General features: G+C 47.2%; 1 protein-coding gene across 5 annotated transcripts; it reads left to right on the top strand.

Moving 5' to 3' along the window:
• Nucleotides 1-36,813: 36,813 nt before the first annotated feature.
• Nucleotides 36,814-205,277, top strand: GFRA1 (GDNF family receptor alpha 1). 5 transcript variants are annotated; one of them, XM_081158378.1, is made up of 10 exons: nt 36,814-36,883; nt 38,146-38,439; nt 39,224-39,517; nt 40,700-40,783; nt 152,065-152,401; nt 175,458-175,567; nt 178,238-178,372; nt 181,976-182,157; nt 202,156-202,209; nt 203,260-205,277. In XM_081158378.1, the coding sequence occupies exons 2-10, from the start codon at nt 38,400-38,402 to the stop codon at nt 203,413-203,415; spliced, it is 1,392 nt and encodes a 463-aa protein (XP_081014504.1). In that variant the 5' UTR covers nt 36,814-36,883; nt 38,146-38,399; the 3' UTR covers nt 203,416-205,277. The 5 variants fall into 5 exon arrangements, with proteins under 5 accessions (XP_081014504.1, XP_081014502.1, XP_081014505.1 ...); XM_081158376.1 differs by having other exon boundaries at nt 36,814-36,937; XM_081158379.1 differs by lacking the exon at nt 36,814-36,883 and adding an exon at nt 37,279-37,294.
• The last annotated feature ends 261 nt before the right edge of the window (nt 205,278-205,538 follow it).

Raw genomic sequence — 205,538 nt, 5'->3', positions numbered from 1 at the left:
TCTGAAAATGTATAGAATGCGTCTAAAACAAAGAAATGATTCATTCCACGACTGTTTAATGAGTCTCTGCTACTTATTCAACATTCATTCAACAAGTATTATTGAGCATCTCCTATGTGCCATATTAGAGAAGCAACAACAGGATTTAATAAAAAAGGAACTACATAAAAAGTATTTTTCTTCCCCCGGATATTTCTAACCTCATTGGAGAATTATTATATTTTTCAGCATTTTGGCAGCAGAATAAACAACTGCTTTCAGATGTTCCAACAGATGTTCTTTAGAAAGAAAGCCAATTATTTGCATTATGATACCCACGTATGACACTCAGATCTTAGCTCTCCATCTGTACGTGTTTCGTTGAATTGCATACCTACGGAGTATAAAAGTTCAGATCACTCATTGTCTCCCAACCTCTAGACTTTTGTTCAGAATAACACTAGCACCTGGGTTACTGAGCTATCAATAATTGTTTTGCTAGAAGGCCTTATATAAGGCTATATTGCTCTTGTGATGTAAAATGCATTGCCTCTCCTTTCTTAGATTGATGACTTCCCTAAATTCTAAACCAGGCTTGCAAATACCCACTAGCCTAGGGCATATATATTGCAATGAAAAGAAGAAAAGTAATTCATTTATCGTACGTTTTTCTTATGGCATCTGCCAAAAAGAAGAAAAAATGTGGGTTCAACCAAGTTTAACAACCATTTATTGAGTAGCTACTAAGTTTAAAATCTTTGTCAGGTACTGTGGGGCATACAAAACTGAAAGGTGCATACAGGTGTCAGTTTTCTTTTCAGTCTTCTACTTCTACAGTAGAAATTTAAGTAAACTGTCAATGATTAATTATCAATTAAGAAAACCAATTTTTTTCTGGTTGTAGATATATTGTACAAGGAAATTTCATTAACACATTAAGAGTCGTTGAATAGCAAACCCTCTGGAAGAAGGAAAGATGTAGCATAGCTGGTGAACTTGGATTTTCACATTGTCAGAGCCCAGAGCTCAGCGTAAGGTCCTCGAAGGCTACCCAGATACCCTACCTGAGAGATTAGCCTGTCGGCCCCGGAAAACAAAAGTTGGAAACCACTGTTTCCACCTTGTATAAACCATTCATTTATTTAGTAACTATTTATTGTGTATACACTATATATATGGCAAGTAAGAATTTGGGATTACACAGATTAGGAAAATAAAGGGCTTGAAATCTGGTTGTACCAAGTTGTAGTTCCCATGACAATAAATTTAAATGGTTCAGGATTACATAGAAAGAATTAAAAGAGAAATTTCTGATTTCTTTTTTCTTACCAGTTACTTGTTTTAGTCATTAATGTTTAGTCATTTAGTCCTTGTCTGCCTAATAAGTACATGGTTACTTAGTAAATAATTGACTCCTCAGTTGTTGCATTAGTCCAAACTTAAACCAACAATTAACATATTCTACTCTAAATTTTTATGAAGGTTTCTATTAATCTTTGTGAATTAGTCACAGTAACTCTTTGGAAATCTGGGATAAATTTTAATATTTCTATTACTAGGTCTGAGTTAGTCACAGTGACTCCGGGAAGTGTGAAAAAAATTTAATGTGCATATTTACATATATGTGTCTAGGTAGAGTGAACCATAAATCTTATTTATTCTTAAAAGAGTGTACAAAATTGCTCATTTATCAAGCTAGAACTACTTTATGCTTCCAATGTTCAAAATGACTTTAGTGGCCTTAGGACAATAGTATTACATCATAAAAGTCAGACACTGCCATTATCCCCCTTCGCAACGCCATAGACAATTCAAAATGTTTTATCATAGTTTACATGGCCCATAAACTTTATCTTCTATTTGACATTGCGGGTGTGTTGATAATAGAATATGGAAAATCTGGAAGATGGTTAAAGAAAACAATTAGTTAGCATTCAAATAAAAGAGCTCACAAAGAAGCATCTCACACAGAGAATAAGCCGATTATCCCATAGGTAATCGTAAGCAGTTTTGGAATTTAAGGGAGTAAATAAAGAGCGTGAAAGAAATTTAAATATCTGAAAACAAATAAGGAAATATTGGGGACTATTAGAATTACTAAAGTTGTGTATATATCATCATTTGAGACTTGGCAGTCGTGTAATTCTGCACCCATTATATCTCATCAGTCTACTTAAAAGTGTGTACATGTAGGGTTTCCTAAACCGCTTGATAATCTAGCTTTTCCTCTTCTGTTTTCAAGGTGTTAACACGGAGAAAGCAGAGCAGCTGAGACCCGCACTCTATGGTGTCTTAGCCTCCAGTGAGTAAACGCAAAGACCGTGCACAGGGGATCGAAACACTCATAAAGAAGATTCATGGTGATATTCTTAGAGGGAATTAATAAAACCTAAGAGAACTTGTCAGAAGAATGTCCTAAAGAGGATTTTATTTTGGCAATTGTTGTATTTTAAATGCTTTCATTTTCTTTTGTGATGTCTTTTATCTTACTTACAGATGCTATTATTCATAAAATATGATTATTTCAGGCCAGAAGGCTGTAACGGTAAGTGAGACATAATACCCCCATCTAGAAGTAGATGGAGGGATTCAAATCTCCCGCTTCACAGTGTAAGCCGACTACACAAAGGTCAGAGAGCCCGTTGCCACTTTCTTTAGGCTCCCGCTGCCCGCTTTATGGAACTGGCCAGGCAACGTGTCTTTCCTCTGTTCGGTCCCAGCGTCTGAGTGCGGCCTGTGTCGGTGGCTTACAGGATGCACTAGGGGTTCTGCGCCTCGAGAGCAGTGCAGTGACGAGGCTAAGGCCCTGCAGAGCGACCCGAGGATCACTCACTGGTGTGCACTGAAGAACTACTGTGTGCCAGGGTCTGCCACAGCAACGAACACGACAAATGAGTTCTCTGCGCTCAGGGAGCCTGCGGGGGCCAGGGCCCAGACACGTTCGTTAATTTGGTAGGCACGGGGGAAGCGTCGGTGTAAAATCTGACAACACGTTCATGCTCCCACAAAGCCCCTCAGGCTGGACGGAACTGGCATCTGCAGAACAGAGAGGAAGCCAGGGGGATGGTTGCACAGACAGGGCTGGCGAAACGGTCAGGGCCCAATCCTGCCGGGCCTTGAAGGCATGGAAGGGGCTCAGATTTGATTCAACACGCACTGGAAGGCCCCACGAGGGCTCTGTAGGGGAATGACTGCATCTTAAGAACAGAAGATGAGCACCAAGCACTGTTCCCTTGCTGGAGAGGTGACCCCACGTCCCTGGGTAGAGGTGGAGGGCGTCCACCCAGGTCCAGGGCTCAGTTTGGTTGATAATTTGCTATGTGACCTTGAGCAAGTCACTGACTCTCTTTTCCCCATATTTTACTTGTTTTCAAATGAGGATTGGAGAGGCAGAGTAAAATAAAGGAGAAAATACGATATAGGAAAGAGAAATAATACTCAATACTTACAGACGAAAAATTCTGTTTGTACATTGAAACAAACAATAAATAGTAATGAAAGCCCTTAAGTGAGAGGGAGTCGCCCTAGTTCACACTCTGGAGAAGCCCAATGTAGCACATATAACAAAGGAGCTAGAAATCTATGAGAATGTTTGCATTGCCACTTTGGTGATAGGTTAATATCAGGGCCTTGGGGAAGAAACATATTCAAGAGCGATGCCAGGATCCACTCTACATCCGTCAGATTTAGTTCAGCATAAGTGTGTGCACAGCAGAAATTCACTGGTACACCCAGTGTAAAAATATTGAAATATTCCCACAGTGCTTGGTAAATAACCTTGACCCCAGCCCTCCAGGGCCAGCCACGGGGCTTTCCCAACTCCAAGACCATGCAGGTCTCCTACAGTCTCCCTCCCAACTAAGGGTTAATGCCTGCTCAGGGTCAGTTCTGATTTCTCAGTTCCTGGGCCTATGGGTGCATGGTCTTATTGCTGCTGTAACAAATCACCACAAACTTGGTGGCTAAAAACAATACCAATTTGTTATCTTGCCATTCTAGAGGTCACTAGTCCAAAAAGGATCTGACTGAGCTAAAATCAAAGGACCAGCATTCCTTCTGGAGATGTTAGGGGGTAATTTGCTTCCTTGTCTTTTGCAGCTTGTACACGTTGCCTGCATCCCTGGGCTCCTAGCCCCTTCCTCCACCTTCAAGCCAGCAACGTAGCATCCTCAAGTCTCTCTCCTTTTGTCACTCTCTTATCTGCTCTTAGAGGGCAGTCATATCTGATGGGTCTTTGTATCTCAAAGTGCTTGTATGCAAATGTCCTGAAGTAAAATCCTGGAGCCACAACAGAGTGCTAGCTCCACGGGAGCACCCGGTGGTTGTGTACCACCAATTCCCAGCTCCTGGAACGGTGCCTGGCAAAGAGCAGGTGGCCCGTGACTCTGTGTTGAATGAAGGGAAAAAGGAATGTATGCGAAGGCTTGATGGAAACAACCGTTTTTGCTGTAAACAATGAACATTTAAATGTTCTGTTTAATAACCAGAAAATGCCAGAAACCAATATTCAATTCCAAGTACTGGCCTTTGGATGTATCGTATCAAAGCCTCAGTGATCAGTTGAATTGAGATGGGCTATATTTCTGTCTAGAAATAGGGTTGCCAGATTTAGCAAATAAAAATACAGGATGCTCAGTTACATTTGAACGTCAGATAAACAATGAGTAATTGTCTAGTATCAGTGTGTCCCAAATATTGCATGACAACCTGGCTATAAAGCCACACTGCGTCGTATTTTAGATAGATCGTACCATCATAAAGATGTTATATTCTTTTTTTCTTTTTTAAAAAATATATCTTTATTGATTTCAGAGTGAGGAAAGGAGATGGAGAGAGAGACAGAAACATCAATGATGAGAGAGTCACTGATCAAGCCCACAATTGGGCATGTGCCCTGACCGGGAATCGAACCCTGATGGCCTGGATCCCAGGTCGACGCTCAACCGCTGAGCCACGCCCGGCCGGGCAAAATGTTATATTCTTAACGTTGGTGTCATCAAGGATCAAAAAGGAAGTGCTGTCACTCGACTGTGTTCAGAAAGGGGTAGGGGAGGTGAAAACCAGCCCGTTGGTATTGTGCTGTTTTAAAAGCAAGCTTCTCTGGGAGTGAGTGCCCGTGGAGGAGCGCTGAGACCCGGCTGGCCACAGATTCTGCAGAGCTCCCGGTCACCAGCAAGGCTGAACCTGGAGGGCAGGTCGGGGAAAGCTGCTGAGGCCACGTTACCCGAAGCGCACACAGCTCCAGCACGCAGGCCGGGAGGGCAGGTGGGAAGGAGAGAATCCCCCCGCGGGGCCTCCTTAGATTGCCCTTCGGAAGGAGCCCCCGTCAGCCCGAGCAGCACCTTGCCTTTCATGTGCGTGCTGTGCTGGTTTAGCCCAACAACAGAGTTGAGCATGTTCCACGCGGTACGCGCTCTGTGTTCACAGGACCCCGTGGGGGTGAAGTCACTGCTGATTTCCTTAGGAAGGCCGTGGGGTTGCTGTGTTCATTGTGCCTCAGCTGAAGCATCTCCTTCCGTGCCTTTTTTCCCCCCACTAGGCATTTAGATGCTACCTGGCTGCTAGGCCTGAAAATACCAGATGGAGCCTGGGAGCAGAGCAGGCACTGTTGCCATAGAAACAAGATGCTATCCCAGCTCTGTGCAGCTGCCATCTTATTCTCTCTCACTGTCAGGGGTTCTGATAGGAACAAGTACCGATAAAATATAGAGACGGCCCCTCCCCCCCCACTCACCCACCCCGGAAAACATTTCAGATGTTGCGCAGATAATTCACGAATCCGCCCCTCCGCTCGGGGCAGCCTAGAACTAGGGGAACGACTTGATTTCCAGGTCTTCTGGTCAGAGGAGGGAGCTGGGAAGCTCAAGCTTTGGCATCTTTCTCTTTCCTCTACACCGCAGTGATGCATATGTCCTATCCCCAAATGAGACAATATCCTTTGTAGCCAGGGGAGCCTCAGCATTGACAGTCCTGGAAAATGCAACCTAAGTGTTTGTAATCACGCTGCAGTTTCTGTTCTCAGCAGGAGGATGGGGAGTGATTCCCCGAATTCCCCACAGAGGCCGGCAGAATGCTGAGCACACAGGCGGGGCCTGATGAAGCCTCGTGGCTTGATGTCCAAGCTTGGGGGATGCAGCTATTGGCCATGTCCCACACTGCTGTCTTTTGGGGCATTGATGGCATCAGCCAGGGAGTGTGACTGTGAGGAAAGTGCTCAGCAAAGACGGGAAAGGGGGTGGGAAACAGTATTTTCTAGAGGCAAGGCTGCTGTTGTATCCCTCCACAGTTGGAGAATGGGTTAAATCCTAGGACCTTGAAGCTCTGGCTTGAAGAATTGTGTGTAGCAACAAAGGACTATTAAAACTGAGATGGTTTAGAGCAATAATTTGTGTAATTATTTCCTATTACCACTCTAACAAGTGGCCACAAGCAGTAGCTTATAGAACAACACAAAATTATTCTTCTGCAGTTCTGAAGGTCAGAAGTCCAAACTCTGTCTCACTGGGCTAAAGTCAAGATGTCAGTAGGGCTGGTTCCTTCTGGAGGCTCTAGGAAACCATCCCCTTCCTTGTCTTTTCCCATTTCCAGTGCCTGCCTACATTCATTGACTCTTGGCCCCTTCTTCCATCTTCCAAGTCAGAAGCCTAGCATCCTGCTTCTATCAGCATATTGCCCTCTTGTATAATCAAGGGCCCCTCCATCTCCCTCTTATAAGGATACTGGTGATTATATTTTTCAAAGGGGCCCTGAGGACCAAACTTGGAACCTGAGACGACACATTTGGGTGAAAGGAGAAAGTTGGAAGCTGTACCCAGATGACCCAGGCGAATCTTCACATCTCAAGACTTTTAATAATTGCATCTGTAACCTCTCTTTTGCCATATAAGATAACTTTCACAAGTTCCAGGGAAGGACCTAGGTATCTTTGGGGTCCTTTATCAGTCTCCCACAGTTCCCAACCCCAGAGGATCATCAGAAATACCTGGGAAGCTCTTCAAAAATAAAGAGTCCCAGGCCCTACACCAGAGCAATCCTGTTAGAATTGCTTAGGGTGGGTGGGGGCCTGAAAATCTCTTTGTAAGACTCTCCCTGATGATTAGGTTGAGTTCTTCTGTTAAGAGCTTCTGCAGGCTCTTCCCACGCTTGTGCCTGTGAGGATTTAGTAACACCGTGACTGAGCCCTTCAGGGTCAATGAGCCCGTGGGAGAGGTTTGACAAATGTCCTTGTTCGTAAGCTTGGAAAGCCATTCCGTCCTCTGAGGCTCACAGCACGCCCACAGAATGGCTTTGGCAAATGATGGTGCCATGTGATCGGGGCCTAGCAACTCTTCAATTTAATGGTGAAAATACCAAAATTGTTTGCCAGTGCCTCCCTAGCCCTTTAACCATATGAAATATGTATCTCACTCCCTGGGATCAGCTATTGTTTCTTTTCCTTATGGGGACTTTTCCACTTACTGTCTCGGAACATTCCCTTCCCTCCTAGATCCCTCCACGTTGTTCTCAGAGCTCTTGGAGTTGCCTATTTTGCCCGCTTCCAGAAAAATGGCTGTGGCAGAGGAAAAACCCTGTACAGTATCTTTAGAAAAACTCTAAATATTTCATCGTTTCTTACTAAACATACATTATTTACTCTGCAATGTAAATATTTTATGACCTGCAACTGGCAATTTTGGAATATATTGGTGTGTTTGGAGAACTGCAGCTCGGTTAAAAACCCTACCCTGCACACCCAGCTCATCTTCAGCTCACACAACTCATTAGAAAGCATTTAACTTTCCAAATTAGGGGAGTAATAGAATCTGTTTTTCAAAGGGGCCTTGAGGACCAGACTCTGAAGCTGAGACAACACAGTTGCATGAAGGGAGGAAGTTGGGAGCTGTGACAGCCCAGGCCTTCCCTGAGCTGCAGAATGAAGGCACAGTATAGTCACCAAGGCCGAGTGGCCTGATTTTGCCCAGCAGAGAGAAGGGCAGGCGTGCCCCGACCAGCTCGTTAGAATGCTTACAGTCTGGCCGGGAGTGGAATCTGAGCAGGAGAATCTCACCACACACAAGGCAGGCGATCTTCCCCAGCTTCAGAATCAGCATTGGGAGCCCAGCAGAGGACCAGAAAGTTCTTTCATTACATAAAATGGCTCCATGTCAGAACACTTAAGCCAGATTTTCAATATAAACCAAAACTGTTTGGAGAAATTTTTTTTTTAATTCCAGTGACTCTCCAATAGAGAGGTCATAGGAGCTGCCATCGTTCTAAATTACAGCCCATTTCAGAGGTTGGCTGGGATCCAAGAGGTTGCATTATTTTAAATTGCCTGTCAAAAACTGTCAAAACACTGCCATTATCAAAAAGTAGTCCTTTTAAATAAATTCCTCACTCTTTTCCCTGAAATTTACTGGCATTGAGCCTTAATATCATAGCTTATAGGCATAGTAAGTGAAAGCCTTTTAAATAAGAAGTGTGTGTGTGGGGGGGAGGGGGTTCTAGGCATAAAGCAACACAAAATCCAGGCAGAAAAGTGAGTAAGTTGGCAAATGCTTCCTCCCCCAAAGCAAAAGCCGTTGGTAATCTAAATGTGAAATAGTAACCAAAGAGTACAGAGTCACGAGTCCTAATAGCATGACTTTTCCCCATGTTTAATGTATGGGGAGAATTCTTTTTTTCTTTTTAGGTTTCTTTATCTTTATTGTCGAAAATATTACAGATGTCCCCTTTTTACCCCCATTGGTCCCCTCTACCCCGCATCCATCCCACCCCTAGGCCTTCCCAGACCAGTGTCTGTGCCCATGGTTTATGCTTATAAACATATAAGTTCTTTGATTAATCTCTCCCACCCATTCCCCTCTGGAGAGAATTCTATAGTTAGTTGCTAGGCCCCACATTTTTCCTTTTTCCTCTCCTTCCATACCAACTATTTAATGAAAAACATTGTATTTTACAGATTACTGATGTGTGTTCCTTTCACTTCATAAATATGGAAATGGACACCCAGATAACTGCCTCATATAACCAAGACTTCATGAAGATCTAGACCTGAACTCTGTACTCTTTTTTTTTTTTTAATATGTTTTTATTGATTTCAGAGAGAGGAAGGGAGAGGGAGAGATAGAAGCATCAATGATGAGAGAGAATCATCCATCAGTTGACTCCTGCACGCCCCCCACTGGGGATCGAGCCCGAAACCCAGGCCTGTGCCCTCACCAGGAATTGAACCATGACCTCCAGGTTTATGGGTCGACACTCAACCACTGACGCACACAGGCTGGGCTGTACTCTTTTTCATATACATTCTGGCTCTCTTTTTGACTTGGAAATCCATCTCCTTTAGCTTTTCTTCTTTACTTTAGACTTGATCCTGTAGAATTCCCCTGCTTTTATTAGAAAATCCTATCCAAATAAAGAACCATCCCTGCCACCTTCATTCTATTAGTTATAGACTTTGATGTTAAAACTTCAATTCTAGCAAGAATTTCAACAATTCTATTTAAGACCGTTTATCTTTCAAACAGTCAAAGATGACAAAATATTTCAGAGAGGCTGCTCTTATTTTGAGTCATTACAATTCAGGCAACGAATTAGGAAATCAACAGGGTAATTCAGTCCTGCAATCACTGTGACAGTTGTATTTGTCAACAACTAGTTTTCAGAAGAAATGGAACTCAAAGAAAATACATAGCTTCCAAATTCAGACAATGAGATATGCAGGAATATTTCTTTAAACTATCAGTGGTATATTCTAGAGAAACTTTAATGTGCAGGTGAATTATTTTAACAGACAGACAATTCTTTGAACAAATGTAGCATAAAGATATTTCAAAATAGATCTGCAGCTACTGTGGATGCCAGTAATATATGAAACGGTGCTTGATCTCATTAACAAGTAGCTCAAACTCTTCAGCTACCATAAAATACAAATCACCACCTGCTCATTCTCTGGAGCAGTGTATCTGTCTGACCCAACTTCTGCTCTGCAGCAAACAGTTTTGTGTTAATCCACAAAAAAGAAAGTGTCATCATCTCTAAATTGTGCAAATGGCTTCCCAGAAGGCCACACTGACGTCCAGTTTTAGTGGTGGACCCCATTCTATGTTCCACAGCAATCTCTAGGGTTTGAGGTTCATCTCTTTAAAATCACTGACAAGCCATAATTAACTCATTACTGACAAAGACAACCCCAAAAGCTTCCAGTGGAGGTTTCCATGAGACCCCTTGCCCCTCAAAAGAGCATTTTGTTGAGTTCTTGTGGTTCTTTACCATCCTATTATTAAAAATATACCAGCCTAAAATATCAGAACTTGAGAAAAATTATATAAACAATTATTCTTAAGCTTTGCCTTAAAGAACGTCCAATATTCCTCAAGATTTTCATAGGCTTTCTTTAAAAAACAGAAACAATGATTCTACATGAGAATAATTTGGGAAACGGCATTCTACAGTTTTCCTGGAGACTCCCAATGCACATTAGTTGATTAAAGGTTCTGAGACATCCTGCAATAAAGCAACCCTGATTTGTATAGTTTAACAAAATGTTCCCAAATGTATTCGGTCATGACCCTTTCTCATGAGGAGTACTTAACCATGTGAGGGTCAGGGATGTTCTGCAACATACAATTTGTGGTTCCAAGCCTGGTATGGATTTCTCTTACAGGCCACTCAGCTTCCCTCTGGCCAGGAGCCCTAAAAGCTGTGATCCTGGTCTAGGCCAACATTCTGCTAAACTGTTGTTCACCAGGGGGACAGGACTTGAGTGTATGTTTTGAACAGAGTTAATCACCTCTGATTATTTTGCTGCTAAACTATAGGTCCTCTCGATGCTAAGAATAATGAACATTTACTAGGCACTTCCAACATGTAGAAACACCATTTTTAGTGCTTTAATCCACACGAACATAACCTGAATCTATTTTTTTCTTTTCCAGACAAGAAAAACGAGACAGAGCAAGGTGGAGATTAAGTTACTTGTCGAGGTTACAAGCCTTCTGGTTCCAGAGTCCCTGCTCTTAACACATGTGCGCACAAACTGACACACACACTGGTTTTTACAAACATAGCTGCGCCTATCTATGCACAGTAATTTTCATAGATACCTGAGTATGACCAATATTTCCTTATATCCCCTCAGCCTGGGAATAAAAATAAGATTACGAAACAAATAGCACAACGACACCTCACGTTCAAGGCAATAGCTACCTTTGGAAATAATGTATATGTCACGGTGCTTCCACACGAGACTGTGCCTAAGCTGTTTAGGAAGAAATGATAGCAGTAATTCTCTTTAAATTAATGATTTTCAGATACTAATAACGGCAGCTTACATGTGTTATCTCATTTTATCCTCAGGACAATTCTGTGGGGAAGCAGGGCACTTATTAGCATTGTCTCTGATCTACAGATCAAGAAATTGAGGTTCTTATTGGCTCCAATGTGCAAGTGACAGGCCGGTTCCAGCTCAAAAGCCCCCACTTTGGGTTTGACTTTTTCTGACCTGAGAGGCCTTAAAGTGCAGAGCTTCTTTGTTCAATTACCAGGATTCTCTCAACTTCACACTTTTTTTAAGGAAGGTGGGAAGTCATTGTAGACCATTATAACGTCACTTGAGAAACCTACCTAAGAGACCAGGATGTAATTACAAATAGGAGTCATGGTTTTCACCCATCCTGCAAAGTCACGTTTGTTTGACTTTTGCAAAATCTAACGTATCTATTATGACTCCTTTTGTTAATTTTTCTCCTCGAATTTCATTGTGATTACAAACCACGGTGTGGCCCATCCCTGTTACCCCAACTTCGTGTTGCTCTTTTTCTAAATTGTAACTGCCGTTTGTTGTTAATGGTGCAGAATGATAGATGACCTCAAGGAGCCATATTCTGCAACTGTTGGGCTATTTCAATAAATCACAGACAGCCAACACATCCTCTTGGTGTACATAGCCAGCCGAAAGTGAATTTGAATAGCAGGTATGTAATAAAGTCACGGAACAAAATCTGCCCACAAAGGGTATAGCCCTGAGCAAGCCCTTTCATGTGTTTATTTTCAATCTGATATCTGCAATCAGTCATACTTTCTTCCTTGCGTATTAAATGAGATGAATTACACTGTTTTGAAGCAGTTAACTGTAAAATTAAGATACAAAAAGGTCTATTTAAATACAGCCAGCTGAAAATTTTGCGTGACTTCTGTTTCCACACAAATTCATATTTTAGCTCCTTTGTAAGAAATGGATTTCCAGCTGAAGACTCCAATAGGCAAATACTTCTTATAACATAAAGGGAACATTCATATTCATTTTGTCTTTTTTTTTTTAATTTATTGGGGTGACATTGGTTAATAAAATTATAGAGGCCTCAGGTATACAATTCTACATCATCTGTATATTGTACTGTGTGCTCACCACCTCAAGTCAAGCCTCCTTCCATCACCGTTTACCCCCTTCACCTTCCTCTACCTCCCCCCTTCCCTCTGGCAGTCACCACATTGCTGCCTGTGTCCTGGAGTCTTGCTTTCCTCCCTTAATCCCTTCACCCTTCTCCCCCATCCCCTCCCTCTCCCCTCTGACAGCGGTCAGCGTGTTCTCAGTATCCGGGAGTCTGTCCCCACTTTGAGCCATAGACAATTCCACACTACGCTTCAGTGAGAAACTCACGCTTCCTTCTGTCTTTTTATAAAGAGAGCAGCAGCTCCAGTCAAAGGTTACACGTTAGCAAATTCTAAGACCTAATGCCCAGGAAGGGACATGTTGTTTTGGAAGCTCATGTTCAGATAACAAGAGGAAGTCCTGCCGTGGGGGAGGGGAAAGGCTTTGCGTCGTGGCCTTGGGGCCCGGTGCTAAGGTCGCATTCAGATTCCTCCTTCTCTCTACAAACAAACTCCAGAGGCACCCAACGGTCAAGGGTTTCAGCGGAAGGGGGTCCCATGCTCTTCTCTTTCCTCTGCAAATAACAGGCGGGTAAAAAGCACCCAAGGTCCTCCCTTGATCCCCTGGTGATATCGACACGGCTCAATGTCATAATGACAGTTCCCAAATCTTGTTAGTGTATTACCCTGACAAACAGATGACATCGTTCGCACCAGATTATAACCTTGATTTCATATTTGCTGCTGTTTTTATTACCACGTCTTGGATAGATTTTTGGTAATTCCATCGCTCAGCTGATTTCAAGATACTATTGTGTGCCATGCACCATGTAAGACTTTTTTTTCATGGATTGTCCCTTTTAATGCTCAAAATATCTCTACAATGTAGGTATTGGCATTATCCCCATGTTAAAACTGAAGTCTAGGGAGGTTTACAAACTTGTCTCAAGTCACCCAGTTAATAATAAATCGTGGGGCTGAAGCTCGAGCAGAGGTCCACTCAGTTTCTGTTCATTTGCCGTGCGTTTGTGGCCTCCAAGCCAGAAGTTCTCCTCTCTTCAGATTTCTGCATACATTTCTACCAAAGACTTGTTTTCACACAGATTTGTATCTCTTTCCTTGCAAGGCCAACATTTAATGCTATTTAATCTTCCAAGGATGTGTTGAATGCTAATCAACCACCCAGGCATTTGGGGAGGTGAGATAATGGAGGAGAGGGCATGGGAATCAGTTGCACTTTATTTTGATTTTGATGTTAGTAAATTCTTGGAAAATTATTTGAATAAGTATCATCATCCTACTACCAGTATTTATTAACTTTTCACAAGGCATCAGCTGCATATAGACACATGGTGGTTGCTCAGTGGATTTGCTCTTTAAGTGAACACCCCCCACCCCAACCACCGCCCGCCCCCCAGCTAAAAAGAAAGGAAGAGGGAAGAGTGGAGAGAGAGACAGAGAAGAAAGGCTTTTGTTTTCCTTTCTTATAAAATCGAGTTTTCCCCAGTTGAATCCAGGTGCTCTGGTTTTCCCCTGTTCTGTCTAAAAAATAATTTTGCCATCACTTAACATTGTGTGGTCTCTGGAATCAAGACTCTTTTTCTTACAAAAGAGCTGCAATGGCCAAATTTCCACAGCTAGGAGAAAAGGGAAGATTGAGACAGTTTTCTCAATAATTGCTTCAATCTTCCCCCTTGTGCTAGCCTGGAAACTTGGCCAGCGACTATTAAAGAGATGTCGGGTTGATTTCGCCCTCCCTGTTGCTGTTTCCTCTGCCTAAGATGCTGTTTTCCTCCTTCGAAGTTGTCACACTCCCTCTCATTCTTCAGGTCAGATGTCACCTCCCCTGGGAGACCTCTCCTGACATCCCTCTGTCCCCACTTCCCTGATTACTGCTCACTCCCTCCATCCCCAGCAACATTAATCACCCTCCCTCTTTGCTCCTGTAGCACTTTGTGACACCATTCGCATCACACTAATCATGTTGGGTTAGTTGCCTATTTGCTTTGCCTTTTCCCTAAAACCTGTGAATTTTCTGAAGTTAGGGGTATGCCTGGTATATGGGAAGCACGCAGCACATCTTAATTTGACCCGGTTTGCACCAGAAAAAGTCACCCCCTTAACCAGATTCCAAGGGAAGAGACTTTTCCCGTGTCACTGCCGCCTGCCCTCCCTGCAGTAAACACCAGCTTCACTACTCCACGGCCTGGCCCACGTCCACGTTTGGAAGCCCAGGTTTGTGCATAGAAGTTGTGAGCAACACATTTTGAGCAAGGATAGGTCCAATGCCACGGCACAGGGTGGAAACAAGCCTTCCTTTCCTCACTCAGCTACCAGTGACAGGTCTCCAGATTGGCATTATGTCAACTGGCTTCATGGGTCTCAACTGAATCAGAAAACTGAGATGAAGGAAAACCACGTAAAGCAGCAAATCCTGATTCTTCAGTGGTTCAGTAGTTGAGGGGGAGTCTGCTGCTGACCTGCGCGCGGCAGAACACTGCCTGTGGAGGGCTCCCTGCCTCCTTCCCTCCAGTTGCTCGCGTAGCTGGTGGGGCTGCCCAGCAAGATGCGCTCCAGTTCCCGTGGGATGGGCCTGCCCCGGGTCCACCAGAACGAGCATCGCACTGGGCACAGCTCCTGGGCAGGGCTGCGGGGGAGGGGTGTACCAGTTGGTGTTCTGTTTCCAAGTTTGCTATGGACTGGGAGGGGTCTAGAGTTGGGGAGAGAAGGCAGAGAGAAAGAGAAACAAAGTCAGAGACAGACAGAGACTGTTGTCTTGTGAAATCATCACGGAAGCCCATGAGCTGAGCCAATGGGAGGAGACAGACTGCGAGTATGCGTGTGGATCGGGGATGACTGCACATCGCAGGGTAAGGGATCCAGAGAGGGCTCTGGGCCTCGGTGTACTGAGCTCTACAACAGCAGGGTAAAGATTTTTAACCTCTTTACCCTTCCTGGAGCACCTGAAAAAAAGATGTTCCCCAGGCCCCGCCAGCTCGCAGCAACCTTGACCGTCCAGCCCTCTATGTGGCTACACCCAGCTTGGGAATGAGTCCATCAGAGGAAGCAGGGCTGAGGGATGGAGAGAAGCAGACATCCTCCTGATGATGTCATCTGAACCCCTGGATCCAGCTTTATGTAAGCTCTCTAATAACATGGGGCAATAAATTATGTTTTTGGCCTGTGCTAGCTGGAGTTTGGGTTTTGTCACTTGCAACTGAAAGAGTTCTGACCAATTGATTTTTCTAATACACTGTACACAAATCTGCCTCCCATTTCCAGGTTATGGAAAAATCACTTCAAGTGCAATGATGTGGGACCATTGACTCGGTCTCTTAGCTACTTCTGGGAAGATGCTGCCTAGCAATGATTTTGCAGAAGTGAGCAGGTTGAGTGAGTTCAGATTCAGGCTCTATGAGAGCACATCTCACCTACACATCAGAAGTTAGTTCCTGATAAAATTTCTTGCTGCATAAATACACTCTGGGTCCCTCAAGAGCGATTGCTTTGGTCTGCTAGAGTTTCCATTAAGGGCTGTCACTGCCTATGGATTCTGCCCAAATGCACACTTCTTTTAACACAGAGAGAGTTTATATTTTAACTGGGCATCTCAGTACTTTTCAAACTATAATAAAGGTGCTTGGTATGAAAGGTTTGACGTTAATGAGATTCTTCTTAGTTTGCATTACTTTTTTTTTCTATAACCTAAAAACCAAACAAAACCCCAAGCCTTAATAATTTAAAATGACCATTGCCCAGTCCAATAGTCCTCACATTTTCAATCTTCCTGTAATATATCACATCTCCATTGAAGTGGACTATTATAGCTGCCTGAAAAAGTATTGTTTGATGTCTGTAAGCGCAGTCAGCAATCAATAATTTGAAATTTGTACCATTTGTACCTTTGAATCCTGGCACATCATTTTTTATTTCATTCAATCTGCTTACGGTTGAAGAAAAAGGAGTTTGAACCATTGCCACAGAGCACATTTATGTGTGAAACAGGGTTCATTTGCATGGTGGGAAGTATATCATTTTGACGTTTATTTGCAATATTAATTGTGCCTATTGATTGCAGTTTTTCAGAAATTGTAAATGTCTTATAAATACCCCCTGCCACTGATGACTTTATTTTGGTGAAAATATTCTTCTGCAGAAGTTGAAAACATTTAGGAGTCAAGTCATAGAGTTTTAAATTCAGAAAGACAACATATGCTGTAATATTAAATTAAAATTCCATAACCGAATGTTAGCTCAAGAACAAACTTGAGCAGAAAATGCATTTTTTAAAAAAATGTTGTCTCTTAGCTGTTAGATTAAGAACAAATGACCTTCGGCGATTAGCTCTCTTCCTGACTCATCTTTGAAGCTCATTTCTTGTGCTTGATCTGCACCCAAATGTAAATGTAGAGTGGAAAGTTATCTTTAGTCATTTCTAAGTGTCATCGGTGTTGCCAGTTAGGAATCATAAGTACAGCCTGTCCCAAAACCATTCTCTGCACACCCTGAATGGGCCACCCCACGCACATCACACAGGGATAGGTTTGGCGTTTGGAATAGCTGAGCAAGGCCTCTTACTGGGGACACGGGGGTTCAGCACGCCTGGGAAGAAAAGTCAAAGAGCTGCCACCCAGGAACCCTGGGAGCACCTTGGGAAAGAAGGGAGACTTCAGGCTCCTCACAAGGGGTGGGACGCTCTCAAGCTGTTGAAAGGGATTTAGAATTTGGGCTGGGCAGGCAGGCTTGTTCCTGAAGGATTGCTGCCAGAAAGAGAGGAGCGCCCTTCAGAGAGGACGATTCCCTTCCGGGAGAGACAGTGGAACCGGATTCTGTCCTGTCACCCACTCAGGATTTAGGTCAGTTACTGTATCTTGCAGACATGATCATTAAAAAATGACATCAAGCGATTTAGCTTGCATTTTGATCAAGCACCTTTGGTGGGATGATGGGATGTACTATGGAGGGGGTGGGGCCCGGGAGCTGAAAGATGTGACCTTTGCAGCTAAGAGGCCTCTCTTGTGGCTAGGCCTCGGTCACATGACACAATCCTTTGCAAAAAGTGAATATATGCAACTACAAGACAATGTGGGAGGAGGAAGAGCTTTATAGATAACGTGCTATAAATATTTACAAGGGGGAAAGACAATCCCTGCCCTGGGGAATCTGAGAAGACCTTATAAAGGAGGGGGCACTCGAGTTGAATCTTGAAGGGTGGGTAGAGAGATGGAGGGGGTCACACACGGAAAAGCAGGAACATGCATAGCATGTTCAGGAAACATCACCCGGTATGGACAGCATGTAAAACACGGAGTAGAGGAGTGGAAGAGAAGACTGGAAAAGCAGATTGGAGCCAAACTCTGGCAGGGCAGTCTTAAATGACGAAAACAGAATTTGGACTTTTCTGTCCAGGCACTGGGAGGCCACTAACTGCTCGGGCGTCCGAGAGCCAGGATGCTGATTGTAGCCCAGGGGTGTCCGCCCAGCACCATTCTTGCACAACAGGCTGGGGCCCACTGGAGGAAGCCGTCCGGGAGGGGCTCACTGGGGTGAGGGCAGGTGGAGTGGAAAGAAGAGCAAGAGAGGAGACATGGCAGAGATCACACAGCAGGAGTCGGGGGGGGGGGCTGAGCCTGGGGAGGGGAGGGTGGTGGCAGGTTGCCTTCCCCAGGACGCACTGACTCCCAGTTTCCGGGGAGATTTAGGAGGGGAGCCGCCGACAGCTGGAGAGGTGGCGGGAGGGAGGCTGGAGAAAGACTTGGGAGTCAGCCACGGAGAGGTGAGGGCTGAAGCCGACAATGAGATCACCAGGGGGAAAGCATGTGGAGGGAGGGCCAGGATGTGGACGGAGGAGCTGGAGATTGAGGGAAAAGCTCTGGAAGGCCGGCGAGTGCCAGAGAAATGCTCCACAGTGATGAGGATCCACAGGCTAAGAGGCGATTATGTGGCCCTGGGAGACCTTGGAGATCACTCGGTCTAATCTTTTCATTTGACAGGAAGCAGAGGCTCAGGAAGGTTCAATCACAGCCGGCTCACAGCTGTACTCTGGGCTGTTCTTGGGCCAAAGTGAGCAGCAGGTGAAGCTTGTTTCGCTGTCCTCCCACCTCCCTTTCCCAGAGGCTCCTCTCTTTCTTTATGATTTATAATAACATGCCTGGTGGAGACTGTGAAGCTCTTTCTCAGAGACTTGGGATCTACGGTGTCGTGGTTAGGGACTTGGCAGCCAGACCGCCCTGATGCCAAACTTAGCCTGTCCACCTCCTCGCTGTGTGACTTTAAACAAACGACCACAACTTTCCTAGCCTCAGTGTCCTCAGTTGTAAATGGGGCGATGACAATAGCTGTGTCTTAGTTAATATATATAGAACACTCACAGTAAGACTTGGCGTCTAGGAATCGCTCAGTAAGCACTAGCATCATTCTATGGAGCGCTCCACATTAGGGCCACCGGATAAATTTCTGTTCGAACTGAGATGCCCTAGAATCGTGCCATTCACAGCCTGAGGCAAAAGGAAAAATCGCTAACACTGATGCTTCTTTCGTTTGAAATTTTGGTATTTTTGTATCAATTTAGATTTTAAAAAATATTGCCTTAAATATGATTTATCTTGATTACTGAGTTTCTTGCCCCTCCAGGCAAATACCTCACTCGCCTCCTTCCCCTCCTTGTGGCTCTGCTGTTGAGGGTGATGTGATGACTTTTAATAATTATGCTGGGACAGCAGGAATCAATCAGTACTGTCTTGGGCCCAGTGGTACATATGGTCCCCCTCACTGTCAGTGCCCCATCTGTAGAGCCACTCTGTATTTGTGTGTGTGTGTGTGTGTGTCTTGTCTCCCACCAGTATGCATACTACCTTTCCCATAGGTGTGACCTCAAGACCAACTGGAAATTACGTAGGAAACTCAGTTGTATGCCACAAAAGGTCACCTGGAATTGGAACCTGAAGTTGTTACCCTGTAAGGTTGTGGCCTCAACCTTTACTCCTTATATCTTTCTCCCACTAGGCCCAATGATTAAACTGATCTCATGAGGCAAAAGTGACTAACAGCTTAATATCATAGTATTTCCTGGAGTATTTGCATAATTTGAAGGATAATGCTAGGAGGTACCTCATAAGATTAAATGAAATAATGTGTATAAACTACTTAGCAAAGTGTGTGGACATGGTAGATACTCAAGAGCCAGTAGTAGCTATTACTGATATTTAATGACAAATAATTATACAACACCCAAATGCGTGGGTATTATTACTATAGTTAAACTATGAAATTGTTGGTAGTCCACAGTGTTTGATCTACAAAAATTGCAATCTCCTATGGATCAACCTACTACTACTATGATGATAATTAGAATATTAGATTGAACCACATTAAACTACCATGTGGGAGATAAAAAATGGTCAAGTGTTTTCAATTTCATTCTATTCAAACTAATAAAAGCAGTATATTGTTGGCAACACTGAATTAATCCGAGGGGCTGAGTAATTAACAATTGCTCTATATCGGGTAATCTCTTCAACTGGACAACTGCTTGCTTTCTGAATTAGCAAGCTCTTCCTAATTAGATGCTTCACGGTGATCTGCGTAGTGTCATTGCAGTCATTCGGCTGCATCCCGCAAACATTTACGGCCCTTCCCCAGCACGCCAGGTGCTGAGAGACGACTGAAAGGACCAGATGTCTGCCGTGGTGTAAGTTGTCTCCAGATCGTGTCCTCTTAGAAGCCAAAAATTCCTGTAATCGCTGCACATGGTCACTTTCCTATGTCGCTAATTCCCAAATTTTCAAGAAAAAGCATTAACTGTTTTCGCAGAGCCGGGGAAGCTGTCAGGGATGACACGCGAGATGGGGTCAGATGGGAGAGGAAGTTGCTGCATTTCGGGCCTGTTCCCAGTTCCATGAGCTACAGCCCCGCACGGGCTCGAGGAGGCCTGCACGCTTGATTTGGACTTGCTGACATACGCTGTGAATCCCTCTGCTCAGGCTCCCTGTGTCATCCCCAGGAGAAGACAGGATTTAAAAATGTATAAACATCATCCTCTCCGGGAACAATATGGTTTAAGTTACAGTTTGTCAGCCGGCACGACCTCTTCATTTGTGCGTTTGGAAAGAGCTGGAGGAACCTGCAAGCTCTTCCCTCCGTCTCTCCAAACCCTCTCTGAGATCCCAATCCTGACTTCCTCGATTCTCCCCCTCATTTTGCTAATTCAGCCTCCCCTCGTTTACAAAAAATTTGGCCTCCACTAAAGTTTACTTAAAAGTAAGCGTTCTGGTTAAATGTGGGCCAAAAAAACCTGAGGCTCCTCAGGCAGTAGAGCGAAATGTCGAGGAAACCAGTTACCAAGAATCTGCAAAATAAACAGATTGAAGATTTTTCTTGAACTCCCATTAAAACCAGCGAATCAGTAACTGGGTCCTGATTAACACTTAGAAACAGCGGATGGGAGATAAGCAGGTATCTGTGAACTCCAACATAAACAAGTTTGATTGCAAGACATTTCCCCCCTGAAAATGGCCAAATCCGAAAATATTTTTTAGAAAAGGTTATTTCAGAAGAAGATGTTCCCATATCACTTAAAATAATATTTTGAGGCTCAGTCTGTGTTTTACTGACTCCTTTATTTATTAGCTATAATATTCCCTCTTTTTTTACGGTGGGAACATTTCAGATCTACTCTCTCAGCAAATTTCAAGTGTACAATCCAGTATTAATAACTGTAGTCACCGTGCTGTTTATTAAGATCTCCAGAACTTGATAATCTGCATCATTGAAACTTTATACTTTCTGACCAACGTCTCCCCATTTCCCTCCTCCTCCAGCCCCTGGTAGCCACAGCTCTACACTTTGCTTCTATAAACTTGAAATTTTAAGTTTCCCCGTGTAAGTGACAACATGCAGCATTTGTCTTTCTCTACCTGGCTCACAGCACTGAGCATAACGTCTTCCAGGCCCCTCCACTCTGTTGTAAATGACAGGATTTCCTCCCTTTAAAAGGCCGAATAATATTTCACTGCATCTGACTGCTTCAGTTAATTCTCTCCCCCTCTCTGGACTAGAGGGGAAAGGGTCTTTCAAACTTTAAGTTAAAACTTCCTCTCTCCTTTCCTCGGCGCCCCTTGGCCTCTACCCCTTCCTCTGCCCAGGCCGGTCCCCTGGTGAAAGCGGATCCCGCGTCCCTGGGAGCCCTGGCTGCTTCCAGGCGGAGTCAGCAGAATATGTCCCGCAACTCGCTCCGGGCAGGCCCTTTATTCCAGGCAGCCTGGGGCCTCAGCTTCTCTTGATCCGATGCTCCATCTGGTTTGTCCTTCCAGACATAGTCCCATTTCTGAGAAGGGCACTTTTTTTTTTTTTTAATTTATTTTCTTGTTGACAGTATTACAGATGCCTCCCAGAGGTAGGGCACATTTTTGAAGGATAAGCCACAAGCTTCTTGAGGTATCTCCCCCCTTTAAGGGAAAGCTTTTATTGGCAACATTTTGTTTCATAATTTTTTTGCTGTCTACCTTCTCTAACACATAAATGTTAATTTTAAGCAAATCATAACCCATTTATGCTTCTTTCCCAACTGCTAGTCTGTGACCCATGTTCATTTATTTTTTCATTCACTGAATTTTTACTGAATCTCTATTTCATTATGGAAGAATCCAGCACATAATACACTGTAAGTTATTGAGTATGGTCAGTTATTCGGTGCTGTAGCTGAGAGCTGTTCGAAGGTGATTAAGAAATTGTTCCTACCTTCAAGAAACTTGCAGTCTGTTAAGGAAAAAATCATAAATATCCACAATAACCTACAGTGCAAGGCAGATTAATAAATATCATCCACATTAAGTGATTTAAGGATTCTCCTGAAGTTCTTTGAGACTCCTACAGCATAAAATTTTTCATCTCTGACTCAAGCACAAAAATATTATAGCCCACCAGGCATTTTAAAAGTAATATCAGATCTTTTAAAGGTAATTTAGCATGAAAGACTTTCTCTATTTTCTCTCTCAAAGAACCACAGCTTTCTAATCAATGTGTCAAGGTGTAGCATTGGTGAACTCTGGTAAATGTGAGTCATTCTGAAGGGTGGAAACCAAGAAATCAATGCCACTATTTCATCAATAACAAAGAGATGGATTAATTATTGAAATAATGTCTCAGAAACTCAAAAATCATCATCAGTGATAATTTCTTCATGGCTAAGCAAAAAAAAAAAAAAATTAACGTCATCAGCTCACATGCCTACAAATAGGTGTTTAAGTATTAAACAATTCTTTGACATTTGCCAGGATCAGCTTGGAGAGAACTTACTGATAAGTAATATATAACGATTTTGTGAAACAATTAACAAAATTTTATACAGCAACAATTCCCTGTAATTTTCCAGCACCTAGCACAACGGTGCCTGGCTCATTGTAAGGGAACAGATGAATGAGCATGTGATATTTCTTTTATCTAGTAAGGTGTCAGGCATACAGAAGGCACTTAACAAATGTTTGTTAAAGGAATGATTAGTAATTAACCCTTGTTTTAGGTACTCAACCAAGTTAGGACACGCAATTACCACCCTCAGTGCCAGTGAATGTTCTTGTGACAATTCCAGTATCTCAGTATTTCAGGTAAAGAGGCAAATTCAACTTCCAGGTTAACGGGGCCATTGCTGTTTCCTCTTCTGATCAACTCCTACTCACACTTTGAGACTCAGTCTGAATGTCAGGTTCTCAGGGAGGCTTTCCCTGCCCCCTAGGTCAGGATGTTTCAAAGTCTGGCCCATGACCCACCTGTATTAGATTTACCTGGTTTGTTGGTCAAAGTACAGATTCCTGCTCGAACAGATCCTTGCACACCCGTGTTCACAGCAGCATTAGTGATGACAGACAGAAGGTGGAAGCAGCCCAAGTGTCCATCGGGAAATGAATGGAAAAACACCATGTGCTCCATGCATGCAGTGGAATATTATTCATATTCAGCCTCAGAGAGGAAGGAAATTATGGCACGTGCTACGACATACGTGAGCCTTGAAGACATTGTGCTTCGGGGGGGGGCGTGAGTGGGAAATTGTCACATGGAGCTTCAGATTGGGAAGGTGAAAAAAGGTCTGGAAATAGAGGTGCTGATCATGCACAACAAGGTGAATGTATTAATGCCGTTCAACCTTAAACTTAAAAATGCTAGAATAGTAAATACTGTGTTCTCTATTCTTTACCAAAAAATAAAAATGAAACAAAACAAAAAATGGAGGCAGATTCCTGCTTCCACTCTGGCCTATTAAATCAGAAAATTGAGGGGAGAGATAGGGGCGCAGTAGGAGCCTGCCGGCTCTCCAGGTGACTGATAAAGAAAATTGAGAATACTGATGAAGACCACATTAAATCTGCCTCGCTTTATCCCTCCACAGCTGCCTCCACTTTCACTGCGATCAGCTTGGAATCTGACCATAAGCTTCATGAGGGCAGGCGCTCTGCTCTCTTGCTCAGCGCTGCGCGCCCGGCATCTAGTACAATACCCGGCTCGGAGAGGCACTCAGGGTATGTTGATTGAGCTACTTTATTTGAACACGAGTCGCATACTCCTGGTTTGTAAAATAAGTATAATAATTATCTTGAGTGGTTGACATGAAGGTTGGAGATAATGCTACACATAAAGAGCCTCTTACCACGTCTGCTTCATAGTAAGTGTTTGATCACCAGAAGCTGTGCTATTATTATTATTGTTGTTGTTTTGAGGAGGAAGACTTCAGGGTTTAGACCAGGAGTTACAGACTCAGATGCCTATGGGCTCTAAGCAGGTAGAGTAATTGCAGTCAGCATGCTGGTTGCCTATTACCCAGGAGGAAGCGGTGGGGACTTTGGTGAACTGAACTTGTATATTCCAAATTAAGCAGGTTACCACTGCCTAGTTCTTGCCTGTTGGCACCATATGGGTACCCGGGCCCAGAGCTACCAGATCTTTTGATTTTCAAGAAAAGATGAACGTATGGATTTTCATCTGAAATTTCCGCATTTTTAAAAGTCACCTAGTTATTGAAAGGTTTTCAAAAGCCTGTACAAAGCAAAACAAAACAAATTTGTCCATAGGAGATATGTTTGTACCCCCTGATTCATCCCAAGGCCCACTTTATCCCAGGTCCCTAGGACAGACCCTCCTTCTACGGAAAAGGGAACTGGATTCGTCCATCTTGACCCCGTGAACTTTCTGGATTTAGGAGACCACCTAGTTCAAACCAATCAAAACAGTTGGGGAAAGGGTGGTGACAGTGTCCTCATAACTGACCTGTTCGGGGGGTGGAGGGCCAGGAGAGATGCCCACGGATGCTCACAAGTGTTGACGTTACTACCAGCCCAAATGGTAAGACGACGGTGGGAGGTCAAGTTACACGTTTTTATCTCATGCCTTCCAGTAAGTTTCTTGGTGAACTACTTACTGCCTGTGCAGTTAGGTTATTAGTCTACACCTAGGAGAACAGAATTATTTCCAACAGCTAGAGGGCTCTAGCAGTCCACCTTTCAGACACAAACAGATTTGCTAGCATAGATTGAAATTTAAAAATGGATGACTCTTCATTGTCATCTCTAAGTATCAATAGATTAATGTTATCTCCACATTACTTACTTCATACGCAAAATCACTGATATTCTTTGTCAAACATTATTTTCTTTTTTTCACTTATTTCTTCCTTGCATTAAAATATTTTTCCATATGTCATGAAGCTTGTGAATTTTGTGCTAAAAGTGTTCTTCACATGATCTAAAATAGAAAGTAAATTTCTCAGCACGGGTAAATTGGTGAAATGCCTGGTAATCGTCCTAAGCATTTAGGTTGTTACGTTTTAACTCAGTTCTTTTCTAGCACATCTAGAAAAGAACTATATATTGATCCTGATAGGGAAGGAAAATGACTGCTCACTCCACAAAAATTATATAATTCGACTATTTTAGAGCCAAAGCAACTTTTCAGCTTTCAGGGATGCTCAACAAAAGAAGATTAAAGTGGAGGGAGCATGTGAAGTTTTATCGGCTCATCACTCCTGCTATTTTTTCTGACATTTCCACCATCAAGACACTTAAATGTAATAATTTAGCCTTAATTTTCAGTTTCTCTTTCTTGTGGCCTCCACTCTGCTCTAGGACATGTTTTAAAAGCACTTAGAGGCACTTAATGGACAGATTTAGCAAAATCTCCATCCTGTTCCTACTGCTCAGTCGCATACAAAAGCCAGAATAAACTCGTTCCTCCTCCTGCCTCCAGCCCCTAAAAATATTGATCGTGGTCAAGGGGGGAGGCAGAGGGAGATTTCTCTTGCGTGAAAGCTACATAGGAAAAAAAAATTGTTTTAATTGGTTCTTTTCAGGTGCTAAATGCCACTTCCTCTCCCTTACCAGCCCCTTGGCGGGACTGCTGGAAATCCCAGGACCGAAACAAGTGCCCAAGCATGTTTTCAGTTTCCTGCGTATCTCAAACATCGCTGCTCCCAAATACACTGACTTCAGAAAAACAAATAGTGTGTTTTATTCCAGACCCTTCTTTCCAATTTGCAAACCCAGGAGAGTTTAAGGGAAATGCAATCCACATGTTTCTGGCCATTTCTACTCAAATACATTCAGTTAAAGGGTCCCCCCCACCTTTTCTTTATGAAAGTGATTTGATGTCTACGAAGCTTTTAAAATAAATCTTGGTACCCCCCCTTTTTTTTTCTGAGAAAGAGGAAGTTTCTTTGGAGAAGATTAAATTAATATAAACCCTTTAGGATTTGACTATGGCACTGTCTTTAAAGTCATTTTGGTAAGGGAAAGTTCCAAACTGATTTCTAAATGATCAAATCATCTAGTCCCTCATCTATTATTTAACATTCCTTTATTACATCGCCTCGAATCCTTTTTATATTGTAAATCATTCACTCACCCAACTTTTATTTAGAGTTCCAGGCCCTGTGCTAGGTCCTGGGGGGCAGCAAGAACACAGCAGATGAGCTTCCTGCCCTCATGGAGCTTAGAGTCTAGAGGAAGAGAGAGCTATCCAACAAGGGATTACAAATCTGGTGAGAGAATGCCAGGGGATAGCAGAGAAGGCTTCCCAGCAGTGTCCAAAAAGCCAAGACCTTCCACCAAACAAAACAGGGGCTAAGTCAAGAGCCAGGTTAAGGGGCCAGTAAGGGCAAAGCTCTGAGGTAGAACAGAAAGAAGGTCAATATATCCAGTGCTTAGGAAACTTGGGGAGGGGATGCAAGATGAGGCTGGGGCAGATCACAGAGGACCCTGTTTCCCCATCTGTCCCATAGAATTCATGGCACAGTCAGGGCCACTAATAGGGACGAAACAGGATCCTCCCAGCCTGACACATCTCCTAGCCCAGCCCTCTGTGAGCTCTCCACCTGAATGGCACCAGCCAGGTAGATCAAAGCAAAGGCTCAAAGGGCGAGGGCACCTCCTCTGAAATCCATCACACAGATTGAAATAAATACATATTTACATATATATGAATACATATTTATATATGAATATATATGTATTTATATATGTGCACATATATATGCATATGAATGTGTGTCTTTCACATTTTATTGCCTTCTGAGTGAGCCCCTCTCTCTTGCCACTGCTGCCTTGGTTTGGCTTCTTTTCATCGCTCCCCTAGACTTTGAAATAACCTCTTCTTCAGTCTCCCTGCCTCCAGCCTCTCCTCTATCCATCTTAGCTAAGAGTTAAGGAGGTTACCCAGTGAGTGAACAAGTCAACGTGTCCCCCCAAAGTTGTAGCCGACAGCCACTTAACATTCCTGGGACATCTCCCCTGGAAAGGGAATCTATGGTTGGTAGACTTTTAGGCCCTGTGGAAAGTTGACTGGAAAACTGCCAGTGGTGAGCCTTTGGGTTGACAAGTTGTTCCAGTCTTTAGTCTCTAAGTATCAACTTGACACAGGACCAATTTTATAATTTGCAGGGCCCAATGCAAAATGAAAATTCAGGGTCCTTTGTTCATAAATTATTCAATATTTCAAAATAGTGACAGAGCATGAAACCAAGCCCAGAGCCCTTCTAAGCACGGGGCCCCGTGTGCCTCCACAGGTCTCATGCTCAGGGAGCCACTCCCGCCTTGACTGGTGCAATGTAATCCTTTATAATGCTATATTGCTGCCTGCTCTTTGCATGAATTGCATTTAGAATATTTCTGTGTTCGAGGTCCCCAAGTCCACCCCTACATTCAACGCAGGACTCAGCATCCAGTTGTATGCACAGCCATGATCCATTACGGTGAAAGGAGACAAAGCCAGATCAGAAAGGGAGAAGGCACGTGGTGTAAAGTCCAGTGGTAACCAGGTGTGAGCTTCCAAGAGTCCCCTCCGGAGGAGTCACACAGGACCTGCTTGGTTCCTCCAGCAAGGAGCTGTGACGGCATGTGAAATGTTGTGAACTAGGGCAGCTCCTTAGAGACTCAGTATCCACGGTTTCTATCGGGGGCTGGTCACATACGCACCCTCTTCCTAGCGTGAACTAATATTCTAGACTCTCAGAAGAAAAGTGAGTGTTTAACATAAACCAAATTGCTTTCACAAACAGGTTAGGCACCTTGTGCCATTCTTATTGGGAAATGATGGGAACCTTCTAAGTCCAAGCTCCTAGACCCTAGCCAGGGCCTACCTTGTAAGCAGACCTTTTCTAGGAAAGCAGTGTCAGGCCTGCTGTATTAACTCATTTCTGCACAGTTCCAAAGGCATGTTTTCTAAAACTTATTAGGTTTTGACGATAAGTGTTTATACTAACAGGGGACAGTGGATTCGAGCACAAATCAGCTTCTCCGAACACTCTCCGCAACTCATGCTGAGTGGACTCGCTCGTCAATGAATTCAGATTTCTGCTGTCTAACAACTGAAGGAGACTCCTCCATGAAATCTTTCAAAGATGGCCCCCAGGCTTAGCCATCTGGTGAAGAAACATTCTATGTCTGCTTTTACAACTTGCTTAGACACAAGGTGAAAGTGAGAGTTTACCATATCTTTTTTTGGAAGCTTTACATCCAGGTGGTTGGGTCCTGTTAGACTTGGCTGAGGTCCTCCTTGCACACCAATCCCAAGCCTGACCAGTTTCTAGAAGTTAGACTCTTTTGAAGGGGAGCTCGATGCTCATCTATTCCAGGACACTGTGTCAGGAATTCAAGAAGCCCTTTCTTTTTCCAACTAAGGGACCACAAACTAGGTCATACTAAAGTGAAACTGACCAAAACCGCTCCTAAGTTAACTCTCCCAGGGATGTTGATGTTTCAACAGGGGTCACTAATTATATCAAAGTTTTAAAGATGGGCCCACACACACCCGTCAGCAAGGTAGGAAATCACTTTGCTAGGACAGGAAGCTGTCCTGCAGCCCCGAATGGGCATTCTCCTCACTGTGAAATTGGTAGCATTTAACAAAAGTCTCAGTTTGTTCATTGAAAGGCTGAGTTGATGTGACATTCTCAAACATTGCTTAGTTTTCACAGTAGTTATAGTGAGAATAACTAAGGTTAAGCCACCTGTCCCTAATGTTTTGGAGAGGCATGTAGGGGGTGGGGTCTGGGTGACTCCAAATTATCCAAATTTCTATTTATCCAGATTGTGTTTTGTCTTGATCAGTCCGTACACGGTTACTACTTCCAGGTCTCATAAATGAAGCAATTAGAAAATTCACCAATCATTTTAAAAGATAACTTAGTATTTACAACTTGTCAAGCCCATGTGCTAGGGGATGTAGAATATAAATCTTTGGATTTTCCTCTTCAGAATATCATGAATATTCAATTGACTGCAGCATATGGGAAGGGAAACTAGACTTAGAACTTGTCTCCTTTACTAAGAAGGTGGGTGGCCTTGGGCGAGTCACTGGACAGCTCTGAGCTTCAGATTCCTCATCTACTCAATGGAGAAAATACCTTCTCTCCTTCATCACAGAGCAAGTATAAGAAACAAATCATATAATTTAATTCATATGGAAGAGGCGAGTAAGCTGTAAATTGAACGGGTGCATGTATGTGTGTGTGTGCACGCACACACACTTAAAAAATAAGGGAAGTGATTGCATTTAAGAAAACCTGCACGTTTAATAAATGATGGCAATAGCCCAGCCCCATTATGGGGAGCAGTTACTGTCATTGTCTGCATCGCTGATGGCACAATTAACTTAATTAACTCCTACCTCTGTGGTGAGTCTGCTGAACTAATGCTTTTCCCTTTCACACGCCCCAGCCTTGCCAGCAAGGCATCTCCAAGTCATGCATCTTCCAAGTAGGGAGGCCAGAGTGTTAAATGGCTTTGAGTTAGTATGCAGCAAACAGAATTTCAGAATATCCACATCGTTAGCAGCACAAACTACCTAGAGAAATATTAGAAGCCTCATCAAAATCTTGTAGAATAGGGCAGGGACCAGCGCATCCTGGAGTGGAGGTATGTCTGGGTGGGAGGCATGTCACCCCATAAGAAAGCTTTCTCACCAAATCCAGAATGACTTCCCACGAGGGTAGCATCGTGCTCAGCATGAGGATCTAACAAAGGAGCCTACGGCCTTTGGTCTGTCATGGTGGTAACGCAATAAGGGTTTTTGACGAATGAGAATGGGTCTGTGTCTGATTGGAGCACGTCTGTAGATGGGGCACTTGGTCATGGCAGGCCCCCTGCTATTGTCTTTAATTTCATTTCAGATCTTCAGAGCAGTTGAAAATATCTCAGGAATGTTCCTGCTCTTCCATTACTTTCTCTTTTCCCTTCTCTCACTTCCACGGATCCATTCATTGTCGACCTTTCTACCTACCTTTCCTGACACTGCAGAGTCTTATTTTTATTTCCATTCACGTTGACAATTCCTCTTACCCGTCCTTACATTATTTGATTCTATCAGATGTACCACTCATCAATGAGATTATACTTTCCTTCAGAGCCAACATTCTTCTGCATTTCCCACAGCGACCTACCAGAGAGGCTGGTCCATGATAGAGTCTCAGTAAATAATAGTTGAATTGAATTTTGTTTCCTTTCTTTCTCTTCTTTCATTAGAAATTAGATATACTAGCACCACAAGATCAGCTGCATGTATTGAGACCCAGGGTAACAGCGGCTTAAATAAGACAAGTTTATTTGTCTCTCATGTAATAGTCTGAAGGTGCGAGGTCCAAGGTGGGCAGACAGCTTTGCTGCAGGAGGGCATCTTGGGACTCAGGGCCCTCCGATCTTGCTACTCTGCTATCTCTAGTTGTTGTTCTCACCTGTCTAGTCAAATGCAGGGCACCAAGCAAGAGGGTGGAGCCCACAGAAGTATAGAGCGAGGGCTCCCATCAGAGAGTCTTCACATCATTTCTGGCAGATCTTGGCCACACGATCACAATTGGCTTCAGTGGGAGCTGGGAAGTCTAGTCGTTGTTCAGGGTGGCCAGGTGTCTAAATAAAAATCAGGGTATTATTATTATAAAGCAGTGGTTTTTGAAGATTTTAACCATGATTCACAATAAGAAAGACATTTTATATGACAATCTAATACAGGCTCCATACACATATAGAAATTAAAAGGTTTTTATTTTTATTTTTATTGTTGACAGTGTTACAGATGTCTTCCATTTTCTCCCTTCTTCCCCCCTCCACCCAACCCCCATTCCACCCCAGGTCTTCCCCGTGTCTGTGTCATGGCTTCTGCACATATGCATATATGTTCTTTGGTTGATCTCTTCCTGTCCCCTCTTAGGTAATGCAACTTCATATTTTTAGATTTTATAAAATAAATGTTTTTTATGACTAACACACAGAGCATAGTCTGCGGTTTGAAAGGCACTACTACAGAAGCATGAGAGAGAAATCAGGGGTAATTAGGAGTCTCCACCATTGGGAAGGAAGCTTGAAGTTCTGACCTTAGGCAAGGTCACTGACCTGCATTCTTGGCACTGGACGTTACAGTACTAGCTACTGGATGGGAGCAATAAATAAACAAACAAACAAACAAACCCAAGCAACCTGTCCATGAATCAGTCACGCAGTCAATGAAATCTTAGGGAATACAGGTAAACCTCTACTGACACTTGAGACAAAATATTGAAGGCTAGGGGGACCTTTCCACCAAGGAGAAATTCCTTTTTGTCTCTTAATATGATTGTGTATATATAAAACACACAAATATCCATCCTATTGATCCTTCTGTATTTAAAGCTTAACAGATCATTCAGATCAAAACCAACTTGCACTCATTTTAATTCTTTGTCATGGCCTCCAATTTATGAACTGCGTCAAGGACAACCTCGAATATTCATTACGATAGTGTATCTCCTAGGCGGGTCCAACTCACTTTAGTGCTGGTGTGATCTACATAACGGATCTGTCATTCCATCTGTACTTCAGATTTGAGGAAAACTTCACACCGCATGATGTTTCTCCCTTGACAGCCTCAACTGAGTCTTGTCAGATTTTTGACAGGGGAAAATAAAACCAACAACTCTAAGAACATTACACTTCATTTGTTTTCAGAACAGCCGTCTTGGATGAGTTTGAGATGACTTTTAAGTGATGTCACAATAAATGCTTTAATACAGGCCCCAGGTCCTCTGTGCGACAGCAGAAATGGCTTAATTAGTTCTGGTGGGGACATCGTCATTAACCACAAGCTAATTGTGTTGCAGGCTGATACCACAGTGCTTCCAGAGGTTCGGGTTTGGGCAAAGAGTGCGTATTTCCACGGCGGGGACTGGAAGACGCCTGGGTAAGTGGCCCAGGAGGACGTGTGCGTCACAGAGCCGTCCACGGCTGCAGCCAGGGCCTCCGGCCGCTCGCCCCCACGTGCCTGGTTGCCTTTGCTGCTCCCCCGCTTGATCGCTGCTGGGAGAATCCCTGTCCCACCACTCAGGCCTAATGGGCGTCAGTAGGAATCAGAAGTTTTCACTGTCTTAAAGGCGGCTAAAAGGCTTCTGAAGAAATGAGTCAGTGTTTTCCCTCTTGTTTTCATTCTGCGTCCCAAAGCTCATCCGGACCAGCATCTGTGTTTGCTGCTGAGAGAGAGAGAGAGAGAGAGAGAGAGAGAGAGAGGGAGGGAGGAAGGGAGAGAGAGAGGGGGAGGGAGGGAGGGAGGCTAATTGCTGGATAAAGCTGGGGATTAAGCTTCCCTCTTGCCCTTATGAAGAAGCAGTCCCTCTGGAACAGGGTTTAGGGCTTGTTAGGAGAGTGGTGTAGCCGTTCCCCATCCTTTCTGGAGAAAGAGGGCTGAGATGCACAGGGCTTTTAATCCAGCACCTTTGGCAATCACCACAAAAGCCTCGTAAGTCCCCTGCAGATGGGGTACCTTTTGCTATATATCTAAGCAATAAGACGTGACAGGCACTTTATTTCATCAGGGCTGCACACCTTGAATGCATTTTGTGGCATAAGGCCAAAGTACAAACGACGGTAATGCTCACGAAATGCAATAGTGTCTCACAAATGCTTTCGAAACCTTGCACTGGCTTATTGGTACTAAGAAATGAGGATTGCTTGGAAACTAAGGAGGAAGAGAGGTTTCCTAAGATAGGTTCCTCAGGGTCAGGCAGCTTGACAGCCAATAAGAAGCTGCCATTTTCAAATAATGTTCCAAAGACACCTTATTCTAGTCGTCTTGGACAAGGGCTCTGAAATCTGAGAGCAACCAGCTCCTCCTGTAGCGGCCAAGGGCAAATGTTTCGAGTACAGCCCTGGGAGGCTCGGTCTGTGGCAGTGCAGGGCCCCTTTCACCAGCATCCTGGGTTTGGATGGTTACCATTTCCTCATGTTCCTAAAAGACTGTACCAAGCCTTGTGTGTTTATAAAAGAATTTTTAACACTCTTGGGTCAAATTGGGCTCTAAAAAATTTGCCTTTGAGGATGAAGGCTCCGGGGTGGTTGTAATCTTGCCCTTCTCAATCCTTTCCTCCCAGAGAGAGGCACGTTTCTAGCTGATTAGAGAACCTCAGGTGGGAATGTTACTCTGCCTCTGGCTTTATGCCTTAAAATATGACCTAAGGCAAGCTATCATTTCCCAGAAATGAAATATGTCATATGTTACTATTAAAGTGAACCAGTAAAAGAGCATTCTATTATAATAATGGGTTTTGTTTAAAAAAATGTAAATGTCAAGTCCCCAAAGGAATAATACATATTTGATAGTACCATTGGAACAGCAATACCAGTAATTGCACGAGGGACTTATATTTAGTATTGTTCCTATAGCAAAGAGATTTTATGTAAACCTTTCAGTAGAATTATTGTGTCAGAGGAAAATGTGAAACATCATCACTCATTATTCCGGCAATCAATATACATTTATTGGGGTGACTGTGTATCAGTCATCAGTCTAAATGCTGTGGATGCAAAAAAAAAAAAAATAATAGAACATTTCCTGCCTTCAAGGAACTCACATTCCAGTTGAAGAGACAGATGTAGCAAGTAGCTACAGTGCTGTGTGACAATCGCTGTAATGAAGATTCTAATGGGGCCATGAGTTCAATACAGAGAACTATTCTTTCTGACCGAAGGAATCCTTGCTATCCTTAGTGGCTCATTAGAGCTCAGCTGGATCTTCAAATATCAGGATGCAGTGCCTATGAGGCAGATGGAACAGCATGAACAAAGAAGTAGCAGCAGGAAAAAAACCCCACATGGCACTTTCAGGCAATAGTGTAGCTAGAGAGGTAGGCTTGTCAAACTGTCTCACGTCAAATACTTTGATGAACTAGTTTGAGTTAAAGAAACTTGAGTGACTTTTGAGCAATATAATTTTGCAAAATGAATGTATTTCACATTATAGTTTATAGGGCCAAGGCAATGAAAGCAGGAGACAAAATATTGTGTGGCATAAAACTGCCATTCTCACCGTGACTCATCTGTTAACTTATGAAAATACACTTACATCAAGAAGTGCAAGAAAATTGCTCACTTCACATGCTTACGGGTGGATTGAACCTAATTTGGTAGCATTAAAACCAATTTCCTACTGAGAAAACATGTCCCAGAAGATGGCATGGGTTTTTATAATTATTAATAATATTTGATATTCCAACGTCACCTTTTATCCTGAGATCAATCCCATGCACATGGGAACAGATAAGCTCCAAGGAAACAGATAATATCAACACAGTAAGTCACAATGCAGCTCTGTCTTCCATGTTCCAAGGGCGCTCAGTCGTGGGTCTCTTCTACCTTAGAAGACAGTGGATAGAGTTGCAAAGCAGTGATTTTTTTTATTAGCTCCTACTGTAAGGAGTCTTAGGGTAGAGTACAGGCCACTTTTTGTTGTTGTTTTTTGTACACAGCTCCTGTGATGATGGAGATATTCTACAGCTACGCTGTCCATTCAGGGTAGCCACTAGCCACATGTGGCTGCTGAGCACTGGAAATATGGTGAGTGCTACTGAGGGGCCACATTTCTCTTTTCATTAATTTGAATTACTTTTCATTGAACTAGCCACCTGGCTAGTGACCATATTATATGGGACAACACTGTTATAGTGGCTGGTGATTTATTAAAAAAACACACACACATCCCCCCCCCCCCCCAAAAAAAATAAAGCTCTGTTTTCATCATCAGTAAGAACATAATGAGGACTAGTGTATGTGAATGCTTCTGAAATATTCTTTTATTTTTAAATATGATTTTATTGATTTAGAAAGAGGAAGGGAGAGGGAGAGAGAAACGTGAAAGATGAGAGGATCATGGATGGGCTGCCTCCTGCATGCCCCTAGTGGGTATCAGTCTGCCACCCGCATGTGCTCTGAGGGAGTGGAACCCTGGTTCATGGGTACACGCTCAACCACTGAGCCACACAGGCTGGGCTGAAATAATGCTTCAGGCTATAAAGATTATAAAAGAAGTCCTATATTTTACATTTGGAGAACTTTTATTCCACCCTTCCCCCACCCCATTAAATTTTGATTTAAAAGATGCCTGTGGAATATTATGGTAACATAGAGTCATTTCTAAACAAAGAACACTTATGAAAGATGTCCTTCAATGAAATCTTATTTCATTCAAGTAGGTGTCCAGCAATGACAGACACTAGCCTATCCTCTCAAAATTGGAATCCCAGTGACTGATTTTCCAAAGGAAGACACTCACCTCCACTCATGTAAGGGAATGAGGGGAGAGGGTTTTATGTTTTGGGTGTCCATGAAGTAATACAGTTTTCAGATAAACTATTAATTTGGCACTTTTCTCTCTAAAACCGCCTCTGTAAGATTTCCCTGGTTTGTAGGTGAAAATTTGGAAATAAACTTACTTAAGGTGAAGAAACGGATTGAAAAAGATTTAATTACTTGTCGCTTAGGTCCGCCCTGTAACTTAGACCGTTACCAGGGCTGGAGACAGAGGACTCAAGTAGCCCTTGGTTGGAACCATCTGTCGAGAAAATGTGGCATATGTCTGCTTTGTTTACTCAACAAGCGAGTGTAAACTGATACACTGAAGCAAAAATCCATGTTTGGTGCGACTGTGTGTGTGTGTGTGTGTGTGTGTGAGGTGGGGGTGCTTGGTGTGGGAATCAGTCTCCCCACCCCTGCCCCCGAGAACACAGGAGCGGAGGCCCTCGGGTGTCCTGAGCGGGGTGGGGTGGGGGGCGCAGACACTCTCGACAATGCCCTGCGCGCACTGGAGCCCGAGGGGCGCGCCCGGCTGCCGTGCGGTTGAATGGCGAGCCCCCCCCCCCCCCGCCCTTACACCCCAGCCTCAAACCTCAACCAAAGCCCATGCCCTTTTCAATTAACCCCCCTCGATCAAAACGAGCGTTTCTTTTCTCTCCTCCGCAGCCCATTGTCTGGTGTGATGGGTTTGCAGATTTGACAGCTGGGCTCTCCCAGACTTGATTCAAACTCGGTTTCCCAGAGATATGAACTTGGACATCAGCAAGGATCCCAAATACCAGCCCTGAGCGACGTAACCGCCACCCGCCACTGCAGGCTGTTCCCCCAGACACCTGTCTAGACCCAAATGTAGACTTGGGTGCCCCGGGCGCCCATGGGCGTGCCTGGAGGGGAGCATGTGTTCAGAGCTGGCTAAGGGAGGGGGGGGGGTCAGCAGCTAGACAGAGGACGAGTGGTCCCAGGGGTTGGGGTGAAGGATTGTGTATATATTGGGCTTTTAAATTTATTATTTTAAAATTTACTCTTGAAACAGCCAAAATGGAAGTCCGCGTATAAATGACCCAAAGCCCGGTCTGACGCGGTTAAAGGCACTGAGTTCTGCTTTTGTCTCCGTGCTCAGGCTCCAGGACAGAGGTGGAGAGACGCGTGCATGTGTGAGTGCGCGCGCGCTGGCGCGGACGAGTGGGTGGGTGCCCCGCGAGCCGGGCTCGGAGGGCCCGGGTCTGAGTGCGTCTCCAACGCGCCAAGTCTTGAGTCACAGCCGCGAGTGACGTGGGGAAAAAGTTTGTGTCGGGAAAGGGGGTCTGGCTTGATTGCAGTAGGGCGGAAAAGTCCTCGTGCACAGTGCCCTTTTGTGTGTGTGTGAGCGAGAGAGAGAGAGGGAGAGAGGGAGAGGGAGAGAGAGGGGGAGAGAGACGGAGAGAGAGGAGAGGCAGCGCTGGAGGCCGGCTGCGTAGCGCTGCGCGTCCTGCGCTTGCCGGGTGGGTCCCGGGTCCCACCGCGGGCGAGTGTGTTCTTCCGAGGCGTCCCAGAGGGCGAGTATCGAGTACCGGAGGGGGCGGGCAGCGTGCTGGGGTCCGGAGGGAGCAGGAGCAGGAGCAGACCGAGGGTCCCCTGGCAAAGAAACCTGGTCTCCGAGCCCGCTGTCCTTCGCGCAGCTCCGCGTAACCGCCAGCATCCCTAACCGGCATCTGAGCCCTAGGGGGCTCTGCTTGGAAACCGTCCTGGCCCAACCAGATCCTCTGAGATCTCAAAGGTTACCGCATCCTTCTTCCTAGCGCAGACGACTGAGCCCGGAAAGGGAAGGAGGGGGCGGGGACACCCCCGTAAAATAAATAATAAATAAATAAACTGGCTCCTCGCCGCAGCTGGACACGGTTGGTGGAGTCCAGGTTGGTGGCATTTGGAGGGAGTTTTCTCATTCTGTCGATTTAGGGATCTGTCGCCGCTCCCCCACACCCCTCCTTCCCTCTGGCAGACCCCCCTCAACTTTGGGGCCCCGGGGTGCGCGCGGGGCTGCACCTGCCCTGGCGCTCCAGGACTGCGGGCCGGCGCGCTCGCCCGGGCTGGTGGCCCTGATGCGCCCGAGTCCAGGGCGCTGGGCTCGTGTGTGTGCGAGGCGCGGACGCTGGGGAGGGAGCCGAGGCCGCGCGGCGGGTGGGGCGCACGGGCTGGGTTTCAGCTGGAGCCGGGAAGTCGGTTCTCCGTCGCCCGGCTGCCTCTGAAAGAAGGCGAACCGGGGAGGAGGGGATACGGCGATGGGGGGCAGCGATTGGTGGTTTGGGTGGGGAGGGCTGGCGGCGGAGCCAGCGAGCTGGCGCGAGGAGGGGGTGGCGAACTTCCCGGGAGAAGGGGCTCTTTCCGCGCCAGGGCTGGCGAGCGAGCCGCCGCCGCCGAGCTCCGACTCCGGGCAGCGGCCGGCTGGGCGCTCGGCGCTCGCAAAGTAACGCTGTTTATTTATTCGCTCGCCTTCAGCCTCTCGGGCTGGACCCGATAGACACCCCCTTGGACTTTGGGAGCCCGCGCCCGGCCTCTCCGGCCCCCTCCCCCTCTGTGGGTGCGGGAGGCTCCCGGGAATACGCGCACACGCCCCCCGCCCCCCTCCCGGCGCCCAGACACGGGTAGGGGTGGGCCCTCCCCCGGGCTCTGGAAAGTCCTCCAAGGCGGGAGCAGAGGAGGGCAGCGGGGCAGGGGAGGCTCCAGCGCTCTGGGCTCTCCTTTGAAAGCGCGCTCTCCCTTCCAGGTGGGGTCGGACCTGAACCCCTAAAAGCGGAACCGCCTCGCGTCCCCGCGCCAGCCGCCCTCCCGGAGCTGAGTCGCCGGCGGCGGTGGCGGCGGACGGACCCGGGGTTTGCTCGCGCGCTGGATGGAGCTGAACTTCGGGCGGCCAGAGCAGCGCGGCCGTCCGGGGATCGCTGCGCCCTGAGCCCCTTCGGCGAGACCCGGCGGCGCCCCGGGATTTTCTGGGGAGGTGGGGACCTGCCGCGCGCCGGCACCATGTTCCTGGCGACTCTGTACTTCGCGCTGCCGCTTCTGGGTAAGTCGAGGCTGCCGCTGGGTTTCTTAACGCTCCGGGTCTTCCGGAGGCGTCCCCGCGGCGCGGGGCGCGGTGGGTGTGGGAGGGCGAAGTTTCGTTTTGGGGAAGGGGATCCTGAATCTCCAGCACCCCGGGCCGGGGGGCGGTGTCGACGCGCAGTGGCCCGCAGCTTTCCGTGCTCGGCTTTTATTTTCGGCGGTGGCCCACGGCCTTCGCCTGGTGGGAACTAAAGGGGTGCGAAGCCCTCCAGCCTGGGACCCGGGACGTCGTGCGCGTCCCGGGGAGCTGGCGGAGGTGCGGCCGGCAGGTGGGGTGTCGGCGAGCACGGGGCCAGGAGACAAACTCGGCCGGGAAAACTTTTCCCGAGTAGCATCCCCGGTGCTCGGCGGGCCGCGGGCCAGGGCTCGCCCGCCGCGCGCCCCTCGCCCGGCCCGCCGCGCGCCCCCCTTCCGGCCTCAGGCGGAGCCGGGCCGAGCGAGCGGCTGCAGCCGGGGCCCCCGCAGCTCGGCCCTGAGACTGCGGGGCCGGCCCGCGCGGTGGGCGGCGAGGACTCTGGGGCAAACCCCGAAAAGTCCGCAAAGCCTCGGAGCCTGGGGAGGGTGGGGTGGAGGAGCCCCAGGCGGCCCGAGGTCCCGGGGCGGGAAAGCGGACCACGGGGTGCAGCGGGGGCGGGCCCGCTCCCGGCGCAGGGCTCCCGGGACGCCTAGCGCCGCGCGCGCCCTCCCCGGGCGGCCCCGCGCCCCGCGGACCGCGCTCACCGCGCCCGCGCCCCCTCCCCCCCCAGACGTGCTGCTGTCGGCGGAGCTGAGCGGCGGGGACCGCCTGGACTGCGTGAAGGCCAGCGACCAGTGCCTGAAGGAGCAGAGCTGCAGCACCAAGTACCGCACGCTGAGGCAGTGCGTGGCGGGCAAGGAGACCAACTTCAGCCTGACGTCGGGCCTGGAGGCCAAGGACGAGTGTCGCAGCGCCATGGAGGCCCTCAAGCAGAAGGCGCTCTATAACTGCCGCTGCAAGCGGGGCATGAAGAAGGAGAAGAACTGCCTGCGCATCTACTGGAGCATGTACCAGAGCCTGCAGGGTACGCGCCCACCGGCCTCGGCCCCCCCCCCAGGCCCCCCCCCCCCGCGCGCACCCTGGGGCCGGCTGACCTCATCTCCCACTCACTTCTTCCCAGCTGCAGAATGAGGACCTCTCATTGGCCCCCAGGGAGAGCAGCAGCAGCTGGTGTTTGCTGCCTCCCCAGCTGTATGGTTGGGGCCTGGTTGTTGGAAAACCCATAATGGGGCTGAGGGGGACACCCTGGGACTCCACTGACCTCTTTGAAACCTGGTCAGAGCATGGAGTAGGAGGAACCCATTGAAGGCCACCCCAGGAACTGCAGCTTCTCAGTAAGGAGAGCTGGCTTCCCAGAGTTCCTGATACAAAGACTGGCACTGCCTGCGCCTTGCCTGGACTTGCCCCCTCTAGCCTGTCCTTCTGTCTGTTCTGACATAAGATAAAGAATTAAGCGTCAAAGGTCCAGTGGAATCTATTCTATCCTTACCTCCCTGATCAAAAGCTGATGTGGGAAAAACCATTTGTCATCTTTGATTAGCTGAGTCTTGAGCCAGGTGGTGTGGTTCAACCTTGGTTAACACAGAAGTGGCTCAGAGAGGGGAAGGCCCCCTTGTCACAGCCATCCATTCTAATGGCTGTCTTTTTGGTCCCCGTGTGACAGATGTGGCTCCTGTTGTAAATCTAGTACAAACATCCAGTGCCTTCATCTCCACTGAGACACACCTCAAAAATTTGTAATCGACACAATTGTCCTATCGGCTGCCAGGCACTTCCTCCAGAACCTGCTAATGAAAACCCATTTCAAAGACTTGACTGTTTAATAGCCAGGGTACCTGCAAAGGAATGAATGGGGGCCTCCTGTGAGTCACCTTTCTCCCATTGGCTCCTGGAGGCAAGCTGCGCACGTGATATCACTGGTTTCTTCCTCCCTGACTTCATTCCTTTGCAAAAATGGGAGAGTGTTCTGGCAAGATCAGGCTGGGCTGCTCTTCAGTGTTTTTATGGCACTCTGGGGAGGGCAGGGACAACAAAGGCAGAGGGAATGGAAAACAACCATGGCCAAACAGGCATTTGAAATCTTTGAAAGTTTCAGCATCTTTTTGTTACACAATCATAACATAACTAGAATTCAGATTCAGTAACAAAAACCACCTGAAATACGTCTGTGTTCCAGATCTGAGCCCAGTCTTCCTGTTGTTTTTAGGAAACGATCTGCTCGAAGATTCCCCATATGAGCCAGTAAACAGCAGATTGTCTGATATATTCCGGGTGGTCCCCTTCATACCAGGTAAGCAGATTTACACTTCCACTCCGGGGCCCTTCTCTGCTTGACATCCATTGGCTTGCGTTCTCTTTGGCTCTCAAATAGCGTAGAGGAAGGGAGTTGAATGGCGCAGTGTTTCTGGGAAATTAGAAGTAGGATGGTGCTCATGGAGAGGCAGAATGCCTCGAGCTGATTGTATGACTTGAAAGAAATTCTAAATGAAGTAATGTGGTGTGGTGGTTTGAAAGAGGTTGGAGGGAGGCGACTTGGTTGAATTTTTTCCCCCCCCTCACATTAAAATATGATTGGCCAGCTCTTGCGAAGGGAGTGCCAGTTCTGTCTGTAGGTGGCAATAGTATTCTCTTCTCTACGTGCCATACACAGCACAGTGCCTCCCTGACACGAGATCTGTTTAAACGATGCCACCTCACGAGATGCCTGAAGATAATCTGTGATTGTTGAAGAATTTTGGATTTACTCGTCTGCCTCTGCTTTAAAAGATTAAGCTCTACCATTTGTTTACAGTTCTTTTGTTTCTAACTTTTCCTGAGCAAGTGTGTGCACATGTAAGAGAATATATTACTGCCCCGGTGGCTCTTTTAAAAAATAACCTCGCTTCACAGTGGATTGTTTTGTCTGTCCTTGCAGTTTTACGTTTGGTTTGGAAATGAGCTTAGTTTTCGAATTAAGTTTGTCATAACATCTGCATGCAGACAACCGCATAAGTAATGAGCGAGGCAGTAATCTCTCTTAATGATGTACAGATTCCTCACTGATGTTGTCTTTATTTGTTTACGGCGAAGACATTTTCTCAAGTATATATAGCATCACAAATGATATGTCTTCAGTGGTTATACATGGTGGTTAGTGTTGAATTTGATTCTGAGACGCTGGTTTGTTACTGGTGGGAGTGTTCTAGTGTCCTAAATATTTTATGTTTCCCCACAGAAAGCCATAGAACCAAGGAAGTGTGTAAATATTGAGCTTGTGTGTGGGTGTATTATAGATACGTTTCTTCATTCACAAACATCCCCTGAGCACCTACTAGTCCTAGCCATTGGGGTTTTGGCAGTGAGCCAGACAGATGTTGTCCCCGTCCTCATGAATCTTAGAGGCACCAGCAACTGACATTTACCAAGCCCTTATTATACTGTGCCAGACACTGTGTTAAAAGCTTCATGTCGTTAACTTATATAATCATCAAGTGCTTCTTAGGTATTCTTATTTCCATTTCAGAGATGAGGCGGTTGAGGCAGTGTCATGTTAGGAAACTAGTCCAAGAATCACAAAGCTCCTAAGTGGTGGAACCAGAATTAAAACCCAGATTTGTTTGATTACAAGATTGTGTAACATCTGCCCCTAGCTACTCAGTGTGTGGGCCTCAGAGCAGCAGCATAGAATCACCTGGGAATGGTGAGTGGTGTGGAGTCTCAGGCTCCATCCCAGGCCTGCTGAATGAGAATTTGCGTTTCAAGATGATCTCTGGGCTGGGTGCTTCATACGCTCATGAAGCTTGAGAAACACTCCTCTCTGTTATTCTATCTTCCTTTTGGTTTGGAGAAAAAGTGTGTGTGTGTGTGTGTTTTGGGATAAGATATAAGGGTACAAGTTTAATATCAGACATTCATACATTATCCTGAAGAATGCTGAAAATTTTCTCTCCAAGCCCCTGCTAATGTTCCCTGTCGCCTTGGCCCAGCCAGGACAAGTGTATGTGACCATCTGGGCTCTCACGGGAGCGGGTCTCTAGGAGCTAGGATGGGGTAGCAGGAGTGAACTTGGCCTTCCTAGTGTTTTTGAAGGGCAGTGCGTTTTGCCTGCGGCCTGACCCTTGGATGCTTTACTCTTCAGTCTTTGTACTGATGCCTGGAAGGATATGGACCTTCCCATGGACAGTGAGAGGGAAGAAGTGGGCAAGGAGAAAGGGCCATTTGGGTTTTAATTTCAGAACTGCTATGTGACTTTAATAGACTTATTTCCCCTCTCCAGATCTCTTTCCTTGGTATAATGAGGCCATTGGATGAATAATCTCCTGTCCCGACAGTCCATGATTCTGAGGGAAGACCAAGGTCACCTCCAGAATGCTTCCACGGTGCTCTTGCATTGTCTTTTCAGTCCTAGTTTTTATGATACACTCCAAGGGGCTGGGTCATTCTCAGATCCCACAGGTTTATCTGAATTTCTTTGATGAGTACTGGAAATTCTTCTCCCTGGCCCCAGTTTCACTACTTCATTTTCTGGATCCCTCCCTCAACCAGGTGTCTTTTCATAGCAAATGTGATCCTGAGCTTGTGAGACCTGTCCTGAGAGAACCCAGGAGTCATGACAAATTAATCAGAGCCAGGAAGCCCTTGTCTAGAGCTACATTTTATATCTCAAGGGCATTGGATTTAGGTTCCAGCACTAATGAGCTTTGACTTCTGACAGTGACTCTGTGCCTTAAGTGGGTACAGGAAAGCCAAATGGAGCCCTGAGAGAGTTTAAGTCACTGAATAATGCATATTACCAGCTTGGCATTGGTAGCATGGAGAAAGACAGAGGAGCAGGATGATAAATGTTGCTTTTCATGGGTTGAATCTGAGTTTCTAGAACATCTCTTCTGTCTTGAAACTCTCTCCGAGGAAACCGGGACAACTGGGCCTCTGCCTTTTGCAGATATGGCAGCAGCCAGTTTCCATATTTGGATTTCTCTGCCCAACGTGAAGAGAATGTTTATCCACATACATTAAGTGTGAGCTGAATCCTCTCACCGAACTAGACATGTTTGACGTTCTTGAGTTTCCATTTTCTTTCGACTCCTCAAAACCCGCAGACATCTTCGCCATTGTTTACTCGATCACCAGTTAAAAGACCATATTGAGGTCAAAGTAAGGTCGGATCTAAAAACTGTCATCTGTTCTGAAGCCTGAGCTGCGGAAGGGAAATGAGGCTGCCCAGTCAGGCGAGAGGGTGGGGGGACCACTCTTATGGAGACTGGATAGCAGGAGTATTGGGCCTCTCAGCACTTTTTTTTTTTTTAAATGTATATTTATTGATTTCAGAGAGAGGAGAGGAGAGGGAGAGAGAGAGAAACATCAATGATGAGAGTCGTCATTGATTGCCTGCCTCCTGCCCGCCCCCTACTGGGGATCAAGCTGGCAACCCTGGCATGTGCCCTGACCGGGAATCGAACCCTGATCTGGATCCTAGGTCCATGCTCAACTGCTGAGCCACACTGGCTGGGCTCTTGGGCACTTTTAAGGGCTCCAGGAGGTGCTTGTACTATGGGTTGATGCCGGTGTAGTTTTGAGGGGTCTTGGACATGAAGAATCAGGCAGGGAGCTGGAGTGTGCAAAGCAAAAAGTGAGCCAGTGCAAGAGGATGTTGGAGGAGAGGAGAGAGCACAGAAAAGTGTCATGGGGGCCAGGAGGACGGAGCCACCCTGTGGTGTCTCCTGCAGCCACGACTCTCAGCTCTTTGACCTTCAGTCTGCCTGGTATTTTCTTTTTCACAGAAGTTCACGAGGCAGCAAGAAATAGTGATCTGAAAGGAAGATGAACTTGTTGGCAATGTATTTGGACTCTCTGGAGGGGGAGACAAAACAGAGAGATTTTGAAAGTCAGAGTCGGGTGCCAAGAAAAGCCTGAGGGTGGGGGATCAGAGGGGAACGGATATAAGCACCTTGACGGCAGCCAGAGGAAAAGAGGGCTCCAAGGTTCAAAAGTATTGATCGGGAGGTTGGACTTTGTAGAGAGGAATCAAGAGATGCCAGGCCTTCTTAGAATATAATTGAAGTCGGTGGAATTGCAAACAAGAACCAAGTGGCTAGATCGTGGGGGAAGAGTGATGTCAGGATCTGAACAGCCTACATCCGATTTGGTGGGAGACAAGCTGCCAGCTCTCTGGCCCTGTCATTGTTTCCTCCCAAGTCCCAGGAGTGGCTGAGACCTTCCCAGGGAGCCTGAGCCTCTTGAGAATGCTTCCCAAGGAACGGTTTGCCCCAGGATGAGATGACTCTAAACTCTCTTTTAAACCTGGCTCCTTTTCCCCCCTGCAGAATGCTGCTATGGATAATTAGCCATAGTTAGCATTTCTGTTATAGTGCATCATCATATTTATGTCACTATTAAAAAAAGTTTCTTAAAAATTTTGCATGTTGAAGGAGAGCCTTATAAGGTCATCCGGTGTCTGGTCAGGTCATGATGAGAGAGAAGCGTTTGTAAATACCAGCTGCTAGGGGTGGATAGTGGTCCTTTCCTTTCCACTCAGCTCTCTAAAACAGCTAATTATCTTGCTGGTTATCAACTCTGGCATATGGTAAACTCCTTAGCAGGCCAGCTTGGCCCCACCACCTCCTCTCCACTCCAGCTCACCGAGCAATCCATTCCCCGGGTACTTGTGTGCATTCACTTTCTTGTACCTTTGCACATGGCCTTGCCTCTGTTTGGGAAGTCTCTATTAGTTCTTCAAGACCAAGATCAAATTTCATCTCTCAGGGCCATGCTGCAATTCTCCCTGACAGGCTCTTCCACTCAGGGCTCTTTCCTGCTGCCTTTTGCTCTGGTCTTTATGATAGCTGTTAATCACAGCATATGGGGAGGACTTATTTATGTGTCTGCCTTTCCCACTAGAAAGCCCAGGACTTGCACGTTACGCTGGGTGTCTTCTCAGCATGGAGCATCCTTCCTGGCCCTGAGCAGGCTTCCCATTAACCGTGAATATCAGAGAAGGGCCTAGTGTGACTCTCTGCTTTTACAGGATTGAAGCTCAGAGAGGGGAAACAGTTTGGTCAGGGCCACACTGCTTGAGGGTGGCCTCCAGGACTTCAGCCAGGACATGCCACTGCCGTAGAGGAGGCCAGTGTTGCGTTCTTTCTGTTCTTTATACTCTCTGGACAAACCTTATCCATTCCTAGGACTTCGGCCACCACTCACACCCATGACTCAAGCGTCTTCCCTCCTATTCCAACCTCTCCTGAGCTCTAAACCAGTATTTCCAGCAGAATCCTGGATGACTCCATCTGGATTTATCTCACTTACTCCAAACTCAGCACATCCACAGTGGATCTCATCATCTCTCATCATTTCTCCTTACACCCTTCCTTTCCCCAGTCTCCTGTCTTACACAGTGGCATTATCAGCCTAAGTGATCAGCTTTGGGGTCATCTCCACCCCCTCCACCATCCTCATGCCTTCAGCTGGACCCATCCCCAAGTCCTGCTGAAATTACCTGCTGTCTTGTGAATTGCTGTCCTCTCTCCATTCCCTTCTTGGCTCTCGCTTGAACTTTACACTGGCCTTACTGGCCTCCCTGTGTCTAGTTTCTCTCAGTTCCACCTGGCTTCTCATTGCCAGGTCTTATCTTGGCACCTTGGGGACTTGGCTTCAGTCTTCCTCCCTATATTCCTCTCTTTTAATGGATCTGTCTTACCCCAGCCAACCTGTGTCCCAACGAGCGGGGTCGACCAGCTGCTGTCCCAACAGCGCTCCAGGCATCTTCTTGCCTTCACGGCTTTGCACGTGCTGCCCCTGGAGGAGGAACATGTGCTCTGGAGTCCCATCAGCCTGGCTACATCTTAGCTCTGCCACTCACTTTGGCTTGGGCAGGTCATTTACTGTGCCTCAGGCTCCTTGGATGTAAAATGTGATGTTGGTAATTCCTACCTTATAGGTTCTTGTGAATTAAAGATGCAATATGTGAAACACCTAGAGTAATGCCTGAAACACTTCTGGTCCTTGATAAATCTCAGTCGTTTTTAATGCTGTGCCCAGGCCATGTTAGCTGTTGACTCCAAGACTGGAACTCTCTTCAGCAAATCGTATACCCTGATCTTGGAACAATGGCTCAATGTCCTAAAAAGGACAGCAATCCTGAACCTTTAGGAAGGCTGCTCATAGACTACCTGGGCCAAGAAATGAAAAATCTACCCTCTATCTATTGGGCCTGGAGGAAAGTTCTGTCTCTTCCTAACTCAGGTTGAGTCTTTAGTCCCCTTTGCGGAAGGTCTCCCTTATTGCTGCTCGGAACCCCCTGTTCCTTTGGGACTCTTTCCCTCTGCTCTCTGGTCGGAGGCGAGTTTGCTGCATCCGGTGATCTCTGGGGTGGGAGCTCTTCCTGTGCTTAAGGATTCTTGTGATCAGCCTTCCCTTCTCACTTGACTGATTCCCATTCTCCTAACCTCTCCCCATAAATCTCCTCTCCAACGCCCCTTGGAGCAGGAAGAATTACTGCTCCCGGAGAAGGGCATGCTTACAGCTGGGAGATGCTTCCGTCTCCACGGGCTGTGCTAAGTACACTCACATTTCACTTTCACAGGCCACTACTTTGGGTTTTTATCCTGTCCATCTTGGGCCCCTCGGCAATCGGTTTTTACTGTAGAACAATAAGATATTATAAACAGGCCCAAAAGGAAAATGAATTGAAATCGCCCACAGTGCCAGCTCCCAAAGATAATCACTATAAACATGTTGATAGGAGCCTTTTAGATTTTTCCTATATATATGTGTGTGTGTGTATACATATATATATACAAATATATTTTTCTTTCTTTTTTTACAAAAATGGAGTCATAGTCCACACATAGACCTGAGGAAATCTGTGTCTTCTTGTGACACTGACCAATTCCTAAAGGCAAATTTTATTATTATGATTAACTGTCAACCTCGAGAAGGTGACTAAAGCAGCAGGTCTCCCCAGTATGTAGATCCTTATGGCCGAGGCCTCAATGCCCCGTGAAGGCTGGGAAGGTGGAGACAGTCAAGCATCTTGCATAGAGTGACTGTAGCCCCCTTACCAGAGAGGGGAGATAAAACACCAGTGAGCGACAAGTAATTGTGCAAGCTAAAGATCGTTACAAGGCTCAGAATTATTTATAGCCAGTACGTCTGTCCTCATGTCTTCTCCATAGTCCTCTGAAGCATTGCTTTCTGCCATCTCTTAATTTTCTGCTGTCGAAGCTTATTCTTTCCAAAGGATGGGCTTTTCTTTCTTTTTCCCCCCTCTGGGATACTGTACCGAATTCTCAAGAGAAAGTATCAACTCTGGATTGTTTGGTCCAAAGAGCACTGGTCCAGGAGTCAGGCTTCCAGCTTTGCCTCTCACTAGCTGGGTGACCCTGGGCAAGTGTCTACCCCTCCTGAGAGGCATCTTTTTATTAAAAAAAAAAAAAAAGCAGGGGACAAGAATCGTCCTCAACGTATTTTCCGTCTTTCTCTGAGAGCCTGCTTGTTGCATTGTGAATTATCCTGAGACTCACTATTTTCCTTCTAGCACTTTCTTCATATGGAAGAAACTTGGCATATGTAGTTATCGCGTTAATAACATTTATAAAGGATGGCTTGTTAAATACATACCTTACTCTGAACCATAATTTATTTATAGCATCTCATTTCAATCCAGGGAAGAAGGTAAAATAAGGAAGGAAGGGAAGGACATGGGGACAAAGGGAAACTGAGACCAGGACAGAGGAAAGCGGAGCCAGGAGTGGGTTCAGTAGACAAAATGCAGGGCCTAAGATTTTATTTAAACAAATCAAGTGTTCAAAAGCGCCGTGTTAGTTTTACAGAGGGAAAAACAAAATCCCTGGGCTGTAGCTGCGGTGGGACTTTTGGGGGTCGTTGTAGTCCAATCCCCGTATTTGATAAGAAAACAGAGAGTTCCACACATTTCCAGGACAGTAGAACATAAATTGTCTAGGGCGGTGAAGACAAGTAAAGCGAGGTGCGTGTTTGTTTTTAAGTTGATGTTTGAAACTCTCCATACCCCGGCATTTCCCCATTTCTCTTTTAAATTGCCCTCTACCCGTTCAGGTCTGTGGCCCTGTAGGATGCCACAGGACGTTTTTACGCAGTGAGGCTGAGAACCACAGCCGTGGACTTGACTTATGCACTGTTGTCCATTGTTTTGGAACTGTTTCTAAGGGTTCATTAATAAGTCTCTGTTTGGCAACAGAAACCAGTGGCTGGAACGTTAATTTTTCACATCCTTTGGCCCCCTTTGGACTTGCCTGCGAGGGAAACTGAGAAATTATTTGTTGCTTTAAGCCCGCCTTGCCCTCAGATTTAAAAAAAAATTTAATCCTTTATCTGGGATTTTTGTTAAAGAAGCTAACCACTTCCTGTAATTTAGAGACTCAACTAGCTGGGTCAGTGAGGAAAAGGAATGGGTGATTTGCATAAGAGGCTAATTTATTATACCCCCTGGGCATTTCTTTCATCTCTCTTTCCATTCTAATTAATGTTCTAAGAGGGCCTATCACCATATCAGAAATTGGGGGTGAAAGCAGCCGTTGCTAACCTTTATTCTTATTTTTTATCTCCTGTGATCTTTTAACCATTTTCACATCCAGGGACTCCTATGGACAGGGCTGGAGAGATTTCAGGGGTGTGCTGTTTCATGGTTCTAGTCAAAGAGTAGGTTGTTGCAAAAATAAAAATGACTCAGGGTAGCTCTCCAACCACAGAGGGATTTGCAAAACCTGCAGAAGGATACAACCGTGGTGCAGAATTTTGTCTAAATTTGAGCCCTCTGGGCATGTATATAAACATGCACACACAGACGTAGATACATTCGTCTATGTGCCTGCTCACGTGTGCGTGTATTTATAGTGTGTGTGAGTGTGGATGTCTATATTTTTTAACATTTTGCCTCAAAAAGGTCTTCCTTGTCACATGTTTCAGATGGCTCTGGCTGTGACAAAGGCAGCTGTGTGTGAGCGAGTGTGACACAGCTGAGCAAAGGCACGGGAACAAGCAATTTCTTCGAAAATCAATTGCAATTTGCTCCCACTAAATTGGCCCGAGGTCCACCCCGTCCAAGCATTAGCATATGACAGACTTTTAATCATTTGGTCAAATGGCCTCTTTTTGGTCAAACCACAGTTCCCTCTGGGACTCTGCTCCTCAGTCCCAGAGCTGTGTCATCTCCAAACCTGAGCTCCCTTTTGAGGAGAGGTCAGTGTAGGGAGAGGAAAACCCTTGGGAGCCCCTGCTGAGTGCCCTGCCCTGGGCAGCCTGTTCCTGGGCATTGTTTCCTTTTGGTCCCCAGCCATGACTAAAAGCTAGGAATCATCTCTGATTCCTGAGGAGGAAACCTGAGCTCAGAGAAGCTGAGTAACTTTCTCAGGGCCGCACAGCGGGTAAGTGGAAGAGTTCAGGTTCACATCTTGTTCCTGCATCTCCAAAGTCTGTGCTCTTTCTGCTGTTACGGGATGAAATTTTAAGCACAGACCTGGCTCTCTTACTAAGGAGGAGATATCGAGTCCCTTCCCTCCTATTCCCAGTTTCTTCTCCCCTGTCTTCCACCTAAATTACTGTTTGACAAAGTGCCCTTGGGGTTGAAATATAAGCCAATATCTATTATTTTAATATTTACCCTGCATTCTGGTGCGTTCCTAATTGACAGCTGAAATCTGGAACCTGCACATTATTAAATGCATCCCTGCAGAACTGCAGAAATATTAACCAAAGAAGCAATTTCTGGATTATATCTTTTCTCATTTCCGTGTGAGATGGAAGGCTCCTAAAGTAGAGCAAAATGCCTGGGGCCATTTTTTTGGTCGTGTTGTCATATAAATAGCATTACGCAGTGCTAAGGAAAGGAATACACAGTTTAGTTCCACTTTCAGGTGACCTCATGTGCTGTTCCTTGGTCCCCCCAAGCCAATGCCACGTCCCTTCCAGTCCCTCTGGATGGTCTCCGGAGCGCCACGCCAGCCGCTCCTCTGTTGCCCTTTGCACGTTGCCGTTTTGTGTACAGTTAATAATGTATGAAAATAAGTATTGATTACATTCTTTGCAGGAACAGACCGGCAGGTTTCCTAAAGCCCGTGTTTATGAAATGTTTCATCGATCCCTGTTATATGAGTTCAAATACACTCTTGAAGGAGATACCGGAGATCAGTGGGTTCCGGCGGGTCCTCCGTGGAACTCTGTTCTTTCCTTGCGTGCTTAGGACATGGCAGGTGGCACTTGAATGGGAAAAGGAGTGACCAGGCTGAAACCCTAAACACATTCCCGGCTGGCAATGAGGACACTGTCCATGAGACCTCAAGAGAAATAAAAGCGATGCTGCAAAAGCTGTGAGAAGCCATGAGCTAGGTGTTCCGTAGGTAGTAACTTGTGGCAACCTTGTTGAGTGGTTGGTACTCTTAGCCCCGTTTCATGGATCAGGAAACTGAGGCCCAAGTAAGGAACTTGTCCACAGGCACACAGGTAGGAATGGCAAGAGCACACTGTCATTCAGGAGCTGGGGCTGCAGAACCCAAGCTGTGCACCATTCACACGGACGTGACAGGAGAGAGGCCACGAGAGGTAGGTGCACAGACTGCATGGAGGATTAGCGAGCATTTTGCTGAGGGTCAGTGGGCGGTGGCAATGTGGACAGTCGTGGCTCCCCACCTGCCTTTCTGCACTGCCCCGCCCCCACCCCCAGTGCTGCCCCCTGTTCTGGACTCAGGATGGGCTTCTGCTTTTTGACTTGGGGACAGTGGCTCAGGCCAGTGTGGGTGGATCCCCAGGGCGGCGCTGTCTTGGCCAGAAGGGATGGCCCTACCCACCCTCTCTGTGGACCTTTGGTCCCCTGACAGGTACTGGACTCGATGTATGGCTTGTTTCTTTATTATTTTCTATATTCTATTTAATTCTTCTAGCTCCCCAGTCTTGTGTCTTGCCTGGGAGTTTTTCCGTCAAATTTTCGACTCTCTTCAGCACATTTGGCAGGAGAGCGTCTGAGTAAGAACCCCAAGCTTCTAAATGCGGGGAGTTGTCTTAATCGAAAGAGATGCCCGCTCACCCCGGGGCACGCTGGTGAGGGAGGGTGCAGGAGGGAGGCTCTTGGGACGCAGCCAGTAATTACGGCAGCCACAGAGCTGGCTCCTAAGGAGTCACTGAACCCTCTCTGTGTGCCCTGGAGCCCGGGTGTGTTTATGACATTGTTTTAATGACATGGTGGGGGTGGGGGCGGGAAGAGGTCTGCAGCTGATCTTGGGCAGGAACACACCCAGAGCCAGGCCACACTCCTACATCAAACCACCAGGCAGACCATCTGCGTTCATTCCAAAGATTGGGGTGAGGCCTGGGAAGGGCAGGGGATGAGGTCCTGATGGGCCCAGGAAATTGTGAAATACAGAAGAATCGTGGTAAAGAGCAAGTCTTGGGGGTTCAACACACCCAGATTTGAATTCCACGTTCCAGCTGTGCGGCCATGGCTCAGAGTTGCTCTGTTCTAGGTCCTCAGTCTGTAAATGGGGTAATAATAGCACCCAATTCCGAAGGTTCCTGGAGGTAACACTTAGAAAGAGCACTTGAGAATGCTCAGTAAATGGTAGGTGAGTGACTGCCAGTCTCCTCCCTTTAAATACCCCCAATTCCTTCTTCCTCTGCTCCCAGCTCATTAGCATGAAATAGGAACAGTGGATTACTTGAGTGGATATAGGCTTCTTCTGCTGTGTGTGTGTGTGTGTGTGTGTGTGTGTGTGAGAGAGAGAGAGAGAGAGACAGAGAGAGAGAGAGAGAGAGAGAGAGAGACTGATAGCCACGCAGGAAATGACAATCACCAATGCAATTCAGTCCCAAACATCGATCATCTTCTCTAAAAATAACAGTAGTCACATTATCTGAGAGCTTGCTCTGTGCCCGGCACTGTGCTGGTCCTGGGGAGGTGATGGAGCCCAGAAGAAAGCGGAGCGGAGTGAAGTGCCTCGGAGGGGGAGGGCAGGAGAAGAGACCCAGGGGACTTGGATGCCAGAAAGCAAGCTCTGGAAGGAGGTGCAGAGATTGGGCTGCAGGGATGTGGGGGGTGGATTCCAGGGGAGCCCAGAAACTTTAGGGGAAAGGAAAGGTGTTCCCCCAGCTCAGAATATTAACGTTGGATGTGCTGGCCCTGTGTTGAGCAGCTGTGAGCATGGTGAAAACCTAGTGTTTTTCTTTCCTGATGATTCTCGAGGATGTTGTATTAAATTTTGTTTACAAAAAAAAAAAATGTTTGCAAACAAAGTAGAAACAGTCCAAGCATTGTTTTCTATTAGCAGTATAAGGTTCACTAACTTGGGGTATTTTTTCATTCTTGTCTTCCAAATTGTAATTTTAAAAGATGAAGCATTTCATATTCAGGAGTTTCCTTTGTCTGAAATAAATTATTCATTTCCACCCAGTTTCAGAAACAATGAACATAATACTTAATGCATCACAATTAAGCGGGTGTAGCTTCCTATAAAATTACGTTCTGTGCATTTGGGTGGCAAACAGAGCGGCATATCCTATATCTTGTCGACATTTCTTCCTCATAAGCAAAACAAAGAAATGGAGGCTCAGAAACGTGCTTTCTTCCCTCTCGTGGTGGAGGAGGGGTAGCTTCAGACCCAGCAGCCCTGTTTGTGACATTCCACAGCTGTTGGTGGCTGTGTCACTGCAGAGAAAGTGAGCTCACTGCTGCTAGATTGTGCATGGGGTCAGGTGAGGGTCAGAATTCTTGAGCACAACCCATTCTTCCCTGTCCCCGTTGGCGGGGTTTGAGATTCCTCTGGATCCTCTCTCAGAAGGGCTGTGTCTGGAAATGACTTCCTTTGGGGTTTGGTGGCAACTACTTCTTGAATTCCAGCTGGTTGGTCATAGGTACCTTTACCAAAGAGCTGGCTCTTGGAAATACCCTTCTTGGGATAAGATTGCCCCCTAGGAATATAGGCATAGCCAGTAAGGGTCGAGATTTCCATGGGAAGCCTCCTCAGACTTGAAGGTTTAGCTGTGACGGTCCCCAGGAACTCAAGGCCCAGCCCCAGGGTCAGTGTCAAGTTTGGCTGTGGTCGCCAGAGGACAATTGTGAAAACACTAATTGTGGAATGCCTGCTGGGTGCCCAGCAGTGGGATAGGAGATGCCTTCATAGGTTATTTCATTTAATCCTTACAAAAGCTCTGAGTGTTTGCCCAGAATGGGGGGTAGTGGGTGGGGGGGTTCTTCACATTTTTACATAAAAGGACACCAAAGCTCAGAGAAGCCCAGTGACTAGCTTAAGGCCATACAGCTAGTTGCTGGAAGATTCTGAACTGCAGCCAAGTTTGTCCGATTCCAGTGGCCTAGTTCCTTCCATGCTATTCTGCTCGTTGCCTTTTTGATTGTTAGGTCAAGAACAAAAGCAACCCAATGCAAGATGGTTTCTCTGGTCTAAGCACTATTTTGTATTTTAACAAGAAACTGACATCTTTCTAATATTAGAATGCCAGACCTAGATGATTTCCTGGGGAACTTCCCAGTTTCTACCAGCCACGAGCTCTCTGATGCTTTGCCACGGATATTTGGATGGTTCTTCCTTCAGCCCATCAAGAAACATTTACCAAGACAACCTTTTGTGGGCTAGACAGTGTGCTAGGTATTGGGGAAATGGGCATGGACAGGGCAGACGAGACCCCTGAACTCAGTCTAGTGGAGGGGACATAACCAGTTAAAACAAACAAGTGGTTTTTGATGGCAGTAAATGCTCTGAAGAAGCCAGACCAATAGGCCAGCAAAGGAGAGACACTCTGAGGAGGTGACTTTGCCCTGAGACCTAAATGACAAAGAAGAACTGGCCATTCGGAGCACTGGCTGAAGTGCATTGTTAGTGGACGTCAAAGGTCCCCCCTCCCCAGGTGGGCAAAAGCCTGGTGCAGGCTCTGCAAACAGGGTGGCCAGCGAACAGGGAAAGGCTACCAGCAGGGGTCAGGAGGGAGCTATGCTGGGGGTCGTGGGGGCACTAGGAGGCTTTAGGGCCATGACCTCTGCTTTTGGGGGAGGGGGGGACTCGTGTACCTTACACAGAAAGCACCCATGGCTGCACGTCACAACTCTACAATTCAAGGCCAGCATAACAGCTGTTTCTAAACCAGAGACTTTGTGTTTGACTGTGACCCAAGTGACAGACGTTGCCCTGTGGCACTTCCAATGCATGATCTCAAAATGTAATTCTCAAGTGATAGTTCCCTTTTAGGGATGGGTTTATGTTTTCTATCGATTTGCCTCTTTCATAAAAGACAACACAAAGGAAAGTAATCAGAGAACATTGGGGTTGGTGGAGTCTTTTATGCCCTCCACCCACTCCAGGCCCTCGGTTGACGGAAGAGACGGGGAGAGGCCGTGTGGGTGCGGGAGCAGTGGGGAAGGTCCGTGTGACATGGGGCCGGAGAGTCATCGTGGGGTGGTTAGGACTCAGTGGCAGGAGTCAGCCGGTGCGCCTCAACATCGGAATGCACCGTGGCAGGGACTGTGGGGCCTGCGTGGTTTGCTCAGCCCATTGTCGTCATTGTCACATTTGAGAAGGACCAACTGCACCCATCTGGGAAAAAGAAGCCGCTGGAGTGCAAGTGCTGGCAGACTAGGGATTTAATTCGCTTGCTTTTCGATGACAACCCTGTGCTCCTAACCCTCAGCCCTCAGCCCTTCCAGCCTCAGTTTCCTGCACTGTGAGCTGGGGTCATGTTCACACCCGCCCTAGGTACTTCGTAGACTCATTGGCAGGCTCGCATGAAATGACACGTGGCAAACTGCTTTCTGAACTTTGCAGTTCCAGTTGCTTTTGGTTGTTTTGGTTTTCCTTCAGCTGTAGGAAGAGATACAGATTCAAGACAGTCTGAAGCAATGAGCCCTAGAATTTTGGGATTAGAAGGAGCCAGAGGGATCTTTTGGTTAGACTTTGGAAGGTGAGATGTGAATTGTTGAGGCTGGGTACCAGCTGGGGATTTGAGGTCATCTCAAGGTCGGTCATCTACCCTCCCCTGTTGGCAGCACATCCCCTCCATGCCCTTTAGGCTCCAGGGAAAGGAACAGCTGCTCCTCTCTCCACCTGATGGGAGCAAGTCTGGCATGTTTAGGTGGAGCTCAGGTCTAGAGAGACTGTAGGTGACTTGCCTCCAGATTTGCAGCGAGAGAAAGACAAAGCCCAGGGCCCTCCTGGTTTCTGGCTGTGATCCCCTTTCCCCTTCACTCCACCTGGGCCACATTCTGGAAGGAAAAAGTTCAAGACCTCAGATCTGTGCCTGTGTGTTGGAATTTATATTTAGAAACAGAACTACTGAGTTAGGGGCCACGCGTATTTTTTTGGTAACAGCTTTATTGAGATATAATTCACTTACCATACATGGGGACACACAGTTTTACCTTGTTTTTTGAAAACTTCAAAGCTAGATTTTGTTTTATGTAGTCACTACATCTTTCAATTTACTAACATATTTAACCAGTTTCTTTGCTAACCCTCTGGGTTTGAGTATCCTTTAGTTACTGTCCTTTTTTTTTTCTTTTCATTTTTTTCTAATTCATAGACTCTGCTTTTAGAACAGTTTAGATCTACAGAAAAATTGAGCAGTTAGTACAGAGTTTCTATATGCCTTCCTCCCCCACAGTTTCACCTAATTGAACATCTTGTATTAGTGTGGGGCATTTGTTACAATTAATGAGCCAATATTGATACATTACTATTAACTAAAGTCCAGATGTAACCTTACTGGCCTGGTCTCTCTTGATTTTATATAGTTCTATGGGTTTTGACAAGTTTAATGTCATGTATCCACCATTGCAGTATCATACGGAATAGTTTCACCTCTCCAACACTCCGCTGTGCTCCACCTGTTCATCTCCCCCCTTACCCTGAGCCTTTGGCAGCCACTGATCTTTTTACTGCCTTCGTAGTTTTGCCTTTTCCAGAATGTCATATAGTTGGAATCATATAGGCTTCCGGATTGGCTTCTTTCACTTAGTAATTTCACTTATGGTTCCTCTATGTCTTTTTGTGACTTGGTAGTTCATTTTTTTTAATTTTTTTTTTTTTTTTTATCACTGAATAACATTCCATTGTCTGGATGTAGCACAGTTTGTTTATCCATTCACCTACTGGCATCTTCTTTTAAGTTTAGGTTGTTTTCATTTTTTGGAGATTATGAATAAAGCTGCTATAAACATCTGTGTTCAGGTTTTAGGTGTCGATAAACATTTTAAAAATCATTTTGGGTAAATACCTAGGAGTGTGATTACTAGATTGTATTTTTAGGTCTGTGTTTAGTTTTGTAAAAATTGTCAGTGTCTTCCAAAGTGTCTGCACCATTTTGCATTCCCACTAGTAATTCATGAGAGTTTCTGTTGCTCTGCACCTTTGTCAGCATTTAGTATTGTCAGGTTTTTGGATTTTAGCCATTCTAAGGTGTCTATATAATGGTATGTCATAGTTGTTTTATTTTAATGTATGATTCCCTAATGGCATATGAGGTTGAACATCTTTTCATATGTTTATTTGCCATCTGTGTATCTTCTTTGGTGAGATGTCTGTTCAGACCTTTTACTCATTTTAAAAATTAGGTTTTTGTTTTCTTAGTGTTCAGTTTTAAGAGTTCTGTATATTTTTTATATAAATCCTTTATCAGATGTGTTTCACAGCATCTTTTTTTATGTTGAAAATGTCTTTGTCTTCATCCTTGAGTAGTTTACTTGGGTATAATATTCTAGTTTGGCGATTATTTTCTTTTAATGCTTCTATACTATTATTCCACTACCAGTTGGCATCTGGTGTTGCTGATGTGAAGTCTGTTGTCAGTCTAATTATTGTTTCTTTGAGCTATTTTTTATTTTAATTTATTTCCAAGAGTTTAAGAGTTCCCTGTTGCTTTTAATTCACTGATATTTAGCTGTGATTTGTTTTTAATTTCTTCTGTTTGGTATTAGGTATGATTCTTTTTTGTATCTGAATAATTATGTCTTTGTTTAGTTCTGCAAAATTCAGTGATGATCTCTTCTGATACTTTTCTCCCAATGTTATCTTCCTTTTGAACTTCTAATAGAAGACAGAGCACTTATTCTTTCCTCCAGACCTCAGAACTTTATATTCATATATTTTATTTCTCTATTTCTCTGAGGTGTGTTCTGGATCAGGTCTTTTGGTCTGTCTTCCTAGTCATTAACTCTTTCTTCTTGTGTTTCATTGAACCCATCTGTTGAGTTACTTATTTCAACAGCTATATATTTTTATTTTAGAATTTATATATGTGTGTATATATATTTAAAATGTTTTTAATAAGATGCGTTTTTGTGGTTTTCATTTGCTCCTCTATCTCACTGAACATATTTTTTAAGCCTCCTTTCAGATTGATCTGTCATCTCATTCTCCCATTTCTTGTTCCTGCAAATTCCATCCTGACTTTATTTTGTTGTTATGTTTTAATATTTCAACCTTAAGTTTATGTTTAGTGACAATGACTTTCCCTAGGAGTCCCACATAAGGTTTTGAAGGCTGTGTAACTCAGCATAGACCAGACTCAGTTCTGAAGTTTTGGAACCCTGTTTTGAAAATCTGATTAAAACCAGAGATCATGCCTTTTAAACTCTACCCTCTATAAAATGTTACTTAAGCCGATAATGACAATTTGTTCCCCCCAAACGAATCCATCTACGATAAAACATGTCCTTAAAACTGTCCTACATTGCTTATTTTATTATTTAAGGAGAGAAGGTATTCATGAAAACAGAGTTTTTAATAACAAAGAGCCCCTGCAAAAGTTGCCTCCTTTTTAAAAAAACTTCAGAAATCACATTCAAGATGATGGGAGGGGTCTTGAAGAATCTCTCTTTGCTTGGCTGGGCCTTGCGGGTTTTAGTGGTTTATGGGCCATTTTTAAGTGAGTTCCATGATAAGAATGTCCTTGGGACTCCACACTCCTACAAGATTCAAGCTTCCTTCTGTGTCTTGTCCTCAGACCAGTGAATGAAGATACTCTGAGCCTCTCTTTTCAAGTTCTGGACCTTATTGGCTGTTGGTTTCATGCAGTGAGGTTTTTGCAAATTTTGTGGACAGGGGTCTGTGACCATAGCGACTGCTCTTTCAAGTCCCTGTTACAGTGGTCCTCAAGATGATCGGCACATTGGAATCACCTGGGAACTCTCGGTCCAGATACCTGGACCCCACCCTCAGAAGATACTGCATGTACTGCCCAAGTTGAAAATTATTGCCTTATTAGCATGTGACACATTTTTTTCTTGCTTTCATTTTTATTTTTGTATGCATTGCATTTAGTATTTTCTCTTTTTTTTCTTTTTTGGGAGTGGGGTAGTTATATAACTGATCAATAGATTATTCTATTGATCAGAAATGAGAAGCACCAAATTTTAACCAGGGTCTGAGATAAAAGGATTCAAACAGAAGGTTCCAAGAGCCTCCCTGGCTTACTGAATTCTTCTTGCATTTTTAATTACTCTGCAAAAGGTAACTTTTTATGGTGCTCTCCCCCATTCATTCCTCTCAGCATGTGTGCTTATCACATTATCTTTAATTAAAATGAACTTATAGTTGGGACTGAATTTGAGTCAGTGACATTCTCTTCTTCTGCTTTGTGATACAAATGTTTGAATATATTCTGCAGTTGGAAAATATATTTCAAAGTAAGTTAAATTTGGGGGGAGTATCAATGTAGTAAGATTTAAAATGTCATACAACAAATGATGGAAATTGTTTTCTTGGAGGGGTGGGTAAAATAGGTGGTTTAAAAATCAAGGCGAGAAGTGATATTTAGAAGGGAGGTTGTTTACTTGATTTAAGAAAATATATTTGATGTAAATGTGATTGGCGAAGCTAAAGGGGGCCATTTTTGAAAGGTTTTTGTTATGAAAAACTGTTTTCATGTGTGCCTCCTCTCTTCAAATAATGAAAGGATCAAAATAGGGCAGTTTTGAAGGCATAGTTTATTGTATGTGGATTGTTTTTTTCAAATTGTATATGGATTGTCGTTCTCTGCTTAAGTGATTTATGATAGGGGTGGAGTTTCAAAGGAATGATCTGTATTTATAGTCACATTGTCAAAGCAGGCTTACAAGACTTCAGACTTGACTCTATTCTGTGCTGAGGGACATCTACACATAATTGTTACCACAGACACTTGTGTCCCTAAGTATGTACTTTCAACCGTCAATGCATAGGGTGTGTTTTAGACTGTGTCTAAAGAAGAGCACTGGAGGGGTGAAGCAATGACCTGGGTAATGCAAGCCAGAAAACAAGAATTCCCATGTTAGGGCTTCAATTTTGTGGATATTTTAGTTGAGGGGATGTTTTGATTGAAGTCATCTGGGTAATTGCCTCAGTTTTCCACTCCACTTTGTATGTGTAAACACAGCTGTTGTATGACTGACGGCGTTTTCTTTTTTTAAAGTTTCCACTTTGGAAATAGCCGTTTTTCAAGACCAAAACTCATGCTCAGGGATCGTGTACTTGAGCCCACTTTTCAGATCCTTGCATATTATTTGCTGCCTTTCGGAGAAAATGGTTGGGGCGCCAGTTGCTTTTCCTAGCCCTACTGTTGAAGAAACTTCTTTCTGAATTGAGGGATTTTTCTAGTTAGCTTCTCGAGAAAACGCACAGTAGCCTAGCCAGTGCTATCAAACCCTGCACACAAAGAAGCTTCAGTGTTCACCTGTATCTAACAATCACAAATAGCCTGGCCCATACCTTCATGTTTAGAGAAACATCCAATTTGACCATCTTAGCAATTCCAGATGGTACCTGCTCTTCTGATGAGCCTCCGTTCGCTGCCAAAGTGGAACCTTGGCCAATGCATGTTAATTCCGTCCCCAAACTCATCTGCGCCATGTGGCGATGCGTATTAATACCCATTGAGCTGCTGCTTGGATCAGCTGAGGACGCTGACCGTGGTGAAGGGAAACAATGCAGACGCTCAGCTGGGAGGCTTCTGAGACCTCCTGGGACTCTGCATTTTTGCATCCGAATGAAGGCACCATAAGAACTGAGAAATTGCGTGGTGGAGATTTGTTTTGACAGATTTGGTTCTCTAAGGCCTCTCTGTTTTCTCAGTCTCTTCCAGGCAATTAGAAATGCTCACATGATAGTTGGACGCCAGCATGGGGACCATGAACCTCTTGGTGACAGGTTCTTGGACATGTGAATTGGTTTTCTCTTCCTGTTGTTGGTTTTAAAAAAGTTCTTTAAGTTCTTCTGGCAGAAGACGCTCTGTGCGGCTTCAATGTCTATGAGGACTGTTTTTGCAAAAACACACGTTTTAGAAATCCAATGTGTTATGAAATCATAAATTATCCATTATGTGAAAGTAGGTTTATCCATTATGTGAAATAGGTGCATTTAAGTAAAGACTTGCTTTTGAAGATTGAGAGTCACTTTATTAATCTGTTAAGCACTTTATCCCAGCAATTGAGTGTGTAAGGTCCGGAGGAGAGGGTTTGGTGTCAGATATCAACTCCCCAAGTCTTTGCTGGAAAATCTTAACCTCTTTAAGCCTCAGTTCCATCATCTGTAAAATGGGATGACCTTAAATGTACCTACCTATGGGATTGTCTTGAAGATTAAAAACTTAGTGTCATTACTGGCCTAGAGGGAGCATTCTGTCTGCCAGCTGGTATTCATTCATTTATTCCTGACTCATTTATTTGGTCTGCAGACATTTGTATCGGATGCCAGGTTGCAGAAATGCATATTTAGCCTCTCTCCTTTAGCAAGCAGCTTGTGGGCTAATTAATGGGTTAGAAAAGCAGGTGGGGGTAGATAAACATACCCTTTCTAGGCGTTTCCCCCTATTTTGAGGGCTCTCTTTTTTTTTTACTACACCCAAGTGTTGCATTAGGTGACCACGAAGGGCCAGAGTTCAAAGTGAGTCATTCACCCTTTAATTGCTTTGATGTTTGAGAGATGGCAGGACTCATGCCCTTGAAGAGAAATCCATCTCTAGAAAATGCCCCTTTGTAAATGCGGTTTTGTTACTGTTCATGAGAATGAAATTGCCATTGGGTGTCTTAGTTTTTGCTGCCCGGGGGGGGTGGCGAGGGCGTTATCTGAGGGCAGGAAGGGCGATGCAGGGGTGGAATGGAGTAAGTGAGTTGGGCATTGGGAGGTCTCACCATCCAGCAAGAACCGAGTTGCCAAACAGTTTGGTCACAACAATGGGAGTAAGTGGCCAGTGCGTTGGGTCCGAGTGACAGAACAGTTGGGGCTTTGTCCCGAAGCCTTAGGATTATGGCAGCTGCTTCCAAAGACTCAAGTTACTTGGGGTTTCTCAATGGCTTCGTAAACCAGATACATGATTTAAAAATGCAATGGCCTCCCATTTCTGTAACACACCATGGAGAATTCAGACGAACACCTGCTGTAGTAGTCTGTCCTTTGTGTCTCCGTGAAGGACTCTGATTTCCTGGGTCTAGCCAAGCTCTGAGGGCCACATTGTGACCCTTTGGTCTGAGGACTCTCAACTCATGCAGCGAGGAGTCAAGCTAACGGGCCTATTGGGCAGCACTTTCAAAACTGCTTTAATAGTTTTGCTCAAGGTTAACTATTCAGGAATTTTGATACATCCTAGGAGACTTGATTATTAGCTTAAGGTTTTGTTATTGTTATTAGATTAAAAAAACCAAATATAACGTATCTTTTAATGAAGATCAGGAACCTTTTGTTGAAGATAATACTTGTCTCTCACAAGATAAGTAATCATTTTAGTTATTGCTGTGGCGTGGGAAACAACTTTTAAAAAAAGAATTTCATTCTAAATGTTTGACAGGCTAAATTAGTGTTTAGGAAGTAGGGAAAGGAACTCATTATTAAGCCATGTTTTTATCTTGCATCCTATCTGGCTTTCTTTCTTTAATTGAATGTTATTATTTTGGACCACATAATATTTGCTGTGGGTAAAATAACAATAACTCATTAGATTCACTGCCTCTTCATGAGATCAATAACGAAATTTCCATTATTTATTTTCCCGAAAGACCTTTAGACACTGCACTTCCAGCTCAGTATAAAGGAAAGGGATTTCATAATGATTTACTTTAAAAAGATTTTCACCTCTGATATATATCCGGCAGAGCCCCACTAGAATTGCTCTGTGATAATAATAATTATAAAACAAAAATGTCAAGAAATTGCTCCATCGTGATCTGCATTTTGACTATTACGGGAAACCTGAGAAGCACAAGGCATGTGCAGCAGAACAGTGTTTTGTTAGACACAGCCTTTGTTTGAACAAAATTCATTACCGTGATGTGTTAGTAAGAACCATAAATAAAAATACTTTGAATGGAAACCCACAAATGAAGATGAACTTGTTTGTTGATTGATTGGCTGGCTGATCTCTCTCTCTCTGGGCATCTTGGTAAAATAGATTTTCCCGTTTGCTTCTAATACAGCTGGACGCGGCTCATGCTGTTCCTGCTTTGAGATTTCTGTTCCATGTGTTTCAGTGTGAACCCAGTTGAGGAAAATAAAGAACACATAAGCTTTAGAAGTTTCTCACTGTAGGGGCAAACACTGATCCTATAGCTAGCGAGCAAAAACATGGGCAAAAATGATAGACCTCCTTCTGTATTGCAGCCTTTGAAAGGAATGGCCATTTCTTTTGCATGTCAATAGTTGAAATTACATGTGGAGGGAGAGATTTTCAGTATTCCATCTCAGAAGGATCTGTAATGTCCCATAGATTTTAGATTCAATGGATTAAATTAGAATAATTGTAGAGGATGTTATTCTGTCATTGAGCCGATTACAACCAATTAAGTTGCAATTCTGAGCTCTTGTTAAATAAATATCTCTTAGTATCAAACTCCGCAGCGGAGTGTCAGCGGAAAGACGGGGTGCATCTTCCCACGTTTTCCCTTGCGATCGCCCACTTTCCAGAAATCGCACGTGTATGTGGAATATACACAGAGAATACAGACAGGGAATGGCGTGTCACATTCGGGGTGATTTTAAGGCGGGGCCTTTCGAAGACAGCTGTTCGTGTCCTCTGAGGGCCTGGAGGGCTGGAAGCAGGTGACAGTTTGCTGTGTTCTCCTAACACTCACGTGTCAGGAGAAGGAAACCATCGGGATAGCCGGCGGGGTCGCGGGGAGGTTGCCTCCAGGCCAGCGTCCCCGGGCCCCGGACGGTGGAGACACAGCCTTCCTGCCGCCCCACGCGCACTTCCCGCAGCTGTTCACAGCCGGCCCCGCGCGGACATCAGCTGTGTGCGAATGCGCTTAATGTTGTATATAATCCTGGGGTTAAATTTATTGGATGGCTGAGCCGTGTGCACAACAGTGTGAAAACGGAGCTGCATGCGTCAGCTTTCGGGCACTTTTAGGAGCTGAAGGGTTTCAGCGCGTCTGCGTTGTGGAGGAGAACCGGCTGCAAAGCCCTGGAGAAAGGTGTGGAAGTTGGCGTCTAAGCCGCAGTGTCGCTCACATGTGTCCCTGGGACATCCTGGCATCTCTGCACAGGTGTTAGCCCCCAGGAACTCTTTTTCCACACTCCCTTGTGACCTCATTGAGCAGATCTTTGGGGCCTTTGGCCAGGCAGCGGTGACACTTGGGTCCATTCCAGGGGCTTGCGTAGGATTAAATCATGTGTGGGGGCCAGAGAGAGCCCAGGAGTGGCTGAAAAACCTCCTTCTACTACTCAGATGACCCAGGAGTGGATGCTTGTGGATGCAGATATCTACGGAGGGGAAAGAAGAGCAGTGATAACCGTGAAGGATGGACGGGAGAGAGAGCAGGACTGCTCCTCTGCTGCTACTTTTTTTCGCTGTTGGTTTGTTGGTTCATTAATCTATTCAACAAGTATTTACTGAGCACCTGCTAATATCAGGTGTTGTGCCAGACAGGAAATACAGGAAATTGTGTAAGAGCTTAGGTTTGAATTTAATGAACTTCAGCTTGAGTCCTTCCTCTGCCAGCTGTGTGACTTTGGAAAACTCACTTAACCTCTCTGAGCCTCAGTGTTCTCATCTATAAGATATGATAATGGAAGCGTCCATCAGTAGAGGTGTGGTTAAATATTTTATGGTGTAACCAGAATGGAATATTACACAGCGGTAAAAAAGTATAGATCTCCAAAAGTGTAAAGCACTTTGTATTATATGCTACTTTTGTATAAAACACAAGGCCTTATAAATACATAAACTCTGGATGGATACATATGACACTAATAATGTCACATGTGCAGGGGGTGTGAGAATTCAGACAAAGTGGGAGGGAGACATCACTGAACGTTTTTTGTATTTTAATGTTTTGATCTGTATATAAATATATTGCATCTTATAATAAGTTTAGCTTTGTAACTTTGTTGTGATGATTAAATGAGATAATGCGCTTCAAGTTCTTGTCCCAGTGCCTGGCTGAAAATAAGCACTGAAGTTATATTTTTACTAACATTGTTGGGGGGCCAGGTAACGTTGAAACATAATTGCACAGAAATTAACTTTTTCTTTTTAGGGGAGAAGACACATAATCACAGGATATGGCCCATGTGGTGGCTGGGGGTGGGGTGGGGGGAGGTGTAACTTGTTCTGGAGCACAGATGAAGTTGTACCTTAAGTTTTTTGGAAGACAGGGAGCCTCATAGACGGGGTGACTAGACTGTGCCTTCATTTTTCTCTTTCAGCTCCTTTCTTGATTAAATAAATGTTATTTAATTCTAACAGCTGCTCCTTCCTCATATGGGATACGCATAGTGTATGTTTAATTTGTGTATAGAGTGGGGACTTATTTAGTAGTTTTCATCAGTTGCCTGCTTTTAATCATTTTTTTTCCTCTGGGTCTGCTTTTTCTCAGATCACCTGCCTCCTGGAAGGAGGAACCATATTAATTTAGCTTGTTTTCGTAGTGATTTGCCCTTACTTGGTAATTTTATAAATATGAAACGCTATGCACTTTTCTCCTTTTATGCCTGAGAAGGTGCTGGCAGCCTCCTTTTGGGGACTGGAGGGAAATTTTTCCACCCCAGGCCCTTTCTCTGCTGGAGGGGTATTGTTCCCAGTTCTGCGTGTCCTGGCAAAGGCAGGATTCGGAAACACGCCTCCCAGGTGGAAAGGCTGGCTCAGTTTTAGGATTCCAGCCCCTTGTCCCCACACCAGCTGGAGCTGGCATCTTCTTTATGCTCGTTTCTGCATTTCACTGGATCCCAAGATGATGTTTCAGTTAAAAGTAGGTTTGACCCTGGCCAGATGAGACTTCAGTGGGTTCTGGTAGCTAAGTTTCATTGACGTGCAAAACAAAGGCGACCTGGTTGTAGGCATTTCCCTCGAAAGGTACCTGCCCGCCCTCCTCCCCGCCCCTCCCAAAACAGTGGCCCTGGCCAGTGTTGCTCAGTGGTTAGAGCGCCAGCCTGCGCGTGGAAGGGTCGTGGGTTCGATTCCTGGTCAAGGGTATGTATCTGGGTTGTGGGTTTGATTCCTGGTCAAGGGTGTGTATCTGGGTTGTGGGTTTGATTCCTGGCCCAGTCCAGGCCCGTGCAGGAGGCAACCAGTTGATGTGTCTTTCTCACATCACTGTTTCTCTCTCTCTCCACCTCCTCCCTCCCTTCCACTCTCTCTAAGAAGCAGTGGAAAAAATATCCTCGAGTGAAGATTAACCAAAAATAAATAAATAAATAAATAAAAGTGGGTAACCAGCTCTGTTCTGGTTTCGCACCAAAAGCCTGCACTTGTCAGGATCGTAAGTACGAGTGCAGTTCTCCCTTCTCCTAGAGAGCAGGGTGATTTAAAATGCTCCTTCAACCGGGGGCTGAAGAAAGACAAGAGAAGCCGTGCCCAAAAGGGAACCGATCCGCAGCTGTCTGTTCCCACCGTCCCCGGCGAGGAGCATCGATTAGAGCAAACGACGGACTCGTCCCCAAAGCCACGTTAGGGAGGCTTAAGGAAAATCATTATTCCCCCCCTTTATCTATAACGTGTGCTGGGGAGAAGTGAGAAAAGTCAAGTATGTTTGTTCAAGGAAACCAGGCACAACTTAGATCCTTCAGTTTTCAAAGAGGAAGCCACTGGGCAGGACAGATGGCCTTGGAGGGGGCTTGGGTAGCGGGGCTGCTCGGAGGGGCCGGAGTGAGTCCCGGGAACCCCCTAAGGCACGGAGTCTTATCGCTTCACCTGCTTACACACCGCCCGGTGTACTCGGAAAGCTAATTCGATTAAAAAGAATCGTACCTTTTAAATAGAACATGAATGAACTGAAGATGGCTTCTTAGATTCCTGGGTTCAGCCTGAACTTCAAGTAAGTTGTTCTTTGGCCAGAACTAGCAAACTACATTTAATTAAAGGCCAGAGATCTCTGTGCGGCCCCCTCCCCCCTCCCCCGCCAGAGGAAAACACAGGAAAAGTGGGCTCCAGCAGTTAGTTACCTCTGAATGGGCTTGCCAAAGATGGGGTCTCGGACTGGGGACTGGGGGCACCCCTCCGCTGGAGGCCTTGGGAAGATCTGAGGCTTTGGGGTTTTGGAATTGAAGGTTGTCCCGTAAGGGCTCCTGATGACTTTTTAACACCTTTAAGGAGTTGAATGATTAAATGTGTTCCACTTCAGAAAACTTCAGAACAAGCTGTAAAATGTAATTTGCAATTCTTCCTTTCTCCGTATCTATGCCGAACGTGGTATTTAATTACTCCATAATAGCTTTTTGCTCTGGTGATTTGTTACAAAAATAGACAAGTCCTTTATCATCATTAAACACCAGGATTAGTATTTTTTTTTTTTTAAATTAGGAATCATTTAAGTATCTTGAAAGGTTCCGAGAAAAATGGCAGAGAACTTTTTTTTTTAGATATGAAATTTTCAATACAGTGCCTTGATATTTGCAACAAATGGATCCATTCAAATGGTGTATGTTTAAAGAGGAGTCGCCGCACTGAAACACCCATCTCTTTAAATCACCCAGCAGCTCTTTAAGACAAGATCCTGGAGGGCCGCCAAATTAGACTCTGTAATGTATACTCCCCGGGACAGTGAAGTCGCTGGTGTTTTTTGCTCACGTTATTTCTGAGTCGTAGGGAATCTATTTATTCGAACAGTTTCCAGAGTCCAACAGCAGGTTCGGATAGTTTGACATCAAAGAGCAACACACTTACCTGGGCCTCCCACCAGCTTGAATGGTCAGATATTTGTTGGCGTGAAGACAAAGTTGAGGAAAGAGAGGGGTTGGCCTCCCCTCTCCTCCTTGGCTGTCCTCTCCTTGTGAGTCTCGATAGGACCCCGGGAATAGCATCTACTCGTGCGCTGTAGACACGGCCACAGTTTAAGGGACTCCTTCAGCTCCCGTCCTGTCTGCAGAAGGAGGCGCAGCTGATTCACAACTTGGTTGAGTTTGTTTTAAACACGCTTGCGTGCCCAGGCCTTGATGTAGGTGTTGTGGAAACGTGAAATAATGTCTGCTACAGAGCATTAGCTTTTATACTCTAGTTAGAATTTAAATTTATGGGTATATTCCAGCAGATTATTTTTCTTCGCTAAGCAGGTGAGTTGAGAAAAGGTTGGCAGGTGTTTTGAGTTGAGATGAAGCTCTAGAATTTGGAAAGGGAAATGGGGAATACTTCCTGAGACTGGGAAAGGAACGAATTATTTCATCGAGGAGACGTTGACAACCAGAAGCGTGCCCTTGGATGTACCTAACACATGGGCATTGCAAAAAATACTTTATATAAATGACATCATTTGAATCCATAAGGACATCTACGTGATCTTAGGACTGGTTGTCTCCGTGTTTCGTATGATAACACAGGCATGTTTCGTGGGGTGTGCAGGAGTTTATAACCGAATCATAATGTTATAGAGGTAGACGTGGTTTTAGTAATTACTTAGTTCAACCTCATCATTTAAGACACGAGGGGACTGAGGCTCAGGAAGTTTCAGCCACTTGGCCCATGTCGCAGAGCCGGCTAGTGAAAGAGCTGGGCTGGGAATCTAGGCGTAGTCCTCATACCTCACTGACTCCGGGGAACAGTCGCGAGGGAGGGACAGGTTTTGCGTCTGTCTGGTCACCTTCTCAGGGACCATGGGCTATTGCCTATCCCTGTACCTCCTTCAGGAATCCCTTTAAAGCACAGCTGTGTACATTTTACTAACATGCTCAGACATCTTCATGGATCCCCATAGAATGCATTTAAATTATATAAGAAGAATATGTTTTGAAAATAGGAAATAAAACCCAAACTCCCCTTAACATAGTATTCACAGCCGTCCCCAATCTGTAATCTAGCCCTGCCCCACCTTCCGGCTTCCTCGAAGAACACTAAGGGGCTCCGTTCATGCAGAGACGTTCTGTGTGTCCCCCCACTTAATTACACCCGCAAGAGTCCCTTTTGGTGTGGAAGGTAACACGGCCTTAGGTTCCGGGGATTGGAACGTGGACATCTCGGGGGGGCCGTTATTGTCCCCGCCATTGCCGGAGACAGAGAAGGGTGGTGCGTTGGCCATCCTGTGGAGCCATCCTGGCTTCTTAGCAGCCTCTGGCCAGGAGGTGATGGAGGCGCCTTTAAATCTCTTCACCGGAGGCCTCCAGACGTTTGGTGGCCTGCAGTGACATTTCCGTCGTAATTCCCTTTACTTTCTAAATCCTACCATCCAGGCCTTTCCGAGGCAGCCGAATGCTCACCGACTGCCCGGCCTGCGGGTGATGAGAGGGGCGGGGGAGGATGGAAAGTGGCGGCTTTGATTACCCGGCCCAGAAACGCCCGTCTCGAAATAGCCGCGTGACAGCCCGTTCTCCGGAAACTGTAAGTCAGGTACATTTTGTAACAACTGCTGCAATCTGAAGACGTCTCAAGCCACCAGCCCGCTCCAGAAATGAGCTTTGTTCTTGACGGCCCACTTTGTCCCAAGCCTTTGGAATCGCTCGCTAGGCACTTACCGAGGAACACCCTGGAAGGCAGGGACTGTGGCGCACTGGTCTTCGCGTGTGTGCGGCGCCCAGCACGGCGCCCCGCCGCCCTCGGGGCCCGGGCAGGCTGGGGCCGGGCCTGCTGTCCCCAGGCATGGCAGGGAGGAGCCGCGGCTCAGATGCGACAGGGCGCGGCACGGAGCCTCGTGTTTCCCGCTTCTACCCGGTGCCACCCGGAGGAGGTGAAGGACCCGGAGAGGTTTTTGTCTCTTCTCCTGTCACGCACAGAACGGAGGCCGTTAGGCCAGTGGAACCGTCTTCTGCTACAGGGGATCCTTACAGAAGCAGGTGCAGGAATTTAAGAGTGTCTCAGTCGAAGAGGCAGGATTCTAGTTCCTGTGTCTTTTTAAAAATCATTACGAGTTTTGTTTTTTAATCCTCACGGGAGGGCATGCTTTGATTGATTTTTGAGCGAGAAGAAAGGAGAAGGGGAGAGAGAGAGACTTGGATGTGAGAGAGAAACACCCGTCGGCTGCCTCCCTAACGCGCCCCCGCCAGGGACCGGACCCGCAGCCTCGGTGTGCGCCCTGCCGGGGAACCGCACCTGAAACCTTCCTGTTACGGGGCGACGCTCCGACCAGCGAGCCACATGGGCCTGGCCGTAGGTTTTTTTAACGCAAACAAACAGAAAAACCCACGCTAACCTTCTGTTCCCAAGCACGCAGCCCCGAGGAGCGTTGTGGAGGGGAGGGAGGTGAGAGCACAGCTCAGTGTCCGTTCGGGGGCCTGGTCGCTCCTCCTTTACCCAGCCGGTGCCCAAAGAACTGAGTCAGCGGGGCCTTCACCTCCGGCCTCGGGGGTGAGAAGGCGGTTTGGAGGTGAAGGAGCGTGGCCAGGATCACAGCGCTGTGGGGCCGCGGCGGGCTCTCTGACAGCATCTGTATCTGCAGATTCTGCCACATCTCGGGTCCCTTTCCATCCCCTCTGTTGAGGCACAGATGTATCTCTGGGTAGTTTTATAAGGTTTCAGCAGAGCCAACGTTTAGAGCCTGTCCTAATGCCCTGGACCTGTGGGTCAAAGAGGGGCCCAGGGCAGAGAGCAAGAAGCTCCGCAGACAGTTCAGGGCCCGCCAGGGCGGGGCGAAGGGGGAGACCCCCCCAGAGGACGTGCAAAGCCTCTTGCAGATAAAACCCCTTTGAGAGGACATTTCCATTCTCTGAACAGTGGTCTGTCATTTCAGTCCCATCTTTAATCATTTTCGAAAGGCAACCTTTTGATGGCAATTCTTACAGAGCGCAGAGGAAGTTTTCTGGGCCTGCCTTATTTGGGAAACGTTTGTGCTTTGTGAAGACTCGGGCACGCCAATGTTTAAAAGGCCACACTGAGCATCTTTAACTCCAGTCCAAGGGGCCAGTTGGCAGAGGGCAGCCCACAAGGAACCTTTTGTGCCTTTGTAATTGCCGAGCAGCAGGCATTTTATAACTGCTGAGTGGACTTCAGAGCTAATTACCACTTAGAAGTCTGCATGAAATAATCCCCCCAAAACACTGGGGATCAGGAAAATTTTGATGATTTATTTATATTTCAGATTCGAAACCAGTGCTGCACAGTAGAAATAGAGTATGAGCTGCATATTTAAATTTTCTAGTACCACCTTCAAAAAATTACAGAGCTCAGGTGAAATTGATTTTAATAGCATTTAATTTCACTTAACTTATCCATAATATCATTTCGGCATGTACCTCGATAGGAACTGTTATTAACGAGAGATGTTACTTTTCTCACTAACCAAGCCTTTGAAATCCTACGTCTGTTTTACACTTAAAGCAGATCTTAATTCAGACTCACCACGTCCAAGTGCTCGGTAGCCACGTGTGGCTGGGTGTGGCGGTGAGGATGCCGTGTGCCATCTGCTCTTCGCCTTCAAAAAACTCAGTAACACATCACCTGCACACTGCCTCGTGTACCCATCACCCCAAGAAAAGTCTCTTTCCGTTCTCATTTCTCCCCCCTTTGCCCACTTCCTCCTCCCCCTACCCCCTTTCCCTCTGGCTCTCACCACGCTCTTGTCTGTGTCTCTGTTACGTATCCATGTTTTTTGGCTAATCCCTTCCCCTTCTTGCATCCAGTCCCCCTACCCGCCTCCCCTCTGACAGCTGTCAGTCTGTTTCATGTACCCATACCTCCGTTTCGGTTTTGTTTTTCAGTTTATTTTGCTCATTCGATGCCACATATAAGTGAGATCATACGGTCTTTGCCTTTCTCTGACTGGTTTATTTCACTGAGCATAAATCATCTCCAGATCCATCATTGGGTATATGTCTTTTTAATTTTTAGTTTGTAATAGTTCTTTATATATAGTTCGGGTACAAGGGCCTTATCAGACATATGATTGGCAATTATTTTATATAATTCTGTGGGGTTATGTTTTCACTTTCTTGATGGTGCCCTTTGAAGCATAAACTTTTAAAAAAATTTTTGATTATGTCCAGTTCATCTATTTTTTTTTCTCATTGCTTGTGCTTTTGATGTCATAATTAAGAAACTATTGCCTAATCGAAAGTCGCCAAGATTTATATCTTGTTATCTCCTAAGACTTTTATAGTTCTAGCTCTTTAATCCACTTGATTTAATTGTGTATATAGTATGAGATAAGGGTCTATTTTAATTTTTTTGCGTGTAGATACTCAGTTGTCCCAGCACCATTAGCTGGAAAGATGATTTTTTCCCTACTGAACTGTCTTATCGCAGTTCAGTTAACTGTAACTGTGAGGGTTTGTTTCCGGGCCCTGAGTTCCAGTCCTTTGACCTGCATGCCTGTCCTTTATACCCACACCTCCCTGTCTTGGTTACTGTAGCTTTGTAATAAGTTTTGAAATCAGAAAGTGTGAGTCCTCCAACTTTGTTCTTTTTCGAGATTGGTTTGGCTGCTCAGAACCCCCTGAGATGGCCCGTGAGTCTGAGGATCAGCTTGCTAATTTCTGCAAAGAAAGCCGCAGTTTTCTTAGGGTTGTGTGGAATATGTGTATCCATTAGGAGAGTATTTCCATTTTAACAACATGAAGTCTTCTGATCCACGAAGAGGCCGCTGTTCACGATGTAGTTCCGTCTCTGCTCTTCCACAGAGAGACCACGTTGTACTTTGTGAAACTTTGCCGAGGCCTTGACCCCTGTCATTTACTCACCTGGTAATACAGGGAATATTAGGTTGTTAGATGCAGAGGGAAAATGGACAGAGTAGTGAAATCACCTTTGATGCGCCAGAAGATCAGAGGTGCAGGGAATTCATTCAGGGATAGGCACTTAAAATGCACCAACTTGAAAACCCCAATGATGCATTACAAGTAGAGTATTTATTATAATTGGTATTTTTGGCTACTATATATTATTAACACCCAATTCCATGAGCTCATTTTCTTTCATTTGAAAGAACTATATAGTAAACACCCAAATACCCGTCAGCTGGATTCTACAGTTAAGAAATCTTTACCTACTCCTAAGTGCGGTTATTTTCTTACCCACCCCCTCCGAAACGTTATAGTTTAAGCATTTACCTGTAGGCCTGTGACCTATCATGAATGAATTTTTGTGTATGGTGCGAAGTAGGAGTTTTTCTCCATGTGGATGTTCTAGTCCCATTTGTGGAAGAGACCGGCTTTTCCGCCACTGGATTGCATCGGTTCCTTTGTCAAAGATCAAATGATCGTAAAATTGCAGGTCTGTTTCTGGGCTCTCTGTTCTGCTCCATTGATCTGCTTGTCTGTCAGTGACACTGTTAATTACTGTAGCTTTATTATGTCTCGAAGTCGAATAGTGTCAGTCCCCCGACGTCGCTCCTCTTTATCAAGATAGCTTGGGCTGTTCTAGGTTCTTAAATTTCTTATACATTTTTAGAATTGGCTTATCCTTTCCTACAGAAAGCCGGTGGAATTACTATTGGGATTGTAGTGAATATATAGATTAATTGGGGGAGAAGCAATATCTTAATAATATTGAGCCTTTCAGCCTGTGAATATGGCATATATCTCCATCGGTTTAGATTTCCTTCAGTTTCTCATGAGCCCATTTTATTTTCTCCTGACTCGCTCGTCACCATGTTGCTCCACTGCCTCTCATCTGCACCTTTGAGTCCTGCGGTGCAGTGGTGATGGGGGGGTGCCCTACAGTCAGGTTGCCAGTGGGATCTTTGGCAACGAATGAAGATTAGAATGATATGTACTTTGTAGACTTTGGAGGAGCGTTATATGAAATATTCAAGTAAAGCCCTAAGAAACGAGGGCTCCATAAATGCTCGCTTTGCTTAGAGCTGTCCTTCATGGTCCAGCTCAGATTGCACCTGGTCCATGAAAACTGCTCGGAGCCCTGCCCCCCCCCCCCAATGTCTCTCTTCCTCACTGTCCTGTTTTCATTTCCTTGTAGAATTCAGCACTCCTGCCTGGACTCTGTGTGACTCTCTGTTAGAAGCTCTTTGTCAGGTCTGGGTTTTAGCTTCCTTTGAGTCCATTAATTGCTCATTACATTGTATCAGCTCCAATGGACACTAACATAGTATCATAAATTTCAATTTTATTTTTTCAGAGTATGAGCACACATCCACGGTCTTCTTTTTTCCTTGCAGAATTAGTTAAGGCAGGCGTTCACTGCGATGACAAACAATGAAACTCAGGCTCCCCACGAGAGACTAAGCCGCCAGCCATAGCCAGTTAGGCAGAGGCAGAACTAGAACCCAGCTCTCCGGACATGAAGAATAACAGCCATGATGCTTGGAAATATATATATATATATATATATATATATGTATATAATCTATACATCATGCTGAAAATATCTTCAGCTCTGTAGGATGCTGGAATCCTTCTTTCCAGGGCGAGCCCGCTGCACAGATCCTTCATGAAGGTGACATTTACCTTTCCCGACCGTGTTGAGCCGCTGAATACACAGGTTTAAAAGAGTCTTAAACTGCAGAATGAACGTCCCCTTCTTCTTTTGAAAAGGGTAGGATCTGCGGTGACCAGATTGGCTGCTCGCTGCCTCCTTCGCAGGGGTGAGATTTGCAGCCGCCGAGGCTGTTTGGGAGGCGCCCCAGCCCTCGGTGCTGAGCCTCCCGAGAGGCTGGGCCGCGTGGGGAAGAGCCCAGCCCAGAGAGCGGTCCTCCCGCACACGTGGGATGGAGAGAGAGGAGCCGTGTCAGCTACTGAGCCCATGAGTGGGCAGCTTTAATAAATGTTCTGCCTTCCCGAAGACAGACTAGTGTACTGAAACACTCATGAAAGAGCCTGTAGTTCACATTTAATTTCTTGCTCCCAACTCCCTCTGAAAAATACTCGCACTCGTGTGATTTAGGATCTGGGGTAACGCGTGTGGGGTGTAATGTTTGTCCATGTGATAAACATTGATACTGCTTCCGAAGGAGCAGATAGGATTAGGAGAGAATGGACTGCTCTGCTGCTGGATATGTTTTCTCCCATCTTTTCCCCCCCCGCTGGGGGCTGCTGGGCATGGAGGGTAGATTCTGGCCTATTTCCCTGGACTCCTTTGATTTTTTTGCCTTTAGATTCCTTGCGAGTACATTTTACTCATCCCGACAAGCATAGTTGCCAGGGTGCCAAAGAATTTTGTTGATCTTGATATCCTGAAGCTTCATCTCTCACAAGTCTCTGTCCAAATCACCTGCCCCCGCCCCGAAGGCCCTTCTGTGTGTTAGGCCCTGTATTAAGTCCTTGTGAACTTGACCTCCTTGAATCCTCACAACAGCCCCTGTCACTCCAGTGTGTCAGGTGGAGACGCTGGGTCATAGCGAGGGCATCGAGGTTTCCCCGGGCGGAGCCAGGATGGAAACTCAAGCGCTCTGACTCCGCAGCCCAGGTGTGTGTGTCGCCTGCCAGGCGTGACCTCTTACCCCCGTCCTCCCCTCCCCTCCCCTCTCGCATCCTGCTTTCCATGACTCCTGGTGGAATGACAGCTGGATCAGACGCAGCACAGCTGGATCAGACACCGCAGCGCTGATCTTTGTGGCTCAGTCACCTGCCCTTGTGCTGGTCTCTCCTTTCCCTCTTCTTGGACTTCTCACCTCTCCCTCCAGCTCTACGTCTTTTCCACATGCCCTTACCTTAGCTGTTGCCATAAACCTACTGAGATGGTTACCTTCTTTTTTTTTTTTTTAATGAGAATTTGTAAAGTTTTTAAAAAGTGGAGACACATCCAGGTGGTTTCTGCAATTGGACCCAACATCCACAGGTAATAAAAGTACAGGAAACGTGTGGCCGGAGTTCTGGAAATAGGGTGATTATGATGTTAGAAACATTAGGGGTGTGGTTCAAGCGTTTTGGAAGGAAAGAGGCGTTTTTCATTATTCATCCGTCCCCACACCAGACTCCGGGGTGTTCACGAGAGACAGTGCACTATGGTGGTTAAGATTTTGGGCTCTGAAGCCAGACTACTCGGGTTGAATCCCAGATCACCCGATCCCAGATCACCCGATCCCAGATCACCTGCTTGGTGAGCATGTGCTGGCTGTGCTCTAAAATTCCACCCTGGATTTGGGGGCTGCTGTGGACAAAACATCTCTGGCATTGTGGTGCTTTCAGCTTATTTGGAGAGCGCGCGCGAGAGAGAAAGTGGTAAGTGGATGTTAGTACACCAAACAGATGAGCAGGTAACCTGGGAGCACGTAGCGGAGGGTCCCAGCGAAAGATTCAATACAGAGTTTTAGAACCAGAAGGGACTGCAGAGGCTTTGCAGTCAAACCTTTGGAACCCGGTCCATCCAGGGGGGTTCATGGCTGGGCCTGGCCAGAACCTGCACCTCCCCAAACAGGTCAGGCCAGAACGCATCCCGTGGCCAAGCTTCCTCCTTGAAGTCTTGGGCCAATTTGCTGAAACATATTTACTTCCAGATCATTCTAATCAGCAATGCTTGATGTTGGGGGCAGCTTCTCCGAACTCAGACTTTAATTGTCTCTGGCTCCTGGAAGCTCTCCTGATAGTAATTTGTGCCAACCCATCAGAATAATGATGATGACCATTGTCTTATGTTTACTCTGAAGTTGTCCATCCTGGTAATGATCACCTGGCAAAGAGAGAGATTTATTCTGCTGGACATTTGTAAGTGCCTACTTGGAACTGAGGAGGCTGGGTAGCCAGTCTTATTCAAACCTGGATCTCACAGGCCTGCCTGAGGAATGTCTAGGTGATGAAACCACTCCGTGGACTTGGGAGTGGAGATGACGGAGCATCTCTCAGGAAGTGCATGCTGGGTGGGTGGTGGTGGGGGTGCAAATAGAAATTGATTCAAGAAGGCCCTGTAACCTTAGAGGTTTCAGCTGGTTTATAATTTATCTGTAATGGGGAAAATACTTTACTGCCGAGATAATATCTTGGGATAAATCTGAAATCACCAGCCATATTATGAATGTGTTTGTGGATGTATGTGAATTGCAGGGAATGAAATTTTTTCCCCCTGCAACTGTAATTTAGTGTGGATAAGATGACAAATAAGCTCTATGCAATAACAGCCCATTTGATATAATGTGTGTAATTTTAAACTTGAAACTATCATGCTTCAGAACTGGAAGGGACCTCAGAGATCATCCAGCAAAATCTGCTTTCAGATGGAGGAACTGAATCCCGGAGAAGATGAGTGGCTTTGCCTATTGTGCCAACCAGAATCCAGATACTTAGACTGTTGTGTTTGGAGACTTTGTAGAAAATAAGGCTTAATATCCACAGACTCATTTCTAGTTGTTCTACCATTAGTGGTCGTATGTCATTGCCGATCAGAGCTGTAACTGATCAGAGCTGTGACTGATTTCTTCTGGAAGATGGAACAACTCTTCAGCCCTTTTTATATGTGGACGCTTCATAAAAACACTTTCTATGACTCTTAATTAAAACTCAATTACGTAAGTTTAGGGAAATTAGAACAAAGCTGTTTGTCAACTTCTTTGGTTTGCGCTGTTAATGTGGCTCCTTATGACTTTGCAGTTGGCCGATTTAAAAGAATTCAGAGCAAGTCACGTAGGCTGTTCTTTTCAAAGAAAAACACTGGCTGCTACAGGGGTTGAGTTTAATATAGTTTCATATCAGAGAGGTTTTAATAATGCCGTCTAAACTATTCGTACATGAATTCATTAAGCCCAGATTAGTCTTATTATAATTACTCAAAAAGTAATTCAATTGAAGAGAAAACATTTTAAACGGATATAAAATACACTGTTAGCTGGGAAGCCATCCTGTTCTACTTTATCAGCTCCATAAAGTAGTGCCGATTTGAACATAACTTTCACAGTATACAGAATGCAATCATAAAAAGTATTATTCCTAAATCTATTTTTTTATGTTCTTTCAGTAGTTAAGGGCTTTATCCCTCTGTGCGACGAATGAGATATACTGGGGATGTAATGTCATAAAAATGTTGGGGACTCACAAGCTCACGTCCCTTGAGCTGCTCTCCCAAGTCAGTGTAGGCTGATGGGTTATAGGCACGTGGCCTGAGATTGATGTTGGTAGCACATTCCCTAGAAAATGTAACAGAAAGATACTTTAGGGCTTAAAAAATTTTTTTTCTTACTCACAAAGACATTTACTGGATGCCATGTGCCTTCGGAGGTAGGACAATGACAGGCAAAGTTGTGGTCTTCATTTCTAAATAGATAAAAGGTGAGGGGAGGCCAGGAGCAGGGGAAATCGATAGAACTTTCCCCGGCCTGCATCCAAAATGAGACAGAGAAGAAATAGGACAGAGGGGTTCAAGGCCCACCCACATTCAAGAATGGGTTTGATTTTGGCACTGGGGCCATGGGTTCTGCTCAGTGTGAGTTGCCCAAGCGCGCCTGTGGGAAGCAGGAGGCGCTTGGATGTCGGCTGTGTGGCCACACGGCTGCCTGAGCTGTCTGGTTTTGGAGACACAAGAAACTAATCACAGTCCCTGTGTGGTGCCATCGAGACCACGCGGGGACTCTGGAGGAGCTCTGGACACTGGCTGTGCTCCAGGAGAGCACAGACCTGCACCCGGACAGGAAGGGGCTCTAAGTGGTTTGTTGTGTTCAAACTTGAACTAATTTTATTTAATGAAGTAGCAGAACCCTTTTCCCACACAAATTCTCTATAGGACCCCACTGTACCGAGTAGAGGTTTTCGATTCTGCTGCTCCCACGCAGTCACCTAGCTCTTTTGAACCCTAGGCTTCCAGGGAGCATGGCTTGAAATGCTGACCAAAGCCCAGGGCAGGGCTGGGTGAGCCCCTTACAGGGTGACCTTGAGAAATAATGATGGACCCAGAGGAGACAGGTAATGTCAGAGGAGGGATGGTGCCGGAAAGACTGGGCCCAGGGTCTCCGGAATTTCTAATCACGGCCCCCTAGATCATTGATGCTTGAAGATCGGGTGTCATTGGACCTCTGATCTCAGAGATGAAAAGAATTCATTCATAAGGTAATGTTTGAGAATTGCTTTAGAGTTTCTCAATGGCACAGAACTAGAAGACGACAAGAAGAAATGAAAACGATCATTTTATTTTAGTGGGTTTGTTCTTGTGATAGCTTTTACACAAAGTAGAAAGTCGCAAAGGTTTTTCAGATAGTAGGCAATCAATAAATGTTTGTTGACTGATAACACACCATTCATAGAAGTCTTTCTGCGTCCTAGTTACTGTGCACTCTTAAATGTATGACCTCATTGAATCTCCGTAGTGACTTATGAGGTAAGGCAAATGTTAGCTATTGTTACTATCTCTGTGTTGCTGATGAGAAAAGCTAGGCTTGGGGAGGCCCAGTCAGTTGCCTAAGATCCCACAGCCAGACGTGGGGCCAGCTCTGTCTTCAAGACCTGAGCTCTTTGCCACCCTGTTTTATTGTTTGTCACTATAATAACGGTAACTTTCACCTGGTCAACGTGTACCATAAACCAGCTACCATGTGCTCAGTAAGAGCTTTACATAGATAATCTTGGTTGTCCTCGTGAATTTGGAAGGATAAGTTTTATTACCCCATTTTATAAATGAAGAAACAGAGACTGAGAGAGGTTAAATAGCTAGCCCAGGATGGCTTAGATGGTGGACTAGCAAGGATCCGAACCTAGTATTAGACTCCTCCGTCCATGGGCTCTATGCTGATTAAATTATCTTCCCCGATCCTCATGATATCCTTGTGGTGGGAAAAAGCTTATCTCTGCCATCCCCACTTTATAGATGAGAATACAGGTTACAAGAGGGTCCCCCACCCCCACCATGTTCCCACCTCATGCGGAGTTGGGACTCAGCCTTAGGTCATGGGATCCAGTGGCCACCATCATGTGGTGATGTGGCACTGCACGGTATTTGGGAGAGGAGATGACCCTGGCCTCCTTGGGAGGCCTACCTGCCACTTTTGGACCTTGGCTTTTCCAGTGGGAAGCGGATCTGCTCTGGAGTGCTGGCACTCGACAAGGGGGGGCGGGCAGTGGAGGGCCCACTTTCCAGCATAGAAAAGAAAGGATTCACCTAATTCACAGAGATTTGCAGGACACAGACATCAGGCTGAATTCTGGTACTCCTCATATCCAGGTGCAGAGCTTGCTGGGTTTTGAAATTTGGCGAGGGGGCCACCTAGCCCATCTTGATGTTGACTTTGGCTAATGGTGCACCTCACCCCATTGTAGGACTCATTCCAGCTCTTCCCTCCCTCTCTTCCTCTGCCCCTGGTTAGCTGGGTCCCAGTAAGTTACAGTGCTTTACTGTAAAAGCACTTGTACTTGAAAGAGAATTTTCTTTCTGTAGCTCAAACCACAGGAGGACTCACAAGACAGCTGTCTCCCCAGGTGAGATTTCTTAAATGGGAGTTAAGTGCATGCATTTTCAAGAAACTAAACTCCCCTCATATATAATTTAACCTAGAAAAGAAAGCAAGATTGAGAGAGTAGCATGATTACATTGTTTGAGAACTAGTAGCTTTGGTCCCCCCGGGTCTTAAGGAAGTCATGCACACTTTCCCTGTTTGGCATATCGTTAATGCCGTGGGGTGCAGGCTAAGTGTGATATTGTAATAATAGTGAGCGCTTCTCTAACCATAGTTATGGACTGCGGATTGAAATAGTAAATTACTCTTCGCAGACTGAACGGGCAATAAGGCTGCCACCCAGTTCTCATAAAACAGAGCAATAGATAAAGAAGAGCCAACTCGCTTAACCCACGTGGCTCTGTGCACTGCTAATTATTAACCCGGGTGAGAGAGAGGGGTTCACCCAGAGTGTAGTTAAATCATTTTTAATAGAGGTAAACACTGGCCATGTGGATGAGCAGCGCTCAAGAAAGTTTTTAATCAGCAACGTTTAGGAATCACCTTGCCTAATTGCCATAACTTATTAATAATAATAAATAATCTAGGCTTTTTATGGCCCCTGTCTCTGGAGGACTCCGTGCATTAAACGTCTCTGGGGTGTGAATCTCTCAGTAGCGATGGGGGAGTAGGGCAGGCGTCCTTGACTCTCGTTTCTTGCAAGAAACTGGACATCGAGGCTCATCTAAGTCCCTTCTTTCTTATTTTCTTCTTCCCACATCTGAGTCACCAACTTATACATGGCCTTTCATCTATCTATAGGAGCAGCATGGCCCCAGGGGGTGGGGGTGGGGTGGAGAACAGGCCTCCTTTGTTCCCCCGAAGGACTGGGGTTTGAGGTTTGCTCCCTTGGGAAGTGAGTAAAGCGGAGCTTTGTCTGCAGGAGTTCATTTCCTCTGCACAAGTGTCCCTGGAGTCCTCTGGGCTCAACCTGACTGTGGTCGGTCGGGGTGGCAGCTCCCAGCCCTGGACTCGTGCGCCTTCCATTTCTGGGGAGAGCAGAAGGGATGGCGATGTGATTTTTCTCAAAGGGATTCTCCACAGCAGCTGGTGGGAAAGTGCTGGTGTCAATTCTCCAACTTGAGCTTCCCCGCGCCAGTGAGGAAACTCAAGCTCGGAGAGTGCGACTCAAATAATTCCTAGTGGCTGGTGAGATGGAAAGAATATCACACTCCAAGTATGAGGCTGTTGGAGGTTTATAGGGATGGGTCCCTGTGGTTTGGGAGATGGGTTGGTGGACATGGACACCAGCATAAGAGGATTTTTGTGGCTGGTACTGTGTGAAGTCCACAGTGGTGAGTCATTTGAGCCTGAACTTGGATGGCTGGCTCGGCCTGAAAAGGAGAATTTTAAAGAAGGCACCCAAGCCATTATTCTACAGAGCAAAGAGAGCTAAATGATGCTAAGAACCAAATGATTTATGCCACAGACTACAGAAGACATCAATTTAGAGTGTCAATTACAAGATAATTGTTGCAATATTTACACTGGTGTTTATTCAAATTTACATTTGAGTGAAAAGGTACAGATGTCAATGAAGCTGAAAAAGGGTTCTTTTAAAAATCTCAAATCGCTGCTGTGGAAATCAGGGGAACTTTCGGGAAGAAAAGATGCGAATAGTACTCTGTGTAGATTTGTCTGCTAGGGCATGGAATATACGGTGGATTTGGAAGGCATAAGGTCACTAAATCCCTGCTCGAATTTCCTCCCTCCCTGCCCACTGATGCTTTCCAGTGATTCAGATCTGTACTGAATTTCCAAGGCCGTGCTCCCTGTCAAAAGCACATGGAGAGGAGGTTGAGGATTCTGGACGGATGTCGAGACTGGATCCGTATTTGAAAGACTAATCTTATTTCACTGATGTTTTCAAGGTTGGAAATTTTTGTCTGTTTTCATTAGAGAATGACAAATCTCTAATTTGTACTTTGCTAATAATAGGGATGAGCTTTTGTGCTTCATTAAGGTTAAATGAATCTCATGTCATCCTGGCTCAGCCTTGAGTGCCATGTGTGGCCTTGGGAAGGATCTCTTACGTCTCTAGGACTCAGTTTCCTCATCTGTGAAATGAGTGAGGGGGTCGGACCAGGTGGGTGTTAGGACAGATCGGCCCTCTTTCCTTCCCTCCTGCGTGGGAGCATACCACGCCGGGCAGGCAGGACCCACCGAATGATGAAGACATCTAGCTCTTGTCCTCAGGAGCTCAGGGTGAAGGTAAATAACTACTTATAATAGGAGCTGTAATTGCAACGCGCACAAATTACTCTAGGAGCACAGAGGTGGAAACAGTGATTCCCCTGACCATGGGGATGGGCTCTGAGACACTTGGCAATGGCTGTGACATTTGAAGGCTGAGAAGGAAAGGGGCTCCTCCAGGCGTGCAGCTGGTCGGAGAGTGGGTGGTGCAGACTGTTGGAGGCAGCAGATGCTTGTGCTGTGGTATATTTAGGGAGCTCACATGGTTCCTCTCAGTCTCTGGATGGTGTCGGGATGGAGGCGGGTGGCAATCCACACACTGATGGTGGCTCATGATGAACTACTGGGGTTATAGAATGAGGTACAGTACATATAAATTAGAGCAGAGCTAACGTTGTCCTGTAATGGCACCATCTGGGCCATTTGCATCCCGGTGGCCTTCGTGAGTTCAAGAGAAAGGGTGGTGTTTTAGCCAACTCCCTGGATTGGGATCTGTGAGTCTGCAGTCTGACCTGGGTGTGCCCTTGGGGGCAGGTTCCTCATAGGGGTCAAGTGTGCCCCATTGAAATGAAAAGCGCCCCCACAGCTATTCTTTCCTTGCAGTCTGATTAACCCACTAGGTGCATGTTTCTATCTGCACCATTCTTGGGCCCTTTGCTCTTTGTGACCTTGTAGGAGCTGATGTTTCAGCTGATGACTAACAGCAAATTTAGATGTTGATGATAGAGTTCTTGTTTAGTTTTTGAGATGAAAGTAACTTGTTTTAAAGTTCAGATTATAACTGTAAGTCATGTTCATTGTTAAAAATCAGAATAATACAGAAATGCTTCCATAAAATTAAAAAAATGACGATCTAATCACATAGTGGAATACTATATGGCAGTTAACATGAATGATCTACTACATACTACAGCATGGGGGACCCATAATCGCTGTGGAGCAAAGAAGTCAGACAGAAGAAAATAACACTGTATCAGTCCATTTATACAAAATTCAGAAATAGTCAAAACAAATGTAAGGTGTTAGAAGTCAAGCTAGTGGTTCCCCTTGGGGGGTGTTAGTGACTGATCACTCATTTATGCATTTTGCTGCAAGTGTGGTTCCCAGCGCCAGACACAGTGCTTGGCATATAGTAGCCTCGTAAATAGTATTTGTTGAAACAAACATTTTTTTTTTCACCTTTCAACAGACTTTGACCTAGGATTTAATATGAAGACCTGGTGTCATAGTTGTGAGGTATGATGTGGAAAATTCATACTGATGTTACGTTAGATGGAACGTTAGTGGGCTCCTAGGCCCTTCCTCTGTTTCTCCTTCTGAGGGTCCGCGTTGCTTCATTGTTACTTATAACCCAGTCGGGCAGCTTAGTAGCGGGTAAGAAGATGGCTTTTGGAACCTGACAGACTAGGATTCACTCCTGAGCTCATTACTTACTCGTCTGTGGTGTAGGATGAGTTGCTCAACCTTCCAGAGCCCCAGTTTCCCCATCTATAGAATGAGACCTACTTTACAGAGTTGTGAAAATGAGAACATTAGTAATATATATAAATATTTTAAATATGTCTTTATTGATTTCAGAGCGAAGAAGGGAGAGGGGAAGAGAGAGAGAAACATCAATGATGAGAGAGTCATTGATTGGCTGCCTCCTGCACGCCCCCTACTGGGGATGGAGCCCGAAACCCTGGCATGTGCCCTGACCGGGAATCGAACCGTGATCTCCTGGATCCTAGGTCAATGCTCAACTGCTGAGCCACGCTGGCCGGGCAGTATTAGTAATATTAACAACCAAACTTCGTGTGTTTACTATGCCTTGGGCAATGTTCTAAGCCCTTAAAACATCAGCTGTAACTCATTTAATCTTCCCAATACTCCTGTCTATTTGTGGTTTAGAGAATGTCAGCCACAGAGCTAGTAAGTGTGGAGCCAGGGTTGAAGCCCGGCCGGTTTCATTCTGGAGCCCGAGCTCTTAACCTCCGTCTCCGAGTTAAAGGAGCTGCTGCACCAGGAGCGCGTAGCAGTCAGCGTACGTGAGCTGCGATTATCACCATTGTCATGTTCAACCGTATTATTAATTTTCTTTTCTCTCTCTCTCCGCCCTCCTGGCAGATGTTTTTCAGCAAGGTAAGCTCACTGCCTCCTGCCTGGTTTCCCGTTGTTCTGCTCTTTTGGGAACAGGATATAGTCTGTGTGCAGAGGGTTCTGGGGCTTCTCATTTCTCCGGACTCGTCACGGGGGCTTTAGGAAGCATCATGAGGACAATGGCTGGAGGTGATCTGAAGTGCCAGCCAGCCTCTGGTTCTTCCTCTGGGCCATGTTTGGGGGTAGGATGGGAACGGGACAACTGGGGCTGGGCCATTGGGGAGGGGTTCAGGGCTGAGCCCCTGCCAGGGGGCAGGGATGCTGCAGGCCTTGTGAGATGGGTAAAGAGGAGGTGTCTGTGGAGGGAGCCAGGTGGAGCCCATCCCTCAGGCCTCCTGCATCAGGGCCAGCCGAAGCCAGGTCAGGGCTCCCTGTGCCAGCTTCACGTAGGTGTTTCTTTGCCAAACAAACGTGTCTCTGTCTTGGAGGTGTGGGCAAGACTGTAGCTGGCTGGGTGCTTTGTGCCCGCCAACCCAGGTGTCCCCCACAACCCTTCCCACTGGGCCTGTAACAGAAACAGGGCCAGGCAAGGGCAAGCAGTGTGCTGTTTTGCCAAGCCAAGGTTATGCGTGTTCTAGGGGGCTAGAGACTGAAAGCTTAACCCTCGACTGTGCCTTCTGGTGCGTGTCTGTCCCCACTGAGGATGCACGGCCACCGTGCTCTGGGAGACTCACAGCATGGCCTTGTTGGATCTGCTGGACATACATGAAAGGGGACCAGCTCCTTTCCCGTTTCTATCACAGTCTGAAGCCAGTGGGCAAAGTGGCAGGAGTAATTGTTTGTATTCAAGCTGGGAAGTATGTTGGTAGCACAGTCTGCTATGTCTTCCTTGAATCCAAGTCTGGCTCAGAATAAGAGACTGGTTTAAAAATACATCCAGGCGTTCCATAAATAGCTTCCAAATCATCTTAAAGGCTTGCTATTTCCACAACTATTATTTCACCCCCACCAGGCAGCACGTGTTACGGGGGATGTCTGCCTGCTCTCGCTGATAAAAGCGCAGTTGTGGATAACAGTGAGGGACTGTTGCGTTGTCTTTTAAGAGTCTGCAGTCATAGACCTACCTTTATAAATAATTCATAAACCCCAGCAAGCTACAAGTAATACGTTCCATTTGGCTAGAGACTAAGAGATGAGCAAAACTGGGAAGGTGCATGCCTGTTTGCATGATGGAAGGGTCCCCATCAGGGCCCCTGGCTGCAGCGTGTTTTATTCCTGGACAGATTGGGGGGTCGGTGGGGCGCTCTGGGAGGGGAATGGGTTTTTTCCTGTGGACTGGACTGCCAGTACCACCCAGTGCTGCATGGTGGCATTTCTCCTTCCGAGGCACAAAACGCTTGCGTTTGGAAGGTCTTTCTGGAGTGTTCCTGGTTGTTGTCATCCGCATAAAAAATGGCCCATCAGATGGCCTTTGTCAAGTTTGCCTCCTTTTTCCATCCGTCATGCCATTTGATGGATGGCGTTTGCCTGTCAGTAACAGTGATATGCAGAGCAAGAGTTATAATCATCCGCAAATCACTGGCTGGCGAGACGTAATAGCATCTTCCAGAGACGGAAGCTGCCAGCTACCCGGTGCCCTGCGCGCTGCTGGGTGGCGGCTCCCTTATAAGATATTCCTAGGATTTCAAACGGAGAGAACTGAGCTGGCTCTTGTGAATTATTTACATGGCCCCGGCCTTAGAGGATCATTCCGTATGGAGAGGCATTCTCTGAAATGACGGCAGAGGACTTGCCAGCCGGTACCCCCCCTCCTTACCTTTGCTCCTGGCCATTCTTGCTGTGAAATTAACGCTCAGTAAAATGTGACAGTAAAAATGTGCCAGGGACAGTCGCATCGGGCCAAGACAAAAGGTTCTGTGTCTTACAGACAGAATCTAAAACACGACCCCGTGGCATGTTCTGTGGTTGAAACTCTTCTGGAATTGGGCTGTTGTCTTGAAACCTGGGGGCCGTGGATTGTGCTAGAAATAGGCAATCAGGAAACTGCGGCTTCAATGAACAGAAGCGACTGGGCCGTCTCTGCAGCCCATCCACACAGGGCAGCTCCGAGTGGCTCTGGCCTCCTGAGAACACCATGGGGATCCAGGCCCCACTTGCTTTGACTGGTCTCAGGAGTTGTGGGCAGCTGGGGGAGACGCTGCTTTGCAAGTGTGTGCTTGGAGTCCGTGTGTGTTTGGGCTGCTGTGCACCAGTGCAGGCAGGAGAGGGAGGCAGGCTTGCAGGTTGACAACATCAGACATTCTCAGAGGAAACCGGAGTTATTTCCTCTGGCTTACATTGCCTTTTATTTCGCTGCAGATCAATCTTGTTATAGTAGGTAGCAGTGCGGCAGCTACTGCTGGGCCTTTCTCTGCCGCATCCGTGCTGTGTGCTCTTTGGGTTCTTTCATCTGTAAATGCCACTCGCTGTGGCAGTTAGACCCAGGGCACGAGGACTGTCAAGGACAGTGGGCCCACGGCTGGGCCTTCCATATGTGTAAGTCCCAGGGCCACGGGACCGCGTTTCCAAGGAGCCGTTCTCGGCCCTCATTCCCTGTTGTCCGCAGAACTCATAGCCACTGTGGCCCCTCAGAAGTTCCTAAGTGCCTAGACTCTCTTCCCTATGCAATTGAAAACGCTCTGTGTGCTCACGTGTCTAAATCTTGAGGTATAGGGCGCTTTTACACCAGTCCTTGAGTAACATAGTCTGGACCCCACACACGCCTCATTTTAAGTAACTGAAGCACCTTTTGAATGCTCTTCGGTGGGCTCAACCTTGAGTCTGAAATCGAACAGAACCCGAGCGAGTGGCCTAGAGATCAAGTGGTGCCACTCAGCAGGGTGTTTGAGAGGGAAATGGGCACAGTATAAAGATTTCACTATGGAGTTAATTCTCTGCTCTGCGCTGAGCGCTGAAGTCCCCCATAGACCTGAGCCCGAAGAGGCAGAGCCTTTCCCCTCTCCCATTCTCACCTGGAGCTGGGATCTTGCTATTAGAGAGATTTGTCTTCCAGCTCAAGTAACTTTCAATACCCCTGGAACATAGCACGCTTGTGTATTTTGCAGCTAGGAGCTATGTGCCAGGGATTTTCTAGGCCTTGAGGATAAGGCAGTGGACAGGACAGCAAAGGCCCTGTTCTCATGCAACTCGCAGTATAGCTTGGGGGACATTGGCGCCGAGCATGCAAATCGATAAATTCTACAGGGATGCCTGCAGTGAAGAAAATACCACAGGGTGTGTGCGGGTGGCTAGGAGAGCCATTTCAGATGGGATGGCCAGAGAATGACAAGGAGGACCAGCTGTTGTAGGCCATGGGGGACCAGCAGGGGAACCTGCAAGGGAGCAGCCTGTTAGGCAGAAACACCCCAGTGTTGCAGGATCCGAAGGGAGTCAGACACGCTGGAGCCTGTGTGCACAGGAGAGTTGTGTGAAATGAACAAGCAGAGAGCAGGGGTGGCCAACTGGGGATCGGAGGGAGGAAGCCGAGGGTGGATTTTAAGCAGAAGCGTGGCCTGGTCTTATTTACACTAAAAATCGCCAAGCTGGCTGCTGTGAAATGCACAAGAACAGTGTGTGAGAAGTCGAAGCAGGACCAGAACTAGTGCTGAGCGGCTCCGGCTGGACTGGACTGGGCTGGGCTGGGGCCCTGCCTCCAGGCCCTAATTGCTCCCCTTAGTGGCTCTCTGCCATCCTGGGCAGCGGGACCTCCGGTGGCCCATTCCCAGCAGCTCGCCCCTGCTCAGGGCCGCACTTCCTGCCGCTGTGCCTGCGGGGAGCCTTGGGTCCGCGACTTACACCCCCCTCCTTACGGCTGGCAGATAATGCTCATCGAGGGGCTCCTTAAAATATTCCTCTATGTGTCTTTAGACTTTAAAAAGCCGCTTTCTCCAATATGTACGCACATGTATGACATTTTAATACAGATGTGTGTTAATATGCTTAGGAGACCTCAGTTTGGCTCCCAACAGGGTGGCTGCCTCTGTGGGGACCCTGGGGACTGTTTTGCCCTGCAGCCTGAGTTTTCCTGTGCGTAAAAGGCAGTTGGGGGGATCCCTGACCCACCTTCGCTTCCTGCTCATGCTCTGTCTTACGGATTTGCCTCAGTAGCGTACAGAAAGAGCCATGCTCCGGGTTTTCATTGGGCGAAAGAGAGGCTTCCCTAGTGGCTGGGAATCGAGGTTAAAAGAACTGCGATTTTGAAAGGGTAACCCACTCCCTTGGCCATTTTGAAGCACCAGCTTTTGCGGCACAGATTAATACTGGCATCCACAACGGAGGGCACTGCTTTTACTCATTTGAACAGAAAAAGCATCATGGTTGGGTTCCTGGCAGCCCAGCCGAGCCTGTTAATTGTTGGGGTGGGCTCGTGGTGACAGGGACCAGTGCCATTCATAATGTGCTTGACGTAAGCTCTTCTGTATGTTTCAGGCTTATCGGTTGAATGGCTGGGCTGGATCTTGGGTTTTCCCAGCCACTTTCGAAAGCCCATCTATTATAAAGCTCTGATCCCTTAGCCATGAATTATGGTCCCTCTGGTAATGTTATAGACTCTGAAATATTGTTTTCTTCATGAGTGTGGGATTTGCGGGAATAAATTACGTCTAATGTTACCATTTCCAGGTGAAAAATCCAAGTTGTCATCTGATGGTAACTAGCAAATGAGAAAAACACGTTCACATATTTATGGTGGCAAGTGGTCCATTCCCTGGTCTCATTCCCTATCTGCTAATGTTTACCATGTATGTGTATCATCCCCCTTTTCGTCCAGAATCAGAATATTCGGAGTCATGTAGGAAACGCATCTGTCTTTCCAGCACAAACCCAACAACATCGCCATTTAATTTTACTCAGATCCACTTGCTGTGTGCGTGTGATGTATGAGGAAAATGGTCACCACATTTAAATAATCGCATCCTTTGCCATGCTGTCACCTTCCTCGTGGGCTGGCAGGGCCTCCTGTTTCTTGCCAGGTGACCTGGAGGTAGATTTCTTGTTGTAGCAGTTTCACTGTGTACCCACTCCAATCACAGGTCATGAGTTTGGGGTGAGGTTTCAGAGCCTCTCCTTCCCGTAACTTGGGTTTCAAAATTGCCAATAAAGTGGGAAAGTTTTAGATTCCTTTGCTGAGATGGTTGCTAATAGGAAGAGCAGTGTGTCTTTTTAAAATTTTATTTTATTGAGATTCTTCTGCTGCTGCTTCTGCTGATAATAGTAATAATAATACCAACATTTTTATACCCCTAGTATTCCGGGCATTGGGACAGGCACTTTACACACATTTTCTCATTGAATCTGCCCCCATATTTTATGAAGTAGGCATTATAATCAATAATCCTATTTTACAGAGGAGAAAACTGAGGCACAGGGTAGAATCGACAAAGTGATGGTTATAGAACTAGTGAGTGGTAGAGCTTGGATTTTTTAAGTTGAGAGACTTTATTCTATAGAACAGTTTTAGATTTTCAGAAAAAAACTGTGGGGACAATCCAGCAAATGCTCATATACCCCACACCTCGTTTCCTCTGTTACTATTCCATCAGTATGGTACATTTGTTATAATCAATAACCCGACACTGATCTATTGTTATTAACTAAAGTCCATAGCTGATTTAGATTCCTTTAGTTTTTACCTAATGACCCTTCTCTGTTCTGGGATCCCATCCAGGCGATCACATCACGTTTGGTGGTCATGTCTCCCGTCGGCTGTGACAGTTTCTGAGACTTCCCTTGGGTTTGAACACCTTGAGGGTTTTGAGGAGCACAGGTGTTCTTAGGAATATATTGTAGGAGGCCATCTCTTGGAATTTGTCTGATGTCTTCCTCATGATGAAACTGAGGTTATGGGTTTTGGGAACGGTCACCCCATTCACATCACATCGTCTCGAAGGCCCCGACTATGAAGGTGACCTGCGATTACTGATGCTGGTCTTCATCACTGGGCTGGAGGCAGTGTTTGTCGAGTTTTCCACTGCAAAGTCCTTGCGCGTTTTCAAAGAAATCTTTGTAGAGCCCACTCTGAAGGAACAGCATGTACATAAATTACTCTTCTGTGTGGGAGACCTGGCTTGTCGTGGTCATTTGTTTCTTTACTCAATCATTTATTTACATCAATATGGACTCTTGGATATTTGTTTGTCCGTTGGGTTACCATGCAATAAAATTTTATTGATTTTCTGGCTTTGGCCTCTAGGAGCTCTTTGCCAGCTTTGTTCCAGCTTTGCCCATCGGGAGCTCTTTCTGTTGGTAGCTTATGCTCCCAACAATTCTTTTTTAAGCACTTCTGCGGTACTTACTGATGCGACACGATGCTTCAGGGTCATCTTGTATAGCTCCCGCCTCTGTCCTAGATTCAGGCAGTTCTCCGGGAGTTCTGGGAACCTTGATTGGAGAATGGTATCTGAAACCAAGATCTAGGTGCCGGGTGTGGTTGTTGCTACTGGAGTGTCAGTTCTTGCAAGCCCTCTCAGCTGACAGAGCACAGAAAGGTATGGGAGCACACTAATGCTAACCTGTGTAAGTAGATGCTTAGAGCTATTTCTCTTTGTAACCAGGGGTGTCTATATTAAGTTAAATATGAGTTCTTACTGACGTCTCTAACTCTTACCCATTACCATGTGGATCAGTGGATCACTCTAGCTTCCTCCCCTTGTTTATCTGTGTGTACATTCCCACTCCCGAGGTGAGACACTTGAGCCTGAATTTTGAGTGTGACTCCAGGTACTGCAGTGTGCTCACCTAACTCCTAAGGAAGGGCTCTCATCTACCCCCGTGTCACATAGTCACGGATCCTTGACCCTTCCAGAGTCCCACTGTGACTGCCCTGGTCCAGAAGGGTGACTGTATTGGGAGCCTGTCGTAGTCAGTTAGGTCTGTTGTAACAAAATACCATAAACAGTGGGGCTCAAACAACAAACATGTATTTCTCATGGTTCCAGAGGCTGGAAGTCTTAGATCAAGGTGCTGGTGGGTTTGGTTTCTGCTGAGAGCCCTCTTCCTGGCTCGTAAATGGCTGTCACTCGCTGTGTCCCCGCGTGGCAGATCGGGGGAGGAGCTCTCCGGGGTCCTGTTTGTAAGGGCACTAATCCCACTCTCCTGATCTGACCCTCTCCCAAGCGCCCTACCTCCTAATGTCATCAGCTTGGTAGTTAGGATTTCAACATGAACTTGGAGGGGACAAACATTCAGTCTGTCACAGTGCCCTTTGCTCACACACCAGACCCAGGCTTGCTCTTATGGCTTTGCAGCCAGTTCTAGCTCCACAAGCTTCTAAGTGGGTTGGCTTTATCTAGAGCAGAAGCTGATCGCATAGTGCCTTGTTTGTGAGCTGAGACACAAGCACTTGCTCCCACAGCCTGGGCAGGCCAGGGACACAACAACTGATCTGTTTATAATCTTCCACTGTTGAGCGCTTAAATCCCCCTGCACCATCCTTAGACTGATTGCTGCTCACTGGGGTCCAAGATAGACTGGTTCTTTAAGTCACTGAGTTTGTCCTGGGGACAGATTAGGAGGCTGCGATTCCTGCTTGGGTGGGAGGGTGTATGGGAGGTTGAGCATGTTTATCTACTTGGGCTGGCACCACCAGCCCCTTTTTCCCTGCTCCCTCTCTCTGAGATCCTCTCCCAGATGCCTGGGCTGGTGCACTGTCCCCTCCAGGCAGAGAGGATGGTGTTTCTGGGAGGCCTGCCTGTGATGGGGACATTCATCAGCCGGCCGATGGAGGTGCCTGTGGAAACAGGCGGCGCCCGCTTGCCAATGCCCTCTGGTACCTCTTGTGCACCTGGTCCCCTCCAGGCCAGCAGTCAGGGAGTGGGGGGCTCTTGAACCCCATGATGTCAGGGAGCTCTGCTCCTGTTGTTTTTGGAGCTTGGCTTGCTGGAAGCCACAGAACATTACAGACAATTGTAGTTGATTCATTCAGATGTTTTGTTCATAGATGAAGCAATCTTTTGGGAAGCATTTTGCGAGTTGATAGAAATTTGTTCTTTGGACTTGACAGTTGGTTTGGTGGCGTGTTCCCAGGCTGATGGCTGGATGTGGCTACTCCTTCGAAATCAGTGTCTTTCAGGAGACACTAGGCCAGACCTCTTCAAGCTGTGCCCACCTGTCTTTTCGGGAACCACTCCCCTGTCTCGTCCCATTCTTCACCGTCAGGCTCTACCAGGCTAATCTGTTCTTCCAGATGCTCGTCCACACACACCCTTGTGCCTTTGCCTCTGCTGATTGCTCCGTTTGGAATATTTTCTTTTCAGAAACCCTTGTCCTGTCCTGTACCCGACTGTTAGAAAAGTACCCAGGTGGCTGGCCCAGGGGTGGGTGCTGCGGGTCCTCAGCCTGACGCCGATGCCTCCCGTGTGGTCCTCTAATGTTTTGTTATGATGATCACAATGACGGGGACAACATTTTACCTGGAAATCACTGAGAGCGCTCCACGGGTCCCCTCTGATATGCCTGTGCTCCTGCTCTCTTCAGAACTCGGCCTGGTCCCTCCAGCCGGCCAGGTGGGGGATTCTGCCCCCCGCTCCGCAGTTGCCTACCCCTTCTCTCGCCTGTCAGGACTTCTCTCTCATCAGTGAAATGATCTGTTTAATCATCGGTCTCACCACCTCACCCTGAGCTCCCAGACACAAAGAATCGTATCTTTCATTTGGAACCTTTAGCACCAAATGCAGGGCTTAGTACATAGTAGGTTCTCAACAGATGTTCGACGACGGAAAGTAGGAATGAAGTAAGGGTCAGAGGAGTGAACATTTTGTGCGTGGCTGGTGTGTGCGGTGGCTGTGTTTGCACGCACACACATGCACGCGTTTTACAGTCCTAAGTTCTGTGACAGAGTTGAGATGGGACGCCGGTGGTGTAACATGTTCACGTTATTGACCATCCCACTTCCGGTCCTTGAGCCCCCAAATCCTTCAGTTCTGCACCCTCACTACCATTTTTTGCTGTTGTCGTTTTGAGGAGACAGTCCTTGGACAGTATTTGGTTCTCTCCCAGTGCTGGAGGGAGTCGCGGAGGAAGGGGTCCCCAGGAAAGGGGTCGTGCTGCTGGTGGAGTGCTGCGGGAGGGGGTTTTGAAGGAAGCAGAGGGTCTGAGTGGGCAGGACAAGGGCAGGCCGTGGGTGGATACGGGGGAAAGGACAGTCTGAATGGAGGCGGAGACAGATATAAGCATAGGGTTGTGTTTATGGGATGTTGAGAGGGCCTTGAACCTGACAGGCTCGGGGTTGGGATTCAGTGGGGCCAGTTATGGGGCCTTCACAACCTGTTGATGGTCAAACACCTCCTAGCTTCCTTGTGACCCCCCCCCCACACTCACTCCCAGTGTGATTGAAAAGATTTTATCTGCCAAATGAATGGTATTGGTTATTGAGTTTTGCCATATTTTATTACTTCTTTTGCTACTCAGGGGTGACCGATCAGCCAATCAGCATTCCCGATCAGCACACTGGATGCTATGCCCCCGGGTTGATGAAATTCCAGCCCATAAAAAATCTAGCTTGATGTTTTAGATAGCTTGAGCAATGGCTGTGTTGGTTATTTTAAAATCTAGGCAGCAGAGTTTAGACTTGTTCCAGGAAGGTCAGGAAAGCCATTACAACTTTTCGAGCAGAGAGAGCATGCACTGTGCACGCAATAAAACTATGCCGTGTGCTGGGTGGCAGAGGGTAAAGACGGCCTCTGCTTACTTAGCATGAACTCACTTTCCCCCCAGAATAATCCTGTGAGGTTCACATACTCATTTATCCCCATGTGTATCCCCGTTTTTCAGACTCTGAAAAAGATCCAGACAGCTTAAGTAGTTTTACTTTTAGAAGGTCTCCCAGCTAGGGAAGGACCCTGTCTGAGTTCAGATCTAGGCAATTGGACTTAGTCTGAATTCTTAATGACCCCATCACACAAGTGGTCTTGGAGGGACCAGGAGACTGAGGTGGGCTCGCCGATGGGTCAGGAAAGACAGTGCTGTACTCGGGCCAGAGGTCCCAGCCCAACCCCGGAGAAACGGAGGCATACATTCAACCAGAAAACTCGTGTGAAAGTCTTCGTAGCAGTTTCGTCGCCTAAAGCTGGAAACAGCCCAGTTGCCTGTCCGTAGGAGAAAGGATCGATTGCCGTGGCATCCACAGGGAACGGAATGCCCCTCAGAAATAACAAGAGCAAATGTCAATACAGCCACAGCATGGATGGACCTCAGGAACGTCCTGTGCTGAGGACACTCTGCGATTTCATTTCTCTAGAATTCTTAAAACTCATCTGTGATGGACAGAGCTCAGCGTGTTGGTTGCTTCTGGGGAAAGGAGAGTGGAGACTGACTTGGAAGAGGCACAAGGGAACTCTCTGGCTGACAGCAATTCTCTCTCTTGCCAGGGGTTCGGCCTACACAGATATGTGCATTTGTTGACACTCAGAGAACATGCTCTTACGATTTGTGCACTTCACGTATGTAAATTTTACCTTAGAAGAAAAAAAAAAAACTATAAATGAATATTGAACTCTGGTCAGTGATATGTACACTGAAGTATTTGGGGGCAAGCGCATGGATGTCTGCAGTTTATTTTGAAATCCACCCGAACAGCAGGAGCGGATTGATGGATGGCTGAAGGGGGGTGGGTAATACGTGGGAGAGCAGGCACAGTACGTCAAGGGTGAACGTTGGGGGTAGGTACATGGGTGCTTATTGCCAATTCTGCCACCTCCCCTATGTGTTTGAAATCCTCCTAATAAATGCTGCGGAAAGCCCATCTATATAGCTAGAGGACGCGTGGCCCGAGGAACTGTGGAGGCAGAGGTCAGGCAGAGGCCGGCGGCGCCGGGAGAAGGCAGGGCCCGGGGTTCTGCTGCAGGGCTCCGCGTGGGTTGGAGGCTCCAGGCTCCAGGCTCCAGGCTCCAGGTGGGTGGAGAGAAGGCTCTGGGCTCGCTGCTGGTTTTCTCGGGGCCTCTGAAACAAAGGACCGCAAACTTGGTGGCTTAAAACAGCAGACTTCACCCTCTCCCAGTTTTGGAGGCTAGAAGTCAGAAATCGGGTGTGGGCAGCGAGGGCCGCCCTCTCTCCGAAGGCTCTAGGGGAAGACCCTTCCTTGCCTCTTCCACTTTCTGGAGGTTTCCAGCAGTCCTTGGCGTTCCTGGGCTTGTGGCTAGATTGCTCCAGCCTCTTTCATCATCACGTGGCCTTTTCCTCTGTGTGTCTCAGTGTGTCCCCTCCTCATCTTGTGAGGACACGGGTCATTGGGTTGAGGGCCCACCCTAATCCAGTGTGACCTCCTTTTAACTTAGTGACATCTGCCAAGACCCTATTTCCAAATAAGGTCACATGATGAGGTTCAGCGGGGGACACTCTTCAACCGTGACTGATGAGCCACCAATCTGAGGGTCTCAAAACGAGGAGAGGGCATCATGGAAGGAGGACTGGGGCAGGAAAGAGAGTAAGGGGGTGCAAGGACGTCAGTTTAAATGTGGTAAGAGGGAGAAACAAGGGCTCGGGAGAGAAAACAAGCCAAGTCGGCTTCCCAGGAAAGGGCTGTTCCCAGGCACCGTAGGCCTCTCTCTCTCTCCACTTATCTCCCGAATATCTTCAAGAATTAAAATGTAAATCTCAGAAATTAAATCCGCGGGCCAGGTGTACACAGAGGAAGCTTTTGCAGACGAGCAGAAGCTGCTGTTCCCCCCCCCCCCCAAACAGCCGTGGTGGGAAACCAGGTCTGTACGCAGAGGTTTCATTTGAGGCGGATTAAGGTTCGTGATGAGCGAGTCTCCAAAGGATCGGAGGTGCAGTTCTCCTAAGCCCATAAAAGTTCAGCTCCTTATCTGAGGCTTATCCAGGCCCGAGGAAACCTTTCAGGCCGGTGTGGAGGTCAGGGACCGCCAGCCGCTGAAAGTTAATATCCTGCCTCAGGAAACCACCTGCACTGTGCGGGGGGCTGGGGGGGGCCCCACATTAATGCGCTCTCAGAACACGGGCCCGCTGTGGTTTGGGGCTTCCTGAGCTGGGACCACCCACTCTCTTTGGTGGGCGGATTACAAGCCCAGCCCTTGGAGCCCTGGAAAACCAGGTCATGCATGCTCGCTCTGGAGAACTTTGACTGCCTTCAGTTCTCACAGCTGCTCCCCTGATCTCGCCCCAGGCACACCCTGGTCTCGCCTCCCTCTAGTGGGCCCTCCTCACCTCCTCCCTCCGTCACCTCCTCAGGCCTTCATTTGGACCCTTGGACCCATCATCCAAGCTACCATGTGCTTCAGGGCTCTGGATGTTCCTTCTGTAGCAGGCTACTCCTTGTCAGGCAGTTGCCTTCTCAGAGCCGCCTTTCCTGGCCATCCTTGCTAAAGTTTTACACCCCAAGACACTGTCCCCCGTTTTCTCCTTTCATTTCTTCACAGCACTTGTATAAAATGGGTATTGGGTTGAATTCACGTCCACCTGGAACCTCCGAATGTGACCTTGTTTGGAAATTGGGTTAGTTAATGATCTTGAGATGAATTCATCCTAGACTTAGGGTGAACCCTAAATTCAAGGACTAGTTGTCCTTATAAGAAGAGGAGAGGACCCAGAGAGACACGGAGAGAAGGCCTCGTGGATACGGAGGCAACGATTGGAACGATGTGGCCACACACCAAGGAACGCCTGAAGCCACCAGAGCCTGGAAGAAGCAAAGGAAGATTCTTTTCTAGAAGTTTTAGAAGGAATACAGCCCTACTGACACCTTAATTAAATCTTCTGGCCTCCAGAACTGTGAGAAAATACATTAAAAACAGATTTAAGCCACGGAATTTGTGGTAATTGGTTGCAGCAGCCCGAAGACACTAACACAGCACTCATTACTGTCTGCAATGACTTTGTTCATTTTTTTACTCACTTGTTCCTGGCCCATCTCTCCAGGCAGAATATAAACCACTTGGGTTCAAGGGCCTTGCCGTGCTTCTCACCCCTCCACCAGGGCCTAGAACAGTGTCAGGCACAGCATAAGTGCTCAATAAATACTCATCAAGGTGATGGATCCTGTGAGATAAGAATCGTCACCTTGATCTTTGGTTGATAAAACTGACACCCAGAGAGGTTTCTTAACCTAAAGCCACATACTTGGAAGAGTCGGGATTCAAACCCAGGTCTTCTGGTCCTCAAGTTCAGGTTCATCCCATCCCATCCCATCCCATCCCATCCCATCCCATCCCATCCCATCCCATCCCATCCCATCCCATCCCATCACAGCAGCTTTGTTGTTATTTTGAAAGAATTATTTTTGGTATCTTCACAATTTATTTTGAAATGCATCCCCCACCTCCAGTATAGTTTTTTTACCTTACAAATGGGAAAAGCCCAGGGGGAAGGAAGTCCATGCAGACACGGAGGCATGCAGCTTGCTGGCACAGCAGCACAGCTAAGACTGGAGTGCCCTGGGGCCTGGGACCTTGGAGGAGGGACCCAGATGCTGTCCACACCTCCACGGGATGGGTGTGCATCTACTGGGGGACAGCTTATTGCTCAGATGGATTGTAACTCTGAGGGTCAAAGGGAAGAAAACCTGAACTTGATTCCCCCCCCGGTTACTTGAGCACATCTGGAGCATTCATTAGATTTTATGGGGCACCTGCAGGTGGGCTTTGGGACGGATCATCTTGCGGACTTGATTCCTGGTGAATCCTTGCTGCCTTTCCTTTACACTCTCTTCTGCTCCTCAACCTAAGTGAGTTTAAATCAGTGTCCCTTTTGGCTCCCATGGAACTGTTTTGTATCTGCTATTTTACTAGTCTACCCTAGTGCCATCCGCCAGCCTCTCTATCTCTCTCTCTCTCTCTCACACACACACACACAATTTTAATTTTTTTTATAGTAAATAATGTGCATACTGTCAATTGTTTATTACAGAAGTCTGTTTTGATGTGTTAGCATGACTGCTCTAGCTCCTGTGTCCCATAGGACTGTGTGGCTGCAGGGTTGGCACCCTTGAACAGATGTACAAGACATTGATTACACTTTTTATCAAGGGAGTTACCTTTGGATTATGTTTGTATAAAACTTGTCTTCTCCTTGCCCCAACTTTTTTTTTTTTGGTAAATAAATAAAGTTTATTTCGTTCTTAAGGGAAAAATTAGTATGTAGTATAGGTCTTCTGATATTCTCTCCTAGTGCATGTCTTGGTTACAGGAGGTCGGGTCTGGCTTTTGGAAACAAGCTAAAGGTTAAAGTTCATTTTCCTAAATACAGTGAGCGAGTCGTCAGGCACGGTACTGCTAATTTGGGTGAGAAATAGGATGTGGCATTAGGGTTAGCAGAGCGGTTTTCCTGTGTTCTCCCCACTGCACTCCAAGCTTCCTGTGGGCAGGGCCCGTCTTAGTTATCTTTTTATCTCCAGGGCCTGGTACACGGTAGGTTATTTGATGGATATTTGAAGGAATGAATGGATGGATGGATGGATGGTTGGTTGACTAAGAGCCTTACAGGCTTAGGTTTCACTGAATAGGTTTGCAAGTTTGGGTCTGAGCTGAATTGTTGGGAACTAGGCAGGAGATTCTGAGTGCCCCGCTGGTGGCCCCTCTAACCCTTCCCTGGCAAAGCGCTCTGTCTTTCCTGTACTAGAATGCCAAGCAACTATTTAATGGCTCTCAGTTTGAAAAGCAAGGAATTAGCAGCCTGCCTGGCATGCCAGGTATCTCGGTCTGACTGTGAAAGTATAACCAAAAAAAGAAAGAACTGAATCAATAGGGCAATTTAAAGTAGGGAAAGAGTTCTTCTGGAAGGCACGAGAGAAGGCTCAATGGGGGTGGTGTTTTCTAAACTTAACCACGAAGGAAAAGAAACCATTATTTTAGTGCAGAGTTGACAAATCGCGGCCTGCCTATTTTTGTAAATAAAGTTATTTTGGAACACAGCCACACCCATTCGTTTAAATACTGCTTATGGCTCCTTTTGCACCACAGTGCCAGGGTTGAATGGTTTCTACAAAAACTGTACAGCCTGCAAACTGAAAACATGTATTATCTGGCCCTTTATGGGTTGAGTTTGCTGACCCCTGCTTTCCTGTGTCTCCATGGCAGGTATTTGGTCAGAAGCCATAATGAATCAGAAGTTTCAGAAATGGTTCTTAATCTGTTTAGGGACTTAAGATGAAGATACTGATAGAGGGACGAAACGAGCCTAACAGTGCTCCTAAATGCTGAAGCAGCTCCTTAATGCAGTCATGTAGCAAACAACTATTGATGCCTGCCATGAGGCTAACAGTGGAATCATCAAAAAAAAAAATTTTAGTGGTTTTGTTTCTAATTATTGAGCATCCATGGATATAGGGTAATTCTCTATCAACTGGAATAGTTAATTATTCAGAAGCCCAGTCCTTGATCCAGCTAGTTAGATATCGACAAGAGCTATAGCAGAAATTTTAATTAACCTTGCAAAGCCCCTTTGGATTTCTTCAGGATAAAGGAGAACACACAGAGTGTCTACTAGGTTCATCTGCAGAGAGGGGCAGGTTAAGGGTGACCCAGAAAGGTGAGCCGAGTCCAGAACGATTCATTGGAAACGGCTTTGTTTTCTTCATTATCCAGTGGGAAAGAATCGTATTGTTATTTTTAGGTATTCTATTCTTATTTATCAGTCCCCTTTGGCAACATCGATTTACCCAACAGACCCGATCTGTAAATAGTAAAATAAATTCATGGGAATATTTAGAAACGGCTTTCTGCATAGACAGCAGGTCCAGAGACAGCAAATTATTAGAAACTCACTGGCCATCCTAAAGCTCCTCATTTAAGGTTTTATAAGGAGCTTCCTTTTTTATCGATTATTGGCTGTGGTTGGCCGGGCAGGGTTTGGGGAGTGGCTACCGGGAAGCAAGCCCAAGGGCAAGAGCACCCAGACCCTGTCTGCACCCCTCTGACTGTCGTCTCAGGTAGCAGGGCACAGAATTGTCCCAACAAAAGCAGGATTTGTGTCTCTTAGGACACCAGCCCTTCTCTGCCGGCGACATCAGAAAATACAAAGCAGATGCGATCGGTGACATTCCCGCGAACCTGGGACTGGAAGAGAAACCCGTTATTTTTCATCTCCAGTGTGTGGTGGTTTCACTTCCTCTCCCCAAAGTGTGTTTGGCTTTATTTGCCTTCGCATGGTGCAGAATATGTTAATAGATTTTAAAAGAATCAACTCAAAAAACCCTAAAGTCTTAAAAATCCTTTCTGTTTCCTTCCCCTCCCCAAACTTGAATTGCCCCTGGAGTGGGTGTGGAGGTGGCAGGAGCCTTTTATACTTCTTAAACCTGCTGTGTGCACAAGTGGCTGTTATGACTGCGGCGACGTAATTGCTCTTAAAATGCCTCGATGAAAAAAGTCTCTTTTCATTTCGTAATCTTGAGGCTCCTTGGCTCCCATTTTTCCAGGCCGCTTCAGTAACTTCCAAAAATTGGCCTCACGAATATGGTTTCCCAGCTTGATCAAAGAGCGGCTTTTTGTCACAGGGGCTGGCTGTATGCTTGTGTGTGTGTGTGTGTGTGTGTGTGTGTGTGTAGGGGCGTTGGGGAGAAATGAGGGGGTAGAGTTCTAAAAAGGGTGTAGGGATTTGATTCCCAGATGGCAGCTGTTTCTGCCTTCACTTGACCGCTGAGAAGGAAGCAGAATGGTAGAAACACACTTTCCCCCTCCCCTGGGATTGCCTTGTATCCCCAGGCTTGGCTGAGAGTGAGGGGGAAGCGTCTCTAATTCCTGGCCTATCTTCGGTGCCTGTAGCTGCTTGCCGGCTGGCCAGGTGGATCTTCAGCACCGTGAGGGACCCAGCCACACTCGTGGAGCTTTCTGTGTTTTCCAGCTCTGCCTCTAAGAGGTGCGCTCAGGCGGAGGCGGGATGGGCAAGAACTTGTCAGCTTTGCAAGAGGATTGCCTCTGGGGCGAGGTGCACCAGGTGGCCTCTTCTGAGTCTCGGGTTGTACAGTGTGGCTCTGTGGATTCAGTCTCCAAATACAGCTGGCTCTGTGTTTGCCTTGGATAATTCACTCACCCTCACTAGACCTTGGTGTTGATCTTATTTGAGATGACCCTGAAGTATGGTTCTCTGGGCAACAGCCACCTCAGATGAGCTTTCTAAGGCTGGTGCTGAGGGCAGGCCTGCCCCTAACATCTGGGGCCCCAGGGCAGGCGTGCAAACAGACCCCTCTCCCCTCCTTTCACAGCCAAGAGGCCTTAAGACACCCAGCCTGCAAACCCAAACTCCCAGTCTCTGGTAGGAGTAAGGATATATTTGTTTGCATTAAGATATTCCTGCCCTGGCTGGCATGGCTGAGTTGGTTGGATGTCATCCTGTGCACCGAGAGGTCGCTGGTCGATTCCCTGTCGGGCACATGCCTGGGTTGCAGGCTCCATCCCTGGTAGGGGGCATGTGGGAGGCAGCCAACTGATGTCTCTCATTGATGTTTCTCTTCCCCTCTCCCTTCCTCTCTCTCTAAAATCAATAAAAACATATATTTTAAAAAAAGATAGATATCCCTGGCCCACCAGAACGAGGAATATGGCTGCCAGTTCAAAGCAAGGAATTTTATATGAGTGCAAGTAAAAAGCCCCAAATAACTAAGAAATGCAGTGACTCTAAGTCACAGTGAGGAACAGGAGGAAGAATCCCGGTGGGCCGAACTCCGCGCCAGCCGCGGGCCACCTCGGCTTTGTTCCCACTGCCCGATCCCGGGAAGGACAGTCCTTTATTTTTCTCGTAAACGCCTTAGCTCACTCTAAAATGTTTTCAGCTCTTGGAGACTCGAGGAGACAGTCTAGTAAAACCTTGTAATTTCCCCGTCACCGTGCGAGCGGCCTCCGGGGCGAAGGGGACGGTGAGATGGAGTCAGACCGCGGGATGCTGCTCGGCGCAGGATGTCAGCTCCACGTCGCGCAGCTGCTGAAAAGTTTATCGCCTTGTGCCAAAAAAAGTCATTCCGATTTCATTTCTGAAAGTTGAATGGAAAACTCAGAATAGACTTTCCCGATAATTATGCCTCTTATTTGGCAACACATGGTGAAAATTTATACGGCCTATCAATGTGAAAGAACAGAGCCGAGGCTCCAGGCTTTTATGGTGATTACATCTACCTGTATGGGGGCTTTATGTGCTTACAATTTAAATCATTTATAGATGCACACTCAACAGAGTTCGAGCATAACTAGTACTGTGGGCTTTTTTTGCTGACTAAATGATAGGCAAAGCAATTTTCAACAAATGTCTCCCAGTGGGCTGTCAGCATAGAAGCCTTGTAATATTGCTTTTTAACCTTAGCACTGGCTGCTATCCAGAAATTATTGCATTGATACCAAACTGTCTTGCACCAGGCAGTTGCCCTTTTCTCCATGGGCACCCTGCGAACTCACAAGCAGGTGCCGGCTCCCCCCACTCGAACAGTCTTGTTTTCATTTCAGGAAGATCTTTTACCTGTTCTCGGTCAGCTGTGGGTAGCCAGGCACATTGGAAGCTTAAAAATACAGCAAAACTATTCTCTGGATTTTGTTATTATGCCTTTAATGCATTCAATTAACATTCAGAGCTTTGTCACCAAATAAATGACTCACATCGGTGGCACAAAGAGGAAGGAAAGGAAAGGTTTTGTGGTTTTTTTTCCCCCCTTAGGCAAAGTCAGATCCAGCTTTTTTACTTCTTTCCCCCCTCTCCCCTCCCTTCCTTCCTTTTACTCTTGCAAATGGCTTTGGGGAATTGGTAGATCACCATTCTGTGTTTTGGGGAAGGATTTGTTGAGGCTTTTGGGAAGGACTGAATGAAACACACATCCTACATGCAGTTTCCTCACACAGGAGTTAGATCCTGGCAGCATCCTTGGGTCTCTCCAGGGACTTTAGCTCCTGGGCCTGCACCTTCATGGGAGCTCTGGGAAAAGGTGTGAATCCAGCTTCCTCCCATCCATGTCTGCAGAACACTGGCTCAGGGTGGCCCCAAGTTCACTGCTCTTGAACTCCAGCAAGAGAGGTGCACTGCTCATCTCTCCTGCCTAGGTTGAGAGAGGAGCAGACTGGTGATGACTTAGTTGTAGGGATTTTGAGTTTAAACATCGATCAAGCTTTGAGTGCACCTGCTCTGTGTGACAGTGGGTGCTGATTGCGTCACAGAGATGACTCTCAGTCAATGTGCAAGTGAAGGATTCTTCTTACATTGTGTTCACGGCCATGTCAGCTCTGGGCCTGACTCACCAGTGTTTCCCCCAGCCCCCGTGCCCTCCCCAGCTCTGGTTCCCTCTCTGCCCCACCCGGGGCTCTCAACAGGCTTGAAATGCCTCCCTGGGGGGCATTTCTCTTCTCATAGAGAACTATGTCCATCTTTACTTTCCTCAGGAAAAGAGACCTTGAAAAAACCTCTGGCCTAATGCATCTGCCTTGACCTTCTAAGATGATGAGTGCTATAAATGGAGAAATAGATAACTATTCCATATCCGTGGTTCATAGAAAATTCTGTCTTTGGCTTGGAAGAAAGCATTGTACTGGATAAAATTGGAAATGTAAACTGTAATAGAAAATCAAACTCCAAGCATTGAATAAAATGTGGAAGTCAATGGTTTTCAACCTACTTTCCTTATTTCTGTTGCTTGAGATGTTTCATTCTTTAAGTATCGATGAATGAATGAGTTTCAGAACCCATTTAAGTAATAATTCTGCTATGATTGACACTTAAAGAGAATTAAACTTTTAAGACAGTTCATGTATGTAGTTGGTAATATAAACGTTGCCACAAAGGGTAAAACATGCTTAGAGTGTAGCTGGGTGGGTGAGGGAAGGACTGGAAGGAGAGAGGGCTGTTTTCCAAGACCCATAGGAAGACAGACAGAGAGATGACAGCACCGAAGAGCATTCTGGGGCCGAGGGGCTGTGGTTCCTTTGGTAAGGAAACAAGATGTGTTGATCAAGGAAACCCATTGAAGGAAGTGTTTCTTGAGCTACGATTTGGAGGAACAGAAGCACCCTGTGTGCCAGGTGCCTTCTGGTGAGAACCACCCCATCAGATAGTTGCCCTTTGTTGGGGAAAGATGTTTATTCAGTAAAGAGGTAGAACCAAGTCTGTGTGCAGGTGGACTGACCAGCTGACCCGGGGAGCTTGCTTAGGTGCCCAATTGCTTGCCCACCTTTTAAAAAAAAAAAGTGGTAATATTTGCATAACGTAAAATGGACCATTTTTATCATTTTTGATTGTACAGTTGCTGATTGGTCTTTGAGATTTTATGATCTAAGGGGACTGGGACATCTGCTGTCTAGATTTATATCTGGAGCATAACCCAGGGCTTATCACATAGTAAGTACTAAGTAAACTCTTGTAGGGTGGAGGGAAGGGTAGAGGGAGGGCTGGAGGAACACATCTCTTTCTCAAGCCTTGGCCAAGAACTGGGATGAGATCATGTATGGCTGTGTGTTATGAGTGCCTTAGAGATGAACTCCAAGTTAACGCTGCCATTCGTATTAGAGTCTGAGCTGTCTTCATGTAAATGCTCCATGACAAATGTTTGGATTTCAACCTGTCCCCCTATTGTAGCCTGATAAGGTTCTGGACTGCTTTGCTCTAGGCCCTCCACAGATGTGTGCTCAGAGAAGGTAAACAAATCTAATGTCCATCTAAATAGAACACAATTAAAAGCTAAACTGCTACAGAAAAGTCAACCCCTGTGTTCTTGTACCAGATAAACCGCCTTATGGATGAGCTCCTTTATTGGATTATCCAAGCCACTAACTCCTAGATTATTATGTTAATTAGACTTTATTAATAATATTAAGATCGCAGTTTTCAGGCCTGGAGAATTAAAACAACTCCTTGCATAAGGCTGAAGTCGTAGAGAGGTTCTCCCTGAACACCTAGTCCAACTCACTCATCGCATGAAGAAGAAACTTACAGGCAGATGACATGAGGGGATGTCACAGTTGTTCAGAGATGCTGGCCAAGCAGGCACTGGAACCCAGGACTCTGGCCTCAGGACCCCAAATTTTTGAATAAAATACTAAATATTCACAGACTATTTGTACTCAGGGAGAGTTCAGTCTTTTTCTAGACTACTTGGAGCCTTTATTAACTAATGCAAGTACTGCAGTCATCATTTTTTATACCTCGATGCCTTTAAAACACTACCTTCCCTTCAAATACAATGCTTCGATCATTTAAATAGCAGTTATCTGACCACACCTATGAAAAACATCAGGTACTTTCTCACCGAGTTCTTTTTTAAAAAAATACTTTTTGTTGATTTTAGAGAGAGAGAGAGAAACATTGATGTGAGAGAAACATCGATTGGCTGCCTCCCCCACGAACCCACAAGCTGAGCATGTGACCTGAGCCGGAATTGAACCAGTGACCTTTCGGTGCCTGGGATGACACTCAACCAGCTGAGCCACACGGGCCGGCGCCCCGCTGAGTTCTAACATTTAAGTTCCCAGGAACATCACTGGTTCCTGAGAAAAGGAATGAGATGTGAACAGGTGAGCTTCCAGCTTTTGGGGTAACAGCTTGATGAAGGGACATTATTAGCTTGAGGCCCTCGAGGGGAAGAGCACTGTAAGTTTGCTTAGAGCTCACAGGAACTTGAGGTCAAATTGCAGTTAAAAACTTATTTTTCAGAGGTGGGTAGTCATATTCCTTATAAATACAGTACATTCATTTGCAAGAAAAAATATCTCATTTCTTTTATGTTCTGTTCACCTGAAATGCAAAGAGGAGTTTGCTTGCGATTAATTAAGCAGATGATAGATGGAACTTAAAATGAACATTCAGCATTTTCCCTCGTCTGTGTACAGAGCACAGAGATAATTGGATGGGAAACAATATGGCATTTAAATGGGGGGGTTTTGAAAGCGCCTTTCCCCTTTGACTCATACAGATCAAGAGAGACTGGCCTTTCAGGATTGTGTAATGTCGCGGATGCAGGCGTGAACCAATCAGTCGGGAGACGTGCCCTCATTTTATAAGTGCACCGCTCGTTTGGCTGTTGGCAAGACCTTGCTTAGTGGCGCATCAGTAATTAGGAACTGCCACCACCTCGGCGTGCAGCAGCGTGGCTTTTTTCCCTTGTCACTTAGTTCCTCAGGGTGCTGTGCGGGAGTCACATTTCATCACGGGGGAAATAGGAGCCTATTTGGAAAGTGGCAGGATGGTCCAGAACCGTTTTAACGGCATTCCAACCCTCAGAAGTAGCTCTTTCCCAGGGACTGTCACTGGGACAGCAGTGCCTGCTGCCACCTCCAGTTAGCACAGGAGGCTGTCATTCCTGTGGCGCCACTTCTGGGTCCTGTGGTCCTGTGCTGATCCGTGGTCAAACCACAGAGTAGCTGCTGCTGGCTGACCGTGTCCTGAGGCTCTGGGAAGAAATTCCCCTTGGTACGTTCTCCCACAATGCCCCCTTGCCCCCAAAAGAATGTGGTAAAATATAAAATAAAATAAAATAAAATAAAAAAATAAAATAGCTTAAAACTTAGCTTGCCTGGAGGTACACAGAGTCGTGCCTAGATATCAACTAGAGGGATTCAGTCGGAGTCGGTGGGACATTACGAAGGGTGTAATAGTTAAAATAGCAATGGCAGCAATGGGCCTGGCCTTGCCCCGCTGGTGTTCAGCACCCTGAGATGAGAATGTGTGTGCCAGTGATTTCTTCAGGAATTGCGCCCTGAAGAAACTAGTCGGAGCAGGGAAGGCCGGACAGAGACGTGGAGGAAGCCAGTGCAAGTTCAGATGAAGGTCTGGGGGCATGTGGGCATCTGGTGAAAGAGGTGTCCCACCAAAGAGGCTCTCTGCATTGAGCCTGGTTGTGGGTCCAAGCAGCTCCCTGCTCCGGATGGCCAGGGAGCTGGTTCAACAGCCAGGAACCGGGGTCACTGATGGGACCGGTTTTCCCTGGGCCTCCTGCTTTGAGGACTCAATCCAGCCTCACGTCAAGGCAGGGAAGATGCACCGAGGGGACCTCTTGTCTCTGCTGTGACCTCTAAGGAGACATTTCAATTAGAGCTGAGCAGCCAGCCAGGGAGCTCAGCAGCGGTGCCCCCTCCTCTTAAAGATCTGAGCCTGGTGAGAGAGAGAGAGCTGGTTGTCTTCTGGTGTCCAGAAGCCACCTCCAGCCTGTCCGGGGGTTGGTCTGGGGCTGTACCTGGGAGCTGCAGGTCCCTGGCAGGCCCCGTAAAAAAACACACATTGGTCTTCTGGGGAAATGCGGTAATTCATTGTCAGCTTGGTGAGGGATGGCAATTTCTGAGAACTGGGAAGCTGATGGATGCTGGCATGTGGGCCTGGAGAGAAGTCTGCCATCCATTCTCCTCTCAGCTATGTGGCCCTCTCCCATTAACAGCCGGCCAGGAGGCAACTGGTCCTGGCAGCCCATGACTTTCAGGAGCTCCCCCAAGCCATCTGGGGGCTTTGGCTGGCAGTCCCTCTGCATGCCCGGAGATTGCATGAACTAGTTACTGGAGGCTCAGGAAAGCTGCCCTTCCTGGCCTATTTTTACAACATCAGGACAATCAAAGGGTCTGTCAACAGCCTGCATTTAATTAACAATTAGGCTTATGCAAAAGCGAGTGACTCTCTTAGGCTTCCAGGTGGGGTCGGCACCACGGATTGTGAAAAATGCTCCATGCAGTCTCAGGAAGAACTTTCAGCAGCCAGCACTCTGGAATGTTCCCAAGCCCTAGGTGAGGCCGTGACCGTCACTCTAGTACATGTCCCAGGGGAGGCAGTGGAGTGATGGAAAGGGCATTCATCTGGAGATCTGGGGATCTGTCCCAGGTCCTGATAGTGAAATTGGAGCAGGTCCCTGGGGATGCCCAGATGGAGCAGCTACTCTCCCAGTCTTCAGGGAGCTTGAACAGAGAAACTGGACTGATAGGGTGGCAGTGGTGCTCAGATCAGGAGCCCTGGTGTGCTATCAAACATGCCAGAGCCTGGCACCAAAATGCTGGGTCATACCGCATCAACTGCTGTTGCCCTCTCTGAGTAATAGACCCAGTGGACATAAAGAGTAGATGAGTGAGACGAGGAAGAGAGGGGGAGGGGTGATGAAAAGGAGAACCAGAAGCTGGACATCTCGTCCCAGCAGGTAAGAGTCCTGGCCGTTCCTGGGGAGGAGGGGGCTGGGAGAAGGGAGAGCCTGGTGGTGGTGGTCTCTACCTGCCCCTCGGGCCCGTGCCAACTGATGGCATATGAGCACCTTGCTCTCCAGCCACTGGGCTCTGCCCACTCCGTGCTGAAAGTGGGGTGAAAGAGCATGGTTTTCAACCAACCAGTGTTCACATACACTTGCTTGATCTTGAGCAAGTTAACCTTTCTGAACCTGAGCTCCCCAGTGGAACGGATATAATAAAGGGCAGCTCATGGGCTATTGAGACAATTATATGATGTAATGCATTTAACCTTCTTAGTGGACATGGGCACGTGGCCTTCACTGCATTCTGTGAGTTAGAGCTATTAGAATTGCATTGGACCCATTGGGTGCTCCCTTAACGGTGGGTAACTCCACAGTGTGAGGTGCTGTCCTTACCCACCAGGCTTTACCTGACTTGAGGGGATCAGCCTTGCACCCCAGGCCCAGGGAGCAGAGCTTCCTTCCTCATCTTTCTGGAGTGCGCTGATGAGATGGTTTTGAAATGGTGAAAGGAAATTCATCAACAAATACCATGCTTGGTCTCTCAGAGGAAAAGAGTGCTTTTCCCCCTTCAATACTCAAGACTTGGGAAAAGTCAGGAAGGTAAAGAAAAATGAAGAGGGCCAGACCTGAGAGAAGGCCCTTGGGTGACCTCGATTCCAAAAGATAAATTGCAGTGTTGGGTCATGACAAACTACTGGGCTGCTTTTGGCCAGAAGCATGGAGAAAACAGGATCTCAAGATCCTTGTGAAATGTCTTCCTGGAGTGCTCAGCTCTTGGTGAGACTTGCAAGTGGCTATCCATTATCTTTTATCTTAGTGGCTACAACCTTCAGACTAAGGTGTTGCTGGCTTTCTGCTGCCCCTCCAAGCATGGGCCTGGGCATCTCTCAGAACTGGCAAAGTGACAGTGACTGGTCTTTTGTATTTCCTTCCTTGTGTGATACTGGGAGCTGGATGAGTGGGGTTTCCAGTGCTCCTAGAAGTTAGACATGAAGCAAATGGTGCTTTGTTGGCTCCTGAGTCACTGAGCTACTTCTGGGTCCTCTCCAGCTCTGAAGATGGGGACCAGCTTGCTCTGTTTTGGAAACAGCATTAGCCTCTAGGGGGTTTCCTGACTGTAATTCAGTGAATGCTACTGACCACAGGATCAAGGGCTCTCCAGAGCTGCTCACTCAGCAACTTCCTGAAGTGCTTAGTTAGGTTTTTTGAGTTTTGGGGATAGAAGAGAGACTGATGGCAGATAGAGCAATGTTCAGTCCAAACTCTGCTGCTTAAAACAGGCTTGCTCTTTAATGAAACATTTAAGAGATATTTTCTTTCCACAGTTCCTAAATAAAATACAGAGCCAGCAAGAAAATTATTGTTCTCTTATTATTAACTATTATTGATATCATTTGGTCATCAGATAGTCAGATGACTGTCCTCCTTGACTGAACACTATTAATCACTGCATTGTCAAAGGGGCAGCCTATGTCTTTGGATTATCTGTTTTCCTACCTCCATGCCCTATCTTTGAGCTCCCTCTTACCCTCTCTCCCTGTTCATGGGTTTAATCCATGCTCTTGAATACGTGTGTATCCTTCATGTGTGTATTTTCATGATTTTTTACACATACAGATATAAAACTATAGTGCTTTTTTAATTTCTTACCATTCCCACTCAAAACTTTTAGAGATCAACCCATATTTTCGTACACATAGCTAGTTTATAGCTTCTGCTGCAGGAGCTTTTTATTAATTTCTGGGGGAAAAATGACCTAAGAGCTCAGGGAGGCATCATTGTGGCCACTTTACAGATTACTAAAGTGAGACCTCCAGCACGAGCACATATGTTAAGATGCGCGGCAGGGCTGGGCCTCACTCTGGACTCCTGGGCCAGTGAGCTCAGTTTTCTTTCTTGTCTTCAACTCCCTTGGTGACTCGAGCCTCTAAGAGTCTGGCTTTGATTGTGCTGATGGTTGCTCCGTGTCAGGTCCTGGGCTGAGGCTGGGCTCCCCGGCCTTGGGCCTCTCCTCACCCCATTCTCTCACTCTGCACCTATGACTATGCTCACAGACCATTATACTTGTGTTTCCTGCTCTTTGCTGCTCAATGAGAGATAGCAGTGCCTCCCACACACTACAGCAAAGGGTATATTGCAAGCACGTAATTATTCTTATAGGCACGAGAATAATGCGCCTTTGTTCCTCGGTCCTCAGAAATGGAGTCCAGTAGGCTTATTTCAGTTTATATATTGTCAACCACCCAAGAGCTTCATCAAAATCGGCTCTCTACCAGGAAACCTTATTTATGGGTGACAGTGGTACATGTGATGATTTAGAAGGAGGGGAGAGACTGGGCTTCTGAACCCAAGGCCCTTTCTTGCTAAAATTGTGGGTCCATAAAAGGCTTACAAATCCTATTCAGAAGTGGAACAAAGATCTCGGAAAAGGGATGCTTTCTCGAAAGAGACTGAAGATGCAATTTACAGAAAGGTTTGGAAAACTTGATTTGCAGGGAGTGATGGTGGGGCGGTGGAAGCACAGAAGGGATGGGGGCTTCCAACTGGAACATGAAAAGAAGCTCCAGTCCCAGAATTCAAGACCGAAACAGAGCTCTTAGAAAGAAACCTTCCAAGAAGGAGATAGAAGGAGCTGAAAAGCAGGTAAAAAGAAGCCAGAGACTGGCCACTGTCTAGTGTAGAAGCTAAAAAGAAAGGCTGAGATCATTTGTTTGGTTGGGAGGAAAAGTTACAAAGTTGGTGACAAAATTTGTTGTGACTGAGTGTTGAATGAAAGTTGATGCATAACTTTGATTATATTATTCTGTTATTTGTTACTCTATTATTACCATCCTTTTTGTTTAGTAACTGAATAATGAGAGGGAGTTGGTATTGATGAAGAACTTCGAGCCGAAGTATTTATCATGGGACCCAACTTTCCTGGAGTATGTGTCAGGGAGTGCAGATTCACAAAAGAAAATTTCATATTTGTGAGGACAGTATAAGTATTTGGCTTTTATTTATGTTCTCACACGCAACACAAATAGCTTTTCTGTCCAGTGTACTAGAATTTATGCTGCAGAGTCTTATTACAATATTGTAAATTGAACTATGTATGAGTTTTCCTTTGGAAATACCATTATTTTTCCTGAATGTTCACCTCAGCCAGGCACTTTAAAACCTTTGAGTCAAAAAGGTGTTGTTTGAATTAATTATGTATTTGTTCGAGAAGAAATATTTGCTGACTGGCGTGCAGTGGGATAATGATTATTAAGGAATCTAATTCACTTGACAAATTGCGGATTGCCAGAGTTACAAGATTCATGATATAGGAAGCAAAAGGTCTCCTTTGCAAGGTCAGCTTGGTGGGCGACACCTAGAATCTGTGTTTCATCTCTAGGGGACAGTACACAGGACCAGCTTCCCTGGGCTGATGGCCTCTAGGACTCTAGACTCTGTGCCCTTCCAAACCCTGTGGCTGGTCAGAGCCTTCAGGACTGGGATAAGTTGTCTCCTGCTGCCGTTTAGGGGCAGCCCTTTGCTCTGTGTTCAGCATTATGACCCAACTTTCTTACCCACCGACTCTCCATGTTCCCAGTGCCCCAGCCGAGCCAGCTCACTCCTGCTCCCCTCTGCACATTGTCCTGGCTCTCTTTCTGTCATCTCTTCTGCATGGAGTGGCCTGTTCCTGGCCCTCTGTTCTTAGCTTGGGCCCAAGGTACACCTCTGTCTCTGACCACTATTTCAGACCACTTGACCCAAAGGGCCGGCCGTATTTATCTTCTGTCTCCAGTGCCTGGCTCTGATGTTTGTGAGTATTGTGATGGTGAAGAGCATGGGTTTGAATCCTGACTCTACCCCTTATTAGTCATGTGACCACTAACTAGTCACTGAGTCCCCATGCCTTAGTTTCCTCATCGGTACAATGGTGATGAAAGTAGTTTCCTTCTAAGGTTTTTATGAGGAATTCATTGGCTGCTGCTTGGAAAGTGCTTAGATCAGTGCTGGACATACACAATAGGTTAAATAAAACCCTAGGCATTAGCCGTTTGGTACTGAGGCCTTCGGTGGCTAGCTTGACATGTAGTTGGTTTTCTCATGTGAACTGTAAGCTGCTTGGGGGCCAGCCGAGCTCATGCTTCCATGTAACTCCCTCTGCATGGATCGCTGGACGGCGCACACCAGCCTCGTTCAGGGGGAGCCAGGGGAAGCGGTCCTGGCTGGGGAGAGCTCGGACTCCTGTTGACAGGCGCGCTCCGCCTACAGGCACATGAGGGCTTCAAAGGACCGCCAAGACTCAGTGACCCCGATTACTCAGCGCCCCGGGGAAGAACCCTGGAGGAGATGGGAGGAAAGCCCTCCGTCTGCAGAAGACACAGGATGATGCTTTTCTGTCTGCACGTCTCTTCCCTTTGGAACAGTGTTCCTTTGGTCCCACTCAGGTGTTTAGCTTATAGCGACACCCCTCAGGTAGTGTGGAAGCAGTTTTACTGTTTTATGTTCATGTGACTCACTTTCTCAGCTAGATTGTCATCTCTTTTGATGGTACCTCGGGTTCCTGTGGAACGTGGAGGATGGGAGTGGATGCTTACTGTCTTTTTTCTTTCTACTCGTCTCACCTGCTCCCATGGTTTCAGTGGCCCACCTGTATTCTGACAGCCACCAACTCTGGTCCAGACCCTGCTCCCAAGCTCCAGACCCTTCTTTCTGGTGCTCCTCCCGTGGCCTCTGCAGACTCCTCACCGCCCCAACCCCAGGCTGCCCCCTTCCTGTTGCAGATCCCACCCTGGCCCCGTGCCTGCAGTCAGCCTGTTTTCCACCTGCCCCTCCCCTCCTCCACTCAGTACCTGGACATTCATCAGGTCCTGGGATTCCACCTTCTGGGTCCATCTCAAATCCATCCCCTCATTCCCATTTCTCTGTCTTTTCTCTTATCTGGGGCCCTCATTATTTTCTCTGGACCATTATAGAAGCCTCCTGATGGGCCAACTCTTTCTGTCCTTTACACTGTCGTTAGGGTCACTGTCCTCATGGATATGCTCTAGTTTGAGAACCCTGGCTAACTCACTATTAGATGAGGAAACCTACATTCCTTATCAGAGCCTTTGATAGTCTTCAAAGTTAGGCCTCCACCTTTCTTTCCAGCCTCATCGTCTCCAGCATCCTCTCTGTTCTAGACACACCAACTTTCTACCTTTCCCTAGACAGGCTGGATATGTTACAGCCTCGGCGCTTTTGTTCATGCTGCCCATTGGTCTCTATCTACCTTGTTTACCTAGTGAACGGCAGGTCAGCCTTCAGCACCCAGCTCTGAGCCCCTTCTCTATAAAGCTAGGCACATGGACCACATCTCCACGGCAGCACCTGCCGCACGGCCTGGCCATCTCCTGCTTGTCTGCTGGCCTGTTAGAAGTTAACTTCCTGGGGGCTGTCCCCGAGTCTTATCTTTGTAACCTCCAGTGCCCGGCCCATGGCAGGCCTGACATAATTGGTGTGGGGATCGTTAGAAATTACCGAAGGAGAGCTGGCTGAATAGAAGGAAGGAGGGAAGGAAGGAGAGGAGGGGAGGGAGGGAGAAGGGGAAAGATGGAAGGTAGGAGTGTCTGAACTCCGTTTAGAATCCTCAAGTCATCTCCAGGCAGGCACTTATGTCCCATTCCCCAGATGCCCAAGGATATCATGTACTTTTGGTTTCCTGCTCTGTGTCTAACCAGGAGTGCTGGCGTATAACAAACAGGCTCTTAGTAAATATTTGCAGACTGACATATGTTTGTGGAGAATTTGTTCTAAAACTCTTGGGCTGTAAAGAACCAGGCAACCGGTTGATATTCTCTCTGCTTATAAAGATTTTGTTTGTCATCTTTTAAAAAAAAATAGTGCATTTGCTGGGTTATTTGTGGTGGAACCAGCCTGCGTGCATCAGACATTAGTGGTCCCTATTTAAAACAACAACAACAAAAACCACATCTCCTTAGGAAAAAGCTAAAGGAAGGTCATTTGGTAGCCAGCTGGGAACTCCAGCTCACATGTGGGCCTGCTTTTTGACTTAATGCTTAAGCCCCGCAAAGTTGAAATGGGCAGGTCCCTTTGGAAAACAAGGCAATGAACATAAAGAGAGAAAACCAAGACGACTTCCATTTCCTCCTTAATTTGAAAAGCTGTGCAAACGAATTCTTTGCTTCCTTTAATTACCATATTGACGCACATTTTGTAACAATGTCATGGAGCGGTCCCACTGTGCGGGATGAGGGGTGAGCATTTCCCCTCGGGGAGCACTAAGGCAAAACAAAGGGACCCCGAGGATGGCAGAGGTCGGGGCCAGCTACCTTTACTGATGTTCCCGAAGTTTCTCATTTAGCCCAGGAAGCAAAACTAGCAAGAAAATTCTGGATGAGGCTCCCAGGGGAGGGTTGTAACGAGCAGGAAATCAACCCGCATTAATCTCGCCCTTGACTAATCTGTGCCTGGTAATCTCACATTGCGGTTCCCCCCGCCTCTGTCCTGGGCGCAAGGCCGCCTGCTGGGCACCCGCTTTGCTCAGGCCTCTTGATAAACGTCAAGCCAGCTTTCGGAGCTGGCACGTAGCTGGACAGCTAAGGAGTCACCTCTTTCCTCCCAGTCACCCCCTTTCTCAAGGATGTGGCTCCATGTCACAGATAAAGCCCGGTGCTCTTTCGGCACCGGGCGCAGCACAAACGCTGTTAAGCTGGAGGGAAGCTGACATTTCTGCAGGCGGCCGCTGTGTTGGCATTTTATTGGCTTCCCTCGGGGCCTGACCGGATCCTGCCTCTGCCCTGTGATGTGCTCAGGTGCAGCTTGCAGGCCACGTGCAGGTTTTCTAACAGGTTGGGGAAGCGAGAGATTGTATTTAGTCCTAGGACGGAGGGAGTGAGGAACACCTGCCACCTGAAATGAATTAGGACACGCGTTTGTAGGCAGGGCCTGCATTTGCAGGCAGGGCCTGCATTTGCAGGCAGGACCCACAGCTGGGGCTCTCTCATCACTTATGGGAAACGGTGGGCAAATCTTTTGGGGGAAAAAACAATAAATCCATAGCTCTCTCCATAGCTCTCTCAGTGCCATTTATATATTTTGCTTTCAACATCAAGAGTGAAAAATCATGTTTTACAGCTTATTAAAATGTTACCCATATAGTTTTAAAAGATAATTTATATTAGCGCTGGCGCATAACCTTTGAAATTAATAATTCAGAACTGTGGCTAGAGGTTTCAGTGGTCTCTAGTAGTTTATTATCTGGCTGTTCCACTGAGAAATGAGCACTTACAGACGAAGGTATAAAATTGAAAAATCTAGCCCATTTGGTGATCTGTTCTCAGTTAGGAGAGCCTTCTTAAATGAAAGCCTATTAGTGTGAGAATTCTGATTTCTAGAATCAAATCTGCTTGAGGTCATTATGGAGTTTTATTTAAAAAAAAAAAAAAAAAAAAGGCCTCCGCTGCTTAACAACACGTTGAAGTCTTAAAAGTAGGCAGACTATTGATTTTTTAGCGAGAGTTTTACCGCTCCAGACACTGAAGAGTGAGCCTCATGACTAAAATTTATAGGTTATTAAGGAGAGGAATGCAGGGAAAAGACTTAGTTGGAAGATTCACAAAATTAGCTCATTTTGTTCGTTAGGATTCGCTTAGTGCTCTTCCCTGGAATATAGATATATCAGCCTGAAAGGGGCTTCTTGGTCACATGGTAAATTTATATAGATCAGAAATATACTGGAATTGTATTTTAGCCTACAAGGACACATTCATTTTCTGTACGTTTGCAAAGAAAAAAGGAAAGCAATTTTTCTTTTTTTTTGGAGAAGGTTAATTCATCGAAAAGATCAGGGTTGGCAGATCTGGCCACTGGTTGACTTTTTTCACCTGGAAAAAAACCTGTTCGGCCCAAACTAAACAGACACATTACAGAAAGCTTTCTCTAGTTCAGGTTGGCATTTAATGCAATATTATTGTTGTTTTTTAAAAAGCAGATGCTGGGCCTCAGTTTAGAATAGGGGAGGCTTTCTGAATCCAGGAAAATGCCACAGGCTTTGTGAAGGTGACAGAATCTGGCTTAGGGACTGTCACCTGGTGCCACCTTCCAAGGGGTTGTCAGGGCTGAGGGTAGACAAGGCTCAAAGCTTGAAGTGTATCCTCAGGAAGAGGAAGATTCAGAATGGAGCTGTTGGGGGTCTGAGTGGAGGCAGGAGAAGGGGAGAGGAGAGACAACCAACATGGGCCTGAAGACCATTGCCTGCGGGCTAATCTCAGGGTTGTTTCCTTGCCACACGTCCCCCTGCTGCCTTCCACGCTGACACCTGCAGAGTGACCCTTCCCGAGGACTCCTCTTTCTTTGTGAGCAGGAGAGAGTCAGTAGCAGAGGCCTTCAGGCCCTCAGAGAACACGGGAGAGGGCCTGGGAAACTGGTGATTCCTTGGTCTGAGCAGCAGGGAAGGTCGATGAAAGCCACCGTCAGGATGTGCTTCTGTCGCCCTGGACAGTGTGGCTTAGTGGCAGAGTGTCAACCTGCACACCCAAGGGTTGAGGGTTCGATTCCTGGTCAAGGGCATGTACCTGGGTTGCAGGTTTGATTCCCTGCCCCAGTTCGGGAGGCACCAGTCAATGTGTCTCTCACATCGATGTTTCTCTCTCTCTCTCCCTCTCCCTCTCTCTCTCCCTCCCCCACCCTCTCTCCATCCCTCCTTTCTACTCTCCAATGGAAAAAATATATACTCTGGTGAGAATTAACCAAAAAAAAGATGTGCACGTGTCTCGGCATCTGCCAACAGTCACCATCGTTCCAGTTGTGTGTGAAGCCTAGTAAATCTGGTGACTTAATTACACTAAATTACTTAATCAGAGAACTTTTGAGGCTACAATGATTACTTTAATAAACCAGAGAGAATAAAGGAAAGTTTCTTGAATCTCTTTGCCCAATCGGCCTTGGCATCCATTTTCAACTTAATAACTAATAGCAGAGGAGATCGAGATAGATGTTATTACAGATTTTTACAAGGCAAAATATATTTAAGCAGGATCAGAAGGTTAATTAAAATTATAGCTGGGTCCTGTCATTCCCCAGTCACTCCTTTGCTTTGGCAAGGTTGCCTGGGGTTGAGCATCTGTTTGATAAAAATGCTTAAAATGGAATCTTCATTTAAAAGAGAATTATACTCAGAATTATTTCTGAGCCTCATCTTATGTACCTAGGCCGGAAATAAATGCATAATTAACCCTTCTACATGATAAATTAACATTCATTTTCCTAGGATTAGTAGGAAATAGCATAATACAGGGCAGGGTTTGCCCTCATTGGAACAGCCCCGTGGGACCCCTAACACCCTTAAAGGATTAGCGAAGCCTGTGATTCATTGCGTGTCTGTGTACAGGAAAATAGGCTGCAGCCTCTGACCATCAGAGAGAGAGGTTTTCCTAATTGATAGCTTTTACAACTAAACGGAGAAAGATTGGCCTGCAAATATTAGTGAGGATGACTTTGGAGCCCCGGCCAGGGCGTATTAGCAGAAGGAAGTGTCCTGCGAATATTTAAGATTTAAAAGGAATCCTTCCAGGACTTTCAGACATCAGGTTACAGCAGCCATTGAAACCAAGGTCCCTGGAGGACAGATAAGCTTTCAGGAGGAGCTCCTTTGTCTGGTGCCTTCTCGTCTACACTCTAGGGGGTTCCCATGCATATCTGAGCTCCGTTTTATCAACGGATAGGCTCAGATTTACATAAACAGTATCGTTTGTTTCACTGGATTTATTAAGATTGGGTTCGGAAAAGCAGGGGCCTTCGGGAGAATAGACTTCGGAGTCTCCTTGAGTCTTTAACACAACATTCTCAAGGTCTTGATCAACGTAAGTTGCCATCAAATGTTTATTGAGCTTCCAAAAGGCACAAGGTACGGAGCCTGCGTTTTAAATGTCTGAGGAAGGCAGGGGTGGGGGGAAGAGAGGGTGAAAGAGACTCTGCCAGTGCAGTCAGTGACAATAGCGTACAGGTTCCCTTTGATTTGGTCCAAAAGGCAGGAGTTTGGAAGGGCGAGTGGAGCCATCATCTCTCGAGTAGCTACGATGTCCAGGTCATTATATTCCAGGCATTTTACGTGAATTGTCTTAATAGAAAACTTGAAGGTAAAGAGTGAGACACTTGTGAGTGGTGTAACCCAGAGAGGGTGTGAGGTTGACCTTACCTTTTCAATGGCACACACCTAGTAGATACTAAAAAATAGTTAAGGGTTCTCTTCCGTGTGTCCTCTTTTTAAAAATTTCATAAAATGTATCTTTATTGGTTTCAGAGAGAGGAAGGGAGAGGGAGAGAGATAGAAACATCAGTGATGAGAGAGTCATTGATCGGCTGCCTCCTGCATGCTGGGGATCGAGCCCACAGCCCGGGCATGTGCCCTGACCGGGAATCGAACCAGATCTCCTGGATCCTAGGTCGATGCTCAACCACAGAGCTACGCCCGGATGGGCCTGTGTCCTCTTTATCGGTAGAATCCATATCAAGACTGGCTCAGCATCACACTGTGGATAACCCTGGTGACTTTCTCCTGCTCCAAACCCGAATGTGAGCTCCTTGGGGACTTCTAATGACTGAGAGATTGGGAGCAGCTTTATGGGAGGGTGCTTTTTATTTCACTTTATAAAGTTAGGATCCTGGAGAACCTTTGGAAGGGAAAGAGTGAGCTAAACTGGTCAAGTCAAAGAGAATCTTGGTGAACTCGGGCGCTGGGTGAGTTTTTAGTGCCTCCGGAGCTAGTCCTGTGGGGATCCAGGATTCTGGGTGGCAAGGGCAACCATCCTGCAGGGAGCAGATGCGAGGTGACCAAGGGAAGGAGTCAGGGCTAGGGAATGTGGGACTGTAGCCTGAAGCTGCTGCTCATTTCCCAGGGGCAAGGACATTGAAGTGCCCCATCTGGAACCCCCATCTAAACACCACTTAGGGTTTTGTTTTCAAAGGGAAGCTCTTGAAGTGCTCTGAAGTAGACGTTGTTTACATAGCAGAATCAGCGTGGGCTTAGTTTTGAAAGGAAATCTGGTCCGCATACAATCTGCATGCTGGATGAGGGTGGCTTCAAGAAACAGTTGGATCAAATAAAAGTGAATGAAACAGCCCTAGCGGCAGCTGATACACATGAAAGATTCAGCCCCAGCGCCAGCCTCTACCTGACAGCAAAGGGGAGGCTCTCTGGGACCTTACCAGAATTCCTCTCCCAGCACCCCAAGGCTTGCCCTGCATCTCCACCCCCACTCCTGCCATGGTGGACCCAGAGGGGCTTGAGCATTCACTTCCACAGGCCAGCACCCACACCCTTCCTTCCGAGGCCTGGGGCACAGGCAGAGCGAGGCCAGGACCCAGCTGTGGCACAAAAACAGGTGGACATTTGGGGAAGGAAGTAGCTGACCCAGAGGGACACTGGGCCAAGGCTGCCCAGTGTGGAAACTGGTTGTATATGCTACAGAAACACTGGTGTTTTGACCCCATTGAAAACTTCAGGAGCCAATATTTTCCTGCCTTTTTCTGTCCTTTCTTGAGACTGATGGGAGTGATAGGGTGGTGGAGGGTACCCTGGTGCCCAGGTTCTGCCACAGGAATTTTCACTTAATTTAACTCACAACTACATTCCAAGGGTCTAGACCAGTTCCTTGCACTTAGCAAACCCTCAAAAAAAATTGTTAACAATCCCATATGCCTGTTTTACCTAAAAAAGAAAATCCATGAGGTTTTGGACCACTGACTCTTACTAAGATTTAAGAATTTCATGAAGCAGGACTAAGTTTTGCATCTGACCCAAAGGTTAAATCTCTCATGGGTATTTCGTAGCAGTGGTTGTATTGGAATGATGGCTGTGAGATAGGCTTCCTCAAAGCATGGCCTTGGAATGCTTGATGAAAATGCAGATTCTTGGGGTCCACCCTAGATCCACTGCTTCAGATGATCTCAGCAGAGCCTGGGGACCTCCAGGTTATCCTCAGGTCTTTGGCTTGTAGGCACAGTAAAGACTGAGAGCTTTGCTCTTACAGGTGCCACATGAGAGCCTAACAAAGAAAATGGGAAAGAAATAATATGACTTTGGTTATAACTAATTTTGAAAATGAACTCATTTGGCATTCAGCAGGCGTTACATACCAGGCATTGGGCCAAATGCACGGAGATTTTAAGACATTTGAGACAGTCTCCACCCACAATAAGCCCAGGATCTGGCCGAGGAAACAGAAAGTAAGAGGGCTGTGTCAGAGAAAGTGTTCCAGTTGTTCAAGGGAGAGAAAGACGGAGGAGGCCAGAGGGAAGGTCTCAGGTTGCTAGACCTGCAAGGTCGGGTAGGAGTCAAACAGTTGGTGATCGGGGGTAGGACAAGTTCAAGTTCAAGGAATTCCTTAGTCAAAGTATTGATATGGAGAAGGTAAAAGAGCAGTTGGCAGTTAGGAAAACCTTGAGAGTCTGGAGCCAGGGAGGGAAAGAAAGCCCATGGAGAAATGGACAGTTGACCGTTTTCTGCTGTTTATAGGTTAAAGAAAATATTTCTGAGAAAACACGGTTGGATTTGAGATTAAGAAGATCATGGGGATCCTTCAAGGGAGGAAGTTCCTTGGCAGGTTTTGGCTGAAATCGGAGTTTAAAGAATGGGAGGGACTGGCGGGTGAGGAAAGGACACAGAAAAGTAAGTGCCTCTTCTGACTCTGGGAGTTGGTGGCAGTTTGAGGAGCTGAGGGAAGGTGCATTTAGGCGAAGGAGACCTGCATGTGTTTATGCACAAGGAGGAGTTGGTGGACACAGAGAGATTTAGTGAAGATGCAAGAGAGAAGTGAAGCGGCCCTACAAAGCAGTAGAGATCTGGGAGCATTAGTGTAGTGAGTTTAAATAGCCACGTGGCCCCCCTCCTCTGTGTGTGTGTGTGTGTGTGTGTGTGTGTGTGTGAGTGAGAGAGAGCAGGAAACCAAGACCAAGCCAGTGGCTGGAGACCTCACACATGCACAGTGAGTTCTGGAGTTGTTTCGGGGCCTGGCAGAGTAACAATACCCCACCACACTTATCCTGGTTAGACAGAACTCAGGGCCCAAGGAAATGCGTCACGTTAACGGCCAGGGTTGGATGGCTTATCTGAATTACGAGCAGGAGGTACAGCTGCGTGAGAGTGACAGCCCGACAGTGCCATCGAGTCAGAGTTTCTCTCTGGGGACAGCCTCAGTATTATAAGGAGAAACATGTTCCAAACAGCTCAGGAATATTTAAAGGAATTTCTTACTATGCACGCTAGGAGGATTGTTGAGTGATAAGAGCAACACACTGCAACACGAGTCTCCATATGTTGGTTGTTTGGGGCATTCCTGGGATATTTCGGAGGAGTAGGCGATGTGTTGAAGGCTGGCCAAGAGAGAACCACTGAAGCAGCAAAGACTCTGGCTTGTGCAAAACTCACCTCAGACTCGGAGATTTCATGACCAAAAGCTCTTAGAAGCTCAGTGTTTCCAGAGACTACAGCGTCTGAAGGACGCTTATAAAATTCAATAACACGTTATTAAGAACCATCTGTCCTGAGCAAGGTAGGGGGAGAAAGCACAATATTGGAAAGCAGGGCTGGTTACGTACTTAAAAATAACAACGAAGGAACTTAGCAAAATTTCACGTAAGTGGTTTCACGAGTTAGGAACACAGTGTCTGGGGTGCTTTTAAATGACCTTTTCCAACAGTGGCCTTAGGAAAGAAAGTGAGGGTGGGGTTCAGACCCATGCGGGTCCTTAGACTCTGTTAACAGCAACCCTGGGCTGCTGTTGGAAAGCCAAGCAAAGATCTTCCTTTTCAAGTGCAAATCGTGTTTGACTTTAATAGTACGGATTCTGTCAAGTAGTCCCCAGGATAAATTTGCACACAGTTTAACATAACACGAGTACATTAAATAGGATTTGGCATTAAAAGGCCCAACACCGAATGGGAATCTGAAAATAAATGCCCACATTCTTCCCAGAAGACCGTTCACCCTGAGGCCTTGGGCATTAATTTAACTGAATGAGGAAGCCACTGGGGCAGCTGTCGGGAGCTTATTTGATTTGTGAACAAACAGTGCCTTCATTTGAAATGCTGCTCCCTCTTACCCAAACCAAGGCAGGACCGAGAGCACCAGAGAGGCTAATTGGTTACACACGCACACAGAAACTGAAAAGCAAAACATTTGGAGATTTTTGGAGGGTCCGTGTTGGATTTTTATTTAAAAGAAAATGCAGAATTTGAGAGGTGCTGCTCATTGTTAAGCTCAGTGAATGGTACTGAGCCCCAGGTTGTGTCTTGCTTTTAACTGATACAGAGCCGTCAGTCATCCAGTCACCAGGGGTCGGGGTGTGACAGGCCATCCAGTAGTCTGATCTTTGGGCTCGTCAGCCTGAAGTAGCCAGCATCCTGTCTGTGGCACACAGGACTGGGTTTTGACAAGAAGGGCGGAGAAGAGCGGCAGTTGTGCGTGGATCCCCTCAGGGGAGTGAGGGGCCAGGTTCTCCTGACCTAGGCCTGCGACAGACCTCTTCAGGGGTAGGAGTGATGTACCCGAACAGAAGCACCAAGGGGTCAGTGGGCACATTTATGGAGCGTCTACAGCAAGGACTTGTTGGCATCGCACAAGGTCTGGTGGCGTTCAGTGTCTGACATCTCCCTGGTGCTGGAGAGACAAGGTAAACTTGAGGACTTAGACCCTTGAGGATTCACGTGAGTTGGATGAGTGGGGCATATGATAGAAATCGGTGGCCAAGGTGTGAGCAGAGTGTGAGATTCTGGCTCATCTAAATTCCCCTCCCTGCAAGGCTCACACATTCACCACGAGCCTTCCAGTCTGGAAAGGGAAGGTACACGAGCCAGGACACCCAGGCAGGGGCCACGTGCTTTGGGTTCTATGGACCTGCCTCAGGCCACCTGATGCTGGGGGCCAGAGACAGCACAGCACAGCCCGGGGTGGGAGGCCTCCTGGGAAAGGCTGAGGCGTGTTTCCAAGGAGCAAATCATATTTATTCATGGATCCACATGAATTTCAGGATGCAGCTTGGAGTTTGCGCTCAGCAACTGACAACCCAAGATGAAATGGGCCTCGAAGGCACCGTAGTGACATTGGAAAGCTGGGTTGGTGGATAAATTGTTTCCTGACTATGTCTTCAATGTGTTGAGAACAAATAGGCTTGTCTTGGTGTTCGCTGTGTTTTGGGGTCTGATGTTTCTCAGGCAAGCGCCGGCCTGTGGGCACTTAGGGGACACTGGGCCCAAGCAAGGGCTGTTGGTAGGGACAGAAACAAGGAAGGAAATGTGAGCCTGAGTGCCCATGAGTCCTTTCCATCCCCAGGTCATGTGTGTGTTAATGGAGTGTGGGGTTGTGCCCTACTCATAGAATTTTATGGCATTTTCTTTCCTAAAGAGCCAGCGAATAACTGGAGGTGTTTAGTGACCTTCTTTATGAGCCGGTTCCTCTTATGGGTCATTACATTGATTTTCCTCACCCACGCCCGGGGAGATTAAGAGCGGGGCACTTGGCCTTTCCCACACTGGGGACCAGGAGCTTGCCCGCCAGCAGCAGCATGTGACATAAGAATGGTCAGCAGCCTTGTGACCATGACAATGAGGAGGTGACTCCTTTTATCCTGCTCCACATGCAGGTAGAGTTGCCTTTGCTGAAGCAGGAGGTGCAGATGCCCAGTCTGTCTCTGTGAATCTAGTCACATTGTCCATCTACAGAAGGCATGTACGGCCCTTGCAAAGAAGTCTAAGTTAGTCTTTCTTTAGACACTTGAGATATAATTCACATGCCATAGACTTCACCCTTTGAAGTGCTTTTTAGTATATTCACAAGGTTGGGCAACCATCACAGCACAGGCCTTTGGGCAAGAGAATAATTGTCTCCTTAGAAACCTATTTTGATGGTTGCAAGTTTTCGACATGGGATATTTGCTTTCCTGTGAACTTTCTCCATTAAGTGAAGTGCCCGTGTGTGTGTGTCTGTGTGTGTATATGAGTGTGTGTGTACATACTCCAGAGCCTCTGCAGATGAACTTCTTTGAAATGGACTGGGAAGCCTGACCACACGAGCTTGGCAAGAAGGGTTCCCAGAGGCAGCCAAGCTTGGGAAGGCCCACCCAGGGCTTCCTCAGCCCTCCAACCACCTCCTGACCACAATTAATGCAGAGCTTAAGCTGGCGGAGAAATACATGCCCTGAGCTCTGAGACTAGAGTTCATGCTGCTCTCTTAGGATATCTGATCTCCGACTTCTCTCTCCATGTAAACCTCAGTACCTGGTCTCTGGCTTGACCTTCTCCTGCTCACGATATGGGCCACACCAGGCCTGGCTGCATAGGCTCCAGGTCCAAGTACTGCTAGTCCTCCCAGCCTTGGTACTCTTTAGATTCTGGGCAAGCTGATAAAACATGATGTGGTCAGCATGTGAAATAATTTCAGAAAATAAAGTTATGAAAGATAATCCTGTTCAGAAACCTAGAGCTTGAGAAAGAACCAGTAAGCAGAGAAAAACATGGAAAAACTAGCCCCTTCCCAGCTGGGTGTTATTATCTGAACTGTGGCCTACAGTCAGTCTAAATTTTTCAAATGCCTGAACAGGGCCAAGTGACCCATTTGCATACTGGCCTACTTTTTTTTTTTTTTTCCACAGTAGTGGTATAATTTTACATGGGATATACATTTTCAGGGCATAGTTGTAATCAATTTCCTTCTCGATGGAAGAAGTTTCCAGGATCTATTACAGAAATGCGCTCTTTCCAGGTTAGTTTTGGTGGAATGTGGTGGGATTCATCACAAATAAGAATCTGCATGTTTGGGAGTTGAAAGGTGAGGGAGGGTCTTGGATTCAGATCCAGCAGGAAAAACAACACACCAGAGGCCATGAGTATTATCAGAGGGTGGAGGCATTGGACAGGAGATCTGAGCTTAAAGTGACTGCTCTATAGAAAACCTAGAGTTTCAGAATTTCGTGGAACGTGTGTTTTCCAGTTGAAACTCTCCCAAGACTATGGTTAAAGACACATATCCCACCCTCCCCGCCATCTGGTTAGTCTCATGGATGAAACACAGGGCACCAAGGCTCACCTCTCCTCTCCAAGTTGGTGCCACGGCTCTTATGCGTGAGTTCTGGTCCCCAGGCCCCTCCTCCAGGCGGAAACCCTCCTGTGGCTCTGGCTACCTGCACCATCTAGCCCAGAATTCTCCTGAGAAGGAGACAGGAGTCCTGGGCATGTCCTGGTTACTACATGTGCATGGATTTCCTACGAGGACGTGAGTAGTAAATTAAGATCCTGTAACCAAGGAATTAATTATTTATTGTTGTTATTGACAGGTGTCCTCTCCATGTAGTTCAGAAACCAGCCCTGGCTTGTGTCAAATGGACTGCGGCCTGGGAGTGTACATTCAGATCCATTAATGGCTGGGAGCCTGGTGGTCCCCGACTCTCGGGGGTTGTCTAAATGCATGATTTGTTAAAGGCAATACATCCTTTTGTGAAACTTATATTGCCCATTAATTGGGCATTGATCTCCAGCCCATTTAGGACAGTTATTCTTATAGATAATTGTATGCCTTTGTCATGTTGTATAACATTGGGCCTTAGTTTATTGCTTGTGGATTATGGTTTCATCCGAGGCACTTGAATGATGCCCGATGATTTCTTACTGACATTCATCCAGCAAATATTCCTGGAGTATCTACTGAGTGAGATGAAATACCGAGCACGTGACACACAGAGCTGGATAAGTGATGCTTGCTGCCTCCCAGGCGTTTTCTGGCTGGTTGCGGAAAGAAGACATGGACCCAAATAACTATCATGGAAAAGTGCTAAGCAGCCTCCTTTTCTAGTGTTGGCAGGAATGTAAAGCAGTTACAATGGTTTGGGAGAGTCATTTGACAATATCCTCTAAAATTAAAGATATTCTTCCCTTGGACTCTGCAGCCCTCTTTCTAGGAACTTAGTGTACAAACATGCAGACGCAGAGCCATAAATTCCAGGATGCTTACTGCAACGTTATTTGGAACAACACATAATAAAAACCAAAAGGCAAAAACCAAAAGGCTTTTATGCAGCAGTAGGGGGTCAGGGAACAAGTGACAGTTCTTGCGAGGGGGTAGAATGAAGTTGACCGCATGGGTGAGGCATTTCCTTGTGTCCCTGATATATTGGTTAGTAAAAAAAGGTAAATTTCACACGATTCAGTTTTGTACAGGAAAAAATTCTGTATTTTGAAATCCTTATGGTTCAGTTCTTGATGGGAGGTGGGATTAATTACTAACATGTGATTTGTAAGTTGGGGAATTATAGGTAGTTTAGAGTGGAAGGGCAGAGAGAGAGAGAGAGAGACATTGATGAGAGAGGGACGCATTGATTGGCTGCCGCACGTGCCCCGATTGCGGGCCAGGGATCAAATCTGCAACCCAAGTTTGTGCCCTTGACTGGGAATGGAACCCGGGACCCTTCGATGGACTGGCCAACACTCTAACCACTGAACCACACAGGCCAGGGCAGGTAGTCTTCCCTCAGGGGGCATCTGGTGGTCAGCAGATATCACCAGTAGGGTAAAGAGGTACTCAAGACACAGGGACAGCATGTTCAGAAGAATGAAGGAGGGGGCGAGCAGAACTGTAGATTCTGGGGAGAGGGACAAGTCGGATGGTAGCCCCCACTGCCGACAGTCACCATAGTTCAGGTGTGTCTGGTGTTCCCCGGGGGACTAGTTCACAAAAGCGTAAGAAACAGCGTGTCTGCCTCTCCCGGCCATTCGATGCCCAGGTCTGGCAGCTTTTGAGTATTGGACCCTCAGAAGAAGTCACTGCAACCCTACTCTGGAACCCACTTGGGGAGCAGTTTGCCTCCAGATCGGCCAGCGGCCTTTCTAGCCGTTAGAGCATCATCCCAATAGTTTCAGGTTCAATCCCTGGTCATGGCACATACAGGAATCAACCAATGAACGCATAAATAAGTGGAACAACAAATCGATGTTTTTTTCTCCCTCCCCTCTCTCTTAAAAATCAATCAATCAATAAAAAAAAACCTACTTCCAAATATCCCATCTCCAGATTTCACTGTCTACCTGCAAGTGGTGCCCAGAGAGCTAATGCCCGAGGAGATGTTTGGATTAACCTTTCCTGACATCTTTTAAGGGTTGAAAGCGCCTTTTCACTGAGCTCCCCCCATTCATTCCACCTGGGCGAGCCACGCGGGTCGCGCTGAGCCCATTGTCTGAAGGTCTGAGGACAGCTCTGCCGCTAAGCCTGCAGAGTTGCTGTTGGGCAGCGGCGGGGAGCTGGTTATAATTAGCTGGCATCGGCAATGATCATTATAAATGAGGGCGCCCATGCAACACGTTAGAGGAGGAGACAGTGAGCCCCCCCCTCCCGGCTGGGAACACAATAGTACAACTCAGATTACAGAAGGGAAGCGGTGTAAAGCTCGCAGTGAAATATCATCTCTAATTGGGTTTTCCTTCCACAATAGCGCAGATTAAATGCGGAGCGTCAACTTACCCTTTCCACTTGCCGCCTTTATCAGCCAAACACAGATGGTTAACGTGATTTATCGTTTCATTCTTACTGTAGTCCTCCGCCGTGTAATTGGAATCAGGTCATCAAACTGTTCTGAAAACAACCTGGAGTTGAGGTGTTGGTTGTATCACCGGATAAAATGACTGAAGAATAGGGAGGGGTGGCATACAGGTCCCACGGAACCCCGAGAACAGCGCCCGGGCGACGTGGGGGGCCAGACTTGGAAACAGTTGTGGTGGGATCCCGGCATCCTGGCCTCCACACAATTCTTTGCCCAGAAAGGTCTTCAAAAATCATGTAAATATTATTTGTCCTGTGAATGAAACATGTTAAAAGGAAAATTCTGGGGAAATTCTTCGGAAAACTGAAGAAAATCATTTGAACCCGTAACTGAATTTGAGATTACGCCTAATGACTTATAATTTCCTCCCTTTGAGATGGTCCCATTACATTAATCAGATTGATGTAGTGGTGATAGATTATTCTCATTAAAAGGAAGATGCTTTTGTTATCCTCCCCAGTCTACCATCTAGAGCCCTGAACCAGGAGTCGTTCAGGAGGCTCTGGCTCTGGCCCCTGCTGTGAGGGGCACTCGTCGCCTGGCTTGGGTGGATGAGAGGCCTGCGTCGCTTCCTTCCCTGGCTGAAGGGACCCACTTGTGAATGAAAACACTCTCACTTGGCACGGGCTTCAGGTGGAACTCAGGCACCCGGCCCCTCGGGCCTGTGTGGGATAGTAGCCTACTTTGTTTTCTAGCATTTTCTTTCAGCGGGTGTGCTGGAGAGCCTGTTCTGTCAGAGGGCTTGTTTCCCCTTCCAGGCCTCCAGATTCATAAACCGGAGATGGTCTTGACAACCATCTATTTTTTACCAAGTCCTGACGCCTCCATGGCTCTGGCACTGCCTGTCTGTCCAGCAGGCGTCCAGTGTGACCACTGGGTGGCTCCGAAGCAGGGCCGTTTGCACCCTGACAGCTGAACCTTCCATTTTTCATGAGGTGCCGGAGGAGCGATTGCGCTTCCCCGCGTTCCCCCAGCGCTTTGCTTTGAGCCTCGCCTTTGTGAACCGTGCTTCCCTCGACCCGACTGTGCTCGAAGGATGGAAGTTGCTCAGCAGATCAGTGAGCTTGGGGTGAAATAAAAATCATCATTTTTGTTTCGTTCATGTTTTAGCAATTGCTGGGCTCTGGGAGAAAGGCCTCCGCTTTCACGCGGGCTTTCTCTGGATGTGCGGGTGAACCGAAGCAAATCCCTCTCGTCTTGGGGCAGCCCGTTAGCGCCCCAGGAGTGAAGGTCAGGGGACAGGTGGCCTCTGTTGCTTGCCTCTTCAGAGGGTGGAAGATTTAGGGGCTTTGGGTGTCACCATGTTGGGAATGGCAGTGCCAGTTCTTAGAAGGACTTGGGAGCCCAAGAACCTGAATTGAAGTCCATTTGCTCTGCCAGCCGCCAGCGGTGTGACCTTGGGCAAGGTATTCCACCTGCTTTAAATCTATTTCCGAATTTTTATATGAGAATAACAATACAAGTCTCCTTAGATTGTTGGGAGGAGTAAATGATGTAAAGTGCTTTTGAGTAAAATCGCTAGGTCATAAGATAATAGGTTCGGTTTTATTTTTCCAAAGTGGTTGTACCAGTTGATATTCCCAGGAGCTAACTCTAAGAGCTCCATAGTCACACTCGAGTTTAATGTTGTCCCTTCACATTAGCCATCTGGGTGGCTGCGCAGTGGTATCTCAATCTGGTTTTACTTTGCATTTCCCTGGTGACGAAAGATGCTAAGCACCTTTCCATATGTTGGAGTTTTTTTTTTTTACGTTTGAATGTTTTCTTTTGTGAAATGTGTGCTTGAGAGCTTCACCATTTTTCTACTAGGTTGTCTGTTTTTTTGCGATTGTTTTGCAGAGTGCTTATACAGATCCTTTGCCAGATAAATGTATTGCAAATATCTCCTCCCACACTGTAGCTTGTCGTGCATTTTTTAAAGGGTATCATTTGATGAACAGAAGTTTGTTTATTTTACTGTAGTCCAACTTATCAGTGATCTTTGTGTTTTAAGAAATCTTTGCTTATCCCAGGTCATTAATATACCTTCCTGTTTTCTAGGAGCTTTATTATTTACTTTCATAATTAGTAGGGTTACTACTTTGTAAAGAGCTCTCAAATAAATGGAAAGCTATCCAAAGAGATGTCTTAAGGTGATGGAGTTTAATTTCCAAAGCAGCGGAAGACACCCAACATGGCAGGAGTGCCGGCATTGTTTAGGTGGGATGCATTTGGCAAAGCCCTGTTGCTCTGCGCAGGGCCCGACCCTGGCCAGGACATTGCTTACTTTTCACAAGTGCCCTACTGCTCACAGGTACAAACCTGTTCCTGCTGTACTAGGAACTCCAGAAAGGGAGGGGGCACGGGGATATGGTAGCCCCGGGGGCTCTGGGAAAGGCTTCCTTTGTTCAGCATTCCCCTTGCTTACCTTCTCTGCCTTTTCTGAAAACCTTTGTGTCCAACATCTAAACCTGCTCTCCTGGCTCAGGAACTCTATAGATACTTGGCTTTGTGGTGTGAAATCCTTTTAACTGTCCTGTGTCTGTTTTTTGATCTGTAAAACTGGGACATTAAAGAGGACCAGTCAGTATTTGTTGGATGGGTGGATGGTTGGATGGCTGGCTGGCTGGCTGGATTGTTGGATGATGGATGGATGGATGGATGGATGGATGGATGGATGGATGGGTGGTTGATGGACTGTGCTGAGCATTAAATAAGACCAGGTTCATAAAGTACACAGTCCACTGCTGACACTCAGTTCAGGGCTCAATACAAAGACTTGTCATCTAATCCCTTCCTAACAAACAGTAATTACTTGCCGAATAATAAAGTGTCATCAGCTTAGTGAATCTGGTGTGGCAGATATTAAAATCAGTCTACATTACGTTCAGAAGTCCACGTGCAGCTTTGCCTGATGATCATGGTAGCAAATGTGTGTGATTTCGGGACATCACCAACATAAATAAATACATAAAAGACACTGCCTTAAAAGTATTTAAATCGGGCTATGCCTGACTGCTGTTGAGTGGGTGAGTATGCTGATTGAGATGTGCCTTCTGGTGAACATTTCTGAATGGTGGTTGTGAGGATGATGGTGGGTGATTACACAGCATGGGGCACTGAATTATTGCAGTAGCCTCCCAACTGGTATCGCTGCTTTGTGTCTGGTCCACCTTCCATCACCGAGCCCATCCATTCCCCCCCCAGCAGACAAGGATTGGTCATGTCACTGTCTGCTCAGAGCCCTTCAGTGATTTCTCTTTGTACTTAGAATGATATGCCAACTTTTCCCGTGCTTATGAATCTGCACATCTGGCACCTGCCAGCTTTTCTGACCTCATCTTCTCCCCGGTACGCCCCTTCCCATATTGCACTCAGACACAAAGTGTCCTTCTTGTGTCACCAAATCACCCAGTTTCTCCCTGTTCCGGGGCTTGGCCCAACCCTCACCTCCTGGGAGAGCTCTTCCCTGACTTCTGTTCCTTAAATTGGGCAGTAGAGCTGACTGCCCATCTTGCTCTATTATTTATTACCCACCCGGTACATACCTTGATGCATTTGTTCGTTTACTCTGTTTCTTTTCACCTCTGGAATCTAAACTGTGGTTCCCCCCTGGGACACATAAGATGCTCGATAACTGATTCAGTAGATGAATGACCACTTGCTATCAGCCTCTCCCCACCCTGGATTTTAAGGCCACTAGTCTGCCAGGCCTTCATCATGTGTGTACCCTCCTGCATCCTGCTCTCACCAGCCCCCAGCCTGCTCTCTGCCAAGCACAGATTTCAGACGGGCCCTCTTCCTTTGACCTTGCCATAGGGGCTGGCAGAGGATAACTGACGTAACTATTAGAAGGCCGTAACTGCACTGTGCCCAGTGAGGCCATTCTTGGAGTGCCGGGAACATGCCAAGGAGGATGATTTCTGTGTGAGGCTCTTGGCCCCTGTACCCTGATTTCAAACTTTAAAAGTGGGAGTGGTTATGTTTTGCATGGTAGTGAAGAATGGTTTGGTAAATAGCCTACTGGACCCGAGGAATTAAGGAACTGATTCTAGTCTTTAGAAAATGAGAAATACACAGAAGAGGAACAGTTCTAAGTCAGTTCCTTCACTGAGATCCCCAATCAATGTGCTGGAAGGTTAGGATGGGCCGAGTCCATGAGGCGATTGGCAGGTGAATCTACCTGGACCAGTTTGAAATGCTTGGGAATTGTGAAGCAGTCGTGATGTACCAAAGAAAGAATACATTTTCGACTTCTCAAATTATAGGTGTCTTCCTGCGGGGGTGGGGGGTGGGGGAGGAGGTGTGTTTTCTTCCTCCAGCATGTTGAGAGCGGTTTGCTTGCACACAGCTTAATACCCCTTCAGCTATGCATTCCCTTTGATCCCAAGCTTATTAAAAAATGCAAATCTAAATTGTATCTTATTAATGTGGTTCTTTGTGTTAAAGCTGTGGGGGGTTAAAAAATCCCAGGTTCTCGAACACATTTGGATTTTTAATGTGCAAAGTGCGACCAGAGCCTGCTTTTCCGCGGGCTACAGTTTCTAATCAACCGTTATGAAAGATTTTTTTACTGTGCTGCTATTTCTTGCTTCCTTGGAATTCAAGGAGATAAAGAGTAATGGCTTCATTGTTACACCCCAAGTGTTCTCAAGCATGTGGAGATTCTTATTAATTTGCTCTCAGTTCTCCAACATGACAGTGGCTCTGGCATATTGTAAAGAAGTGCAAACTGTCGGGCTACCTCGCCGATCCCTATAATGAGCCGGTGATGCCCCGAGGCTTGAGGGGCACTGGCGTGGGGACCGCGCCAGCCAGCGCCTTGTCTGGGTGCGTGCAGCGGGCCTGAGGCCCAGTGCGCTCTCGCTGTCAGCACCCGCGGCCTCCTGCGAGCCTCGCAACCGCTCTGTGGGCCTGTGCTGCTCTTGCCCTGTCCCCATTTACCGGATGAAGAGATGGGAGAAGAGAGGTGAAAAGCTTGCCCCCGGCCGCGTGATCACAGGGTCTGCGGTGGGAAGATTGGGGTCCTTCTGGCTCTGCCTTCAGCTAGCTGCGTGGCTGCAGGCACGCGGCCGCTTTCCTTCACCTCTATTTTTTATTTTTTTTATTTTTTGGGGGGAGCTGTGATTTAATAATTTTTTAAAAATCTATTGAATTTATTGGGGTGACATTGGTCAGTAAAATTATACAGGTTTCAAGCGCACAGCTCTACAGGACATCATCTGTGTACTGCACTGTGCGCCCACCGCCCAAATCCAAGTCTCCTTCCATCACCGTAGAGTCGACCCTTCTGTACCCGCCAATGCCCTTCCCCTCTGGTAGCCACCATACTGTCGTCTGTGTCTACGAGCTTTTGTTTATTTGTCCTGTTTGTTCACTTGCTGCCTTCGGTTTTATATCCCACATATAAATGAAATCATATGGTTCTTCACTTTATGAGAATATTGGACTGGATCACCTCTGAGGTCACACTTGGCCCTCGAGTTTTAGAATTCTTGGTAATGATTTTAAAGTATTCCAAGGTTAAGCCAGAATTCAACAGGCAAAATCCTCAAAACACCCTCCCCCCTCAACCTCCCCCCCCAAGTGCTTTTGTTTGCACCCCTGATGAGAGGCACAGTTGAGAAGCAGCCCGGCCGGCACATCCTGCAACAGTCCTCACTTGAGGCAGAAATTGTCACAACTCACATTCCAAGAAGGCTCCGTGTGGCTTCCTGACACCTCCACTGTGGTCCCCAGGAATCGGATGTGGGGGGCGACCGTGTGTAGGTGGGACGGTCTGTTTTTAACTTGAGGCCTTTTGCAGAGCCGCTTCCTCCCCTGTCGCCTCCAGTTCGAGGAAATGAGACTTTACCTCGCTCTCGTTCACGGAGACGAAATTTTCTCTTGGTTGCTGTTGGCGTGTTTTACAAAAAGGAGTTTGATGCACTCCGAGAGAGGATGGCAGGTGGCAGCTTTTTGTGTCATTCTTTGACATGTGCCAGCCGACGGGAAGTGACATGTGGTGACAGTCACGCTTGGCGCGAGCGATTTCTTTTGTCTTGGTAAAACAGGTAGCCCCCTCTGCGGAGCGTCAGGAGTGGGGCACACGCTGGTCTCTTCTGGAAAAAAGGGTGTGTCCCACGTGTGTTTTTAAATCCGATGGTGTCTTAGGAACTCCTGGCTCCAACCAGCAGAGCACAGAGCTTGACCTTCGGTGGCTGACAGCTGTCACAAGGTCTGTCAGGCTGCCACCCCCCCCCCCCAGCAATTCTGCAGGAGACTTCAGGATGCACGCACACTGGGCATTTTCTCTGTTTCTAACTCTGTCTCTTAATGGAACATACAAATAAATGTAACTAGAAATAGAAATGAACACACAAGTACTCCCAGCCAAACTTTATGAAATCTTAGCATATTGCCATACTTGCATCTGAAATCTCCCCCCCTCACACACACACACACACACACACACACACACACACACACACAAATAAATCATTCCAGGCCCCCCTCCCCCCCAGGCCCCCGGGGGTGCATTTAATGGGAAGCTCATGAAACTTGAGATGCTGGTCCCTTCCTTCCACAAGCTCTAGAAGAGGCCCTAGCATTGTGTTTGCATGAGTATATGTTTTTGTAAAAATTTGTAAAATTTGCAGAAGTCAGACTTTAGCTGCGGTTGGTGAAGATCACTGTCTCTTTCCACTCTGACCTTTCTTTGGTCACACGTGCGCCCCGTGTCCAGCAGGATTGCACAGGTCTCAGGTAGCTGAGCATCTGGCTAAGGGGACGTCGACATCAGGGGTGCATTTAGTTTGGGTTTAGTGGATCTATCTACGTGGGTCCCAGTTATTTCCGTGTATTGTGAAGTCATCGCTAGATGTGGAAGAAAATGAAATGTGGCTTTCAGGACTACTCCTGCCACCCACTGTCCCCACTCCCCAGCAACGGGTCATGAAGGCACAGGACCGGAGGTCACAGAGGGATATGAATGTGGCCCGTGGTGCCCACACCTGGCGTTTGTGAGCAGTCGAGGAGAAACAAAGTGTGAAAGGGACAGAGCCAGAAACGAGCCTCTGGGAGAAAGGTCAGCTCAGGAAGCACGGCAGGTTGGACGCAAACGCTTCTCCCGGTGCCGGCACCCGCTCAAGTCGGAGGCGCCCTCCTACCAGGGAGGTGCTTGATGACGTAGCAGATACAATGGCAAACACATCCTACTTTTTCTTCAAAGCTCTGTATTCATGTTTTAAAGAAAGCACCCTAAATTATACGTGCTGTGGCCCCACAAAACCTGGGGTCTCCTTAGATACTGGGTTCTATCCCCCTCTTGATCTTTATGATCATTTATACTGTATAGATGCCAAGTATGTAAATACACACACCTATTTCTAGGTTTTTATTCTTTATAAAAATATTATTCAGTACATATACTTCTACAACTTGCCTCGTTTTCAGGCACCGTTTGGAAGTGTATCCATCTTGACACCTTGCCTCTTGGGTGTTTGTTTCCACTGCCGTGGGTAGTATTGCATGGAGCGGATGTACCATGATTTATTTGTCTTGTCTTGTCAGTGGACACTTTGGCTGTAGAATTTGTTAATTGGAAGTAAACAACAGACAATGAAATCTCACAGTTATTCATACATTTGAGAGGTTCTCCGTAGCTGTGGTCTTCAGATTCTTTTGTCCAGGTAATCCCCAGAAGAATTTCGGAAAACTGTGTGCTTCCTCATATATACTCTAATCGGCAGCTAAAATACTTCAGCCTAAGTTTATGTAGTTGGAAAGGATTTCATTTGCCAAATACTTTAATATAGATATTTCAAGATAAAACTAACGATCACTCTTTTCAAAGAATTCAGTGAAATGAAAATAGTATAATAATTTGACTTTCGCAAGCATCCATTTAAATAATATACTGTTAAGATTTTCCTTAATAGAAAGTTGATATCACTCCTTTTACCCTTTGAACTTGAAACTCTGTTCTTTTCCATACACAGAATTTTATTGTCATGCAAGATATTTTTATGCCCGACAGTCTCCTATTGATCACCTCATCATAGTTCTCTCTTCTGTATTGATTCATAGGAGTTGTGTGTAACTTCTGGGTATCATTCTATTGTGATTTTGTGAGTTTAAGTGTCTTTCCCAGTCTGTGGCTCCCTCTGTATTTTGCTTTTGGAGTCTATTTGTTGCACTAAGGTTTTAATTTTAATGCAGCCAATTTCTAATTTTTCCTTTTATGGTTTGGGGGTCTGAGTGTCTTCTTTAAATATTCCTTCCCTGTCTCAAAGTCATAAAGGTCATCAGCTATATTTTTTTCCTAAAAGTTTTCAAGTTTTTCACATTATTCTCTTCTTTCATCCACTTAAATTTTTTTTGTGTGTGTGATGCCTTAAAAATACAATTCTAGCTTTTCCAAGGGGATACCCAGTTGTCACAGGACTGTTTTTAAGCAGTCCATCCTCTGCTGGCTGACAGTTTCTGCCAAGTCCCATATGTAACTAGCACTATGCTATTCCTTGAGTATGTTTGTTCCTTGAGTTTTTAACAAGAAGGGGCTGTTTTTGGCTTTGCTGACATTGTAACCAGGACATTTCCACCGTGCCGTTCGCTTGGTTAATATTCACTAACGTGAACTGCATGTGAGTGGGGAGACTGGTCTTGGAATAATAGAGGCAGAATTTCTATGGTAGTAAACACTGTGTTAGCATAAACACGGTGGGTGAGTGAATGAATGAATGAATGAGTCGTGTGATAGAATTATTACAGAATACTTGTTATGTCTTAAATTATTATTGACTTATTCTGTGGATGCAGAAAATTGATCTCATTAATGGACTTAGCTTCCTAGGAAGCCATTTTCTCTTAGAAGCATTTCTCAAAATATGGTTTAGCAGCATTATGGGAGGTGTGTGGAAATGCAGATTTCTGGGTCCCACTCCAGATCCACTGAATCAGATCCTGTGGGGGTGCAAGCCAAGCTCTCTAGGAGATTCTTAGGTTCAAAAAACTGAAGAGTCACTGGTTTGATAAAATGTCACTCAGAGCCCCTGTTCAGATATTCTATCAAACGGAACAGGGACATTCAGACCAGCAACCTCTTAGAGCAAAGCTGCCAGACAGACCTGTAGGTCAGAACACATTGGGGTGAAGAGAACATTGGCCTGGGAGCAGGATCCTGGGTGCTCATCTTCCAGTCTCTGAGGGTGCTGATCTCTTACTGTGGGACCTCACTGTGCACAATCCTCAGTTCTCTGTATCTTAATTTCCATCTATGGCTCCAGCTTGTTGGAGAGCGACAGTTAAATTGGCCATGCTCATAGGGGAAAGAGAGAATTAACTAGGACAAGGAGGAGCCCTGCCAGCTGCCATCTTTTTCTCTCTCTCCATAAATCTAAATAACATTCAGGTAGCATTTGCGATGTCTAGCATTTGTCATCAGCTCAGAGCAAAATGACCCCTGCAGGAATTTGGCTTGGGGTCCAGCATGGGAATGGCCATCACTACCATATGTAGGTTGCCATGGCCACTCACACAATTTTTTACACCCACTGCCTGAAGGCTGGTGGACCCAAACTGCCATGCCAAAGACAACCAGTGAATGCTGTTCACACCAACCTCTTTAGCAGAATCATCAGCCCTTCTAGGTATTTAAAAGGAAAATAAAACCAAAGAACCAGCAGTTCCCTTTTGCTTGAGAAGGGCTTTGCCCGGTGTGCTAACACCCAGCCTCAGGAACTGGTTCAGAGCAAGTCTCCGAAATCCTCTAGCGTTTCCTCTTTGCAGGAATCACTTTGAATGAACGGCCCCTTGAAGTCTATGAACCTGAACTGCACAACTGTTTCAGGCAGTGAGAAAGCCGGGATCGTCCCCACCTCCCTCCTGAATGGTACAATCGTTTTTATTTCATTCCGCTCAGCAGCGGCAGCAATGAAAGCTCCCAAAGTATGAAATGTTTTCACCGAGTAAGGTATTAAAAATATCAGCCTGTCAGAGCGGGGAGCGGCCAGGTGCTTTAGGACATGAAGCCCTGAGAGCGTTCATTTCAGGGAGTGGAAAAATAGGGCCAACTCCGGCTTTAATCTTTATCACGAGGAGTCCAGTCCCCATTGGAATGGGATGAGTGGGTGCACCCCATTTAGCTTTAAGTAACAGATCCATATAGAGTTGTTAATTTGCAGATAAATATGGGTTTTCTGCTATCGATGTTTCTTGATCTACAAAGTGGTTATATTAATACTGCAACATTATTAATCAATAGCTTGCTCTTTAAAAATACATCAGAAAGACTACCCGATTACCTTTAAGTATATATCAAAGGGCGCAGAGCAATCCGACGTACACTCCAAGTCCATTAGAAGCTACCAGACATATTAATTAAAATTTCTAGTTACAGCGTGGATACACATTTCTGCTTTTGGTGACAGTGACTGGCTAACGGAAAAGCAGGAACTTGAAAATTCATTGGGACACAGAGAGGTCTTGGAGATTTCTTGCCATCGTGAAACCTGGGGATGACTTCATTTTACTTGAACCCAACATCTGAAGGGTTTTTAACTCAGATCTGGGAATTGGAAGATGCAGAAGGCTTCCCTGCTCGGTGTGTAGAAGGGAAGGGGGAGGAGTTCTCATAATTCGAAATTAAGCATCAGCGAAGTGTGGGAGTGACTTTCAGGTATGCAGGTGAATGAATGAAACCCTAGGGGAGAGGACCTCCTTTCAGTCATAACTTAAATACAAAACAAAACACTAAGATGTAGCCCTTTCTTGGTCCTGCTGTGTGGCTGGCATTGTTGAACTTGATGGATCTCATTGTGGCAAAACCCTCCATTCATAATCCCTTACTGCGAGGTCCTTGCCCCTTCAGCAGCTATTTGTCCTACTGGAGGGCTCTGAATCTGTGCCGAGAGGCAAAATCTTTTGTTTGGTCTTTTAACGATAGCAATAAGCTTTTCTTTCAAAATTGGGATCTCCCTGCCGACAGCCTGGCCACATCTCTCATCTAAGAAGGCCCACTTAACCAATGTTTACCAGACTGGCACCCAGAACTCACAGGGTGCGAGTGGGGTGGCCGGTGTGGCTCAGTTGGGCACCGTGTAGGGCATCAAGGGGTTGCTGGTTCTGTTTCTGGCCAGGGCACCTGCCTGGGTTGTGGGCTCCATGCCCAGTGGGGAGGTGCAGGAAGCAGCGGGCTGATGTTTCACTCACATCGATGTTTCTCCCCCTCTCCCTTCCTTTCTCTCTAGAAGTTCATTTTAAAAATCTTTTTTAAAAAATGGAGTGGGGAGAAGGCCAAGACATGTGAAGGCTGCCCCTCCACAGCTCCCCTGTTCTTGGGTTCTCTGCTCCTGGTTACTCATTGAAAGGAGAGAGACAGAGCACACACCCTACAGTCTGGGAATGTGATTCATGGTAATACGCTCCCTACACAGAACTCGACAACTGGGACCTGGATGCCCCGAGGAACTTGCGATAATGCTACTGGATGCTTCATTTCTAATTACTTTGTCAGAAAGTGGCAGCCTCCTCACATCTAAAGGCCACGAGGAAACATACTTGAGATCCACATTTTTAAGCATCATGGGCCTGCCTTGCTTGTTTGGGGATCTACTCCCCACCCCCTTGGCGTCTGTCCCCGGCCCATTCTCCAGCACAAGCCATCCACGGAGACCAGTGTCAGGTGTAACTGATTGTCATTCAATGCCAGTGAAATCTTTAGGTGAACATTAGTCACTGTTTGAGACATGTGAGCTCCAAGTGGAAGCAGTCAATTATAGACCAGAGGTTTTATGGCTACATTATTACCATCATAGTATTAGGTTTTTAAGCAGTAGCATTCTGTTTGATCGATCTGTGCCAGGACATTGACGGATTGCTTTGTTCTCCGGATGTCAGATCCGTGGGACTTCTGTACTTTATGTGTTTACTGACACACTACTCTCCCGTGGATACCTTTTTCTCTGCTGTGGTGGTCGGTTTTAGCAGGTGATGGAGTGTGGTGTTTGTGTAATCACTTGTATAATTTCCTCTCCATTCACTCTCATGTGCAGAGTTACTGGCACGTTAAAGAAGTCTTCCCCACACAAGGAGCATCTCTCACCAGTGTCCAATAATAGATTTCGACAGTTGCTTTTTTCCCCTAACACCTAGACACCATACTGGAAATGAATTTCCAATTTCAGGATATAGGTTAGATTTCCACAACCTGGGTTCTCTGTTATTAGGCTTTTGCCCTGTCTTCTTAAAGCCATATTTAAATGTTGCTTTTCTTTCTTTCTTTTTATTTTTGTACAATATATTCCTAAACCAAATCTCTGAACTGTACAAACCACCATGACAACCCCCAAACATCACTACATACAGTCGGACTGATGATATTGAACAGGATTTCTCACGTGACATTCTTGAAGAGCTTGTAGAAAACTCTGGGGGAACTTTCTTAGCTCTTTGGGGTCAGTTCCTTAGCGAATGTACAGCGAGAGGACTGTTGGATCTTCCCTGGTGATGGAGGCAGCTCTAGACCCATCAGGAAATTGTCAGGAGCTATTTGTTATTTACTATGTAAGGCCAAAGGGTCAGAGGCTAATGCCTGTGTTTGACAGTTCATGGTAAGGAGGGTAAATCACAGAGCTGTGGGGACCGACTTTGTGTGGTTCTTCCTGGGTTTTTTCCTGCAGAAAAGCAGGGTTTTCCACAACACAGAGCCTCTCCCATAGGTGCAGGGTGGTTTGGGGACCCAGGCTGACCTCCCATTGGCAGAACTTCACCGTAGCTTTTCATTCCTTCATTCCCTCCCTACAGAAAGGCTCCTGGCTGGCCATTCTGAGGCCCGCCCTCCTCACCTCTGCCGTCCCCAAATGCCCTATCGAGAGGGTGACCTTGCACCTCTGGCATGTCCGGGGGTGCTGAGAGCAGCATTAGCAGCTGGCCTGTAATTGGCACTCGAGTTGAGTGGCATTCTGATCCCTCCAGGCATAAAGCTGATGGGCTTGTCTTGACCCCAATATTCACACCCAGCTTCAGACTCACCCCAGGTTAAATATAACTGTTCCAGTGACCATTTCTTACAATAACTAGCTAACGTGCAAGTCCAGGTCTGTATCAGAAAAGGCACACTTTGAAGCTTAAAGAGATCTGGGGTAGAACACATGCATTTTGCCTGTTTTACCTTATTTTTCACTAAGCAAATAGCTAGGTGGAAATAGTAGGCACCGGGAGCTGGGATTGCTCTCAGTTAGCCCAGGGTCCTCCAATCACAGGTACATCAGGGACACGACATCTCCATAGAGGACTGTTTGTGTGGGAAACCGAGGAAAGACATGCTCCCCAGGCAGCCTGGGTGTGCTGGGCTCCCCACCTGCCTCGTGCTGCCCGGCCAGACTCACAGCATCCCCTGGATGGGAGCCAGGGGGGCGGGCACCTCCCAGGGAGAGGTGGCTTGGTGCCTGCAGAGCACCACTCGGATACGGCTGTATTTACTCTGCAATTCCTGCGGGAGACAGAGCCACAGATTAAGTTGCAGTGGCACCATGGAGGTCCTGACTAAGGAATTTTAATGTAAAAATTCCAGGGTTTACCCTTAATCCTTGAGCTAACTGGTGCAGTCCTTTAAATGGGGATCTAGCAAGAGCGATACTGGGGCTTGGAAGGGTAGATGTGTGAATGCATTTGGAACCAATTTAAAGCTAGGAATGAAATGAGCAGGGACACTGGCCAATGTACCATTGAAATAAAACACGGCAGGTCACCGAGGCACGCAGATGGGGGCGCACACGCCCGGGCTGCTGGCTGCTTCCTCTGCAGCTCATGGGGAATCGGTGCGGGGGTTTCTGTTAGCCCACCTTGGAAGTATTTGTGCTGGGGCCACCTGGTAGATTTCTAGTCTAGGCTTAATTCAAGTTACACTAGAAACACGGGCAAAGGAAGCCCTCTCATCCACAAGATCTTTCTGGAATGGTGCCTGAAGGAGCTGTCCACTAGAGGCATCTCTCTGGGACACCATTCCTGAAAAGGTGAACAGACACCCAGAAAGCTGGGACTTCCTAGGAAAGTAAATGGGTGTGCAGGTGGGTAGCAAAAAGAACAGGTGACTTTCCTGATCAGCGAGTCCCAAGTCTGATCATCCGAAGTACTTAGGAGCTTTGTAAAAATCTGGATTCTCAGAGGGTGGGACAGGACCCAGGAATCTGTGGCTTTTGTGTTTGTTTTTTTAAAGTTTGGTCTCCAGGGGTTCCTGATGCCCCCCAGGTTGGTCTCTGCTTGAAGAAATCAACTTTTCAAACATGTACAATCTGTTTTCATGAAACAGAAATAATGTGCCAGTCTTCACTAAAATAGGTCACCTAAGAACCCTCAACCATACAAAATAACCCAACTTGACATGAAAGCAAAACACCTTTAAAACGTGTATGCGTGCGCGCACCCTGGAATTCACAAAACTGGACTCATTAAGATGGCCATTCCTTCTCCACATAACCTTCTGGGATGTGGCTACACTCGACCCCAGACGTCCTGACCTGCTCGTGGCTTTCCCTCCCTTCCCTTCCGAAACTGGCCTAAGCTTCTGGCCACTCTTTGGAACTCACACTCTGCAGACACAAAGTCCTGCCATGATTATTCATGCAGCTTCTGTTTATCTTCCCAAAAGAAACAGCTAAGCCGTAGCAGGTGAGTGATGGTTGCAGGGCTGCGGTGAAAGGTAAAAGCCACTGCAGGTGGAGCGGCTTAATGGGGTATTAATTGGGAAACAGGTGAAGGCAAATAGGTAGCACAGCAGGTATGTAAATAGGCTCGTGGGAGGAAAGGCATTGAATTTTATGCTCTTTAACTAAAAATAAAGACTTGCTGTTTAGCTTATTTTTGCTGAAAATCGTGCACTATGAGGGCCCTGACAACCGCCAGCATCCTCGACGATTCATTATTATTTCAGCATCATCCAGGCTACTTAATAGGATCTTCAGCCTCTTCATTTTTTCATTGTTTCAGCTGACTTGGTGGCTTTAGGATGCATGCTTTTTCTCCAGAGGCCAGAACAGTTTTTTGTAGATTGTGGAGTCAAAGTGATATTTGGGCCTCTAGCCTGCCTTCTGGTGGCATCCTTGGCTCTTGCTCATTGGAGAAATGCAGCAAGTGTACAGTATCACTGTGGCCTACCAAGAACACATACATCCCAATGAATTCTGTCCTTCGAAGTAGCCATCTCAAGAGGCAAAACACTCACTCCAGTGCCGTCATTGGCTCCTTTTCAGGAACGCCACTTCACTGGTTGTTTTTAAGTCACCCATATGGAAAAGGACCCTTACAGATACTCTTTACTTACTTACTACCCCTAAGGATTGCCCAACATCAGCATCTAATTCATGACCACATTTAGTGAGAAATGGCATTTGACTTTTAAAATCCATCCCCGCCCAATGCAGAGAAATTGTCTGTTGCTCACAGGATCCCAAAGAACACGCCTCGGGCTCCTAGGAAAGAGTTTTATGAAACGTCTGGAATGCTGGCAAGCCTCCTTGGGATAAGTGTCCAGCTTCCCAGAGCGATTACTTTGCACAGCCCACACTTAGAAATTTCTACATTTGGGTATACTGGCGTTAATGTTCAGACACATTATTTTAAGGCTACAGTTTTATTTAGAAAATTACTAAAAATGAACTACTTCATATTTCCATTCCACTCCACCCACTTAGCCATTCCCTGTGGCGATCTGTTGGTGGAAGAGTGAGGGGGAACTTTGTTACTTGCTTGGCCTACGTTTGTTGATTTCTCTGGGGAGTGGCACCGGTTTTGAAGACTCGGTTAGCCCTTTACTGCTGAAATGGCTAAATATTAGTGGGGCTCCACTGTGTATACCATGAAATGAATTAGGTTTACAGTATCATGCAGATCTCCTCCTATGGTTGAAGTACTCATTAATTTTACCGCTAATGAGATGTGAGCAATTAAATACCTTTAATTAATGAAAATCAGACAAACGCCAGGGATGCTCTCGCCCTGCCTTCATAAAAGTAGGGAAGATGTTTACAGATCTCACTCTGACTTCCGTCTGTAGAAGGACCGCAGTTCTGAGCTACTGGAGATCAAGTGTTCTGGTCCAGCGAAAGTCATTAAAATATTTCGCTTGTAGGAATTAAAGGCGTAGGCATTTGTGGATATTATAAAGATTATCTGAGATTGGGAGAAAAAAATACTCATAACTGAGAGCCAGTCCTACAATGTAATAGCAAATTTCATGGTTGAAGATGCAATAGGATTGAGTACAATTAATAGTCCTGAAGCAGTCATTGAGTTCTGGGGTAGGCCCCGCACCTAATTAGATTATTAAAAATGGCCTGTCTTAGGCCAACTATCACTAAATTGAAATCCAATTATGGCTTTATGATTTTGCTGAAAAATATTTAGCAGTTGTGCTCGAGTCCTCGTGGAAGATCATTTCCTCTCTACATCAGCGTTTGCACATGTCACAATGCATCTTCCAAACAAACCTGACCGCAATTATCTCAGAATCAATCTTATATTAGATAAAAATATATTCTAATGAGTGTTTTCATGTCTAATAGCATAATCGTGCCTCTCCATACTTGAGGAATTAAAAGACGGTGATAGAAGACTTTGCAAAACATCTTTCTTAATGAGAGGCATGTTTTAGATATAACTGAGTTGTGTGCCATCTTACTTTAGGGAAAGGCGTTATGCTCAAATATGTGCCTGAGCGTGCTGCCAGGTGGACTGGGTTCAGTTTCCCGTAATTGGCATTGGAACTGCAATAAAGCAGTTGTTTGCAAGGAGAAGGGCGCAGAATTTTCAGGCACTCCCGCCGTGCGGATTTAAATGCTACGTTAAATATTTATGAACCCGAGATTTTTATAATTGATCATTGTATGATTTATACACGGTAATTATAATTAGCTTGAAAGAGATTTCTAAAAAGCCAGTTTCCTGGTAGCCAAGACCATTCAATAAAGCTAAGCTGCCAAAACAAAAATTAGGTGGGAACCCAGCCACCAAGTTCTGAGCGCCTGTACCCATAGCCTATGTTCAGTGAGGCACCCGCACCTCACCAGGCGTCCACCTGGGTGCCGACTCCTGCGTCACCTGCCATCATTTTTCATGCTTTTGTTGCAAACAGAGTTAAACATAAGCAAGTAGAAAACTTCAGAGAGCCAATGTGTAACAAAAGGCAAAGGTGTGGAGGGGGTTGGAAAGGTTAATTAAAAATGTAATGATCCCATTTGCTGAGACAGCGCTATTAATCATTTTGGAGCGGTGAGCATGTGATTTGCACACCACTGATGGGTGGCATCTGATCTCTTAAGGTGTGGGTGGGGTGGTGGGCCACAGTGTGTGCATCCTGCGAAAGGGCTTCCTAACGGGTGGGCCCAGGGTGAGTGAGCATGGGGTGAGCCCCTGGCTCATGGTTCACATTGGACTCTGCCTTCGCCGGATGGAAGAATTATTTCCAAAGTCACAAGTATTCAGCTTAATTCAGTCACTGTGAACCCCAGAGGAAACTTGGGTACGGCTTGAGGCTTAATGTAGTCATGTAAGGTACAGAAAAATATGACCAGGAGGAAATTCATCACCCTGTGACACAATATGTCTGAGACGGTGTGTAAATGACAAAAACGCGCTCCCAGGAGCCAACACGTGCGTTTTAAATGTAATTTTTAGCATCCCAGCTGGAAAAGACCAAACTCTTGAAGGATTGATTACAGGGGTCACAACCTGTATGATGCGATTTGCCATCAGAAGGCCAGACTGGAAATACGAGCTTCCAGAAAAGCCTGCTGTTCCCCTTGTGAGGATCTTGGAGCTTTTGGCCCGTGTTTTATTTGCTGGGATAACATGTTAGAGGGAGCCTATTAGAGGGAGAACAGTAGTTATGCTAACGTAGTAATTAATCAAGTCGGAAAGGAAGAGGAAACCAGTTGTGAAGTCAATTCTGCCGCCCTAAGGAGCAAGGCAGAAAGATGCCCGGGGATCGGCCAGCATTCCTAAACAGCGTTTTCCCACTGTGTCTTGTGAACTTTCTGCTTCGCGCAGATCATGCAGATTTTCATATATGTACCGTTTTTATTTCCCCTCGTAATCTATAGAAATGGATTTCCAGTTGCTTGTATCTGTATTTCATCCTGCATCATTTAGACAGATTATCTGGCCCCAGCCGATCGCCAGTAACAGTGGCATTTTCTAAGTGTAAGTAATGAGAGGCTGCCGGCCACAGTGATAGCCTCTTTGATTTGGGACAGTGTGAGGATTGTTCTTGGGATAAAGGCAGTTCCTCGCTCCAGAGGAACTTAGAATGTGAAAGCTTCTCCCAGTGCATAATTCATCCTGACACCTCCACGTCTCCCTTTGTTGGAAGGACCTTTTTACATTCGCTCAGCCTGCAGGTCAGGGTGGAAACCGTTGGTCCATTTACTCTTTGGAGCAGCAAACGTCTAGAGGCCAGCGCCTGCCTCCCAGTGCTGGGGTTTTGCATTCTGTCCCTGCTCATCACGTTTTTATCCTAAATACTTGATGTTATAACCAGGAGAGACAATTTATATTATAACCATCAAGTCAAAGGAGCTTGAGGCGTGAAGGGATCTTAAATGTATCATCCCACAAATGGAGAAACTGAGGCCAACTTCTAAACAGAGACATCTGGGTGATTTGGACCGCATTTAACGCCCCCTCCCCCCCGACTCCTACTTCATCGCTCCTCCCTTAGCACCTGCCCCTTTCTATCCCATGGTCAGGGAGCTGGCCATCTGGTAGGTTGCTATGCAGGTCATACTTCCCATGCCCAAGAAACCAGGGAAACAAGTCACATCAGATGTGATTACAGCCAGAGAGGCTGAGAACGATGCTGGAGAAAGCCATACGTAACCCGCAAAGCAACGACGTGGTCATGTCCGACTTTGAAAGGAAACGCTGGCGCATGGGCCTTCTCCATGACGCGTGGCTGGGCCCCGGAGAGCAGCGCGGTGGCCGGCACCCCGCACCCACAAGGAAGGATTTCTAGTAAACGCCTCCGTCCTGAGAACACGTCCCATACAGACGGCATCCCGGGCGCTGCTGAGCCACAGAATGGTAACAGCAGATGGAGGGAGAGATCGGAGGCGGCGGGGAGGGGATGCAGCGTTTCCTTGCCCCTCTGAGATGGGCTGTGGAGAGGGTGGCACCCTGAGTTGGGGCGCAGCTGCGGGAAGCCTTCCACGCAGGGGGCGGGCGGCGCTGGGCCCAGGCCCCGAGACAGGCCTGCGCCCGCCTCCCGCGCCCGCCGCTGCAGGGGCCGCTCCCGGCGCGCTCCTTCCCCCTGCCCTCAGGCCACTGACGTTTTGGGGCACTGGCGGATCATTTTAATACCTGCGGGGGATCAGTATTCTCACCAAGTGAAAACAACTCGAGTTTCTGTGTCCTGTGATTTCAGGAGTGTTTATTTTTACTTCGTGGCAGCAGGAAACGCAGCATTACCTGAGAGAGTTGGAGGTGACTGTGAGGAGTTAACGAGGAAGGGGGTAGAGGCTAAGAGTTGTTTTCCACATTCTCTGACTGTGAAACTTTTTTTTTTTTAAAGAATAGGATAGATGTGATGTTTTTCCCGTATTTTATTGGAACATTTTCTAATATACAGAAAAGTGGGAAACATTTTGCAGTCAACCCATTGCGTAGATTCTACCCCTAAATTCAAAAGTAATTGCTTTGTAAGTATCCATCCATCCATCCTTGTGTCCATCAGTCCTTTATGTTGTTAAAATGCTGACCTCAATATACTTCCCCTAAATGCTTCAGCATGCATATCATTAACCAGTTTTCATTAGTTTTTTTTCCTTTTGAGGCAAAAGTTATATGTCAACAAGCCTTATGTGTACTGTTTTGAGCTTTGACCCAAACTTCTTTCAAGATAGAGAACATGACCATCACTCTAGAAAGTTCCCTCTTGCTTGTTCCCAGCCAATCCCCACCTATCCCTTAGAACCAAACACTCTTCTGAATTTTTTCAGAATAAAGTACTTCTGCCTATTCTAGAACATCACGTATACAGAGTCTTGCAGTGGGTAGTTTTTGTGTAAGGCTTTTTCCCCCTCAGCGTAGTGTTTTTGAGATTCATCTGTGTGATTGTGTGTGTCCGCAGGTCATCCATTCTCGTTTCTGAGTAGTAGTTCATTGTGTCCTTAGACCACAGTTTGTTTAGCCATTTCCTGTTGAATACATGAGCTGTTTCAAATATTCCATAGGGGAGTGTTAACATAGTCATCATATTGGAGATTACGTTCCAGTGATTTATTTATATTATAACTGGAAGCGTGGTACCTTTGGACCACCTTTATCCAGCCTCTGGTAACCACAAATCTGATCTTTTTTCTTTTTTTCCTTTGAGTTTTATTTATTTATTTTTAGGTTCCATATAGAAGTGAGATCATAAAGTATGTGTCTCTTTCTGACTTATCTCACTTAGCATAATGCCCTTGAGGTCCATCCATGTTGTCACAAATGGAAGGACTGTTTTCATTTTATGGCCGAGGAGCATTTTATTGTATATACATATATTCTACTACTTTACCCATTCATTTGTTGACAGACTCTTAAGTTGTTTCCATATCTTAGCTACTGCAAATAATACTACAGTGAACATAGGGGTGCACGTATCTTTCTGAGTTAGTGTTTTCATCATAAGGTAGTTCTGTTTTTCATTTTTTGAGGAGCCTCCATACTGTTTTCCATAGAGGCTGCACCAGTGTGCAGTCCCACCAACAGAGCACGAGGGCTCCCCTTTCTCCACACCCTCGCCAACACTCGTTTGTTGATTTCTTAATGACAGCCGTTCTTACAAGTGTGAGGTGGTATCTCACTGGGGTTTGGGTCTGCGTTTCCCTGATGATTGGTGATGTGGAGCCTTTTCATGTACCTGTTGGCCATTTGAGTATCTTTGGAAAAATGTCTAATCAGTTCCTTTGCCCATTTTTTAAAATGAGGTTGGTTGTTTTTTGCTATTGAGTTATATGAGTTCTTTATGTATTTTGGATATTAATCACTATCAGAGACATACTTTGCAAATGTTTTCTCCCATCCCTTTGGCTGCCTTTTCACTTTGCTGATGGTACCTTTTGCTGTGCAGCAGCTTTTTTAGTTTGATGTGATCCTGATCTCTTCTTTTTTATTCTGTTGTTTGTGTCATATCCAAAAAAACATTGTCAAGACCCATGTAAGGAGCTCTTTTCCAGGCCCATTTGTTTAAAACTTGTGTATTACGTGGACTACATTCAGAGACAAATACATTTTCTGGACCTTGTTTGTTGGGTTTTATTATTTCTGTTATAATTTTATTTGAAATTTATAAACAAAAAAACTGTTAAGTTTTTATTCTTTGCTGGTATACAGCCATAAAAGCAATGAACACAAATTATGTATGAACTGAACTTTGAAAACAATTAAGTGCAAGTTAACTACATTAGTTTAATGTAGGGGATGATACGGTTTTGCTGAAGCTGAATTGGTGCTTGTACTCAGGAGGTAGTACCCCATTTCAGCATCAGTTCCCTTGGGGTTGGCAGGCTAATGGGGCGCCGTATGATGACTTAATTCTGCCATTTTTTTCCATTTGAATTTACATGAACTGCTTGTTCATATATCACTTGAATGTTATATGAACATCATTTAAGTGTTGACTTGACCTCCATGCCTCTTTTCTTTACAGCCAGAGAGTAGAGAGTATTGTTGAACACCAATGCAAGTATAAATTGCATGCAGCAAATTGTACCAGTATCCAGCCTTACAGGCCTAATCTAGATGATATAGCATTTGGTCGTCTTAATTTATTTTAGATTATCATCAAAAATGCATAATTTAGAAATCTTCTAGCAAACTGTAGACCTTCAAGAATATAAATCGCTGTTGCCCATGGGCCCCACGGCACAGCATTAGAAGTCTCAAAAGAGGAAAAGGCTAAGAGTGTCACCAAGGCCTGGAGGGTCCTAGTGATCTTGTCAGGGCAACATGGTGAATATTTCACTCCTCGGGCCCTAAGGACCTGAGTGTGAAAACAGAGGAGCCAGAGAGCAGCCGGCTTGGGAAGGTCACGATGGAGAGAACGCTCCAGGTGTGCTTGTTGAACCAGCCAGGGATGTAGCACAGCTTTCAGCTCCTGCACTGCTCACCTAGGAAGGGCTAATGTCTTGTTTATTGCCTCGCACACTAAATGGTCGGATTCAGATGTCACAGGCAGAAACATGAACCTAGAGCATAGTAAAATACTGCTGGTGGAGCCTGGATATAATTTTGTTTTCAGGTTTTTTATTTTGGGTTTTCTTAAAGCAAGGCACATCGTCGGTCCAACAACAGGGAGACAAATGTTGGACTTCCTGTGTGTGTCCTTTACTTATCCGCTTATTTAAATTGTTTTTCATTGTAGTAAGAATGTTTAACGTGAGATATGTGCTCTTCACAGATTTTTAAGTGTACAATATAGTATCATTAAGTATAGGTGCGATGTCACACACATCTCTAGAGCTTACTCATCTTGCACAGCTGAGACTTTATCCCCCTTGAGAAATAGCTCCCCATTTCACCCTTCCCCCACCCCAGCCTCTGGCAGCTACCGTTCTGTTCTCTGCTTCTGTGAGTCTGAGTGTCTCAGATAACCTCATGCAAGTGGAGTCCTACTGTGTTTGTTCTTCTGTGGCTGGTTTATTTCACTTGGTATAACATCCTCAGGGCTCATTCATGTTGACAGTCACATATGGCAGGATTTCCTTCTTTTTTTAAGGCTGCATAGTATTCCATGTGCCCTTCAGACGTACATTAAATGCAGTGCCCTTAGTCCAACCTAACCCACCTGGATGCTTTCTCCTCTGTTGCTAATTCTCTTGTAATTTCCCAAATGCCTTCATGGTCCCCATTGACTGGGATCGTAAGGAGAATGAAAGAAGTTTCCAGAATCCAAGGAAGGGCTGAGGCCTGAACAGGAACTGGCTGGGGGTCGAATCCCACAATTGTGTGGCGCTTTGCTGCCTCCCTGCTGTTTCCACAGGGTTGCTATTACACCTTATTATCGATTTTCCATATACCACCTTATAATTTGGGTCTGGAAGGTTTTCCATCACTTCCTGTCCCTATGGAAACACCTGTATCATAGCATCTGAGCTTAATTTCCTCTGTCCACTCATCTTTTAACTTTACCCATTGGGCTTGGCTCTGCCAGCCCACCCAGCCAGCCCCTCCCTCCACTAGGCTCTCTCTGCAGGCCACCCGGTGGGCAGCCCAGCAGTGGACAGCCCTGGTGTCTGACAGCAGAGGGCTTGGGCAGAAGGCCGCATATGTTTTGTGAGACTCCAAAGGCCTGTGGTTTGTAAACCCGTTGAAATTCCATCCAAAATACTAGCCAGATTTTTCTAATCTGCAACCTCAATACTCATGGAGCCCACATTTTGTAGGTGGTAAGGTAAATGGTAATTGAGGTTTGCAAATTTTTATGTAATTTATTCTAGTTTTCTCCCCATGGCCTGTGGGCTAGAACTTATACAGCTTCGCCATAGTTGCGTCTTCCTGTTTAGAGAGCCTAGTATAATATTTTGTCTTCTGGGCTCAAAGAACCACGTAATTACTCTGTAATCATATAGTAATTAGCATGTACTATATGCATTTATTACATAATTATATTCCTGGAGGATTGCATGGCAATTACACTTAGGTTCGGCATATCATTTTATAGACTGTGTAATGAACAAGTGTATAATTTGTTGCTTTTTTCTTTTATCCTGATTTCAGTTTACCAACCAGGAGTTGGAAACTTCTCCTCCTGTTGCCTTGTTTATATGTAATTGGGCAGGTGCCCGAGCTCCTTTGGCCTCTCTCAAAACCTCCTAATTACGCGTCGAAGAGAGTGCTAGGAGCTTGTGTTCTGCCGTGGACTCCCAGCGTTTGCTCTTAATATTTACTCCTTAGGTTATCAGCTCATTAGGTTATTAGCTTCAAAACACAGAGGAGGTGTGAGAGCCCAGGCGCCCGCACGGTGCTCACGCCTGCCTTTCTGTCCCTTTCAGTGGAGCACATCCCCAAAGGAAACAACTGCCTGGACGCCGCCAAGGCCTGCAACCTCGACGACACCTGCAAGAAGTACAGGTCCGCCTACATCACCCCGTGCACCACCAGCATGTCCAACGAGGTGTGCAACCGGCGCAAGTGCCACAAGGCCCTGAGGCAGTTCTTCGACAAGGTCCCGGCCAAGCACAGCTACGGGATGCTCTTCTGCTCCTGCAGGGACATCGCCTGCACCGAGCGGCGGCGGCAGACCATCGTGCCCGTGTGCTCCTACGAGGAGAGGGAGAAGCCCAACTGCTTGAGCCTGCAGGACTCCTGCAAGACAAATTACATCTGCAGGTAGGCACGCTGGGGGCCGGGTGACGGGTGCGGCGGCAGGGAGAGCGCCGTGGTGGCCTCTGGCCAGGCGCCCGGGAGGGGCGGGCAGTCATTGGAAGGATTGGCCAGAAACTGACCTGTGCGTCTGACACGTGGTTCTTTAAAAGCTGGGGGAGGTTCCCAGTTTAATCTGGGGAGAGCATGGAGGGGTGCTGGAATGAGGTTAGTCAGCAGGGAGGGGCGCCTGAAGGCACGTGCCCCTCCAGAGGCCCTGAGACTGCAGGGAGTCCCAAGGGGTTAAGTCAGGGAGGGGTGGGCTGGACACGTGGAGGCTCTTGGACATCAAGGTCAGAACACTGGAGGAGACCAGAGACGGACTAAGCTGTGTCCAACTGGAGAGCACTTCCAGAATCCCGGGGTCTGTTCTGGGCATTCAGTCATCGATGTGGTCCGGAGGAGCGGTCACCTCGCTGCTGGGACATGCTTCCCGCTCCAGCCTCCATCGGACACCTGCCAACCCCGGGGCCCTGCTGCTGAAAACAGTCACTTCCTTTTCCCTTGTGGCCACTTACTGTTTTAATGTTCGAAGCCACATTCTCGGTTTTCATTTTTTATATATTTTTAGCAATATAGAGTTCGGCAGAGGGAAAGAGAAGGTCTCTCTTCATGCTGTTCTCTTTTGCCCCCAACTGACATTATCAACAGTTTGATGTGTGTCCCTCCAGAGTTTAGGATTGAATTCAGTTGCTGATCGAAGCAAGTAGAGTTTTATGAGCAGAGACTTAAGTCATTGCGGCCTCAGGCGATGCTGGTGCCACATTCAGATGTGAAGGCTGGATCCAGGGCTGGGGGTTCAGAGGAGACATCAGTTGACCACACCTGTGCTTTGTCCCCTGGTAGAGCCAGGAGCCCCCAAATGCCAAGTCCTAGGCACCCAGTAAATGCTCACAGTGGACAACAGATGAGGGTGTGTTATGTGCCTGGTTTCTTGTAGCTGCCCCATTTCTAAAAGCAGGAAAGAGAAGTTATATTTTGAGGATGCTGGTAAGCTGTTTCTGGTCCCTTTAAGTTTTGTTTTGGTAGAATGGGATCCCTGTCTTTCCTTAAACCAGCTCTAAGAGGGACCAAAGGAAAAAAGTAGAACTGTCTCATGCTGGAGATTTTGTGAGAGTAATATCCTTCGATTTTTTTTTTTTTTTAAGTTAGAAGCAGGTGACCTGCTATATGAGGAAGAGCTCAGGTGACCAAGTGGGTCTTGGGAGGGGTCAGGTGTTCCTGCAGAGCAGCTTCTCCAAGGAGCCTTCCTCACTCCCGCACCCCCATTCCATCGAGCCCCTCTCAGCGGCGGGCTAGGATGGGGGGTGTCTACACGGGAAGGGTCCTGAGGAAGAGGCAGAGGCCCTATACAGCTCTGGCCTGGGGAAGCCAGTCAACCGGGGACCCCCTGCAGGAGATGGATGTGGTGAGGAGCGGGACACGGGGCGAGCAGGTGGGAGCTTTGCTCAGGGTGGAGGGTGTTAGGGGGCAGATAATCTGAAGACCCCTCTTCTGAAGACCTCTGGGTCCGAAACCCAAGTTCCTAGGCCAAGTTCAGCCTTTCACCAGAAGGGATCCCTCTTCTAGGAGCAGGTCTGGGTTTCCAGGGTTGTCCTTGGCTTGAAGCCAGACAACTGTAGCTGCTCCCTGCCCGTCTCTGCAGTAAGATGTTAGCCTGTTCGCTGATGGGTCCCAGGCAGGAAATAGCCGTACAAGGAGCAGCGGGTGATCCTTTCGCCCACCGGGCAACCCTGGGAGTTGGAGGAGGGCATGGGGATGGAGCCCTCTCTTCCTGCGAGTTTCATCTTGCACTTGAGATCCAGAGGCGATCCCTGGCTTCCCCTGCACAGGCTGACAGCCCACCGCGCGTGGTTCATTTACAGTACCCGGCCTTCTCTTCCAGAACAAGGGAATCCTTAGAGGGTTGGTGTGAATTAGTCAAATCAGATTGTTTTCCCGCTAAGCTGTAGTGAGAAATAGCGGGGAGATTGGGAACTTGGGGTGCTTTGTGGAGGTGGCAGGAGGAATCTGCGGATAACAGGATGATTTGGGTACAGGTTGGGGGCTCAGACTGACCAGGTAGGAAGGTCCCGGGAACCATTTGTGTTGAGACAGCCCCAGGAGCATAGAGTGACCTGGTTGATGGGGCAGAAATGGACAAAGGGGCAGCCCTCGCCTAATAACCGAGTGCGGCTGGTTCCACCAAGGGGGGGATGTGACCATGGCCACCACGCAGAGGGGCGAAGGTCAGCAGGGGGCAGTTTCTGTGCTGCTGCTGCCCATTTCTGGCTGTAGGAAGAACTCAGAAGCTGCTTGGGAATCCAGACCCTAGACCACCCAGGGGCCCCACCAAGTGAAACTGGTCTTGGTGTGATAGATGGGTTTCATGCACCATCGTGAGTCTTCCCCAGGAAGGGGAGCCGGTGACTTTCCCTGGAGTTCCCTGGCATCATTCATATAAATCCTTTCCAGAGCCTGGACTAACTCCTCATGGTGACCCCTCCCTGTCAGCTGTGGTAAATGTAATTGAAGCTGCTAGGTAGTCTAGCAGTGTTTCCTTTGATCAGATTGTATTAATCTTGTCTTTAATTTTATGCCCTTTATTTCGGCCCCCCTCAGTCCATCTCGGGGAGACCCTTGCTACTACACAGCTGGTACTATCTGGAACTGGGGCTCCTGGGGGGTTTTACATCTCAGGCGCTCTGACCCATCCCCATCCGGAGGCAGGCAGGCGGGTGCTGCTGGAAGGGGTGGTAAGAGGGACAATCACTTCCTAAAAACCATATTCTTCGAAAGCTCACAGGTCCAGATGCTCCATTTGCATCTCAACTTGAGTGACTCTCCAATTGCTGCCCAAGCTCATTAAGTTTCCTGCACTAATGTTCCCGACTCTCAGCACCCGGGCCTGCTTCCCCCCCACGGGCCCGATGGGGCCTCCGCGCAAAACCTGTCTCCTGCCTGCTGCCTTCAGAGGAGACGCAACCTCAGCTTTGCCTTTTGGCTTGTTTTCCTTCTTTCCGTTCCCTTTCAGGGAAGCTGACAGGTTCCTTTCCTCTTGGGGTGGTTGGGGAGAGGCGCGCGCTTGACGGGTGGGCCTCGAAGCTTGTCTAGAGAGAAGCGCCGCGGAGGTCTTACTGCGGGGGGTGATGGGACGGGAAAGCCTCCCGTTCCTCCACAGCGCAGCATCTCCCTCGCCGGTTTTCTTCTGGTTGCTTTCTCAGCGCCTGCAAAAATGTCAGGACTCAGGGTGGCCGTAAAGGAAGTGTAACCTTTATTCCTGATCTATGTTCTTATATATACATAATTTAAACACATGCTTTCCCTCGTTTTCCCTGAACTCTGATATCCAAAATAAGCTCAGCACTTGAGCGCTGGCTCGGGGTGCTGCAAATATGTTCGTATCTCTTTTACTTTTCTAATAAATCACCCAGACGTCTCGGCTATTTTTATTTATTTATTTTTATTTATTTATTAATTTATTAATCCTCACCTGAGGATATGTTTTGTTAATTTTTAGAGAGAGAGGAAGGGAGAGAGGGTGAGAGGGAGAGAGAAACATTGATGTGTGAGGGAGAAACATCGATCAGTTGCCTCCTGGATGCGCCCCAACCAGGGATTGAACTTGCAACCCAGGTCTGTGCCCTGACCGGGAACTGAACCCACAACCTTTTGGCGCACAGGACAACATTCCAACCAACTGAGCCACCTACCCAGCCAGGGCGCCGTTATTTTTTATTACCAAGCTATCTAGCATCTTCCTCTGGAGCATGTCCCTTCTAGTTTTCATCTAAGAATGACAGTGCTATATTCCAAAACCCATGAATGGCGCTTCCAGCGCCAAGCGGAGGGAGCGTGAGGCCACTGACCAGCCCGCCTGCCGGTGGCTGTAGCTGCCGCCGGACGGTGTCGCTGTGGGAAGCAGCCCGGAGGATGCCTGTGGCTCAGTGGCTGAACCCTTCTTGGCCCTTCTGCGTTTGCAACAGAGTTGCTGCATCCTTGGGCTCCGGAGGAACAGCTCCTAGTCCATACTTAGTATGTAGCCACCGTTTTCCAAAACATGACATTTTGCCCTGGGTGCTGGGTGCTAAGGGGTTCCAGCCAGAAACAGCTCTCCAACTTGAACACGTTGTATCCCAGGCTCCCCCTCTCCTGGCAGCGCATGTAGGTGGAATTGAATGGTGTATTTGTTATCCTGCCCTTCCTTCCTTCCTTCCTTCCTTCCTTCCTTCCTTCCTTCCTTCCTTCCTTCCTTCCTTCCTTCCTTCCTTCCTTCCTTCCTTCCTTCCTTCCTCCCTCCCTCCCTCCCTCCCTCCCTCCCTCCCTCCCTCCCTCCCTTTTTACTGTGGTAAGAACCCTTACCATGAGACCTGAGACCTACCCTCCTAGCAGATTTTTCGGTGCACAGTATAGCGTTGCTGTCTGTGGGTACAGTGTTGTACAGCAGATCTCTAGAACTTATCTTTCATAACTGAAACTTTATACCCGTTGATCAGCAACTGCCTGCTTCCCCCTCCCTGCAGCCCCCGGCGCCCACAATTCTTTTCTCTGCTGCCCTGAGCCTGACAGTTTGAGATGCCTCGCGTAAGTGGAATCGTGCACTATTTCTCCTTCTGTGACTCGCTTATTTCACTTAGCATGAAGTCTCCAGGATTATTTATGTTGTTGCAATAGCAAGATTTCCTTCTGCTTTAAGGCTACAACGCTGTTTGGTCAAGGATATCTCATTTCTTCTAGAAAGTTTCTTATCATGCTGAACCTCAAGAGGGAAGGGATCGGAGCCTATGGGCCCTCTGTCTCCAAGGCTTTCCTGGCCCTGCTGGTACCCCCAGCCTCTGTGTCCCCATAGTTTCTAGTCGCGGTGGCTTTGATCAAGTCACTAAGCATATGATTCTATCGTTCCCCAGGGACTGAGGGTCCTATAAGTATATCCTGGACATCTTTGGGTTTTTTGTTTTATTTCGTTTTTTAGCAGAATTAAGACGGTCGGTCTCCCGTGGTGTAGCTCAAAAGCACGGCATGTGTAATGTTCAGAATTCTGACCCTAGCCCGCACCGCGTTTTCCATGCTGAGGCTGACCTTTGAAACTTAGAGGAAATGTGTTGTTGCTAATTCGTTAACTGGGGCAATTGGGGAAACATGTCACCAAACCACGCAGCACATTTCTGCTCCGGTCGCTTACTTGGTCTGACAGCATTAGGGCAGCTTTAAAAGGCGAGGAATGTGTTTCATTTGCCTGGGACCAGACCCCTTCCGCACAGTAAACTGGCTTTTCGAGACCAAGGTTGTCCTCTACTGCTTGGCCGAGTTCCTGAGCTGAAAATGGGATTCACCATCCCTACATCTGGGCTTGTCTTGACATGCAGCAAGCGCAGGAGCAAGTGTCTCGGGGGATAATTAATGCCTACAACTAGATGGGTAGATTAATTTGGCACTTAATTTTATTTTACAATGATTCATTCACAAATGGAAATCAGCAATTAGACAATGCAAACTTCTGAACCGTGGAAGGAAAGTTTCGGGAATATGAGAAAATACAAGTTAAACATTTTCCAGTTCATTTGAGCAGTTTTCATTTCCAGTGATTACACGGGTGTCTTTAGTGACGTGTGCCCAGCGCCGAATGGCTCGTTTTCTGTGCCTTCCACCTGTGTGAGCGGCCTGCCACCCAGCCTCTGGGCCCGAGGTCCCTGGACTCCTGCAGGGGGCTCCTGCCGGGGTGCAGAAGATCAAGGATGCCCTCTGACCTCTGCTTGGGAGGAGCAGGCTTCTTGCCGGCTCTTCCAGGCCTCCAGCCCCAGCCTGTGGGTTCAGATGCGGCGTGTGCCCGTAGCAGCAGCCGAGAAGTGTAGGACGGAGCTCCCCCTCCCCCGGCTCCCAGGGGTAACCTGAGCCGTGAATCAGCTGGGCGCCTGCTGCACCCCCTCTGTCTTGTGGCCTCCTATCTCGTCCCTTATCTCTTCTTTGGCAGAGGCAAGTGTAAAGCCATTTGTCTGTTCCTGTTGGAGCCTGTCGCTTACAAAACGCTTATCTAGATTTACTCGGAGTTCTCTCCCCAGCTCGCCCTTCCCCGCGCCTAGCCGAGCTCAGTCCCTGTGTCCCTCTCCCGGCTCCTTCCTCCACCTGCCCATATCCTCACCAAAGACGCTTTTTGCCACTCTTGGTCCTGAGACGGAAAGAACCAGATTCCCTTTCAGACTGGGGGCCTTCTGCAGCTTCTTAGATCCACGTGGACAGATGGAGACTGGGCACCGGGGCTGTGTTACTGTCCTTCAGTGCGAAAGTGAATGGAAAAGAAACGGGTTGAATCCACCCCGAAGCCCAAACTGAGCGCCCCATATTCCGTTCGGGGAGGTGGGTGTCGTAGTGGAAGGTCTCCGGGAGCCAGACTAGGACCTGGCCCCAGTGACTGAGAAGCAGGGAAAGGCAAGTCGAAGGAAGGCGCTCAGTTTTGGGGGGATGCAGTGATGACGGGGGTAGGATGTGGGAGCTCGGGGACGGTCCTAGGGTCAGAGGGGGGGAAAAATCAGTGTAATATGAAGGCCGGGGGCCTTCAGTGCCATGTGGACGTGTTAGATTGTGTCCATCGGAGGGTGATAAGGAAAGGGAGACGTGATCATGCACTGAGGATGTCCGCATGGACACGGAAGGCTCGTGCGGCCGGGCATGAGGAGGTGAGGGAGCAGTCCTTTCAGTGGCCCCAAATCCTGAGATGAACTGCCCCCTGCCCTTACCTGTCTGGGCTCTTCTCCAGCCCTTCTGCCTCTGCTCCCTCTGCCTCAGCCGCCTGGGTCCCCCCGCCGGCCCCCCAGTGCACCAGACACGTCCCACCTCCAGGCCTTAGCGCTCGCTGTTCTCTGTGCCGGGACCACTCTTTCCCCAGACGCTCTCAGGCAAACTCCCTGGCCTCCAGGTCACCCCGTGTGATCCTGTCAGCCCTTCCACGCTCCCAGTCTGCCTCGGCTCTCATTTTTTTCAGAGCACTTCTCACCTGCTAATGCGCTATATCATTTACTTTGGTTATCGTTTGCTTCCTTCCTACCCTTTAAGTTTCACCGCCAGGGCCCTCTAGCCGTGATATATCCCAAGTGCCTAAAGCTGTGCCCGAACAGTATCCTTTCCTTACTAAACATTTACTGGCTGAGGAGATGAATGAACAGATTTAAAACGTGAATGGATGTCAGAGAGGGGGCTGGGACGTAGGGGTTGATCTTGGAATCATCAACACAGAAATGGTTGAAGATGTATGTTAGGATTCATTCCCCAGGGACAGTGGGTCAGGAGAGAAATGAGCCAAAGACTGAACCCTTGGGAACACCAGGTTTGTGGTGAAAGTGTCCAAAGAGGCCTCGGAGAGGTAGGAAGTTGGAGAGTTGGAGAACCAAGCGGACACCCCAACAAAGCCGATGGGAACAGAACCTTAGGATTAAAGGGTGGTGGGCACCGGTGCCAGTCATTCACAGGGCAGGCGGAGAACTCGGAGTGACACAGGATTTAGCACATTGGAAATCTATCCTTCCCAGTCTGTGGTCAGCAAGGTCCAGAGTGCTTTGGGAAGACAGCCAACTCAGCCTGGAGGGTCAGAAAGGCTTCCCGGAGAAGCTGCCCCCGAGCTGGGCTGGAAGGACGAGCGACGTGGGAGAGCAGCTGTGGCAGCCACGGCGCGGAGGCCGGGGCTGCGGGTTTGAGGAATGCGTGGGAGGTACAGCAAGAGCCCACGTGCTGGGCTCTGACGACGGGCAGCACTGGGCCTCGCAGCTCACAAACGTCTCGCAGTCGGCCCAGCGGCCGCCCCGCACAGGAACCGCCGTGGAGTCACTGCCCCACGGCGCCCAGCTCCCGCGCGGAGGACTTGGAAGTCGACCTGGTCTTGCTAACTCTGAAACCTGGTTTCTGTCGCCGCTTCCAAACGCTTGTCTTTCGTGACAGGAATGCAATGTTCTTACACGGTCAGGCTCCCCGCCTGTTGTTCCAGGCAGGCGGAGGGAGTGAGGATCCCGGCCAGGCTCCGAGGCCAGACGCTCTTCGTGAAGCTCAGGAGCCAGGACAGCGTCAGCTTTAAAGACTGTTCTCACGGAGAGTTAGGACATAATGTCCACCAGAACCTCTCGGCATCATTTAAAAGGAAAAACTGCGCAGGTGATGCAGGCTTATTAAGAACTTGTTTATCTAGTTTTCTTTGGCGCACTCACTCCGTGCTACAGAGCGCTTTCCTGTGACGGCTGATTTCGAGACTCATGTCTACAGATATGAAAACAGTCCTCCCAGACCACAGTGGGTTTTTTATTATAATTATCTCAGTCACATTTATGGATCGCGGTCTGTTCGACCCTGAGGGTCCCAGGTGTGTAAGTTGCCTGCCCATTTCCCGGGAGCCCCGCTGACCTGGTAGGACTTGGTGACTCCCTGCTGAACCGTCACTGGAGTGCACACTCCTCGGCCCTCAGCTACCCCAAGGCGGCTCATATAGGGGACCTGGCTGTGCATCTCACGGGAGATGAATTCTTTGCAGTCACAGAGTGACAACCAGCTCTAAATAATCCATGGTTATGTCACTGGATTGGGGTCATCCAGGTGTTTGCCTTCCTGCCTCCTCGCCCTGTGGCTAGGTCATTCATCACGGGAGAGCCTCTGTTTTGCGGATTGCGTGTTGAGTTCATTGCTGGCGAAAGGTGTGGTGGGGGGAGGGGGAGAGACCTGGAATCATTCCCAGAGGTGCTGAAGTGGGGGTGGGTGGGGGGCGTAACAGCGGGGGTCTCTGGGACCCTAGATCAGATCCCCTGGTGTAAGGCTGCAGACACTGGCAGAGCCCCCGACGGATCCCCTCTGCTGCTTTGTGCAGCCTGTTCCTCTTCAAAGGGGACCCTTCTGCTCTGCCCAGTGGCCGTTTCATGTACCTGGACCCATGAAGTTCACAGGCAGGAAAAACCAGCTTCCCCTTCGAGCCTAGACCTAAACCTAGATTTTACGATCTCTCCCTTTTTTCCTAATTCCAAAGGAAGGGGGTCCTTCTGTTTCATACAGCTCAAGTTTTACCCACGAGCAAGGAATGGGGAGAAGGAATGGGGAAAGGGGAGACCCCAGTATTCCTAAGAGGCTGTCTCCTAATCCAGACTTCTGGGGTCCAAGGGCACCCCATGCTGGCCAGCACCCATAGCTGGTCACCCAGAGCAAGCAGTCTGGTCTGTGTGCAGGGAAATCAGCCCCCTCAGTGGCTGGGTGGCTGTTGTGTGCAATTAAGGCCCAGGTCTCACACCCAAGGAGCCCCCCCAGACCCCCACCGAGGCGTTACCCCAAGTTCATCATCCTGCAGTCATGTCAGCATTTCCATTTCCGTGGGCATTTCCAACTCAGTGAATGGGGAAATCGCTCTGTAACTTTCAAAAGCAATTAATTATGCAGAAAATGTGGCCTCCAAGAAAAACAGGAATTTAACAGAACCGTCAATGTGAGACGTCCCACACCAAGCCAGAGCTGGGATTTTCCCCTCCCCCGGTCGCCGCCAGTGTGTTTGTGAATGAGGCAGACCTGGGCTCCCGTCCTGGTTCAGTTCGTTCTAGAACGTGGGCAGCTCGGGGCCTCAGCTTCACGTCTGTAAACGGAGGTAGTGACTCCATCGTCACAGGGCAGCTGCGAGGATTAAATGAGGTCTCTGTGCAGACACACCAGCACCGTGCCTGCTGCCTCGCACAGAAAACAGTCTGTCCCCTTTTCTCCTCACTCTTTCCACGTGTTTTTTCCACAAAGGACAAAGAAAGCCTAAGATTCCAAATGTGACATTCCCCCCCTCCCCCCCAGTTGCAGGCAGAGACCTTCGATGCAGGATCTGTGGGTGGAGGGCGCAGGTTCTCACTGCTCCTCGCTTGTACGCACCCACGGCTTCCAGCGGCACGTGGAAATGTCACCGCGCCACGTGAGGCCGTGTTGCTCAGCCTACCCACCAGCCTCTTTTCAGTTTTGTACAATTAGGGAAAGCTGGGGGCCGGAGGCGGGGGCAGACAAAGTCCAGAGGTGTTGGGAGTGTGTGTCATCTCAAGTACATTCCTGCCCAGAATAGACAACTATTGACACACATTGATACCCACAGGAAGGCGTGACTGGGGCCGGCCACAAGGTTGTTGGGCCTGGAGTCCTAGATTCACTATTGTTTAGACTGAATAGGCGGTGGGGGGACCGCGGGCAGCCTCTTGGGGCACGTGCTGTCTCAGTGACCCCAAGTAACCGTGGACAGAGGCTCCTCAGAGGTGCCTGTGCCTGAGTCAGTGATGTGAGCCACCCGGCAAAGGGCAGTAGGCACTGACTCAGGGCCACTGAGTCGGCACCTTCCTTTCGCCTGGGAGGTTCTGGGCTGTGAATCATCCGATCACCCCATTAGGAACAAGCCACAACCGGGGGCAGAGGGGCTCGTGTGCAGGGACTCAGAAGCCGCAAGTCTACAGAGCCAGGGGCATCATGGCAGGGACATGTGGGCGACAGTGATCGTGAGGACAGCAACATTTATTTGACATTTGCTGTGTGCCAGGTGCTGTGCTGAGCACTTCACGGGCAGCCTGGAAGTGGGGGCTCATTCCCCTCCTCGTCTCGCCGATGACGAGGTGCGATCTTGAGCAACTTCTGCAGGCGCCCGAGTGATGCCACTGGAACGGACCCAGAGGGCCTGCCCGTCGGGCGGCAGAGCCCAGGCTCCGTACGCCAGGCCGCCTGCTCCTGGTACAAGGTGTGCCGATCTTGCTGACCACCCACGTGATTTCCAGACGCTCGGGGTGTGTGGGATTGGATCCTGGAGGTGGCTTTGTTTGCACTATTTATTCATTTTACTTTTAAATTTGCTTTTTAAGATTTTTACTTTTGCATTACAATTTACATTCAATATTATTTTGTATTGGTTTTAGGTGTACAGCATGGTGGTCAGACAATCATGTACTTTACAAAGTATTCCCCTGATATTTCCAGCACCCACCTGGCACCGTACACAGTTATTGCAATATTACTGACTGTATTCCCTGTGCTGGGCTGTGCCTCAATCACTTTTCACCTAGCCCCTCAGCCCCTCCTCTCTGGCAGCCATCACTCTGTTCTCTGAAACTATTCATTTTAAAACAAAAAATTTAAGTAAGAGACCTTTGAATCTTGTCAAGATAGGGCTTAAGTGCCCCCCACCAAACGTATTTCAGTTTGCATTAAAACAGTCGTTTTCAAACTCTTTGGTTTCAGAACTGCTTTACAGTCTTAAAAATTACTGATGGTCCCAAAGGGCTTTTGTTTCTGGGGGATAAATCTATCGGTACTATATTGAGAATCAAAGGTGAAGAAATGTTTACATATTTATTTTTAAAAAAAATAATGCCAGAAGCCCATTACATGTTACTATAAAAAACAATATATTTTTATTAAAAATCACTATGTTTTCCAAAACAAAAAATATTAGGGAAAAGTCGGCAATGTTTTATACTTTTGCAATCTAGTGTCTGCCTAGAAGATGCCTGGCCTCTTATAGTTGCTTTGGTGTTGGGTCTGTTGCAGTATCCCATGTCATGTGGCCTCTGGGGAAACTCCATGGCGCTGTCATGAGCAAATGAAAGTGAGAAAGCTACACGAGAACTTAGGCTAGGAAGTTAGTTTTGACCTCACAGACCCTAAGAAGCTCTCTGAGATTGCCAGGGTGCCAGGACCTCACTTTGAGAATGGCTGCACTAGAAGGACCAGAATATTCTTGGGCTAGAAGACATGTGTGCACAGGTGTTCCTTGAACTAAGTCTGGGGTGTGTGGCTGCCTTGTGTGCATCCATCCCATCCAGCTCCCACAAGTCAGAGTAGCAAGGCTGTGGGATGCCAGCGATCAGGGTGGCAGGGCTGTGGGATGTCCTGGGAGACAGGCCTGGAGCCCTTCCAGGTAGAAATGGGTACTGGGAACTTCAGAACATCTTTATCCCGGGCATAATCCTAAATGCTCACCTTCTCACAATGAAGGTGAGACTATTCACACAGTGAAGGTGTAAAATAGAAAGTGGGGAGGAGGCGTGGGCAGGAAGGCTGAATCGGGTGCCCTCCTTGGGGCTCAGAGCTGGTGAGGGGAGGGGAGTTGGTGGGAGGGCCTGAGGAGACCCTTGACATCACTGTAGAGAAATCTCTGCAATATAGAATTTGTTCAGATTCATTTTATTTGGGGAAAGAAGTTAGAAAATATCCCCATAGCAGTTTACTTGTCAGTTCAAAGTCCTCCAAACACAGAGCTACTGGGAAACCGTAATATGAGGGTGGAAAACAAAAGGTCCCTCCATTTTTTGGAGAAAATAACTTTAAAAATACTTCAATGGCTAAGTTTACTTGCTGCAGTTAAGAATTAAACTTGTTGATTTTAACATTGTTGTAACATCTGAAAATAAACGTGATATTCTGGTAAAAATAAATAAACAAACCAACCTTAAGATCACATGGTTGGGTGGAGTGGCTGTGGGGCAGTTTGTTATTAACATGGCTTGTGTGGACCTGTAAGTCAGCTCCACTGCCCTGCAGAAAAAAAGGGACCATGTAGTTGTAATAGCCAAGAGCTTTAGGATAAAATGTAGAAAAGCTAGGCCCAAGGTGAGGGGATGGGAAGGTGCTGTTGCAGAGAGAATGTTAAACATGAGACTGGATTACTAAGAAGGGTTATGGATTTTCTGAAAAGGGGAGGACCATCATCCGGTGGCACTGGAATAAGTGATGTGTTGCTTGGACGTATAACTCCACGATTCCCTGTCTCCTGAGCATTGCCCCATCTGGTGAGGAAGATATTAGGGACTGTTTGCTGAGCTCAAAGTCTCTGTTGACCTTAAAACAACTTGCCTGGGAGAGAAGTGATCTCGTGTGTATATTTATTATTGAGCATAATTTTCCTTAGGATGTCTGCACCCCTATTAAAGATTAATAGGGGATGTTATTCTCATGTGTTTCTGCTTACGGTCTGTTTGTGCAAGTGGAGGCTGCCAGCCATTCAGACATCCACATGCCTTCCCCTTGCCCCACACCCTCCCAGGACACGGAGACTCTGCTCCCTTAATGTCTGGAAGGTAAATTAAAGTACCTCAGAGATATTTAGTGCTTGTCTTTTGGGGGTGGGGGCACGGGGAGGAGTTTTTCAAACGATTAAAGTCAAGAGAGTCTGTGCAATTTTAATTTTTCATCTTCTGGGAACCCCCGAGAAGCAAGGTTTGACTGAAGGAGGCCAGGCAGCGTTGGAGATAATTTCTAGAATTTACCTGGGTTTGCCTAAAGTAATTTGACTTCATTTTCTCATCATAAACATCATGATGGGAACACTTACTTCCCTGTTAGGGTGCAGACAGCGCCTCCTTAAATCTACACAGGCCTGATGCCAGCCAAGCCAGCAGAGGGCATCCCTGTTGAATTGCGTCATGTGCTTCCGTGGGCGTGATTCCACTGGCCTGTAAAAACATTTGTCTGCTTGAAGGTGTGGAGACCTCACAGGAGACATCTCTCCTTCCCAATTTTGAGTTTGTTAAGCATATACAGGCTTTGAACAGGTGGATTAGTGACCCCAGGACAACGAGTTTTCACATGCCATTATTAGCAGATGGATTCTAAGGGAAATATCAGTGTGGTCATCTCTACCCAGGGCTTCATGGAGATCTCAGGGTCAGAGTGGACCTCCTGGCTGGCCCAGAGCAGAGCAGAAGACGCTAGCGCTGATGAGTCCTGTCCTCACCTAGGAATCTCAAACAGTCATAGACGGGTGCTAGGTGCCAGCTGCACTTAACCCTCTGGGAAGGTTTTGAAGAACTTAGTGATATTCAACCGGAGTAAATTAAGTTTCAGGGAAGTTAAGGTACTTGCCCACTACGCCATGGTTAGTCAGTAAAATGAACTGAAATTAAGTCCTGGTCCATTTTCAAACTCTATATTTAAAACCTCTACTGTAGACTGCTTTTTAGTAGTGATTTAGTCTTCTGCTGCTGATTGAACGAATGAGCACAAACGTGGTGGCTTTAGACAATGTGAATTTATTTTCTTGCAGTTCTGGAGGTCTGAAGGCCCACACAGACCTTATGGGGCTGAAATCAAGGTGTCCACAGGGCTGAGTTCCTTCTGGAGCATCTAGGGGTGAATCTGTTCTCTTGCCTTTTCCCTGCCCTCATTTCTTGGCTCATTGCCCCTCCCTTCATCTTCAAAATCAGCAAAGGCCGGCCCAGCCTTTCTCACATAGCATTACTCTGGCTTCCTCACCAGCCTCTCTTCCACTTTTAAGGACCCCTGTGGTTACACTGGGCCCACCTGGATAATCCAGGGTAATCTCCCCACCTTAGGGTCCACAACCTTAATCGTATCTGCAAAGGCCCTTTTGTCTGGAAACACGTCTTAGGTTCCAGAGATTAGAGTGGATGCCATTATTCTGCCTGCCCGAAGTAGTGTTTCTTTTGCGCATCTGTCTTGATGTTGATCTTGGTACATCATGAATTATGGGACTAGTCATCCCCCCTCCCCTTCCCAGAGGTTTCCAGAAGGCACAGAACCAAACTCACAGCTTTCCTCTAGCCAGGTGTAGGTGTGCATTTTGTGGCAGCTGCCCACCACCTCTGCCTTATTTTTCTATGGCCACCAATTCCCTCACGGTTTTTCACATTTATTCTATTGCACCCAAACTACATTGGATGCATCTCAAAAATTCTTCTGAAGCAAGAGAGGGTATAAATAATTAAATGGAGCCGCGGTGGGTGCCCTTTGCAGCCCAGGGTTCCTGAGCCAGTGGTTCGGACCTTCTTAGACTCCAGGATGACTGTGAGGCAGCGTCTGTAACTCAGTCCTGAAGGTGGAGGTGCCTGCAGAATTCTATATGAAACGGATCCACACCGTGTTGGTCTGGAGATGTAAGCTCTGGTTCTACTGGTGAAAGATTGGTTGGGCATCTGGATTTCTCTTTCTCCTTGTGGCTCAAAGTCACACAACCAATTTCCAAAGTTTCCCTGCAGAAATACAAAAGCCTTGTTGGATAAGATTTACTCCTAAAGAGTTATAGTGTATTTGTCATCTGCTGTTACCCCATCAGAGAGCTATGGGATAATTTCAGCATCCAGAAAACCTCCAATGTCTTCCTCCCTCCATTTCTTCCCATTAAAGCAAGTACTGCCAAAGCTAGGTTTTCTACACTAATGGACATGCTGTATCATGGACTGTACAAAACAACTTTATTGACTTGGCGCCGCCGCATAGGGTCGTTTGCAACGTTCTGGTCTCCCATTATGACTGACAGTCTGCCTAACCGGCCCATCAGGGTGTGCATTGGAAAAATTGGTTGGAGGGGGGCCCTGGCCGAAGGGCAGCTCTGGGGCAGCCAGAGCCCTTTCTAGGTTGGAATGGATTCCCTTGCCAACTACAATAACTTGCTTTTCAAATGTGCTTCGTAGAGATTAGCTGTCGAGCCCCGTCAGCCTCTCCGGGGATGTTGATTGATGGCTGTCACGGTTTGGGCAAGGTGGCTGCGTGAGGGATGCCGAGATTGATCAGACACCGCGCTGGCCTTCCCTCAGGGACCACTGCAGTTTGATGCGATCAGAAGGCTAAGGAAGCGTCACATCTCTGCCCTGCAGCCTGCTGTCACCGAACCTGACACTCCAAGCAGGACACATGAATGACAGTGAGGCATGGCTCTACCTGGGCCCCCTGCACTGCTTCCTCTGTGGGGGACGCTTTCTCACAGCCTGTGGGTCAAGCTCAGAGAGCAGTGACCGCAGCCTCCAGGGACCCACATGCTGGGCCAGGAGCTGCCGAGGAGCCAGCTGAGCAACTGTAATTGCGGTTCCTCATGGGTGGGGAGCGGGCATTTGTCAAATGGGCTGTAGACTCTCAAGTATCAAAATAAAGCTGGGCAGGGGTTTGGGGGAACAGGCGTTGATCTGTGCTTGGCCACAGAGCCCTTTCTGCTCCAGGAAACAGAGGCATTAGGCAAGTCTCAAAGGCTTCTGGGACCTCAGAGTGCTGTGTCCCAACACCATGGGGCTGTGGTCTGGCTGAGTCACTGAGAAACGTGTGCATTGGCTGAGGCTTTAATCGTCCCAGCAGGACTGGGAATGTACGTGAAAGAGCCCGAGGAGCACAAGATGCTCGGAGCCTCGGGCATCTGTGCCTGGGGCGTGGGAACCAGGGCCTTTGCTCCAGAGTGGACATGCTCCCTCCCAGATGGGGGGAGGACCTGGGCTTTCAAGAGGGGGCCCTGAGCCCCCAGCTACACAGCCCGTCCCCAGGGTCAGTGCTGGGGCCTTTGCTCCAAGGAGACAGCATGTGCATCCCAAAGTGGGGAACAGCACAGCCAGAAACCACCTCCTGCAAGATGCACTTACAGAGGCTCCGACTTGCCAGAGGCTGCCTTCCAGATGTGCACTCCGGTGGGCTCGGGGAAGAGGGGCTAAGGTAATTTACTAGAAACAGAAAGACAGGGGTCTGTTTTGTGTCACTGCGGCAGAAAATTACCACAGCTGCGCTCATGCTCTGTCGGCCCAGGTCTAATATTAGCAGCATGTTTTTCGAATTATTTTTATTCTGCATAAGAGATTATCAGTATTAGCAAACTTACTGATAGTCATTTTAAACATATGTCTTCCCCCACTGCCAGCCCCTGAGGGGGAAAAAGTAGCTTTTCTTTAAATGCCTTTATTTTATGAGCTCATATGCCTGAGCTGTTTTAAGTCAGGCCATTGGGTCCCTGGCTTGGGACTCCTCCAGTTCGCTGTGGTCAGAGTTGCTGACTTGGGTCACACAGATGTAGCTTGTTCAGAAAATGTAACGTAAGAGCCAGCAGAAGGTAAATGGAGATGTGCGTCTCTGCGTTTGGTGTGTGTTTGTTGCGAGGGCTTCGCTTTGGGAGGGACCAGGCATTCAGGAGGAAAGATGAAGGGATGGGAAGTACAGGTTGACTGGGCGATGTGTATGCTCTGGGTTCTGAGTGAGGCGCTTCATGTAACTGACAGGTAGGTCTTACAGCAGCCATATAAAGCATGGACCCCATTTTCCAGGTAAGAAACTGAGAGTTGGAGACGTGAAAGGACTCCCCAAGGTGCAAGGGCTTGAAAGGTCGGGCTGGGATTAGAAACAGGTACGTGTCGCTGCCAGGCCTGCCACGCTTGGCTTCCTCTAACTGGCCCATGGAGAAAGCTTTCAGAAACTAACCGGCTTGGATTGAAAACTAAGACTTCGAAGTCCTCATGCCCACACTGGGTTCAGAGGAAAAATGCTAGTGATTTCTTACACAGACAGATGAAGAAAGGGATCTTGTCCCAAAGCCCTGGCTTTCTCCTGGGCAGCCGAGTCCTGCAGTCCTGCGTGGGCAGTGGTGCGGTCCCGGAGATCCTTCGTCAAGGGACGCCCAGCTCCCTGACAGACTCGCCACCCTCCTGGGCCAGGTTCCGTCTGCATTGTCGCCCCTGCTGTGCTCCTGAGTTGCCTTCACAGTGCTCCCCGAGGCTCAGTCAGCGGGACATCAGGGAGAAGGCTCTGAGGAGCAACCTGGCCAAATGCTGGCGGAGCGAGAGCAATGATGTATTTGATGACTTAAATAAAATCCCAGAAAAGTTAAAGTCCAACGCCCTCTGCGCGTTTCCCTTCCAGGGCTGCCATAGGCAGTTGGCAGTTCCTCTTGCAGTGAGGGCCATGTGCCACCACCCACCGTGTGCGTGGCCCTGGGCAGGACCTTAACCTCTTCGGCCCTGAGCCTGTATGTGAGATGAGGGCAGCTTCTAGAAAAATCTTGGTTTCTATACGCAAAGGAAACCACATGCCTTGCCTCTAAAGTCGTGTGTAGGGGCAGGATGCACCGTGGGTAAGAGGATAATAATACTCTGAAAACAAATGTGGTTTTTTCCCCAAGTAGCTTCGAGTGTCCCATAGACCATATTTCTGAAGCGGGAGGGAGATCCAAGAGCGTAAGTAATTAAGTGCCACATTTAGGAACTCTGGTTAATTAGCATCAGAGCTGGGATCCCCTTCAAGATCTCACCAGGCTCCGTGCCGGGCTCTGCTCCCCGGCCCACGGCTTGTGTCCAAGTGTGGGCTCGTCCTGGAAGGACCCGGGCAGCATCAGGATAATCCAGGATGTTAAACGGGGCCTTTCTAGTGTGGTTCTAACCTGTTCGCCTTAACACTCTTTTCCTAACAGTGTTAGAAAAAAGGTAAGTAAATGATATTTTCCTCACTATCAAAAGTCCATCTGCTGTTTGAGAAGCCGCGCCTAGTTTTTATGATTTTACTCGTTTTTTCTATTTCCAGTTAGCAGCACGCTTCCCTTAACGGGCTATTTTCTGAATAAGCCGCTGTTTCCCCCTCCGCAGATTTCCTAAGGCCACCTTGGCGCTGGCCAGCACTTCGCTCTGAGTTAAGGGTGGGAAATGTTTGCTTTCAGAGGGAGATAGGTTTTTCCATTAGCGCCTATTCATTTCATTTTCATTTTGTCAGAGAAAAACAATCGTGTTCATCACCGCTGTCGTCATGGAGATTTCATGTCTCCGGAAGAAACCCGCTTGTGGATTTACTTTGTTAATCCCACGCTGGACGCGCGGGCGCTGCGGTTGGGATCACGGCAGCCCGGCGGCGGAGCCGTTCAGACGCTACGGGCGCCTCCTCGCCCGGGGGGGCCGGGGGTGTGCAGAGGGGCTGTCCTGGGATGGCGGGGACGGCGGGTGCCCAGGCTGTGGTTGGCGATTGGACACATGAGGATCTGGGTTCTAACAACCCACTGGACACTTGGCTCCCCGCAGCACCGTGACCTCAGCACCGTTCGGCCCCGCCTCGCTACCTTCCTTGCAGCCCTGCTGTCCCGTGTCTGCCCCCATGGCACCGCTGTCCGCTGGGTTGCGGTGCCCCGATCTGCCCCCTCCTTTATCAGTCTTGCCTTCTGTCTGAGCGATGCCCGCCGCGCCATGCGCCCTTTCTTCCTCTCCTCCCGGCCCTCAGTTCTTCCCTCTGGTTCACCGCTGGCTGCAGTCTCCTAAGTAACATTCCTCCCATCTTTGGCCAGTTTCGTGCCTCCCCATCGCTGCTAGAACACTGAGGGCCCAGAGCAGATATTAAGCAAAGCTTTGCTGAACCACTGAGAGACCCAAGAGTCTTCCTAATATGCAAATCGGACCGTGTTACTTCCCTGTTTAAAATCCTTCTGTGGCTCCCATTGCTTTTCAGTTAGTTGCTTGGGTGCATCATTCAAGGCTCTTTGCAACTTTGCCCCCGCCACCTCCTGTCACTCAGCCCTTGCATCCTGCTAGCCCTGCCCTCCCCAGTGAATGACACAGTTTTCTGGCTGGTGCCTGTGTTAAGTGGGGTGATGGAGGATGATCTCCAGCTCTGGAGTCCCATTGAATGGGGTCACATTCCAGCTCTGCCAAACAGCTCTGCCACCTGCAAGGAGTTACTCATCTCCTCTTTGCCTCAGTTTCTTCATTTGTAAAAGGACGCTCATGGTGTCACCTACTAAGGCTGCTGTAGAATAAAATGTGTGAATACAGCACTCACATCCGCGCCTGGCACGGACACATACCACATCACTGTTACCCTGGGATTGTTATGAGCATGGTTACTCAATCACATGCCTCTTCCTTCTGGCTGGAGTGCCTTCCTCCACCTTTACCCCATAGATCCAACACGTCCTCCAAGTCTCAGTCCCCATATCACGGCCTCTCTGAGCCAGCTTCTGCAGCTGAGTCATGGTACAGCTTAAGTTGTGGGGATCAGAATGTGTGGTTTTCAATCCTGCTTCTACAACTCACTTTTTCTCTAGTCTAAACTTGCTAGGCTGTGGCTTTCTTATCTATAACATTAGGGGAGTAAAATAACAGTCCCTCCCTTGTTAGAGTTGTCTGGAAAAAATAAAAAGCATGTAAAGACATACCTAGCATATACTAAATATGTCACTCATGTTAGTTAGCATTTTTATTAGCAGCCTTTCTTACCTTTTTATCAAGAACTAGCCACTATATTATTATAATCTTTCTATGTGTTTCCCTCGGCTTCTAGACTGTGAGTTGTTCGAGTTCAGGGACAAGCACCTGACACATCATTCTGCCAATGGAATGGACACAGATTCAGCTGCTGTGTCAATATGTATAACCATCTGCACACATTGCTTTCAGAGATTTCAGGGTGGTGGGCACACAGTGCAATATACAGATCTTGTAACATAGAAATATACACCTGAAACCTATATGATCCTATTAACCAATGTCACCCCAATACATTTTAATTAAAAAAATTAAATATGAAAAAGATTTCAGAGGGCTATGCTGGTAATACAAGAAAATTTTGGAAAGGAAGCATCTCTGAAGGAGGCCTGTTTCCTTTCTTGGGAAGGTACTGAAGACCGGAAGTTATTTGGTGCTACTCTATTTCCTTTGGGCCAAAGGTGACTGGGTATGGGAGAGGAAGGACTGGAACTGACTCCCAAGACATGATGCATGCTTTATGGGTGGGATTGACAGTGTCGTACTGGTTATTAAACAGAGTTGTGCTGGTAAATATTTAAAAACTGTTCTCCAAGAACACCACAGAGCCCGGTTTTGTGGTGTGTGCCGATTACCATGGTGTAAATACTCCCATTGAGGCCACTTAACAAGCTACCACAGAGACGTTAACCAACTCACAAAATTCCTGACAATTTCCCATCAGCCTGTAATGAGCTGGCTCCATCGCACCACTGTGTAAACTTCTCCCTCCTTTAGTTTTTGTCTCTGTAAAACACAATCCTATAATGTGACCACCCCGTCTCCAAACAGAAACGTCACAGGAAGCTGGGTCCAGCACGAAGGGACCGTGGGGATGGTAGTGTTTTAGCAAAGCTGCATGTGCTAACAGTTACTTTGAAGTTCCCATTCCCCGCACTGGCCGGGCTTGTCTTGGGGACAGGATCTATGCTGCTGATCTTCTCTGCAACACCCGGCTGTCCAGTGCTCTGCTTGGAGCGGTATATACAGTTTTATCCTCAGTCGGGGTTATGCTCTGTGCAGCAGACTGACTCAATTAGCCTTTCATTTCAGAGTCCAATTGCGAGTCAATTCTGAGGTTGTTAAGCAAAATGAGTCTGGTGGCAGTAGCCTCGCGCAGAGGGACAGTAATCCACATCACGGGGCCATGCAGTTAATAGTCTGCTCAAGAGACCACGAGAAATGGGAGACACGTAGACAGCGACCTTTCTTCTGTCTCTGGGGGGGCGGGCGGGGAGTGCAGAGCTGCCAGGTCAGAGAGCTGATCAGGTTGTGTGCAGAGCTGGAGCTGCCTGAACCGCAGTTGGCTTTTGCAAAGTTAGAAGCCCAGTACCGCTAGATCATTAACTTTCATGACCGGGAAAATACTTCTGAAATTAACACTCAATCCAAGCTGGAGGCCGTCGGAGCCAGTTGAGTAATTCTGAGCCACCTTCGGGGATTTCCTCCGAAAAATAAATCCTTTAACCAGCCTACAGAAAACGTCCAGGTTTTATGCGCTCCAGTGTGTTCAATTAGAGGCAGAAAACACCAGCGAGGCTCAGACTGCGAGAGAGATCGGGGCACACACACACATGTGCATGCCCAAGTCTCACGCAGAGGGTTTTGTCGGGTCACTTAGCTCCAGCACATGGCCCTGCCTGGGAAACCATAAAAAGAGCTCCTCTGCGGAGTGTCAGGTGCTGTGCAGAGAAAATAAAGCTGAGCTCCAGCACCTGCCCCGGGGATTCACAGTGATGGAACCAGGCACATGAGGTACCAAGAGCACAGATGGGCACAGATAGGGAGGGGCAGACACGCCTTGTTGACAAGGGCTCAAGGAGAGACCAGGCTCACACGAGCACTGCACAGCCTTTGCTGTGTGCTGTGAACTTGAATGATATCCTCAGACCTTTTAATCCCCTGCTACTTAAAGTCATGGTGAAGGGACACAGATGTGCATCCCACAGGCTTTTACAAACCCTTGTGATCATCACACATCCCACCTTGCTCTGGCTGCCTGTTTATACCATAAAATATGCTAAGTAACTACAGTTTCTTGGATGGAAAGAAGTAAAAACAGCACTGGGTTTGTTGGCTGCCAACTCTGGGGAGCGAAAGAGTTTAAGAAAGCCGAGACAACCGTTCATTGTCTGCTGTAATTGCCGGAGAATTTAAATGCTCTGGCAGCCCATTGTGTTCTTCACATAGATACAGGGCTGTTGTCTGCTGAGATGACCTCAGAGGGGGCCCAGCTCTCATTCAGGATTTCTCCAACAATATTCTCTTCAGATTGAAAAACAGCCAGTTGGTCACAAAGAGGCCTCTTCCCATCCCCACTCCCCAGACCAGAGTGTCTGCAGCCCCTCTCCACTTCTGGGGCTCTGCGACCTCACCAGCACCCAGGGCTTCCGGGAGGACGGCACTGGCCTCTGGGGAGTCCCCAGGCTACAGACAGATGCTGCATTTTGATCAGTGGACCCTCCAGGCACCACCTCCAACAGCAGGCCCACCACACCCAGTGAGAGCCAGTGAAACCATGGCGAAAGGGAGCATCCCCAAGTTCCTCTTGCCTTTTCCTTCAGTTCCAGAAAGGCAAGCTCTCTCCTCATTGTCACGTGGCTGCAATAATCACTGCCCCTGGGCTGGTGGATGAGAGATGTCTTACCAGACAGATACTTGGAGTTTTAAAGCCAGTAGGAATTACGGGAGCAGATGGGCTGCAGGAGCCTATTTTGATGCCAGGGACATGTTTCTGTATAAAGTAAATATTTTCCCAGTGTGGCTCGCCGGTGAGTGTGTAGAGAGCATATTTCCTAAAGATGCAAATAAGTCGAGTCAGAAATAAATATTGAATGGGAACTTCAAAGCATCTTGATTTCTCCAGTTGCAGGCCCCGGAGACGTCTCTGCAGATAGGCACATGCACAGGTGGGCGAGGGCTGGGGTGTTGTGTGAGCAAGGATGCTAACATTTTGAGACTTTGCGTTTTCTGTATTTTGGAGGGGGTGGGAAAGGCATATCAACAAAGGAATAAAGAGAAGTTATGTCTGCCGGGAGGCTCAGGATCTTTTAAAGCCCCCTCCCCCCTTTCTCCTATTGCAGGTCTCGCCTTGCTGATTTTTTTACCAACTGCCAGCCGGAGTCCAGGTCTGTCAGCAGCTGTCTGAAGGAAAACTACGCAGACTGCCTCCTCGCCTACTCGGGGCTCATTGGTGAGATTGGGGGGGAGTCTGGTTTACAGAGACTCACAGACTCTTCTGGCTGTAGCCTGCCACTACCTGTGACAGTGACAATCTCCCAGCGACCCGCTGTGCTGGGGCTTTGATGTCAGGCCTCTAGGACTCCTTGGTAAAAAAAAAACAAAAAACAAAAACTCAAAAAGGAGGCTAATGGAGGTGCAAAGGCAGGGAGCGGGGATTATTACAGAGCAGCAAGACAGCAGTGTCACGGCCCAGGATGCATCACAGTTGGGAACCCACCGTGGAACCAAAGTACGAGAAAAGCCCGGTTAGGGAAGAGAGGAGAGGGGCTCAAAGCAAGTTAACTGCCTTATGGGACTTTGCGGAAAGGCACCTTGGAAGTCATTCATTCTGGGGAAATCAAAAATGCTGTTTCCCAGAAAGGGCCCTTTGGAAAGAAAACCCCTAACTCCTGGGGAACCTCCTTGCTATTGGTATTCTTGGTAATTTGGCTCCTGGTGTGCAGGGGGTGATTTAGCCTCAGTGTTTTTTCCTGAGAGCAGACGTAACAGAAACAGTACTTTCTGTCTTTCAAGACCTGAGACGTTAGCAGGACCAGGTTCTCAGCACTCAGGAGAACAGTGCAATTAAAGCAGGCTCTGGTGGGTTGGAAGAGAGCCAGAACTGAGGCAGATCCGTGCCCGTGGGTCAGCGTGGCACGCAGGGGCACCGGCGGGTGCTCCAGGCACCAGGGACTATGGGAGCCTTGGTGACAGGGCTCCATCATGACTGACATTTGGGAAGGAACACACAGTGAAGGCTGCGGGGGGTGAGGGGATCGAGGTTGTCAGAATCGAGATGGCTCAGCCAGGGTGTGTGTTCCTGCCAGGATCACACACTTCACCAGGCAGGAAGAATGTCTCACCGAACATGACAGCACAGACTGAATTCTCTGTCACCACAGCGTCCTCAGCAAGAGCCGTGGGGAAATCAACGACAGGCCTTACTGCAGGGGTGCTACGGGTGCCTGCGCGGGCGTCCCCACCCTTTTCGCAAGGCTACCTGTGCTCGGTAGGGTAACTAACCCCTGCCACCAGTTGTTGACCACTGTCATGCCTGTGTCCACGGAGTGTACCTTCCCTATGTTGGTATTCCAAATCGGCATCCACGCTCTCCTTTCCTTCAGCAAGTTAGGCCCTAGGAGGGATTACTTATCAACTATGGAATTACAGGTTTAAGAAATAACAGAAGTAATTAAGGCAGGCTCATTGTAAAAAGTTAAAAAAAAAATACAGAGCAGCTCAGAGGAGACAGTATTCAGGAGCTACAGGTCCACACCCAGATGTAATTGCTATTAACACGCTAGTCCCCCATCCCGCCAGGCACACAGGCTCATTAAATCCGCCCTGAGTGGCCGAGGCAAACTGTTACGTGCCTGAGGCTGATGAAATCCTCATCGTTTAGGGGAAGAACTGACTGAGGCAATGCATTCGACAGACCACAGCCTATTTCCCTGCGGGGTCCCCACCTCTCCTTCCCCACTGGTCATTCATTGGGTTCTAACTTCTTTGAGAACAAAGCTTGTTCCAACTTCTTCCATATGTCAGGAATCCACTATGCTGCCGGGCATGCTTAGTAGATACTTTTTAACATCTTTGCTCCGTTCCTTTCTCACCCAAAGTTAGGAGCTCCCTCTCCGCTGTGGGTCGAAGCTCTCATCTCAGGATGCAATGGCACATAATTTAGTTCAAGTCAGTAAAAGATGTAAGACAAAGAAGATGTGCCCTTGACCCAGAAGAGCTTACAAAGAAAATTGTTTTCTGCTTGTGAACCAAATATATCCCTTGGATCACTGACCACTAATTACTTCTTACTTCCACAAAACACATAAAAGCAAAAGGCTTCTTGGCATGAGTAGGCCCTGCCTGGTGTGAGCCACCCAGGAGGAGACATTCGGGTTGTATTAAGTAGAAATGCATTGTTGATTTGTGCCAGTACAGAACTCCCCAGAAAAACCATGAACACAGGAAGATGTGGGCAAGAGGGACCACCCAGCATTTCTTTTAGGACTTTTGAGGACTATCGAGACAATGCTCTAGGAGCCATCAGCTTAGAGAATTTCCACTGTTGGCTTCCCATTCCTTCACAGCTTGGAAGACTTTATTTAAAGCGGTTGGCGTCTGGTGAGCAGAGGCCTCATCATATACTACAACATTCAGGATGCGGGCTAATCCATAAAGATAGTTTCGAAGCCTCCCTTGTTTCTCTGAAGAAGCCATTTGCTTCTGAGGGAAGTAGATTCAAAGTCCTAAAAGGATTTTTAAGATATGTAAAACCAGTTCTATCTATTTATGAAGATTAATGACATTTTCGAGAAAATGCAAGGGATTTGGCAACTCATGCATTCAGAGTTAATTCTCTCCTACTCCAAGACATCCATACCATTTGCGCAGAAAGAAATACCCTAAGTGCAGCTCAAGGAGCTCTGTTATAATTTTTTAAGTAAATGTGTAAATTATTTTATGTGCTCAAGATAAATGGCCAAGCAAATGCACTGCTTAACATAATTTCCCACTCTGCAGGCACGTTTGTAATTATCACAGCACATCTGCCCTCCCTCAGAGGAGCATTCGTTTCTTTCCAGGCTGTAGACGAGTCCTCATTGTCATGCACGATTAAGACACCTGGTCTCTACTCTTTCAGGTACAGTCATGACCCCCAACTACATCGACTCCAGCAGCCTCAGCGTGGCCCCCTGGTGCGACTGCAGCAACAGTGGCAATGACCTGGAGGAGTGTGACAAGTTTCTGAACTTCTTCAAGGACAACACGTGTCTTAGTAAGTTAAAAAAAAAGGAAACACATTTTTCTCTCTGAGCTCAAGCCTTAACTCTGTGTTCCTTATGTTTCTTGTCTCTTGTGTCCACCTCTTCCCTCTGTGTCTCCGTCTCTCTCTCTCACTGATGGAGCATCCAGCTCCTCTTGGCCGCACTGCCCAGTGCAGCAGGGAACACGGCAAGTGATCAACAGGCTGCTGCCAAGACTGAGACTCCAAAATCTTGAGAGATCCTAATATCTGAGGGTCCATTTTGTGGGAAGGAACACTTCTGCCCACAGATCAAATTTTGATCTTGGCCACCAGCACAAAGTCTGTTCCAAGTGTTCTTCAAACCTGAGCGTGACACACGGTGTGAGACGCTCAGACAAATTAGACGGGGGTAGGCCTCCAAGGGCTCTCCGAGGAAAACTGGAATATTAACATCAGTGGCCCCCATGATGTTCCAGGTTGGCTCAGAGGAGAAGCAGCAGTTCTGGAGTGGGAGAAGCTGGCTGCGCAGCCAGGAGCCTCAGGATGGCTGGTTATCTCGGGAGGCGGGGTGGGGGGTGCTCCTGCTAGGAAATGGTTTCCCAAAGGGAGAGAGATGGAGAGAAATGTACGGGTGTGAACAGCGTTCATCAGATGAACTTCCAAAGCCCTGTGCTAGGCCTCCCTTCTATCCACCGAGATACCTGTGCTCCAGGTGGCGACTCCACTGAGACCATTGAGCCCCTCACTCACATTTTGTAGCAGCCACTGGGTGCCTTCAGCTCTCTCTCTAGGGAGCCTAATATATACATTATCTCATTTGCTGTAATCTGCACAAGAGGTGTTATTATCTCCACTTTACAGTTGAATAAATGGCTGGTCTTCACATAGACCATGCACTCTAAAGACGACATCCAAAGCCTGAGTTCCTTCTTCCGCAGGCCCCTGTCCCCTGAGGATTTTGTGTCATGCCTGCTATTGAAGGGCCCGTTGGACGAGAACCTATACCTGAACACCAGGGAGCAGGTATGACTTCCTGGTGGCAGGTGTCAACCAAGTTCCTAGGAATCAAGGCCCAGCCACCCCTCTGAGAGCCTGTCCTCAAGGGACAATTTGTCCACGAGGCATTGCTGGATGGTGGCTGATTTCTGAAGAATTAGTTAACAATGTACCATGTGCACAATGGAAAAGCTTTTCAGTGTTATTTCTACAATCTCCTCATTGTTTCCTAGAAAAGGCAAATCCAAATGACTTGCTGGCTAGGTACTTTAGTCACATGGCTGTAACCGTATCATTAAAACGAAAACAAGCTTTGGGAAACTTAAATGAAATTCAAACCCACAAAACTAGCCTCAAGTATGGAATCATTTGCCAAGACATTGGGCATACTGTGGACCTCTTGTTTGGGCTTGACTTTGGAAAAAACCTATTCTGTATTACACATTCCCTTTTCCGCATCCTGCATGCTCTTCTGGCAGAATACAAGATTTAATGAAGATAAAGCAATGACAGTAGAGGTCAGCGTGAGAAAAGATACTCTTGCTGGCTGGAAAACGGGCCCCTCACAGAGAAACTCAAGTTGTCCCTGCTTAATAATATTTTGGTGAAGGGGAGAATAGTCTGGTATCTTATTGCTAATGACTTTTCAATAAAAGTAAATGCATTTGGTCTTCAGCAGGGACCAGAGCCAGCCTGAATTTTTTACAGTCATTCCATTTAAACTTTGTTTAGAAGGGGCACAGCATACCAGAGACACAGTGCTGCAAATTCAGACTCTGGCAAAGGCCCTAGGGTAGAAGGAGCTGGAATTTGTACACTGCAACCCAAACGTAATAATCCAGTTCTGCTCTCTTCAGATTAACCAATTCTTTCCCAGATTCCCCTATCGCGAACACCACTCTAGCCTACTGTTCACTTCTGGTTATGGGGGGGAAAACAGTTATTTTTACATCAAAGTGCATGACAGATGTCAGGGGAAGGCGAGATGGAAGAATGGGCTGAAGGCGGAGGTGACTGACTGTCACTGGAGTCTTTCCTTAGATGCCGCTTTCCCCTCCCTGGGCCACTTCATCTAAACTGCAGCTCCCCATTCCCGCCCAGCACACCCTGTCCCCCGCCTGCTTCCTGTTTCTCCAGGCATTTCTCACTGCCAAACGTGTTGTATGGTTGACTTGTTTTCTCCCAACCGGAATGTGACCTCGACGAGGGCAGGGTCTTTTGTCTTTCACTGCTGTCATCATTCATTGCTGCATCCCCAGTGCCACTTAGTAGATGGTCCCTTGACATTGACATTTGAATGCAAGTACACAAGCGACCTCCCCGAGTGCCAGTGCAAACCCACTGAAAAACACAGGTAGTTTCCACGACGGGCAAAGGGCCTCTGGAACCTGCATGTCTTCAGAGAAAGGAAGGTTTTGTTTTTCTTTTGATGGTGTTGCCCTGGGTCATTCAAGGAAACCAGTCCCCCATGTACCTTTCTCTGCATTCACCCACCCGTTGGGCCATGTAACATGGCTAGAAGCATAAAAGGCATTTATATTCATTTGAAGCTGTTTCTTACAGTCTTAAAAATGTAAAGTTGTAGAAAACAGGTTTCCCATTTCCTGAACTTAAAGGGTAACAATTTTAGAACAAAATGTCACTTCTAAGAGGAACATTAGGCTTAAATTATTTTGTCTTGTATATCGAAAAATGCCAGCTAAGAGTCATATATTAACAATTTACACATTCAGATCCCAAGTGGGGGAGTTTGATTTCTTATACAATGAATATGAAATAAAAAAAATTCCTAAATCCAGGCCAAATCCCCGACGACCTGATTAAACTGTTTTTTATTCATTTGGGGGGAGGGGAGCTACATAAGCAATTTACTCTTGCCATAAAAACAATCTAATCCCATGAACTTGTAATAAGCTTTTCAAGTTTTACATTTTAAACTTTTCATTTAAGCAGGGCTGCTCCTACCTAATTATTCAGATTTTGTTTAGAAGACTGGGAGCAGAAAGGGAAAAAAAATAATCTTACTTAAATTTTCACTGGACTGTTGCCGAGGTTTGGGGTAGGTTTTTCTGTTAAAGAAACTGGTTGCATTTGTACTGTGAGCAACGCTGGCCTCATAGTACGTGGTCTGTGCCAGGGAATCACATTTTTTGCTCTTTGATTTCACTGCCTGACAAATGAATGTCAGCGCCACCGAGCTTTCTCAGCCTCATAATTAAGGATGTTATACTTAAAAAAACAAACACACTAATGAGTTTGCTTTTAGCATAGAATTTTGACAGAGCACAAAGGTTTTCTTGGAAGATGGGACCGTGGTTGTGATCCCAAATAACAGATCCGAGGCTGGATTTCAAAGGGCCCAACTGAGGAGTCTTTCAAGGCAGGGACCTTTGAAAGGGAGCACAGTAAACATGGGTTGCCGTTGGAGCATCCGAGTGTCCTTCTCAGTGTTTAGTGAATGGATTGATTTTTGAACATTGGATCCAGTGGCTGGCTCTCCACACATGTAGGGTAGACAGTTGGATGGGCTCTGTTCAGGGAAGTCCAGGGCTATTCGGAATGTCCAGGGTGTATGTAGCTTGTCTGGTACACTTGCTGCTTGACTTTGAAATTGGATTTCCTCCTGTTTTACTGCAGAAAACGCAATTCAGGCGTTTGGCAACGGCTCCGATGTCACTGTGTGGCAGCCGGCCCTCCCTGTTCAGACCACCACTGCCACCACCACCACAGCCTTCCGGGTGAAGACCCAACCTCTGGGGCCAGCGGGGTCCGAGAATGAGATCCCCACGCATGTTTTACCACCCTGCGCAAATTTGCAGGTAAGAGCGGGGCTGAGCCCCCTGTTGGAGCTCACTTCCAGCGGGACACAGACTCGTTTTCTTTAGACACAGATGGAGAATGCTGCCCAGGTTTGAGTCTTAAAAGTCCATCTTAACCATGATAAGCGGGGATTGGGACGTGGCACGGAGTGGAGAGAAAGGTAGGCTTGGAGCTGACGCCATTCACTAGGGCCGTGGCCTTGGTCAGAGCTCCCGCATGCCTGTCTGCCCGTGGTGTCCCCACCTGCGGTATGTTTGCCTTGTTCCATGACCTTGGACAGCCTGGGCCCTTTCTTCGAATTAGGAATGGGCAGAGAGAAAGAAGTATAACATAGAAGAGGGGGTCAGGCAGCACCTGTCTTGCTGTGTCTGGCTTATTTCACTTAGCATGATGTCCTCCAGGTTCGTGTGGACTCGAAACAAGGAGAGCTGTGAGAGGCAGAGGGTAGAGCGGTGGTTACAAGGGGTGGGGGAGAGGGAAGTGGGGGGGCATTGGGCAAAGGCGTTTCAGTTACGCAGGATGGATGAGTCCGGGGGGTCTGATGTACAGCATGGTGACAATACTGTGTTCTATACACCCCCCCCCCCCAAAGATGGTCACTGTGTGTTAATGAGCTTGATCGTGGCAACCCTTTCATAATGTATAGTTGTAGCAAAGCATCCCATTATGTGCCTTACATATACAGATTTTACTTGTCACTTATCACTCAGTAAAGCTGGAGGGGGGAGGAAGGAGGAGGAGGGGGAAGCTGGTTTGAGGGGGCCTTATGGCCAGTTCTTCCTGACGGTGGTGATGCGCAGGATGGGACAACACAGAGCTCGCAGCTGGGCTGGGTTTCTTCCCGCCACAGTCCCGGGACACGGGGAACAGGGGAAGGACTGAGAGTTTGCCTGTAAAACTTTTTGCAGCTTGCTGATCTCTTTAGGTTGAGTTAGATTAAGAATGGTTGAAAGAATCGCTGGAGGCCAGAGGATCGATCTGGGGATGAGCAAGTGATGAGAGACAGGCCTCAGCCGCGAGAACGTGGTCCCTGGCACTGAGTCAGGACACCTGCTTTGACGTAGTGTCCCCAGGAGACACGTTCTCCCCTTCTGTCCTTCCTTTGCCTGCCTGGCTGTCTCCAGATAAATCACCATTTGCCAGGGGGTCCCAGAAATATCTTAGAATGGCGTGCGTTCTGGCCACATGTGTCATTACCAAGAATAGAACCGACTTTAAGCAGCTCAGGACCCACTGGTAACAGATTTGGAGAACGTCAGCTACCTCTGGCAGCTCTAAAGTTCACTTCCCTCGAGAGGCACCCTCTTATTATTGTATATTGTAAAATATTACATGAGAAAACTCTCAGGGACTTGAGTTTCTGTCTTAACATTTGAAATGGATTTCCCCCTTGGAAGGGAAGAAGTAGAATATACATTTTCAAAAGTCAGCTTCGAAGCGTAATTATCAACACACCAAACCCAGTTCCATTGGGGGAAATGGTGGCCTTGGGTGTGGTGCCTGTAGGCCTTGTCTGCAGTTCCTGGGAAAGGCTCAGCTATAAAAATGGAAAGTTGATTGATTAATGTAAAATGTCACGGAAATGACCAAGTGCTGGCTCCCTGAGGTGCTAAAATACCAGGTTTTGGGTAACTCGCCAAGCTCCCATGTTGGGATTAATTGGCAGTAGTATTAGTAACAAGCGCGACACAGACGGTGCTATTGTTGGCACATCCCTTCGACTCTGTACAGAATGGCCACATGAGAAACAAAGAAATATTTAAAAGTCTCCCAATTATTTCATCTTCTACACACTTGAGTGGTCTGGTAGCTGGAGAAAGCTCAGGATACATAAACCAAATGGATTGTACTTGTCACTTATTTAAAGTAAATATCTTTGGGAGGTGTAATATCCTCCCTTTGGCATCACTGTACAACGCTTAGCTCTGGTGGCATAAGGTGAAGACCTCTCCAAGTGGCATTTGTGGGCCCCTGATTTCTGTGGTCAAACAGAGTTATAGAGACTGGGCAATACAGGGTGGGACTAGGGCAGAGGACCCCTGGGAAGTTCAACTCCCTCTGCTCCTTTCCGCGAAAGAGCTGTGATCATCTGCGAGATCAGGGCGCACCCTCAGAGCCAAGCGTAGCAGGGTGGATTTAGGAGAGTTATGGGCAGTGTGTGGGAGCTCCGGTGAACCGTGCAGCCCAAATTCAAAGTCAGTTTTTTTGTTTGTTTGGGGAGCCAAATAAAATACACCTGTGGGTGAGACGTGGAGGGCCAGCGGTTGTAGATCTCAAGGTCAAGTGCCGTCCCCATCCTAATGGGACACTTAAGGCAGCTTTCTCAGTCATGAAAGATGTGTGCAGGGTCCCCATGGATAGCCTTTGCAAGAATGCTCACTGCTAAAATCAGCAATGCAGAGGCCAGCTGTCCCCATCCCCCCCAATGAATGCATCATCTACTTTGGTGGTCAGGCCATGCTGGCTCTAGGGGTCCCACAGCTGGGACACTGATGGCTCTCTGTGGGGGGGGGGGGGGGGGGCATCTTTCTCGCAGCAGGGGACCTAGGACATCCACTGGATTTCAGTGTAAGTCTACACCTCCCTGGCCTTCTGGAAAGCCGCCCTCCAGTCCCTTCTCTTCTCAGAGCACAGTTTGGAGCTTATAGGAATGAGCTGGGCACTCGCAAGCTGTAGCACAACCTTTACAGATTAGTAGGAGGTGTGGAAAGGGCAGGCGGGACTTGCCTGTTTTTAACACCTGCTGGTAACCTGTTTAACTCCTGCAGAGAGTATTTGCGTATTAGATTTGAATATTGGAAATTAGCATACTGCATTTGAATATTGAAAACAACCTCTACCTGAAACAAGACTTTGCATCCTGGAAGAACAGCACCTCAGGAGACTTAAGCAAGGCCCATTCATACCCAGATGGGGCCAGACCAGACCGGAAATGACTTCGAAACTCTTCTCAGGGCCAACCCCCAAAAGTCTGGATGTGGCAGGAGGGCGATTATCCAAACCTGCTAAATACTCAGGACTCCACTGGCTGTGACCGAGTGAGAATTCTAAGTGTTGAGTTTTAAAAGGAAAGCTGCCAATGGGTGTTCTGTAAATCATTTGTGCCAGCAGACTGACCCCATTATGTCAGCTAATCCTGGAAATACAGGAGGTAAATTTAAATCTTCTAGCATGAAGCACTTAATCAATATTCTAAATGTTTTTCTCGCAATTTATGCCAGCAGAGCAGTGGGGTGCTTTGGCGTCCCGTTAATCTCCCACTGGGAAAGAGGTGCTGTGCACAAGGCCAGGATGGTGGGATTTGATGCCTGGTGGGCAGGAAGGAAGCTGGAAGGGGAGAGGAAAGTGCTCGTTTCCAAACCTGGCCCCTTGCATGGGGACGCTCACCCCTTGTATTCATACCACCTCTTCCAACGAGCAGACCTACCCTGTGGGTACCTCCTCAGAGCTTTCTTTGTCACCTCTGGTTGACAGCTTAGGACTTGCTTTGCTGGGAAGAGCATGAGCTTGGAAGTTAGTTGGACCTGAGTGAAAATCCCAGCTCACTTCCCATTGCTGTATGACCTGGGGCACGTTTCTTACCCTCTCTGAATGTCTGCTGTAAAACATCACCTACCTCTGGGGTTTGTTGTGAGGATAAAAGAACTAGTGCCTGTCTGCAAGGTGCCCAGCAGGACTGGCCAACCCACTGCACTTGGTAAGTGGCCGCCACTCTCACCATGGTTGAAGAGATGCGTTAGAGCTTTAGCTCTGGACCCTTGGGCTGTAAAGGAAGGGCTATTCCCAGGGCCTGGGGGCGACGGAGGGAAAGAGGTGGAGCTCCTTAGACTTTTGGTTCCTTGATTTGTAAGAAGTGCTTGAACCAAGTGATATCCTGCTGGCCACTGTAGAGAGTCCCGAGGAAGGAGGGGACAGGGTGGGATGGTCCTTGGACACCAGGCTAAGAAGAAAGGGGAACTACAAGGCAGTAAACAAAGGACCAGGTCTGAGGGGTTAGAACTGCCCCCAAATCTATCTCTCTGTGCCCAGAAGGAGTCTCCTGGGAGCTACTTCTTAACAGTCGTGACCTGGAGCAGTGACAGTAGTCAGATCTGAGTCCAGCCTGGTACATTCAGAATGGGCCTGTCTGCCAGGGGCTGTTGCCGTGTCTCTTCAACCAATGCTGACAGTGGGAAAAGGTGACACAGTTACAAACAGGAAACTCTCTTCATTGCAGAGAAGATGGTGTTTGAGAACCAGCCCTGCCTCAGACTCAAAGACTTGGATTTTGTAGCCTTGCCCATATCTGCATTCCACCCGTATTATCATTTACTTAATATTTATCTTCAGTCTCAAGGACTGGGTATACTGTTAACATTTGTGAAACACATGTGAATCACTGTGCTAGCTCCCTACATAAATATTAAATTTAAAACAATAAAAATGTTCACATGCCACCTAAATCATGTCATAGACTCCAGTGATCTCCAGACCCAATTTTGGGAAACATTATGAACAATCTAATCATATGACAGATCTCAGAACTATTGGTTTTGGTAATCTGCATCACCTCTGCTTTTTATGGCCTGGTTTCAATAAAGCAAATGAGCGTGTAGCATGTCCCATGAGTCGAGTACTGACCCAAGCACATATATATATGTGTATGTACAATATATGTATATTATATATATGTTATATACATATATGTGTATATCTACACACACACATACATTTAAGCCTCGTGGGGTCAGTACCTTCGCTATTCCCGTTTTTTTGGACAGCAGACCTGAGACTCAGAGAGGCCGGAGCAGGTGAGAACTGGACAAGCAGTCTTGCCCTCTGCGTCTTCAGAGGCTACACTGCATTACCTAAGCCAGAGCACTTTTTGTCCTGCTTAATAGCCTTCACTCAACATACCAGTCCCTAAGTTCTGGTCGAGCATCTGGCAGACTGAAGGGCCAGGCTAGCTCATAAGCTAGCATAAAGAAAGGCAATGATGCCTATTCTGACACCAGCTGGCGTCCTGCAGTACAACTCAATTCTGACTCTAGGCCTGGAGTTGGCGCAGACTCCACAGGTTGAGGACATGTGCCCAGCAAGTCTGCCCTGACTTTAGGTGACAGCCACATTTCAGGGGTCCTCGGGCCACCTGCACTCTGACTAAGCAGCTGCAAATTCAGGGGTTCTCTCAACCCCCTCAGGTTCAATAACTCAGACCTCAAGAAGGCACTGTACCTATAGCTATAGTTTTATTGTAAAGGGTACAGATCAGGACTAGCGAAATGGAGAGAGACGTAGGCTGAGCTCTGGGAGGGCCTCCAAAGGAGAGCTTCTGCACCCTCTCCTGTGGAATTGCCCATGGGATAAAGGCACACCACCCTCCCAACACCGCAACGTGTTCACCAACCAGGAAGCGTTGGCGCTTCAGTGCCCAGAGCTGTAATTGGGGTTCACTGTAAGAGCATGACTGATTGAGCCCCTGGGCGCCTGGATGCAGTCTTCCACCCCTCTTTGCTCCCTGGAGGTCAGGAGGCCGGGCTGACCTCACCTGGCTCTAAGCCCCAACCCCTCGGGCCATGGTTTGCCTTTCTAGTGACAGGCCCCATCCTGAGTCATCTCATTAAATTCAGGTAACGGGCTTCTGAAGAACAAAGACACTCCTATCACTCAAGAACATCCAAGGATTTAGAGGTTATCTCTCAGACACCAGGAACAAAAGCTAGTCACATTCTAATTTTCATTCTAGGGACAAACTGTGAAACTTCTCATAAGGAAGGTGGAGTTGAAAATGTTTTCAAAATGTTTTAAATTGATTCTAGAGAGAAAGGAAGGGAGAGAGAGAGAGCGAGAGAACCATCCGTGTGAGAGAGAAACATCCATTGATTGCCTCCCGCACGAACCCTGACCAGGGATGGAGCCTGCAACCTGGGTATGTGTCCTGACCGGGAATCAAACTAGTGACCTTTCGGTGCACAGGACAATGTCCAGCCAACTGAGCCACACTGGCCAGGGCTGGAGCTGGAATTGTGAGCATGCTCGCTGCATTATTTATTCTCTCTGCCTCAGTTTCCTCATCCATGAAATGGGGATGAAGTACTAGGGCCTCCTGGGTGCTACGAGGATTAAATGTGACCCAGTATGTAAAGCATGCTTGCGGCAGGGCCCAGTCAGAGCCGGTGCTGCTATGTAGAGTTTCATTATGTGTGAGCTTATGAGGCCCCTGGCACTTGGGCATCACTGGCCTCCTTTGTCCCCCTGGCTTCCCTGGCACTCTCTGCTGGAGGTGGGCTGCACACTTCTATGCCGATCTTGGAAACTTCAGTAAGGATCATTTAGTTTATGATTTCTGACTGTGAATTGAACAGCTCTCCAAGTCAGCTTGCTCAGCCGTGGCCCTGTTAACATTTGGGCTGGATAATGGTGGGGCTGTAGGGTGTTCAGCAGCACCCTTGGCCTCTACCTACTAGATGCCAGTAGCAGCTTTCCCCAATTGTGACAATAAAAAGTGTCCCGAGACATAACCCAATGTCCTCTGGGGGGCAAAATCACCCCTGGTTGAAAACCACTGCACAGGAAATGAGTGGGGTCTGCCTCAAAGACCCTCCTTTCCTTTCTACCCACAGAAGAAATGGTGGCACTGGAGTCTTGTTAGGATTCCTCTCCTTACGTGGTAAGGAGCAGAGGCTGTGCCAGAGTGGGCCTGTGCGTTGGACCAGCCTTTTCTAGGTGGTGCAGGCCAGGACCATGAAAAGGGCTGTGGTCACCGTCCATTGCCCATTTGGGGACAATCAAATGAATTTTCCTAAGGCAGCACTCCCCTCAGAGTGGGCCCCTTGCGCAGCATCATAGGTGGCGGAAACCGAGGCTCTGGCCTTGTTCTCATCAAACAGGGACCTGCCAGAGTCCACGGCCACCAGGGCCTCGCACCCTCACCTTGAGTGATGTTTCATCCATCCAGCACCCTGGAAGTACCCTACAGGGGCCACTTCACAGGAGACTGCCAGATGAGCAGAGTGGGTGGAGGTGTTTCCACCAGACCACAGTGGGTTTCTCATGTACAGACTTTGCGGAGGGATTTGAGGATGGGGTGGAAATTGGCTGGGATCCTGTGGCCAGAACCAGATTCGTCCAAGCTCTGCATCTCAATGACCGTGGCCACACAGGTGCTGTGTCCTGAGCCTTTTGTTTAAGAACGTGGGCTTGGTGCCATGTGGTACTCCTGGTATTTGGCTTATGGTCTTTGTGAAGCTCCCATCATTTCTGCATATTCCAGAGTGTTTTCTAGAGCCCATTGTTGTTCTGGTCTCATTAAAATAAAACCCAAATGTTGGCTACACCCAGCATTTCTTCTGCATAATGGTCTCCTGCTCACAGTGAGCTGATTCCCCCATTCGGGGAGAAATGAGCTGTGGGGGCTCTTCCCCAGCAGAAGTGCTAAGCCTCACAGCCCCCAGCCCCACCCAGGCTGCTCCTGGGGGTCTGGGGGCCTCACAGCAGAGCTCTGGACCGGGCTGCCAGGGCCCTGCGTGATGGGCCCGGCTAATCCCGGCACCGAGAGGCTGCCAGTGGCCTCCTGGGACTTCATCTCCCAGGCTCCAGGTGCCAGCAGATGAGCTCAGAGGGAAGCTGTGTCCCGGAATCCACCCACGTTAGCCCTGGGAGGAAAGAGGCTGTTGTAAAAACACTTTTTGAAATAACTGCTTATGGAGCATTTTCAAAGCCCTTTATCCAGGAGAGTACTTGAATTCAGAGCTCAAAATCAAGTCTTACTCCGTCAGAATTGAGCATTACTCCGTTACGGCTGCCGTACAATCCAGCAGGCCGAGCTGCATTTTCAATTGTGTTTTCAGGCCCTGTTGGAAACGGAAGCTCGCAGGTCATAGCTGGTACCAAAACCCAGGAGTTTTATCTCCGGGGCCAGCTTCCCGGGAGGCGTGCGAGTCAGCGCGGTGCGGGGCGTTGTATTTGCTTGCTGGGGCTGCCCTAACGAAATGCTGCAGACAGTGGCTTAACCAACATTTCCTTCTCACCTTTCTGCAGACTGCAAACCAAGGTCAAGGTGTCCCCAGGTTTGGTTTCTCCTGAGCCCTCTGTCCTTGACGTGCACACGGCTGCCTCCTCCGTGTCCTCACGGGGCCTTTCCTCTGTGAGCATCCCTGGTGTCTGAGTGCCTGCATTTCCTCTGCTTCTAAGGACACCAGTCTGACTTGGATGGCCTCATTTTTTTTTTTTTTTTTTTAAACCTCACCTGAGGATACTTTTCTATTGGTTTTTAGAGAGAGTGGAAGGGAGGGAGAGAAGGCGGGACAGAGAGAGAGAGAAACATCGATGTGAGAGAGACACATCGATCGGTTGCCTCCTGCATGCACCCTGACCAGAGCCGGGGATTGAACCTGCAACCCAGGTATGTGCCCTTGACGGGGAATGGAACCGGCGACCCTCCAGTGCACAGGCCGATGCTCTAACCACTTAGCCGCACTGGCCAGGGCGTGAATGGGCTCATGTTAGCTTAACTGCCTCTTTAAAGACACTGTCTCCAAATGTAGTCACATTCTGGAGCACTGGGACGTTAGGACTTCAACCTATAGATTTTGGAGGGACATAATTCAGCCTCTAAAGGGCAAGTACTCAGTAACGAAACATTTGTCCTTTACAAAATCTCACTTTTGGGGCCATGTTAAGGGAGATAAAAGGCTCTTAGCACAACAAGCCTTCCCTAATCCACAGGGTCCTGCTCAGTGTCATTCGTGCAGCCTTTGAACCCCACAGGAGAAGCTCTGACTCTTGGCTAATCCTGCAGTTGAAGGAACCTGGCAAGTGTACCTGCCTGGGCCAGGGGGATGTGCTCTCCCGCCCGGCATGCAGGCATCAGGTGTTCTCCGCCTCGCTGAAGCAGCCGCTATCAGATTTTGGGCGTCTGCAAACTTAATTCGAGTAATGATTTCGGTTCAACGTATTGTTAGAGTACACAATACTGTAATTTAAGATTATTTTATCAGGGCTAAAGGGTTTTATAATTCATTAAAAAACTTGTAATGGGCTTGAGCATCTTTAGTACAGTTTAATAATACAGCATTTTATAGCTGGCTCTAAAATGTCAGATTACGGTTTTAGCAATTGTGCCATTCCATTTTATAGTTTAATAATTGCTCAAATGAAGGAGAGTAAAGTTCCTAAAAACCAACTTAATGACTTAGAGAAATAGCCTTTCTCCAAATCTAGCAGCGCACCTTGAATGAACCCAGATGTCACCTTTTCAACAAAGGCAGATCCCGACATCTATTTTCCTCAACCACAAAGACGTCCAAATTAAGCACACGGAGGCAGCATCCCCGAGTTATGATTTGTCTCTCCTCTTTTCTCTTTTATTCCTAATCTCTATAGCTAGAATAAGCCTATTTGCCAAGCTCAAGGTCAACACCCGCTAGGCCAGTGGAGCATGAGCAGGAACAGGGCAGACGCTGGATCTCTCTCGAGAAGGTTCTTCATTTTACAGATGGTGCCTTGGTTGTACCGCTTCACCCCCAGCCCCTAACTCTAATAAAGTCTTATTAGTGTCCCCAGATAATCCTTACTTCACTGTCCTGGAAAGTGAGTGGCAAAATAGGGATCCCTGAATTCTAATACAAGTGTATACTATCACTAGAGCAATAAAGGTGTTAGCGTACAGCACAGGGGAGAAGGGACTGTCCCATATTGTCATAGGAATTATAGTTCATGTTGTTATATTTCTGGGATTTTCCAGGAGAAAGTTGTCAAACAACTGAAGGCAATAAAAGAGGAGGCCCTGGACCAGGCGCACAAACGTGGTTATGGAGCATGTGGGGGCACAGCTTGGGAATATGGTCCTGGGACCCTCGGGTGCGGTGTGATTCTTGGGTGGCCCAGCTTTGTTACACAGAAATGGCAACAGTCAGGGGAAGTCCCAGGTGGCTGGGCTCCTTCATCTCTGGGCTGCATCCCAGGGGCTTGGGGCTCACTGCCCAGTTTCACTCTGTTATAAACAGTGGTGCCTGGCATGTGAATGGCAGGGAAGCCAACTCTGAACAACCCACCTGGTAGGTAAGTTGGGCAGAGGTCACCCACAGTGGCTAGAACCCCTCTCTTGCATTATCCTGAAATGATACAGGTCCCCTTTTTTCTCTCCCACTCAGTTCTCTAGCTGCCTCACCCTTCTTTGTGAGCTCCAGAGAATTTCTAGTTGAAATTTGGTGTTGATCAGAACAATGCAAGGCTGTCCATCCCGAGGGCATTCGGTGTTCTTTTGCCAGGTCATGGTCATCTCAGTAAGGATGCCACAGCTGGATTCCATTCTTGCTGGCCAGGGTCAGGCACTTGCTCCAGGTTTCAAATGTTGTCTCCACCTATTACCCGCCCAGTTCATGACAACCCCTGTGGGATAACAGGGTGAGAGCTAGTAGCATCTAGTAATTCTGGGGTGTAATCCTGGGGTCCTGTGGAAAGTAGCAGCAGCACCATCATTCACTTCACTGCAAAACCAAGCTCACTGTAAGATAACGTAACTTCAGCATGGGCGGCACCCAGGTTTAACAAGGGACCCTGCAGACAATAGGCCAACGGTGTGGCACGGTGAGTTCTCAAAGTTGATTTTTTTTTTTTAAGAAAAAGAAGCTATTGTGCTTAAGAGGAGAAAATACTGAAGGATCAGGGTTTTTGCTACAATAAACTTGAACCTTCCTGTGGGCTCCAGTGACGAACAGTTTAATCTCCTTAATCTTGATTCATCATCTGTAATGTCGGAACAATGCGCACCGCCACCTAGGAGGGCTGTGATAATTAAACAAATTAAAATTCTCCAGCACAGGAACAGAGCCTCCAGCACAGTAATTATTTTATCATTTTTTTTATCTTCCTGGTTGGTCTTTGCTGACCATGAGAGAGAAGAAGCCTGTGCTAAAGGGACCTTTAGCCCAAAGTTCATCTGGGAAATGAACTTGGGCATCATATAGGGCGTGTACCCTGCAGAAGTGGGCCTTTGGTTGAACTAATTTTTTATGACCACCCACTTATGATGTCTTCTCCTAAACATTACTTTTTTAACCACTTCAAAATGAGAACAACTTAAGGAGGGGGATGGGAAGACGAGGCCCCCCTGTGCTGCTGGGAAGAGCTGTTAGGCCACCTGCACCTGTGGTCCACAGGGCAGTAACGCTGGCTCATCGGAGGGACAGTAATTTGGCAGTTGGACAATCGCTTAACCCAATTTCTGGGTAATAAACATGCTTAATAAAAAGGAATAGGGTGTCTGCATCATCTTGGCTATAAATATGTTCTCTTGTTCTGGGTAACCTGCGAGAATGAGTACCTCTGAGCACACTTAGATCACGTACCATAAATAAAGCCAATATCTTGTATCCCCCACTGACCTTTTATCCTTAGGCCTGCTAACCAAGTGTGCCTCCCTGAGTAACTGGTACTGCCTTGTGCTTGAGCCATGAGCTCATGAATGGGAGCACAAAGGGCTTCCCTCCCTTCCTGTTTGAGGCCCAAGAGGAGTCACATCATGGATGAAGCTGTCTAGAGGGGAAGCTTGGGCTGGGGATCGGGAGGGGACACTGGGGGAGGTTTCCCCAGTGTGACTGTCCCCTGCCTGCCCCTCTGCTGCAGGCATCTCAGGTAGGACATAAGAGGTGTTCACCTCTGAGCATTCTGGGGAAAAAATACCTGCCAGGACCAGGTTGACCTCTGGCTTCTGGCAGAAGTTACATTTGCACATGTTGCTCTGGTTTCAGGGGTTAGGCGTGGAGGACCCCCCTCCCCAGTGCCATGTACCGCTTGACAGACACTTGGTGGAGTGTAGGCTGCCTGGGCCGGCTGTGCGACCTTGGGCTCATTCCTGCCCCTCGGAACCCTCCCCAGTGATCACTGCGATAATCAGAACTATTTCCAAGGCTGATGGAAGGATTCCGGGAGGTAACATGGGCCAAGTCTCACACGGAGTCAATATGCATGTGTCTCGGAGTAGAAGAGACTGGCCTCAAATCTCAGCGCCGCCACTCCAAGCTGCAGGAGCGTGGGCACGTCCCAGCCCACGCACAGAAACCCTGATCTGTGCGAAAGGGGAGTCCTTCCAGGCCTTGGGAGTGACCGGTAACATGCGGCTGGGTCACCGTCAGCGGAGGCTGTTGTTAAGATTAGTCATCCCAGTCATCACTGCGAGCCTCTTTTCTAGAATATTTCTCTCTGTCTCCTAAAAGCACATTTTTAAAAAAGTTTTTAAATTTTTTGCTGTCTCCTTGTTTTCTGTGGCACCAAGAGTGCTCCATCTTCTGAAACAGTGAACAAAAGCCCTGGGTCCGTAATGTCCCCAGACCGCGGCGTTTTCTATCAAAGCCTAGTTACCACCGTAAGTCACAGAGCCATTCGGGGCCCCTGGGCTGCACATAAACGCACAGAACGAGAGGCTTAATAAATACTGTCTGATGGTGATGAGGCCGCGTGTCGGGTGAGAGGCACCGTGCACTTCTCCGCAGGGGCCACAGTGAGTCTTCTCTGTTGCTCCTGCACATTTGCATTTCCGAGTTGCACGAAAACAAGTGTTTCGTTTCTGGGCCATCCCCTGTGTTCCCCGTGCACCATCACGGCTGGATGCCTGCGCCCCAAAACACCTCCCCGGCCCCAAACCAGCGCGTCTTTCACACATTGTTTGGCATAATCTCGTTAATTGGGCATAATTTTCAAAAAATACAGCTCATAATTCCTTCTTATCTGAATATTTTACTAATAAAGCAAGTTAACCATGAGCTGCAGACACACAGTTTCCTGATGTCGTCGGCAACGTGAGTTTGCCCCAACTTGGAGGAAAGTGCAGTAGATGTAAGAGGATCCCGTGCGGTCATGGAGAGGGACAGGCCGGCTGCGGGGCCTGCTGAGCTCCCTGCCACCAGCGTTCAGTTTCAGGTGTGGAGCTGCAGCACCCTTTTAATGCTGTGCCAGAGGCCGACAGGCGAGCCCGGGGGCTGCTGAGCTAATGGAGGACTGTTGCTGTCTCTTACAGGACTGTGTCCTTTTGGTGCATTCATTTTTAAATCCAAGGAAACACAGATCACAAACCAGTTTTATTTAATATTAATGTTCCCAAGCCAAATTAGCTTGGGCTTTTTTCCCCACCCCTGTGCGAATCCAAGAACCCCCAGCATGGGGACCACAGGGGGACTAAGAGATCCTCAACAGCAACTTGGATTTCTAAAAAGGACTTCCACCTGTTGGATCCTAACCAGCTCAACACAGCATCTGACCTCTCCATTCCCCTGTAAACGTCAAATGCCCAAGGCAGACCGAAGGCCCCAAGTGACTGTGCTCTCTCCCTCTGCTCACCTCTGCCTCTTGCTCTGTCTAGTTGAGAGGCAGGCTTAGAACCAGGTACATTTCTTTGTTCTCAGACCTTTTGGGCTGTTGTATTTGGCATTTTGCCTACATCATTGAATTAAATATTATAGGAATGATTGAAAAAAGAGCACAAAAGAAAGCATGGTTGTTTCCATGAAAACTAAGTCAAATAGGTTGGAAAAGGCAAATTACTTAAAAATTAAAGCCTTTGGATTAGGTGTGAGCGGGACAACCATAAAAGACTGAGAAAAATTATAAAAGTGTAGAAAGAGTGTGGTCTGAGATTCCGCTGTGGGTATCAAACAGTTGTCCCTCCTGTTTTAAAGAAACTAAGAGTGGAAATTGCAGACTATGTTTTCATAGGTATGGCTCATGCAGAGCATAAGCCAGGGAACTTCGATCAGCAAACTCTTTCTTTAAAAAAGTTTTTAAAGTGGGTGGCCTTGCTCATATATCCAAAAATCAGTAAATCAAAGACATTCAGATTTTAAATTAAAATTTTTGATGCAAGACATATGATGGAATATTATTCAGCCTTAAAAAATTAGGAAATACTGCAATATGTGACAACATGAACGAATCTGAAGGACATGATGTTAAGTGAAATAAGCCAATCGCAGAAGGACAAACGCTGCACGATTCCACTTATGTGATGTCCCTAAAGTAGTTAAACTCATGGGAGCAAAGAATAGAATTTTGGTTGCTAGGGGCTGGAGGGAGGGGGAATGAGAAGTTGTTCAACAGGTATAAAGTTTCAGTAATGCAAGATAAGTTCTAGAGACCTACTATTCAGCCTTGTGCCTATAGAAGCAATACTGTATTGTACACTTGAAATTTTTTAAAGAAGGTAGATCTCTTGTTAGGTGTTCTTACCACAATTTTTTTTTAAAAAGCAGTTTTGAAATTTAAAAAAGTTTGATACAAATTAAAATTTCTAAGTGATGTAATGACTTTGCCCTTTAACTTAATTTCTCAGTTGGCCAATGACCTATGGGCCCAGTCTCCAATCCTGTCAAGTAAGAGGGTTTCTACTTTAGGCTCAACCCAAATAGCACAGTTAAACTTGGAATCCAAGAACTTCCAGATTCTAGGACATGAATACATATCAAGGCCGCCTCCTCCTTCCCCCCACCCCTGTCCCCACTCCTGGCAACCCAACCAGGATCTGAGCCTGAGGTTTTCCTGATAAGAAAGCTCGACTTCAGGCCTGCAGACCTTTTCTCACCCCCATCTTATGACCAGGTCCAACCTGCCCAGAACCTGCCAGACTAACAAATCTTGGCACCCTGTGGGCTCTTCCTAACTCTGTGCTGAGTGAAATATCTTTATAAGGCCTTCTCAGTGCTTAATGTAATGAAAGCCTTTTGGCTGAGGTTCAGGTGATATGCAGACATAGTGTCTTGGAGGGACTAGATAGAAGAGACAGGGTGGAAAAGCTGCCTGAGGGTCATCACCATGCCCTTCTAAGAAGGACACTTGCCCTGTCTCACTCTTGCCCTCCTCGTAGCCCCTCAGCCCTTCTTGACCTGTGCCAGGGTCCATGGGGCTGGCAGAAGTCAGCATGGTACAATGGAACCCTGCCCTGCCAAGCACAGGCTCTGAAAGAAAAAACCGCAAGCCTGGGGGCTCAGAGCAGGCCTTATTTACTCGTTTTACATTGCTGATTTTACTGAGCATTATTCAGATCAGTGGTTGCAAGTGGTTGTTACCCAGTTTATAGGAAAAGCAAATCACCAGGAAGGTGAGTTTCAAAATGCAAAGTGGAAGGGATTTTAGAAAGCCTGGTCAACTGCTTGTGACCAGACTAGCAGGAAAACCTCCCCTGGCTCTCCCAAATCCAACAGGCAAAATCCGAAAAGCTGGAAAGAATATCAGACTAAGAGCAGGGGGCAGACCACCATTACTTAGCTTGGAGGCAGCAGCCAGCAGCTTCTTGTTTTTTTTTTGTTTTTTTTATTGTGCAGAAATGAACAGGAAAATACATACCAGGTGCACAACAGAGTTGTTATATAGTGAGTACCACCCATAACATCAGGTGTGTTTACCTGCATATCAGGTATAGAATGTGTAACCAGGTGAGCCAATTTATTAAAATGCAATGTGAAAAACGCAGACTTGGAAGCAGGTTAGTCAGCTCGGTTATCCTTCAGAGTTAGGGGCACACCCTTCTTCCTGTGTTGTGTCTTACAAGAAAATGTAAGGTGTGTAGATTTAAATTGAGAAATGGCTGTGAGTGCGGACTGTTTCGGGAAGAACTCATGCAATGATTTTTCCCCAGCAGAGGTCCAATTTATGCTGCAGAAGAGGTTCATGCTAATAAACTGCTATTGACAAGTGTGATAGATGCAGCTAGGTACTTAGTGCTGGAGAGCAAAGTTGATTGCATTTTACAGTCTGTGTATTTCTCTGTTTATTGCTTGTGTTCTGTCATTAAGCAAACAGGTTCCTAATATAGCAAATCTCTCTCATCAGTAAAAGCAGGGGAGAAAAGAACCAGAAGCATCATTAATTATGACCATTTGGCTGCAGCCTGGACAGTCTGTTGCTATTGGATTGGGCAACTTCCTCCGGTTTAATTTTCTGGAGGTAGAGCAGAAACTGGGTTTTCTTATGCATGGAAGACAGTGGAGAAATGTTCCATACCCTGCTGGCTGACAGCTGCCTTCTGTACAGAAACGGGGTCCTGGGGCCGCAGATGCCAGGTGCTGATGGGTGCACAGCTAAGTCCCCATCAACAGCGAGGCGCTGCTCCAAGGCCTGGGGACAGCCTCCTGGGGACACCCTCCTGTGGGCAGCGCACACGCAGCGGCCAAGGCCCGGCTGGCCGGCAGCTATTAATCCTGTGCCTGTCCTGCATCCTGTGCAGGAAAGCCATTGGCACCAGGGCAGGCTTTCCACATGCTAATCACAGGGGTAAAAAGCAGGGGAGTCGCCAGTCTGACTCCAGGTAACAGGGGTTAAGAGCATCTAATGCATTAATTAACCCTCCAGTGCCGGGGACCCGCGAGGTCTGGCCCCGCAACGACTGTGCCGTGGAAATTCTATTATGTGACGTGCCTGGACTTGCCGATGGCTGCCAGTGACAGTTTCATGGAACTGCTGGACAGGCTCATGGAGCGCCTAACGAACAGGTTCCCTGGATTTCCAGAGGAACAGCGAGGCGACTGGTTTGGGGTGGTCCCGGGGATCTTTTTCATCTCCCTGTTTTCAAGATGAAAACCTCCTGGTTCTGTGTTTTGATGGTGTCTCGCCCGGCTCCTCAGGCGTCTTCCCTTGTAACCATGTAACTGTGAATTAGCTGGTAGGAAACATTCTTTCCTAAAAGATTAAATCATTCATTTTTCAACAGGCTGTAACAATGGTTAAAATTGACTTTTAGAAAAATGAACCTGTTCTCTTTTTTCCTCTCTCCTTTTTAAGAGAGATATTTTAAAGTCACACACTCTAAGGCTTTGTGTCTCGGGCCGGTGTCCTTGCAAATCCCGTTAAGGAGCAGGCTGCTTTGAGTGACCTTGAGCGCCATGCCCGCACTTCCGTTGTGACACTTTGGTTTTACCAGTTCAGAACCTGGCGGTAAAAGGGGCTCTTCCAGTTTCTAACTTATATCTTACATGGTCTAAAAAATTTTTTAGAAACTGTTCTGGGACTGTCTCAATTTTCATCAACTGAGACAACATTTAAACTATGTAAATACTCTTTGCAAGAGTTGAAAGTGGGGGACACCTTGTAATTGGACGGTAGCATTTATCATACCAGACTAGCAGACAGTGATAGCTTGATGATGATTTCAAAAATGCTCAGGATGAAAGCCTTTAAAACGTGGAAATAGCAGGTTGCTCGGGCTTCTAAAAGGGGCCTTATGAGCCAGATTTTCTTAGGAGTTCTCTGGAGCCTCATGGGTAGATTTCTGACCTCAGGGCTCACAGGCGGGGTTCAGACTGCACACAGGGCTGATAAGCATGCAGCCAGCCTGACATTCACAGGTCAAATGCAATCAGCCTACATGGACTGATTTAAATGCCCTGCTCCTCCATCCACAGTGTATGAGCCCTGAGAGGCCCTGGACATCCAGCCTCACCGTCTTCCTGGAGTTGGTGGCGTTCTGTCTGTGCAGATCAGACTCACAGACCTTCCCTTGGGTCTCTGTTGGTTCAGATGGAGCCCCAGGGCTGTTCTGCTCAGGTCTGCACCAGACCACTCAGAGGGCAGTTGTGTGGATAAACTGTGTAAGCAGAGGACTTAAAGGCCTGTGTATGGACCACTAAACCTCTGGAGTGCTCAGTGCTTCTGTGGGCTGGGAAGGTGTTTAACAGGAGAGAAGGCATCCTCCCAGAGCATCTGTAGGGCATTACTCGGCATTTCATCCAATTACACCAACCAGAATGGTCCTCAAGGCAAGATGAGCTTGGAGCTGCTGCCTCCAGATTTAGTGAAGCCGGGGAGGCAACAGGGAGACGAGGCCAGAGGGTGACCCTTTCTTTTCCACAGAGGCCAACAAGATGTCCACTTTGGGGGAAGACGAGCCCAGACACTGGACAGTCTTGGAACTGGTCTAAATGCATCTTCCTGTGTGACTGAACAGTTGTCCCAGCCACTCCCAGGCAGAGGGCAAGAGCCTGGGAAGTTAGACCTGTACATGTCTACCTGGCCGTATGCCTATGATCCTGTACACAACTGAACGCTCAGTGACTAATGAGGACCAGAAACCTACCCATGCAGGTCCAGAATCCACTTAAGAAAACCTGTTAAGATAGGAGATTTTTCCAGTGTATTGGTGGAAGCCCCTTTCCAATCATGTAATAATGGGGGCGTTATACCAGTACTTAAGCAGACGTGACTAAGACGTAAGCTGGTGAGTGTCTGAGGTTGTTTATACACCGAGGAGAACGCTGGGTGCTGGTGCTGATTATTCAGAACCAGGTTGGAAGGAGGCCTGCTGTGCCCTTAGGGCCCTTAGAGGCCCCTGTGGGCGGTTCAGCTATGAGCACAAGTCCAGAAACAACTTGAAATTACAATGCGTCCCCGACCAGAAGTCAGGCTGCCTTCTCTGCACATTTGAGTGAACTTCTTAGTTATGCAAAGGCCCTCGGCAAAATTTTAGGCCATTTGTAGATTACGGCCTAGAAAAGACAGGACAGAATGTGATGTTTTAGGGCCATTTTGGTGTCTGGGCACAATTCCAATTTGTTTCTTGAACAGAAATAAAACGTGAAGTTCTACACATTTTCTCTGCAGGTAACAATGCAATGGACCAGATTTGCTATTAATATAGATTAAAAATAGGCTTTGGAGTCAGGTTCAATTCCTCTTCCAATTTCCCCTCTGATCTTCTCATATGTAACATTTAGTGACCTTTTGGACGGCCCGGGGATGCTTCCAGTGTCTTATACTTGATGTCTGTTTAAAGGTTTCTATTTCCGATTCACAGCTGGCATATGCAAATATAGGTAATGATAATGATGCCTCCCAAGTAGCATTATGGCCAATAAATTACTCCTTGGGTGAAGATGCTATCGTTTCAGCTAGCATGTCTTCAGTGAGTTGCAAAGTCTTCCTGCAGCAGGCGGCCTGGCCTGCCCGCGGCATTCCCATGGAGCTGCTTCCCCAGATACTCCTGATTCTCGTGTGATGCTGAACTGGGGCCATTCTGTTGGCAAGCGGGCTCTCTGACATTCAGTGCCACTGGGCTCCTATTTCGGTGGGTAGAGGGCACAAGTAAATTGCTGTGTGACCTTGGATAAGTCACTTACCTTCTCTGCACCTTAATTCTTTACCTTTACCAAACGAAGGCTGCACTAGGTCAGTTTTCAATGCAATTGTTTGAGCAATGGGACCTTTCCTTCAACTTAGTTCTCAGGGAGCCCAGTGGAGATTTGTTCCAGTTGGGAGGATTAGGGAACTTAAAGCTCTCACAGCTCAGCCCTCTTGCAACTGAGTTTTAAGAATGCTGGATGGGGGATCTGTCACGCCCTGCACGATTCCTTGATTCCTCGAGGGGATCCGTCTGAAAGCATTCCTGTCCTGTGCCTTAGCCACCAAGCAGTGAGCTAGTTTACTCCCCAGAGGGCAGCCCCATGAGCCCAGGGATGCCGTCCTTTTGTTCATATCACCATATGCCCAGCATTGGAAAATAGCTTGGTAAGTGTTGACTGGAGCTATGAAAAAAGAAATGAACAAAGATTCAGGAGCATCTATCTCTATATTACAAATAAATGGGGATTTTTATTGCAACATTTTATATTTTTTTTACCTTGAAGGCACTTCCCAGAAATTAACATTCAGAAACATAAATGAGTTCAAAATATAAATGACTTCAAACCTTTGTCCTTAGTAATCTCGTCCTATGCTGCCTCTACTAGCCCCAGGGAGCTGTTGAGCCTTTGAAATGGGGCAGGTCCGAATTGAGGCGTGCTGTGTCATATTTTAAAGACGTGGTATGGGAAAAAGAATGTAAAGTATCTCAATTTTTATATTGATTATACATGTTGAGATGACAAATATTGGATTAAATACTTATGCGGCTACTAGAAAATTTAAAACTACATATGGGCTCACATTTCTATCCATGGCACTGCCCTAGACAGTTGATTAATGGGTCATCAGTAATTACTCTTTGTATTATGAAAGAGTGATTTTATGTGTGTGTGTGTGTGTTTGTCTCTCCCCAGGCACAGAAGCTGAAATCCAACGTGTCGGGCAGCACACACCTCTGTCTTTCCGATGTAAGTTGTGCTTCTTTCTGGGTCTCCTTGCATTATAGAGACAGAGCCTCTGGGCCAGGGTATGATGTGAGGGCTCAAAGACAACCAGGTTTTTGGCCCAGAAAAAATGTAAGGCCCCCTCCATGTCCCTCTGGCCTTGGAGCAAGGCACAGCCATCGGATCCCAGTGCACAAAGTTAGAGCTAAGTGTGGGAAAACCATTGTCCCAGTGCAACAGTCACATAATATCATCCGGCACAGAAAACTACTCTCACTGCTTACCGGATGTCCTCGTCTACAGTTCCTTTCATTGCCATAGCAACCCAGAGGTATCTGGGGCAGGCCACGGACTCTCCCTAATTTACAGGTGAGGAGACGGATGATCTGTCATGACCATGGCTCACTGTGGTGAGATGCAGTATAATGGGATTGAGCGGGTGCTGGGAGGGATGGGCTAATGCACCCTAGGGAAGGACAGCTGTGCTCACTGGGAGTCCAGAAGCCTGGGTCCTGGTTTGGACTCTCCTACCGACCAGCAGGGCAGACGCCTTCATCTGTAAAATCTAGGGCTGAATGGCTAGTGGAGGGAAAGGCTACCGTGGCCCGCTCTGCTGGTCTCCGATGCCATTTGTGATCCATCTCTTTATGAACTGGTACTGGCCTGGGCAAGTTTTCCCAGGGGATTCTTCCTGACACGTTGGGGAGGGACAGCCAGCGCCCCTCCCCAGTCAGTGGCACCCAGGAGAAGGGCTCCATGCTGTGTAGCTCTCTGGGGGACCTGGGCAGTGAATTGGGGAATGGCAGTTCACGTTTTTCCCCCCAAGCGGATTTTAAAATCTGTAACAGAGGAGCAAGAAAATGAATGTTGAGCAGATAGTCTATCAAAAGTGTCTAGTTATTGCCCGGATTCATGATGCTTCCCAACAAAGTACACGTGGGTGAAATGGTAAAATCCCAGGCCAGTTTTGGTGAGCGAGAGCGCTAGTTAGCGGGTGGGAGGGTGATGTGTGGTGAACTACTGTGACAGATGAATGCATGCGGTGGCTTACAATGAAACGGCTCTCTCTTACAGCGCGATTACGAAAAGGATGGTCTCGCTGGGGCGTCCAGCCACATACCCACAAAATCAATGGCTGCTCCTCCGAGCTGCGGTCTGGGCCCACGGCTGCTCCTGGTGGTAACCGCCTGGTCCATCCTGTTATCTTTGTCTTGGGCGGAAACGTCGTAGCTGCGTTTCAGAATCATCATGGACATGTACAGAGACAAAAACCAAGCTATCCGTTTCCTGTCCTCTTGTATATCTGAAATTCCAGTCTTAGGCGCTCTGTTGAGACATTGCTGAAAGTTTCATCCAACGGAAACTTTTTTCTTCCTTTTTTTTTATTTCTTTTAAGAAAGCTTCTTGTGACCCTTAGGGCTTCTTTGGGATACCCAATGCAGTGCTACATTCCAGACTCAGAAGGCTTTGGGGTCTGTTGTATTGTAAAGGGACAGTTTGTAAGTCTGGCTGTAAAGCAAACTGGGGCCATGTTTTTCATGATGATGATGATGATGATGATTTTAACCATTTAACTCTGGCCTTTACTAGCTAGCGAAGGAGTTAGTATCGCTCAAGAATCTTCCACATTTCACGCGGTGGCTTTGATTTCTGATGACATACCTGCAACCTAACAAGCTTTTGGTTCACAAATCAAAGACTCTCATCCAGAGAATCCTAATGGACTTTGTACAAACAAACTTGTACCGCTGTTCACCTTCCTGTACGTCCTGGCCTTTTCTGCGCTAACGTTTATGTTCTGTAAACAGCTCTGTGCTCTCCTACAAACCAAAAGCAGGCCCTGTCACATCGCAATGTAGTGTCTGCCTTCTAGGGAAACAGTGGGCGTGAGACCTCATGCGCCGCAGTCACTGGCGACACTCTCCTGAGCCTTCCCCAGAAGAGAAGCCCTTCAACTAACCGCCGTCGAGCAAGCTGCAGCGTCTAATCCCCTCTACGTGTACGAGGTTCTGTGTAGAAAAAGAACATACTACTAAATGATTTCCACTATCGGCTTTCTATATTTTGAAAGTAATGACATCGTCTCCATTTTTTACTGATGGTTTAATACGAATATGCGGAGCTCGTTTTCCTCTCCTAGGTAGCGTTGGCTCCGGCACTAACGTCCCGAATCCAGCCCTTCTGAGGCCGACTCGGAGCAGCCCCGTGCTTGGGCAGAAAGCTCTGCATCACGATGCTGGGGACAGGCAGGAGGACACGGAGCAGCCAGGCGTGGTCTGTTACCATTCCTTGAAATGCAAGCGTGCACACCTGCGAGGAAACCGGCGGCCACTCGTCCATGTCCCGCGATGGCTAATGGCACCCTTGCCATGGACGCAATCCAGTACCTTGCTTTTCACGTTGCCTGACGTAGGCAGCTTTGATTGGGACGGAATGGGGACATGCTGCCCTCTCTTCTGGAGCGGGTCCACGCCAGGGTGCAGAGTTCCCCTCCTAAGGATTGCGTTTCCTCCCGACCGTCGAGAGCAGTTAGGCCTGAAGGTCATCAGGAATCCGCCTGCATTCTGTTCTGCTTCCTCCACGATAGACCGTGACTGACTATGCGAGAAAGATAGGTTTGTGGGTCAAGGTCAACACTAGGCCTGCTGAGATGAGCTGGTGCGCAGATCAGGCTTCTGGATGTGGGGCGTCTGGCTTGTGAACTGCGCGTCATCTCCCATCGTTGCCTCCCTTAAGTAGACCCTAAGGTGTGCCGTGGAAGCCTGGCTGGAGTGGCGAGATTCCGAATCTACAGGGATCGGGTGCTGGGAGCCGTGCTTCTCCAGAGCCGAGGAGAGGAGAGGAGAGCCCACCTTCGTGGAGTGCTGGGAACGTCATTTTTCTGGTCACTTCAGTAGAGGGGCTGGCGGAGGACCCCCGTGGTGCCCATGTCATACTGATCCCCTTTGCTCACTGATGTTTGCCTTGTAAGAATTAGTCGAGTTACTAGGGTGGAAAATCGATGGACTCCAAGATGAAGGCATAGTCTTTTAGCTCTGTTGGTGTTTGAAGTGCATTTATACCCAAATGTTAATAAACATAAATGGATAATACTAAGTACCAACTTTTTTTCCACGTCAGAATGGTTTCAAGGGAAATTCATCAAACAAATTTAATTAGCGGAAGGTTTCTTAAAGACTTACTTTGAATAAATCCATTGAATGTGTCGAAATATTTGGAATTCCAGTAATCTATGAAAGCATAGCTCTTCCAAAGCATATTTGGTTTAATTAAGATATCCCTGTGTATCTCCACTGGACTAATTCATATGGGTCTGAGTCTATGTGATCTACTGTGGAAAGCTATTGATTCCT

This window comes from Miniopterus schreibersii, assembly GCF_964146895.1.
Source record: "Miniopterus schreibersii genome assembly, chromosome: 14".
Classification (NCBI taxonomy): domain Eukaryota; kingdom Metazoa; phylum Chordata; class Mammalia; order Chiroptera; family Miniopteridae; genus Miniopterus; species Miniopterus schreibersii.
Note: the sequence above shows the minus strand (reverse complement) of the source record. Positions and strands in the feature narration are given on the sequence as shown.

Coding starts and splice junctions, on each gene's coding strand:
- GFRA1 (XM_081158378.1), top strand. CDS start 38,400: ATGTTCCTGGCGACTCTGTACTTCGCGCTGCCGCTTCTGG. Junction 39,518..40,699: donor CATGTACCAGAGCCTGCAGG/GTACGCGCCCAC, acceptor TGTTGTTTTTAG/GAAACGATCTGCTCGAAGAT. Junction 152,402..175,457: donor AAGACAAATTACATCTGCAG/GTAGGCACGCTG, acceptor CTCCTATTGCAG/GTCTCGCCTTGCTGATTTTT.